Below are 283,895 nucleotides of genomic sequence, written 5' to 3' on the forward strand. Positions count from 1 at the left end.
TGACTTGCCAGTAGCCACTGGCCAGGTCAAGAGTGGAAAATCACTCCGCTCAAGTGAGGCTGGTAAGGGTCTCTTCAATCCTGGGCAGAGGAAAAGCATCTTTATGAGTTACAGCATTCAATTTTCTGTAATCTACACAAAATCTCCAGCTACCATCCTTTTTCCTCACCAAGACTATGGGTGCAGCCCATGGACTACAGCTCTCTCTGATGAACCCTTTCTCTAACATACCTGCGAGTAGGGTCTTCATCTCTTTGTACATCAGAGGGGGAAGAGGTCGATACCTCTCTCTAACAGGAGCTGTGTCACCAGTGTGGATGCGGTGTTGTACCAGGTCTGTCCGCCCAAAATCCTCATCATGTTTTGCGAACACTTTTTCCCACTTAAGCAGCATGGTTGTTGTTGTTGCTGTTCAGACAGATCAGGTCTGTTAGTCAAGTTACTCACCTCCTTTGACAGCTCTTGTTTTCCATGGGCAGCTGCAGCATCTACCATGGCCACTTCAACAACACATCCATCCTCAAGAGACAAGCTCAAGTCATGAGGTCCATGCACGGCAGCTACATCTATGTGGTACATCTTTCCTTACCACTGTTTAGTGTTCTGGCCATTCCCACATTGCTAGTGTCTGGCAGTGCCTCCACCAGGGCACAGTAATCTGCTCCTCCCGGGCCTATCTGAGCACGACCCCATACCAGCACTTCACTTTTTGGTGGGACTTGTATGTTGCGCCGCCCAGCTGGCCACACATACCCGAGTAACCTGTCTTCTGCCATGGTGGCCTCAACATGACGGCAGGTGGCAAAGGCATCCCTCCAAACTCTCTGGTTTTTCAACTGTTGTGGGGAGAAAGCAGACTTTCCGGGCCATTTAAAGAGAGCATCCCAGAAGGAAGTCACAACATTCATACCTGTAATGAGCAGGTGTGTGCAGTGGTCATCCTTAACTACCACAACCCCCTGCCTTAATACCTTCTACTTCAAGATCTAACAAAACGTAGCTAGTGTAAGGTATCTCAAGGCCATTGGCTGCCCGAAACCAGAACACTATAGGGGTCCTATATTAATGGGACTCTGTCCCATTAATGTGACCTGTGACCCCATATCTAGCAGTCCTTGCAGCTCAACTCCCTCAATGGCTACTCTTATTGTTGGACATTGCCCGATAAATACCTCAGTGGCCCTTGACTCATCTGGTGGATTAGCAACCCCTGACCCTCGGACCTCAGCAGCAGGGACGGCTAGTTTAAAGTTGGCTGGGAGGCAGCTGGCCTCCTACAGAACCTGGCAATATGCCCTGCTTGTCTACATTGGCGACAAATAGGCCTACCTTGTTCATCTCAATCATTAGCATAGGAGGATGGTCACCATCGCTTCCCCCTAGACTGTGTTGAGGGCTGTGATTCAGCTGAAGAAGTGGTTTAATTTCCTTCATCACTTCCTGTGTCAGTCCTTTCATCTGAGATTTCACATCCTTCATAATATCTCGCTTCAGAGTCTCCTTCCACTTGGTCTCCTGCAATGGTTTAATGGGAACACGTGAGTTGTTCACAGAAGCGCATGTTACCTCTGGTTGTGAGTTCCCATGCTCTGCATCCAACAGTAGAGCCTCCCGGTGTATTGCAGCAATGTCTTCATCAGGGTTGTGACGTGCATAGAATTTCAGTGCGAATTGGGCTCTGCCTGCACTCCGAGCCTCAATAAACATCAAGAAGGTTGTGAAAATTGTGGCGACGTAGGAGACATTCTCTGTCCAGCGATGGATCGACCACAGCCATGGCATCCCTTCAGGATGCATGGCCGGGTTAAGCCTGAGAGGAGGCACATGTTTATTATTAACACTAACCATGGTAGTAATGATTCCTTTTGTCATCAGTGAGTAACAGGCACGCAATCTTTCCAACCATACAGGAATCAACTCCCACCTCCGTCCTAAAAGAGAATGGTTAGACGGTAACGTTGTTTTCCATTGCTCAGCAGTACAATGTGGTAAGGGTAATCACACAATTTTTACAGTAGATGATGGTGAGCTGGTTGAGGTTAGACAGGACTTAGTTGACATTGTATGAAATGCACGAGCAGGACGTAGTGTCTGTACCGTATGGCTACATGAAGTGTTTGATATTGGAGCAAATTTTCCATTTTGGTGCAGAAAACCACAGTCATGCCAGGAAATACCAGCCCATGGAGACAGTAGTGAATGGATTAGACAGTGTCAACACATATGCCCACAAAGAGATCGAGTGCCGCCTACAAGAGCCACTGGTAAATGAATGGATTCAACATTTCTGTCTCCTTACAAGCCACAAAGACGAGGTACAATCAGATTCAAGTGCCCAGCAGATTTGTGTGCAGATTATGAGTGTCAGATATATACATTAAGACTTAGTGAACCAAATTTTGGCCACTGGTTATCAGTAGCCCCAGAAAATGTCCAGACTCAGTGCAATACACATAATGCATGTTTAGTAATTCTGAGCACTAGGTATGACAGCAGTTCTGAATACCCATTCTGGTGCAGCAGGCCTGACAACTGTAGTACGGAACCAGCCTACCCAACTAGATTTGAGTGGCAGCCTGTGTGTAAAGTAAGCCTAGTGATAAGGAACCTCCCAACTCCAATACCGCCTTATGAGGCTCATAATATTGTGTTGTCTATCATGATGGAGTTTGCCGAAATTTTTCAAATTGTCGGATATGTCAGCATATGCCCACTTCATTTAAATCTCCTATGCTTTCTCCAGTCCCATTTGCAGATGTAGATTTGAGTGTTATGAGATTGTCTATTTTCTCGAGGCAGTTTGCAAGTGATGATGAAGATTGCTATACCCCTGCGCCACACGCCAAACCCGATGCACCAACCATTTTTCAATATCAGGGTGACAAAGGGGTTATCATATGTTTCGCGAGCATTTAATCGTGATAATCGACCTAAAGACGCTAACTGGGTAACTTTGTTTAAGTTAACATATTACAAGAAGTATGCTCAACAAGGGTTAAGGTATAAAATGCAAATGACCTTAGCTGAAACCAATTGCACAACAGACAGTAAATGGTTGAATTCTGAGTGTTCCCTCACACCGAATACAGCATCAATTCGATTTGAAGTAGGTGTACAGAGTATACCCTGGGTAAAGGAATTTAAAATAACACAATCATCCTGGACCAGGCATAATTGCACTAAACCTTTAATTCCAGCCAGACCAAGAGATAAAGATTGTACTAGACCAAGACCTCCAATTCCTGTACACCCATTAACTCATGTTAACTGCTGTCTCCAATTTAATGCAGAAGCTGGATATTTCTTAGGTATGAGTAACTGCGCTAACAATATAGTTCACCTTTTCAGTGTAACTACAAATTTAGCGTTACCGGTACAAGCCTATTTAGTTTGCGGGAATCTGGCTTACAGTAGCATTCCGATAAGAGGTACAACTCATAGAAAGCCCATTGCTGGTAGATGTTATTTCGCATAGCTTGTCCCTTTGATTAGGAGAGTTGACCCCGAGGAGCTTGCTCCATACCATGTATGTCACAAACGCACTATTCCCCTTGGATCTAAAATCCTGAGTGTTATAGTACCAGCATATGGTGTGTACAGAAGCCAAGAGGAAATAGCTGTACTCTCGACTGTTCTTGAAAGGCACATGAATAAAACCTCGACAGCTATCTCCGCCATGCAGGGAGAGCTAAATGACATTAGAGATATGGTGCTTCAAAATAGGATGCCTCTAGATCTGATTCTGGCCTCAAAAGGCGGAGTCTGTAAAGTCCTCGCGTCAGAATGCTGCACGTTCATTAGGGATGCTTCTTCCTCAGTTGACGATGTAATAACAGACACCGAACAGGGTATCCAGGAACTACAAGAAGACCACCACTGGAACCCCTTTGGGGGGCTGCAGGCAGTGACTGGGTTCTAGGTATCTTCTCTCATTTAAGGCCTAGTATGGATGCCAGGAGGTATAATTTTCATTGTGATTGTAATCGTCCTAATTACAACTTTTGTCAAAGTTTGTGTTACAAAGGCCACAACAACGCTGGTAGCTGTGCAATATCCAGATCAACCTGATTTGTTCCCTGTTCCAGACTGGATTCCAACATGTCCAGGGAGCCTTGATCGTGATGATGAAACTGAGGATGGTCTTTAAAGCTTACTGACATATTTTTGTTTCCCACATGAGCCACCGGGATAGTATCAGCTCAGGTGAAGTAGAGCTAATGATGTGATGTATTGAATCTCTGTGAATTTACATTACTGATATTTTGCTCTTTGCTCTGTTAGCTTAAAACAGTTAATTTGAATGTTTAGTTGTCAAAATGTCAAAAGGGAGGATTTGTAGGGGAAATCTTATTTGCTTAATCTGTTATTCTGTTTTGGTGTGTTATAAATTGTAAGAATGATGAACTTTCTGTAAGGACAAAGTATGTTTGAATGAACTGTATAAGTAAATAGCACTGAACTCAAATGACTGGTCCTAAAAAACTGATGCCCCTGCGTCTAGACAGAGGACGGAATGAACTGCGCAGGAGTGAAATCAGGACAGACGTCAAAGTACGTGACCATCTGCAAGTTCTGTTTGCATATAAGGACAGTCATTATAGTTAACCTGTGTTCAGTCTCTTGTAGGGGTGTGCCGGAAAACAAATGCATTATTCAGCAAAGCACAAATAGTGGATTTTATATGAATATTTGTTTATACAAATGTTTTAAAAATTATTTGTTTTTAAAAAAAAGTAGAAGTCTGTCCGCAGGTCTCAACAAGAGGAGACACATCCACCTGCTACATAACACATATTTCCTAATTTGGACATCAGTCTTGGAGTTGGGTGTGTTCCCCAGAGATAAAGCTGAGCTACTGACACACTCTCCATAACCTGTTGTTCCCCTTCTCCTTTACACAAAGTTAGGTTATAAAAAATAGGCAATAAATGAAAAGTGCAAAGTAAGAATCACCTTTGAAGTTCTTCCCTACGCAAACGTTACATACTGTGCTGTCTCTGTGCTATGGTATATGGTATGGTATGGTATGGTATATAAATAAAGGTAGAAGTCTGTCTGCAATGAGGTGATGAGTGAAGTTTTAGCTCAGTAGTCAGTGCAGTCATGTATGATCTGGGAGACTCCAGTCTGAGACCCGGTGTGGGTACCTCCTTTATAAGGTAGTTTATTCATGAACAGTTATTGTAACACTTTAATTTTCTAAAATTAGAGGCGTAATAAAAACAAAAACAGGATTTTTAAGCCTCTTTCCACTTTTATTCATATACAAATACAAATACAAATAATTTTACTGTCTCAACAAATACAGATACAAATACAAATACTGGGCCCTCTGCACATCCCTAGTCTCCTGATGCCACCTTGGTTAAAGGAGACTGCACCCTATTCAGCCGAGTAGCGAGACTCTGTCTCTGTTTGCTGATTGCTGTTGGTTGTTCATATTAATTTGACTTGATACTCTGTAATAAATTCCTTAAATCTGAGATCAAGCTCAGTGTTATTAATGAGTCTGTAATTCCTTGTTCCTCCACATAGAGCAAGGTATTTTTGCCTCAACACATACAGATTCAATACATCAGTTTATGTCATTAGAAATGCAGCTATCTAAGAATTCCTCAAAGACTTAAATGATGTTCAACACTGATCAGTGATTTACAGCTGTTAGCAAGACTGAATTTTCATACATGGTTCATTCACATTAATCAGAGTTGGTAAAAAGCTTTGTGAGACTACTGCTGGTTCTACAGTATTATACAAGACCACTTCATCAGATGGAAATTCCATTTCTGTTTCTTTATCTTTCTTTCATCCAGCTCAAATGGCATGTCCAGGATAGCTAGTTTTTTCTCTGATGTCCGCAGACCCTCACACAAAGAGTTGCGGATCTTCTTCCACGAGTCCATCTCTGAGCTCCAAAGTGCAGCTCTGGCCCTGATGAGCTGTGAGACTTTGGTCTCGCTGCCTTTGGCCAGACTGACGCTGTCTTTACAGATGTTGTAGATGTCCATGCCAATGAAGAAAACATTGAGCGTGATGGCACCAGCCCTGGCTGAATCAGACAGGTCAAGGGACCCGTTGACTGCTACCTCACCAATATCTGGGATATCTGGCCCCACTCCAGGCATGTTACCTAACACGTTGTGTCCCTGGGCCACCACCTTGCCAGCAACTGCAATCTGCTTTTTACTTTTCAACATCTTCATAGCAGAGACAGCATGAGCAAATGAACTGAATTTTTTTCCAACACCACGAACTTTCCAAAGCACCTTGCCTACCCCCACAGCCACATCTGTCTTACTTACTTCTATGTCGGTGACTGTTTGACTGGATGCCTCGTCCAGACAATCCTGAAGACGCTGTATATCCTCCATGAAGCTCTGGAAGTCTTCATTGGCTTTCTTTTGATATTTGAAGTTGACTCCAGTCTCTGTGGCTGTGGTGACAATACTGTTGACTCCGCTGGTAATTCCCAGCCCCAGCCCAGTCATTTTCAGAGCGAGAGACACTCCAGCAGTCACAGGAATTAATGCCACCCCAATGATGGAAAAAATACCTGCAATCACCCGCACTGAGCTTCCTGCCAATCTGGAGATCATTGCCCCCTTATTCATCCTGTCTAATTGAACAGCACTTTTCTCCAGGTCATTTAAAAACTGCAGCATCCGGTGCTGTCGTTCATCAAACTCAGTGCTGAAGCAACAACGTGATTCCTCCTCAAACAAGAAAACCATCCGAAAGTGTTGGTCCATCCTGATGAAAAGAAAAGATAAAAAAGGAGACATTATTAAGTATAACATGATATTTAAAAATACAGTATAAAAACCAGTTGGGTTTTCGTACATGTTTACCACATTTATTTAACATACACTATAGGAGGCTAAAGCAGTAATAAATCACCTCAGCAAAGATGAGTCAAAAAGCATTTCCCAAATGAGCCACATCAAGTTCTAATTTTTGTTAATAAGTAACTGTGTTTTGGTAATTATCATTTTATATTACCCAATGTAAAACTGGACATTTAATGTAAAGAACTGAAGCAAGAGAGAGTCTCCCCTCCCTTTATCTGCTGGTTATTTAGCACAATTTCCCTTTCATTTACACACTTCAACATGTGGAAAGAAGAAGCAGGGGATTGAACCACAAACCCTCCTGCAGTCAATGGATGTTCTGCTCTTCTAGTTGAGCTACAGCCACCCACATATACTGTCATGTGTTCTTTATAATCAAGGTCATATTGCCCCCTAGTGTCCTTTTAGTTTACCTGCATTCTTTTAACAGTAAACGAATAACACTTAATCATTGCATTCATTTTCAATGTTTCAAGTTTACATGATTCATACAGACTGTGCTAGTTATAATATAATAAGAGATCAATTAATCACTGGGAATGTAATCCTATTTTCCACTGAATTTAGTGTTTAAAGAACTTTTATTATATCAGTATACTGTATTTTAATCTTTGGTACAGAGAGAAGTTGTTGTCTGTAAAGTCTATTGAACACTACAGTGCACTGACATAATACTGATTATATGTTGTTGATGAAATGGACCAGCTTAACTTCTACAGGAAATTTTTGTAAACAAGTCTTCAATACAACAAGTCTTTAAATAGCTGAAATACCAAATAAAGCTCAAACTGTCTCTACTATTGAAAGTGTCAACTACATTTCAGAAATACACAACTTTGCACAACTGCAAGAAGGTAATATTTTAGCACCACCAAACCTCTTATTATCACTCCATGCTTACCTGATTTCATTAAGCTGATTAATGTGACGAAGCATCCTTTGTATGTCATCTTCAGACAAATCCACATCAAGATCTACCACAGTTTCCATATTCATCCTCAGGCAAAACTCACTGAAAGAGCTGTGAATTATATAATTATACCATTAATTTATAGATATGATTTCAAATAATGTCTTTTGCACAATCAGCGTATTATTTCAACAAAAAATAGAAGGTGCTGTTCATGATTGAAAAATTTTACCTTTCCTCTAACTTGTCACAGATCTTCTGGGTGGTCTGGATGTATTTGTCCAACTGATATTCCAGCACTTTCACATTCTGAAGTTTGGGAAGGAAGAAGGCCTTCGCATCTCTTTTAAACTTGAGGAGGAGTGGACAGACCAGCCGAGCAGTAATGATGACAACCTGAACAGTGTCAGGGCTGATCTCTTGGGGCAGATGCAACATTCGCTTCTTCTCCTCAAACACATACGGCGAGGTGACCGCCAACCTCTCCACTGCATCCAGGAAGCAGTTGAGCTTCTCCAGACCTTCCAGAGTGACCTTCAACACAGCAGCAAGCTCCTTCTGCAGCTCTTTACACCTACTGTCTGCAGTCACGAGGGTCACCTTGCTCTTCATATATTTCACAATAGCCTTGCCTTTGTTCTCTGACTGTTTAACATGGCCGATGCTCGGGTCAATTTCATCAGCTCTGTCTTTAATGTCCCTGATCCTTTGTAACTCTTTCTTCCTTGCATCTTTCCATTCAGGGAGGCTCTCACTGAATTTTTTTAGCGTGTCAATATCAGTGAGGGTTTCTTTTTTATACTGGCACAAGGCCTTCTGCAGTTTTCCTCTGTAAGACAAAACAACAACATATGTGTAAACCGATGATAGTTGTCCAGGAAGTGAAATGTGCAAACAAATGAAAAGAAAATCTTGCAACACCTACTTATCTCCACACTAGTTATGCAAGTCAGTGCAGGAGAGAGACCTGGCAGAACCTCCTTTTTCAGTAATAAACGATAAACTTTATTAAACTGATCAAAACACCAGATTTTAAATCCAGTGGAACACTGATACATAAGGGGTTTGAAAGGTGATCAGATCCAAATTAGCACACCTCCCAACACTCCCACTTTTCGCAAGAGTCTCCCTATTATTAACCCTTTCTCCCAATTGGTAATTTCTCCCATTAATCTCTCATTTAACAGTCTAGACCTGCTCTATGTCAAAAGGGCTCTGAGATAACTTTTGTTATGATTTGTCACTATATAAAATGTTTTTAAATTGAATTAAATTGGATTTCATGATGATACAAAACAAATGGGGGCTCCTCAGTTTCTGTGTGAGATGGTAATCTGGCAACCCAACCCAGAAGCAGAGGTGAGCATACGCACCTCAGTTTGCTGCTGAAAATGAGAGGAGGGGCTGGTTTGTCTCATACGGAAGAGGATTCGGGCCACATATGAAAATTATATTTGAGTTCTGAGTTTAAATTCAGAATTTTAGCTGAAACGCATTCACTTTATTGTAGTGGATACGTTTTGTTGATATTTTTTTGTTGTTGTTTTTGTTGCATTTATACCCCCACCAACACACACACACCCCAAGTATAATATAATATACAGTTTTGGTGTTTACAATATAAAATATGTCAAACATATTAATTACATGTTGATTTGGATATAAAGTGCATATTGAAATTACTACACAGAGGCAGCAGTAGTTCAATGATTCGAAACTTACCTTTCCGCAGACATTTGTCACCTCAGATAGTCTTCTTCCCTTATGTACTAATATGTGTCTATTGAGAAACAGTTGTTGGGCAGCTTTTGAAGACAAAGCCGTTCCAACAAGCAACACCCACCCATATACTTCCTTCCTCTGTGAAAATTTGACTGTGACATTTAGATTTATTATTGAAACCAACAGTCTTACAATATTTCATACTTGTAAATATGTAAACACATGAATTAATTGATAAATTGTAAATTCTAAATAATGTTTGGAATAAAATCTACATGACTGTGGCCATAAGGGAAAGGAAAACATCATTTATTTGACTGACTGTTATGTTTTCACTGTTTCCATCCATGAAACTTTGACTCAGTTTGTGATTCTTTGCTGCTGTTCTGTCTTGTTGCTTTCTTACTTACACGTTCTTTTTCTGTGGCTACCAGTTTATGCTTAGTCTGTTTATCTTCTCCTTTTGTCTCAGTGTCTTCCTCTGTACAACCAAAATGAACAAGTAAACTTTCTGTTCCTGGTTCAATGTTTAATAAAATGATTACACAGCATCTAAGTAAAAGTGTTTCATGGGTCAAAAAGTAGCTTAGACTGAAAACATGATCACTGTCATTAATCTTTGGAGCCGTTTTTAACCAAACTAACATACCCAAACTCTTATTGAGAGTGAAAGAACATGTCAACCAGTGCAGTAGTTTGACTCACTGACTTGTTTTTATAGTTTTGGACAACAGCAGAGGTATACAGCAAAGAGGAATATAGATAATAGATAATAATAGAAATAATAGATAAATATAGAAAGTCACCCGCGTTATCATTTAATAAAACAATCATTACTGTTTTCAAAATGCAGAGATTTTACTTATTATCCCACTATTATTGGTAGGATATGACCCTTATATAATGTGTTTATTGTGAGTAGATTAGACTATTGTTATCCCGTATTACTGTGTTATTACTGAGATGATTATGAATTTTTTCTTATTTACTGCATTTACATTCATATCATGTCAGCTCAGCAGATCTCTTTTGATCCTGCTTAAAAACGAGTTGCAGACTTGACATGGTAGCTGTCTGAAATTGGGACGCTGCTACACCACATGTATGACGTTTTGTTGCTTTTTGCTTGATTAGTTTAAATTATCACTGCAAATAAAGATTTTAACAGACTTTTCCCCTCTTTTCTTCTATTTGAGGAGGTTTAGGCCACCTTGACTACCATGTGAAATTGTATCTCAGACTTACAGGAAATCAGTGTCAGACCTCTGCAGCTGTTACACGGCTGTGAAGGAAGTTGTATACGTGCCGAGTGACAGGATATAACTTTGTGTAGGTTGTCAAAAAAGGTACCAAGCACAGTATGTTTATGTATAAAAGAAATTTGACTCCAGATTCCAGTGGCTGTCAATGTACAACAATGTTCAGGAGATACACATGGATATACAGTCAAAACAAGGACAACAAGCTGAACAGAGATATGTAAACATAAATGTATGACTATTACAAGCCAGTAGGTAAAAAAAAATAGATATATACATATAGAAACAACAAATGGACAATAACATACATGTCTATATACAGGTTAACAGTTTCTGTAGATTGTCAATAAGTAGTGTAAAGGTGTTTAGGACTGCTGAAATAAACATTGAATGAAAAATAATTTACTTTTTATACGTATAGTAAGTAGTTATGTCCAGTATATGCAGGTGTACACGTCTGTGAACAATATATACAGCCTGCTTAAATATATATTTGACAGTGATGGATGACTGATTTAACTGTTCATCAGTGTGACGGCGAGAGGGAAGAAACTGTCTGGTGGTTTTGGTGTAACGTGGTCTGTAACGCCTACCAGAGAGGAGAAGGTGGAACAGGTTATGTTCAGGGTGTGAGGGGCCTGCAGTGATTAATGATTATGAGTGACGTGTCTGTTAACACAAATGAGAAAAGTCTTCCCACCTCCTGCGTAGGTCCTGCAACTGGCCACATAAAATGAGCAGCAGTATTGAGACACAGATCTGTGGTGTAGACTCACTATGCACCTTTCTGTGTCAATTTGTCAAGTACCCATGTGAATACTGCTCACTAAAACAAGTTGCAATTTGTTCAACAGATAGCAAAGTCTGCATGCCAGAGTAAAAATGTTCTCTGAAATTGCATGGCTCTATGCATATTCTGAAAACTTAAAGTTGTTCTCTTCAGCGAACTGTCTTTCCGGTCAGTCTGCAAAGATTTGTTTCCATTGATGATACAAATCTTATAACTTCAAATTAAAAATTTAATTCACTAATAAAAAATGTAAATACAGGATTGGTACCTTGGTACAAGCAGTGACATCACAACCAGTTGGCAGCCAATCATGGTCCAGTATGCAACTTACACAGGTGTGATGTGGAAACTTGAAGCCTCCAGAGCACAAACACTGAGAATGAACTTTACAGTGAAGTAGGAGACATCTTGTGTCCAGTGGTTGAAGTCAAGTCAAAGTAGAGTATTTTAGTAATAAAACTTACCAAACTAAACTAAACTAAACAAGACTAAAAGTTTAAGACAAAGAGAAAAAAGAAAGTCAGTCTCTGTCTTACATTTACATACATTTATTGAATACAGATCTTTTCTCAAGTCAGAATAACAAGACAGTAAAAGTAGTGAAACCAGTAATATAGTTTCATTATAAAATCAAAGCATTACAAAAATAAGACACTGCAAAGACAAAAGCAGGTATCTCCATGGACACCACATCTTTGGAAAACTGCCTCCGTTTAATGAAACAATAGATTAGATCCAACTTTGTCATTGTTCAGAGTACGGGTACAAAGCCAGTGAAATGCAGTTAGCATCCAACCAGAAGTGCAAAAATACAGTATTATTTACAGATGAGTGCAGGAAAGTAAGTGCTACAGCATAAGTGATGCTATATCTTCAGAGAAAGTTAAGTAAATATCCAAAAAACGATGAGACGTTGAGCCTCACGATGTGCACGCACCACAATATCCCAACTTTGTGCGAAGAAAAACAACAAACATCAAAACACATTTATTTTGGCTACTTGGTGTCTAATAAATGAAGCAGAAAAGGCACCTAGCATTACTCTTATACAATATCTAATCTAAGTATTGTGTTCTCTTTATGTGGTAAAATATACACTGGAGCATTGGACATGGTAGAAAATGACAACTCTTGTGTTAAAAGCAGTTTTCTTATTTTTCACATATCATTATTCTATCACTGAATGGCAGATATAATGCATTATGTGTTTAAACAAGCTTCAAAGTGGGCAAAAGGTATAGAAATCTAGTCAAGGAAAACACATACAGACTCAATTAATCGGTTTGTCATTAGAAATGCAGCTAATTAAGAATTTCTCATGAACAGACTTAAATGATGTCCAACACTGATCAATGATTTACAGCTGTTAGCAAGATTGAATTTCCATACATGGTTCATTCACTTTAATGAGAGTTGTCAAAAAAGCATTTTGTGAGACTACTGCTGGTTCTACTGTATTACACAAGACTGTTTTTCTTTCACTTGGAAAAAATACCTCCAACCGCGCCAACCGAGCTTCCTGCCACACTGGAGATCTTTGCCCCTTTATTCATCCCGTCTAGCTGAACAGCACTCTCCTCCAGGTCATTTAGAAACTGCAGCATCCTGGGCTGTTGTTCATCAAACTCACTGATGAAGTGAGGACATGATTCCTCCTCGAACAAGAACACCATCCGGAAGTGTTGGTCCATCCTGATGAAGAGAAAAGAAAAAGACTATATAAGAGGATGATACATTTCAAAAGTGGGCATGTTACTTCAAAAGTCAGAAGGACTTGTGGAACACACATGAGGATACAAAAGCAATAAAATAGCTTTAAAGGACAGGTTCACAAGTCTGTCTTAAACAACACTCAGGTGCCCAAATGAACATTGAAATAGGGGTTTCTTGGCCATAATCATTAATCCTGTTCATACTGGCCATTAACAGATGTCTTCATAATGCACTTGTAATGTAAATGAAAATACACAAACCTCCTTCTGTGTACAAATGTATTTAAAAGTTTATCTGAAGCTAATATGAAGCTTTAGCCATCCAAATGAGTCAAATAGATATTTTCAAAGTAGATATTTTCCAGAGTTACAGTCTTTTTAGTGCCAAAGTTCCTCTTTTTGTTACAGCATCAGCCTCTCCCTCTGAAGCTGTAACCACAGCTGTGAAAGAAGTTTTTACCTGTAGATTGCAAGCAAAAAAAGCTCCAAGAGGCTGATTTTAATTTTGCGTAGGTTGTCACAACAGGCCAAGTATGTTTATGCATACAAGGAATTTGACTCCAGTTTCTAGTCGCTATCAATGTACTTACACTCAACAACGTTCAGGAGATACACATGGACATACAGCCAAATGTATACATTGCATCTATGCATGCATAGATTTAAATTAAAATTTTTAAAATTTCTTAAACACTTTACAGAAAGTATTGACTATAATTTCCCTTATTTATGCCATTTGTCACTTTAAAATATAAGAGAATCATGAACAAACTACAACACATTTAATATGAGAAGATACTTGAAGAAATCTGTTTATTGATTGTTAAAGTCTGTGTTCAGAGTTTACATTTATTTGGATTCATCAGGAATACATACAAGAGCTACATACATGTTGAGATGGGTGTTACAGATCATGAAACAGCAAGACTATATTATAAAATGAAAACATTACAACAATAAAACATTTCAAAAAGGTAAAACAGTGTTATTACAGCGTCCAAGCAGACTCTGTAATAATGGATCCAATTTATGAAACGTTGTCACACATTAAACTTAAAACAAAAGGCAAAAAACAAACCAGATGCTGATATAATTTGACTTCAGTGTCTGATGATTAAAGAACAGTAAATGCCTAGTAATACAATCTACTGCACATATTCTGATTATCTTCAGATTATCAGTAAATGTTACAGAATGTAAAGAACTACAGCAAATGGATTCAAATGGCAACTCTGAGGTTAACACCCAACATGATCATTTTATATTGACATGCAATTATTCTCTGTAAAAGTATTTATTACTAAATGTGATATATATATATATACTAAAATAATCTGCAAAATGTACGATATATAGACTAAAGAAAAAAAACATGTTGGTTATGTAATCATTGAAAACTGTAATTGGTTAACAGTCATAAGAATCACAACTTAATCTCTAAAGATAAATTTAAATGAGGATGTTCATTGATTTTCTGCTGTATGCAGGATTAAATCCTCATACATGCACAAAATAGTTTTTCATTTGTTTTTCACCCACTTGATCAGATGGGAATTTCATTGTGTTTCTATCTACCTCTGTGGATAAAACTGTGTCTCCAGGATAGCTCGTTTTTTCTCTGATGTCAGCAGACCCTGACGCAAAGAATCATGGATTTTCTTCCACGAGTCCATCTCTGAGCTCCAAAGAGCAGCTCTGGCTCTGATGAGCTGTGAGACTTCAGTCTTGCTGCCTTTGGCCAGACTGATGCCGTCTTTACATATGGTGTAGATGTCCTTGCCAATGAAAAGAGCACTGGACCCAATGAGACACGCCCTGAGTGACTTGGTGAGAGCAAGGGACCCTTTGACTACTGCCTGACCAATATCTGGGATATCTGATGCCACTCTGGACACGTTATCTACCACATTACCTTTCTGGGCCACCACCGTGCCATTTACTGCAATGAGCCCTTCACTTTTCAACAACTTCAAAGCAGAAGCATCATCAGCAAGTGACTTAATACCGTATGCAACACCACCAACTGTCAAAAGCACCTTTCCTACTCCCTTGGCCATATATATCTTACTTGCTTTCATGTTGGTGACTGTTTGTCTGGACACCTCCTCCAGACAATCCTGGATACTCTTCACATCCTTCATGAAGCTCTTGAAGGCTTCATTGGCTTTCTTTTGATATGTGCAGTTGACTCCAATCTCTGTGGCTGTGGTGACAGCGCTGTTAACTCCGCTGGTAATTCCCAGCCCCACCCCAGTCATTGTCAGAGTGAGAGACACTCCAGCTGTTACAGGAATTAATGCCAAACCAATGATGGAAAGAACACCACTGACCACCCCCACCGAGCTTCCTGCCACACTGGAGATCTTTGCCTCCTTATTCATCCTGTCTAGCTTAACAGCACTCTCCTCCAGGACATTTAGAAACTGCAGCATTCTGGTCTGTCGTTCATCAAACTCACTGATGAAACGACGACATGATTCCTCCTCGAACAAGAACACCATCCGGAAGTGTTGGTTCATCCTGATGAAGAGAAAAGATAAAATAAGAAATGAAGAAAGTATGTATGAACAGGAAGTCACTTTGGACAAAAGCATTTGGCAGATGAGTCACATCAAGCTGTAATTTTTGTTATATAAGTAACTGTGTTTCGGTAATTATCATTTTATATGTTACCCAATTTAATACTGGACATTTAAGGTAAAGAATTGAAGCAAGAGAGAGTATATCTGCTATTTAAACAGACATGGTAAGTTGGTCGCAGTTATTTAGCACAATTTCCTTCTCATTTATACACTTAAACATGTGGAAAGAAGAAACAGGGGATTGAACCACAGACCCTCCTGCAGTCAATGGATGTCCTGCTCTACCAGCTGAGCTACAGTCACCAACATAAACTGTCATGTGTTCTTTATAATCAGGGTCATATTGCCCCCTAGTGTCCTTTCAGTGCACCTGCATTCTTTTAATAATAAAAAAATAACACGTAATCATTGCATATATTTTCAATGTTTCAAGTTTACATGATTCATACAGACTGTGCTAGTTATAATACAACGAGAGATCAAGTAATCATTGGAAATGTAATCCCATTTGTCACTGAATTTAGTGTTTAAAGAACTTTTATTATATCAGACATAATGTATTTTAATCTTTGATACAGAGAGAAGTTGTTGTCTATAAAGTCTATTGAACACTACAGTACACTGACATAATACTGATTAGATGTTGTCGACGAAATAGAAGCAAAAGTAAATTAACTACTTGAACCTTTCAGTATTGCGTTCTAAAGACAACTTCCAGCCAAACCTCTACAGAATATTTGTGCTTTTGGATGCCCAATAATTTTGTAAACATTTGTTCTATACAACATGTTTTTAAATAGCTGAAATACCAATTATAGCTCAAACTGTCTCTGCTATTGAAAGTGTCAACTACATTTCAGAAATACACAACTTTGTACAACTGCAATGAGGTAATATTTTAGCACCACCAAACCTCTTATTATCACTTCATGCTTACCTGATTTCATTAAGCTGATTGATGTGACAAAGCATCCTTTGTATGTCATCTTCAGACAAATCCACATCAAGATCTACCACAGTTTCCATATTCATCCTCTGGAAAAACTCACTGAAAGAGCTGTGAATTATATAATTATACCATTAATTTATAGATATGATTTCAAATAATGTCTTTTGTGCAATTAGTGTATAATAAATAAATGTATTTATTTATATAAATGTATTTATTTATTTATTAAACTATGTTGTTTTATTTATTAAATGTTCCTAAGTTCTCCATTAATAATTTTTAGGCTTGGGTTGTGGCATTTTATGAACATGTTTATGAAAGATTTTACCTTTTGTCTAACTTGTCACAGATCTTCTGGGTGGTCTGGATGTATCTGTCCAACTGATATGCGAGCACTTCCACATTCTGAAGTTTGGGAAGGAAGAAGATGCTTGCATCTCTTTTAAACTGGAGGAGGAGTGGGCAGACCAGCCGAGCAGCAATGATACCAACCTGAACAGTGCCAGGGCTGATCTCTTGGGGCAGATGTAACACCCAGTTCTTCTCATTAAACACATGCAGTGAGGTGACCGCCAACCTCTCCACTGCATCCAGGAAGCAGTCGAGCTTCTCCAGACCTCCCAGAGTGTCCTTCAGCACAGCAGCCAGCTCCTGCTCCAGCTTTTCACGCCTGCTGTCTGCAGTCATCTGGGTCGCCTTGCTCCTCCCGTATTCCCGTAAAGCCTTGACTTTGTTCTCTGACTGTTTAACATGGCCGATTTCCAGGTCGATTTTGTCAGCTCTGATTTTAATGTCCATAATCATGTTTAACTCTGTTTCCCTCCCAAGCATCCATTTAGAGATCTTCTCACAGAAGCCTCTCACTGTGTCAATGCAGATAAGGGTATCTGTAGTGTACTGGCACAAGGCCTTCTGTAGTTCCTCTCTGTAAAACAAAACAACATCCAGTATGTGAGATTTCAAAACAAATACAAACAATCAATAGGACTGTTAATGTGGAGTAAACCAAACGGCTCCACATTTTAAACACATGCAGTGAGGTGACCGCCAACCTCTCCACTGCATCCAGGAAGCAGTCGAGCTTGTCCCCAATCCTTTGTAACTCTTTCTTCCTTGCATCTTTCCATTCAGGGAGGCTCTCACTGAATTCTTTTAGCGTGTTAATATAACTGAAGGTGTCTTTGGTGTACTGGCACAAGGCCCTCCGCAGGTTCTCTCTGTAAGACAAAACAACGTATATGTAAACTAATGGTAGTTGTCTGAGAAGTGAAATGTGAAAACAAACTAAAGGTAAATCTCATCGGATACTTGCAAGACCTACTTTATGTCCACATTCGATTTGCGAGACAGTGTAGGAGAAAGACCTGACAGAACCTCCTTTTTCAATGATAAAAGATAAACTTTATTAAACTGATCAAGAACACCAGCTTTTAAATTCAGTGGAACACTGATGTGGCTTTTCATGGCTTTTGAAAGGTGATCAGATCCAAATTAGCATACCTGCCAGTAGTTTTGCGGGAGTCTCCCTATTTTTAACACTTTCTCCTGCTGTGCCCCCGATTGGTAATTTCTCCCGTTAATCAACCAATTTCATATTGACATAAATCAAATGGGTGCTCCTTAGTTTCTGTGTGGGATGGTACCTGGCAACCCAACCCAGAGGCAGAGGTGAGTATGTGCAAATGACCCTGCCTGATATGTATCACTCGTCACTGCACTCACTCAAGTTGTCTGCTCCGCTTAGTTTCCTGCTGAAAATAAGAGGAGGGGCTGATTTTGTTTCAGCCAGCAGCTAAGTTTAAAAGCATTTGGTGTTATCAGCTTGACCAGCGAGCTGTTCTCGTGTAAAACATATCAATGGTGGATGGGAGAAAAACCTCCTGTGTTTTTGAAACCTAGATGTTGACAGGTATAAATTAGGTTGAGCTGATATAGGCTTTTGTCAGGGGATTCCATGTTTTGTGCAAGTCATTTGATATTTATATGCAATAAAAGTGAACAAATTGTCAAATGTTTCTATTTGACAGAATTGTTTTTGTTTTTTTTACTGTATACAGTGCACAAGTGATTTTTTAATTCAGACAGATCAATTAAAAACAACACACATATGAATGCCATATATGTATGTATCCACAAATTATATAAAGTAAATGGTTTAAATATAACCCCAAGGCCTGTGAAGACAAACACATTCACCTTATTGTAGTATATGTGTTTTGTTGATATCTTTTTGTTGTGTTTATAACCCAACCAACACACACACACCCAAAATACAATATAATTTACAGTTTTGGTGTTTACAATATGAAATATGTCAAATATATTAATTACATGTTGATTTGGCTATAAAGTGCATATTGAAATTATTATACAGAGGCAGCAGTAGCTCTGATTTAAAACTTACCTTTCTGCAAACATTTGTCGCCTCAGAGTGTCTTTTTCCCTTACGTACTAATATGTGTCTATTGAGATACAGTTATTGAGCAGCTTTTTAAGACTAAGCCGTTCCAACAAGCAACACCCCACCTATATACTTCCTTCCTTTTTGGACAATAGCAGAGGTCTACAGCACAGAGGAATACAGGCAGTTGTTGACAATAAGAAAAATATAGAAAATCACCAACCTTATCCTTTAATATAACAATCATTACTCTTTTCAAAATGCAGAGATTTTACCTTATTATCCCACTATTATTGGTAGGACATGACCCTTATATAATGTGTTTATTGTGAGTAGATTAGCCTATTGTTACCCCCATATTATTGTTATTACTGAGATGATGTGTATTTTTTCTTATTTACTTCATTTGTAGTGTCATGTCAGCTCAGCAGATCTCTTTTGATCCTGCTTAAAAACAAGTTGCAAGCTTGACATGGTAGCTGTCTGAAATTGGGACACTGCTACACCACATGTATGATGTTTTGTTGCTTTTTGCTTGATTAGTTTAAATTATCACTGCAAATAAAAATTAACAGACTTTTCCCCTCTTTTCTTCTATTTGAGGAGGTTTAGGCCACCTTGACTACCATGTGAAATTGAATCTCAGACTTACAGGAAATCAGCATCAGACCTCGGCTGTGAAGGAAGTTGTATACGTGCCGAGTGACTGGACAAAATTTTGTGTGGGTTGTCAAAAGAGGCCAAGTACAGTATGTTTATGTATAAAAGAAATTTGACTCCAGATTCCAGTGGCTGTCAATGTACAACAATGTTCAGGAGATACACATGGATATACAGCCAAAACAAGGACAACAAGCTGAACAGAGATATGTAAACATAAATGTATGACTATTATTTACAAGCCAGTAGGTGAAAAAAATAGATATATACATATAGAAACATACACAAGTGTGATATGGAAACATGAAGCCTCCAGAGCACAAACACTGAGAATGGACTTTACAGTGAAGTAGGAGACATATTGCATCCAGCAGTTGAAGTCAAGTCAAAGAAGAGTATTTTAAAATTTCTTCTTTAAAATTAGTGTCCAAACTCAATTTTCTAGAATACAAATAAAACTTACCAAACTAAACTACACAAGACTAAAGGTTTGAGACAAAGAGAAGAAAGAAAGTCAATCTGTGTCTTACATTTACATACTTTTATTGAATACAGATCTTTTCTCAAGTCAGAATAACAAGACAGTAAAAGTAGTGAAACCAGTAATATAGTTTCATTATAAAATCAAAGCATTACAAAAATAAGACACTGCAAAGACCAAAGCAGGTATCTCCATGGACACCACAACTTTGGAAAACTGCCTCTGTTTAATGAAACAATAGATTAGATCCAACTTTGTCATTGTGCAGAGTACGGGTACAAAGCCAATGAAATGCAGTTAGCATCCAACCAGAAGTGCAAAAATACAGTATTATTTACAGATGAGTGCAGGAAAGTAAGTACTACAGCATAAGTGATGCTATATCTTCAGAGATAGTTAAGTAAATATCACAAAAAAACGATGAGACGCTGAGCCTCACGATGTGCACGCACCACAATATCTACTTGGTGTCTAATAAATGAAGCAGAAAAGGCATCTAGCATTATTCTAATACAATCTAATCTAAGTATTGTGCTCTCTTTATGTGGTAAAATATACACTGGAGCATTGGACATGGTAGAAAATGGCAACTCTTGTGTTAAAAGTAGTTTTCTTATTTTTCACATATCATTATTCTTTATAAAAAGTATTACTGAATGGCAGATATAATGAATTATGTGTTTAAACACGCTTTAAAGTTGGCAAAATGTATATAAATCTAGTCAAGGAAAACACATACAGACTCAATTAATCGGTTTGTCATTAGAAATGCAGCTAATTAAGAATTTGTCATGAACAGACTTAAATGATGTTCAACACTGATCAATGATTTACAGCTGTTAGCAAGATTGAATTTCCATACATGGTTCATTCACTTTAATCAGAGTTGTCAAAAAAGCACTTTGTGAGACTACTGCTGGTTCTACTGTATTACACAAGACAACCGCCCCGACCGAGCTTCCTGATACGCTGGAGATCTTTGCCCCTTTATTCATCCCGTCTAGCTGAACAGCACTCTCCTCCAGGACGTTTAGAAACTGCAGCATCCTGGGCTGTTGTTCATCAAACTCACTGATGAAGTAACGACATGATTCCTCCTCGAACAAGAACACCATCCAGAAGTGTTGGTCCATCCTGATGAAGAGAAAAGAAAAAGACTATATAAGAGGATGATACATTTCAAAAGTGGGCATGTTACTTCAAAAGTCAGAATGACTTGTGGAACACACATGAGGATACAAAAGCAATAAAATTAGCTTTAAAGGACAGATTCACAAGTCTGTCTTAAACAACACTCAGGTGCCCAAATGAACATTGAAATAGGGGTTTCTTGCCATAATCATTAATCCTGTTCATACTGGCCATTAGCAGATGTCTTCATAATGCACTTATAATGTAAATGAAAATACACAAACCTCCTTCTGTGCACAAATGTATTTAAAAGTTTATTTGAAGCTAATATGAAGCTTTAGCCATCCAAATGAGTCAAATAGATATTTTCAAAGTAGATATTTTCCAGAGTTACAGTCTTTTTAGTGCCAAAGTTCCTCTTTTTGTTACAGCATCAGCCTCTCCCTCTGAAGCTGTAACCACAGCTGTGAAAGAAGTTTTTACCTGTAGATTGCAAGCAAAAAAAGCTCCAAGAGGCCGATTTTAATTTTGCGTAGGTTGTCACTACAGGCCAAGTATGTTTATGCATACAAGGAATTTGACTCCAGTTTCTACTGACTATCAATGTACTTACACTCAACAATGTTCAGGAGATACACATGGACATACAGCCAAATGTATACATTGCATCTATGCATGCATAGATTTAAATTAAAATTTTTAAAATTTCTTAAACACTTTACAGAAAGTATTGACTATAATTTCTCTTATTTATGCCATTTGTCGCTTTAAAATATAAGAGAACCATGAACAAACTACAACACATTTAATATGAGAAGATACTTGAAGAAATCTGTTTATTGATTGTTAAAGTCTGTGTTCAGAATTTACATTTATTTGGATTCATCAGGAATACATACAAGAGCTACATACATGTTGAGATGGGTGTTACAGATCATGAAACAGCAAGACTATATTATAAAATGAAAGCATTACAACAATAAAACATTTCAAAAAGGTAAAACAGTGTTATTACAGTGTGTCCTGCAGACTCTGTAATAATGGATTCAATTGACACTGTCACACATTAAATTTAAAACAAAAGGCAAAAAACAAACAAGATGCTGATATAATTTGACTTCAGTGTCAGATGATTGAAGCGCAGTACACACCTAGTAATACAATCTACTGCACATATTCTGATTATCTTCAGATTATCAGTAAATGTTTGTTTATAGAAAGTAAAGAACTACAGTAAATGGCTTCAAATGGTAACTCTGAGGTTAACACCCAACATAGCCATTTTATATTGATATGCAATTATTCTCAGTTAAAGTATTTATTACTAAATGTGATATATATATATATACTAAAATAATCTGCAAAATGTACGATATATAGACTAAAGAAAAAAAACATGTTGGTTATGTAATCATTGAAAACTGTAATTGGTTAACAGTCATAAGAATCACAACTTAATCTCTAAAGATAAACTTAAATGTGGATGTTCAGTGATTTTCTGCTGTATGCAGGATTAAATTCTCATACATGCACAAAACTGTTTTTTCATTTGTTTTTCACCCACTTGATCAGATGGGAATTTCATTGTGTTTCTATCTACCTCTGTGGATAAAATGGCGTCTCCAGGATAGCTCATTTTTCCTCTGATGTCAGCAGACCCTGATGCAAAGAGTCACGGATTTTCTTCCACGAGTCCATCTCTGATCTCCAAAGTGCAGCTCTGGCTCTGATGAACTGTGAGACTTCGGTTTCGCGGCCTTTAGCCAGACTGACGCTGTCTTTACAGATGGTGAAGATGTCCATACCAATGAAAAGAGAACTGAGCATGATGGAACTAGGGACCTCAAGGGACCCGTTGACTATTTCTCGACCTCCATCTGAGATATCTGACGCCACTGTGGACACGTTACCTAACCCTATGTTTTCCTGGGCCACCACGTTGCCAGCATTTGCAATCTGCTTTTTAGTTTTCAACATTTTCACAGCAGAATGAATCTTTTTTCCAACACCACGCACATCCCGAAGCACCTCGCCTACTTCCACAACCACACCTTCCTTACTTTCGGTGACTGTTTGACTGGACACCTCCCCCAGACACCCCTGGATACTCTTCACATCCTTCATGAAGCTCTTGAGGGCTTCATTGGCTTTCTTTTGATTTGTGCAGTTGACTCCAATCTCTGTGACTTTGGTGATAATCTTGTTAACTCCTCTGGTAACTCCCAGGCCCAGCCCAGTCATTGACAGAGCGAGAGACGCTCCACCTGTTACAGGACTTAATGCCGCCCCAGCGATGGTAAAAATACCTGCAATCAACCCCACCGAGCTTCCTGCCACACTGGAGATCTTTGACCCCTTATTCATCCTGTCTAGTTGAACAGCACTCTCTTCCAGGACATTCAGAGACTTTAGCATCCTGGTCTGTCGTTTATCAAACTTTTTGATGAAGCGACGACATGATTCCTCCTTGAACAAGAACACCATCCGGAAGTGTTGGTCCATCCTGATGAAGAGAAAAGATAAAAGAAGAAAAGAAGAGAGAAAAAAAAGAGTAGACATTGTTAACTATAACATGATATTTAAAAATACAGTATGAAAAACACTTGGGATTTTGTACATGTTTTCCACATTTATTTAACACACACTATAGGAGGCTAAAGCAGCAATAAATAACCTCAGCAAAGATGAGCACAAAATAGTTACAAGTCATAAAATCTGTATAGCAAATATAACAAAACACAGAATCTGGGCTCAATATACTGACTAATTTAGAAATCCCTTTTTTAATCAAAGAAGGTCTTCCTGTCTCTTTTCCACCTCAACCAAAACTGTCTCCAGAAACTTACATGTTCGATATACAATATACTAATAGTTGGATATAATAGCCATAATTTAGTTACTAATCATAGAGTTGGTGGGTCAATCCCTGGCTCCTCCTTTCCATGTGTCGAAGTGTCCTCAAGTAACACACTGAGCCATTAAAATTACTCTTAATTTGTATGAACAGGAAGTCACTTTGGACAAAAGCATTTGCCAAATGAGCCACATCAAGATGTAATTTTTGTTAGATAAGTAACTGTGTTTTGGTAATTACCATTTTATATGTTACCCAATTTAATACTGGACATTTAAGGTAAAGAACTGAAGCAAAAGAGAGAAAGATTTGTGCTTTTGGATGCCCAATTATTTTGTAAACATCTGTTCTATACAACATGTTTTTAAATATCTGAAATACCAATTATAGCTCAAACTGTCTCTACTATTGAAAGTGTCGACTACATTTCAGAAATACACAACTTTGCACAACTGCAATGAGGTAATATTTTAGCACCACCAAACCTCTTATTATCACTTCATGCTTACCTGATTTCATTAAGCTGATTAATGTGACAAAGCATCTTTTGTATGTCATCTTCAGACAAATCAAGATCTACCACAGTTTCCATATTCATCCTCAGGCAAAACTCACTGAAAGAGCTGTGAATTATATAATTATACCATCAATTTATAGATATGATTTCAAATAATGTCTTTTGCACAATCAGCATATTATTTCAACAAAAAATAGAAGGCGCTGTTCATGATTGAAAAATTTTACCTTTCCTCTAACTTGTCACAGATCTCCTGGGTGGTCTGGATGTATTTGTCCAACTGATTTGCCAGCACTTCCACATTCTGAAGTTTGGGAAGGAAGAAGGCCTTCGCATCTCTTTTAAAGTCAAGGATGAGTGGGCAGACCAGCCGAGCAGCAGTGATGACATCCTGAACAGTGTCAGAGCTGATGTCTTGGGGCAGATGTAACACCTGGTTCTCCTCCTCAAACACATGCAGCGAGGTGACCGCCAGCCCCTCCACTGCATCCAGGAAGCAGTTGAGCTTCTCCAGGCCTCTCAGAGTGACCCTCGACACAGCAGCAAGCTCCTTCTCCAGCTGTTTACGCCTGCTGTCTGCAGTCACGAGGGTCACCTTGCTCTTCATATATTTCACAATAGCCTTGCCTTTGTTCTCTGACTGTTTAACATGGCCGATGCTCAGGTCAATTTCATCAGCTCTGTCTTTAATGTCCCTGATCCTTTGTAACTCTTTCTTCCTTGCATCTTTCCATTCAGGGAGGCTCTCATTGAATTCTGTTAGCGTGTCAATATCAATGAGGGTTTCTTTTTTGTACTGGCACAAGGCCTTCTGCAGTTTTCCTCTGTAAGACAAAACAACAAGGTCTGCGTAAATAGATAGTTGTCCAGGAAGTGAAATGTGCAAACAAATGAAAAGAAAATCTCATCAGGGACTTGCAACATCTACTTTATCTCCACACTAGTTATGCAAGTCAGTGCAGGAGAGAGACCTGACAGGAGACCTTTTTCAATAATAAAAGATAAACACCAGATTTTAAATCCAGTGGAACACTGATACATAAGTGGTTTGAAAGGTGATCAGATCCAAATTAGCACACCTCCCAACACTCCCGCTTTTCGCAGGAGTCTCCCTATTATTAACCCTTTCTCCTGCTTTGCTCCCAATTGGTAATTTCTCCAGTTAATGTCCCATTTAACAGTCTAGACCTGCTCTATGTCAAAAGTGCCCTGAGATAACTTTTGTTATGATTTGTCACTATATACATTTTTTTTAAAAATTGAATTAAATTGGATTTCACGATGATACAAAACAAATGGGGGCTCCTCAGTTTCTGTGTGAGATGGTGACCTGGCAAACCAACCCAGAAGCAGAGGTGAGCATGCGCACCTCAGTTTGCTGCTGAAAATGAGAGGAGGGGCTGGTTTGTCTCATACGGAAGAGGATTCGGGCCACATATGAAAATTATATTTGAGTTCTGAGTTTAAATTCAGAATTTTAGCTGAAACACATTCACTTTATTGTAGTGGATACGTTTTGTTGATAGCTTTTTGTTGTTTTTGTTGCATTTATAACCCCCACCAACACACGCACACCCCAAGTATAATATAATATACAGTTTTGGTGTTTACAATATAAAATATGTCAAATATATTAATTACAGGTTGATTTGGATATAAAGTGCATATTGAAATTACTACACAGAGACAGCAGTAGTTCAATGATTCGAAACGTACCTTTCGGCAGACATTTGTCGTCTCTCAGTGTCTTCTTCCCTTATGTACTAATATGGGACTATTCCAATACAGATATTGAGCAGTCCCAACAAGCCCCACCCAACCAAAAACACTTCCTTTTTCTGCTGAAAAGTTATTCGGACTATGACATGAAGATTTAGATTTATTATTGAAACCAACAGTCTTACAGTGATGCCTGCCACCCTATTTCCTTCTGTTTCCATCCAAAAATACTAAAATCTATTAAATATTTCATACTTGTAAATATGTAGACACATGAATTAATTGATAAATTGTAAATTCTAAATAATGTTTGTAATAAAATCTACATGACTGTGGCCATAAGGGAAAGGAAAACATGATTTATTTGACTGACTGTTATGTTTTCACTGTTTCCATCCATGAAACTTTGACTCAGTTTGTGATTCTTTGCTGCTGGTCTGTCTTGTTGTTTTCTTACTTACACTTTCTTTTTCTGTGGCTACCAGTTTATGCTTAGTCTGTTTATCTTCTCCTTTTGTCTCAGTGTCTTCCTCTGTACAATCATAATGAACAAGTAAACTTTCTGTTTCTGGTTTAATGTTTAATAAAATGATCATGTAACCTCTGATTTAAAGTGTTTCATTGGTTAAAAAGTAGCTTAGACAGAAAACATGATCACTGTTATTAGTCTTTGGAGCCGTTTTTAACCAAACTAACATACCCAAACTCTTATTGGTGAAAGAACATGTCAACCAGTGCAGCAGTTTGACTCATTTACATGTTTTTATGTTTTTGGACAACAGAGGAGGTCTACAGCACAGAGGAATACAGACATTTGTAAAAAATAAATGAATAAAAAAATGAAAAATTTTAAAAAAGGAAAATCACCAGTCTTATCCTTTAATTTTTACCTCATTACTGTTTTCAAAATGCAGACATTTTACTTATTATCCCACTATTATTGATAGGATATGACCCTTATATAATTTATTGTGAGTAGATTAGACTATTGTTATCCCGTATTACTGTGTTATTACTGAGATGATTATGTATTTTTTCTTATTTACTGCATTTACATTTATATCATGTCAGCTCAGCAGATCTCTTTTGATCCTGCTTAAAAACGAGTTGCAGGCTTGACATGGTAGCTGTCTGAAATTGGGACGCTGCTACACCACATGTGTGACGTTTTGTTGCTTTTTGCTTGATTAGTTTAAATTATCACTGCAAATAAAGATTAACAGACCTTTCCCCTCTTTTCTTCTATTTGAGGAGGTTAAGGCCATTGTAACTACCATGTGAAATTGAATCTCAGACTTACAGGAAATCAGTATCAGACCTCTGCAGCTGTAACCACGGCTGTGAAGGAAGTTATATACGTGCTGAGTGACTGGATATAATTTTGTATAGGTTGTCACAAGAGGCGAAGAACACTATGTTTATATATAAAAGGAATTTGATTCCAGTTTCTAGTGGCTCTCAATGTACAACAATGTTCAGGAGATACACATGGATATACAGTCAAAACAAGGACAATTAAAGCTGCAAGCAGCGTTGGTCAAGACCTCACACTCTGGCCCGTCAGGATCAGATCATTTTGCTTTATTTATACCAAGTGTGGTGTGCTTTTATTTTGAAAGATTGATTGACAGAAGAGAATCATGAACAAACTACAACACATTTAATATGAGAAGATACTTGAAGAAATCTGTTTATTGATTGTTAAAGTCTGTGTTCAGAATTTACATTTATTTGGATTCATCAGGAATACATACAAGAGCTACATACATGTTGAGATGGGTGTTACAGATCATGAAACAGCAAGACTATATTATAAAATGAAAACATTACAACAATAAAACATTTCAAAGAGGTAAAACAGTGTTATTACAGCGTCCAAGCAGACTCTGTAATAATGGATCCAATTTATGAAACGTTGTCACACATTAAACTTAAAACAAAAGGCAAAAAACAAACCAGATGCTGATATAATTTGACTTCAGTGTCTGATGATTAAAGCACAGTAAACACCTAGTAATACAATCTACTGCACATATTCTGATTATCTTCAGATTATCAGTAAATGTTACAGAAAGTAAAGAACTACAGTAAATGGCTTCAAATGGCAACTCTGAGGTTGACACCCAACATAATCATTTTATATTGACATTTAATTATTCTCAGTTAAAGTATTTGTCATATACTTGTGATATATATATGTACTAAAATAATCTGCAAAAGGTACAATATATAGACTGAAACAAGAAACAAAAAGACATGCTGGTTATGTAATCATTGAAAACAGTAATTGGTTAACAGTCATAAGAAGCTTATTCACTAAAGATTAACTTAAATGAGGATGTTCATTGATTTTCTGCTGTATGCAGGGTTAAATCCTCATACATGCACAAAACTGTTTTTCATTTGTTTTTCACCCACTTGATCAGATGGGAATTTCATTGTGTTTCTATCTACTTCTGTGGATAAAACGGTCTCTCCAGGATAGCTTGTTTTTTCTCTGACGTCCGCAGACCCTGACGCAAAGAATCACGGATCTTCTTCCATGAGTCCATCTCTGAGCTCCAAAGTGCAGCTCTGGCTCTGATGAGCTGTGAGACTTCAGTCTCACTGCCTTTGGCCAGACTGATGCTGTCTTTACAGATGGTGAAGATGTCCATGCCAATGAAAAGAGCATTGAGCCCGATGAGACCAGCCCTGGCTGACTTGGTGAGAGCAAGGGACCCTTTGACTGCTGCCTGACCAGCATCTGGGACATCCGACACTTTGCCAGCACCTGCTATCTGCTTATTACTTTTCAACATCTTCATAACAGAGGCATCATCAGCAACTGACTTAATACCTTTTCCAACACCACCAACTGTCAAAAGCACCTTGCCTACTCCCGTAGCCATATCTTTCTTACTTGCTTTCATGTTGGTGACTGTTTGTCTGGACACCTCCTCCAGACAATCCTGGAGACTCTGCACATCCTCCATGAAGCTCTGGAAGGCTTCATTGGCTTTCTTTTGATATCTGCGGTTGACTCCAATCTTTGTGACTGTGGTGACAGCACTGTTGACTCCGCTGGTAATTCCCAGCCCCACCCCAGTCATTGTCAGAGCGAGAGATGCTCCAGCTGTTACAGGAATTAAAGCCAAACCAATGATGGTAAGAACACCTCCAACCGCCCCAACCGAGCTTCCTGCCACACTGGAGATCTTTGACCCCTTATTCATCCTGTCTAGCTGAACACAAGTCTCCTCCATGTCATTTAGAAACTGCAGCATTCTGGGCTTTCGTTCATCAAAGTCACTGATGAAGCGACGACATGATTCCTCCTTGAACAAGAACACCATCCGGAAGTCTTGGTCCATCCTGATGAAGAGAAAAGAAAAAGGAAGAAAAGAAGAGAGAAAAAAAGAGAAGACATTGTTAACCATAACATGATATTTAAAAATACAGTATGAAAAACACTTGGGATTTGGTACATGTTTTCCACATTTATTTAACACACACTATAGGAGGCTAAAGCAGCAATAAATCACCTCAGCAAAGATGAGCACAAAATAGTTACAAGTCATAAAATCAGCAGAGAACAAAACTCAGAATCTGGGCTCAATGAACACCTGAACCAAAACTGTCTCCAGAAACTTACATGTCTGATATATTCTACCAGTTGGATATACTCGCCATAATTTAGTTACTAATCATAGAGTTGGTGGGTCAATCCCTGGCTCCTCCTTTCCATGTGTCGAAGTGTCCTCAAGCAACACACTGAACCTTGAAAATTACTCTCAATTGTATGAATAGGAAGTCACTTTGGACAAAAGCATTTGTCAAATGAGCCACATCAAGCTGTATTTTTTGTTAGAGAAGTAACTGTGTTTTGGTAATTATCATTTTATATGTTACCCAATTTAATACTGGACGTTTAAGGTAAAGAATTGAAGCAAAAGAGAGTATATCTGCTATTTGAACAGACAAGGTAAGTTTTGCTGCAGTTATTTAGCACAATTTCCTTCTCATTTACACACTTCAACATGTGGAAAGAAGAAGCAGGGGATTGAACCACAAACTCTCCTGCAGTCAATGGATGTTCTGCTCTACTAGTTGAACTACAGCCACCCACATAAACTGTCATGTGTTCTTCATAATCAGGGTCATATTGCCCCTAGTGTCCTTTCAGTGCACCTGCATTCTTTTATCAATAAACAAATAACATGTAATCATTGCATATATTTTCAATGTTTCGAGTTTACACGATTCATACAGACTGTACTAGTTATAACATAATGAGAGATCAATTAATCACTGGAAATGTAATCCCATTTGTCACTGAATTTAGTGTTTAAAAGGCTTTTATTATATCAGACATACTGTATTTTAATCTTTGGTACAGAGAGAAGTTGTTGTCTGTAAAGTCTATTGAACTCTACAGTACACTGACATAATACTGATTAGATGTTGTTGATGAAATGGAATCAAAAGTAAATTAACTACTTGAACCTTTCAGTATTGCGTTCTAAAGACAACTTCCAGCCAAACCTCTACAGAATATTTGTGCTTTTGGATGCCCAATAATTTTGTAAACATCTGTTCTATACAACATGTTTTTAAATAGCTGAAATACCAATTATAGCTCAAACTGTCTCTACTATTGAAAGTGTCGACTACATTTCAGAAGTACACAACTTTGCACAACTGCAATGAGGTAATATTTTAGCACCACCAAACCTCTTATTATCACTTTATGCTTACCTGATTTCATTAAGCTGATTGATGTGACAAAGCATCCTTTGTATGTCATCTTCAGACAAATCCACATCAAGATCTACCACAGTTTCCATATTCATCCTCTGGCAAAACTCACTGAAAGAGCTGTGAATTATATAATTGTACCATTAATTTATGAATATGACTTCAAATAATGTCTTTTGCACAATCAGCGTATTATTTCAACAAAAAATAGAAGGTGCTGTTCATGACTGAAAGATTTTACCTTTCCTCTAACTTGTCACAGATCTTCTGGGTGGTCTGGATGTATTTGTCCAACTGATATTCCAGCACTTCCACATTCTGAAGTTTGGGAAGGAAGAAGGCCTTCGCATCTCTTTTAAAGTCAAGGATGAGTGGGCAGACCAGCCGAGCAGCAATGATACCAACCTGAACATTGTCAGGGCTGATGTCTTGGGGCAGATGTAACACCTGGTTTTCCTCATTAAACACATGCAGTGAGGTGACCGCCAGCCTCTCCACTGCATCCAGGAAGCAGTCGAGCTTCTCCAGGCCTCCCAGAGTGACCTTCAACACAGTAGCAAACTCCTTCTCCAGCTCTTCATGCTTCTCATCTCTCTTTTTGATATCTGTCACCGTCTTCATCTCTTCCTTCCTTGCATCTATCCATTCAGGAAGCCTCTCTCTGAATTCTTTTAGCGTGTAAATATAACTGAGGGTATCTTTGGTGTACTGGCACAAGGCCCTCTGCAGGTTCCCTCTGTAAGACAAAACAACAACATGTGTGCAAACCAATGATAGTTGTTCAGGAAGTGACATTTTTTTCCCTCATCAGTCTAAACTCACTATTCCATAATGACAAAGCAAAAACAGGATTTTAGAAATTTTTGCAAATTTATTCAAACTGAAAAATGGAAATATCACATTGACATAAGTATTCGGACACTTGAAATGAAATGAAATGATTCGCTAGCACAAAGACGATACAACAACAAAACAACTAACAAAATCCACCTACCAGCATCTTCAATGCTCACTAATTAACACGTTATATGTCATTTGTTTAATATCTTCAAAAGCTTGAAATTTTGCTCAGTTGGCTTCCATTTTTCTTGATCATCTTTGAAATGTTTCTACACCACCTGTGGTATATTCAATTGATTGGACATGATTTGGAAAGGCATACACCTGTCTATATAAGGTCTCAGAGCTGAAAATACATATCAAAGCAATAACCAAGCCATGAGGTTGAAGGAGCTAGCTGCAGACAAGATTGATTTGAGGCACAGATCTGGGGAAGGCTACAAAAAATTTCTGTGGCATTGAAGGTTCCCAAGAGCACAGCGGCCTTCATAATTCTTAAATGGAAGAAGTTTGGAACAACCAGGACCCTTCCTAGAGCTGTCCGCCCAGCCAAACTGAGCAATCAGTGAAGAAGGGCCTTGGTAAGAGAGGTGACCAAGAACCCAATGGTCACTCTGGCCAATCTCCAGAGATCCTGATTTGAGATGGGAGAAACTCTCAGAAGGACAACCATCACTGCAATACTCCACCAATCCGGACTTTATGGCAGAGTCTCTGGATGGAAACCTCTCCCCAGTGAAAGACACAGGAAAACCTACTTGGAGTTTGCAAAACAGCACCCAAAGGACTCTCAGACTGTGAGAAACAAGATTCTCTGGTCTGCTGAAACCAAGATTTAATTGTTTGGCCTCAATTCTAAGCATCATGTCTGGAGGAAACCAGGCACCACTCATCACCTGCCCACTACCATCCCAACGGTGAATCATGGTGGTGGCAGCGTCACGCTGTGGGGGTGTTTTTCAGCGGCAGGGACTGGGGAACTGGTATGTGTTGAGGGAAAGCTGAACGGAGCAAAGTACAGAGATATACTTAATGAAAACCTGGTCAAGAGCGCACAGGACCTCAGACTGGGCCAAAGGTTCACCTTCCAACAAGACATTGGGCCTCACTAATGCATGCATAGAAAGGTTCTTACTTTGTGCACAAAATAAGTGCACATGCAAAATTACTGTTGGATTCATGACATGTGCACACCAGCCAATTTTGTTCATTTTGTACCACCATGCGTATGTTAGTGAATCAGATTCATTCCAAACTGACAGGCATGTGCCCACTATTGGTAATTAGCATACTACCACACTGGAGTGGTGCAACAGTGGAGAGAAATGTCACTTATTGCAAAGAGGCCCGTGATGATGTAGAAAAACTGCGAGTGAAATGCAAAAAAACATTTTTAGAGGTAGAAGCCAGAAAAGGCAGATTTGGCTGGTAAACATGTCATTGGCACAATGACGTGTGCCAATTCAGAGAAGCCACATTTGTGTTCAGGCAAGCAATGTTTTTGAAAGGGGGGCGCTGAGGTGTTCTTGGGGGGCGTGTCTGTCTTTATTGCCAGTTTAGTCCTACATTCGGTTTTCCTGTGTTTTTTGACAGGCTTTCGAGTCTTTTTTTCCTCCGTTTTGCGCACGCAACTACATACAAATTTGAGTATTGGGCTCTGAGTGCTCTTGAAAACACGGGTGACCTACGCTCAACAGTGTAACTGAACACCTCCTGTGTAGACACACGGGGAAACTATTGAGAGTCTCTACCGCGTTTTGCTGTCTGTGTCTGTGTTTGTCATTCTTTCTAAACTTCACTCAGGATTTTAATGTCATGAATATTGTTTATTTTACTGACATTTTGTATTTCTTTCAAGTGAGATGTTATTTATTATGTTATTATTTTTTAAATAATAATTCAAAACCCCCCAATTATTTAGTAATGTAAAAGAACCGATACAGAGTATTGATAAATACTCTTTATTGGTTCATTTCTTTCTTGTGGCGTTTCGTTCATTCCATCAATGCAGTCAACAAAGCAACATAACTCATCACTATAACTACCATCTCTACTGTTATCAAATCATTTTAACACCCGTAGACACAAAACTGTTGGTTATGATACCTTTAGATACTGAAAATAATCTGAATCAAGCTGATGAGTGAAGATGAAATTAATCAGCAGCTTCAACCAGGAAATCAGCCAGAAGAAGAACAAACATGAAACTCCCAGCAGGTTTTTCAGGTCTGTTGATTCACAAACAGTCTTAACTCTCTGCATTCATCTGTAATCTGAAGTGTTCTTTAAGGAAATCTGATCATAGAACAGCAGCTTTGGAATGAGAAACCTGGAACAAAAGTCAAATATTAACAAACAGTATAAATCTTTATCAGTTGTAGGAACAAGGAAATAAAAAGTGGCAAGATGACATTAATGCAGTCTGTTGTATGTCTGTGATATGTGCAAAACGAGAAATAAATTGTTTGTGGGTAAGATAAAAGATAAAATTCTAACCATAGCTGTCCCTACAGCTGGCTAGTGGCTACAGTCTGAGTATGGGAGGATGAGAAAATCACTGTTTAAATCCATTCGCTATAAGCCTGTTTTACCAATGTTTTCTGATTATTATTTTTTATGGCACAGTGTATTTTTTAAATAAATATTGTAATGATAATAGTCCAAAATAGTGTGAAAATGCATAGATTTACTCAAATAACATCAAATTTTCTTGGGGGAGGACCCCCAAATCCTCTGTGGACCTTTGACCTTGTTATTTTACTTGAGCTCTCTGCCAGACCGCTGCAAGTCCGTCATAAACTAAACAGCATAATAAAACAACAATAATCATATCATATCAGCAAAATTGCGCAGAACAAGAAAAAATCTTCTATTGAACACCTCAGCTATGGAATCATATCCTACTTTTTCACAATAGACTCAGGCTTTTTCCTTGGTAGGCTGCTCTTGTTTTCCATTGGAACAATTAATAAGAATGCTTCTTGGTTTGCACCAAATTACCGCTTTCTGATTGGCTGCCGTTCGTGATCAATAATGAGACCTAATTAAAGTTTAAGGTGCCAACTCATTATATTTAGGTTCACATGTTAGTTGTTTATTTTCAGAATCTCTCAATAAATTACACTCATCAGAATTCTGACAGAACTGACAGAAATACATTTAGCATATTTTTTTCTTAAACATGAATTTCTCGTATACTACCGAATTACATAACCCTTACAAAACGGAAAGAAAGGAAAGAAAGAGATTGTTGATAGACCCTCACTCATTATAGAAACAATCTAAAATGCTAATTTATCATTAGACACACAAACTACACGGACACTCTTTTTTTGAAAATTAACCCAAATATAAACTAACAGAAGTCTTTTCTATTTTTCTTTTAATTGCACCAAATTGCACCATCAATTTTGCAAAGTGTTTGCAAATTACAGAGAAATTTTCCAGAAAAAAATGTGTAAAATTTAAGGACCTGTAACATAAACCATTAACAAATAATTTTCTTTTGTTTTTGAGTTTAGGTCTGTAAGAGCTGTCTAATCAACGCATCCACTTTCACCTTTTTGACACTTTGTTCTTACAGTATTAAAAGCCTTTCCCTCATTTTCTGTGCAGCAGCAGCTTAAAGATTCAAACTTTACCTTGGCGCAGCCATTTTTCTTCTCTTTGTGCTGTTTCCTTATTAGTGTTTCATCATCCTATAAATAAAATAATCAAGATTGGAAATGTGATCATTTACTGTGCTGAAGATCACAACGCATGAGTTGACTGAATCTGATGAAATAATCAAATCACCACCTGGTTAGCAATCATGCAAGGCAAAACTTTGTCTTAGCTTTCGTTTTCTGTTCTTCACAGTAATAAGTTGACACACGCCCATTTCTGCAGTAACTCATTCCAGGCTCAGCAGCCAGGTGAGTATATGTGGGAGGCTGAAACTGTGTGTGGTAGCAATAAAAGTGTTTGAAGTCCAGGTGTAATGGGTTGTGTCTATCTGTGGATTTATGGTGGCTGTGTCCCCTTATGTCTATGATGGTGGAAGGACAGCATGGCCACACAGGACTTGCTCTCACTCTGCTTCTCTCTTTATTCTGGAGTTGGTACAAAAATCAGCAACACACAGTTGCCATCAATAGTGTGTTATGCAACTGCAAGCATTCAGCAAAAGACCAATATAAAATACATTTTCACATTACAATGCTATTATTGTCTTTTTCTTTTCATTCTAGCTATAAAACAAACATGTGATCGTATAGTGGTAATATTATGTATGATTTTCTATAGAGCACCTAAACAATAAGACCTATTTTCTTTTACATTCACAATAAAGATTCTAAAATGTTCTAAATAAACATTTTGTCCATAGACAATAAATGAAAGACCATTTTGTGCCCTATATAGTGCAACATGTTATTGCTGTTGTTCAAAAACATTGTTTCAAAATTTTAGGAATGCAGAAAAATAAATGTACTTTTATAGTGTTATACTGTACTACCATATACCTCTAAAATTCTACAATGGGCTATAAATGGGACATGAAACGCTATTGGCCAATGAAAGACAACAAAAGCCTTAATTTCACACAAATCACAAAACTGGAATCATGAGGTTTTCATGCAATGACAATATGTGAAACCCACATTTCACAAAGCCTACCTGTAAAAATGGTTGTTGTCATCAACAGTGTGTTATACAGCTGCAAGCATTCAGATCTATGTAACAAAGAGTAGAAAAATTACGATCTAAAATAATTACTAGAAAATATTACGGCTGGGAGCAAGCCAGTAAGTGCATGGCTAGCTAACTAGCATTAGCTCAACATGCAACCGCTTGTGGATAAAGTTACTATGCCTGCAAACAAAAGTCTGTAACTTTCCAATTACATGATAGTAGTATTTACAGTCAAAATGCATGCCACTGATTGTTGCAAAAAACATTTAAAGGAATGAAACCTAAAAATATCCATTGCAACATTGCTAACGTGTACCCACTTCCAGCTTGGAAATATTTTTCTTTGCTGAGGTACATACAGTGCGCAAAGAGGAACCCTATCTATGCAGTTATTAACCCACCAAGTGGCTCTAAAACTATACATATGTAAGACAAGCATATCAATTTTGTAGAAATTAATAATAGCGGTTATATCTAACTCTGTTAGACAGGCAGCAGCACACCTTCACCTGACCAACGCTGTTTACCTGATGCTGCCTTCAAGTGCTGTTGGAAAAACACAAATAACTTGATGAGATAACCCAGAACAATAATAAATATTAATCAAATCTCTCCATAAGTATCCTTTGTAGGTTTAAACCTTATCTTGAGATTGAGACCGAATTCAATTTTCTATGTTCTTTGTGGTGTGTTGTAAGCCTAAACTGACCCTGATGAAGGCCATGAGTTGAAACACGCTGGTCTCATGATAAAGTCTTTATAGTACAAGTGTTGCTGGAGTCTTGAAAACCTTCATACTTATTTTCTTCTTCATGCACCGTGGAAGTAGGTAAAGTTGTGCCAGAAATCCCTACTCTGCTTTTACTCATATATTTTCTGCATTGCTGTGCCCTTTGATGTGTAAAATGTAATAATAACAATAATAATAATAATAATAATAATAATATAAAGCAATATTTATATCAAAAAAACTATCATATTTAAGAGTAATATAAAGTAAAAATAACTTTTTTACTGCATGGTTCAGTAACAGCTCACATATCATAAGTCTTGTATAACAGCACCATCTAGTGGTGGAAAGGCATCTTTACATCGAAAAGTGTCTTTTTTTTCTTTTTAGCAAAATAGAAAAAATATGAGTTCATGATAATTATTAAAATATATTCTGAAATATGTTTAGATGATGTAATAGATTACACAGTGCTGTAAAACCTGCTGGAGATACACTGGTAGAAAATGAAATTAGATGACCTACAGTAGCCTTTATAAAAGCACTGTGAACAGTGGTGTATACACAAGCTGTAGGAGGCAGGGCGGAATCAGTGTTGTTTCCATGGAAACGGGACACCCAGAACATCTGTATTTGTTCCCAGCTGATCTCAGTTCACTCCTCACACAACTACACATGGATAACACCTCTGACTTTGTGCTCACATTTAACAGATCTCAGATCTGATTCCAGACGACAAAGTAACTGTGAACTGAAAAACAGCAAATTTAATGTTTGAATGCAAAACACTGTGCAGAAAATATCTTCTAAATATATCCTGTATTTTCACCAGTGCTGTGGGCCTACACATGAATAAACTGACATTATAAGATTTAGTTGATTTAGTTGATTAGTTAGTTGAGACATAAACAGAGTGAAAGACATTTTTAATGCTTAGAGTCTTACTGTAAGTAAAGTAGAGACATAAAGATAAGAGGTCATTTAGTTTTTCGAGCTCTCTGCATTTATTTATTTTATTTGTGTTAGAAAGAGAGGAACAAATTGACGAATAGTTAAAGAAAGAGAAGCAGAATAACAACAATAAGAACAATAATAATAATAGATATATGACTAGCAATAGCAAATAGCAGCAATAGTCGGAGAAGGACATCCCCGCAGCGACTGCTCACAGTCCAGATCCCGGGGCCTCCTGAGGATGAGAAAGCACAAAAAACTCCAGGGAAGAGGCCAAGTTAGTAACATGCATTAATGGTACATGAATGCATCTACACAGAAACACTTATAGCACCAGTTCCTCCTGACTCACAATATGCATTCATACTTCTCAGTGAAGTAGGAGACATCTTGTGTCCAGCAGCTAAACATTTGATATGAAAAAATATTAAAATATTAAAATGTGTTAAATATTTCATACTTGTAAATATATAAACACATGAATTAATTGATATAATGTAAATTCTGAATAATGTTTGTAATAACCTCCACATCACTGTGGCCAGAAGAGAAAGGAAAACATTATTAATATGACTACTGACAATGTTTTGTTTTCACTGTGTTTCCATCCATGACACTTTGACTCAGTTGGTGATTCTTCGCTGCTGGTCTGTCTTGTTGTTTTCTTATTAACCCTTTGTTTTTCTGTGGCTACCATTTCATGCTTAGTCTCTTTATCTTCTCCTTTTGTCTCAGTGTCTTCCTCTGTCCAACCATAATGACCAAGGAAACTTTCTGATCATGGTTTAATGTTTCATAAAATAATCACACAACTTCTGAGTAAAAGTGTTTCATGATCACTGTTATTAGTCTTTGGAGCCATTTTTAACCAAACTAACGTGACCAAACTCTTTGTGGTGAAAGAACATATGACCCAGTGCAGTGGTGGGACTCATTGATTTGTTTTTATATTTTGGGCAACAGTGGAGGCCTACAGCACAGAGGAATACAGGCATTTGTTGACAATAAGAAAAATATAGAAAATCACCAGCCCTTTCCTTTAATATTACACTCATGACTGTTTTCAAACCGCAAAGATTTGACCTTATTATCCTATATATGACCTGATATAATGTGTTTATTGTGAGTAGATTAGACTTGCTAGGCAGTATATTAATATTATATCAGTACTGTGATATGAGACTAGATATTGTCTTCGATTTTGGATATCGTAATATCGTGATATTAGTGTTGCTTTTCCTGGTTTTAAAGGCTGCATTACAGTAAAGTGATGTTATTTTCTGAACTCACCAGACTGTTCTAGCAGTTCTATTCTTTGCCTTTACCCACTTGGTCATTACATCCACATTAATGATGATTATTTATCAAAAACCTCATTGTGTAAATATTTTGTGAAAGTGTCAATAGTCATCCCTACAATATTGTTGCAATATCAATCAGTGGTGAGTCTATGTCCATTGTTTGTTTTTTTTCCAGGGCAGCTTCAGCTTGCTCCTGACACAGATAAGACCCTCCGTGAGGTTAAAACCGTGGGAAGATGTTCTAGGGTTAAAAGGGCTGAAAGAAGCTTATTTCAGTTAATCATGACCAGTGGTGAGTTTGTGTCCATTGCGAAAAGGGAGTGCTGTTATGCCTCTGGTTTCAAAGACCTTGGTGCTGATTTATAGACTGTGTACACATTGCAAAGTACTTTGATTTTCTGCTTATGAAGTCTCAAATTACCACCACCGAAATATGCATTTTATGTATTCTATTTTCACGTTATTTTATCTCACATTTATTAATATTATCAAGTGGGTTTTATTTTCCATATTATGTATATTTGCATTTTTTATGTTCATTTTATGTATTTTTTATGTGAGCATGTAATTTCTTCTGTTGTTAAGTTCTTTGAGCTGCATTTTTTGTGTGAAAGGTGCTATACAAATAAAGTTGTTAGGTATATATAATAATAATAATAATAATAATTATTATTATTATTATTATTATTATTATTATTATTATTATTATTATTATTATTATTATTATTATTATTATTATGTGGTGTGAACTCATTATGCACCTTTCTGTGTGAATTTGTCAAGTCCCCATGTGAATATTGGTCACTAAAACAGTTGCTATTTGTTCAACAGATAGCTTTCCGATCAGTTTGCAAAGATTTGTTGCCATTGATGATACAAATCTTATAACTTCAAATTAAAAATTGAATTCACTAATACAAAATGTAAATACAGAATTGGTACCTTGGTACAAGCATGATTTGTGACATCAAAACCATTTAGCAGCCAATCATGGTCCAGTATGGAACTTACACAAGTGGGATGTGGAAACTTGAAGCCTCCAGAGCACAAACACTGAGAATGGACTTTACAGTGAAGTAGGAGACATCTTGCATCCAGCAGTTGAAGTCAAGTCAAAGAAGAGCATTTTAAAATTTCTTCTTTAAAATTAGTGTCCAAACTCAATTTTCTAGAATACAAATAAAACTTACCAAACTGAACTAAACAAGACTAAAGGTTTAAGACAAAGAGAAGAAAGAAAGTCAGTCTGTGTCTTACATTTACATACATTTATTGAATACAGATCTTTTCTCAAGTCAGAATAACAAGACAGTAAAAGTAATGAAACCAGTAATATAGTTTCATTGTAAAATCAAAGCATTACAAAAATAAGACACTGCAAAGACAAAAGCAGGTATCTCCATGGACACCACATCTTTGGAAAACTGCTTCTGTTTTATGAAACAATAGATTAGATCCAACTTTGTCATTGTGCAGAGTACGGGTACAAAGCCAATGAAATGCAGTTAGCATCCAACCAGAAGTGCAAAAATACAGTATTATTTACAGATGAGTGCACTAAAGTAAGTGCTACAGCATAAGTGATGCTATATCTTCAGAGATAGTTAAGTAAATATCCCAAAAATACGGTGAGATGCTGAGCCTCACAATGTGCACGCACCACAATATCTACTTGGTGTCTAATAAATGAAGCAGAAAAGGCATCTAGCATTATTCTAATACAATCTAATCTAAGTATTGTGCTCTCTTTGTGTGGTAAAATATACACTGGAGCATTGGACATGGTAGAAAATGGCAACTCTTGTGTTAAAAGTAATTTTCTTATTTTTCTCATTCTATTATTCTAAATCAAATATCAAATATCAAATATCATATCACTGAATGGCAGATATAATGCATTATGTGTTTAAACAAGCTTCAAAGTTGGCAAAAGGTATAGAAATCTAGTCAAGGAAAACACATACAGACTCAATTAATCGGTTTGTCATTAGAAATGCAGCTAATTAAGAATTTCTCATGAACAGACTTAAATGATGTTCAACACTGATCAATGATTTACAGCTGTTAGCAAGATTGAATCTTCATACATGTTTCATTCACATTAATCAGAGTTGTCAAAAAAGCACTTTGTGAGACTACTGCTGGTTCTACTGTATTACACAAGACTGTTTTTCTTTCACTTTTTCATCCACCGGATGGAAATTCCATTTCTGTTTCTTTATCTTTCTTGATCTCCATCTCTGGCTCAAATGGCGTCTCCAGAGTAGCTTGTTTTTTTTCCGATGTCAGCAGACCCTGACACAGCGAATCGTGGATTTTCTTCCATGAGTCCATCTCTGAGCTCCAAAGTGCAGCTCTGGCTCTGATGAACTGTGAGACTTCGGTCTCGTTGCCTTTGGCCAGACTGATGCTGTCTTTACAGATGTTGTAGATGTCCATGCCAACGAAAAGAGCATTGAGCGCAATGAAACCAGCCCTGGCTGACTTGGAGAGAGCAAGGGGCCCTTTGACTGCTGCCTGACCAATATCTGGGATATCTGATGCCACTCTGGGCACGTTACGTAATGCTTTACCTTCCTGGGCCACCACCTTACCAGCACCTACAATCAGCTCTTCACTTTTCAACATCTTAACAGCAGAGGCAGCATCAACAAATGAATCTATGCTTTTTCCAACAAGACCAACTTTACAAAGCACCTTGCTTACTCCCACAGCCACATCTATCTGACTTGCTTCCCTGTTGGTGACCTCGTCCAGACAATCCTGGAGACTCTGCACATCCTCCATGAAGCTCTTGAAGGCTTCACTGGCTTTCTTTTGATATGTGCGGTTGACTCCAATCTCTGTGGCTGTGGTGACAGCGCTGTTAACTCCACTGGTAATTCCCAGCCCCACCCCAGTCATTGTCAGAGCGAGAGACACTCCGGCTGTTACAGGAATTAATGCCAAACCAATGATGGAAAGAACACCACCAACCGCGCCAACCGAGCTTCCTGCCACGCTGGAGATCTTTGCCCCCTTATTCATCCTGTCTAGCTGAACAGCACTCTCCTCCAGGTCATTTAGAAACTGCAGCATCCTGGGCTGTCGTTCATCAAACTCACTGATGAAGTGATGACATGATTCCTCCTCGAACAAGAACACCATCCGGAAGTGCTGGTCCATCCTGATGAAGAGAAAAGAAAAAATTAAGAAATAGAATATATAAGAAGAATACACGTCTCAAAAGAATGAAAATTAGCTTTAAAAGGACAGGTTCACAATTTTTCAAGTCCCTTGAAATAACAGTCAGGTGCCCAAATGAACATTGAAATAGGTTTCTCTGGCCATAATCATTTCTCCTGACCATACTGGCCATTAGAAGATCCCTTCATAATGCACTTACAATGTAAGTGAAAATCCACAAGCATTCTTCTATGCAAAAAAAAAAGTTTATCTGATGCTAATATGAAGCTTCAGTCGTCCAAATGAGTCAAATCAAGCAGATATCTTTCAACATTACAGTCTTTCTAGTGCCAAAGTCCCTCTTTTTGTTACTATACTTACAACGCAGCTCAACAGGGAAAATCTGTCCGAGGAAACACAAAGAGGGAATTTGATGCTGAAAAGACTGTAAATGTGTCAGATATCCACTTGATAAGACTGACTCAGGCTGCTGAAGCCTCATATGAGCATCAGATCAACTTTTAAATGTGTTTTTGCACAAAATGACTGTGCGGACACACTGTGGATTTCGACCTAATCACCAAAGTCATTAGACTACACTGTCTGGGGACCGTGAATGTTTCACAGCAAAGTTTATGGCAATCCATCCAATAGTTGTTGACATATTTCAATCTGAACCAAAGTGGTACATTGACAGTCCGACAGACTGACATTAATATCCACTGTGCTGTTGCCACTAGCAGCTTGGACTGTGACCTTTCTGCAGAGTAGGATGCCATCAAGCAAGCAAACACATACTTTTGCACTGTACACCTATTTTTGCAGTATGTTACCAGACTTTTGAGGATCATTCATTGCTGATTAAATTTACATTACTGTAACTACAGACACTGTGCACAACCATGCTGACATAATATTTGGGGACAAAACAAACTACAACTACATCAGCTTGAGGCTGAAGCCAATGTGGAAGCACATGCAGTGCAACGCCAGTGATGGCCGTTAAATGCTGGCTCCAATTGACTCCCATTCAAAAAGCATCAACTTCTCTGTAGAAATATGAAGTCAATCATTGCTCTCACTAAAGTCACAATAATTGCTTGATTCAGACCTTCTTATAAATGTGCTGGTGGTCATTTTGTAAATTATTGCTCCATTAATAAGATTTGAAGACATATAGGAGCCTAGCTTTGGTGTCTGCTGTGTGGGCGTTGATTGACAGCTGATGACATTTGGCTCACCTGCTGCTCTCCCGGCTCCAGGACTCACACTGAGTCAAACTATTGTCGCAATATTTCAGTAAGTTTAATGTTACTTGATTATGATACCTGCCCTGTTAGCTACTTTAACTAAATTGTGCTAGCGTTAACCCAAGTGTGCACCATTCGGTGTTGCGACAGGGCTTCAAACTGGCTCCAATGGAAACCAATAGGTGACATCACACCTTGCAGCGCCCATCTTTCTATACTGTGGGTCAAACACAGGAGCATTGCTTACCTGATTTCCTCAAGCTGATTAATGTGACAAAGCATCCTTCGTATGTCATCTTCAGACATATTCACATCGAGGTCTACCACAGTATTCGTAGCCATCTTCAGGGAAAACTCACTGAAACAGCTGTGAACGACACAGTTCCACTTACTTTCTACAATATATATTGTTTCTTTTCCAAATCTGTATATTATTTTAAAGAACAGAATGTGCTGTTGTAAATTAACTGTCAGTTTACCTTTTCTCTAACTTGTCACAGATCTTCTGGGTGGTCTGGATGTATTTGTCCAACTGATATGTGAGCACTTCCACATTCTGAAGTTTGGGAAGGAAGAAGGCATTTGCATCTCTTTTAAACTGGAGGAGGAGTGGGCAGACCCGCCGTGCAGCAATGATGACAACCTGAACAGTGTCAGGGCTGATCTCTTGGGGCAGATGTAACTCCCGGTTCTCCTCATTAAACACATGCAGCGAGGTGACCGCCAGCCTCTCCACTGCATCCAGGAAGCAGTTGAGCTTCTCCAGGCCTCCCAGAGTGTCCTTCAGCACAGCAGCCAGCTCCCTCTCCAGCTCTTTACATCTGCTGTCTGCAGTCATCTGGGTCGCCTTGCTCTTCATGTATTCCAGCAAAGCCTTGCCTCTCTTCTCTGACTGGGTAACATGGCCAATGCTCAGGTCGATTTTGTCAGCTCTGTCTTTAATGTCCATAATCATGTTTAACTCTGTCTCCCTCCCAAGCATCCATTTAGGGATCTTCTCACAGAAGCCTCTCACTGTGTCAATGCAGATAAGGGTATCTGTGGTGTACTGGCACAAGGCCTCCTGTAGTTCCTCTCTGTAAAACAAAACAACATCCAGTGTGTGAGATTTCAAAACTAATTCAAACAATCAACAGGACTGTTAATGTGGAGTAAACCAACCCCCTCCACATTTGCTCTGTGCCAGTACAGGAGAAAAGTCTGAAAATCTACCATTCTGCATTTGATGGAAAAAAATATTCAGAACTGTTGAAAAGTACGCATGGGTCACCTTGCTCTTCATGTATTTCAGAAAAGCCTTGACTTTGTTCTCTGGCTGTTTAACATGGCTGATGCTCAGGTCAATTTTGTCAGCTCTGTCTTTAATGTCCCTAATCCTTTGTAACTCTTTCTTCCTTGCATCTTTCCATTCAGGGAGGCTCTCATTGAATTCTTTTAGCACATTAATATCAGTGAGGGTTTCTTTTTTGTACTGGCACAAGGCCTTCTGCAGTTTTCCTCTGTAAGACAAAACAACAACGTTTGTGTAAACCGAAGATAGATGTCCAGGAAGTGAAATGTGCAAACAAATGAAAAGAAAATATCATCGGGGACTTGCAACACCTACTTTATGTCCACACTAGTTTTGCAAGTCAGTGCAGGAGAGAGACCTGACAGAACCTCCTTTTTCAATAATAAAAGATAAACTTTATTAAACTGATCAAAACACCAGATTTTAAATCCAGTGGAACACTGATACATAAGGGGTTTGACAGATGATCAGATCCAAATTAACACACTTCCCAACACTCCCACTTTTTGCAGGAGTCTCCCTATTTTTAACCCTTTCTCCCAATTAGTAATTTTTCCCATTAATGTCCCGTTTAACGGTCCAGACCTGCTCCTTGTGAAAAGTGCCCTAAGATGACATTTGTCATAATTTGGTGCTATATAAAAAATTTGAATTGAATTAAATTGGATCTCATGGTGATACAAAACAAATGGGGGCTCCTCAGTTTCTGTGTGAGATGGTGACCTGGCAACCCAACCCAGAAGCAGAGGTGAGCATACGCACCTCAGTTTGCTGCTGAAAATGAGCAACACACACACACCCCAAATATAATATAATATATAATATATGTTTGGTGTTTACAATACTAAATATGTCAAATATATTAATTACATGTTGATTTGGATATAAAGTGCACATTGAAATTACTACACAGAGGCAGCAGTAGTTCAATGAATCAAAACTTACCTTTCCGCAGACATTTGTCGTCTCTCAGTGTCTTCTTCCCTTATGTACTAATATGTGTCTATTGAGATACAGTTGTTGAGCAGCTTTTTAAGACAAAGTCATTCACACAAACAACACCCACCCATATACTTCCTTCCTCTGTGCAAGTTATTCAGACTGTGACATTAAGGTTTAGATTGATTATTGAAACCAACAGTCTTAAAGTGATGCCTTCCACCCTATTTCCTTCTGTTTCCATCCAAAAATACTAAATTATATTAAATATTTCATACTTTACTAATATCAAATATGTAAACACATGAGTTCATTGATAAATTGTAAATTTAAAATAATGTTTGTAAAATCCACATGACTGTGAACTTTCTGTTCATGGTTTAATGTTTAAAAAAATGATTACACAGCATCTGAGTGAAAGTGTTTCATAGGTAAAAAAAAAAAAAAAAAAAGTAGCTTTAACTGTTCTTCAGTGTGATGGCGAGAGGGAAGAAACTGTGCCTGGTGGTGTTGGTGCAACGTGGTCTGTAGCAGCTACCAGAGAGGAGAAAGTGGAACAGGTTATGTCCAGGGTGTGAGGGGTCTGCAGTGATTAATGATTATGAGTGACGTGTCTAGTAAGAAAAATTAGAAAAGTCTTCCCACCTCCTGCATAGGTCCTGCAACTGGTCACATAAAATGAGCATCAGTATTGAGACACAGATCTGTGGTGTAAACTCATTATGTGCCTTTCTGTGTCAATTCGTCAAGTCCCCATGTGAATACTGCTCACTAAAACAAGTTGCTATTTGTTCAACAGATAGCAAAGTTTGCATGCCAGTGTAAAAATGTTCTCTGAAATTGCATGGCTCTATGCATATTCTGAAAACTCCACTTGTTTTGTAACCTAACGTTGTTCTCTTCAGCAAACTGTCTTTCCGCTCTTCAAATATTCGTTTCCATTGATTATACAAATCTTATATATTCAAATTAAAAATTGGATTCACTGATACAAAATAAATAAATACAAACTTTGTACCTACGAGCATGATTTGTGACATCACAACCAGTTTGCAGTCTATCGTGGTTCTGTATGCAACTTACACAAGTGGGATGTGGAAACTTGAAGCCACCAGTGCACAAACACTGAGAATGGACTTTTCTATGAAGGTAAAAATGTTGCAAAATGTTAGAGCTTGTAGACTTCTGATGTGAGAACTTGTAAAACCTGTAAAAAAAAAAAAAGAGCTTGTTGAAAAAATGTCCCCTTAGAAAATATTTACACGCCCGTGTTATAAATGTGAAGTCACAGAAAGAATATTCACAAATGTGCAGATTGACATGAATACAATGACAGCTGCAAACTTGTAATCCAACATGCATACAATGTATATATGCATGCATAGATTTTAATTAAAATTCAAACTTTTCTATAACAGAAATAGTTTTCATTATTGATGAAATGAGATGAAATGATTTGTGTTGCTTTAAAAATACATTTCATCAAGCATCAACTTCCCTCTTTGTGTTTCCTGTTGAGCTGTGGTGGAAGTGTAGTAACAAAAAGAGGAACTTTGGCACTAAAAAGACTGTAACGTTGAAAGATATCTACTTGATTTGACTCATTTGGACGCTGAAGCTTCATATTAGTATCAGATAAACTTTTGAATACATTTTTGCACAGAAGGAGGACTGTGGATTTTGTCCCCCATCACTTACATTGTAAGTGCATTATGAAGGGATCTTCTGATGGTCAGTATGACCAGGAGGAATGATTACAGCAAGAAAAACATGCTTCAATGTTCATTTGGGTTCCTGACTGTTGTTTTAGGACAGACTTGAAAAATTGTGAACCCGTCCTTTAAATACCCTAAAAAATAATCAGAATACTTAAAGCCAAGACAAAATCACAATAAATGACCATGTGACCCTTCAGCCAATCACATATTAGTGATACTATGAGATAGATTTCACTTAGTTTAGTTTTGGAATATTGGGGCCATATGAATAACTTTAAACTTGTAGTTAAATGTGTATATATAGAGAGTTTATAATCCACGTAGTCCCTCATTTCAAATCTCATATGGTACCACACTAAAGTGACAAGTCTTGAGTATAATTTCCCTTATTTGGACCATTTGTCTTTCTGCAGCATGAGGAGGCTACAGATGCATCTCATTATGTAGTCCTGACCCACCTTAAAAATTAGAAGTCACCCAGAGATGGGAGTTTAAATGTGAAAGCCATAGAAACCATTGTGAACTAGTCCACTGCACTGTCCATGTGACCAGAAGGTCACCAGTCTGGCAGGATACGTCAGGGCAGGGAAAGTGAAAGAGTGGCACTGTCCCCTCCGTCATTACCAACACTGAGGTGCCCTTGAGGAAGGGAAACCAGTCCAGTGGAGCTGCTCATTGGCAACCTGATTGTACTGTACTGGGCAGACTTGAAGTGTGAATGTGTAGAACTGTGTGAGTGTGAACAAGGAATTTCTGAAAGAGAGAGTCTGGCTCTCACTAATATTTCACTGGTTAAGTAAAGGTTAATAATGCCTTGCTAAGAACTCAGACGGGTCCGTTCCCTTACTACTGAAATTAATCAATACTTTCATCAAGCCACCAAACTTTACTAACTGCTGAATAAAAAAAATACATCATGGCTCTCCCTGATATCCCTGATTAATAATGACTTTATTTCAATTACTAAACCAAACAAGACAACAAACAAGAGAAGCAGTCTGTTAATTACAAACCTTAAATCTAAACAAACAAATTATGTAGCTTTTTTAAAAAAAATCATCCATCACCATCATCATCATCATCCAAGAAAGTCCATTTATGTCTTAGACACATTTATTGAATACAGCTCTTTCCTCAAGTCAGGATAATAACCACTAGTAGAAAAGAGTGAAGTCCTGTTAAGACAGTAAATATAGGGAAAGAAAAAAAAATAGGTGAGACAGGTAAAACAGGCACTTCCATGGAAACATCTTTGGAAAACTGCTTCCACTTTATGAAACAACATCCCACATTGTAGGAAGCAAAACAACAAACATCAAAACATATTTATTTTGGCAACTTGGCCTAATAAATGAAGCAGAAAAGGTACCTAGCATTATTCCAATACAATCTAATCTAAGTATTGTCCTCTCTTTATGTGGTAAAATATACACTGGAGCATTGGACATAGTAGGAAAATGACAACTCTTGTGTTAGAAGTAGTTTTCTTATTTTTCACATAGCTTCAAAGTTGGCAAAAGGTATATAAATCTAGTCAAGGAAAACACATACAGATTCAATACATCAGTTGATGTCATTAGAAATGCAGCTAATTAAGAATTCCTCATGAACAGACTTAAATAATGTTCAACAATGATCAATGATTTACAGCTATTAGCAAGACTGAATTCTCGTACATGGTTCATTCACATTAATCAGAGTTGAAAAAAACGCACTTTGTGAGACTACTGCTGGTTCTACTGTATTACACAAAACTGTTTTTCTTTCCTCCACTTCTTCAGATGGAAATTCCATTTCTTTTTTTTATCTTTCTTGATCTCCATCTCTGGCTCAAATGGCATCTCCAGGATAGCTTGTTTTTTCTCTGATGTCAGCAGACCCTGACACAGCGAATCGTGGATTTTCTTCCATGAGTCCATCTCTGAGCTCCAAAGTGCAGCTCTGGCTCTGATGAACTGTGAGACTTCGGTCTCATTGCCTTTGGCCAGACTGATGCTGTCTTTACAGATGAAGAAGATGTCTATGCCAACGAAAAGAGCATTGAGTGCAATGAAACCAGCCCTGGCTGGCTTGGTGAGAGCAAGGGGCCCTTTGACTGCTGCCTGACCAATATCTGGGATATCTGACGCCACTCTGGGCACGTTACGTAATGCTTTACCTTCCTGGGCCACCACCTTACCAGCACCTGCAATCAGCTCTTCACCTCTCAACATCTTTACAGCAGAGGCAGCATCAGCAAGTAAATCTATGTTCTTTCCAACAACACCAACTTTACAAAGCACCTTGCCTGCTCCCACAGCCACATCTTTCTTACTTGCTTCTGTTTTGGCAACTGTTTGACTGGACGCCTCCTCCAGACAATCCTGGAGACTCTGCACATCCTCCATGAAGCTCTGGAAGGCTTCACTGGCTTTCTTTTGATATGTGCGGTTGACTCCAATCTCTGTGGCTGTGGTGACAGCGCTGTTAACTCCGCTGGTAATTCCCAGCCCCACCCCAGTCATTGTCAGAGCAAGAGACACTCCGGCTGTTACAGGAATTAATGCCAAACCAATGATGGAAAGAACACCTCCAACCGCGCCAACCGAGCTTCCTGCCACACTGGAGATCTTTGCCCCCTTATTCATCCTGTCTAGCTGAACAGCACTCTCCTCCAGGTCATTTAGAAACTGCAGCATCCTGGGCTGTCGTTCACCAAACTCACTGATGAAGTGACCACATGATTCCTCCTTGAACAAGAACACCATGCGGAAGCTCTCATCCATCCTGATGAAGAGAAAAGAAAAATTAAGAAAAAGAATATATGAGAAGATGACACATCTCAAAAGTCAGTATAACATTTTTGGAACACACAAGAGGAAACAAGAAGCAATAAAATGAACAGTCAGGTGTCCAAATGAACATTAAAATAGGTTTTCTTTGCCATAATCATACTGGCTGTTAGAAGATCCCTTCATAATGCACTTACAAAGTAAGTGAAAATCCACAGTTCTTCTGTGTGAAAATGTATTTAACACTTCATCTGAAGCGAACCTTCAGCTGTCCAAATGAGTCAAACCAAGTAGATAATTTTCATCATTATAGTTTTTCAGTGCCAAAGTCCCTCTTTTGGATAGCGGTGCACACGAGTGCAGTAGCTCTTTGCTCTCTGTGTATTTCTTGCTTTTGCTTCTTGAGTTTTGTTGAGCAAATGATGTCTATAGTCACCAGGACTTAGTTAACTTTGGTCTACAAAACAATACAGCCGTCACAAGTGACTTTCAACAGACTCACAATATACCAGGGGACATACCGAGACCACTGTGAAGGCGGCGCAGGGAGAGAAAGCAGAAGCGAGGATGCCAGGCAGGACTACTGGCTAGGTTGAAGAAACGACCACACAAACCTCCCAGGCATCGTCCTCTCCAATGCCAGATCCATTGCTCACAAAATGGATGAATTGAATCTGCAGATTGCGGCAAACAGTTTCATCCAAAATTGCTGTGTGATGATAATAACGGAAACCTGGCTTCACATATCGATCCCCGGCGCTGCAGTACAGTTAGCAGGCCACACGATCCACCGCCAAGACAGAAACACAATCTCCGGAAAGAGCAGAGGAGGAGGACTTTGCATTTATGTGCACAATGACTGGTGTACACATAGACAGTCACTGTTACCCTGATCTGGGGGTTCTGTCAGTCATATCCAGACCTTTCTATTTGACAAGAGAGCTAACTGTAGTAATAATTGTTACAGCTGTCTACATCCCACCAGATGCTAGCCCTCGCCCACCTACACAGTACCATAAACATACAGCAGCGTGCCCATCCTGATGGAGTTTTATATCATAGGTGGGAACTTTAATCAAGCATGCTTAAAGAAAGTACACCCCAAATTCACCCACTATGTGAACCCCCACCAAGGGGGAATAATACACTCGACCATGTGTATTCCAACATAAAGCATGCCAACAGAACTGTGCCTCCTCCACATCTAGGCCCACCAACACCATCATTAAATTTGTGGATGACACCACTGTAGTCAGACCCCCTCTCACTAATCATCAATGGAGACTGTGTGGAAAGGGTTCAGAACTTCAAATTCCTGGGAATTCACATTTCTGACAAACTCTCCTGGTCTGCCAACACCACAGCTGTTGTCAAAAAGGCATAGCAGCATCTCCACTTCCTGAAAGTGCTCAGGAAAAATGGATTGAATGAAAAGCTGCTGATGACCTTTTATCACTCCTAGATAGAGAGCATTTTGTTTTACTGCATTACAGTGTGGTGTGCCAGCTGCTCAGCAGCAGCAGAAAAAGAACTCTTCAAAGGGTCATAAATACAGCACAAAAAATCACTGGCTGCTCTCCTCTCTCCGTGGAGGACATCGCCAACACCCACTACCTTTCCAGAGCCACAAACATTAAACAAGACTGTTCACACCCTGGTCACCACCTGTTTGACCCATTGCCCTCTGGCATTACAGGTCATTCAAATCTACACAAACAAACTACACTCATGAACAGCTTCTTTCCCAAGGCCATCTGTAATCTAAACTCCATCAAAAAGTAATCAACTCAGCATGCGATATGAAAACTGTACTTATGCTACAACTCAATATTTAAGATCCCTGGTTTTGACCTGATGGTGGCGCTGCTGTAGATGAAAAGGTAAGGGTTGTTACGATTAATCTCAAGGGGAACATGAATGTCTGCACCAAATTTTTTGGTAATCCATCCAATAGCTGTCAAGACACTCAAAATCACAAATGTCAAACTCATAGCGGTGCTAGAAGAAAGGTCCCCTTATAAAAATCACCAATATAGTCAATATAATACAATGTCTGGGAACCATGTGTCATTATAGTCTCAATCGCTTAACTCAGACCCTCTTACAAGTGTGCTGGTGGTCATTTTGGAAATTATTACTCCGTTCATAAGATCTGAAGATGTATATTAGCATTTGGTGTCTTCCCTGTGGGCACTGATTGAAAGCTATGAGGACTCACACTGAGTCAGACTATTGTTACAATATTTCAGTAAAATTTGTGCTAACGTTAACCCAAGTGTGCACAGCTCAGTGCTGCAACAGACCGTCAAACCAACTCCAGTGTAAACCAATGGGTGACATCACACCTCGCTATGCCCATCTTTATATAAAGTCTATGGGTCAAACACAGGAGCATTGCTTACCTGATTTCCTCGAGCTGATTAATGTGACAAAGCATCCTTCGTATGTCATCTTCAGACATATTCACCTCGAGGTCTACCACAGTATTGGTGGCCATCTCCAGGGAAAACTCACTGAAACAGCTGTGAAAGAAACAGTTCCATTTACTCTCTACAGTAGATATTGTTTCTTTTCCAAATCTGTATATTATTTTAAAGAACAGAATGTGCTGTTGAAAATGAACTGTCAGTTTACCTTTTCTCTAACTTGTCACAGATCTTCTGGGTGGTCTGGATGTATTTGTCCAACTGATATATGAGCACTTCCACATTCTGAAGTTTGGGAAGGAAGAAGGCATTTGCATCTCTTTTAAACTGGAGGAGGAGTGGGCAGACCAGCCGTGCAGCAATGATGACAACCTGAACAGTGCCAGGACTGATCTCTTGGGGCAGATGCAACACCCGGTTCTCCTCATTAAACACATGCAGTGAGGTAACCGCCAGCCTCTCCACTGCATCCAGGAAGCAGTTGAGCTTTTCCAGGCCTCCCAGAGTGTCCTTCAGCACAGCAGCCAGCTCCTGCTCCAGCTTTTCACGCCTGCTGTCTGCAGTAATCTGGGTCATCTTGCTCTTCATGTATTCCAGAAAAGCCTTGCCTCTCTTCTTTGACTGTTTAACTTGGCTGATGCTCAGGTCAATTTTGTCAGCTCTGTCTTTAATGTCCATAATCATGTTTAACTCTGTTTCCCTCCCAAGCATCCATTTAGAGATCCTCTCACAGAAGCCTCTCACTGTGTCAATGCAGATAAGGGTATCTGTGGCGTACTTGAACAAGGTCTCCTGTAGTTCCTCTCTGTAAGATAAAACAACATCCAGTGTGTGAGATTTCAAAATAAATTCAAACAATCAACATCATTGTTGGAGTAAACCAAAACCCTCCACATTTGCTCTGTGCCAGTACAGGAGAAAGATCTGGCAGAATCTACAGTTCTGCATTTGCTGACAAAATATATTCAGAATTGTTGAAAATTACCTGAAAATTTTTTTAAACCAAAGCCATAACTATCACCTCATGACAGACATCTAAGTGCCTGGGTACACGGCTCAGCGGTACAGTCCAAAGACTCCAACAGAGTAAAAAACAATAAAACAAAATGCTCCTATGTCAAAATTGCTATAACTCTCAAGGGGTGTACCACAGGGATCTGCACTGGATCCTCTAATGTTTATGATTTACACTGATAACATTGGTTGTCAACTGCTGAGTCTCAGTGTCATGCTGATGTCATCATTATATGTTGTTCTAAAATGTACTGTACACATTTATGACACTCAGCTGCAGTTAGCATTTGTAAAGGTCAATTTATGGTCAGTCAGAACTGGTTCTTGTGACAAATATGTTTATAGCTGTTTCCAAACAGCTTCATTCAAAAGGTGGAGTAAAAAAGCAGACTGTCACTTGACTGTTCACATGAAAAGTGACAAAATTTGTTGTTGTGAAAAAGGAGAAAAACAGAGAGAAATTCAAACCTTGACTCCTTTCTCACTTCCACAGCTGACATACAATGGCGTCAAGTGTATGAGAATGTTGGCTTGTTCGTTTCGTAAAGTTACAAAAATTGCCGTGCACAAACCTCAATAAAATAATTCAGATTAAACAAAAGAATCATAATTAATAGACATTTTCAACCAGTGATGAAGGGTCACAAGTAGAGATTTCTTTGTTTTAAGGGTCACAAGCCAAAAGGTTGGCACCACTGATTTGCATAATAATAGACCTTTTTCACTGAGGACATTTTGACATGTCTGAGTAGAAAAAGCATATGTTTAAATAGTAAAATTAATGATGGCTAAATTTAATATAAATGCAGTGTCAAGATCCTGGTATTGTCACAGTCATGCCTTACTGGGGCATCAATGCTATCCTACTGTGACAAATCAAGATGTCAGCTGTGAAAAGGGCCTGTTCAGGGTGTAGAACTGTTTTTGTTTGCTGTTGCATTTACACAAACAGACCAGCAGATGTCGCCAGAGCACACATGGTTTCACACTACTCACTGAAGCAAATGAGGTCAATGTTTCAGAAAACTTCATTTTTGCCATCATTTTACACATTCTTTGGGAATAATTATTTGCAGTATAACATATTTAACTGTGTGGTGAATTTATATTGATGATTAATACAACAATGTTTAAAATAATGTTTTAAAGACATTTATTTCTATATTTACTACTTATATGGGTCAGGCATGTCAGTGCGCACTGAGGGTTTAAAAAAATGGTTTGATATTGGATTTTTAACATTTAACATTTTGATAGAATATTTAACAAGCTATTATTATTTGATAATACTTTCTTTTACAGGTACTTTAATTTTATACTAATTTTTTGGAAATTTCCTGAGTAATTTGTAAGTATTTAACAGTACATTTTTAGGCCACTTTGCAGAAAACTGTCCTCAAATTGGCTACAAATTCTTAGAAAAAACTGAAGAAAGTTGGTTGAGATGATAACTAACTCATTATATTTAGATTCATATGTAGGATAGTTGTTTTTAGAAATTCTCAATACATTTTAGTATATTCTTTCTTAAACATGCATTTCCCATATAGTACTACCAAATTATATGACCTTTACTCAGTAGCTACTTTTAGGAAATTGTTAAAAAAATTCTCCTGGAAATTTGTAGGAAAGAAAGAGACGTGTAAAATAAAGTGCTACTGAAATTGATGATAAACTATCACTCATTATAGAGTTTTTAATAAACAAGCAAATTAACATATGAACCCAACTAACTATAAGCCAAATTGCACCACCAATTTTGCAAAAATACCTTAAAATTAATTGTTACATACCTGCAAATTACATAGAATTTTTGTAGGAACATTTGGGAAAAATGTAAGGACCTGTAACATAAAGCATTACCAAATATTTTTTCTTGAGTTTTGGAGTTTAGGTCTGATAGATCTGTCTAATCAACATACATCCTTTCGTCTTTTTTACACTTTTGTTACTTAAGGCCTTTCCCTCATTTTTCTTGCAGCAGCAGCAGCTTAAAGATTCAAACTTTACCTTGGCGCAGCCATTTTTCTTCTCTCGGTGTGCTGTTTCCTTATTAGAGCCTTATCATCGTATTACCTGCATGGATAAAAAACAAAATTCAAGATTGTAAATGTGATCGTATACTGTGCTGAAGATCACAACCCATGTGTCAACTGAATCTGATGAAATAACTAAATGACCTGGTTAGCAATCATGCAAGGCAAAACTTTGACAGGTGACACTCAGGTGTGTTAGATTTCGTTTTCCTTTCTCCTCATAAAGTTAAACCACACCCATTTCTGTATGTAACTCAGTCAGCGTTTATTTGGGAGGCAGAAACTGTGTGTGGTAGCAATAAAAGTGTTTAAAGTCCATGCAGCAGCACACCTTCACCTGACCAACTCTTTTTACCTGATGCTTCCTTCAAGTGCCTTTGGGAGAAACATAGATAACTTGATGATATAACTCAAAACAAATTGAAATCTCTTCATAAGTATCCTGTGTAGGTATTCTTTGTGATATGTTGTAGGCCTAAACTGACCTTGATGAAGGCCATGAGCCAAAACGCAACTGTTCTTTATAGCATTGGTTCTCAAAGTGGGATTCGGGGCCCATCCATAAGTAACACAACGACAGAATGTATGACTAGTTTGGTCATGTATTTCATACACTTTCTGTAATAAAACATCTGAAAGCAAAAATCTAATCAGATGGGGGTCTGTGGTCTAATTTGTGTCAGTTTAGGGATCCTTGACATTAAAAAGTGTGAGAACCACTGCATTGTAGTACAAGTGTTGCTGGAGTCTTGACCCCTTCATACTTCTTTCCTTCTTCATGCATCTTTGTTAGTCGGTGAAGTTGTGCCAGAAATCCCTTCTCTGCTTTTACTCAAACATTTTCTGCATTGCTGTGCCAAACTTTAACCTTAAAAGAGGTAAAAAATAAGTGAAAAATGTTTTTAGGTGCCCTTTGATGTGTAAATAATAATAACAATTATTAATATTATTAATATTATAAATCTAAAAATGATTAATACAATAGAATATGTTACTAATATATTTGATAGTAATATAAAGTAATGATGTCCAAAACTTTTTTTTACTGCATGGTTCAGTAACAGTTCACATATTATAAGTCTTGTATAACACCACCATCTAGTGGTGAAAAGGCATCTTTACATCAAAACGTATCACTTTTTTTCCATTTTGAAAAATAGCAAAAAATATGAATTTATGATAATTACTAAAAAAGATTTTGAAATATGTTTAGATGATGCAATAGATTAAACACTGCTGTAAAACATGCTGGAGATAAGCTGGTAGAAACTTACATTAGATGACCTACAGTGGCCTTTATAAAAACATTGCAAATGTGCTGTGAACAGCGGTGTGTACGCAAGCTGTAGGAGGCAGGGCGGAATCAGTGTTGTTTCCATGGAAACGGGACACCCAAAAGATCTGTATTTGTTCCCAGCTGATCTCAGTTCACTCCTCACACAGCTATACGTGGATAACACCTCTGACACATTAAACAGATCTCAGATCTGACTCCAGAGACAACAGAAGACAAATTAAACTGAAAAACAGCAAATTTAATGTTTGAATGCAAAACACTGTCCAGAAAATATCTTCTAAATATATTCTGTATTTTCTCCAGTGCTGTAGGCCTACACATGAATAAACTGGCATTGTAAGATTTAGTTTAGTGGATTTATAAAAGTTCATCATTCAGACGCATTAAAATATTAAAATGTGTTAAATATTTCATACTTGTAAATATATAAACACATGAATTAATTGATATAATGTAAATTCTGAATAATGTTTGTAATAACCTCCACATCACTGTGGCCAGAAGGGAAAGGAAAACATTATTAATATGACTACTGACAATGTTTTGTTTTCACTGTGTTTCCAGCCATCACACTTTGACTGAGTTGGTGATTCTTCGCTGCTGGTCTGTCTTGTTGTTTTCTTATTAACCCTTTGTTTTTCTGTGGCTACCAGTTCATGCTTAGTCTGTTTAACTTATCCTTTTGTCTCAGTGTCTTCCTCTGTACAACCATAATGACCAAGGAAACTTTCTGATCATGGTTTAATGTTTCATAAAATGATCACACAACCTCTGAGTAAAAGTGTTTCATGGGTTAAAGTAGCTTAGACTGAAAACATGATATCTGTAATGAGTCTTTGGAGCCGTTTTTAACCAAACTAACATGCCCAAACTCTTTGTGGTGAAAGAACATGTCACCCAGTGCAGCAGTGGGACTCATTGATGTGATTTTATATTTTTGGACAACAGCGGAGGCCTACAGCACAGAGAGATACAGGCATTTGTTAATAATAAGAAAAATATAGAAAATCACCAGCCCTTTCCTTTAATATTACACTCATTACTGTTTTCAAGTTGCAAAGATTTTACCTCATTATCCCACGATTATTGATAGGATATGACCCTGATATAATGTGTTTATTGTGAGTAGATTAGCCTAGGACTGGGCAATATATCAATATTATATCAATACTGTGATATGAGACTAGATATTGTCTTAGATTTTGGATATCATAATATCGTGATATTATATCATGATACAGTAAAGTGATGTTATTTTCTGAACTCACCAGACTGTTCTAGCTGTTCTATTATTAGCCTTTACTCACTTAGTCATAATATCCACATTAATGATGATTATTTATCAAAAACCTCATTGTGTAAATATTTTGTGAAAGCACCAATAGTTTAGTATAGTAATATCTCTACAATATTGTCGCAATATCGATCGGTAATGAGTTGGTTTTTTTCCAGGGCAGCTTCGGGTTGCACCTGACAAAGATAAGACCCGCTGTGAAGTTAAAACTGTGGGAAGACGTCCTGGGGTAAGCTGAAAGAGACTTGTTTCAATTATTTAAGACCAGTGGTGAGTTTGTGTGCATTGGGAAAAGGGAGGTTATGTTATGCTTGTGGCTTCAGAGACCTAGACGCTGGTTTATAGATTGTGTACACATGGCAAAATACTTTCTGAGTTTTTGCTTATTAAGTTTCAAATTTCCACCACTGAAGTATGCATTCTATGTATTCTATTTTCACTTTATTTCATCTTTTTTATTATTATCAAGTGGGTTTTATTTTCCATCTTATGTATATTCCCATGTTTTTATGTTCATTTAGTCTTTTTTGATGTCAAGCACTTTGTGCACATAAATTCTTTTGTTGTAAAGTATTTTGAGCTGCATTGTTATTATCATTATTATTATTATTATTATTATCATTATTATTGTTGTTGTTGTTGTTGTTGTTGTTGTTGTTATTTTGGTGTAACGTGGTCTGTAGCGCCTACCAGAGAGGAGAAGGTGGAACAGGTTATGTCCAGGGTGTGAGGGGTCTGCAGTGATTAATGATTATGAGTGATGTGCCTAGTAAGAAAAATGAGAAAAGTCTTCCTACCTCCTGCGTAGGTCCTGCAACTGGCCACATAAAATGAGCAGCAGTTTTGAGACACAGATCTGTGGTGTAAACTCATTATGTGCCTTTCTGTGTCAATTTGTCAAGTCCCCATGTGAATACCGGTCACTAAAACAAGTTGCTATTTGTTCAACAGATAGCAAAGTCTGCATGCCAGAGTAAAAAACGTTCTCTGAAATTGCATGGCTCTATACATATTCTGAAAACTCCACTTGTTTTGTAATTTAAAGTTGTTCTCTTCAGCAAACTGTCTTTGCAGTCAGTCTGCAAAGATTTGTTTCCATTGTTGATACAAATCTTATAACTTCAAATTAAAAATTGAATTCACTAATAAAAAATGTAAATACAGAATTTGTACCTTGGTACGCACATGATTTGTGACATCAAAACCAGTTGGCAGCCAATCACGGTCCAGTATGCAACTTACACAAGTGTGATGTGGAAACTTGAAGCCTCCAGAGCACAAACACTGAGAATGGACTTTACAGTGAAGTAGGAGACATCTTGCTTCCAGTGGTTGAAGTCAAGTCAAAGAAGAGTATTTCAAAATTTCTTCTTTAAAATTAGTGTCCACTCAATTTTCTAGAATACAAATAAAACTTACCAAACTAAACTAAACAAGACTAAAGGTTTAAGACAAAGAGAAGAAAGAAAGTCAATCTGTGTCTTACATTTACATGCATTTATTGAATACAGATCTTTTCTCAAGTCAGAATAACAAGACAGTAAAGGTAGCGAAACCAGTGATATAGTTTCATTATAAAATCAAAGCATTACAAAAATAAGATACTGCAAAGACAAAAGCAGGTATCTCCATGGACACCACATCTTTGGAGAACTACTTCCGTTTTATGAAACAATAGATTAGATCCAACTTTGTCATTGTTCAGAGTACGGGTACAAAGCCAATCAAATGCAGTTAGCATCCAACCAGAAGTGCAAAAATACAGTATTATTTACAGATGAGTGCAGGAAAGTAAGTACTACAGCATAAGTTAAAACAAAAAATGGTGAGACGCTGAGCCTTACAATGTGCATGCACCACAATATCCCACATTGTATAAAGAAAAACAACAAACATCAAAACATTTATTTTTGATCAGTGATTTCCTGCTATTAGAAAGACTGAATTTTCATACATGGTTCATTCACATTAATAAGAGTCAAAGAAGCCCATTGTGAGACTACTGCTGGTTCTACTGTACACAAAACTGTTTTTCTTTCACTTTTTCATCCACTTCATCAGATGGAAATTCCATTTCTGTTTTTCATATTTCTTGATCTCCATCTTCAGCTTAAATGGCTTGTCCAGGATAGCTCGTCTTCTCTCTGTTTTCATCAGACCCTTACGCAGCGAACCGCGGATCTTCTGCCACGAGTCCATCTCTGAACTACAAAGTGCAGCTCTGGCTCTGATGAACTGTAAGAATTCGGTCTTGCTGCCTTTGGCCAGACTGATGCTGCCTTTAATGATGGTGTAGATGTCTTTGACAATGAAAAGAGCATTGAGTGCAATGGAACCAGCCCTGACTGCATCAGACAGAGCAAGGGGCCCGTTGACTGCTGCCTCACCAACATCTGGGATATCTGACACTACATTGGGCACGTCACCTAACATTTTACCTTCCTGGGCCACCACCTCACTAGCCTTTGCAATCAGGTCTTCGCTCTCCAACATCTTCATAGCAGAGGCAGCATCAGCAAATGACTGAGTACCTTTTCCAGCACCACAAACTGTCAAAAACACCTCAGCTTCTCCCATAGCCATATATTTCTTTCTTACTTTCATGTTGGTGACTCTTTGACTGGACATCTCCTCAAGACAATCCTGGAGACTCTGCACATCCTTCATTAAGCTCTGTAAGGCTTCTCTGGCTTTCTTTTTATATGTGTGGTTGACTCCAATCTTTGTGAATCTGGTGACAGCACTGTTGACTCCTCTGGTAACTCCCAGCCCCACCCCAGTCATTGCCAGAGGGAAGGACACTCCAGCTGTTACAGGAATTAATGCCAAACCAGCAAGGGAAAAAATGCCTCCAATCAGCCCCACTGAGCTTCCTGTCACACTGGAGATCTTTGCCCCCTTATCCATCCTGTCTAGCTGATCAGCACTCTCCTCCAGGTTGTGTAGAAACTTCAGCATCCTGGGCTGTCGTTCATCAAACTCTTTGATGAAGTGACAACGTGATTCCTCCTCAAACAAGAACACCATCCGGAAGTGCTGGTCCATCCTGATCAAGAGAAAAGATAAAATTAAGAAAAGAAGAAAGAAAAAAAACAAGAGACATTGTTATGTATAACATGATATTTAAAAATACAGTATGAAAACCACTCGGGATTTGGTACATGTTTTCCACATTTATTTAACATAAACCATAGGAAGTTATAGGAAGTCATAAAATCTGCAGAGAACAAAATTCAGAATCTGGGCTTAATGAACTGACTAACTTAGAAATCCTTTTTATTGTCAAAGAAGGCCTTCCTGTCTCTTTTCCACCTCAACCGAAACTGTCTCCAGAAACTTACATGTCCAGTTTTATACCACCAGTTGGATATACCTGCCATATTTAAGTTACTAATCATAGGGTAGGTGGGTCAATCCCTGGCTCCTCCTCACTATGTGTCGCAACACACTGAACCTCGAGGCTGCGGGGTAAGGGCGACGTGTGTTTGCCATAGCCATCTCAAAACTTTGGAACACTTTACCTTTTGCAATTAATTGTTCCCCTTCTGTAGACACTTTTAAGGCTAACCTTAAGACACACGTTTTCTTGGGCCTTTGAGTGTCTTTAAAGCTTTATGTTTTACTATTACTTATTTATTTGTGTATGTGTATGGGATAGTATTGTTATGTCATATTGCTGTAACCTTGTTATGTTGTTTTAATTTACTTTTGTCATTTTATTGTACAGCACTTTGGTCAACTCTGGTCGTTTTTAAATGCGCTTTATAAATAAACTTGATTTGATTTGATTTTAATCTTTGACACAGTGAGAAGTAGTTGTCTGTAAAGTCTATTGAAAACTACACTACAGTACACTGACATAATACTGATTAGATGTACTTGAACCTTTCAGTATTGCATTCTAAAGACAACTTTTTTTGACTATTTTTAGATCAATCAAACCTCTACAGGATATTTGTGCTTTTGGATGCCCAATAATTTTGTAAACATCTCATCTATACAACATGTCTTTAAATAGCTGAAACACCAAACAAAGCTCAAACTGTCTCTACTATTGAAAGTGTCAACTACATTTCAGAAATACACAACTTTGTACAACTGCAATGAGGTAATATTTTATCACTTCATGCTTACCTGATTTTATTAAGCTGCTTGATGTGACAAAGCTTCTCTTGTATGTCATCTTCAGACAAATCCACATTAAGATCTACCACGGTTTCCATATTTGTCTTCAGGGGAAACTCACTGAAAGAGCTGTGAATTATATGACTATACCATTAATTTATAGAAACTATGTTGTTTCATTTATTAAATGTTCCTAAGTTCTCAATTAATCATTTTTAGGCTTGGATTGTAGCATTTCATGAACAAGGTTTATGAAAAATTTTACCTTTCCTCTAACTTGTCACAGATCTCCTGGGTGGTCTGGATGTATCTGTTCAACTGATATTCCAGCATTTTCACATTCTGAAGTTTGGGAAGGAAGAAGGCCTTTGCATCTCTTTTAAAGTTGAGGAGGAGTGGGCAGACCAGCCGAGCAGCATTGATGACATCCTGAACACTGCCAAGTCTGATCTCTTGGGGCAGATGTAACACCCAGTTCTCCTCATTAAACACATGCAGCGAGGTGACCGCCAGCCTCTCCACTGCATCCAGGAAGCAGTCAAGCTTCTTGAGACCTCCCAGAGTGTCTTCCAACACAGCAGCAAGCTCCTGCTCCAGTTTTTCACGCTTTTTACTGTCACCTCTGTCTTTGATATCTATCACCTTCTTCAACTCTGTCTTCCTTTCATTTATCCATTCGGGAAGCTTCTCACTGAATTCAATTAGCGTGTTAATATAACTGAAGGTATCTTTGGTGTACCGGCACAAGGCCTTCTGCAGGTTCCCTCTGTAAGACAAAACAACATGTGTGTAAACTAATGATAGTTTGGAGAAAGACCTGGCAGAACCTCCTTTTTCAATAATAAAAGATATGCTTTATTATATCATGGTCTGGGTCAATTCTCTTTTCTGATTGGCTGGCAGGTGTGCATTAAAACCGTTTAATGCAAACATAGCTCGGCTCAAGTTTAATCACCATTCTAAATTCATCCGCTACCCAACCTGTAACTATAGCAATATTAAAGAGCAAAGCTGTCAAGGCTTACTCATTAGAAAGTTTTGAAGAATAGGATGGAGCAGAAGAAAACGAAATGGAGAAGAAAAGAAAGAAACCAAGCGAAAAGCAGAAGCGACTACATTAGCCTACCCATGATCCTCAACGACCGTTGCTATGGTGAAGATAGTCATTACATATCATTACCAGAAATACATTAGTTAAATAGAGCTCATAATAAATAGTGACATTCTCAATAATGACAATATTTACATCACATAACAATCAATTTACATGTGTTATGTATGTGTGCATGTGTGTATTTTCTCTAATTCATGGCAATGATGTATTTATGTGCATAATATTTATAGGTGTGTGTCTGTGTGCATACATGCATAGTCTGTATCAGTATGCATGTATCTTTATCTGTATGTATCTGTTCCTCTATCTGTGTGTACATGTCCATGTGCATGTGTGCATGCACAAGTGCATGATCATTGATCAATGATCACAGATTTGGTTTTGTTTCAGCCAATGTTTCACCTTTTCATTAAACATTTTCAGATCACTTTGTATTTTTATTTCTGTTGGTAAGGCATTCCAAAGATGTATCCCTTTTACTGAAAAAGATGACTGACTGAAAGTGGTTTTGCACTATGCCACCCTCCAGTTGCCATTTGCTGATCCCCTTTTGGCAATTCTATTGGTGTCTAAATTTGTTACATATGGACAAAGTACAGCTGGGGTGAGGTTGTTCAAAAATTGTTCTAAAATAGTTCAAATTTGTCTTTACAGTCTTGCATAGCTTTTTAACATGTTTATCAAGTTTGAGTTGGGAATCCAAAATGACACCTAAAAATTTAAAATCACTGACTTCTTTTATTTCCTCTTGATCTATTGTGATTGTAAATTTATCTTTTTCTTTCCTTCTCACGGAGAAACACATTGACACAGTCTTTTTAAGATTCAGCATTAGATGATTGTTTTTGAGCCACTGGGATACACCCTCCATTTCATTTGTTAATATCTCTGTTGCAACAGAAGTTTTAGCTGATACATAAATTATTGTATCATCAGCGTACATTTGACAACCAGCTCTTTTACAGCATGTTGGTAAGTCATTTATGTATATTGTCGGATCAGATCATCAAGGGACTGATAGCTTTGCATTGATTTTAACACGTTGCTCTCTACATTCAAGATATGATGCAAACCAGCCAATTGCTTGCTCAGAAAAATTAAATGTTAAAGTTTGTTCAGAAGTATGTCATGGTTCACAGTGTCAAAAGCCTTTTTGAGGTCTAAAAACACAGCTCCCACTACATTACCCTTGTCTAGTGAGCTCTTGATGTTTTCAGTGTGGAACCAGCTCTGCAATAATTTTTTCCAAGACTTGAGAAAACAGGTTTAATCGAAATTGGTTGATAATTTCCCACATAGTCTGGTGCTCCAGCCTCAAAAATTGGTGTCATGATCGCTCTTTTTCAGCTTTGTGGGAATTTACCAGTTCTGACGGAGAGGTTTATCAGATGCGTTATAGGTTTGATCAGGGTGGAGCTGTGTGTTTTGATAAGAACAGTATCCAACCCAAACAGATCCTTTGACTTAGAGTTACTTAGTTTACTGATGATTTTACCCACTTTCTCTTGGTCAACCTCCTTAATGTAGAAAGATTGTGATGAATCTGTCAAAATAACCTGTGGTAATTTTGCTGGTTCAAAATTTTCAGCAAACTCCTCCACTGACTGAATGAAGTAATGATTAAATTCATTTGCAATTTCTGTACTGTCAGTGATAATCACTCCGTTTACTTCCAGCTCCATTATTGATTTTTGTTGTCTGGGCTTAAGTTTAGTAAGACTGTTTAAGTGTTTCCTGAGAGAAGTGTTTTTTCCTTCAGATTCCACAATCAGTTGTGCAAGTTATCTGATATTTATATGCAATAAAAGCAAAAAAAAAACAAAATTGTCAAATGTTTGTGATTGACAGAATTGTTTTTTTACAGTATACAATACACAAGTGATTTTTTAATTCAATCAGATCAATGAAAAACAACACACATATGAATGCCCTATATGTATGCATCCATAAATTACAAACTAAACTAAACTAAACAAGACTAAAAGTTTAAGACAAAGAGAAGAAAGAAAGTCAATCTCTGTCTTACATTTACATACGTTTATTGAATACAGATCTTTTCTCAAGTCAGAATAACAAGATGGTAAAAATAGTGAAAACAGTGATATAATTTCATTAAAAAATCAAAGCATTACAAAAATAAGACACTGCAAAGACAAAAGCAGGTATCTCCATGGACACCACATCTTTGGAAAACTGCCTCCGTTTCATGAAACAATAGATTTGATCCAACTTTGTCATTGTGCAGAGTACGGATACAAAGCCGATGAAATGCAGTTAGCATCCAACCAGAAGTGCAAAAATACGGTATTATTTACAGATGAGTGCAGGAAAGTAAGTGCTACAGCATAAGTAATGCTATATCTTCAGAGATAGTTAAGTAAATATCACAAAAAATGGTGAGACGCTGAGCCTCATGATGTGCACGCACCACAATATCCCACATTGTATGAAGAAAAACAACAAACATCAAAACACATTTATTTTGGCTACTTGGTGTCTAATAAATGGAGCAGAAAAGGCACCTAGCATTATTCTAATACAATATAATCTAAGTAGTGTGCTCTGTAATTAAAACATACACTGACGCATTGGACATGGTAGAAAATGGCACCTCTTGTGTTAATAGATTTCTTATTTTTCACATACTATTCTATGTCAAATGTATCACTGAATGGCAGATGTAATGCATTATGTGTTTAAACAAGCTTCAAAGTTGGCAAAAGGTATATAAATCAAGTCAAAAATCATGCAGACTCAATACATCAGTTTATGGTCATTAGAAATGCAGCTAATTAAGAATTCCTCAAAGACTTAAATGATGTTCAACACTGATCAATGAATTCCAGCTATTAGCAAGACTGAATTTTCATACATGGTTCATTCACATTAATCAGAGTTGTCAAAAAAGCACTTTGTGAGACTACTGCTGGTTCTACTGTATTACACAAGACTGTTTTTCTTTCAGTTTTTCATCCACTTTGTCAGATGGAAATTCCATTTCTGTTTCTTTATCTTTCTTGATCTCCATCTCTGGCTCAAATGGTGTCTCCAGGATAACTTGTTTTTTCTCTGATGTCAGCAGACCCTGACACAGCGAATCGTGGGTTTTCTTCCACGAGTCCATCTCTGAGCTCCAAAGTGCAGCTCTGGCTCTGATGGACTGTGAGGCTTCGGTCTCGTTGCCTTTGGCCAGACTGATGCTGTCTTTACAGATGAAGAAGATGTCCCAGCCAAGGAAAAGAGCATTGAGCGCAATGAAACCAGCCCTGGCTGACTTGGTGAGAGCAAGGGGCCCTTTGACTGCTGCCTGACCAATATCTGGGATATCTGATGCCACTCTGGGTACATTACATAATGCTTTACCTTCCTGGGCCACCACCTTACCAGCACCTACAATCAGCTCTTCACTTTTCAACATCTTAACAGCAGAGGCAGCATCAACAAATGAATCTATGCTTTTTCCAACAAGACCAACTTTACAAAGCACCTTGCTTACTCCCACAGCCACATTCTCATTCTTACTTGCTTCCCTGTTGGTGACCTCGTCCAGACAATCCTGGAGACTCTGCACATCCTCCATGAAGCTCTTGAAGGCTTCATTGGCTTTCTTTTGATATGTGCGGTTGACTCCAATCTCTGTGGCTGTGGTGACAGCGCTGTTAAATCCACTGGTAATTCCCAGCCCCACCCCAGTCATTGTCAGAGCGAGAGACACTCCAGCTGTTACAGGAATTAATGCCAAACCAATGATGGAAAGAACATCTCCAACCGCGCCAACCGAGCTTCCTGCCACGCTGGAGATCTTTGCCCCCTTATTCATCCTGTCTAGCTTAAGAGCACTCTCCTCCAGGTCATTTAGAAACTGCAGCATCCTGGGCTGTCGTTCATCAAACTCACTGATGAAGTGACGACATGATTCCTCCTTGAACAAGAACACCATCCGGAAGTGCTGGTCCATCCTGATGAAGAAAAAAGAAAAAGAATATATAAGAAGATTACACATCTCAGAAGTCAGAGTGATAATTAGCTTTAAAGGACGGGTTCACAATTTTTCAAGTCTGTCTTAAAATAACAGTCAGGTGCCCAAATGAACGTTGAAATAGGTTTCTCTTGCCATAATCATTTCTCCTGACCATACTGGCCATTAGAAGATCTCTTCATAATGCACTTACAATGTAAGTGAAAATCCACAAGCCTTCTTCTGTGCAAAAAAAAGTTTATCTAAAGCTAATATGGAGCTTCAGTCATCCAAATGAGTCAAATCAAGCAGATATCTTTCAACATTACTTTCTAGTGCCAAAGTCCCTCTTTTTGTTACTATACTTCCCCTGCAGCTAAACAGGGAAACACAAAGAGGGAATTTGATGCTGAAAAGACTGTAAATGTGTCAGATATCAACTTGATAAGTCTAACTCAGACTGCTGAAGCCTCATGTGAGCTTCAGATCAAGGTTTAAATGTGTTTTTGCACAAAATGACTGTGCAGACACACTGTGGATTTGGACCTAATCACCGAAGTCATTAGACCACACTGTCTGGGGACCGTGAATGTTTCACAGCAAAGTTTATGGCAATCCATCCAATAGTTGTTGACATATTTCAATCTGAACCAAAGTGGTACATTGACAGTCTGACAGACTGACATTAATATCCACTGCGCTGTTGCCACAAGCATATCTAATAAAATCAAGACAGAGATTGATTTATAGCATTGCTTGGACTGTGACCTTTCTGCAGAGTAGGATGCCATCAAGCAAGCAAACACATACTTTTGCACTGTACACCTATTTTTGCAGTATTTATCAAACAGTCTTTTGAGGATCATTCATGCTGATTTAATTTACATTATTGTAACTACAGACACTGTGCACAACCGTGCTAACATAATATTTGGGGACAAAACAAACTACAACTACATCAGCTTGAGGCTGAAGCCAATGTGGAAGCACATGCGGTGCAACACCAGTGATGGCCGTTAAATGCTGGCTCCAATTGACTCCCATTCAAAAAGTGTCAACTTCTCTGTAGAAATACAAAGTCAAACATTGTTTTCATCAAAGTCACAATAATTGCTTGATTCAGACCTTTTTATAAATGTGCTGGCAGTCATTTTGTAAATTATTGCTCCGTTAACAAGATTTGAAGACATATAGGAGCCTAGCTTTGGTGTCTGCTGTGTGGGCATTGATTGACAGCTATGACTGACATTTGGCTCACCTGCTGCTCTCCCGGCTCCAGGACTCACACTCAGTCGGACTATTGTCGCAATATTTCAGTACGTTTAATGTTACTTGATTATGATACCTGCCCTGTGAGCTACTTTAACTAAATTGTGCTAGCGTTAACCCAAGTGTGCACCGCTCTGTGTTGCGACAGGGCTTCAAACTGGCTCCAGTGTAAACCAATGGGTGACATCACACCTTGCTATGCCCATCTTTATATAAAGTCTATGGGTCAAACACAGGAGCATTGCTTACCTGATTTCCTCAAGCTGATTAATGTGACAAAGCATCCTTTGTATGTCATCTTCAGACATATTCACATCGAGGTCTACCACAGTATTCATAGCCATCTTCAGGGAAAACTCACTGAAACAGCTGTGAACGACACAGTTCCACTTACTTTCTACAATAGATATTGTTTCTTTTCCAAATCTGTATATTATTTTAAAGAACAGAATGTGCTGTTGAAAATGAACTGTCAGTTTACCTTTTCTCTAACTTGTCACAGATCTTCTGGGTGGTCTCGATGTATTTGTCCAACTGATATGCGAGCACTTCCACATTCTGAAGTTTGGGAAGGAAGAAGGCATTTGCATCTCTTTTAAACTGGAGGAGGAGTGGGCAGACCAGCCGTGCAGCAATGATGACAACCTGAACAGTGTCAGGGCTGATCTCTTGGGGCAGATGCGACACCCGGTTCTCCTCATTAAACACATGCAGCGAGGTGACCGCCAGCCTCTCCACTGCATCCAGGAAGCAGTTGAGCTTCTCCAGGCCTCCCAGAGTGTCCTTCAGCACAGCAGCCAGCTCCCTCTCCAGCTCTTTACGTCTGCTGTCTGCAGTCATCTGGGTCGCATTGTTCTTCATGTATTCCAGCAAAGCCTTGCCTTTGTTCTTTGACTGTTTAACATGGCCAATGCTCAGGTCGATTTTGTCAGCTCTGTCTTTAATGTCCATAATCATGTTTAACTCTGTCTCCCTCCCAAGCATCCATTTAGGGATCTTCTCACAGAAGCCTCTCACTGTGTCAATGCAGATAAGGGTATCTGTGGTGTACTGGCACAAGGCCTCCTGCAGTTCCTCTCTGTAAGACAAAACAACATCCAGTGTGTGAGATTTCAAAACTAATTCAAACAATCAACAGGACTGTTAATGTGGAGTAAACCAACCCCCTCCACATTTGCTCTGTGCCAGTACAGGAGAAAAGTCTGAAAATCTACCATTCTGCATTTAATGAAAAAAAATATTCAGAACTGTTGAAAAGTACGCATGGATCACCTTGCTCTTCATGTATTTCAGAAAAGCCTTGACTTTTTTCTCTGGCTGTTTAACATGGCTGATGCTCAGGTCAATTTTGTCAGCTCTGTCTTTAATGTCCCTAATCCTTTGTAACTCTTTCTTCCTTGCATCTTTCCATTCAGGGAGGCTCTCATTGAATTCTTTTAGCACATTAATATCAGTGAGGGTTTCTTTTTTGTACTGGCACAAGGCCTTCTGCAGTTTTCCTCTGTTAGACAAAACAACAACGTTTGTGTAAACCGAAGATAGATGTCCAGGAAGTGAAATGTGCAAACAAATGAAAAGAAAATATCATCGGGGACTTGCAACACCTACTTTATGTCCACACTAGTTTTGCAAGTCAGTGCAGGAGAGAGACCTGACAGAACCTCCTTTTTCAATAATAAAAGATAAACTTTATTAAACTGATCGAAACACCAGATTTTAAATCCAGTGGAACACTGATACATAAGGGGTTTGACAGATGATCAGATCCAAATTAACACACTTCCCAACACTCCCACTTTTTGCAGGAGTCTCCCTATTTTTAACCCTTTCTCCCAATTAGTAATTTTTCCCATTAATGTCCCGTTTAACGGTCTAGACCTGCTCTTTGTGAAAAGTGCCCTAAGATGACATTTGTCATAATTTGGTGCTATATAAAAAATTTGAATTGAATTAAATTGGATCTCATGGTGATACAAAACAAATGGGGGCTCCTCAGTTTCTGTGTGAGATGGTGACCTGGCAACCCAACCCAGAAGCAGAGGTGAGCATACGCACTTCAATTTGCTGCTGAAAATGAGCAACACACACACACCCCAAATATAATATAATATATAATATATGTTTGGTGTTTACAATACTAAATATGTCAAATATATTAATTACATGTTGATTTGGATATAAAGTGCACATTGAAATTACTACACAGAGGCAGCAGTAGTTCAATGAATCAAAACTTACCTTTCCGCAGACATTTGTCACCTCAGAGTGTCTTCTTCCCTTATGTACTAATATGTGTCTATTGAGAGCAGCTTTTTAAGACAAAGCCGTTCCAACAAACAACACCCACCCATATACTTCCTTCCTCTGTGAGATGATTATGTATTTTTTCTAATTTACTACATTTGTAGTGTCATGTCAGCTCAGCAGATCTCCTTTGATCCTGCTTAAAAACGAGTTGCAAGCTTGACATGGTAGCTGTCTGAAATTGGGACACATGTATGACGTTTTGTTGCTTTTTGCTTGATTAGTTTAAATTATCACTGCAAATAAAGATTAACAGACTTTTCCCCTCTTTTCTTCTATTTGAGGAGGTTTAGGCCACCTTGACTACCATGTGAAATTGTATTTCAGACTTACAGGAAATCAGCATCAGACCTCTGCAGCTGTAACCACAACTGTGAAGGAAGTTGTATACGTGCCGAGTGACAGGATATAACTTTGTGTAGGTTGTCACAAAAGGTACCAAGTACAGTATGTTTATGTATACATTGAATTTGACTCCAGTTTCTAGTGGCTCTCAATGTACAACAATGTTCAGGAGATACACATGGATATACAGTCAAAACAAGGACAACAAGCTGAACAGAGATATGTAAACATAAATGTATGACTATTATTTACAAGTCAGTAGGTGGAAAAAATAGATATATACATATAGAAACAACACATGGACAACAACATACATGTCTATATACAGGTTAACAGTTTCTGTAGATTGTCAATAAGTAGTGTAAAGGTGTGTAAGACTGCTGAAATAAACATTGAATGAAAAATAATTTACTTTTTATACGTATAGTAAGTAGTTATGTCCAGTATATGCAGGTGTACACGTCTGTGAACAGTGTATACAGCCTGCTTAAATATATATTTGACAGTGATGGATGACTGATTTAACTGTTCATCAGTGTGACGGCGAGAAGGAAGAAATTGTGTCTGGTGGTTTTGTTGATACGTGTTCTGTAGCGCCTACCAGAGGGGAGAAGGTGGACCAGGTTATGTCCAGGGTGTGAGGGGTCTGCAGTGATTAATTATTATGAGTGACGTGTCTGTTAACACAAATGAGAAAAGTCTTCCCACCTCCGGCGTAGGTCCTGCAACTGGCCACATAAAATGAGCATCAGTATTGAGACACAGATCTGTGGTGTAAACTCATTATGTGCCTTTCTGTGTCAATTTGTCAAGTCCCCATGTGAATACTGGTCACTAAAACAAGTTGCAATTTGTTCAATAGATAGCAATGTCTGCATACTAGAGTAAAAAGGTTCTCTGAAATTGCATGGCTCTATGCATATTCTGAAAACCCCACTTGTTTTGTAACTTAAAGTTGTTCTCTTCAGCGAACTGTCCTTCCTGTCTGATTGATGATACAAATCTTATAACTTCAAATTAAAAATTGAATTCACTTGTACATAAAAAATGTAAATACAGGATTGGTACCTTGGTACAAGCAGTGACATCAAAACCAGTTGGCAGCCAATCATGGTCCAGTATGCAACTTACACAAGTGTGATGTGGAAACTTGAAGCCTCCAGAGCACAAACACTAATAATGGACTTTTCAGTGAAGTAGGAGACATCTTGTGTCCAGTGGTTGAAGTCAAGTCAGAGTAGAGTATTTTAGTAATAAAACTTACCAAACTAAATTAAACTAAACAAGACTAAAAGTTTAAGACAAAGAGAAGAAAGAAAGTCAATCTGTGTCTTACATTTACATACGTTTATTGAATACAGATCTTTTCTCAAGTCAGAATAACAAGATGGTAAAAATAGTGAAAACAGTGATATAATTTCATTATAAAATCAAAGCATTACAAAAATAAGATACTGCAAAGACAAAAGCAGGTATCTCCATGGACACCACATCTTTGGAAAACTGCCTCCGTTTAATGAAACAATAGATTAGATCCAACTTTGTCATTGTTCAGAGTACGGGTACAAAGCCAATGAAATGCAGTTAGCATCCAACCAGAAGTGCAAAAATACGGTATTATTTACAGATGAGTGCAGGAAAGTAAGTACTACAGCATAAGTGATGCTATATCTCCAGAGAAAGTTGAGTAAATATCACAAAAAACAATGAGACGCTGAGTCTCATGATGTGCACGCACCACAATATCCCACATTGTATGAAGAAAAACAACAAACATCAAAACACATTTATATTGGCTACTTGGTGTCTAATAAATGAAGCAGAAAAGGCACCTAGCATTATTCTACTACAATCTAATCTAAGTAGTGTGCTCTGTAATTAAAACATACACTGAAGCATTGGACATGGTAGAAAATGGCAACTCTTGTGTTAAAAGTAGTTTTCTTATTTTTCACATACTATTCTATATCAAATGTGTTTATGCATTATGTGTTTAAACAAGCTTCAGTATTTGTCCAACTGATATGCGAGCACTTCCACATTCTGAAGTTTGGGAAGGAAGAAGGCATTTGCATCTCTTTTAAACTGGAGGAGGAGTGGGCAGACCAGCCGTGCAGCAATGATGACAACCTGAACAGTGTCAGGGCTGATCTCTTGGGGCAGATGCGACACCCGGTTCTCCTCATTAAACACATGCAGCGAGGTGACCGCCAGCCTCTCCACTGCATCCAGGAAGCAGTTGAGCTTCCCCAGGCCTCCCAGAGTGTCTCCAGGCCTCCCAGCAGCCAGCTCCTGCTCCAGCTTTTCACGCCTGCTGTCTGCAGTCACGTGGGTCACCTTGCTCTTTATGTATTCCAGAAAAGCCTTGCCTCTCTTCTTTGACTGTTTAACTTGGCTGATGCTCAGGTCGATTTTGTCAGCTCTGTCTTTAATGTCCATAATCATGTTTAACTCTGTTTCCCTCCCAAGCATCCATTTAGAGATCTTCTCACAGAAGCCTCTCACTGTGTCAATGCAGATAAGGGTATCTGTGGTATACTTGAACAAGGCCTCCTGTAGTTCCTCTCTGTAAGATAAAACAACATCCAGTGTGTGAGATTTCAAAATAAATTCAAACATTCAACAGGATTGTTAATGTGGAGTAAACCAAAACCCTCCACATTTGCTCTGTGCCAGTACAGGAGAAAGATCTGGCAGAATCTACAGTTCTGCATTTGCTGACAAAATATATTCAGAACTGTTGAAAATTACCTGAAAATTTTTTTAAACCAAAGCCTTAACTATCACCTCACGACAGACATCTAAGTGCCTGGGTACACGGCTCAGTGGTACAGTCCAAAGACTCCAACAGAGTAAAAAACAATAAAACAAAATGTTCCTATGTCAAAATTGCTATAACTCTCAAGGGGTGTACCACAGGGATCTGCACTGGATCCTCTAATGTTTATGATTTACACTGATAACATTGGTTGTCAACTGCTGAGTCTCAGTGTCATGCTGATGTCATCATTATATGTTGTTCTAATATGTACTGTACACATTTATGACACTCAGCTGCAGTTAGCATTTGTAAAGGTCAATTTATGGTCAGTCAGAACTGGTTCTTGTGACAAATATGTTTATAGCTGTTTCCAAACAGCTTAATTCAAAAGGTGGAGTAAAAAAGCAGACTGTCACTTGACTGTTCACATGAAAAGTGACAAAAGTAGTTGTTGTGAAAAAGGAGAAAAACAGAGAGAAATTCAAACCTTGACTCCTTTCTCACTTCCACAGCTGACATACAATGGCGTCAAGTGTATGAGAATGTCGGCTTATTTGTTTCGTAAAGTTACAGAAATTGCCGTGCACAAACCTCAATAAAATAATTCAGATTAAACAAAAGAATCATAATTAATAGACATTTTCAACCAGTGATGAAGGGTCACAAGTAGAGATTTCTTTGTTTTAAGGGTCACAAGCCAAAAGGTTGGCACCACTGATTTGCATAATAATAGGCTTTTTTCACTGAGGACATTTTGACATGTCTGAGTAGAAAAGGCATATGTTTAAATAGTAAAATTAATGATGGCTAAATTGAATATAAATGCAGTGTCAAGATCCTGGTATTGTCACAGTCACGCCTTACTGGGGCATCAATGCTATCCTACTGTGACAAATCAAGATGTCAGCTGTGAAAAGGTCCTGTTCAGGGTGTAAAACTGTTTTTGTTTGCTGTTGCATTTACACAAACAGACAAGCAGATGTCGCCAGAGCACACATGGTTTCACACTACTCACTGAAGCAAATGAGGTCAATGTTTCAGAAAACTTCATTTTTGCCATCATTTTACACATTCTTTGGGAATAATTATTTGCAGTATAACATATTTTAAACTGTGTGGTGAATTTATATTGATGATTAATACAACAATGTTTAACATAATGTTTAAAAGACATTTATTTCTATATTTACTACTTATATGGATCAGGCATGTGAGTGCGCACTGAGGGTTTAAACAAAATAGTTTGATATTGGATTTTTAACATTTAACATTTTGATAGAATATTTAACAAGCTATTATTATTTGATAATACTTTCTTTTACCGGTACTTTAATTTTATACTAATTTTTTGGAAATTTCCTGAGTAATTTGCAGGTATTTAACAGTACATTTTTAGGCCACTTTGCAGAAAACTGTCCTCAAATTGGCTACAAATTCTTAGAAAAAACTGAAGAAAGTTGGTTGAGATGATAACTAACTCATTATATTTAGGTTCATATGTAGGATAGTTGTTTTTAGAAATTCTCAATACACTTAAAAATTATGACAGAACTGACAGAAATACATTTTAGTATATTCTTTCTTAAACATGCATTTCCCATATAGTACTACCAAATTATATGACCTTTACTCAGTAGCTACTTTTAGGAAATTGTTGAAAAAATTCTCCTGGAAATTTGTAGGAAAGAAAGAGACGTGTAAAATAAAGTGCTACTGAAATTGATGATAAACTATCACTCATTACAGAGTTTTTAATAAACAAGCAAATGAACATATGAACCCAACTAACTATAAGCCAAATTGCACCACTAATTTTGCAAAAACGCCTTAAAATTAATTGTTACATACCTGCAAATTACATAGAATTTTTCTAGGAACATTTGGGAAAAATGTAAGGACCTGTAACATAAAGCATTACCAAATATTTTTTCTTGAGTTTTGGAGTTTAGGTCTGATAGATCTGTCTAATCAACATACATCCTTTCGTCTTTTTTACACTTTTGTTACTTAAGGCCTTTCCCTCATTTTCCTTGCAGCAGCAGCAGCTTAAAGATTCAAACTTTACCTTGGCGCAGCCATTTTTCTTCTCTCGGTGTGCTGTTTCCTTATTAGAGCCTTATCATCGTATTACCTGCATGGATAAAAAACAAAATTCAAGATTGGAAATGTGATCGTATACTGTGCTGAAGATCACAACCCATGTGTCAGCTGAATCTGATGAAATAACTAAATGACCTGGTTAGCAATCATGCAAGGCAAAACTTTGACAGGTGACACTCAGGTGTGTTAGATTTCGTTTTCCTTTCTCCTCATAAAGTTAAACCACACCCGTTTCTGTATGTAACTCAGTCAGCGTTTATTTGGGAGGCAGAAACTGTGTGTGGTAGCAATAAAAGTGTTTAAAGTCCAGGCAGCAGCACACCTTCACCTGACCAACTCTTTTTACCTGATGCTTCCTTCAAGTGCCTTTGGGAGAAACATAGATAACTTGATGATATAACTCAAAACAAATTGAAATCTCTTCATAAGTATCCTGTGTAGGTATTCTTTGTGATATGTTGTAGGCCTAAACTGACCCTGATGAAGGCCACGAGCCAAAACGCAACTGTTCTTTATAGCATTGGTTCTCAAAGTGGGATTCGGGGCTGGGTATGACTAGTTTGGTCATGTATTTCATACACTTTCTGTAATAAAACATCTAAAAGCAAAAATCTAATCAGATGGGGGTCTGTGGTCTAATTTGTGTCAGTTTAGGGATCCTTGACATTAAAAAGTGTGAGAACCACTGCATTGTAGTACAAGTGTTGCTGGAGTCTTGACCCCTTCATACTTCTTTCCGTCTTCATGCATCTTTGTTAGTCGGTGAAGTTGTGCCAGAAATCCCTACTCTGCTTTTACTCAAACATTTTCTGCATTGCTGTGCCAAACTTTAACCTTAAAAGAGGTAAAAAATAAGTGAAAAATGTTTTTAGGTGCCCTTTGATGTGTAAATAATAATAACAATTATTAATATTATTAATATTATAAATCTAAAAATGATTAATACAATAGAATATGTTACTAATATATTTGATAGTAATATAAAGTAATGATGTCCAAAACTTTTTTTTACTGCATGGTTCAGTAACAGTTCACATATTATAAGTCTTGTATAACACCACCATCTAGTGGTGAAAAGGCATCTTTACATCAAAACGTATCACTTTTTTTCCATTTTGAAAAATAGCAAAAAATATGAATTTATGATAATTACTAAAAAAGATTTTGAAATATGTTTAGATGATGCAATAGATTAAACACTGCTGTAAAACATGCTGGAGATAAGCTGGTAGAAACTTACATTAGATGACCTACAGTAGCCTTTATAAAAACATTGCAAATGTGCTGTGAACAGTGGTGTGTACGCAAGCTGTAGGAGGCAGGGCGGAATCAGTGGTTTCCATGGAAACGGGACACCCAGAAGATCTGTATTTGTTCCCAGCTGATCTCAGTTCACTCCTCACACAACTACACGTGGATAACACCTCTGACACATTAAACAGATCTCAGATCTGACTCCAGAGACAACAGAAGACAAATTAAACTGAAAAACAGCAAATTTAATGTTTGAATGCAAAACACTGTCCAGAAAATATCTTCTAAATATATTCTGTATTTTCTCCAGTGCTGTAGGCCTACACATGAATAAACTGGCATTATAACATTTAGTTTAATGGATTTATAAAAGTTCATCATTCAGACGCATTAAAATGTGTTAAATATTTCATACTTGTAAATATATAAACACGTGAATTAATTGATATTATGTAAATTCTGAATAATGTTTGTAATAACCTCCACATCACTTTGGCCAGAAGGGAAAGGAAAACATTATTAATATGACTACTGACAATGTTTTGTTTTCACTGTGTTTCCAGCCATCACACTTTGACTCAGTTGGTGATTCTTCGCTGCTGGTCTGTCTTGTTGTTTTCTTATTAACCCTTTGTTTTTCTGTGGCTACCAGTTCATGCTTAGTCTCTTTATCTTCTCCTTTTGTCTCAGTGTCTTCCTCTGTCCAACTATAATGACTAAGGAAACTTTCTGATCATGGTTTAATGTTTCATAAAATGATCACACAACTTCTGAGTAAAAGTGTTTCATGGGTTAAAGTAGCTTAGACTGAAAACATGATATCTGTAATGAGTCTTTGGAGCCGTTTTTAACCAAACTAACATGCCCAAACTCTTTGTGGTGAAAGAACATGTCACCCAGTGCAGCAGTGGGACTCATTGATGTGATTTTATATTTATGGACAACAGCGGAGGCCTACAACACAGAGGGATACAGGCATTTGTTAATAATAAGAAAAATATAGAAAGTCTATATCAGCCTTTTCCTTTAATATTACACTCATTACTGTTTTCAAGTTGCAAAGATTTTACCTCATTATTCCACGATTATTGATAGGATATGACCCTGATAATGGTAATGTGTTTATTGTGAGTAGATTAGCCTAGGACTGGGCAATATATCAATATTATATCAATACTGTGATATGATACTAGATATTGTCGATTTTGGATATCATAATATCGTGATATTATATCATGATACAGTAAAGTGATGTTATTTTCTGAACTCACCAGACTGTTCTAGCTGTTCTATTATTAGCCTTTACTCACTTAGTCATTATATCCACATTAATGATGATTATTTATCAAAAACCTCATTGTGTAAATATTTTGTGAAAGCACCAATAGTATAGTATAGTAATATCTCTACAGTATTGTCCCAAAATCAATGAGTGGTGAGTCTATGTCCATTGTTTCTTTTCCAGGGCAGCTTCAGCTCGCTCCTGACACAGATAAGACCCACTGTGAGGTTAAAACCGTGGGAAGATGTTCTGGGGTTACAAGGGCTGAAAGAGGCTTATTTCAGTTAATCATGACCAGTGGTGAGTTTGTGCCTGTTGGGAAAAGGGAGGTTATGTTATGCTTATGGCTTCAGAGACCTAGGTGCTGGTTTATAGATTTTGTACACATGGCAAAATGCTTTCTGAGTTTTCACTTATTAAGTTTCAAATTTCCACCACTGAATTATGCATTCTATGTATTCTATTTTCACTTTATTTTATCTTTTTTATTATTATCAAGTGGGTTTTATTTTCCATCTTATGTATATTCCCATGTTTTTATGTTCATTTTGTCTTTTTTGATGTTAAGCACTTTGTTCACATAAATTCTTTTGTTGTAAAGTACTTTGAGCTGCATTGTTATTATTATTATTGTTGTTGTTGTTGTTGTTGTTGTTGTTGTCGTTGTTGTTGTTGTTATTTTGGTGTAACGTTTGTAGCGCCTACCAGAGAGGAGAAGGTGGAGCAGGTTATGTCCAGGATGTGAGGGGTCTGCAGTGATTAATGATTATGAGTGACGTATCTGTTAACACAAATGAGAAAAGTCTTCCCACCTCCTGCGTAGGTCCTGCAACTGGCCACATAAAATGAGCATCAGTATTGAGATACAGATCTGTGGTGTAGACTCATTATGTGCCTTTCTGTGTCAATTTTTCAAGTCCCCGTGTGAATACTGGTCACTAAAACAAGTTGCTATTTGTTCAACAGATAGCAAAGTCTGCATGCCAGAATAAAAATGTTCTCTGAAATTGCATGACTCTATGCATATTCTGAAAACTTAAAGTTGTTCTCTTCAGCAAACTGTCTTTCCGGTCAGTCTGCAAAGATTTGTTTCCATTGATGATACAAATCTTATAACTTCAAATTAAAAATTGAATTCACAAATACAAAATGTATATACAGAATTTGTACCTTGGTACGCGCATGATTTGTGACATCACAACCAGTTTGCAGCCAATCATGGTCCAGTATGCAACTTACACAAGTGGGATGTGGAAACTTGAAGCCTCCAGAGCACAAACACTGAGAATGGACTTTACAGTGAAGTATGAGACATCTTGTGTCCAGTAGTTGAAGTCAAGTCAAAGTAGAGTATTTTGGTAATAAAACTTACCAAACTAAACTAAACTAAACTAAACTAAACTAAACAAGACTAAAGGTTTAAGACAAAGAGAAGAAAGAAAGTCAATCTGTGTCTTACATTTACATATGTTTATTGAATACAGATCTTTTCTCAAGTCAGAATAACAAGATGGTAAAAATAGTGAAAACAGTGATATAGTTTCATTATAAATCAAAGCATTACAAAAATAAGACACTGCAAAGACAAAAGCAGGTATCTCCATGGACACCACATCTTTGGAAAACTGCTTCCACTTTATGAAACAATAGATTAGATCCAACTAGATTAGAGCCAATGAAATGCAGTTAGCATCCAACCAGAAGTGCAAAAATACAGTATTATTTACAGATGAGTGCAGGATAGTAAGTGCTACAGCATAAGTGATGCTACATCTTCAGAGATAGTTAAGTAAATATCATAAAAACTGGTGAGACGTTGAGCCTCATGATGTGCACCAACACAATATCCCACATTGTGGAAAGAAAAACAACAAACATCAAAACACATTTATTTTGGCTACTTGGTGTCTAATAAATGAAGCAGAAAAGGCACCTAGCATTATTCTAATACAATCTAATCTAAGTATTGTGCTCTGTTATTAAAACATACACTGAAGCATTGGACATGGTAGAAAATGGCAACTCTTGTGTTAAAAGTAGTTTTCTTATTTTTCACATACTATTATTCTTAATTAAAAGTATCACTGAATGGCAGATATGACGCATTATGTGTTTAAACAAGCTTCCTTAGACTTAAATGATGTTCAACATTGATCAATGATCTCCAGCTATTAGCAAGACTGAATTTTCATACATGGTTCATTCACATTAATTAGAGTTGTCAAAAAAGCTCTTTGTGAGACTACTGCTGATTCTACTGTATTACACAAGACTGTTTTTCTTTCACTTTTTCAAGACTTCATCAGATGGAAATTCCATTTCTGTTTCTTTATCTTTCTTGATCTCCATCTCTGGCTAGAATGGTGTCTCCAGGATAACTTGTTTTTTCTCTGATGTCAGCAGACCCTGACACAGCGAATCGCAAATTTTCTTCCATGACTCCATCTCTGAGCTCCAAAGTGCAGCTCTGGCTCTGATGAACTGTGAGACTTCGGTCTCACTGCCTTTGGCCAGACTGATGCTGTCTGTACAGATGAAGAAGATGTCCATGCCAACGAAAAGAGCATTGAGCGCAATGAAACCAGCTCTGGCTGACTTGGTGAGAGCAAGAGACCCTTTGACTGCTGCCTGACCAATATCTGGGATATCTGATGCCACTCTGGGTACATTACGTAATGCTTTACCTTCCTGGGCCACCACCTTACCAGCACTTGCAATCAGTTCTTCACTTTTCAACATATCAACAGCAGGGGCAAAATCAACAAGTAACTCTATGCTTTTTCTAAAAACACCATCTTTAGCAAGACCCTTGCTTACTCCCACAGCCACATCTATCTGACTTGCTTCCCTGTTGGTGACCTCGTCCAGACAATCCTGGAGACTCTGAACATCCTCCATGAAGCTCTGGAAGGCTTCACTGGCTTTCTTTTGATATGTGCAGTTGACTCCAATCTCTGTGGCTGTGGTGACAGCGCTGTTAACTCCACTGGTAATTCCCAGCCCCACCCCAGTCATTGTCAGAGCGAGAGACACTCCAGCTGTTACAGGAATTAATGCCAAACCAATGATGGAAAGAACACCTCCAACCGCGCCAACCGAGCTTCCTGCCACGCTGGAGATCTTTGCCCCTTTATTCATCCTGTCTAGCTGAACAGCAATCTCCTCCAGGTCATTTAGAAACTGCAGCATCCTGGGCTGTCGTTCATCAAACTCACTGATGAAGTGACCACATGATTCCTCCTCGAACAAGAACACCATCCGGAAGTGTTGGTCCATCCTGATTAAGAGAAAAGAAAAAGAATATATAAGAAGATTACACATCTCAAAAGTCAGAGTGATAAATAGCTTTAAAGGACAGGTTCACAATTTTTCAAGTCTGTCTTAAAATAACAGTCAGGTGCCCAAATGAACATTGAAATAGGTTTCTCTTGCCATAATCATTTCTCCTGACCATACTGGCCATTAGAATATCCCTTCATAATGCACTTACAATGTAAGTGAAAATCCACAAGCCTTCTTCTGTGCAAAAAAAAGTTTATCTGAAGCTAATATGGAGCTTCAGTCGTCCAAATGAGTTAAATCAAGCAGATATCTTTCAACATTACTTTCTAGTGCCAAAGTCCCTCTTATTGTTACTATAATTCCACTGCAGCTAAACAGGGAAACACAAAGAGGGAATTTGATGCTGAAAAGACTGTAAATGTGTCAGATATCAACTTGATAAGACTAACTCAGCATGCTGAAGCCTCATATGAGCTTCAGATCAACGTTTAAATGTGTTTTTGCACAAAATGACTGTGCGGACACACTGTGGATTTAGACCTAATCACCAAAGTCATTAGACCACACTGTCTGGGGACCATGAATGTTTCACAGCAAAGTAAGTTGTTGCAATAGTTGTTGACATATTTCAATCTGAACCAAAGTGGTACATTGACAGTCTGACAGACTGACATTAATATCCACTGCGCTGTTGCCACTAGCATATCTAATAAAATCAAGACAGAGATTGATTTACAGCATTGCTTGGACTGTGACCTTTTTGCAGAGTAGGATGCCATCAAGCAAGCAAACACATACTTTTGCACTGTACACCTATTTTTGCAGTATGTTACCAGACTTTTGAGGATCATTCATGCTGATTAAATTTACATTACTGTAACTATAGACACTGTGCACAACCGTGCTGACATAATATTTGGGGACAAAACAAACTACAACTACATCAGCTTGAGGCTGAAGCCAATGTGGAAGCACATGCGGTGCAACGCCAGTGATGGCCGTTAAATGCTGGCTCCAATTGACTCCCATTCAAAAAGCATCAACTTCTCTGTAGAAATATGAAGTCAATCATTGCTCTCATCAAAGTCACAATAATTGCTTGATTCAGACCTTCTTATAAATGTGCTGGTGGTCATTTTGTAAATTATTGCTCCATTAATAAGATTTGAAGACATATAGGAGCCTAGCTTTGGTGTCTGCTGTGTGGGCGTTGATTGACAGCTGATGACATTTGGCTCACCTGCTGCTCTCCCGGCTCCAGGACTCACACTGAGTCAAACTATTGTCGCAATATTTCAGTAAGTTTAATGTTACTTGATTATGATACCTGCCCTGTTAGCTACTTTAACTAAATTGTGCTAGCGTTAACCCAAGTGTGCACCATTCGGTGTTGCGACAGGGCTTCAAACTGGCTCCAATGGAAACCAATAGGTGACATCACACCTTGCTGCGCCCATCTTTCTATACTGTGGGTCAAACACACTCCTCATTAAACACATGCAGCGAGGTGACCGCCAGCCTCTCCACTGCATCCAGGAAGCAGTTGAGCTTCTCCAGGCCTCCCAGAGTGTCCTTCAGCACAGCAGCCAGCTCCTGCTCCAGCTCTTTACGTCTGCTGTCTGCAGTCGTCTGGGTCGCCTTGCTCTTCATGTATTCCAGCAAAGCCTTGCCTTTGTTCTCTGACTGGGTAACATGGCCAATGCTCAGGTCGATTTTGTCAGCTCTGTCTTTAATGTCCATAATCATGTTTAACTCTGTCTCCCTCCCAAGCATCCATTCAGGGATCTTCTCACAGAAGCCTCTCACTGTGTCAATGCAGATAAGGGTATCTGTGGTGTACTGGCACAAGGCCTCCTGTAGTTCCTCTCTGTAAGACAAAACAACATCCAGTGTGTGAGATTTCAAAACTAATTCAAACAATCAACAGGACTGTTAATGTGGAGTAAACCAACCCCCTCCACATTTGCTCTGTGCCAGTACAGGAGAAAAGTCTGAAAATCTACCATTCTGCATTTGATGGAAAAAAATATTCAGAACTGTTGAAAAGTACGCATGGGTCACCTTGCTCTTCATGTATTTCAGAAAAGCCTTGACTTTGTTTTCTGACTGTTTAACATGGCTGATGCTCAGGTCAATTTTGTCAGCTCTGTCTTTAATGTCCCTAATCCTTTGTAACTCTTTCTTCCTTGCATCTTTCCATTCAGGGAGGCTCTCACTGAATTCTTTTAGCACATTAATATCAGTGAGGGTTTCTTTTTTGTACTGGCACAAGGCCTTCTGCAGTTTTCCTCTGTAAGACAAAACAACAACGTTTGTGTTAACCGAAGATAGATGTCCAGGAAGTGAAATGTGCAAACAAATGAAAAGAAAATATCATCGGGGACTTGCAACACCTACTTTATGTCCACACTAGTTTTGCAAGTCAGTGCAGGAGAGAGACCTGACAGAACCTCCTTTTTCAATAATAAAAGATAAACTTTATTAAACTGATCGAAACACCAGATTTTAAATCCAGTGGAACACTGATACATAAGGGGTTTGACAGATGATCAGATCCAAATTAACACACTTCCCAACACTCCCACTTTTTGCAGGAGTCTCCCTATTTTTAACCCTTTCTCCCAATTAGTAATTTTTCCCATTAATGTCCCGTTTAACGGTCTAGACCTGCTCTTTGTGAAAAGTGCCCTAAGATGACATTTGTCATAATTTGGTGCTATATAAAAAATTTGAATTGAATTAAATTGGATCTCATGGTGATACAAAACAAATGGGGGCTCCTCAGTTTCTGTGTGAGATGGTGACCTGGCAACCCAACCCAGAAGCAGAGGTGAGCATACGCACTTCAGTTTGCTGCTGAAAATGAGCAACACACACACACCCCAAATATAATATAATATATAATATATGTTTGGTGTTTACAATACTAAATATGTCAAATATATTAATTACATGTTGATTTGGATATAAAGTGCACATTGAAATTACTACACAGAGGCAGCAGTAGTTCAATGAATCAAAACTTACCTTTCCGCAGACATTTGTCGTCTCTCAGTGTCTTCTTCCCTTATGTACTAATATGTGTCTATTGAGATACAGTTGTTGAGCAGCTTTTTAAGACAAAGTCATTCACACAAACAACACCCACCCATATACTTCCTTCCTCTGTGAGATGATTATGTATTTTTTCTAATTTACTACATTTGTAGTGTCATGTCAGCTCAGCAGATCTCCTTTGATCCTGCTTAAAAACGAGTTGCAAGCTTGACATGGTAGCTGTCTGAAATTGGGACACATGTATGACGTTTTGTTGCTTTTTGCTTGATTAGTTTAAATTATCACTGCAAATAAAGATTAACAGACTTTTCCCCTCTTTTCTTCTATTTGAGGAGGTTTAGGCCACCTTGACTACCATGTGAAATTGTATTTCAGACTTACAGGAAATCAGCATCAGACCTCTGCAGCTGTAACCACAACTGTGAAGGAAGTTGTATACGTGCCGAGTGACTGGGTATAATTTTGTGTAGGTTGTCACAAAAGGCCAAGTACAGTATGTTTATGTATACATTGAATTTGACTCCAGTTTCTAGTGGCTCTCAATGTACAACAATGTTCAGGAGATACACATGGATATAAAGCCAAAACAAGGACAACAAGCTGAACAGAGATATGTAAACATAAATGTATGACTATTATTTACAAGCCAGTAGGTGAAAAAAATAGATATATACATATAGAAACAACAAATGGACAACAACATACATGTCTATATACAGGTTAACAGTTTCTGTAGATTGTCAATAAGTAGTGTAAAGGTGTGTAAGACTGCTGAAATAAACATTGAATGAAAAATAATTTACTTTTTTATACGTATAGTAAGTAGTTATGTCCAGTATATGCAGGTGTACATGTCTGTGAACAGTGTATACAGCCTGCTTAAATATATATTTGACAGTGATGAATAACTGATTTAACTGTTCATCAGTGTGACGGCGAGAAGGAAGAAACTGTGTCTGGTGGTTTTGGTGTAACATGGTCTGTAGCGCCTACCAGAGAGGAGAAGGTGGAACAGGTTATGTCCAGGGTGTGAGGGGTCTGCAGTGATTAATGATTATGAGTGACGTGTCTGTTAACACAAATGAGAAAAGTCTTCCCACCTCCTGTGTAGGTCCCGCAACTGGTCACATAAAATGAGCAGCAGTATTGAGACACAGATCTGTGGTGTAGACTCACTATGCACCTTTCCATGTCAATTTGTCAAGCCCCCGTGTGAATACTGGTCACTAAAACAAGTTGCAATTTGTTCAACAGATAGCAAAGTCTGCATGCCAGAGTAAAAAACGTTCTCTGAAATTGCATGGCTCTATGCATATTCTGAAAACTCCACTTGTTTTGTAACCTAAACTTGTTCTCTTCAGCAAACTGTCTTTCCAGTCAGTCTGCAAAGATTTGTTTCCATTGATGATACAAATTATAACTTCAAGTTAAAAGTTGAATTCACTAATAAAATGTAAATACAGGATTGGTACCATGGTACAAGCAGTGACATCAAAACCAGTTGGCAGCCAATCATGGTCCAGTATGCAACTTACACAAGTGTGATGTGGAAACTTGAAGCCTCCAGAGCACAAACACTAATAATGGACTTTACACTGAAGTAGGAGACATCTTGTGTCCAGTGGTTGAAGTCAAGTCAAAGTAGAGTATTTTAGTAATAAAACTTACCAAACTAAACTAAACTAAACTGAACAAGACTAAAGGTTTAAGACAAAGAGAAGAAAGAAAGTCAATCTGTGTCTTACATTTACATACGTTTATTGAATACAGATCTTTTCTCAAGTCAGAATAACAAGATAGTAAAAATAGTGAAAACAGTGATATAGTTTCATTATAAAATCAAAGCATTACAAAAATAAGACACTGCAAAGACAAAAGCAGGTATCTCCAAGGACACCACATCTTTGAAAACTGCTTCCACTTTATGAAACAATAGATTAGATCCAACTTTGTCATTGTTCAGAGTATGGGTACAAAGCCAATGAAATGCAGTTAGCATCCAACCAGAAGTGCAAAAATACAGTATTATTTACAGATGAGTGCAGGAAAGTAAGTGCTACAGCATAAGTGATGCTATATCTTCAGAGATAGTTAAGTAAATATCATAAAAAAAACAACAAACATCAAAACACATTTATTTTGGCTACTTGGTGTCTAATAAATGGAGCAGAAAAGGCACCTAGCATTATTCTAATACAATATAATTTAAGTATTGTGCTCTGTAATTAAAACATACACTGAAGCATTGGACATGGTAGAAAATGGCAACTCTTGTGTTAAAAGTAGTTTTCTTATTTTTCACATACTATTCTATATCAAATGTATCACTGAATGGCACATGTAATGCATTATGTGTTTAAACAAGCTTCAAAGTTGGCAAAAAGTATATAAATCCAGTCAAAAATCATACACTCAATACATCAGTTTATGTCATTAGAAATGCAGCTAATTAAGAATTGCTCAAAGACTTAAATGATGTTCAACACTGATCAATGATTTCCAGCTGTTCTACTGTATTACACAAGACTGTTTTTCTTTCACTTTTTCATCCACTTCGTCAGATGGAAATTCCATTTCTGTTTCTTTATCTTTCTTGATCTCCATCTCTGGCTCAAATGGTGTCTCCAGGATAACTTGTTTTTTCTCTGATGTCAGCAGACCCTGACACAGCGAATCGCGAGTTTTCTTCCATGAGTCCATCTCTGAGCTCCAAAGTGCAGCTCTGGCTCTGATGAACTGTGAGACTTCGGTCTTGTTGCCTTTGGCCAGACTGATGCTGTCTTTACAGATGAAGAAGATGTCCATGCCAACGAAAAGAGCATTGAGTGCAATGAGACCAGCCCTGGCTGACTTGGTGAGAGCAAGGGGCCCTTTGACTGCTGCCTGACCAATATCTGGGATATCTGATGCCACTCTGGGTACATTACGTAATGCTTTACCTTCCTGGGCCACCACCTTACCAGCACCTACAATCAGCTCCTCACTTTTCAACATCTTAACAGCAGAGGCAGCATCAGCAAGTGAATCTATGCTTTTTCCAACAAGACCAACTTTACAAAGCACCTTGCTTACTCCCACAGCCACATCTATCTGACTTGCTTCCCTGTTGGTGACCTCGTCCAGACAATCCTGGAGACTCTGCACATCCTCCATGAAGCTCTGGAAGGCTTCACTGGCTTTCTTTTGATATGTGCAGTTGACTCCAATCTCTGTGGCTGTGGTGACAGCGCTGTTAACTCCACTGGTAATTCCCAGCCCCACCCCAGTCATTGTCAGAGCGAGAGACACTCCAGCTGTTACAGGAATTAATGCCAAACCAATGATGGAAAGAACACCTCCAACCGCGCCAACCGAGCTTCCTGCCACACTGGAGATCTTTGCCCCTTTATTCATCCTGTCTAGCTGAACAGCAATCTCCTCCAGGTCATTTAGAAACTGCAGCATCCTGGGCTGTCGTTCATCAAACTCACTGATGAATTGACGACATGATTCCTCCTCGAACAAGAACACCATCCGAAAGTGCTGGTCCATCCTGATTAAGAGAAAAGAAAAAAGAATATATAAGAAGATTACACATCTCAAAAGTCTGAATGAAAATTAGCTTTAAAAGGACAGGTTCACAATTTTTTACGTCCCTTAAAATAACAGTCAGGTGCCCAAATGAACATTGAAATAGGTTTCTCTGGCCATAATCATTTCTCCTGACCATACTGGCCATTAGAAGATCCCTTCATAATGCACTTACAATGTAAGTGAAAGTCCACAAGCCTTCTTCTATGCAAAAACAAAAGTTTATCTCAGTGGGAATTTGATGCTAAAAAGACTGTAAATGTGTCAGATATCAACTTGATAAGACTAACTCAGACTGCTGAAGCCTCATATGAGCATCAGATCAACGTTTAAATGTGTTTTTGCACAAAATGACTGTGCGGACACACTGTGGATTTCGACCTAATCACCAAAGTCATTAGACTACACTGTCTGGGGACCATGAATGTTTCACAGCAAAGTTTATGGCAATCCATCCAATAGTTGTTGACATATTTCAATCTGAAACCAAAGTGGTACATTGACAGTCCGACAGACTGACATTAATATCCACTGCGCTGTTGCCACAAGCATATCTAATAAAATCAAGACAGAGATTGATTTATAGCATTGCTTGGACTGTGACCTTTCTGCAGAGTAGGATGCCATCAAGCAAGCAAACACATACTTTTGCACTGTGCACCTATTTTTGCAGTATTTATCAAACAGTCTTTTGAGGATCATTCATGCTGATTAAATTTACATTATTGTAACTACAGACACTGTGCACAACCGTGCTAACATAATATTTGGGGACAAAACAAACTACAACTACATCGGCTTGAGGCTGAAGCCAATGTGGAAGCACATGCAGTGCAACGCCAGTGATGGCCATTAAATGCTGGCTCCAATTGACTCCCATTCCAGAAGTGTCAACTTCTCTGTAGAAATACAGAGTCAATCATTGTTTTCATCAAAGTCACAATAATTGCTTGATTCAGACCTTTTTATAAATGTGCTGGCAGTCATTTTGGAAATTATTGCTCCGTTAACAAGATTTGAAGACATATAGGAGCCTAGCTTTGGTGTCTGCTGTGTGGGCGTTCATCGACAGCTATGACTGACATTTGGCTCACCTGCTGCTCTGCCCGACTCCAGGATTCACACTCAGTCTGACTATTGTCGCAATATTTCGGTAAGTTTGATGTTACTTGATTATGATACCTGCCCTGTTAGCTACTTTAACTAAATTGTGCTAACGTTACCAAAGTGTGCACCGCTCGGTGTTGCGACAGGGCTTCACACTGGCTCCAATGCAAACAAATAGGTGACATCACACCTCGCTATGCCCATCTTTCTATACTGTGGGTCAAACACAGGAGCATTGCTTACCTGATTTCCTCAAGCTGATTAATGTGACAAAGCATCCTTTGTATGTCATCTTCAGACATATTCACATCAAGGTCTACCACAGTACTCGTAGCCATCTTCAGGGAAAACTCACTGAAACAGCTGTGAAAGAAACAGTTCCACTTACTTTCTACAATAGATATTGTTTCTTTTCCAAATCTGTATATTATTTTAAAGAACAGAATGTGCTGTTGAAAATGAACTGTCAGTTTACCTTTTCTCTAACTTGTCACAGATCTTCTGGGTGGTCTGGATGTATTTGTCCAACTGATATGCGAGCACTTCCACATTCTGGAGTTTGGGAAGGAAGAAGGCCTTTGCATCTCTTTTAAACTGGAGGAGGAGTGGGCAGACCCGCCGTGCAGCAATGATGACAACCTGAACAGTGTCAGGGCTGATCTCTTGGGGCAGATGCGACACCCGGTTCTCCTCATTAAACACATGCAGCGAGGTGACCGCCAGCCTCTCCACTGCATCCAGGAAGCAGTTGAGCTTCTCCAGGCCTCCCAGAGTGTCCTTCAGCACAGCAGCCAGCTCCTGCTCCAGCTTTTCACGCCTGCTGTCTGCAGTCATCTGGGTCGCCTTGCTCTTTATGTATTCCAGAAAAGCCTTGCCTCTCTTCTTTGACTGTTTAACTTGGCTGATGCTCAGGTCGATTTTGTCAGCTCTGTCTTTAATGTCCATAATCATGTTTAACTCTGTTTCCCTCCCAAGCATCCATTTAGAGATCTTCTCACAGAAGCCTCTCACTGTGTCAATGCAGATAAGGGTATCTGTGGTGTACTTGAACAAGGCCTCCTGTAGTTCCTCTCTGTAAGATAAAACAACATCCAGTGTGTGAGATTTCAAAATAAATTCAAACAATCAACATCACTGTTGGAGTAAACCAAAACCCTCCACATTTGCTCTGTGCCAGTACAGGAGAAAGATCTGGCAGAATCTACAGTTCTGCATTTGCTGACAAAATATATTCAGAACTGTTGAAAATTACCTGAAATTTTTTTTAAACCAAAGCCTTAACTATCACCTCACAACAGACATCTGAGTGCCTGGGTACACGGCTCAGTGGTACAGTCCAAAGACTCCAACAGAGTAAAAAACAATTAAACAAAATGTTCCTATGTTAAAATTGCTATAACTCTCAAGGGGTGTACCACAGGGATCTGCACTGGATCCTCTAATGTTTATGATTTACACTGATAACATTGGTTGTCAACTGCTGAGTCTCAGTGTCATGCTGATGTCATCATTATATGTTGTTCTAAAATGTACTGTACACATTTATGACACTCAGCTGCAGTTAGCATTTGTAAAGGTCAATTTATGGTCAGTCAGAACTGGTTCTTGTGACAAATATGTTTATAGCTGTTTCCAAACAGCTTCATTCAAAAGGTGGAGTAAAAAAGCAGACTGTCACTTGACTGTTCACATGAAAAGTGACAAAATTTGTTGTTGTGAAAAAGGAGAAAAACAGAGAGAAATTCAAACCTTGACTCCTTTCTCACTTCCACAGCTGACATACAATGGCATCAAGTGTATGAGAATGTCGGCTTATTTGTTTCGTAAAGTTACAGAAATTGCCGTGCACAAACCTCAATAAAATAATTCAGATTAAACAAAAGAATCATAATTAATAGACATTTTCAACCAGTGATGAAGGGTCACAAGTAGAGATTTCTTTGTTTTAAGGGTCACAAGCCAAAAGGTTGGCACCACTGATTTGCATAATAATAGGCTTTTTTCACTGAGGACATTTTGACATGTCTGAGTAGAAAAAGCATATGTTTAAATAGTAAAATTAATGATGGCTAAATTGAATATAAATGCAGTGTCAAGATCCTGGTATTGTCACAGTCACGCCTTACTGGGGCATCAATGCTATCCTACTGTGACAAATCAAGATGTCAGCTGTGAAAAGGTCCTGTTCAGGGTGTATAACTGTTTTTGTTTGCTGTTGCATTTACACAAACAGACCAGCAGATGTCGCCAGAGCACACATGGTTTCACACTAAGTCACTGAAGCAAATGAGGTCAATGCTTCAGAAAACTTAATTTTTGCCATCATTTTACAACATTCTTTGGGAATAATTATTTGCAGTATAACATATTTTAAACTGTGTGGTGAATTTATATTGATGATTAATACAACAATGTTTAACATAATGTTTAAAAGACATTTATTTCTATATTTACTACTTATATGGGTCAGGCATGTCAGTGCGCACTGAGGGTTTAAAAAAACGATTTGATATTGGATTTTTAACATTTAACATTTTGATAGAATATTTAACAAGCTATTATTATTTGGTAATACTTTCTTTTACCGGTACTTTAATTTTATACTAATTTTTTGGAAATTTCCTGAGTAATTTGCAGGTATTTAACAGTACATTTTTAGGCCACTTTGCAGAAAACTGTCCTCAAATTGGCTACAAATTCTTAGAAAAAACTGAAGAAAGTTGGTTGAGATGGTAACTAACTCATTATATTTAGGTTCATATGTAGGATAGTTGTTTTTAGAAATTCTCAATACACTTAAAAAATTATGACAGAACTGACAGAAATACATTTTAGTATATTCTTTCTTAAACATGCATTTCCCATATAGTACTACCAAATTATATGACCTTTACTCAGTAGCTACTTTTAGGAAATTGTTGAAAAAATTCTCCTGGAAATTTGTAGGAAAGAAAGAGACGTGTAAAATAAAGTGCTACTGAAATTGATGATAAACTATCACTCATTATAGAGTTTTTAATAAACAAGCAAATTAACATATGAACCCAACTAACTATAAGCCAAATTGCACCACCAATTTTGCAAAAACGCCTTAAAATTAATTGTTACACACCTGCAAATTACATAGAATTTTTCTAGGAACATTTGGGAAAAATGTAAGGACCTGTAACATAAAGCATTACCAAATATTTTTTCTTGAGTTTTGGAGTTTAGGTCTGAAAGATCTGTCTGATCAACATACATCCTTTCATCTTTTTTACACTTTTGTTACTTAAGACCTTTCCCTCATTTTCCTTGCAGCAGCAGCAGCTTAAAGATTCAAACTTTACCTTGGCGCAGCCATTTTTCTTCTCTCGGTGTGCTGTTTCCTTATTAGAGCCTTATCATCGTATTACCTGCATGGATAAAAAACAAAATTCAAGATTGGAAATGTGATCGTATACTGTGCTGAAGATCACAACCCATGTGTCAACTGAATCTGATGAAATAACTAAATGACCTGGTTAGCAATCATGCAAGGCAAAACTTTGACAGGTGACACTCAGGTGTGTTAGATTTCGTTTTCCTTTCTCCTCATAAAGTTAAACCACACCCGTTTCTGTATGTAACTCAGTCAGCGTTTATTTGGGAGGCAGAAACTGTGTGTGGTAGCAATAAAAGTGTTTAAAGTCCAGGCAGCAGCACACCTTCACCTGACCAACTCTTTTTACCTGATGCTTCCTTCAAGTGCCTTTGGGAGAAACATAGATAACTTGATGATATAACTCAAAACAAATTGAAATTTCTTCATAAGTATCCTGTGTAGGTATTCTTTGTGATATGTTGTAGGCCTAAACTGACCCTGATGAAGGCCACGAGCCAAAACGCAACTGTTCTTTATAGCATTGGTTCTCAAAGTGGGATTCGGGGACCATCCATAAGTAACACAACGACAGAATTTATGACTAGTTTGGTCATGTATTTCATACACTTTCTGTAATAAAACATCTAAAAGCAAAAATCTAATCAGATGGGGGTCTGTGGTCTAATTTGTGTCAGTTTAGGGATCCTTGACATTAAAAAGTGTGAGAACCACTGCATTGTAGTACAAGTGTTGCTAGACTCTTGACCCCTTCATACTTCTTTCCGTCTTCATGCATCTTTGTTAGTCGGTGAAGTTGTGCCAGAAATCCCTACTCTGCTTTTACTCAAACATTTTCTGCATTGCTGTGCCAAACTTTAACCTTAAAAGAGGTAAAAAAAATAAGTGAAAAATGTTTTTAGGTGCCCTTTGATGTGTAAATAATAATAACAATTATTAATATTATTAATATTATAAATCTAAAAATGATTAATACAATAGAATATGTTACTAATATATTTGATAGTAATATAAAGTAATGATGTCCAAAACTTTTTTTTACTGCATGGTTCAGTAACAGTTCACATATTATAAGTCTTGTATAACACCACCATCTAGTGGTGGAAAGCATCTTTACATCAAAACGTATCATTTTTTTTCCATTTTGAAAAATAGCAAAAAATATGAATTTATGATAATTACTAAAAACATTTTGAAATATGTTTAGATGATGCAATAGATTAAACACTGCTGTAAAACATGCTGGAGATAAGCTGGTAGAAACTTACATTAGATGACCTACAGTAGCCTTTATAAAAACATTGCAAATGTGCTGTGAACAGCGGTGTGTACGCAAGCTGTAGGAGGCAGGGCGGAATCAGTGTTGTTTCCATGGAAATGGGACACCCAGAAGATCTGTATTTGTTCCCAGCTGATCTCAGTTCACTCCTCACACAACTACACGTGGATAACACCTCTGACACATTAAACAGATCTCAGATCTGACTCCAGAGACAACAGAAGACAAATTAAACTGAAAAACAGCAAATTTAATGTTTGAATGCAAAACACTGTCCAGAAAATATCTTCTAAATATATTCTGTATTTTCTCCAGTGCTGTAGGCCTACACATGAATAAACTGGCATTATAAGATTTAGTTTAGTGGATTTATAAAAGTTCATCATTCAGACGCATTAAAATGTGTTAAATATTTCATACTTGTAAATATATAAACACGTGAATTAATTGATATAATGTAAATTCTGAATAATGTTTGTAATAACCTCCACATCACTTTGGCCAGAAGGGAAAGGAAAACATTATTTATTTGACCGACTGTTATATTTTCACTGTTTCCATCCATGAAACTTTGACTCAGTTTGTGATTCTTTGCTGCTGTTCTGTCTTGTTGTTTTCTTACTTACACTTTCTTTTTCTGTGGCTACCAGTTTATGCTTAGTCTGTTTATCTTCTCCTTTGTCTCAGTGTCTTCCTCTGTACAACCAAAATGAACAAGTAAACTTTCTATTCCTGGTTCAATGTTTAATAAAATGATTACACAGCATCTAAGTAAAAGTGTTTCATGGGTCAAAAAGTAGCTTAGACAGAAAACATGATCACTGTTATTAGTCTTTTGAGCCGTTTTTAACCAAACTAACATACCCAAACTCTTATTGGTGAAAGAACATGTCAACCAGTGCAGCAGTTTGACTCACTGACTTGTTTTTATAGTTTTGGACAACAGCAGAGGTCTACAGCACAGAGGAATATAGATAATAGATAATAATAGAAATAATAGATAAATATAGAAAGTCACCCGCGTTATCCTTTAATATAACAATCATTACTGTTTTCAAAATGCAGACATTTTACTTATTATCCCACTATTATTGATAGGATATGACCCTTATATAATGTGTTTATTGTGAGTAGATTAGCCTATTGTTACCCCGTATTACTGTGTTATTACTGAGATGATTATGTATTTTTTCTAATTTTCTACATTTACATTTACATCATGTCAGCTCAGCAGATCTCTTTTGATCCTGCTTAAGAACGAGTTGCAAGCTTGTCATGGTAGCTGTCTGACATTGGGATGCTGCTACACCACATGTATGACGTTTTGTTGCTTTTTGCTTGATTAGTTTAAATTATCACTGCAAATAAAGATTAACAGACTTTTCCCCACTTTTCTTCTATTTGAGGAGGTTTAGGCCACCTTGACTACCATGTGAAATTGTATTTCAGACTTACAGGAAATCAGCATCAGACCTCTGCAGCTGTTACACAGCTGTGAAGGAAGTTGTATACGTGCTGAGTGACTGGACATAATTTTGTGTAGGTTGTCACAAGAGGCCAAGTACAGTATGTTTATGTATAAAAGAAATTTGACTCCAGTTTCTAGTGGCTCTCAATGTACAACAATGTTCAGGAGATACACATGGATATACAGCCAAAACAAGGACAACAAGCTGAACAGAGATATGTAAACATAAATGTATGACTATTATTTACAAGCCAGTAGGTGAAAAAAATAGATATATACATATAGAAACAACAAATGGACAACAACATACAGGTCTATATACAGGTTAACAGTTTCTGTAGATTGTCAACAAGTAGTGTAAAGGTGTGTAAGACTGCTGAAATAAACACTGAATGAAAAATAATTTACTTTTTATACGTATAGTAAGTAGTTATGTCCAGTATATGCAGGTGTACATGTCTGTGAACAGTGTATACAGCCTGCTTAAATATATATTTGACAGTGATGGATGACTGATTTAACTGTTCATCAGTGTGACGGCGAGAGGGAAGAAACTGTGTCTGGTGGTTTTGGTGTAACGTGGTCTGTAGCGCCTACCAGAGAGGAGAAGGTGGAACAGGTTATGTCCAGGGTGTGAGGGGTCTGCAGTGATTAATGATTATGAGTGACGTGTCTGTTAACACAAATGAGAAAAGTCTTCCCACCTCCTGTGTAGGTCCCGCAACTGGCCACATAAAATGAGCATCAGTATTGAGACACAGATCTGTGGTGTAGACTCACTATGCACCAATTCACCAATTTGTCAAGTCCCCGTGTGAATACTGGTCACTAAAATAAGTTGCAATTTGTTCAACAGATAGCAAAGTCTGCATGCCAGAGTAAAAAACGTTCTCTGAAATTGCATGGCTCTATGCATATTCTGAAAACTCCACTTGTTTTGTAACCTAAAGTTGTTCTCTTCAGCAAACTGTCTTTCCAGTCAGTCTGCAAAGATTTGTTTCCATTGATGATACAAATTATAACTTCAAGTTAAAAATTGAATTCACTAATAAAAATGTAAATACAGGATTGGTACCTTGGCACAAGCAGTGACATCACAACCAGTTGGCAGCCAATCATGGTCCAGTATGCAACTTACACAGGTGTGATGTGGAAACTTGAAGCCTCCAGAGCACAAACACTGAGAATGGACTTTACAGTGAAGTAGGAGACATCTTGTGTCCAGTGGTTGAAGTCAAGTCAAAGTAGAGTACTTTAGTAATAAAACTTACCAAACTAAACTAAACTAAACAAGACTAAAAGTTTAAGACAAAGAGAAGAAAGAAAGTCAATCTGTGTCTTACATTTACATAGGTTTATTGAATATAGATACACGATAGTAAAAATAGTGAAAACAGTGATATAGTTTCATTATAAAATCAAAACATTACAAAAATAAGACACTGCAAAGACAAAAGCAGGTATCTCCATGGACACCACATCTTTGAAAACTGCCTCCATTTCATGAAACAATAGATTAGATCCAACTTTGTCATTGTTCAGAGTACGGGTACAAAGCCAATGAAATGCAGTTAGCATCCAACCAGAAGTGCAAAAATACAGTATTATTTACAGATGAGTGCAGGAAAGTAAGTGCTACAGCATAAGTGATGCTATATCTTCAGAGATAGTTAAGTAAATATCACAAAAAAAACAACATCAAAACACATTTATTTTGGCTACTTGGTGTCTAATAAATGAAGCAGAAAAGGCACCTAGCATTATTCTAATACAATCTAATTTAAGTATTGTGCTCTGTTATTAAAACATACACTGAAGCATTGGACATGGTAGAAAATGGCAACTCTTGCGTTAAAAGTAGTTTTCTTATTTTTCACATACTATTCTGTGTCAAATGTATCACTGAATGGCAGATGTAATGCATTATGTGTTTAAACAAGCTTCAAAGTTGGCAAAAGGTATATAAATCCAGTCAAAAATCATACACTCAATACATCAGTTCATGTCATTAGAAATGCAGCTAATTAAGAATTGCTCAAAGACTTAAATGATGTTCAACACTGATCAATGATTTCCAGCTGTTCTACTGTATTACACAAGACTGTTTTTCTTTCACTTTTTCATCTACTTCGTCAGATGGAAATTCCATTTCTGTTTCTTTATCTTTCTTGATCTCCATCTCTGGCTCAAATGGTGTCTCCAGGATAACTTGTTTTTTCTCTGATGTCAGCAGACCCTGACACAGCGAATCGCGGGTTTTCTTCCATGAGTCCATCTCTGAGCTCCAAAGTGCAGCTCTGGCTCTGATGAACTGTGAGACTTCGGTCTCGTTGCCTTTGGCCAGACTGATGCTGTCTTTACAGATGAAGAAGATGTCCATGCCGAGGAAAAGAGCATTGAGTGCAATGAGACCAGCCCTGGCTGACTTGGTGAGAGCAAGGGGCCCTTTGACTGCTGCTTGACCAATATCTGGGATGTCTGACGCCACTCTGGGCACGTTACGTAATGCTTTACCTTCCTGGGCCACCACCTTACCAGCACCTACAATCAGCTCCTCACTTTTCAACATCTTAACAGCAGAGGCAGCATCAGCAAGTGAATCTATGCTTTTTCCAACAAGACCAACTTTACAAAGCACCTTGCTTACTCCCACAGCCACATCTATCTGACTTGCTTCCCTGTTGGTGACCTCGTCCAGACAATCCTGGAGACTCTGCACATCTTCCATGAAGCTCTGGAAGGCTTCACTGGCTTTCTTTTGATATGTGCGGTTGACTCCAATCTCTGTGGCTGTGGTGACAGCGCTGTTAACTCCGCTGGTAATTCCCAGCCCCACCCCAGTCATTGTCAGAGCGAGAGACACTCCAGCTGTTACAGGAATTAATGCCAAACCAATGATGGAAAGAACACCACCAACCGCGCCAACCGAGCTTCCTGCCACGCTGGAGATCTTTGCCCCTTTATTCATCCTGTCTAGCTTAACAGCACTCTCCTCCAGGTCATTTAGAAACTGCAGCATCCTGGGCTGTCGTTCATCAAACTCACTGATGAAGTGACGACATGATTCCTCCTCAAACAAGAACACCATCCGGAAGTGCTGGTCCATCCTGATTAAGAGAAAAGAAAAAATTAAGACAAAGAATATGTAAGAAGATTACACGTCTCAAAAGTCTGAATGAAAATTAGCTTTCAAAGGACAGGTTCACAATTTTTTACGTCCCTTAAAATAACAGTCAGGTGCCCAAATGAACATTGAAATAGGTTTCTCTGGCCATAATCATTTCTCCTGACCATACTGGCCATTAGAAGATCCCTTCATAATGCACTTACAATGTAAGTGAAAATCCACAAGCCTTCTTCTATGCAAAAACAAAAGTTTATCTCAGTGGGAATTTGATGCTAAAAAGACTGTAAATGTAGATATCCACTTGATAAGACTAACTCAGACTGCTGAAGTCTCATATAAGCTTCAGATCAACTTTTAAATGCATTTTTGAACAAAGTGACTGTGTGGACACACTGTGGATTTAGACCTAATCACCAAAGTCATTAGACGACACTGTCTGGGGACCATGAATGTTTCACAGCAAAGTTTATGGCAATCCATCCAATAGTTGTTGACATATTTCAATCTGAAACCAAAGTGGTACATTGACAGTCTGACAGACTGACATTAATATCCACTGCGCTGTTGCCACAAGCATATCTAATAAAATCAAGACAGAGATTGATTTACAGCATTGCTTGGACTGTGACCTTTCTGCAGAGTAGGATGCCATCAAGCAAGCAAACACATACTTTTGCACTGTACACCTATTTTTGCAGTATTTATCAAACAGTCTTTTGAGGATCATTCATGCTGATTAAATTTACATTACTGTAACTATAGACACTGTGCACAACCGTGCTAACATAATATTTGGGGACAAAACAAACTACAACTTCATCGGCTTGAGGCTGAAGCCAATGTGGAAGCACATGCAGTGCAACGCCAGTGATGGCCGTTAAATGCTGGCTCCAATTGACTCCCATTCCAGAAGTGTCAACTTCTCTGTAGAAATACAGAGTCAATCATTGTTTTTATCAAAGTCACAATAATTGCTTGATTCAGACCTTTTTATGAATGTGCTGGCAGTCATTTTGGAAATTATTGCTCCGTTAACAAGATTTGAAGAGATATAGGAGCCTAGCTTTGGTGTCTGCTGTGTGGGCGTTGATCGACAGCTATGACTGACATTTGGCTCACCTGCTGCTCTCCCGGCTCCAGGATTCACACTCAGTCTGACTATTGTCGCAATATTTCGGTAAGTTTGATGTTACTTGATTATGATACCTGTCCTGTTAGCTACTTTAACTAAATTGTGATAACGTTACCAAAGTGTGCTCCGCTCGGTGTTGCAACAGGGCTTCACACTGGCTCCAATGGCAACCAATAGGTGACATCACACCTTGCTATGCCCATCTTTCTATACTGTGGGTCAAACACAGGAGCATTGCTTACCTGATTTCCTCAAGCTGATTAATGTGACAAAGCATCCTTCGTATGTCATCTTCAGACATATTCACATCGAGGTCTACCACAGTATTCATAGCCATCTTCAGGGAAAACTCACTGAAACAGCTGTGAACGACACAGTTCCACTTACTTTCTACAATAGATATTGTTTCTTTTCCAAATCTGTATATTATTTTAAAGAACAGAATGTGCTGTTGAAAATGAAGTGTCAGTTTACCTTTTCTCTAATGTGTCACAGATCTTCTGGGTGGTCTGGATGTATCTGTCCAACTGATATGCGAACACTTCCACATTCTGAAGTTTGGGAAGGAAGAAGATGCTTGCATCTCTTTTAAACTGGAGGAGGAGTGGGCAGACCCGCCGTGCAGCAATGATGCCAACCTGAACAGTGTCAGGGCTGATCTCTTGGGGCAGATGCGACACCCGGTTCTCCTCATTAAACACATGCAGCGAGGTGACCGCCAGCCTCTCCACTGCATCCAGGAAGCAGTCGAGCTTCTCCAGGCCTCCCAGAGTGTCCTTCAGCACAGCAGCCAGCTCCTGCTCCAGCTCTTCACGCCTGCTGTCTGCAGTCACGCGGGTCACCTTGCTCTTCATATATTCCAGAAAAGCATTGCCTCTGTTCTCTGACTGGGTAACATGGCTGATGCTCAGGTCAATTTTGTCAGCTCTGATTTTAATGTCCATAATCATGTTTAACTCTGTTTCCCTCCCAAGCATCCATTTAGAGATCTTCTCACAGAATCCTCTCACTGTGTCAATGCAGATAAGGGTATCTGTAGTGTACTGGCACAAGGCCTCCTGTAGTTCCTCTCTGTAAAACAAAACAACATCCAGTATGTGAGATTTCAAAATAAATTCAAACAATCAACAGTACTGTTAATGTGGAGTAAACCAAACAGCTCCACATTTGCTCTGTGCCAGTACAGGAGAAAGATCTGGCAGAATCTACCGTTCTGCATTTGCTGACAAAAAATATTCAGCACTGAAAATTGCCTGACAGTTTTTTTTAATCCAAAGTCTTAACTGTTGGTTCTCACTACCTGAGCACACAGCCCTGAAGTAGTCCTAACACTCCAACGGAGTAAAAAACAATAAAACAATAAAATGTTTCTATAAAATTGCTATAATTCCCCAGGGGTGTACCACAGGGATCTGCACTGGATCCTCTAATGTTTATGATTAACACTAATAACATTAGTTGTCAACTTTGAGTCTCAGTTTTATGCTGATGTCATCATTATATATTGTTCTAAAATGTACTGTACATGTTTATGACACTCAGCTGCAGTTAGTAAAGGTCTATTTATGGTCGATCAAAACTGGTTCTTACGACAAATGTGTTTATAGTTGTTCCAAATAGCTTCATTCAAAAGGCGGAGCAACAAGCAGACCGTCACGGAGAGGGAAGGGGGATGGGGGCAACACAATATTAAAATACAGGGATAACAGCGCACATTTTCAGACAGTCTCTCTTGTAAGACATTCATAGTGTTGCACTCGACTGTTCGCATGAAGAGTGACAGAAATAGTTGTGTCATGAATGAAAAAGGAGAGCTAGAGAGATTAATAGTAAGTAAAGTAAGTAAAATTTAGTTATATAGAGCTTTTTATAGACGTTAGTCACAAAATGATTTACATTAGCATGATGCAACAAAGAAAGAAATAACAGATGAGGTGACCTCCCAAGTCACTTGATTAAAAAGTGCGAAATAGACAAACACAGTACAATAAAAAACACAGTCTGCAGTATAAAATACACAATAAAAACATAAAAACGCCAACTTGTTTCTTACAGGTTACCCAATTTTGGATCGTCTGCAGACGATCAAGGGCAGAGATACTAAGAGAAGAGAATAGTATGTCACAGTAGTCAATGCAAGAAGAGATAAAGGCATATATAAGCATTTCTAGTTCAACAGATCTCAATTTACTGATATTTCTTAAGTGGAAAAAACAAGATCTGGTCAGCTGCTTTATATGGGTGTCGAACAACGAGGATTGATCAAATATTTCCCCTAAATTGCGTAGGTTGGAGTGGGCAGCGGAGGAAAGAGGCTCAATACTTTTCATAATCACAGGGGCAACCTTTTCTGGGGCAAAAACCAGAACCTCTGTCTTGTCAGCACTGAGCTGTAGAAAATATTCTGCCCTCCAGTCTTTTCCACCTTCCAACAAGCATGTCTGAGGGAGTATAAAGCAACCTTTAGTGTCAGCTGAGTTTTTAATGTTCTTAAATGACAGAAATAATCAATTCTGTTCTGAGCCAGAATTTTTGCTAGCTGATAATAATGCCCATAGCAGGAAAAGCTCACACTTAACACAAATACACATATAGACACATATACTTTATTTATACACACATTGATTAAAATATAACCACAAGGCCCACCTATATATATAGGCTTATATGTTCTACCCCTCCGAGGTCACAAGATTAACCTGAAGGCTTGTGAAATGATTAACAGGGATGGAAAAGCAGCAAATATTTCCACTACACAAAATTACATTCATTTGTTATGTTCCTTTAATATTTTCTTTTTACTTGCTTGTGAAATAATGTATTATTTTACCTCTTCAGGCCCCAATATAACCAGTGGCGATGGGTCACAAGTAGAGATTGACTTTGTTTTAAGGGTCACAAGCCAAAAAGGTTGAGAACAACTTTTCTACATAATAATAGGCCTTTTCATGGAGGATATTTTGACATGTAAATGACATGTAAATAATAAAATGAATGATGACTAAATTCAATGTAACTGCAGTGTCAAGATCCTGGTCACAGTTTACTGGGGCTTCAGTAACATCTGTAACACGTGTGCTTTTCCTACCATGACAAATACAAATGTCTGCTGTGAAAAAGGCCTACAAAGGGTGTATCACTGTTTTTTGTTTGCTGTTGCATTCACACAAATACACCAGCAGATGCAGTCCTGGACCACATTGTAGGACCGCCTACTCAACCAACCGTCCTCTATTTTCCGTCAGACTAGGCAGGGAATTGCATTGCTGCCTCCGGGTCCAAAGCTGTTCAACTTGTTTGATAACAGGATGAACAAATAATTAATTTGTTTTTCATGTGAATTAAAAAAAAGTAATCCACCTCCCGTTTTTTTCCTGTTTCTGTTCCCTTAACCCTTAACCGGTTCTCTCTCTCTCTCTCTCTCTCTCTCTCTCTCTCTCTCTCTCTCTCTCTCTCTCTCTCTCTCTCTCTCTCTCTCTCTCTCTCTCTCTCTCTCCTCTCTCTCTCTCTCTCTCTCTCTCTCTCTCTCTCTCTCTCTCTCTCTCTCTCTCTCTCTCTCTCTCTCTCTCTCTCTCTCTCTCTCTCTCTCTCTCTCTCTCTCTCTCTCTCTCTCTCTCTCTCTCTCTCTCTCTCTCTCTCTCTCTCTCTTTTGCAATTAACATATGAACCAAACTATAAACCAAATTTGAACCAAACTGCATCACCAATTTTGTAAAATGTTCTAAAAATAACTGTTACATACCTGCAAATTACATAGAAATTTTCCAGGAAAACATACTTCCGCCATTTTGACACTTTGTTGTTACAGTATTAAAAGCCTTTCCTTCATTTTCTGTGCAGTAGCAGCAACTTAGAGATTCGAACTTTACCTTGGCGCAGCCATTTTTCTTGTCTCGGTGTGCTGTGTCCTTGTTAGAGCCTCACCATCGTATTACCTGCATGGATAAAAAATAAATAAATAAGGATTGTGATCGTTAACTGTGCTGGAGATCACAACGCATGAGTTGAGTCCACTGAATCTGTTGAAATGATTAAATCACTTGGTTAGTAATCATGCAAGGCAAAATTTCCATGGGTGTGACTCAACTGTTACTTTCGTTTTCCTTACTTCACATCAACAAGTTAAAACATGCCCGTTTCTGCACGTAACTCATTCCAGACTTATCAGTCAGCTGAGTTTATTTAGGAAGCTGAAACTGTGTGTGATATCGATTAAAGTTTAAAGTCCAGGCAGCAGCACACTTTCACCTGACAAATGCTTACCTGATGCTGCCTTCAAGTGCTGTCGGGAAAACACAAATTACTTAATGATATAACCCAAAGCAATAATAAATATAATTGAAATCTCCCCATAAGTATCCTGTGTAGGTGTTCTTTGTGGTGTGTTGTACGCCTAAACAGACACTGCTGAAGGCAATGATCCAAAACGCGCTTGTTCTTTATAGCAGTGGTTCTCAAAGTGGGGTCTGGGGACCTCCAGGGATCCTTGAGAGGGTTTCAGGGGTTCCCCAGCAAAAAGGGGAATAATTTCTTTTCACTGTAATTCCATCCATAAGTAACACAACGACTGTTTTGGTCATGGGTTTCATACGCTTTCTTTAATAAAACATCTAAAAGTAAAAATCTAAATCAGATGGGGGTCTGTGGTCTAATTTGTGTCAGTTTAGGGGTCCTTGATGTGAAAAAGTTTGGAGTCTTGACCCCTTCATATTTCTTTCCTTTTTCATGCATCTTTCTTAGTAGGTAAAGTTGTGCCAGAAATCCCTACTCTGCTTTTACTCAAACATTTTCTGCATTGCTGTGCCAAACCTTAACCTTAAAAGAGGTCAAAATAATGTGTAAATTAAAAATTAAAAATCTAAAAGCTTATAGTACAATAGTATATGTTCAGAACTGTTCAGCAACAGATCACATATCATAAATCTTGTACAACAGTACCATCTAGTGGTAGAAAGGCATCTTTACATCAAAACTTATCTCCTTTTTCCTTTTTGCAAAAAAGAAAAAATATGAATTTATGATAATTACTAAAAGAGATTCTGAAATATGTTCAGATGATATAATAGATTACTCACTGATGTGAACCCTGCTGGAGATAAGCTGGTAGAAACTTACATTAGATGACCTACAGTAGCCTTTATAAAAGCACTGCAAATGTGCTGTGAACAGCGGTGTGTACACACAGGCTGTAGGCCTAAAATCAGTGGTTTCCATGGAAACGAGACATCCAGAACATCTGTATTTGTTCCCAGCTGATCTCAGTTCACTCCTCACACAACTACACGTGGATGACACCTCTGACACATTAAACACATCTCAGTTCTGACTCCAGAGACAACAGAAGACAAAATAATTGTGAACTGAAAAACAGAAAATTTAAGGTTTTGAACGCAAAACACTGTCCAGAAAATATCTTCTAGTTATTTTCTGGGTTTTCTCCAGTGCTGTAGGCCTACACATGAATAAACTCACATTATGGGATTTAGTTTAATGGATTTATAAAGCTTCATCATGCAGACACATTGAGACATAAACGGAGTGAAAGACATTTTTAATGCTGACAGTCTTACTGTAAGTAAAGTAGAGACATAAAGATAGTGGTCATTTAGTTTTTCATGCTCTCTGCATTTATTTATCTCATTTATTTTAGGAATAAATTAAAAAGCATTGAACATTTTATGAATCTGAATATAAGGAAAACAATACATCTGTATTCAAGAGGATTTACTTTTTAAACTGTAATATAATTTATTGGGAATGGGTAACGTTTTAAATCTTTATTTCTCAAACACATCTGTAGTAAAAACATGGAACTACTGTATTAACATTTTGTAAAATTAGCTGATTTGAGCAGTCTTGTCTTGCAAGAAGCAAGATTGTTGAAATAAAAAGGAGAATTCTTTTGGCTATGAGTTTGTAAATGTTAACGGCCTCGTTATGGTCAATTGGGACGTCCTTCTCAATGGACAACAGCAGAAGATCGGAGAGCTTTTCTTCTCCACATCTGTTTCTAAGCTTTTTATTCACATCCTTATATACATGATTCTAACAGTAATATATATAGACAGTAGCTCATTGGGCAATATTGCATGATATTTATCTAAAAACTGGAACATTTAGTTGGAGGACGCCCAGATGAAAAAAAGCTGGTTTGATAAGTCTCAGACAGAAGGTGTGGAAAGCTTTGGGAAAAACAGGCTGTAATAGTTCATTGGGCCATATTGCATGATATCGCCCCCTGAGCTAATATAATGCATTTATTGAAAAGCTGGGGATTGTGCATCTAGTGGGAAGAGGCCAAGATTAAAACAAGTGTCTCAGATTAAATAAATTATAGAAAAAATGCTGTAAAACCTTATTAGTCCATATTTCATGGTTTTAATCTATAAAAATAGGGAATATGCGCGCAGTAGGTGGACTCAGAGATGAACAATAAAGCTAGTTTGAAATATAAATGTACTTTACAGACAGTCCCTAACTTCAGCCTGTTATTTTCCTTGTATCAGTTTTATTCTTTAATGCACAACAAATCTGGTGAGGATTGATGATCTTACGCAACAATTATTGAGGGTTAACATGGTCGAATGTCTTAATATCCAACATCAAAACCGCTATATGATGTTTCCTGTGCAACCAGTGGTGTGTAGAGTACTGAAATGTTTTTACACGAGTAAAAGTACAATTACTCCCATAAAAAATACTCAAATCAAAGTAAAAAAATTACCATTTCACAAACCTACTCAACTAAAAGTATAAAAGTACTTGGTCAATAAACTACTCCAAGTACAAGTTATCTCGTGTTTAATATTGTTTAGTGTGTCATTTTATGCAAGTACAAGCCACATCTCAAGTCTTTGATGAAGAGTGTGAGTCAAGTCTCTTTTTGGAATAATAAGTGTTAATCCACTGTGCAACATGGTTATTTCTAGGCACTTTGCTTTACATGTTTATTATCTGTAATTTAGCTATTACTTTTGTTTTTATTTATTTTACTTCATTTTTTTTAATCTATATGAAGGTATCGCTTTAAAATATCATACATGCTAGCTGTCTAGCCTGCTATTGTTGCCTGTATGTGTTGTTATCTGTATATGGACATGTAGCAAACTAAACCACTTGCTTTGATATGAAGGGCGCTACTTATGATTTGCCTCCTCCAATAGCACAGGAACTCAATAGAATATGATTATTCCTAAAGCATAATCTTTACAGTGTAAAGACTCATTGTGGTCATAACATGGGAGCGGCGCATTGTTGAGGCGCGTGCGTCACGCGGAAACCCCAACAAGACTGTTTCATCCGCCCATATTTGCTCTTTGCCTGTGTGTGTTTCCTGAATAGATAACAACTGGAAGCCCGCTGAGTGAAAGCCAAGCTGAGTTTCACCGGTCACATTCTTTTTAATGAATTCACCATCATTCATCGCTATAAAACAAATAACAACTAATGCGAATTAGAGAAAAGAAATAGATTAACGAGAGGATTCTGTTAATATATCAGAATCATACAGTGATCGTCTGATTTAGATGTTTATACAGTGTGAAGCCTGCATCTGTTCTGCATAGACTTTTTTTTTTTAATACGCCCTTCAAAGAAAGTGAAAGTTGTGAAAAGGGTTGCAGGGTGCACAGTGGCACAATGTGTAGTTACTGGATTTGAATAACTGTTACATTCGTAAAACAACCAAACTTTAAATTGAAAAGTTATTTGCCTGATTTTCTCATTTTTTGCATTTTTCTAGCTCATTATTATCTGGCACAAAGCAAAGGAGACAAGTTAAAGCTCTGTTACGTAACCGAGCGCACACAGCTTGGATGACAACTCATTTCAGTTAATGTAATAAAATGCATAATAGATTCATAGTAGATACAACTACAGACTAGTTGTAACGAAGGTATAAATGGCAAATGGAGTGAAGTTAAAAGTAGATTACTGGCCTAAAATATACTAAAGTAGAAAGTAAAAGTGCCGTTTTAAAAGAGAATGGGAAAAGTTACTAAAAAGGTCCTTAAAAAGGTCCTAAAAAACTCTTTTTTAAATCATTTGCGTTACTTGTAACGAGTTACTACCCAGCCCAGTGTGCAACGTATTAAAACCAGTACAGGCCTACTGGTGCGGTAAAAGACGGCGCTTTTTGTGGCAAAGATTGAAATAAAACACTATTTATGGCGTTTAAAGGATCATATTGACATTTGAAATAATAGTAGCCTAATTTTTTTTTTGGTGAAACAAACAAACAAACAAACAAGGAAAGAAAAGAAAGCAGGGGATTAAGGAAAGAGGACGCAGATTGAGTTGATCATTCTCTAGTTTTCCTGTTAGAAACAGAAATAAAACAAAAAAGATAACATGAAAAAGTTATAAAATGCAAAGCGAAAGATGACAAATCAGAAGTGTGACTCACTCTCTCCCTCACACACACACACACACACACACACACACACACACACACACACACACAAAGCAGCATGTGATTGTTTGTGTCCTGCTGCCACATCCGCTGCTCAGTGTCCGTACACCACCTGTAACTGTAAACAAACCAACACACTGACACTGACTGACACTGACATCACACACTCAGCTGATAACCACGTGACAGTGTGGACAGATGTAAATATCTGGGAGTTTACAAACCTTCGTTGTTTTTAGTTCAATTGTTTCAGACTCTGATTCGTTTCCCCCGTTGCAAAGCTTCATCAGAGCAGGTCTGGACACACCGGTGAGGTCCAAACAAGACAACCGTACTGAGACACCGATGACGTGGTCTGGGTCCGGTCGGTCCGGTCACGTCAACGATGTTCCACTAACAGTTTCTATTCTGCAACTTTGGGTTTTATAAACTCTTCATCGTCGTCTTCGTGTTTATTGGCGGATCGCAGCGTAAAAGCTGCACAGCGCCTCCTGCTGCATCGGAGTATGTAGAGTATGCAGAGTGACAGGTGTTTTACAATTGTTAACATGCATTTCTCAATACTGAGCAGTGGTGGAAAGTAACTAAGTATATTTACTCAAGTACTGTACTTAAGTACAATTTTGAGGTACTTGTACTTTACTTGAGTATTTATATTTGATGCTACTTTATACTTCCACTCCACTCCACTTCAGAGGGAAGTATTCTACTTTCTACTCCACTACATTTATTAAACAGCTTTAGTTACTTTTCAGATGAAGATTTGACACAATGGATAATATAACAAGCTTTTAAAATACAACACATTGTTAAAGATGAAACCAGTGGTTTCCAACCTTTTTGGCTTTTGACGTCTTACAAAAAGCAGTGTGTAGTCGGGGTCACATTTCACATGTCTATGAGTTGTTAACAGCTCCACCAAATAGTGATTTTTCCCTCTAAACTTCTTACATGCTTTCATTTCAATAAATGTTCAAATGATCCAATATTTCAGCAAAAGTCAAAGATTAGAGAAAAAGTCTAGAAACTGAAAACAGATTTGTGTATCTGAACTTTGTTTTTTCTTCTTTCCTCTCCCATTAATCATCTCACGACCCCTCAGATTTATCTGCTGACCCTTTGGAGAGGCCCCGCCCCTAGGTTGGGAACCACTGGACTAAACCAGCTAACTGTATATAAAGTAGTGGAAACTAGCTCCACCTCCAGCAGCTACAACAGTAACATGCTGCTCTAACACTGATGCTTCACTATTAATAATCTAATGATGTCATATATAATAATATATCAGTCAGAGGGACCAAACCACTACTTTTACTGCAATACTTTAACTACATCAAGCTAATAATACTTGCTGTATTGATACTTTTACTTAAGTAAAGGATCAGAATACTATTATTCCACCACTGATACTGAGTTCACTTTTATAAAACTCTTCCACACAGTCAGCACAACAGAAGTCAATGTGAACTAAACTTTGAAGAAGTTTAGTCTCCACATTTTAATTTATTATTTTGCATGAAAACCATCAAATGTAAGAGCACAAAATGAGATAACTAACAACGGTTAAACTCTATGTGTAATGTGAGTACTGCAAAACAACATGGTGCTCAGCTGACTTTCCATCAATAAATAAAGGTTGAGAGAATACTAATGTCCTCTACGGCATTGCAGCACAAACTGCAGCGTTACTGCAGCGACCTGAGGCCAGGTGAGCATCTTTCACTGAGGTGAGATGGAGGTGGACGCCCCGTGAATTTCACACTGAGACTTTTGGACAAGCACCCAGGGACACTGTACCTGGACTGAACCCAGAGGCCGTCATACATATGGAGCAGCGGCAGCAGCATGTATGGTGCTGGGAGCTGAGCGAAGGGCAGTGTGTGTATGTGTGTGAGAGAGAGTGTGTGTGTGTGTGTGTTAGAGAGAGAGAGGGGGTTGGCAGTGCAGGGACAGCCATGTCAAAACGCTCACTCAGCTGCATTCGGCTCAGCGCAGGCACCCGGGGATCAGGGTGGAAACGCTGCTGACATGGCAGTGTCCTCACACGCAACATAGCAGCAAAACATCGACAGAACACACAGTAACACAGCAGAACACACAGTAACACCGCGTGAGTACTACTGCACATCTGAAAAAAAAACTGGTATAAAGCCTCCTGTGTCTCCAGAGGGAGCTGCTGTGTGAAATCTGATAAATTGCCTTAAGTGATGTCACTCGAGTCAGCGTCGGCTGGGGCTGAAGACTACAAGTTTTTAAAATGAAAATGAATCTGGGGTTGTGGAGTTAGAAAGAAGTGAGGTTAGCAGACCTTTGTAGCTGCTCCCCATCTCTGCTGGAGGCTCCAGGCTACATTAGCCGCTACTAGCATAACACACCCAAATCTGTACAGTCGAGTGAATCGAGTCATTATGCATTGTGGGTAATGTAGATTTAATGTAAGTGCCAGATTTTGACAAGAAAGAATAATGTGTGAAATAAAAAGGATGATATCTCTGGTTCTGCTGCATCAATTTTCATGAAATGTACCAAATTTGACTATAATTGCCCAAAAATTTATTGTTTTGGGTCTCTTTTTGTTGTTTTTGTTGTGTATCAGTTTTATCATAAGCTTTTTTTTACCCTGAAAGTTACAAAAGTGTGTGAGAAATATATTTTAAGTATGCAAATAATCCAACGAAAAAATAATGAAGAGCACAAAATCACGTTCGTTGCCAGCTTCAATTCCAAAAAACATATATATTACGTATCGTTAAAAACCTTCTAACTGCTCGCTGTGCAATGTAAAGTTTGCCTTCCTGGTTTTGCCTTTTTAGAGGGAAGAAATGTTTTTAACCCTGGAGACCAGAGGACCCTTGGGTGCTTCCTCACCCAGAGACTCACACTAATCAGGTTCAATTACTGAAGATAGAAACTAACGTTCAAAGTGCGACCACCTTAAAGACAGCTTCTGTTTTTTTCCCCTCCTTCTCCCCTCTTTTACCCCAGAGCACAATTTACTGGAAGCGTTCCCTGAGCCAATGCTCGAGGGGTCCTCTAACAAGGCCCCAATTAGGGCAGGATTTCCAGCTTGCTGAGTTAATGTCAGATTGGCATAAAGAGTCCACGTGGGACCAGTGTGGGTGCGGGCCTGGGACCTGATTTGCGCATCCTCCTCGCCTGTCAGGGATAATTGTTTAATGAAAGCGAAGGGTGTCCCAAATCCTGGCAGAGAGGAATAATCAGAGAGGTCTTTAGTCAGAGCTCAAGGTCTCTCTTCAGGGAAAAGCGTTAGTATCTGCAAGAGAGATTTTGCTGCACAGAGGGCTTATTTTCCTGTGGAATGAACGCTGGTTTCATAATGTAGTTGTTGAGGAGGAGACTTCATAAAAAATGACAACCCCAGACCTGAAAACCTCAACAACACACTAGAGATCTTTGGATCCGTTCCTGGCTGTCACTGTTCAGAAAACGTATGTGCCGTAGTCCACTTAGTCCTGCATAGTTTAGGACGAGACTAAATGCAATTTTGAGGTATTCCTACTTGAGTATTTCCATTTTGCGCTGATTTATACTTCCCCTTCACTACATTAAAGGGGACATATCATGCTTTTTGTGATTGTCTGTCGTTTTTATACTGTTATGATGTCGGATGTCTACATTAAACATGGTTAAAGTTCCAAAACTTGAGATGAATGTATGTAAAAATGTATGTTGAAAGTCAAAAGTCACGGCTTCAACCTGCACTGAAAGCTTCATTTGTAATATCACCTTTATTTCATCATCGAACTGACGTCAGATAGCCTTTGTTGCTAAAGTTGTTCAACGGGTTGTTCACATTGTCCACTTGCATTTTTCTGATTGGATTTGGGCTCAAACATGTACAGATTTATTTGAGAAGTTTCCATTTCGAGTAAAGAACAAGAAAAAGAAGTGAAATCCTACTACTGTTGTTTGTTTACGTAGCCTCCGGACCTGAGGGGCAGCTTCTGGACGATGACCAATCAGATCACAGTGGGCTCATTTGGAGGCGGGCCTTAAAGAGACAGGAGCTAAAACAGCCTGTTTCAGACAGAGGCTGAACTGAGGGGCTGCATAAAGAGCCAGTATAAGATAAATAAGGAGTTTTTAACTTTAAATCAAGCAAAGATATTCTGTTAGAGCCCCAGAATATAAATATAGACCTGGAAATGTGCAGAATATTTCCCCTTTAAATCATTCAAAACCTGTGAACATCCAAGAAATGATGAGGCATTTTTATACATCAAACTGCCTAAAAGTAGTTAAATTAACTCCACCTCAAGTTGCTACAACATTAGAATTGTAGCAACTTAACTTAACATACACTTTACTGATAATATATCTCTATTTTTACTTACATTTCTTCATTTTGTTGTGGCCTTCCTATTCCTCATTATTTTTATTTAATGTAATTCTGTTGATCTTTGTACGAACTTTTAGCTTCCTCTTCTGCACAAGTATTTGTTTACTTTAAATGTATATATGACTGAGTATATGTACGTAAAAGTATGGTTGTATATACTGCATGTGAATGTCTTTGTGTGCATATCAAATCTTTAAATCGTCCTTTATTTACTTGTTTGATTTTTTTACTATAAAAGTCCATATCCTCCGCATAAAATATTTCAGTCTTACATGCTTCAACATGCAGCTACTTGGTGGCTCAGGGATAATAAATGCTGAAGTAAGAGCAACAGAAACCAGGCTGTCCAAACGTGTCTCTGACCAGAGCTCATCCGAGTATCTGACATGCGGCCTCGAGGCCCGAGAGAAACATGATGATGACTTTTTTTCACGAGGAGCCGTCCAACCTGTACAGGCACTCTGACGTCGCTGGTTACATGAACATTTTTCATCCCCATCATCAGAGCTGTGTTTACCGTAGGTCTCAAATTTAAAAAACAAACAAACAAAGATGAACCTTCTCATGACCCGCTGATACAGGTCTGATGATTTTTAGTCTCTGCTCAGAAGCTGTTTAACATTATTGAAAGAAGCTGTAAATATTCCTTATTTCTTGTTGTGTAAAGCATCTTGAAAAGACGTCTATAAATACAAGGAATTTTTATTAGTAGTATTAGTGTTATTTCCCAGAATAAGACATTCATCACTGATATGATGGTGATGTAAATAGCATCCAGTTATGTGTTGAAGTCTCCATCAAGGCACTGAGCTTTTTACCTGCTCACAAAAGTCAATGAAAGAGTAAAATGTTAACTCAATGACTTACATTGATATGGAAAAATCTTTAGCTGTCTGAGAAATTTTCATTTAAAGCTATTGGACAGAGAAAACACAAAAGAGAGTTGAGAGAGTGAAAATCCTCTGAACACATTAAGGTTTCCTGCCAATCAGATGTTTTCCAAAGAAAATTACTTCAGTTTTACATTCTCAGCACGAAATACTGTGTTAATTCAACAGCTGGTTACATTTATTTGTATCAATATTTTTTGGCTTACTTCAATATTTCATTATAAGAGATTTTTAAAGTGCTCATCTAGATATAATTAAGACAAAATACTGAGCTTTGAATAATAATTTGTGTTTGATATAGTTTCTGCAGTAAGACTTTAAGTTCTTAAAATGGCATCTTTACTTTCATTGAAAAATACAGATTCTATTAAAATATTGTTCATTTCAAAAGTTTTACTGCTCGATACAAGACGTCTCCTACTTCACTATAAAGTCCATTCTCAGTGTTTGTGCACTGGAGGCTGCAGGTCGCCACATCACACTTTCGTAAGTTGAATACCGGACAATGATTGGCTCCAAATTAGTTGTGATGTCACAAATCATGCTCTTAGGTACACATGTAAAACTTAGATTTTCAGCGAGCACAAAGAAACTTTCCTGCAAAAATGTGTTTTTCTTCTTGTTCCTTCAGCTCTCTTCTCTGTGCAGAGTTTGTTTTCACACTAATCTGCTGAAGGAGGAAAGTTTCTCTGTGCTCACCTTTAAATCTGAGTTTAAGACGTGTACCTATGAGCAGGATCTGTGACATCATAGCTAGTTTGAAGCCAATCGTGGTCCAGTATGCAACTTACACCGGTGTGATGTGGAAACTTGAAGCCTGCAGTACACAAACACTGAGAATGGACTTTACAGTGAAGTGGGAGACAAACCACTGCAACTTTTGAAATGAGAAATATTTATATATTCATAGATTTTTCAAAGGAGATGTAATTTTAAGAATTCTAAATAATGTAATTGAACTTGTTTGTGGAAAAAAAAACACACAAATTACTATTCGAAGAGTATTTTATACATCTAAAACGTGTCTTGAGGGGATCTTTAAGCTACAACAAGTGTAAATACATACACTTTCTTGTTATTTACTCAGCCTAATGCTCTGAGTAGCTACTGCAAAATGGATGAACCATGTGAACATGGACAGACTGAAAAAACACCCAAGATGTTATCGTTAGGAGGAAATTAAACATGCATGACTAAAGAAAATTGTATTAAACGGTATTTCCTTAAAGTGGGTTTTGGAGCAAGAAGGGCATAAAGGTTAACTGTCTTTGGATTTTGACACGTGGAGAATATTTGACATATTTAGTTGTGATAAAGATATTTGAACAGCAGGAGGCGACAAACTCCACAGAGGGTGAGCAGAGCTTGGAGGGAGCTGTCCTTTCAGCACCACACACAGGAAGCTTACACACTAATTACACAGGACTCCGTCTTATTTTAAATATGTAGCTATATACCGAATGCAACGTTGAGTTCAGAAACCCAAACGCTCCACATGAACTAAGAGTCCGTTCAGCCTCGTCCTCGTTGCTAATTGTCATTCATGAGGAAGTAACATCATCTAATCAGCGCTTGCAGCAGAGAATGACACCATATCTGCCTTTTAAAGCTGCGAGCTGTAGCCTAAAATTGCAGTTATTCATGACAAGATGTGAGATAAGTGCAGCCCGCAAGTCTGGGCAAAAACAAAACAAAAAAAAATGCATTTACTGAGATTACTTCAGGGAAGAGTAGCGGGGGACATGCGTGAGAGACCGCTGCAACAATTGGATCGGACAATAATAAGCAAATAAAAACATAAATCTCAGCCTGTGTGCACAAATGCAATTCAGTAATCATCCATCCATCCATCTAAACACACACACACACACATAAACACACACACACACACACATATAGAGAGAGAGAGAGAGTCCACCATCGCAACACCCCCTCCTTCCGCCCCCCTCCACTCACAGAAACGGAATTAAAAAATCTTTAATATCTTTCCAGCAACGAGCCACCATAGCTGCAGAGCGGAGAGCGCGCGCGCGCACACACACACACACACAACAGACACACACGCGCATAGACACACATACACACACTGTAGGCCTTTTAAACCGTCGCCAGAAAGAAGAAGAAGAAGAAGAAGAAGAAGAAGAAGAGAAACTACCCTGCAGAATTGAGAGCAGCTTCCCTTCACTGACATTACTCATCATCCAAAAAAGAAAAAAAAAAAGAGAGGGGGGAGCGAGGCTAAACTGAATGTACTGAATGTATAGCGCCGCTGACACTGACATCGTGACAACACCAGCTCTGTCTGTGGATCTGTGCAAGTCGCTCTCCTGATTGTGTAATTTTTTTTTTTTTATTTCCTGCAAGCAGCCAAACCTGCAGCGGAGAGCGCAGGAGAGAGAGAGAGAGAGAGAGAGAGAGAGAGAGAGAGAGAGAGAGAGAGAGAGAGAGAGAGAAGAAGAAGAAGAAGAAGAAGAAGAAGAAGAAGAAGAGGAGGAGGAGGGGGAAAAAAGGGGGATTGCAACATTCATCAAAATTTATTTTTCTTCCTATTACATGGCGCAAGGGCTATACAAACGGGACCGTCCTGGGTGTGATACTGCCACGGTGAATTTGGATATCCAAGCAGCAGCAGCAGCAGCAGCAGCATCAGAAGCGGCGGCGGCGGCGGCAGCATCATCCTCCTCCATCCAGGGAAGAAGCATCCTCGGCTGCAGCGGCGCCCACACCGACTCCTCGTCCTCCTCCTGCCGGCTCTATGTCGAGTGATGGTCGGCTTGCCTTGCTGGATGCTCCCCGCTCTCTCCGGATCGTCGACGACCGAACCTCCTCTGACCGCAGACCCCCATTTTCGGCGGAAACCTTCCCAGAGCTATAGGGCTACATATGGAAACTGGGGATCAGAATTTTAGGAAAAAGGAAAATCTAAGCGGTTAATTTCAATTTTATTTTTTATTATTTAGGTTTTTATCGGCTTTCTTTCTATCGGATTTTCTTTTTATGTGTGTGTGCGTGTGTGTTTTTTTAAAAAGAAAAAACAGCCTGCTAATTAATTCATTTATTCGTTGAGCCTTGATTTCCTCATTCCATCGTGTGCAGGGTTGATTTGTGAGAGGAATAATTTGTCTTTAAAACCTCACAATAGCTCCTTATATAAAAAACACACCGAGACTTGCTTTAATTTCCCCGCGACAGGACTTGAATTGGTCCATTTGTTTACTCTTTTCTGCCTCCACTAATATGATAGATTTCCCTGCTGTCCCTCTTTTCCCTCCCCAGTTTATACATCTCCTTGATTTCTTCCCTCTCTGAATAACAAAACATTAGAATAATAATAACAATAGTCTTTAGGATATAGCTATAATTCTGAATTCCTACTACTAGTAAACGCAATGTTATAGCCTCTGACTAAAGTAACTCATTGTAACAGACATATTGAACTGTTGTACTGTAAGCCTGCCATTACTCTTAACCATCTCTTTGCTCCATTTGGGCTCATGTTAATTCAGCTCTTTGCTCAGCTGTAACCTTTACAAGTCAAGAAACAGGTTGCCTAGTTTTTCTCCTTTCTTGCAGGCCTGTAGAGAATAAACCCTGCTTCACTTTGGTTTATCTAACTTCCATTGTTTTGGGGAGGGGGGCTCGGCTCTGCCACTATAGGCTTTAGGACATAATTAATCCTTTATAGCTCAGTGTTGTTAATTCACCTTTTCCTGCTGCAAGTGGCTGTAGTGTAGTGAGGGGCTACATCTGCAGCTGAAGGCCTGCTGAGGTGATCTGCATACCTGAATTTTTCATTTTTCTGGGGGTAGAAAAGTGAGAACAAACAAGAGAGGAGAGTCTTCTCTTCCTCTCTTCCCCCCCATCCAAAAAAAACAAAACATCCTCTTTTTTCTCTTGTTTTGGTCCTCACCCAAACGCAACCATAAGGTTCCTACCGCATCCTCCTCCTCCTTCTTCCCTCTCCTTCCGCTCGAGTATATCCCGTTTTTTCGGTTTGGTTTGGTCCCGCAAATTTTCAAATATTTACTTCCTGTACATCAAGAGGAAAGGGGGTCCCCCTTTCATGGAATGCGGAAACATGGGTCTGTTCGACCGCGGAGTCCAGATGCTGCTGACCACGGTGGGAGCCTTCGCGGCCTTCAGCCTCATGACCATCGCGGTCGGCACGGACTACTGGCTGTACTCCCGCGGCGTCTGCAAGACCAAGTCCATGAGCGAGAACGAGACCAGCAAGAAGAACGAGGAGGTGATGACCCACTCGGGCCTGTGGAGGACTTGCTGCTTGGAAGGTAAGAGTTCAGACCTGAATAACTTTCCCACTCACACATGCAACATGGCAGGTTCACCAGTTCTTCAAGTCTGGTCTTAAAACAACAGTCAGGTGTCTATATGAACTGTGAAAGAGGTTGTGATCATTCCTCCTGTTCATACCGGCTGTTAAAAGATCCTTCAAATGTGTTTTCAGTGTCAGTGATGGAGGCTGAAATCCACAGTGTGTCCACACAGTTATTAAAAGTTGATGTGAAGCTTATATGAGGCTTCAGCAGTCTGAGTTAGTCATATCAAGTGGATATCTGACACATTTACAGTCTTTTTTAGCATCAAATTCCCTCTTTGTGTTTCCCTGTTAAGCTGAGGTGGAAGTATAGTAACAAAAAGAGGGACTTTGGCACTAAAAAGACTGTAACATTGAAAGATATCTACTTGATTTGACTCAGTCGGACGCTGAAGCTTCATATTAGCTTCAGATAAACTTTTAAATACATGTTTGCACAGAAGGAGGACTGTGGATTTTGAAAGGATCTTCTAATGGTCAGTATGAACAGGAGGAATGATTATGGCGAGAAAGATTTCATTGTTCATTTGGGTACCTGACTGTTGTTTTAAGACAGACTTGTGAACCCGTCCTTTAATACCAGTGTCCTCCTGGCAGGTCCCATCACTACTAAAACACACATATTTACTGCTGGATTTTACGCTACTTGTGTACTTTTTCCCCTTCATGCCACTAACAGCGAGGATGCTCCTTATTCCTCTGTTTCCCACATGAAATGCACTGCAAGGTTTGACTGTTTAAAAGCCAGGATGGATACCTATACTGATGGAAAGTGAGCATATATGACCGCATTTTATACTCCTAAACTAGCAGAAATATAAGATTTATGTTTGGGAACCCCCCCCTTCAAGGGGTTGCAAGATAAATCTGCAAGACAAATTTATGTTTGTATGTTTGTATGCTTCATATCTCCAAAAAACGACCCAAGTGACCCAATCTGAGAAGGTTGCTGCACTTACACATTGCTTAATTTTATGGTGACACAAGACAAAAAAAAAAAAAAGGTTGGATACATATAAAACATCACGACTAAAACTCTCCAGTTAAATCCAAAAACTCTTCTTTTAGCAGCAGGGTGAAGCATGTTTCTAGTTGCAGGTTTTTTGTTTTTTTTTTACAGACCGGCAGCCTGAAGCTGTTGCATAAAAGCCTCCCACACCACTCTGGAACAGTTTCTCTCTCGTCAGACATTGGAGATTTAAATAATGAAATAATAACACATTCACAAGCTGCAGTTAGGGAGGAACCTTCATCATATATCAGCCTGATATATTGGCAAACCAATATACTGGTCTAACCCTAATTAAGGGACTCTGCAGGTGGATCTGTCCCTTTAAAGAGAGTCTGGGCCAGCAGTTTGGACAGGGTGTTTATTTTCATGCTGAAGATTTTTATCACGGTTTAACCTGCACAGTAGAGGAGAGAGATGCAGCCTTTTTCTGCTGACCCGCCTGACAACCTTGATAACGGCGTCGGCGTAAACGCTGCCTGTCACGTAACCTTTGACCCGGCTGCGCTCGCTACTTTCTGTCAAACCCATCCTCCCATCCTGAGCGCAGGTTTGAGACAACCTCCGGCGTCTGCCTCACCCACCTCCCGCGTCTGCCCCGTCAAACGGAGGCCGGCGTTGTTTCCTGTCATGCCCCAGCGGAGGCGTCGGGCGCTGACTTGGGAGTGCGGCACTGTAACCTTGTGAGGGCACAGAGCGTTACAAATCTGCTCATCTTCTTAGCTGTGAGATCCTGAAAGGCCGCGGCGGCGTCTGACTTCATGCTCCTCCGGCTCCTGTGACAAGCAGCCAGACTCCGTTCGAAGCTTCATATCGAGGAAATGTTTGAAGTAACAAATCCAATTTAAGTATTATCTCGTAATTGACGGATGGATCGTGTGTATCAAACTCCTGATGATGATGATGGGACAACACTGATTCGTTTATATTTGACCCAGACTGGTAACTGGAGGACACATACGACAGCTATCAGATGTGTTTCAAGTCAAAGTTTCTCTTGTCACAGCCATAAAACCTGCAGGGCTCTGTCTATTTAATGTCATCAGCATCAGATATGTTTCACATTACAATCTTGAGATTTGGAGTAAACTCTGTCACTTTAGTGCTGTGATCGTTAGAGACGAAACAGTTGTTTGAAAGGCAACTATTTTGATAATCGATTCATCATTTTTCAAGCAAAAAAGTCAAAATCCAGCTTCTCAAATGTGACAATTTTCCGTTTATTTATCACACATGACAGTAAATTGAACATTTTAAGGTTTTTGTGCTGTTAGTCCTTCAAAACTAAGGCTGCAACTAATGATTATTTTCATTATTAATTATAATCGATTAGTTGTTGGGTCCATAAATGTCAGAAAGTCAGAAAGCCCAAAGTGACGTCCTCAAATGTCTTGTTTTGTCCACAACCCAAAGATATTCAGTTATCTATCAGTTATCAGCTATCAGTTGTTTTCTAAAAAGATGACTCATAACGATTGATCAAATATCAAAGCAGTTGGCTAAATAATTGTCAACCGACTAATCAATTAATTGACTAATTGTTGCAGCTGTAGTCAACCAAGCAAATCGAAGATGTAGCTGAAAAACTGCCATTTTTTCACGACTTTTGAGCTTTTTATTGACTAAACAATTAATTGAGAAAATAATCAGCAGATGAATCAATAATGAAAACAAGTGTCATAAGTGCATCTCAGGTTCCGCCTGCAGAAACCTTCAAGAGACACTGAAGTTTTAACATATCAGATCAGCTTTGGAGCTCATGTACATCCAGTGTGCCTTTAGTTAGGTATCAAACCTCAATAGTTTGTGATCAATTCTGATCAATATCAATATCTGTCTGATACCAAGAGCTGGCTCTGAACGCTTGATCAGATTCTTTGATCAGTTCTTTGATGAATTTAATCAAAGTATTTGAGACTTTTGGCTTCACCTGTGAAATGAGAGAAAAAGTAAGTTGTTGAAAATAGTTTCAATTTACACTCAAACTGAAATTCAAATACCCAGTTGGCATTTTGTTCTGATGACGGCGTTTACACCTCAGCTGTTCCTGAGAAGCTGCTCAGGTGTCAACAACATAAAAAAAAATAAACAAACTGTGATTTTTGTGAGCTGAATCCAGATGTGTGTGCGTGTAAGTTTGCGAAGTCGACGTGAGGTGTTTCTGGGGGGAAAAAAGAGCTTCGTTATTCTTACCTGGATAGATAAAAAAAAAAGAGATAAAAACCAAATGCTGATACACTGCTGTTGTGTGTAAATGGCTCCTACAATTATTACATTAATGCACATAGGATTAATCACAGCTGGAGTGTAATTGTGACAGTGACTGGCCTTTATCCCTGCCAGGCCATTATTTAATTGGCAAACAAAACGGCACAGAGTCAAGATGAGATCAAAACATTGCACTCTTGGCTCAGTGTGTCGCTGCTCCGAGTGGCACTGTGTCGCTTTTGTATCGGCACAATAAGCCTCTTCCTTTGAATCCAGGATCAAAATGGCAGGAAATAAACCCAGATTTGTCATCTGTGATTCATGAATGATCCACCCGGCCCAGAAGAGGCAAGGGAGTGGAAAAAAAGGGGGCCACCGCATTTACTTACCGGGGTCAGATTCATTTAAATTCTAATTCAAATGACTTCCTGCTCAGGAAATTGGGTCTTAAAAAGCGAGTACATTTAATTATAGGTAGTTTGAACATTTTAAACTAAAATCAGGGAGGGAGGGAAGGGGGAGGGAGGGCGGGGGGGAGTATTGAAAAATAGAAAAGTACAGAGCCGGATGCAGCTGGAGGGAGGCAGAGATCAGCAGGCTGCTCGCTGCAAAAAAAAACCCAGCCGTGTTTCAACACAGACTCTTCACACAGTCAGGAGGAGTGATATCAAGTTTAACATTTCAGATGTTAATTAGGCTACGGTTTGCAGGCTCGGCTCGATCATTTTCAAAGTGCCAAGATGACTAGTATTCATCTTGGTAAATGAAGTCTTATTGGTAATCAAGGCAGCGAGCGAGAGGCTGCGAACGGTAGAAGTAATAATCTCCGCGTCCGTATCGCAGCAGAGAACACAGACTGTGGTTTGGCAGCGCAGGCCCACACATCCAGCTCACAGAGTGGACACAGGTGGGCGAGGGTTTGTGTTTGTATAACCAGCTCCCGGAAAAGGAGAACCTGTGAAAAAGCAAAATGGGAATACCCACACTGGGTGCTTCAACACCTCGACCTCACAGCTTCACTCGCTGCTCGTCAGAGAAACACAATAGTCTCACTTGTAGAGAAGGAAAGGATTTGTGTATGTGCAGTTTACTGATCACATCTTTTATTATGCTGAAAACCTTTTCTGCTTTTGTAAAGTACAATATCAATAATTCAAACAATAATTGTTTGTTCTTAAAAATGTGAGAAAATGTCGATCGCTGTTTCCCAAAGCCAAAGATGTAACCTAAAATGTTTTGTTTTGTCCTGAACAACACACAAATTACTCAGTTTACTATTATGGAGGACTAAAGAAACCAGGAAGTATTCACATTCAAGAAGCTGGAATCAAAGAATTTTGGCATTTATTAAGAGGCTTTATAAACAAACAATAGTTATAGAAAAAACAGTCACAAACGAAGTGTTCAGACCAGGCTGAAGCCCTGGATTTTGACTTGCAGGCAGCATTTCTAAAAATGTTCATCTCAACTTTGGAACTTTGAGCATGTTTAACATCCGACATCATGACAGTATATAAATAACCTTTAAGACATCCTTCATAATGTCCTCCTTCTGTGCAAAAATGCAGTCAGAAGTTTATTTGAAGCTAATATGAAGCTTCAGCCTTCCAATTCAGTCAAATCAAGTAGATATCTTTCAACATCACAGTCTTTTTAGCACCCAGTTCTCACTTTTTGTTACCATCTTTCCACCTCAGCACAACAGGGCAACACTGTCCAAGGAAACAAAGACGACTGTGGACTCAAAGTGCATTTGAAAGGGATCTCTTAATAGCCAGTATAAACAGGAGGAATGATCACAGCGAGAAAAACATGTTTCATTGTTCATTTGGGCTCCTGACTGTCGGTTTAAGACAGACTTCCCTCCGCCAGATTTGAGGAGTCAGACGGCAGCTCTGACCACTTCCAACCCTTCTTCATCTAACTATGATCTAAATCTGCATCCAGCGTATTCGTCCTCTGCTTTTGATGTTGTTAAATCTTGTGAAAGTATGTAATGAAATCTTGAAACGGTATTAAAAGTTCAGATGTGGCTGCAGACAGCGTGGCTGCAGAGGTTTATAGGACTGGTGAGGCATGAGCACATAACATGTGTGTTGCTGATGAATTGGGCCCCTTGAGGCTGGCGCTCCTCCATCCTATCTGGGACGTCTGTAAGAGCCGCCACCGCCGCCGCCCCTGAGCTCTCAGCCAGGTGCACAGTGCTGCATTCGCTGCTAATCTGAGGCATTCATCTTCATTACAGCGCCGCCCTCAGGCTCCACGGTGGCTATAGGATGAGCGAGACAGAGTCAGGGAGGCGTGGGAGAGAAACGGTGGACTATGTGATGAAGGAGGGCCACCATGGTGTCTGATGTTTTGTCCTTTATTACCTGTTATATGAAGCTACGTGTCTGTTAAGGTTCATAATTCATCTCTTGGTGCTTGTCCTTCCCCCTCGCTGTGTTCATACACAAGGACCTAAACTATGTGCAGTGCAAATTCCTGCATATTAATAGTGCACATTAGAGCTGCAACGATTAATCGATTACTATTATACTATTGTAACTATTTTGATTAATTGATCAATCTTTTGTCATTTCTTTGTAATAAAAACACCAAATATTTGTTGGTTCCAGGACAAGACATTTGATGGCATCACCTTTTTTGCAAAAAGTTAATAAACATGTTATGATAAAACTAGAGCTGCAATGATTAGTTGATTAATCTTAAATTAATTAGTCGATTAACAGAAAAATAATCTCCAACCATTGTGATGACTGGTTAATTGTCATTTTTTAAAGAAAAAAACCCAAAACAAAAAGTTTCAGCTTCTTAAATTTGAATATTTTCTGGTTTATTTGGTCTTGATAGTAAACTGAATATTTTTGGACTACTGGTTGGGAGAAAAAGAATTGTCTAATTCAATAACTGCACCTCATATGTCCTCTGCAAGCAATATATAATAAATAAGAAATATATAAAAGAAATATGAAATAAATAAGGTTAGACAAAGTGAGAGATCAGGCTATGTATGCCCCTCCAAGCACCACCAATCAGATGCTCATAAGGCAGTCTATATGTAGCCTGAGAGGTAAAACTCAGGGCAAAGAGAGTCACACTGCTGCTCATAAAACCTTTTGCCGTGAGCGCACCGTTAAAGGCAGCATATATGAACATTTCTTCATATTTGTCAACTTAGAGCGTCTCTCATTTGATGATCTGCTAGTAAGAGTTCACTCTTTTGAGAGATTTGAGTAAAACTTCAACAGTTACCCGGGATTTTTACCTCCCCAGTGGACGTTATGACCCCAAGGAGAAAAAAAAATCAATAATAGATGAAAAATGTTTGCTTACAGCGTAACAGCAAAACATTTACTCATTGGTGTATTTCTGCTTTAGACTGTAGTTTTAAATGTGTGTTTTTAGTCATTTCAAGTCTTTCCTTTTACTGTTTTCTTCACCCAACAGAGATTATTTTGGAAAATTTGCTTTCCTTGCTTTACTAAAATGGCAACCACTTCAGTATGGCCTCCCACAGTTCCTGTCAATCACCGCAGATCACAGTTCACGCATTCTGCCTCATGATTTTATGTATAAGCACGTGGGAGTATCAATGTAGTGTACATTCATGCATTTGAAAACACATGTGGGAGTATGTTGTGTGTGTGTGTGTGTGTGTGTGTGTGTGTGTGTGTGTACATAAACATGTTTGAATGTTTGTGACTGTGTGTTTAGCAGAGAGGCGGGATGATGTGAGACAGGCCGCAGAAAAAAAAAAAAAAAAAAGCAGATAGCAGAGCGGAGCGGCGCAGAAGAGCGGGATTAGTCTCATAGTCCAATCAGATAAGGATTACCCAGCTGGAGTATGCCCACCCAGGCTAATATCCCGGCCCTAAATTGGCATTACACCGTATTATGACATCATTGCTTGCATCGTTGTTTGATTGCCATGGCATCAGCTAATGGTGATCCTTTAAATAAACAAATAAACAAAACGACACTGTACATCCAGCTGCATGGGGCCGGATTAGACAGAAGCTGAGAGCAGCGTGGATAAAAGACGTATTCATTGGCCACGCAGCCACTTGTTGAAGTGAACCTTGAGCTGTTTTTGCTGTTTAATTCAGGATAGCATCGCTACACCGGGACGCCTCTCCTCTCAGCTGATAGCAGCCTGTGTAAAGTGACTGGGCTCTATTGCTACTGCACTGTCACTCTGCCCTGCAGCCGGCGATGGATGGGGTTCATTTTGCCCTCGCCCGCCTTTCATTGGAGCTCCGTTGAGACTGCAGACAGTCACTGCCGAACGCGACTGTTTTATTGGTCTCCACCTTGCCCTCTCTATTGCCCACTAAGGCCAAATTACAGGCTAGACATTACTGGATTAGTTTGAGGCTGGAGACGGTCAGGACAGTGCAGGACTTTGGCCTTTGGGTTGTGTTACTGTTGCAATTTGTTATAATTCTTCACTTAGCATCAACTGGTAGCAAGATATCAGTGTAGAGTTCATTGATTATGTTTTGGTGTTTTCCAGTACTTTCAGGGGCTTCTAATCTCAATTCCTTTCATGCTCGATTCGCTGTTTTGACCAATTTTGCAGGACTGAAACATATTTTTAAGCAAACAGGTTCTGACTGTCAGTGCGAGATGCTTCTACTAAGCAGATCACATCCAGTTTAATAATCAGTTTGAGTACAGACTGAGCAAAAAGGTTGTGTTTCTTTACAAAACATCAGTCTGATATCTGCAGACTGCAGCTAGCTAGTGTTGGTTACCTGGCAGGTAGGAACAAACTGAACAAAGCAGAAACTGTTTGACTCCCGGCGTTTCGACTCTCGTAACCAGAGATGAAACCTCGTCAACAAACACGAACCGAGAGTTCAGATCAGCGTGCAGATTCATTATCAGTCTGTCGTTCTTGTAGTCTGTCGTAGCAGCTATCATCTACATTACTTTTTGACTAAAAACGACCTTTTTTTACTTATTGTAATAACTAGATTTTCACAATTGAGACATCTTACACATTGTGCAAAAACAAAAATTCAAATTAATCAAATTCATTCAAGAAATCACCCGGCCCTACTGTTTCAGTCCTCAGACCTTCATCAGGAAATGTTTCTGAACATTAAATTTCCTGATGAAGGAGTGAAACATTGTTAATAAAGTGAGTGCAAGTGATTGACAGCGTGCAGGTTTTTTAGGTCCTTTCAGTGGTGTAGGTTTAGAGTTGCCGCTGTGGGAAAGGCGTCCAGCCATAGCAACAGAAAAAAAAAAAGAAAATTTGCTTGAGTAAAAACACATTAGAATATTACAACAGTGTAAATCACTGCATTTGAACATTTTGTTCATGTCTGAATCTGATCCAAACCTTCATGCCACAGCGGGTCAGTACAGTACTAGACTGTACAAAATATTAGAGGAAAACCATCTGGATCATAAAAAAGGTGTTGTGGATGTCCGGGACCAGGATAGGTGAGGTGTAACACAACAGAAAAATATTTGCAACAATGCAAATATGACTCAGCCACCTGGACGACTGTATGTCCGTTCTCATGTCTTGTCATCGTTTTGAAGTCAAGTCAGGTCAGTTTTATTTTCTGTATATAGACCAATATGACAAATTTGCCTCAGGGGGCTTCACAATCTGTACAACACACAGCACCTTCTATCCTTAGACCCTCAAATCGGATGACAAAAAGCTCCTTTAACAGGAGAAAAATGGAAGAAACCTCAGGAAGAGCAACAGAGGAGGGATCCCTCTTCCAGGACGGACAGACATCTAATCGATTTTGTTTACAAAATAGACCAAAATAGCAAAATGACAAAAAACCAGGATGACAAAATTATAGATAGATTGTAAACATATATGAAACAAAGGCATGTATAAAAATGAGCTTTAAAAAAATATATTCTAAAAAATACATGGCGTTGATATTACATCACCAGCTCCTCACAAAGCCAGAAAAAGCTGGATTGCTGAACAAGAAAACACCCAAATGCATTAATCATCAGCGTTAGCACCGGACATATTGATCCTTTCAAAATAGAAGTTTGAGAGGTAGAAGAGACACTGTTATCATCTTCCTCTTTGTATTTTAACAGCGGTGTTTCGGTAGCTTTGTGAAGCAGCTTTCGGCCGTCCTGACTGAGTCTCTGAGATGAGATGGACAGTAGACGGGGTGTGATGGCGCGGTAATTGGTTTAGCGTATGATTAATGGCTCCGATGGCTTTGATCGATGGGAGACGCGCTGTAAACTTCGGTGGCACTCTCCCATAAATGCTGTCACTCGCTCTGCGTGGAGACTCCCCCCCACCCCTCCAGTTCAGAGACTGAGGATGTCAGCTATAAATTAGAAAAAAATAGAAATAACAGAACAAACATTAAAAATGGGGACACACATCAAAGAGAAGCAGCATCTCACTCACTACATAATAATTATCCCATCTGACCCCCGACACCTTGTCATCATCACAGCCTGCTCTGCTGCTTGTATGTGTGTGTGTGTGTGCATGTTTGTGTGTTTGTGCCTCCAGCCTTGATTTACACATGTTATTTTTAGCAGCAGTTGGTACTGTTGGGTGGGGTCTATCTTTATCCTACATGACCAGAGAACAAATCAATATAAAACATACCCTGGGCTAGTCTCTGTGTAAGCATACTGTGAGTGAGTGCTGGCTGGAGTGGCCGTGGCGCCCAAAACACACACAGTCCAGCATGAAGGAGCAAGAAACAGCATTTCCAATCTGTCTGTAAGTCAACATCTCCACATCCATTTAAAACAGGATGTTAACATAATTCTGTTTAAATACATGGAGAAATTAAATACATAACCTATGTTTTTAAACCACTTTTAATCATCCCTCTTGGCAGTCAAAAATAATGCCAACATGTTTTTTTAATGTATTGTTAGTAGTTTTATATTATTAGAATGAAGAAAAAAGTTCATCAAGCTGTTTGATTGACATTAGCTGGCAGATTAATGGTGTTACAAAGTACTGAACGGAGACAAAGTCAACAAACTGCTGTAGCTACAAGTCGTAGACAGATAGTGTGTCGCTAACACGGATTTCGAAGAGCAAACCAGCATCTAGTTTACATGCCGTCTGATGTGCTGCAGCTGAGCCTAGCTTGCTAACTGACGTTAGCGGTGCGCTTTTCCCCAATGAATGTTGGTTTGGTGGCTCGTTGAACAAGCTCAGCTGCAGGCCAAGACATGCGTTCGTGTTTGTAAGTTATATAAGAAAGAGACTTTAGCAGGAAAGCTAATGTGGGTTGTTGTTCAGAGTCTGTGGCTCTTGTGTTGTGTAGCAGGATGCAATCAGGCTCAGTGTGACCGTCTGCTCTGCCGCTTTATTCAGAATTTGATTTGCTGTTTCAAAATTAGGGCTCCAGCTACGTAGACGGATGGCAGAACGGTATTTAATTGAAGTAATGTAAAACTAGGCGCACCATCATGAAATCAAAGAATTTTAAGTATAAATTTCTCCCATTTGGTTTTGGATTTTTTCTCTATATAAAAATACAATCGTAGTTGGATTTCACTTCTTTTTCTCATTCTTTACTTGAAATATAAACTTCTCAATACATCCGTACATGTCCAAGCCCAAATTTGACCCAAAATGAATATTAATAACAACCCATAGATCAACACCAGCAACAAAGTTAGCAACAAAAGCTATGGAACGGATGGCTGTTTGTGGGCATGTGTGAATGACGTTAGTTCAATGGGAAAGTAGAGGTAACTTTGCAAACAAAGCATTAATAGCAGACTAAAGCCCTGAGTTTTGACTTGCAGGCAGCATTTTTACATACATCAACGTCAATTTTTGGAATTTTTACCATATTTAACATAGACATCCGATATAATAACAGTATATAAATGACAGACAATCACTAAAAGCATGTTGTACCCCCTTTGACAGTCTTTTTTCAATTTTCTGTCAATACAAGTTGACAGAGCTTTTCAAGCCCCTCTAGTGCACAGAGGTCAGAGGTCAAGAGCAAAAGCAGTGACAAACCGTTTTCCAACACAAGCATCATTTTTAATGTGCTCTCAGCTACTGTTTATCAAGCAAATGTTGTCCCCTTGAAAATGTAAAGTTTCCATGTTAAAGTGGCTTGAATAACCACTCGATTTTCAGTGAGATTGCACTTTGATTACATAGAATTGATCCTCTTACAATGAAAGTGTAATTACCAGCAGGGCAATCTCTGATTCCATCGCAGCAGAGCTCCTCTCCGTTCCACTTCACTGGCCGTATCCTTAAGCTGTGGAAACATCCCAAATAGACCCTGTAGTAAATGATAATTAACTGCAGATACAATCCATTCATTTTAAGGAGGTGCGATTCACTCCTTTTTTTTTCTGCAATGGCACTGAGAAAGTACGGCAATCTGCCTTTTGATTAATTGGTGGTGTCCGTGGTGCAGTTCATTTGCAATCTATTACACCGTATTTGCTTTGTGTCAGAACGCAGCCCAAACACACTGCATCATCTCCGAGCGGGAGGAAGGGACGGGGCAGAGTTGGAGTCTGTTTGGTGGCGTTACCTCTGCTGAATGTGTGACTGCTGCCGATAATGATAATGGTAATAACGACGATAATAACGGTAATGATTGTGTAATGGATATATCAGGGTGGTAAGAATCACTACTTGTTTTTGTCTTGTTTAAAGGGCCAGTTCACCCAAATTCCCCAAAACACATAATTGCTCACTCACTTCAAGTGCAGTTTAATTTGGGGCTATTTCTCACATTGAAGGGTTTTCTTCTAAACCAGAAGTCCCAATGAAACTGTCTCAGGACATTGTTTCTATAAAGACGCAGCTTGACAAGCTTGGGGATTGGCGTTGTGCTGACGATGGTCCTTTGATTGAAGCCTTCACTTTTTGGCTGTCACTTTTTTTCACATGAAATAAATTCAATGTGTGCAGTCAATCACTTCAGGAAATGGGACTGTTGTTTTTGGCTGCACCATCTTTTGAAAAGCCTGGATTGAAGAGCACTAACCTTGTTATTGTTCTTAATCTTGTGGAGCTGAAACAATGAGTCAATTAATCAGTTGACAGAAAATTGGCCCAAAATCCACTGGTTACAGCTTTTCAAATACAGTTATTTTCTGGTTTTCTTAATCTTCCCCAATAGTAAACTGAATATCTTTGGGTTTTGGGGCTGTTGGTCGGACAAAACAAGACATTTGAAGGTGTGGGAAGTTCTGGGAAATTTGATTGACATTTATCAATATTTGACATTCTACAGATGAGAATGTAAACCAGGAATATAATTGGTAGATTATTAAATATGGGAAATAATCATTAGCTGCAGCCCTGTGTGAAAACATTAAAGTCATGTTTGTTGTTTTCATGCGTACCCCAGAAAGAATAGCTGCTGTGATGCAGTAGCTAATAAACAAAACAAAAAAACAAACAGAATTAGTTTCAGAGAGGAGACAGAGATGTTCCCACCTCTGAAAAACACTCTTAGCACCCAGTGGGAGAGCTGCTGACAGCTCTGCGACCATCGCGAAAGCCAAACTCCACTCTAGACTCTCCGGTCTGGATCGAGGCGGGAGGAGGGCTGAAGGTTCCTGTAGCCGGACTGTGGGTCACCGCAGGAGAACAGAGGAGGACGGCTGGAGGTAACGCCAGCAGGGCAGTCTGAGCATGACAGATGGAGGAGTGAGCACAGGGCAAACATAGAGGGCAAGAGGGAAGGAAACAGATCTACAGTAATGTTACACAGTCAGTCTGAGAGGATGAAGGTGATCCGGTCCAGATGGCTCAGGATACTATAGGTGTGTATCTGTATTTGAAGTACATATACAAGGCTCTATGGTGTGTTTAGAGATCAGATGTTGTTGGTGTTTGACATCCAATATGATTGATTTGTTTTCTGTGCAGCAATGCAAAGAAACTAGACAGCGTTGTAACTGCAGACAGTTGATCTAAACAAATTGATTTTTTTTTTTTTTTTTGCACTGCAGGACAGACAAGTTTGCTCCTTCTCACCTTTTTTTAAAGGAGACATATCAAGCACATTTCCAGGTCTATATTTATCTTTTGGGGCTCTACTGTAATATGTTTGCATGATTTATAGTTCAAAAACCTCCTTATTTATCTTATACTGGCTCTTTATGCAGCTCCTCAGTTCAGCCTCTGTCTGAAACAGGCTGTTTTCACTCGTTCAGGCCCGCCTCACTTCTTTTTCCTGTTCGTTACTCAAAATAAAGCTTCTCAAATGCATTCATACAAGTTCAAGCCTGAATTTAATCCATAATATCAGAGTGGACAATGTGAACAACCCGTGGAACGACATAGCAACAAAGGATATGAAGGAGGAAGTAGAGGTAGCATTGCAAACAAATGTTCAGAGCAGACTGAAGCCCTGGTTTTTGACTTTCAGGCAGCATTTTTACATAACGTTCACCTCAAGTTTTGGCTCTTTGACCATGTTTAACATAGATATCCAACATTAAAACGGTATAAAAACAGAAAATCACAAAAAGCATTGTATGTGCCCTTAAAAGAATTATTAAAAATGTGAAAAATCATTTCACCAGCATACACTCAACATGGAAAAGACGCAGAACTGAAGATACAAGGCTCGTCATTTTCTTTTTTCCATCATAAAACACCTTTTATTTAAAAAAAAAAATGAAAGCAGCAAACCTGTTTGACACTTATCACCGCAGTTACAAAATACTGCAACTAATACTGCATAAAATGATGAGAAAATTGGGTAAAAACTGCAAAAAAGCTGCTGTTTGTACACCCCTCCATCTCCAAATCATTGAAAAACAATAACTGCTTAAAAGTATTTACGCCACAAATGATATTTCATATTTTTTTCTGAATTATATTTTTGTATTATAGACATTTTTACCCACTTTATTATATTGGTGAAATAAAATAAATAATAAGTCACTCTTGTTATCAGTTGTTTTTTTGGACTTCAGAGGTGTGGCTCGTCCTTTGAGGCATCAAACTGTCCTTTGTGCCTGTCTGTCTGTCTCTGGAGACGTCAGAGCTGTCTGTCAGAGTGATGTGCTCAGATGGTCGTGTTTACCGCGCTCCAGAGTGCAGTCGACGGGGCTGGCAGACCCCACTGTCACAGCAAATGGTGCTGTTGGGAAAACAAACAGTTGTAATGAGACTATACGTCAAATGAGACCGCTTCAATCCAAAATACGAGATATAAAGAAAGAGAAAAGGTTGTGTCAGGAGTTCATTGTCGAGGTCAGTCTATAAGAGCAGCGGAAGTCCAACCGAATTTTGTTTCCGTTTGCCTTCGTTTAAAGTCTGAATGACTGAGCTGCACAATCAAAAAACTGTATTGTTGTTTCAGCAAATGTTAAATGCCACCTAACTTTAATTGATTTAGATGCTGTTTGTTCACTCACTCAAATGTCTACCTAGAGCAGCTTGATAGAGCGAGTTGGGTGCTCAACCTGAAGGATGATGATTTAATAGGCTTCCTACAGGAAATTATGTAAACCTGGTGTCTGGGAAAGGCTGACACTCGATTATTCATGTCTGTGGAGGTACATACTGTGACTCTTAGACAAAGCGTCAGCCGAACTGCTGACGATGCTGCTGATTTTTGCCGGGATAAAAAGACAACGTCGCGCTAATCTGCAGATCAGAGCGAATCAGGGAATTTGTCAAAATGAAGTCACCACTGTTATCATCGCTACATCCTGATGTAGGCGAGGATAAGGTGTTGCTAAGTCCACTGAGGAGGATGATGTAATTTCCAGTCGAGCATGCTGTTTCTCTCCTCCCCCTCTCTCCTGGCCTCTGTGTGTGTGTGTGTGTGTTTGTGTGTATGTGTGTGTGTGTGTGTGTGCATGCTTGTATGCGAGTGCTCACCTTCATGTCTCTGTATTTCTGAGAGCAGTAAGGAACAGGATGAATTTTTAATGAGGAGCAGCGTGGCTTCCCTTTGCTCTCTCAGATCGCTTTCCAGGACAGGGAGTCTCTCATGATCATAGCAGCATGCACACAGGCAGCTCTGGGTGAGAAAAAGGCACACACACACACTCACACACACACACACACACACACACACACACACACACACGTACAAACACACTTCACCTGGAAATGAGTGCAGATGTCATGCAGACGTGAACTGCACATGCATGTTTTTTTCCCTCTCAGCAGTGTGGATGTGAGTGAGTCTGACACATAGACTGTATATAAAGATGGATGTAGTGAGGTGTGTTACAGTAATATTATTACTTCTTTCAGTAACAAGTAGTGTAAACGATAACAATGTGAAATTCAGTAATTTATTACTAATCCCAGTAATGCTCTGTCACTTTTACACTTGGGGTGTCGGCGTGCTCGATGTCTTAGTGGGACTGCTGACAGACAGCCCTTCCTCCTGAGAAAAACAACAGTATGGGTCGAAAATTCAGCCGCCTAAAACGACTTGTAGTTACGTTAGAGTGATGGACGCCATCCAGCGGCCGTAGTAATATGAGCTGGAGAAGTGACGCAGTTCAGGTGACAAGTTGCCTTATTAGAACGTGGCGGGTTGGGTGGCTGGCTAGAGAGATAAATGGCAAAAAGTGGACTTAGCTGCAGGAGACCGCTGTTTACTTCCTGTTTCCAACCGTGAGCTGGGACAGCTTTTAAAAGCTACGATTGTTGTGGTGTTTACTGTTGCCATGACAATGAAGGTTGCCTAACTTTAAGGAAGTAACTTTAACCCACAACACGTTTCAAGTGGTCATTTTAACCCAAACCCTAACCCTAACCCTAACCCTTAACCCAAACCATGATCTTTCACTAACCCTAAACAAGTGGTTTTTGTGCCTAAACCTAACCAGACCTTAACCACAGCGTTGTCACACCAGTGATTTGTGACGGTTTAGCGGCGACATATTAGAAAACGCTCCTAAGGGTCATTCTGGAGTGCATGGACAATCGACCTGTATGGTCCTTATGGTATTATGAAGATGTGTTGGCGCCAGCGGTCTTATTCACATGTTGTGTGTTCTTAGCCGGCTTGCTAACGTTCGTACGTAACCACAGGCACGCCTACGTTCAGGAGTCACCTGACGGTGGTTGAGTTCAGAGTTGGAGGGAATGTGAATCATGCAGTTGAGGTCGGGACTTCTGGAGTGCTGTGTGCAATCATTGAGGCTACGCTAACACTAGCTGTTGGATCACTAGCTAGCTGTAAATCCTTCCAAACTGTATCCTGCCTGCTTGTTAAACCACAAACGCCTCATTTTCTCTTTGAACGTGTTAAAAACAAAAGATGCAGTGTGTGAGTGTGGAGGATTAAACGAAACTTTGAGTAATGAAAGTAAAGTAACGAGTAATATAACACGTTACTTTTGCTACTGAGTAGTGAGTAATGTAATTACTTTTACGATGAGAAATGTGTAATTAGTAATTAATTATAATTCTCAAGTAACTTGCTCAACACTAGTAATCAAGTAGCATTAAACTTAGTGAAATATTGCAAAAATAGTGCAACTCAGTGTGAGTCGCAGAGCCGGAGAGAGCAGCAGGTGAGGCAGCTGTCAATCACAGCTGTCAATCACAGCTGTCAATCAACGCCCACACGGCAGACATCAAAGCTACTATAAGTCTTCAAATCTTATTAACAGAGCAATAATTTCCAAAATGACCACCAGCACACTTACTAGAGGGTCTGAATTCAGAGATTGAGACCATAACGACTGTTGTGTTTCTAGAGAGACGTTAACTTTTTGAATGGGAGTCTATTGGAGCATCTAGCGGCCGTCGGTGGTAGCTGGTAGTTGCTGCTTGGTCTGACACTAGTGTTGCTGTGACATTTTCTTGAGCCTTAGTTGTGTGTGTTTTTGTAATCAGCCTGTATTGTGTCATGCCGTGTCATCACCACGGTGAGGCCCGACGCTGCGCCGCGTCTGTCTGTAGCATGACCGCGTGAACGACTTGTGAAAATGAATCTTTTATTTACCCACAGTGTTCCTCATACCGCTCGCTCCGGGGGCAGCCACTGGCAGACAAAGAGTCAGAGCACAACACTGTAGTATTGAAGGCTGCGTGTCTGGGAACTGAAATAAACTGAATATAACTGCCTACAGGGGGGTTCACACCCATGACTTCCATTCCCCAAACCACATGTCTGCATTGATCACTCAACAAAATCTAATCATCTTTGCCCTTCATGGTTTCATGCCAATTTGAGTCAAATTAAAACGATAAAATGTTGAGAATTAGCAGCACAGTCTCATTACATTTTTGGTGGAATGAGCCCAGGCTGTGAAATGCAGGTCACATGTTGTGGGCATGTGGATGTTATGAATGAATACGATGGTGTATCAGTCCTAATATGTCACTTTTTAGTACGTTATTGTGCTGAATGTAAACACATTTCTCTGCAAAACATTTTAATCAGTTAACAAAAAAGTCAAACTTAAGTGTTTAGTGTTGTTTTAGCACCAACAGTTGGGATCTTTGCTTAAATAAAGTATAGAATCAATTAAAATAAGAATAAGGATCTAATAAAGCATTCATTGATAACTTTTAATACTTAGTGTTCAATATCAGTAAAACACAGTTTGGTCAAAATTAAAAAGTAAGTTATTGATGAACCAACTTTATATCTGAGCTGTTGAGATTAAAGATTTACATTTCACAGTTAAACCACAAAATACCTCAAATTACAAAACTATATGCCAACAACATTTGACTAAATGATCAATTAAAGAGTATAACGAGAGTTATCAGATATTTCCCTCTCACTGTAAACTGAACACAGAAACTCAGGACTCTCCTAGAGAATGTAACGATCCTATAGGTTTATATTATGACCACCAGTTTCAATTATTTCAACTTTGTTTCTGAGAAATCACGTTTTGTCCGTGATTTAGTGGGACATCTAAGAACACTACAATACCCATGAGCCTCGGCCGCCAAAGCTATGGAGAAAGAAGCCATGGATGCGAAAACGCATAATGAATTCAAAACGCTTTGACGCAGAAATTAACGGCGAACTGATTCACGCTGTAGATTGTAAAGTCAGTTTTCTCAACACTGTAATCTTAAGCTTGGTGTTTGGATGTTTCTTGCTGAAATGCACCTTGGGAGTTGTAGTTAACTTCTACCCTGAAATTTTTTTACGTCCACATGTCTTGTACCTTCGACTTGTCAGTTTGTAATGCCGTGGAGTCACAACTTTGCTCTGCTGTGTGAGAATCTGTACCTGTGAGTGTGTTTCACGGCTTTTACAGCTTTCATGGTGCGGCGCAGCTTTGATGAAACGCCGTAGCTGTCAGAAAGTCCTGTTTTATGGATCCTTTCGATAGATTTTTCAGCGAACATCGTCCATAGTAAAAGAATAATTGGTCATTATCTTGTACACAGATTGTCAACTACAGTGTAATTGGTGGTGCTGTTAGTGGTAACTGGCTTTTGAGCTTTGTAAAATCAAGCACAAGTAAAGGCCAACAGAGGATTTGTTTGCGTACACTCGTCATCTGAAATATTTTTAGCTTATTAGAGAAAAACTGAAATTCCTCCGCTCTGTTTTCTTTGTTACACCCGCTTTGATTCGCTGCATGTGTATTAATTTCACCACTGCTGTGTATGTGCCCTTGAAAGGTCACTTGACAAAATGGACATTTTGCTGATCACTGTACATATTTCATTTCTCTCATTAACTATATGGAGTCAGACAAGCTCTCCGTGTGTGTGTGTGTGTGTGTGTGTGTGTGTGTGTGTGCGAGAGAGAGTGAGAGAGCGAACGGCAAATGTAGGTCACACTCTTCTCCGAACGTCATCTGTCAGAAATGTGCTTGTAGTACGCAAAGAGACAGGCTCGTCACTGCAAACGCTAACCACATAGAGGCTTAATTAAAATGATTACCCAATAGAATTAAGTGCCGATCACACAGCCTGTCATCTCCTCTAACCCGACCCCCTTACCCTTCTATCTTCCTCTTTTTCTTTCTTTTTTTTGGAGGCCACAATATTAAATTTCCATAGCAGCTGCATGAGGATTTAACTGAAGCGAAGGATGGGAAGAGGAATCAAAAGAGGCAGTGAAGAATCGGCGGGGAGAAAACTGTGTGCGAGACGGCGTTTGTCTTATAACAGGTTGTGAGAGGAGGGAGGGGGGGGGGGAGGATGAGGGTGGGTTGTAAGCACACACACACACACACATATAAACACACACACACACATATACCCAGCAGCATTTACATAGATGTAATGAAACAGGAGAAATGGATGAATACATGCCTCCCATCCATCTAGCCATCTTGCCTGCCTGCCTGCCTGCCTGCCTGCCGGCCTTCCCTTAAACTCCCCCCCCCCTTTTTTTTTTTTTTCTACCTTCCTCCTCCCAGCATGCCGCGCTGCTCGCCGCTGCAGCAGGGCAAGAGATGACATGTGGACACTCAGTGAATTGCCAATCGCCACCGAGAAAGAGAGAGAGAGAGAGAGAGAGGGAGAGAGAGAGACTGAGGGGAGGTGGTTTGACGCATCCAGACTGCAACCATTGGCTTTTTCTTCCTACATTAAAGATTAGAAAAAAAAGAACTGCAGAGAGGCACTACACTGAATACTGGATGTATCCCTCCCCTCGCTTTCTCCTTTCTCCAAGTCTCTCCCCCTCACCCCTATGCTTCTCTGACCCTCTCTCACGCTACCTCACCCCTCCTCCTCCCTCCCTCCCTCTCTCTCTCTCTCTCCCTCTCTCTCTCTCTCCCTCACATAGTTTCAGCTCAGGAAGAGAAATCAATACCCACAAATTAATCATTCTGCCTTGGGCAGTGCAAGAGAGGAGGTGGTGGTGGTGGTTGTGGTGGTGGTGGTGATGGTGGTGGCGGGGGGGATAATGTCTCGAGACGTTAAGAATTTGGGGATTTTGGGACCACACACACACACACATATATATATATCCTGACTATAAGAAGAAAGTCTGCAATAGGTGTGTTGAAACTAAAGCAACACAGCTGTGAACTTTGGGGGTAAACAGACACCTGCAGGATCATTGACACTCTTAAACTTTTCTTTTTGCTTTTCAGGTTGCAAGTATTACAATGAAAGTTCATGCCGATGCTAAAGAAGAGCCAGCTGCCGTAAAACGAGGCAATGTTCACGTTAGAGATGCAACGAATAGTCGGTTAATCAATTAGTCGATCGTCAAAAAGTTAATCTGCAACTTTTTTTATAATTGAATAATCGTTTCAGCCATTTTTTAAGCAAAAATACTAAACATTCAGTGGATGCAGCTTCTTAAATGTGAGCTTTTCTGTGTCATACATGAATATATTTGGATTTTGGACTGTTGATTGGACAAAACAGGATATGTGAAGATGTCTCTTTGAGCTTTAAGAAATTATATATATATTTTATAGACAAAATGTTTAATCGAGAAAATAATTGGCAGATTCATTGATAATGAAAATAATCGTTTGTTGTGGCCCTTCTTCACTTGAAGTGTCTTTCTTGATTATTGGTCATTTTATATGTTTGCAACTTTGCAGCAACATAAACGAGAGTAAGGCAGCGATCAGACTGAAAGTCGAACTGCGTGAAAAACGCAGCCTGCTCATTTATTTGAAAGAGGTCAAACACAGCGGGGTGCCAAAGCAGAGGACTCCGGCAAAAAACAGAATCTGGCTTAACTTTTGCTGGATTGCAAGTCCGCAACATGACATCATCACGCAAGGCGCTGTAGTCGCCAATCAAATACGTGATTCTTCTTCTACTGTTTACCTCGGGATCAACATAACTAAAGATAAAATATATTTACCACTGTGATAACTTTTGAGAGTTTTTCTCAAAGTATTATAACTCATGGATCTATTAGTCAAACTGGACTTTCTGGATCATATTTCATCGTCTCACTGGTACCCGAAGCAAACACCAGCGCAGCCCCGTCACATTATTTTAACTCCGGCCATTTTCAGTCTGAATGTCCGCTGGGAGTCTACAGTCATGCCAGCAGCTCTGTGAAGTTGGACTTTATTCCTTTATTAGGCACCACAGTGGTTTGACCTAAATGCTAACATCAGCATGCTAAGCTAACACACTGATAACGACAATGTTAACTTGCTGATTTTGCAGGTAATGTTTACCATGTTGGCGCTAGATGAAAAGTCAATTTAAGTTTTATTATTGCCACAGTTAAAATACTAATTTCTGATCATCAGGTGTCCATCAAAATCATATATGAACACTTTTCAATCAGGTTGTGGCTGTGGTGCTCCATGCTATCACTCCTGCATACATCAGTTGAGCATTTGTAAGCTACTAGCACTCAAAAATACTGTGTGAAGAACTTTTAGTCATTTAAAATTGTTGCTGGTATTTTATTTGTCTGTAGATTTAAATTTAACTAAACATGTGAGGTTGAGCTACTGTGTATTTACATTTTCCAGTCTCTCACACCCACTTTTACACCAAACGTAGTCTTTCTAGTTCAGAACAAAATGTTATTTAGTATGATGTAGTGTTAGCACAGAGCACCAGAGCCAATCACATACCAAGGATCATTGGATGGTTCATCCTGCAGCTCAGGCCTGATGTGGAAGATATGTTCAGTGTCCTACAACACAGTTAAAAGACAGCTGAGATGATTTTTGGGAGTAAGGAGGAAGGTCAGCTGTGTTTCCTATAATAAAGAATCTCAGTGGATGCTTAGCAGTCACTGTTGATCTTTGTTTTTCCAAAGCACTTCCATTTTACGACAACAGCGTTTGGTATATTTTAAAATGAGGGTTGAGACTTCATAAAGCAAAAGTGAATAACTCTGCATTTTAGTGTTCAGATATATTACACTGCCTCAGACAATTCAATTTGTAATCCTGGGCACAAAGCAGCTGTCTCGCAGTGCTGGAATTTGTCTCTCCTGCTGATGTGTGATGTCGGGCTGAGCTACAGTATTGCACCTCAGAGAACTTACTGTAATTGGCAGAGATGGGAAAGGTGACTTTGACAGTGTGAGCGTGCGTTTTCTGATTCCTGAACCGTTATCTCTGCTTTTAAAAACGGGGCCTCGGCTTTGGTAGGAAAAAAGCTCAAATATCCTTCGGATGAGTCCACAAAGTCAGAGCGCCGCTGTTCTTTCGCCGTCGATGGAGCAGCTCCTGGCCGCACGTTTTGATGACATCAGACTCTTTGGCTCAGACAGAGAGAGAGAGAGGGTTCACAATCACAAATATTGATCAGCCTGTCCAAACCCATAGGAATCATGTGAATTTGTAAACTGAGTAATGTTTCCACTTGAGAGACATCCGATAGTATCCAAGACAGTACAAGATTTGTAATGTGGGCATGAGATATTGTGTTTACAGTAAACCAGCATTAGTCACTCTCCCAGGCTTATCCCCCCCCCCCCCACCCCAGCTGCCCGAACTCCCGCCGTCATATTCATCACTACCCGAACTTAACTGCATTTACCTCACTTCACCTTTATTGGAAATCGCTGCTCTGAGTTTGTCTTTCCGCAAAGACTTTGTTATCTCTCCCCCAATAGCCTTATCTACTAAACTGCTCAAGTGTTGCTGAGGTCTGCAGTTTTCAGGGAACAAGGAGGACGCTGATGGAATTATTTAAAATGAGTCAAACCTCAGTTTAAATCATTTCTTGACAAAAAAAAAAAAAAGTAGGAAGTGGGTTTTGGTGGAGCTAAATGCACCAGGCATGAACACAGATACATGTCTCTCATAATATATATAGAAAAATTATTATTACTGTATTTTCATTATAGATTAATCTGGTGATCATTTTCTTGATTAAGCGATTAATCGTTTTGTCTATGAGGAATATAGAAAATTGTGAAAAATGCTCGTTATAATGTCAGTAAATTTCTTGTTTTGTCCAATCAACAGTCAAAAATCCAAAGAAAATTCAGTTTACTGCCATGTATGACACAGAAAAGCCTCAAATCTTCATATTTGAGAGGCTGCAACCAGCAAATATTTGTCATTTTCTACAACCAAACCAACAATGAACTGATCTACTTACAGGTATTGTGTGTGTATCCAAAGCCTGATATATCTTATTCCTTTGTGCCGCCAATTGACTCATCAACTAATCGTTGCAGCTCTAACATTTATATCGAGTTGATTCTCTTTAAGGGTCACATTATTTAAATTCTTATGATGTGTCGACCTTGATCAGCTGTTTTGATGATGTAATGAGCGGCCAACATTGTTTATTGCACATTTGTGCGATATTCTGAGGTTATTTGAGTTAAGGTTTGGTCTTGCCCAGGATAGGATTAGTGGGAAAGGCCACTTGGCAGCAGTTTCAAATGCTTCAAAAAAAAAAAAAAAAAAAATAGAAGAAAGACTAAAGAAAAAAATTGAATCTTACAGGATTTAAATGTGCAAAAACAATGTGCTGAAAAATTCCACAACTAGACTTTAAGCTCGCGTTAAAAAAGGGTGTATGTTCCCCATCTGCCAGTTCTCACTCCACTCAAAACGACAAGTACTTTGTTTGCCTGAGGAAAGGCCTCACACACACACACACACACACACACACACACACACACACACACACACACACACAAACACACACACAGTACATACAGGCACAGTGGTGGTGGGAGTGATCTTTTACCAGACGCTTTTGAGAAGGGAAAAAAGAGAAAAGGTGATGAGGGCATTATACAAAATGGAGAGAGAGAAGGAGGAGGGGGGGTGCGGTGGGGGGGTGTTAAGATTAATATCATATGTTGGGAGGAAAGTGATATCAGCGACCAGGCTAAAGCAAAGAGAGCAGAGACACGAGCAAACCCTTACAGGCTCGTCCTTATGAGCTCAAGGTAAGAAAATGAAATTGGACTGAAGAGAAGAGAAGTGTTGTGCTTCAGTGTATCCAATGTGGCCATTAAAGGATACAGCTGGTGATTCTGTGAGACTGTCCCGTCCAAGAAATACGACACAATACATCGTAATGTCAGTCGCATCGTTGAGATGACATATATATATATATATAGATATATATACAGTATGTTGACAAATTTCCACATTCCTACAGTGCAAGGGCTCAGTTGATCGGTCATTCAGAGGACTCTGTTGCAACAGAACATATTTAGTTAAAAGATTGTATAATGTGTTGAATTTATTAAATTTACTAAATGTTAAGGAATCAGCACTCTGCTCATTGGGTCAGGTGTTAGTATCCTTCTTTTTGTGAACTAACTCGTTGTGGCTAACAGATTTGTGTGCTTCCTCCACCCCTGAGCCCACAAAAAAAACAGAGAGCTCACTCTTGATCTTTGAAAATCTTAAAGCATAAGACGACTGATCGCACCGTTACGATCCAGCTCTCAATCTTTCCGGAGGAGTCGGCGGCTTGACGAGCAACATGATCTCTTTTCGAGCCTTTTTTTTCCGGGTGATGATGATGACTTATCGTTCCATGTGTTATTAGCGAGAGATGGAATACAAAACATCCTGTTTTCACTGCGAAAGAAAGACTGACATATGAACATAGAGTGAGTCATAATCACTGTAAATGTAGCCAACTGTACAAAGTATCTCTCACTCCCCCTCTCAGAGAATATGATTACGGCTCTAATATTCAGGATGGATGGATGGATGGGCTGCAGAACATGTCTGTCTCTTCTAAACACGCATCATCCCTGCATCAGGGAGCATCTTTCTGAGCTTTTCTTGCTCCTGTTTTGTTAATTACTCAGTTTAATTCTTTTTGTGTTACCCGACTCTGACGCCGCCCAGAGAGACAATATCAACAGCAACCACAAAGCATCATAACGATGAGTGCTGGAGTGACTTGGCTCTGTGGGTATAACCTGATACACTGTTGGCTTAAGCCTGGCTGAGCTACTACAGTACAGTACTGTATCATTGCTGTGTGTGTGTGTGTGTGTGTGTGTGTGTGTGTGTTTGTTTGCAGGCGTTTGATGAAAATCGTATCCAGAGACACTTTCTGTACTTCCTGCAAGGTCACCTGTAAATCAGCCAACACGTTAACATATCGTCACAGCCACTGACTTCCAGTTGTATGTAGGGAGTATTACTACACTTGGAAATTAATAAAAGTTAATAAGGGCCCCACCCCCATTGATTAATTTATTAATAATTGATTAATTAGGAAGAAAAATAATTAAATCTGAAAGTCATGAAGTCTGAATACAGTGACCTCCATCTCTAAAGGAACAGACAACAACTTGGCGATAAATCAAGATGTTTATTGAACTACCAAGAAATAGGAATGAATAGAGAAACACTAAGCATATGTAGATATATGCAATTTAAATGAATGAATGAATGGATGCATGAATGAATGGGTAAATTAAATTAACAAGTTACCGCTGCCAGAATGAATGAATTCATGATGAATGTTATCAAAAATGAGTCAAAAACGCAACGAGGGGCCAAGACTCTTTAACGACAGCCAATAAAAATTTAATTTTTGAAAGGCTCTTCCATCAACTCTGAGACAGAAGCATGCTGGTTTTCATACTGTTTCCGTGGTGATGAAGGCTTGATGATGGGCGAACTTCCCGGAAAGCGCCAAGAATGCACCAGTCTCGGTGCATTCAGTGGCGTGTTTGCAGAGTTGGATGCATGGAGCTGTAAACTAATCAGAAGAGTCCTTTGGAAAGTCTTTAAAAAGTTTAACTACACTATAAAAATAGGAGATTACAAAAATAATAGATTATTCAAAGGGTAACCGCAAGGCTCGGCTTGTGGTTTAAGCATCTTTACAGTCTTTCTTCAGAGTTGAGAACTCCTTTCTGGAGATTGTGTCTCTCAGGAAAAAATGAAGAAGACGTCCGAAACGCAACACGGGCCGTTGCAGCTGGCATCCCGAGAAAAACAAAACAAAACACAGGAGACACTGAAGGAGTGGTCAGAAAGCCAAAAAGCAGAAGACCAACAGACAAAGAGTTGTAAACTTCTTGTAGTCTAGGAGGTGTGTTGTGAAAGAAAAAGGATCCTTGGCGCTCTGTTGAGGGATCACACTGATTACTAATTAATTCCTTTGTGTGGAGAGAAAAACCAACCTTCTAATAATTGAGTAATAAATAATTAATTTTATTCCAATCGAATATCTGAAAAACACGTCACATCATGAGAACCAGTGAATAAAACACTTAGATGTTGCAACATTGATGAACCACATAAGATACAGAATAAAATCAATAAACCTTAATTTCCTAATCTGTAATTAAACCTATTAAGAAAGCATTATCCTAGCCATTGAAACAAAGCTAAATAATACACCAATACATCAAATAAATCAAATGCAATAACATGTGTGATTCATAATTAACAAATTTTGAAGCAGAGTTTGAATCTCCATAATATCAAACTAATTAATAGTAAAAGTTAACGTTGGTTAGACAAGCCAAGAGTTTACACATTTAGTAGCATTTTCTGACACTTATTGTGCATTTAAAAAGAAGAGGAGGAGGAGAGGGAGCGATTATTAACTAATGACTCTAGATATTGAGGTTTCACCTCCTATTGTTCCGAATCATATCTTCAGACTTGCAAAAAGTAAGAACAAGAAAAACCAGCCTGGTGCATAGCTAAAAGGGAGGACAAGAGCAAAAGAAACGCCAAATAAACAGCCTAAAAGCCATTGCAGGGGCAAGAAAAACCATCCTAGACAAACATGGTTTCTCAGATAAGAGACTATTACAAAGTTTTGGTCTGCCCACCCAGAAGATGCATCCTGGCCAATCACAGGGATTTGCTGAGTTCTGTGGGGGCAGCGTCAGTTCCTTGATGTCCATGGACGGGCGGGTTTTAGTCCTGAATGCTGTTACTTCTATATCAAAAATTCTTATAACAATTGCACAGTTTCTAATTTTGCCTTTTGGATTGTAGCTTTAGCATTTTTAGCTTAAAACAAGCAGAATGGTACTAAACATTACGTCAGTGATATCAAAGACAATGGGACTGTGTTAGTGGTACATTTCCTGGCTTAAAGGCAGTGAAATAAAAGTATAATTAAAGCACATAACACATATTGTGATATTCACACACATACTATCTTACAATATTAATTTTCCTCAGACAAATCTACATTTTAAAGTCCTTTGTTCTCTTTGACTGCAAACAGCAGGAGTCCATGCCATTTGTGAGTGTGAGTATGTTGCTGGGACTGACATGTAGGGCAGCAGGTCTCCGGTCTACTGGTTGTTGGTGGTTATGACTTGCATCAGTTCTTTGGTTGGTTATTTGAGTTCACAGTGGGATTAAAGTTGGTGGCAGCCAGTCTCTGTGGGTGACTGGAGAAGGAACTGGTCTTGTAGCTTGAGGGTTTGTACTGTCTGCATTCGAAGCCATGAGGGGACCTTCCCCTACAGCGGTGACAACAAGTGTGTAGAAAATGATAAGTAATCAATCAAGCTGCATTATATTCATCATATTAGAGGTAGATAACAATGATGCAGTTCTGCTCGTATCATATTTCTGTGAGTGTTAGATGATCACGTAGAAAAAAAATACACGAACAACACTCAAGAACAAAGGAGAGAGATAGATTTTTCCTCATAAATAGCATACAGCTAAGGAGAAAACTTGTGGGCATACGGTGGTTTTCATGCCAGTGTGATGTGCTGGTGTGAGATGGTGAAGGGAAGAGTAGGCGGGTGGCTGGATACACAGCATATTTTGGTAGTGAGTGTGTATGTGTGTGTTTGTGTGTGCTGAGAGCAGCGCTGAAGTGCATTTAACAGGCTGGGCGGGCGATCAGGACCCCCAACACCCTGCAAACACAAGAGTGAGTCAGCCTGCACTACCGGCCTGTTAGTCCTGATCATTTCAACACTGAACGCGCAAGTCGAGGCCCAACATGAGCCTGATATTCACTTAGTGTTTATATACTAACAGTGCAGGGACTTTAACATATGTGCATACACACTGTTCATATTCTGACTCTTCACAGTATCCCTTCATATTTAGTCTCTATGAACCACAAATCTATTTTTCATTCATAAATCAGTCATTAATAAACTGGTGATTAATCCTTAATGAAGCCTTTAGAGAGCAGAGAGAGTGTATTCTTTAGGTTTTTACACTATTTGTTTATGAAGAAAAAACATTCACAGACACATTATATTAAGGTCTTATGTTACTTAAAACAGGAGAACATAACAGGCATAATTATTTACATGAATGTTATTAATCGTGAAGAATGCAACAAGATTTTTGAATGGTGATTTTTAAATTTTTTAATAAATACAGGTCAAATTTTGTGTATTTTTTCCTTTTTTTATATATTACATAAAATAAAATAATGGTGTTTAGTGTGTTTTTATTGCTATTAAATGTAAAAATGGGTCAAATTTGATCTACACAGTATGTAAGGGTTAAAGTTTTATTGAAATATTGATATGAATATGATAAGATGACATTGTACTGTATATTGCAATATGAATAAATTCCACATTTTTTACTGTTATTGCACCAACATGCTAATGTTTAATGTTAAAGGGATGTAACTTAAAGTTAATATTACAATTCTAGACGTTGTTACTTCACTTTTTACTGCAGCTGATAGTATAACAGGTTTCATAACATTTTTGGTTCATTTACAGAGAGATTTTAGTGTATTTTGACAAGTTATAGATTGTTTCTCTGCTGAACTTACTGTGTGAGAAACATAAACAGTGAAGACTTACTATTTGACCGTATTACCCAGCATGATCTCCTCTCTTTGTGTGTTTTGTCCTCTTTGACTCTCTTTTTCTCTGTCTTCATTTACATTTACATTACATTTTCATTGACACCTTATTCAAAGCGACTAACTCGGGGTGAACAGCATCTCGCTCAAGAACACTTTGACAGAGTTCGTGACCTGTAAGTCATTACGTTACAGTGCAAAACAATTCAGTTTAACTCAGTTTAAAAGTTATTGACGAAACAGGAAAGAGACCTTCAGCAAGTTAAAGTATTTTATAACATTAACAGTACATTTTTCTGAACTTTAATTTTTTATATTTTAAAATATTAAACTTAAATCCCACAGCTTGTAGCTTTGTTTGATGTTTGAAAATGTAAAAAATGATGTAAATGCTGTATAAAGGCAATCAAATACTCCAAGTAAGCTGCTGATTTAACAACATGGCTATATTACTTTTAAAAAAAAAATAACGATGCTGTAATAATAAGAGAATAATAATAAAGAAATTTGTTTCACAAAATGAACTAGGGCTGCAACTAATGATTGTTTTCATCATCGATTAACCTGTGAATGTTTTTCTTTATTAATCAATTAATTGTCTGGTCTATAAAATGTCTGTCTGTAAACGGTCTTATCCCGACCAACAGTCCACAACCCAAAAATATTCAGTTTACTATCATATAGGATGAAAGAAACTAGAATGTATTCGCATTTAAGAAGCTGGAGCTAGAGAATTTTAGCATTTTTTTCTTTAAAAATGACTCAAAACGATTAATCAGTTAATCATTTTGTCTATAAAATGTCAGAAACTCCAAAGATATTCCATTTAGTATTATGTTTGACAGAAAAGCTTCTAAGTCTCACATTTAAGAGGCTGTAACCACCGAATATTTGGCATTTTTGCCCCCAAAAAATGACTAATCCAAATCAACTAATCGGTTAATTGACTAATGGTTCCAGCTCTAGGAAGCTGATGGTGGGCATACAACATGGGGAAACAATAACAGCAACAATTACAGATAAATAACTCAGTAAACAGTTAATCTCTTTATCTCTCCTATATCCTGTATTCTTGCAGCTCTCTCCATCATTCCTCCTCTCTCTCTCTGTCTCATACAGTAATCGTTATAATCTGGTGAAACAGCTGCATCGACTGCCTTTGATTTGTGAACCCCCCCCCCCCCCCCCCCCCCCCCCCCCTTAAGATCTGTCCTTAAGTGTTCCCACTCTTATTAATGACAGTTGGGAATCCAGTTGATTTAAATAAGAGTGCGGCACGATCGTGAGATCAATGGGCAGCTGTTTTAAGAGGGAATTTATGATATGCCAAGCCACTGTCCCGCTGTGCTCACTGTGCAGATTTTGCGCTGATACCATGAACTCACATCCAGGCTGTGTGATGTAAATCATAGGAAAAGGCTGGCAGCGGGGTCAAATCATTTAGGATTTCATCACAGCGAATAAGCACCAGCTACAACTTCATCACCAGCGCAGAGAAGTGAACAATCCACCTCGCGGATACCTCGGTGACGCCGCCAGTTTATTAAACTGAAGTGAACTGAGAGTGATGTTTTCCAGGCTGCGGATATATAAACCCGAGGTGAGAAAGTTTAAAGGACGCTTTGTTCTGCTGATCAGATGCAAAGCACAGCTGTGAGGTTCACTGCTAACACCGAGAGCAGGAGATTAACACACACGAGGAGCGTTACATCACCCCTTGTTGCTATGCGACGCTGAATTTGACAACAAGTTGAAAGCTATCTGATTAGCTTCAGCTAACCTGCAATGATAAAAGGGGAAAAAAGCTGAAGTTAGAGATGGACAAGGAAAGATATCGATTGTTGAGAAGATGAAGAGCTTGTTCAGAGAGCTGATGTGGGCATGAACTTGAAATACACTCGCAACAACCTTCTGAGAGTATTTCCTTGCATGCTACATCCTGAGCTGAGGATGCATGTAAACATTTATTTATTTATAACGTCTCCTGTAGTCACTGTCCTCATGTGCTCTCACTGTTCCGCCTCGTAGCAAAAGCAAAGCTTTCCTCTCCAGATCTAATTTGTCGGAGCTGCAGCGGGATTGTTAAAAATAGAGGTTGAGGAATAAAATACACAACACAGACTGCAGGATACGGAGACGTCACATGTGTTTTGGAGTGAATTTCATACGGAGGTCGACTCAGGTGTTGGAAAAAAAAGTGTCAGTTTAGGTCCAAATAAAGGTAAAACATGTGGCTGGTTCACCTTTGACCCTTGAAGTACGTAAAGCTGAAAAAAAGATGATTATTTGATTTAGTTGATGAGAGAAAATTACATTTTTACATTTACATTTTTGTCATTTATCCAAAGCGACTCACAAGTGACGCAAGACAATCAATTCATTAATAAATAAATAAATAAATCAAATTAGAAACCTCTGGAAGTGCATAAGAAATACCATAAACAACAAGAAAGTAGTGCAACAATCAACAAAGTGCTAAAAAAAAGTGAAAGGGACTCATGTGTTGAAGTGTTTATGGAAGAGCTGAGTTTTCAGGTCTTTTATAAGGATTAAGAGAGATTTGAGGGATTAAGAATTAATCTCAAATTAAAAACTATAATTGTTTAAGTCGTTTTAAAAAGCAAAAGTTGGAGCTTCTCAAACTAGAAATGTCTGGTTTTCTTCTATGATACTAAAGTGAAGATGTTTTGATTTAAACTGTATAATTTAACCGAATATTTAAACTTTGGCTTTGGGAAATTGTGAGGTGTACTTTTCACTATTTTCTTACACTTTATAGATGAAACAATTAATTGATTAATTGAGAAAAGTTGGCTGATTAATTGATAGTGAAAATAATCATTAGTTGCAGCCTTCATTGTATGTCCTTCCTCATCCGTCTCCCCTCATTTTCTGTCATCTCTCCACTAAAACACCCGTAAAAATGCTTTAAAAACAAAATAGAAACTGTATAATGTAAAATCAGTCCCACATTTTCTGGAAAGCTCGTCATATATTAAATTTGGGGGAAACTACAAATATTTAAGGATCATGTTTTCTCTTTGTAAATGGTGCTTCTAAGGCTGCTGGACGAAGCTTTTAAGTTAATGCCAGTCCATTAATTCAGGTCTAAGGGATTAGTCGGGGGTTTGCTGGAGTGCGGCGGCGCTGTGCTCCGGGCAGGACTCAACACAGTCCTGCAGAGAGGACGCTTTATGTCCTACAGCAGCGTGGCGAGCACACCTGATGGTTAGTTTAGCTCTATCTTACAGCTTTGCCTCCTGTCCAGTCAAATAAATACTTTACAAACCATTTTTTTCTTTCTCCTCACATTGGTGAACAAGTTGCTTCTGACTCCTAAATCTAGTAAAAAGTGGAGAACTTGTTCTAGCTGTTGAGGAGCAACACTCTGATTTGGTTTGGTAGCAATGCTGGGAAGAAAGCACTTTGATTTTTGTGCATGTACACAAAACTCTGCCAGGTTTGATTGCAAAGTTTGTGATCGATCGGCTGATGTGATGACGTACAGCAGCTTCAATGATGCAACAGACAGCAGCAGGACAACACACACAGAGCCATTAAGATTAGTTGTTTTAATTGATTCCCATTATACAGGTAATTAGTGATGCGTCAGTGTAGACTAGTCCAAACTCTGCCTCAGCATCCTAATTTTCATTCTGAACCAGACACCAGACCCGGCAGATTGGCAACAGCACTGAATGTTATTGGTCAGTGTTGCTGTTAACAAACCGATTAACATATTTCTCAGTCAATCTGGACACACGGCAAAGACTGCGGCGTTGTTGTGGTGGATGAAAGCCAACCAAATAAACACTAAGACAGGTTATTTCACTCCATTGTGTCCCTGATGTTGAGCACGTGTCAAACAGCTGTTATCCAATGAGGTTGTACATGCTTATAAAGACTTGGATCACAGCTCCCCCCGTGGAGCTGATTACATGATTGTGATGGGCGTAGGTGCTGATATTAGCGCGAGGTGTTTACTTGGCCTGTGTTCTGGGAATGCCTCTCCCTGTGGGTGCTGCTGAGAGACTCTTCTGAGAACTGGACAGCTTTCGCCCCGTCTGACCAGAAGGCTGTGACGCACTCGGCAGTGACACTGGTGACTCACTGGCTCCCCGTTCCTGGATCTGTGAAATCTCATCCTACCATTCAGCGCATTTCCTGCTCTCCTCTGTGACCTCGTATGTCTCAGTGGCTGCGTTTACATGGACCCTAATATTCCACTGATAATCAGAATAATAGCCCAATCAGAATAACAACGCCTCGTGTAACCACCTCAGTCTGGAAGGAATGATGTAAACCTTTCAATAGGAGAATATTAGCGTTTCTCTCTGGTTGGAATAAATATATTCTTTCTGCGCATGTTTGCCCCACGGGGGGGTAACATTAGGTGACATGACGGTAGAGAGAGAGAGAGTGTGTGTGTGTGTGACAGAGAGTATGAAGGTAGCAGCTGTGAATGTAGCAGTGCAGTGTGTCTACAGTTTAGGCTGTTTTTCAGTGAATAAATGCTACAACTCCCCAAGACCCGAGCCAAGTTCCTGTGTCTTGATTGCCACCTGCTGATTAAAGTGAACGGGGTTAGCCCTGACGTTAACGACAATGGGTTAGCCTAACCTGACCAGTTCACTTAAGGTGGACTGACTTAAGATGGACCAGCTATTGTTATTGTAATGACAATCTGAGCCGCTCCTAAACAGAGAGCAGAGAAGTGTATGGCTGCTGAGACTTTCTATAGACCAGATATTCGATCATAAACCAAAACTAGTTGAAAAGTCAGAGGATTACCATTCGTTCATCCTCAGGTCACCATGGATATGTGAACCAAATTTCCTGGAAATCCATCCAATAGTTGTTGAGATATGTCAGTAAGATGCTAGGAGGATCACCAGAGTCAGTTAGCTTCATCCTCTGGGGATGCTGGGGATCCATTTAGTAGTTTTCAAGATATTTTAGTCTGGACCAAAGTGGTGGACCGACATTTCCACACTGCTCGCATTGCTAAAAAGCAAAAAGGTTGAAAGAAAACTGGGGCTGAGAAACAGAGAAAAGGAACCAACATTTAAAAACAGGAGACTATAAATAAAGAGTGATTTGAATAGAGGAGTCAAGAAAGCAGTGGGGGGAAACGAATATGACAGAAAGGGTTTGGCCTCCCCACGGGTTCGCTGCTCCTTTGGTAGTGGATCACAGGCCATCTCCTCTTCCCTTCCTGTTTCACCCCCTTCAACACATCATCTCAGGAGTAAACAGAGCCACACAGTGCTGTTACAGGCCGCTGCAGCCGCTCTCAGCAAACAGAGAGAGATGCAGATGTGGCGAGCGCCGCGTTTCACGTCAGAAGCGGCGGCGGACATCCCACCGTTCAGGGGGCAGAGAGTAGCAGCTTTGTCGGGGAAAGCACTCAGAGTCGAGCCGTGGGAGGTCAAATGACTGTCTTAACATCTGTCAGTCATCCTCCAATGAGCCGAAACCTGACGGCACCTCGCTGCCTCCATTAGTCTGCCTCCCACATCACCTACAGCTACAGCTGCTGTTACATACCTGCCAACTTCTCCGCCGCCTGCAAGATGCAGCTTTATTTGCAAGGCTGCTAATATTGTATTCTCCCTGGTTTTCCCTTTCCAACTAGCTTTGCATTGAAGACACAATGAAATACATGTCAAATATATATATATACAGTATATCAAACAAGAATAAGCAGCAAACATGGACGCCTCACATCAGCCAAAGTCTGTTGTTCAACATAATTAAACCCAAATTTAGTGGATATGTGTAATTTTATTAATATAACTCTTCATAATAACTTTATTTATTTAGCACATTTAAAAAGCTCTCAGAAGGCAATAAAACAGTAGAAAGTCAAACAGTGAGACCGAAACAAAACAAAAGCGAGACAAAATTAAGATAAAGTTAATACAAGGAGACAAAAGTCATAAAAACACCGTAGAGAGAAGACAAAAAGTGATTTAAAAGAAGTCACTGATTCTGCGAGCCTTATCTCCTCAGGCAGGTCGTTCCAAAGCCGACGGGCCCTGATGGCAAAAGCGCGGTCACCTTTAGATTTAAGCCTCCACTTTGGAACGGACAGAAAGGGCCCAAACTGAAGATCTAAAGGCTGTGCACTGGCTCATACGGGGTCAACGTTTCTATTATGTAGCTTGGAGCCAGAGCCAGAAGTGCTTTAAAAGTGATCAATAAAATCTTTGAGTCAATTCTAAATCGAACAGGGAGCCAATGGAGTGCGGCCAGGATTGGGGTGATGTGATGTTGTCTGTTAAAAGGCAAGAGAGTGACTTTTGGTTTTGGCCACTGTGTGAGAGCATTGGTTTAATTCTGGAGATGGTTCTTATTTGAAGGAAGCAGGACTGGACATCTTTTTTTTTTTATCTGTGGTTCAAAGCTTAGATCTGAGTCAATAATAACTCCTAAGTTTCTGGCAGACAAGAGACCAAGGCCACTCTCAATGAGACTGATAGAGTTTGGGGGACTGAACAATATGATTTCTGATTTTGAGCTATTGAGTTAGTGTGAGGTGTTTACTTGGCCTGTGTTCTGGGAAAGTCTCTCCCTGTGGGTGCTGCTGATGGACTCTTCTGAGAACTGGACAGCTTTTGCCCGTCTGACCAGAAGGCTGTGACGCACTCGGCAGTGACACCGATGACGGGAGGTCGAACAGCTGGCCCTGAGGTGCGGTCACAATAATCTGGAGCTGAACACACTCAAAACTGCAGAGATGATAATGGACTTCAGGAGGAGCCCCTCATCACTGCCCCCCCACCCTCCACCCCTAATCATACTCAACAGCACTGTGTTTGCTGTGGAATCCTTCAGGTTTCTGAGATCCACAATCTCCCCACGCACGGACGAGTCTGTTCTCTGCACATCCTGGTTTGGATCGGCCACCAAACAGGACAGGAACAGACTACAATGGACGCTCAGGTCTGCAGAAAAGATTATCAGTGCCGACCTGCTCGCCATCCAGGATCTGCAGACCCCTCACACCCTGGATATACTCTGTTCCAGATTCTCCCCTCTGTAGGTGCTACAGAACACGTTACTCCAAAACCACCAGACACAGAACAGTTAACACACTCAGACACTGTGCAATAACCCTGGACACTATAATACCCACTCTACCTATAAATTATATATATTCATAGGTACAGTCTGTATATATTTATTATTTATGTAAATCTGAACAGGCTGTATATACTGTATGTAACCACCTACGTTATGTATATAAAGTTTTCTTACCATTTAATATTTATCTCTGTGCACTCTTCAATTCTTTACACTATTTACACTTCACAGAACGGTTCAACCTGTATAGAGTCCTTATGTATATCTCGATGAGTGACAAATAATATGCACAGTATTTTAAACCCTCATACGACTCAGTTATCATACAACCTTCCTGAGTTGTCGTAATGTGAACCCTTGAAACATTCACTAAATAGCACTAAACTCAAAGTACAGCTGGTGATTTCTCTAAAAGAGAGGTCATCAAAGTCATTTGGATACAACATCTTGAAACAATGAATGTCTATTAAATTTTGAGCCAATCCATCTTAAAGATATTTCACTGGATAAATGACAATTTTGACCTGTCGGTGGTGCTAGAATAATTGTCAAGCGATCGTCATAGTCAGTAGGATTCTTCCTCTGGGAAACATGAACATCCAGTATTTGTTGAGATATTTCAAACTGGACCAACATGATGGACTGACTGATGTTGCTACAAAAGTATTCCTGATTATCTATTCATAAAAATTCCCCTCTTTTCTCTCCTTGGAAAATGTTAAAATATTTTTGATGACTCATCCTGCACTGCGTATACTTGAATTATACCCAATTAAATGTGATTTTTTAGCACCCACTTGACCCCTCCCGTCATGAACTTGTTAGCTCGCAGTATCATGGTGTGTTTGGATGTCACTCAGAGAAAAAAATCTTGATTTAATTGGAAATACGTCGCATTACTGAAGCTAAAGTGTCATTTCTATGTCTTTAAGTTTTCACACAGCTCTTGTGCTCAAACGCTGACATGAAAAAAGCCTGTTTTCACAGCCCCGAGATGCCCCGCTACATCTGTGTTGTGAGTGTATGATGGGAGAGGGGAAGACGGTGCGTATGGGCCTCCCTGCCTTAGCGGGGTCATTACCAAGATGAATATAGTGATTATAAGGATGAATAAGGTGTGATTATGAAGATGAATAAGGCGATTAGGGCTCTTGTCACTGCTGCTAGGGCGGCTGTTCATTAGGGGGGAGAAGATGTCAGCGTGTAACATGCGTGAACCCATTACCTTTTCATCCACGAGGGATTCATACACACATACCCGTACTGTACATGCATGCACATCAGTTTTAGAATGGCGCAACAACGAAACACCAGACCAGAGGAGACCATTTGTGTTCATTTGTGCAGTTAAATGACCCATGCATGCAATATATCTCTTTCCATCAGGTGTTTGCCGGTGTAATCCCGCTATATGTTTATGTGTTTGACCTGAAAGGACACGAGCGTACCTGACTGCATTTGCAGGTTCGCTGTGTTGAGCTCTCGCTAGCTCGCAGGCTGCCGTGCTGCTACTGTAACGTCAGCTGACTAATGCTGCATGCTGTGTCACTGAAGCCGCTGTGTGTCCAGGGGTTAAAGACACCTCACCGGCTCTGTCCATGTGATCTTCCCCCTAGTAGGGGCCCAGATAGCTATATCCATGGCAACCGAAGTGAACGGTGATGTCCACATGGCAACGGCTGCCGTAGGGACTGAGGATGGAGGTGGGAGGGGCAGGAGAAGGATACGGGGAGGTGGTGGTGGTGGTGGGGGGGGGTCTGGATGCTGACACACTCTGTGGCTGCCTGGAAAGTTTTTGAGAATGCCGCCCACTGGCGAATCAGAAGTGGGCTTGAATCTCTCTCTCTCTCTCTAACTCTTTCTCTTTTGAACGGCAGCTCCCACTCAGTTAAGAGTCCTCCTGACCCCCTGCGCGCCCCCCCCCCCCCCCCCCCCCCCCTCATCTCTCCACCCTCCCCTATCCCATCATGCACCTCCTCCGTGTTTGTGTCTCATCAAACCTTTGTCTCTATCTGCAGAGCTGTGGCAGCTGTGATCATGTTTGATTACCGTTGGAGGGTTTTCATGTGTGGGCAGGCCTGACCCGGATGTCTCTCTCCTCAGGCATCCAGGAAGGATTTGTCCAGTTCTGCTCTTTTCTTACCTGCAGATATGTACAATCTGGTGATAGCCAATATGACTTCCTTCCTGTGTCGGTTTGTAATCTAGAGTTTGGCAGAGTCATGATCACCATTTTGTTTGGCGAGTAGGTTGGTAAATCTCCAGGAATTAAAGCAATTCATAGGGACTGTACCAACCCTGCGCTGGACACGTAAAGTCCGACACGCCTGACTGGATAGTTAACAAACCTGCCTGCTGCTGATGGTACGACAATGCTTGACAAGCATACAACAAATGTGCGGTCTCTTTGGTATCTTTGGTTTAACGTTGACTGAACCTCACCCGACAAATAGATAAACTTAGGTTAATGATGCAAAAATGATGTGCATCAAAGGCTCTGATGTACGTACCATGTAGCTTCTGGCTTTGTTGCGTGGTCACTTCTGTCATATGGGTACAGATATAGCCAAACTGTGGGGGTGTGGCAGCAAAATGAAGATTAAGTGAGAGTCACGGTGGGAGAAATGGGTTGTATTTGCTTTACAACGTGTAGAAAGTGCTCAGCAGCAGGCCAGAAAATTGTCTTCTGTTCTTTCTCCGTCTGAGAAAGATGGCAAGAGAGAAAATGAGGGGTTTTCTTTTCCTGTTTTTGTCCAATAACCAGGAGCCAGAGGTTATGCTTGTGGTATCAATAGCATTAGAAAAACCTTCCCAGCTGCATGATAGACCTCTTTTAACCATTCACCACCTAAACCTTGGACCGCTTCCACATTAAGCAGAGCAATGCTTCAGCTGGAGTCGGTCCAAAACCCTGCACCCATATGTGAACATCAGCCCGAGGAGCTTCATGGGGAGCAGCTCTTTTTAAAAACATGAATAAAGAGCAACACAGCGAACGTCATCCACCCAGGAATAGGTATCGCCTCGTGGTTATGTGTTTGGGCCTGAAAACGGACTCGCCACTGACCGGATAAACCCCCGATCCCTCAGGAGCAGACCCAGAGCCTCGCGGTGGTGGGCGACTATAAATCTACATCCACCCACCTCCCCCACCCCCCCTTGTCTTTGCCACAACAACCCCTCCTCTCCACTGCACTCCACTCTTGAGTGCTTCTCTGTCTCTTCAGGCTGTGTGGTAATGAAGTGCTTTATGGCTGCAGAGGACAGGAGGGGACGCAGGGGGCATGGGGTTAGCCCATAGCTCATTCCCACTATAGGGGGGCACAGTGGCCAGCGGTGACTGGGCTGATTGAGTAAGTCTGGATAAACCCCCACCCACCCCTCTCTCTCTCTCTCTCTCTCCCCCTCAAACACATGTTCTTACACATCATCCAACCCCAGCAGAAGGGGTCTGATGGGGTTCGGTGATGGCTCAATCCCAGCAGGGGATCTCACATAACCTGCTTTAATGACGGCAGCTCTACGAATTATTACCACTTGATTTATACTGTTCAGTCAGGCAGAGCTGGTTATAGTTACAGTCTTGATTTTTTTTTTTTTAACATGATGCCAAAGTTCTGAGGGTTTCATATTTAATTTGTTGTGTTAAATTATCTGTGTGATGCCCTTTGAGACTTTAACAGTGATTAAGGGCTACGCAAATAAGCTTGACTCACTGCCCTTAAAGTCAGGAAAAACATTTTTTCACCTTGTTAGTTGATTCTTCACGTCATAATGATTGTCTTTAGAGAATTAAATGCCAAAAAAAATGTACAAAACCTTTTGCCTTCTTGTATTTTTATGAAAAATACGCTAAACCCACTTCCCCTTGAACACCGAGCTTGACCTCTCAAAGATCAGTACACATTCCCCGATCTTGTACAATGATTCATATCATGCTAGCAGTATTGGCTCTGAGGATGTTTGTCTGTTGGTGGGTATCCAGTGAAATATCTGCACGTCTACAAGATGAATTGGTACAGACATTCATGGTCCCAAGACGATGAATCCCAATGACTTTGGTTGTCCCCTGACTTTCCCTCTAGCGCCATAATGTGGTTGACTTTTATATTTTTTTGGTGAACAGTTATTTGATGGATTATAATGACATTTTGTACAGCCATTATGTCTTCTTCAGGATTAATTGTAATAACTTTGGTGATCCCCTGAATTTTAATTTTCATAATTTCCCCAATATTTTGTTTTCTGGCTTTGACTTTACTTTATAATCAGTGCAACTTAGTAAATGTTAGTGCGCTAACACAATAAACTAAGATGGTAAACATTGTACTTGCTGAACATCTGCATGTTAGCGTTGTCATTCTGAGCAGGTTAGCATGCAGATGTTAGAAGTACTGCAGTGCTGAAGTACAGCCTCATAGAGTTGCTTGTGTGGCTTTAGACTTTTAGAGCTCTTAGTGCTGTTTTTTTGTGTTTTAAAAGTCACCCTCTGCATTATCTCACTGCCCCTTCATCCTGTTTTGCTGAATGTGAAATTACAGACACAAAATGAGCTTTAACACAGAGCCCTTTAGTAATCCTCATAGCTGTGCTGAAAGTGCTCTGTGAATACAGGTGTTTCTCTTTGAATGATAGGTGTTTTGACCCACTACACACCTGAGCCTCCGGTAACACCTCTCCATTCAACAGTGGTCCCCCTGCCATAGCGTCTTAATGGCCAATCGGGTCTCTCCATGCCTCGGCCCTGCGCTCACACTCACGTGGGGAGGTCTCTGAAATGAAAATTCCATTATAAAACATTTACCAGCCTGATGAGTTTACATGTCTTACAAGAAAAGGACCGTTTGGAGCGGTTAAGTGTCACATAAATCTTTCAGCACGCTAATTGAAGTGGTTCCCCCAATAGGCCACTCTCCACAGCTGCTATTACAAATCGCACAACTGCGAATGGGACGGCCAGCTGCAAACCAAATCTTACACCCACTTGATAACACTGTTAAGACACACACATGGTGCTCTGTGGGCTGCTGCTGCTGCTAGTTTGCTCAGACAGCTCCACTGGGAACGTGCAATGTAGTCGTATGTAAACACAAGTCATCTCTCAGTGAAATATGCTCCAAGAGGAGGCACGAGTGTGCTCTCCCCTCCCTTCTCCTGGTAATGCAACTTATTTAAAGCTTGTTTAAGCTGGCAAGTTGAAGAGGAACATATTGTTATTTCCAGCAGCAACCTGGGGGAGTAGTTGCAGGAGGCGGCAGGGTTACACTTACTGTATTCACTAGCTCACATCTGAGAGCTGGCATGCTACAGCTAGCTCCACTGAAGCTTCTGAGGATAACAAGCCTCGAGCTTTATGCTATCGTGCTAGTTAACAGGTAACAGATCACCTTACAGCTGACTGAAACAAGTCCAATTCTAATCTCTAGTTTGCCACCGAAAGAGGAACTTTATGTAGCATATCAAAAGCATCTTGTTCAAAACTGTGCAGGTCCGTTAAACTCTGGAGGGCTTTTTCATGGCTCAGCAATTACCGAGACCTAAACTGTGACACTCAAACTTGATGTATTCCACCTCCCACTCCATCTTCCCTCGCTGTCCTTCAAACCTCTCTGTTCCCTGCCCTTTCTATATTTACCTCTACTTCCTCTGTTTCATTGTCTTTCTCCCTGCTTTTCTCTGTCTTTATCCCTGCTTTTCTCTGTCTTTATCTTTCTCTCTTTCTTGTCTTAATTGCTGTGGAACCTGTTGATGAGAATCGATAAGTGTTTTTTGATTATGGGCCAGAGCTGAGACAGAAGGAGAAAGGATAGTCGGTGCATTGGATTCTGTCCACCAAGGATTAGCGGGTGTTTCATGCAGAGGTTCCCACACTCTCTCTCTCCTCCGCTACTGAAAAAAAAAAAAAAATCACATTTCCTTCATTTAAACTCGATGACATTGAGACAATCCAAACAAACATTTCCCCCCATCTAAACCCATCCATCCTGCGCTGAGTCTCTTAACAGACGGCGGCGGTTGCCAGCCCGCAGGTAGCCCCGACACAAACACTGTACGCAGGTGGGCGAGCAGATCGAGAACGCTTTGATGGCTCTTTTTTTTCAAGTGACACTCTCTCTAATGTCTGAGTGGTCATCACCGGGGGGTCCCTCTCGTTCCCCTGCATGTGGGCAGTTCACAAAGTAATAACCGCACCCCGCTGAGCCCATCATGCTTCGCTGCCAAGACCTCCTCAGCAACACCTGGCACCATGGTAACCAACACCTGTTCACCTAATTAGAGGGACACTGGAGGGAGAAGAGATGAAGAAGTTAATGAAACGCTAATCTGGTCCAATCAAACGCCCAGGCATCTGCCTGCTCACGGCAGCAGTAGTTCGCCATAATGGCCGCCTTATGGGCGCCTCCCCTGCCACGCCACCTTGAGTGACCTCATCAATGGCAAAACTCTGCTGAGTAGAGCAGTAGAGAGGAGAGCAGACAGGAGGAAGTGGGAGGTAGAGGAGAGGGATGCCTGCATGCTTCTTCCTGGATGGACAGAGTAGCTGGATGGCGAGGTGTCAGCCAAATGAACGAGCATTATGAGATGAGGTTCCCCGCGCACAGCAGTTGGAGCAGCTCCAGGTCGCACCAGCTGCGCTGCTCTTGTTTACAAGCCGCCACCTGCTGCAGGAGAGGCCTGGTGCTCAGGTCTGCTTCCTGAAGAGCATCTTCTGGTCTGTGAGAGAACCACGGCCCACCGATAGGACCTGTTTTGACAGTATTGGGGCTGAAGGGCAGGAACAAAAAGAGTTTTAGATTTGCAACGAATAGTTGATTAATCAATTTCAGTCAGAACACTCATTTTAGCTCTTTACTGTAACAACATGCATTGTAGTTTGGCGGTGTGGCTCTGCTCATGTGATGCGCTTGAACACATCTGAGCGAGCTTGACACAGACCGTCCCTGAGCTCATTAACCCCCCTGCAGAGCTTGAGATACACAACATTTGATGAGCATGAAAAAGAAACATTCAACATCCCAAATACCTGAATGCTAACACAGGAGCATTCAGGGAGGTGGAGGAGTTCAATTCTGAAGCAGGCAGGAGTGTAGCAGCGAGGGCAGAACGCAGGGTTGTTGTATGCAGACTAAATGTAGACCACCTATTGAGAGAAGCAGGTCGTGGACAAACATGATTGGAGGGTGTATGGAACATGTGACTGTAAAACTGACTTCTGTGCCTGCCTGAACTACTGCAAGGCTGCATTTGTAGATCAAAAGAAAATTAATCTGCAACTATTTTAATGATTGATTAATCGTTTAAGTCATTTTTCCAGCAGAAAATGCCAAATATTTGATGGTTTCAGGTTCTCAAATGTGAGAATTTGATGCTTTTTTTGGTCTTACGTTGTAGTACACTGAATGTTTTTGGTGTTGGAGCATATTGTGATGGGCAGTTTTCACAGCTTTCTATGATTTATCTGAAGATTCATTGAAAAAAAAGGTTAATGTCTTATATGAACTTTGCTTAAATCCGTTTTCTTTGTTCCCCAACAGGAAACTTCAAAGGGATGTGTAAACAGATAGACCACTTTCCTGAGGAAACAGATTACGAAGCGGACCCATCTGAGTACTTCCTACGTGAGTATATGTCCTCTTGTTTTTCACGGGCGTCCGTGCTGTGTGCACCGTTAGATTGATAGTCTTTTGCTGCTCAAGTGTTCGTCTCAGAGTCTGTTTTGAAGAAAAATGACCCTAAAGGAAAAATCAGGCATCCCTCCCCATGTTCTCTTGACACTTAACTCAGAATATTTTTGAAATTTGTCCCACTTTTTTTGCTCCCGTCTCAGACTGGAGCCCGGTGCCAGTAACTGCTCTTGGCCCGTGTGTCACTGCTGTCTCTGCCTGCTTTTAGCAAGAGGCTGGCCAGGCTGAGCCCTGCCAAGCAGCTCGTCTGTTTTTACTGCTTGGCTGTGTGTAACATAACGTGCAGTGTTACAGTCGGCTGTGTACCCTGTAAACACAGCCCATTGATTTCTCTTCTCTTTTCCTTTGTGCAAGCAAGACAGAGATGCTTGTCGAACTCATTTGCCTGCTAATCCTAAAAAAATCACAACAATGACTCGGAGCTCATGATGTACTGTTAGTATCGTTAGCTCAATACTCCGTTCTGATTGGCCAATTAACGTGTTTGAGTTGTTTATTTCTAAGTAGCAGACTCTCTGTTTGACAGTTAATCCCAAAAATGTTGCTGTTGAGATTAGAAACATGAAAGATTTTCCAAATATTTCCTTTAATGTATTCAGAGGTCTGACACTTTTCATTACTGGTTAGATACTGGAAGGCAATCTTGATTTGTTCGTGTTGTTATGGTTACTGGTTATGCTTCAGTGTAGCCTATTGATGACGGAGACAGCCGTTTCTATGGTCACTGTCACAGTGTAGCATCAGATGAAAGCGGCAAATGTTTCTATGGTTACAGCTCTGCTCCGCTGTTGTGTAACTTACAGTAATACAGAAGCTACTGGTTTCGAAGGATGGAAAGTGACTAAGAGCATAATAATATTGTCTTGTAATGTACTTTGGTTTTTGAATACACACTAAATCAATAAACATATTTTTATTTGTTTAGTTTAGTTTTCATTCAATTATGCTGTTGTGGCCCAATCAAGAGGATTTTCCTTTTTGCTTTGGACGTCTATTCAATTCAGTTCAGTTCAACTTTATTTATCCCCAGCAGGATAATTTAAAAGTATAAAATTATAATACAATAAATAATTAAAACACCAACAGAGTACATAGTAATAAGTGCTAAAACTAAAGTGCATATTTTTAAAGTGCACATTGTTTATCATTTTTCATTGTAAGGCAGATATCTGTGAAGACAGTTTTGATAAAGAAACATTTTGGAGAAGCATTAGTTGGTAGATTATATCTTTATTGAAAAGTTTACTTGGACACATGTAACACAGTAATATTACTTCTGCTTCCATTTGGATATGCTGGTCATTTCTCCAAACCTGCTTATAGTCTTTAACTGTACGGTTCATTATAATCAGTGTTGGGCATTAACACATACAATTATGGGTTTATTTTTTTCAAATAGTGAAATTCAGTACTTACATTACAATTACTAATCCCAGTAACGCCCCATTCCTTAAATAATTTGGGCGTTTTGCTTGTTCGATGTCTTACTGGGAGTTTGATGGAGGGTTGATATCAATTTGGTTTGCAGCCAAACATGTTAGCTTGGCGTAAAGACTGGAGGTAGTCGGCCTTTACCAGAAAAAGAGAAATGACACTACCAGACACTCTAGTGTTGTATTATTTACATGTTAGCTGGCCTGCTAACATTAGCCACTGGTAAACCTAATATACATCAAAGGATTCCTGGTTTCGTTCAGACTTGGAGGATGTGTGTGAATCTGGGGCTAACATTAAGCTAGCTGTTGTTGGTCAGTAAATCCCTCCAAAACTGAGGCTGGTTGCTTGGTAAACTTAAGTGTCTTGTTTTCTATTTGTACAGGTGTTAAATACAGAATATGTGACACGTGGGTGTGTTGACTTTGGGCTGCGTAAAAGCCACTGACAACTACTACTACTACTACTTTTGCAGTCTAGCACTTAGCAAAGAAATGTGATAATTCAGTTTAATTTATTAGGATCCCCATTAGCCATTACATTAGGCAACAGCTACTCTATCGCGGGTCATGGACAGTTTAAAATCATAAAGAGAAAACACACGAAACTTAGGTAAATTGGTGAAAACGCAGGTAATGTGATGAAACAATTTGTTTCATTGAGTAATATGTAATAATCAAGTCTGACTATACTAAGTGTTTTCTTTCTTATATTTGATAATATGCCACATTACTCATCAACCTCAGCACTAAAAACCACTGCCAATGTCCCGAGTCCCTGTTGACCCCTGATGTGGTGCATCCCGCCCCCCCTCCCCCCCATCCCCCGCCCCGCTGCAGCCTGCAGTGGTTTGAAACTAGAAGTCAGAAAGTGTCCGTCTCCTCGTCTCCATCAGCGGGGACAGTAATTGAGGCCTCTCAGAGAGCCGAGCAGTGCGTGCCAGTGCTGGAGATTAAGCCCAGCCAATTAGGCTGTGTTTGACTTAGCGCTCTGAGCGCTTGTTCCCGTCCGTATGTGCCAGAGAGAACGGTTATGATAACAGCTCTGGTAATGATTCTAACAATGCCGAAGCCTCGGCGAAGGCAGATCAGTCTTATAACGAGGCGTCTCTCATGCTGGGGATGACAGGGTCGCGGGGCGGAGGCTGCTCGTCGGGCCCTCGGATCACCGACGCTCTTGTGTGCACGCGCTCGTGTGTGTGTGTGTGTTAACCTCTTCCCAGGCTGTGATTGGAGGAGAAGGCCGCAGTGCTCCCAGTGGCTTGCCAATTAGGACACTCACATCCATAAATATTTCAGCCTCCTTCTTATATAGGTCAGGCCTCTCTCGATCGCTCTCTCTCTCTCTCTCTCTCTCACTCTCTCTCTCCGCCTGTCTTTACCCTCGCACCCGTAATTTTTCATGTCAGGAGTTGTACAGCACCTATTGTCATTTCCCTGGCAAGTAAGAGAGCCGTGATGATTCAGAGCGTTTAAACCAGTCTGCCTGTTTAAACGTGTGAGCGGCATGTACGGGTGCACGAGGAGGTCATAGGGGACACGGCACCTCGGTGGGTGTCTCCGTGTTAATCCCTGGTGGTGTATTTTTATATCTGCCCATTTCCATTTCGTGGACACACACCTGATATTTCCATAATGAGGAGTTTCACGGTGCCTCTGGGTGGCCAGAGACGGAGAAAAGCTGCCTCTGCTCTCACATGCAGGGGAGGAAGAGGGGGGGGGGGGGTTTGTAGTTATGCAACACAAATGATGTCACTTCAGGTGAAGGCCCAGCGGAAGTGACATCACCGGGGAGCTTGCCGGTCCAAAATCGAGGGGACACGCGGTGATGTCATCACATAACGTGGAGAGCAGGGAAATATTTGGTGCTGAGCAAAAAACGGAGAAATCTGATTCTGCTAAACATGCACCCCCGCTCCATCACACAAAACACACACCAACACTGATCCGCTGTCCTGACATCCACACACACACACACATCCACACACACACACACAAATACATACAAACACCCCACATATCAGCAGCGTGTGTGTGTGTGTGTGTGTGTGTGTGTGTCTTTTCTGTGAGTCCTCAGCTCTCCCAATAGCAAAGCAGTTTGCACATCCACACGGGATTATATAAGCCAGCTGAGGCGCACTAAAGCGCCAGTGGGTTTTTAGATCATGCCGTGTCGGAGCTCCCATCATCCACTGCTCTATTGGGCGCTAAGCAGCTGAGAGAAGAAAGAGGGAAAGAAAACGCCCAGTTATGCAAGCTACTAATACAAAAACTGAAAGACATCAATTCAGTGTAACAGAGAGAGGAAGATCATGTGAGGGGAGGAGAGATGAGTGTGTCTGATTCCCCTGGATGCATGCTGGTGTTGGAAATTATCTGTTAGTCAGAGGGGGGGCTTTCTTTCTCTCTCTCTCTCTTGAAATGACTTTTAGAAATGTTTGTCTTCTTTTCGGGTAAAAACTATCAAATAATACCTAATATGCTGTAAAATAAGCTCTGTGTGGAGAAGCTGCAGCAGGTCTTAGAGGACAATGGGGCCATTTTCCATTTTCTATCCCCAACAGGTTCATCTTCCATCTCCTCCATTGCTGATTTATTTTTGCGTGGGTTTTCTCTTATTCCTGACCCCATGGTGCTAACATTTTCTACCGCTTTAGGCGATGTATTTGCTTGTTTTCACATCAAAAACCACTTTGTTTTTCTCACCCAACAGCACAGAATCCCCCAGTCATGCAGTGTGTGGTATACTGAGTATACACTATACTGTTTGACAGTAAATATATAAGAAAGTGACATTAGAATGGCTTTATTAATTTAAAATTAAAAAACAAAAGATTTGTGAGTAATATACTATGTTTTAACATGGATTTATTGGTATATTTTGCATTTATGAGCATTCACCAGAGCTTTTTCATCATTGTAAGACTATGTTATCAGAACTAGTATGTACGACATGTTGTCCAACCACATCAGAAATGACACACTATATTGTTAAATATGGGGACAACGGTGGCAATTTTCAAACAGTCTCTCCTCGAAGACATTCACTCAGTTGTTCACGTGAAAAGTGACAGAAATATTTGTGTCCGGAATGAAAAAAGACAAGAGAAGTTCAAACCTTGGCTTTCTCACCTCCGCAAAGCTGGCCGATCATGGTGTGAAGTGGGTGTAAATATCTGACAGTCGGTAACAGAAAAATAGCCGGACACAGCTTCCCCCTAAACCAGCATTAGAGAGTGTGGGGGAAGGAGGTTTCTGTAGCTATTCAACCATCCGACATGTCGTTCTGACAGAGTATACTGGCCCCTTAACACAATATCCATGTTTATTACAAACTCAACAGTTGCTAGCAGCCAGATATCATGGTCTGACCCGGACTAGCAACAAAGTACTTCTTGGTATTTGGGCAGACAGAACCATCTTCCTGTATACCAGTTCTTGCTCCCGCCCCAGACACATCTAACCAATGAGAGAAGTGTTCTCACATGGTCTTTGATGACGTACTTTGGTTCGCTTCGTGTGTGAAAAGAACGCAACAAGTTAAACCACTGATTCAAACCAGAGCAAACAAACTACAGGTTTGAAACCACCCTTTAAATTTATCATTTTGTCCTGTATGAACATACTGAAACACAGTCAGAATAAGTTTGCAGTATAGGATTAGGGCACAGCGATGGGCTCCCACAATCAACATGAAATAATGTGATAAAAGTGAAGTGCAAAAAAAAAAAAGAGTATTCCTAATTATTGGCCCACTTTCTCACCTTTTAAGTTTCTTTATGAACTTTCCTGGGTGTTTTTGCCCCGAGCCAGCGTTAATCCCTGCCTCTGGTGTTTGCATGCGTTCATCTGAGAGTATACACTGACATTGATGACAGAAGGGCACTCCTGTCACAGCCTGTGTCACCCTGGGGCCTCGCAGCAGACTGGACGCTGGCCTGAACAGGCTTTGGCGTCGCCCGATAAAATCAATGGGTCTGGGGCAGGACACGCAGGGGCTTGTAGGGCAGCGGGGGCGGGGAGGCGGGGAGGGTGGGGGGGGGAGTAGAGGGTGGCAGCAGCAACGCCGAACCAGCGCACAGACAGTCTCTCTAGTACCAGTTTGTGTACAAGTTTGTGTGTGAGTGGGGGGCGGGAGGCGGGAGAGACTCACCAGAGGGCTTTAATGTGATCACATGACCTGACAGAAGCATATATAATGTGTTAATACTCTACTCATAAGTTAACATGTTAAATCCAGCTAGTGCCCCTGTGTTTGCTTTAGCAGGTGTCCCAGTATGTCACGGTGACATTGAGCGTCCTGCGGTATCCTAGGCAACAAATAAGGAATCCATTGACTGATACATAAAACACACAGCACACAGACATGGGCCAATAAATTAAAAGCCAATCATTTTTGTCCTGGTTGACCGAGTGAGTGCTAGCACTCTAACTTTATATCTTATTAACGGGGAAATATGGAGGCAGCGCAGCTTGTAAAACACAGAGGTGGAAGAGTGTGTCCTCGTATTAAAGCGAGATTAGAATATACGGGACGAGCCGCTGTGTTTGGCTGTCACTGGGGCATCATCAAAAGACGGCTGCGCCCTCTCAGATCAGTTTTACATGCACACATTTAATCATCAGTTGTGAGCTGTTACAGCATGAAAATTCCCACCGCTGTTAGAGAAAAATGGCAAATTACATACTTGTGTCCTTTTTATCTCCAGACATAAAGCAGCAGAGAGTCAGGTTTGACAGTTTGTGGGCTTTTTTTTTTTTTTTTTTTGTGAAAACCGTATCAAAATGAGTAGTGTTTTTTTTTTAGTGTTGCAATCCAGAAGGAAAGCTGATCCACATGCAATCAAAAGGAAAATGACCTCCAGCTGCTGCGGCGTAAAGAAGAAACAACGGGTGTACACAGTGTACGGCTCGATAGATGAAGTCTCTATGAGATACATCATAGAGTTGTGCTTTGCGTGCATATTTCTAGGTCGCAAAAATATAAAATAATGCCTCATTTGGACATATTTTAGGGGAAAAGTCACAAAAAAGAGAGTTGTTTTTTTTAACCCTCTGTGGCTTATAAAGAGCAGTGGATTCAAGCCAGTTGTCTGAGATGTTTTATGGGTGCAGTTATATCAGGATGATACCAGTCCACTTAAAGGCACCGTGTGGAGTGTCACACCACTAGAGGCACTGTGGAGCAACGTTTTTATGAGTTTAATGGATGAACACGCATGCAACTGAGCACATGACCTGTGCAATTCACACCCTGCTGTTTATTTCACGCTATTCTGCTGATCGATGGTTGTAACACGGTAACTCGCTGATAAACGATACAACAGCAACAACAGTGAAGAAGAACACTGCTAGCATGCAAACACTGATGTAAACAACGCAGGATTTACATATATATATATGTATATTATTCGCAAATGTTTTATGGAGGAAGGAAATGCAATCAGCACATTTGTTTCTATTTTGATGAGAAACACAGAATGTAAACAGAAACTTTATTTGTTTACAAGAAAACTTCCACATGGTACCTTTAAACTCTGGTCACTGACGATAGGAAATATGACTTTTAGCATTTCTGACAGTCACTGTAGTTTATCACGTTGTCAAGAATTAAATTATGAAAGAGGTGAAACGTGCATTAACTGATTTTCTTGGCAACTTACTGACATGTCATCGCCGTTTAAGTTGATATGTTGAACTTGTTAGCAAACAGTTGCTAACACGTAGCGACATTATCAGTGTTTCTGTCCATCCTGTCATCTCTCTACTGCAGCCGTCCAATAATGGCATAAAACATCCCCCAAAAGTAATAAAAATATAGTGTTTTTTTTTTTTAACCTTTCAGCCACATCATCCCCAAAACATTAGAATTAATACAAGCAACAAAATGAAGATGCAAAAGTCATAAACAGTAATTTAGTCTTTAATATTTGAGACCATTTTTAAAAAAATATTATTGCTGTTTTTTTATAAAAACACACTAAAAAAATCATTCAATGGGACAAATAAATTTTACTATATCATTTTATCAAAAACATAACAAATCATGCTCAAGAAATGATCACATACAGCTGTGTTAATTTTGTACGTAACCTCATTCATATTATTTTTTTATTATTAATGAGTCTAGTTTGATTTATGCTTGTTGACATGTTTGTCCATGTTGGCCTGCGTTAACGGGCTTCTGCCGATATGAATCATCTCTTTCATCATTAGATCATCATACTTTTATCAAGTCGTCGTTTTCAGTTGTTTTAAAATAGAAAGATGTATTGTTGACTCGTTGGATTAGTCACGTCTGCTTTAAGATAAACACTGATTTCATGTAAATGACAGTAGCTAAAATCAAGCGGCTATAAAATAACGCAGCCCTTATGTCATTTATTGATTAATAATGCATATCAGTGTAACTTGAAACCTGTGTGGAGGCAGCTCAGTGTTTACTCCCCCCCCCCCCCCCACTTGCTCATGTGTGATGTCGGCCATGCTAAGCTCCGGCAAGGCGGCGTGGAGAGTGGGAGAGAGTCGGGTGCGGCGCTGTCACGCAGACGTTCAGGCGTGATCTGTGGGGACATCAGCAGTGGAGTGGAGGGTAATTACAGTAATTGAAATGTGTTCTGTGGAGGGAACTTAAATTGTCTGAGCGGGCCTGTCATGTGAAGTGATTTCAGTGTGAGGGAGTTCTTGTACAGTGTTCCACTGACCCGTCTGTGTGTGTGATGGTATGTTAATATGACAGAGCAGTATTCAGCGGGAGGACTACTTGGCTCTAATGGTAGCGGTGTGTGTGTGTGTGTGTGTGTGTGTGTGTGTGCAGGCATCATCCGTGTACACCTTTACATTTACAGGCCGGGGATTGTGTGTGTGTATGTGTGTGTGTGTGTGTGTGTGTGTATAGGGTGAAGTGTGTTTTGTTCCCACTGAAAAATACAAAGACTGAAACTGAGAGATTGATTTTTGTTTGAGGGCGTCCACAAATATCACAGAAACATGATATTGTTTTTGGCTGTGTACCAAGTATTACTTAAACCAAACCTTCATCATAATAACCCCTGTGTCACTTCTGATCATTACACATGAATCTATTCAGGATAAAGTTTACTTATCAAACCTACACTGTATTTTCTTTGATTTTTAAGGGAGGTTTTTGAGTGAATAGACTCAGAAATACAAGGTACCTGCAGAGAAACTTCACCAATCTAAAGTCTAAAACCTTTTAAAACAACTATGATTTCAACTTTCTCATAATCAACACTGATGAGATTAACTGTTTAAATCAGTCAGTTCTTGTTTAACCCTTTCTGGGCAGCTGTGACTCAGGAGGTAGAGCAGGTCGTCCACTAATCAGAAGATCGGCGGTTTGATCCCCGGTTCCTCCAGTCTGCATGTCGAAGTGTCCTTGGGCAAGATACCGAAACCCTAATTGCTCCCAAAGGCTGCGCCATGAGTATGTGTGTGTGACATGTAGTGTAAAACGTTTCTAGAACGGCGCTATATAAATGCAGTCCATCTTTACGGTTTACTCTCCACTAGAGAGACCCAGTTTGCGTCAAAACTCTGTTCCCCTTAATCTCAAAATTATGACTCAAAGTCAAACCAGAACGCACAGAAATCATGTACACATGCTGCAAAAATCAGATCAGATGAAGCTTTTTCCTGCAATCTGTTAAGGATGAACAGGAGTAAATCCACTTTGAATCAAGGAAAAAAATGTTCTTTATAACATGAGTATATAAGGTTCATGATCATCACATTTATTTTCTCCAGCAAAAGTAACAACATGTCTGTGTGTAAACCGGAAGTGTTGAAAAGCAAAACTCTAAACAAACAAAATGATGTCACAATGATGTCACTATGATGTCACAAAATGTGTTCACGCCCGGCGGTCTGATACAGAAGAATTACAATCACCAAAAATAAAATAAATGAAAATAGGGTTTCTATATGTTGTTCGTTTGGCACTATCAATATCAAAATGTCCCATCAACATGGTTCTTATAATGATAATAATAATAATAATAATAATAATAATAAACTTAATTTCTATAGAACAAGTCGTGCATGAAATGCAGTAGAAAATGCTTAACGTAAAAGCAGAGAATCATTTACAATAAAATAATAATAAATAAACTAGGATGAAATTAAATTAAAACAGCAGGATAAAAACAACCGTTAGGTAAAAGCACTTCAGGTGAAAGCAACGGTAAAAAGATGTGTCTTAAAGTTTTGTTTGAAAGTGTCGACCCTCAAACCTTCAGACAGACTGTTCCAGAGTTTTGGGGCGTAATTAACGAAGGCTGCGTCTCCGTGCCTTTTAGTTCTGACCTGGTTTGAGTTAGAGGATCTATGGGAGCTGGAAGGCACATATGTCTTAAGATGGGGCCAAGCTATTCAGTCATTTAAAACCAGTAAAAGAACTTTAAAATGGTTTCACTGGAACCCAGAAGTTAAAAACTTTGCTAAAATTGTAATGTAATCACATTTTACATGTGTTGTTTCATGTGTAGAACTACTCACATGCAAAATGATGATGCCTAACTTAACATGTAGTGACTATGCAATAAGCTTATAAATCAAATATTAAGAACTTAAATTAAAATTAAAAACAAAACAAAAAGAGAGTTCAAGGGGCTAAAGGAAGAATCCCATTATTATCACAGTACTGTAATGTAATTTTATAATGTATCTCTGTAAATAAAAGAGTACGGTTTGTTTCTATGTGAAAAGCGTCATGAGATAACTTTGTGATTCGTCGCTATATAAATAAAATGGACTTGACTAGAATATAAACTGATGGTAATACAAACGAGGAAAAACAAAACACCTTGTTAATGAATCCCCAGAGGTGTCTTTAACGTCAAATCTGAACATCTCAGCTCTTATTCTTGTTCCACTTTATAAATGCCAGTGAGTGAGACCTGCATTTACTTTTGCAATCAATTCAAGTCAAATTGCATTCTGCCTGCAAACGTGAGTTGTCGAGACTCATAAGCTTTTAAATTCAGGCTGAAAGCTGCGTAAGTGTTGTTGTGCATTTTGAATTTAGCCACCAAAAGCTAATTTCCATTGTATTTTAACACACTCGGTAGCCGTTCCCACCATTTCTGAGAGATGTTTTGTGGATGTTTGATGCTGAGGAGGGGGGAGGAAGGGGTGAGAGTGGGGGGCAACGAGCCTCTTGGTCAGGACGAGGACGGTGCAAGGGCTCAGTATTGAGGAAGAAGAGGAGGAGGTGTGGAGGGGATTAATAAGCGTTTGTAGTATTAAATCAATGTGCCTGGGAGCTGAGGCACCTGATTAGCATGACCCTGTCCTGCACATCAGCACATTCAGGGCTGGGGGAGGCTGATTAAGAGCCCATGCTAATTTCCTCTCAACCCTGTCAATGAAAGAGAGAGAGAAAGAAAGTAAGAAAGTCAGAGAGAAAGAGAAAGAGAGAGGGGAGTAGGAAGGAGGTGGAAGGTGCAAAGAGATGCATTTGTTAAGAGGTCGATGTGCGTGTTTATTCACATGTACAGTTCGTGTGTGTAGTGTCAGTGGGTGTGCTATTCATGCACATGACTTATGTTTATGTGTTTCATGGGTGTTAGTTGAGTTTGGGAAGGTGAGGCACAAGCTTCATGTGTCTAAATGTGTGTAATATTTTTGTTTCAGAGCAAATATCAAATGAAAACGATAAGAACTGTAATTTGGGAGCGTTACTTGTGTAGAAAAGTCAAATATTAAGAGGTTCACAGGAGCTGTAAGCTGTTGTGTTAATTTATTACATGTATAGAATACATGAAACAATGAACTGATCTACGTACAAGTATTGTGTTTGCATCCAAACCCTGATATATCTTATTACTCTTAAACCTCTGCTGTCGTCCAAAAACTATTAAAAACACATCAGTGAGCCGCACCGCTGCACTGGTTGACATGTTCCTTCACCACATGTTAGTTTGTTTAGAAACGGCTCCGAAGACTAATAACAGCGATCGTGTTTTCAGTCTCCGGAGAGTAGTTCTGTGTAGGGCAGACGACACTGCGCATGTTTGCTGAAGTTCTTTGAAAACTTAACAATGCAGTCTAAAGTCAAGAGATATAAGATATATCAGGCTTTTGATACACACACAATACTTGTAAGTAAATCAGTTAATTGTTGGTTTGGCTCTGCGCATGAGATTTGTTGACAATAAGAAAAATATAGAAAATCACCAGCCAAATGCTTTAAATGAATCACAAAATATAATACACAAAATACTTCTTTAATAGAACAAAATCATCAGTGGAGCAGCCAGTTGGTTTTAGAAGTCACATAATTAGTTACATGTGCATTTTTTTGTAATTTTATCCCCAGAAATGCAGCTGGATTAAGCAGCTTTAGAAGTTTTGGTGAAAAATGATTTAAAATCTATGAAGATTTTCCGCAACTCTGTGTTTAGTAGATTAATTCTCTTGTGTGTTTGTGTGCCAGTCGGTGAGTTTTGGTTTGCGATGTATGAAACCGATCAGCTCAACACAAAGCTGCCTCTAAACATTCTGATTATGTACCAGTTGGACCCACCGTGGCGTTGAGGAGGACTAGCTGCTGTAGAAACCCAGCCACGGGTGATGAGTCTCATTAAGCTGTTTGTCGGTGCCAGCGCTCGGACACCAGCCTGAGCTGCAGTCATGCCAATCAATACAGTACACACAGTATCCGCTCTCACCCTGTGTCTCTGTGAGCAGGTTGGCACGCACGCTGGCAGGGATGGCAGTGCCGGGTGGGGCTAACCAGCCCTCCATCGCTCATTACTACAGCTCCCTGCCGCGGCGCAGCCACCGATTGGCCGGGCAGAGCGAGACGCCGCCTGCGTCTGAACGCTATCAGACCTGGAGAGAAGACAGGCAGCAAGTCTTCCTCAGTGCTTGGAGAGATTAATGTATGACTCATTACTTGTTTCAAGAGTAATCTCATCACTGTCCTGTACTCCTTATTAGCTTACTTTTCCATTCTCCAAAGACTGGGGAACTCAGTCACCCTACCTCATCCCTTAAAAGTGTATATGAAGCATCAGAGAAACCAAATAGTGACAATATTCAGTGATCTTGCTCAATAAAATCAACGTAGATGAGATTTCCTTCCATCTGGAAAGAGAAAACTTGTGTGTGTTAATTCTCATTTCGGCTGCTGATAGAAAAAACAACCAGTGATAGTGTTTAAATAGAAACTAACCAGTATAAATAGAAATCGGTTACAGTTTCAGAAAAGCTGTAATTTTTGCTCTTTTGTCCTTTCAATAATTCTGTTTCATGAATTTAAACCAGTTTGATGCAACTTGCAGCAATTTATACTATAAATTTAGCTCACTGGGATTTTAGGCGAGATGAAAATGTAGATAAACTGTATTCTGTTTGTGATTCAGTTCTAATTTTGATGAGAATTATTCATTTTACACAATAGCTATACTTTCCTTAAACATAATAAAACACACTACAATGTGTCAGCTGCCAACCAAAGAGAGGAGAACTGTCGAAGGGGGAAGCAACGAGGAAATGCACGATGGGTGTTGAGCTCCACAAACAGTCCTTAACTGGGTGTCAACTGTGGGTGTCGTTGGGGGGGAAGAAACAAAAGATGCGCCAATCTCTGTGATTGTGACCATGACCCAAATCAAAACGGCGACCTCAGCGCTAATCACAGGGCTCCCGAGAGCATCCTTTCATGTGGGCCGAGGCGACGGCTTCAGAAACACAAGACGCTGCGGAGGTCGCTGCTGTCATTAGCTATTAGCGCGGAGGTCAAAGCTTTCATTTGGATGGGGTCGTTGTTTTGCAGCAGCCCGGAGATTGACAGCGTTTTACCACGCAGGAAGAGTCGCCACGGCTCCCTCCCAGGACTGTAGCCATCCCAGCAGCCCTCTGTTAGAATAATGTCACCCTGGCTGAGATAATCGCCATCCACCGGTCCTCCTCCGAACGCTGTGAAGTTGTAACAGATGTACAGTTAACGAGTAGCCTATCACAGTTGAGGATGACATGATGACGGTGGTATTTCAGTCATTCTAGTAGATGTATACAAATAATCACACACTTAAACACGAATAGAGTTTTTCTTAAGTAAGCCTTTCATATATAAAACTATAAAATAGGTCCTCCACCATAAATGGGTACACGTGACCTCTATGTATTAATCTATCACATTCATAAAACACATTGAATATTATTTTATGTATTTTAAGCATGCACTTCTGCAGCAATGTCACCCTGGCAGAGATAATAGCCGTACACGGGCCCTACTTGAAACGCTGTGAAGTTGTAACAGATGTACAGTTAATCACACATAATCTCACACTACAAGACTAAAGTTGGAAATAAAGTTTCTGAAGGCTTTTAAAAAATATATGTTTATCCCTCAGTTTGGATTAACGTTTCATTTATTTAAGCATTTAAGCCATCATGAGCCACTGAAGCGAGTAAAATGAACACAAAAAAATGTCATTTTATTGCAGGTTTTATAGAGTTCTTGTGCAGCTCTGATCGGTTAGAAACCTTTAACATGTCAGAGGTGGTTGACATGATTAGTCGATAGTTAATGTTTAATAGAGGCTCAATCTATCAACAGATCAATAAATTTGTCTTCTCTTGTACAGGACTGTTAAACATTGTGTATCATGGATCTGTCCTTTTTTTTTCCTGCACTAACCCATCCACAGCAGAGACTAGTTCCTGTCTATCTGTCAGCCTGTCAGTCTCTGTCTGCCTCCCCCCCCGGGGGTGCTGCTGTGCTTAAATATCCCTCCAGGCAGGATCCAAAACTCTGACAGGGGCTCAGCCGATCCTTAAAAGATGGAAAGTGAAGATGTGAAACCTCCAGAATGTGGCGAGGAAGGATTGATTTGATATAGGTGTCCTCTCAGATAGGAGCTGTAGCAGCCTCACTGCCTTGGGGCATAGTTATTGCCCTGTCGTCCTCCAACAATTCCCATCCTCGGCCCTCACTGCAGGCAACAAGCTGCTCAGAGACACGGCTATCTGAGCTTCGTACGTACGCTATATGAACACTGACACATTCAGTATTATGCAGGAGAACAGAGTGCATCCTGGCATGAAAAATCTGCAGGGACTTCAGCCTTTTCTTCCGAGGTAGAGCATGGTCAGCCAAACCCAGGGGCACGTTGGCGCAGCAAACTGCAGCCCGATCCCAGCGAAGGCAGAGTGCATGCTGGGAGGTCACTGTGAAGGTCACTGCACTTTTCAGTGTGCAGCTAAACATGGATGTTAATACAGAGAATCCATAGGAGTGGAGAAGCACTCTGGGCCAGCCGATCCTCGAAGCCATGCAAATGAGTTGGATCCTCTTGCCCTGGAAAGCTCCAACATCACATCGTTGCTTTCAAGATTTCTCAGAAACTCTCCAAACCTGAGGCATTTGTTCTGTAGAGACCAGCTGAGTTTTTATATCCTTGGATATAATGTGTTTAAAGAAGGGTTTAAATAATATGTGCTTTTTGACATTGAAAGTTCCTAAAACAGCATTTTGACACTCGTACTGTCCACTGACATACCGGCTACTGAAAGTTTTTTAGTATTTACTGTTCAGGGCAGGATGATCTAGCACCACTGTTATACACATTATACTTCATTAGTTTAATCTGTGCAAAAACTTAAGTATAAAACATCAATTTGATGTTTTACACTGGGTTATGTGTCTGACTATTTCTTGGCCCTGAGCAGTGAAGAGTAAGGTTATGGTCAAAGTGTCAATTTTAAATTTAGTATTTGTTCAGATTAAAAAAACTAGATATAACATGTTAATTAGTAAGCTTTAGAGATACTGGTTGGCAGACTTTGTTTCCTTTGGACAGAGCTAGGCTAGCTATTTTTTTCCATGTTTCTAGTCTTCGTGCTAAGCTAAGCTAACCAGCTGCTGGCTGTAGCCTTACATTTAATGGACAGATATGAGAGTGGTATCAAACTTTTGGGGAATGTGACAGCAAAGTCTCTTCCAAATAAACTAATTTTACATAAATCCTTTTAAATGCTTGTCTCTGGGTCTAACCTAAAGTAAACACAGAAAGTAGCCCCCTGATTAGCTATTTTTGCTAACTGGATAGGAATCTTTTTACAGAACAAAAAGCCGGCTAACCTAGCTAGCTGTTTGGTTAGCCAGCTAGCAAACTATCAATTCATCTCCTTCTCTTGTAATAACAAATATTTATTGCTCATCATGCCTACTTAGATATTATGTATATACTGTAGCACAAGTTTATTTTAACACAGAAAGCTTTGATTGCTTTGTTGGGATGGTTATCGCAGTTGCTTAAGCTAGCGTATGGAGAGCTAGCTGACCTAGAGAAGTAAACATGAGATTGTGTCAAATTGTAAAGGTTTTGTACAAAATGGACAAAGTTAAACATATTCCTAATAATATTTTGGGCTAAATGATGAAAGTGACTTAAATAAAACAGCTGCTTAGTGGGATAAAAAATCGAAATCACCTCAGTGTAATCAGATTTTAGTGCTGCAACTAACGATTATTTTCACGATTAATTGTTTGGTCCATGAAGTGTCATAAAACGGTGAAAAATGACTATCACTGTTTTCCGAAGCTCAAGGTGACGTCTTCAAATGTCTTCTTTTGTCCTGATCAACAGTCCACAATCCTCAGATATTCAGTTTACTGTCATAGAGAACTAAAGAAATCAGAAAATATTCACATTTTGGAAGCTGGAATCAGAGAGTTTGGTGGTTTTCTTCTTAAAAATTAACCCCAAACAATTAATCGATTATCCAAATTGCTGGCAAATAATTTAATAGTTGGCAACTCATCGATTAATTGACTAATCATTGCAGATTTAAAGTCATACAGCTGAGACGACACGTTTCTTTATGATTTAGGTGACTGCACATTTTGAAAAGGTGAACAGTTACCCTTCTCTCCCTGTGGGCTACATTTTCCTGCAACCGAGCCTCTCTGAGGTTTCTTCAACTTTCGTGTCACCTTGAGATCCCACACTATTAAAGAGTCCAACTGTCAACAATCAATAAATCCGGCTGGCCCTCTATCCCTCTTTTGTCTCTGCAAATGAAGCAGATGGATGAAAAAGAGCCCCGTTGCCCTCTCTCAGGTAATGTGCTATGAATGGCCGTGTCAATACCTTCAGGGTTAACGGGATAGAGGGATGGAGGCAGAGACGGGGACGGGGACGGGGAGGGGGGAGCGATGTGTTCAGAGCGGGACAGAGGAGTAGGGTCAACTCTCAGGACAACTTAATATTTAATCAACCCACCCCACCAGTAACCCTAAACCCCACAATCCCCTCTGGTCGAGCAAGGAGACAAGTGGGAGAAGGGGGAGAAACGGAGAAAGACGAGGTGGGGGGAGGGCGAGACGACACTTTATCTTTCAAATTGTCTTGTGCTCTGACTGAGTGCGAATTAAGTGAGAGACAGAAATGGAAAAGAGAGAAAGAAAAGATGAGACAGGGGACGTTTGCTTGGTGACAAAATCGGCAAGAGAGATGACCGTGCGCAACAGACGGAGACAGACAGACGAAAGAAAAATGGCAGACGGCGAATGACAGCGTTTAAGTGTTCTTCATCATACAGATTGAAGCTGAGTTGCCGGGCTGTTTCTGGCAAGGTTAAAGAAAGCGATAAGCACATCATGATGTTGAATGATGACATGATGGATACAGGTGTGACGGCGAGCAGAGACATTACAGTGTCGGGTCAAAAACACGTTCATAAAGGCGCTCACGAGTGATGCGCAACGCTCTTAACAGCTTCAGTCATCCCATTATCATAAAACAGATAGCTCAGGTCCTCTGTTTTGATTGGTTCATTGGATTTATGCACAATAAAGGACAATGTGAGGATATAATAGGTCATAAATATATTAATAATACAATATTTCATAACTACATTCCTTTACTTTACTATTTTTTTAAATTAAAATAGTGATACTGACCTCACAAGTGGCCCCTACAGTTGTTCATTATACCCCAAAATAAAGAAATGCTGGACAAAATGAACAACATACAGTATGACTTTATAATGAAAAAGAAAGTCTAGGACGGCACTCAGTCTTTCTCTTTCATTGTTAACTACTTTAAGGATCCAGCACCCAGTTTTCATGGTATTATCGTGAGTTGAGTATGTTGTATCTTATTTTTTTATATATGACACATTAGGTTTTGGCTTGATGTGGCACAAGTAGAAAGGTCAAGAGGGGTCACCAAAATCATTAATATTCATCCTTTGGGGACTGCAAATGACCATATGAAATTTCATGGCAATATGGGTAGTAGTTGTTAAGATATCTTGTCTGGACAGACTCACATCACTCACACATGTAATGCTGTTTCATATCCAGTCCAATTTTATAGTTTGTGAATTCAAATGGATGTGATTTTCACACACGTTTCTTTCATATCTGAGGCAGAATATACAGTTTATGAAATCTCCTGTGCTCTGTTAGTAGGATGAGGATCTCTACTGCATGTATTTCTGTTTTTTTTTATCTCCTGCTGCCTCCGTGTTTTTACTGTCTGAAAGAGCATTCAGATGATGATCATGGGACACTTAAAATCTCACAGATTTTACGTCAGAATCATTTTAGATTTACTGCATTTCAAATTGTATGTGTATCCATCCGTGATTTCGGAGGAGGATGATACTGACTGGCCAATATCTGACTTTTCCTCGAAGGCAAATATTGACAGACAAAAGTCTGAGCTTCCAAAATCACTATAAGTCTTCATTTCATTTTCATATTCCATATTACAACATGGCTGCAGCGAGCTGTATTTACAGAGGGGACGTTGTAGAAATAGTATTTCTGTATCAGATATTCAAGTTCTAGGGTGAAAACATGAAGCTGGTGCTCCTTGCTGCTTCACCAAGATAAATTGATTGTTCAACAACTCGTAACAACTTGAAATTGCACCATTTTGAACTGTCACGTTATGTGACATCATAACTGGAAAAATTAATATTCAGTATGTAACTTTTTTAAATGTGCACTCTGAATCAGTTTTGAACGGATCTGAATGGATCCGTGTAGCACAACAGCACACAAAGCCTCATCGGCCACTGCTCCTGCTGTAGTTACTGGTAAAAACCCAGCGGAGGGTGAACGATAAGCGCCCAGCCGACCGTGGCCACCGCTTGGCGCTCTCCGCCACTGCAGCTGTTAACTGCTGCCTATCAGCCCGCCTGTGGGCTCAGGGTGGCTTTCCCAATGAGCCGGCCCAGCATCATGAAGCCTTAGGGATCTGGGAGGGGGTGGGGGGATTAGTGATTGAGAGAAGGGTGTGTGTGGGGGGGTGGGGGGGGGGCAGGATAGCGATGAATGGCAGCAGGTAGGCAGGCAGATGGGCCGCCAGGAGCCCCGTCGGGTCCCTGTGGAGGAGCAGGCAGCCGAGTTCAGCACAGAGCTCACCCTGCCCGGCGTCAGCACTTTGGGGAGAAGCTGGGGAAAGTGCTGAGGTTGGCAGCCACGTGTGGAGATGAGGTGAAGTGGTGAAAATTTAACCAGCCTGATGAAAGTTTGCGTGTGCATGTTAAACAGGAGAGAGAGTGGGGACAGATGCTGAGAGGTGAAGTGTGAGAGGGCAGGAGGTGAGTGGAAAAAAAAAAATGGACAGGTTCGGAAGACTTCCTCTGTCTGCTTCTCCGATATGACACTAATTTTACCTGACACCTCAGGGCGTAGCGCAGCTCTTTTTTATGACCCTGACTCGACCTCAAAACTAACATCATATCCCTCTTCCAGTTTTGCTTCTTGATAATTAGCTGCAAGGACGCCGTTTGTTTCAAGGACGCGGGCTACATCCCTCTGCACTGCGGTCTCGCTCATATACATGCCAGAGCCCCGTAGCACTTTTGTTGACTGCCATTCACATGATGCTACATAAAGCAGCCAGTTAGCTTCTGTGGTCTGCGGAGAAGTGAGTGCTGAGTGAGGGAGAGGGAAGCGGTGTGATTACATAAGGTTGGGTAACAGGCTCACTGTGGGGATACACACTCACTAGACAGTGTTGATGGAGTCTTTCACAGGCCTGATGGGGTGTTGATTAGGATGTGCTCACACACAAGGAGCAGATGCTGAAATGGATTCTAATGTGCTTTTTCTCTCTTTGTTTCACGCTCCCTCTGCTTTATATTCATCACTTCTTTCATCCCCCCTGCGCTCGCTCGCTGCCATTTCCCCTCTTTCTTTGTTGCCCCTTTGGCTGTTCTCCTCTCCTATCTGTGTGCGAAACCAAAATCACATCCCATTCTCCCTTCGCCTCCTTTTTATTTTTTTTAATTCGCCGCTGTCCTCCGCTGATTTCCAGGTGCCGTGCGAGCCTCCAGCATCTTCCCCATCCTCAGTGTCATCCTGCTCTTCATGGGAGGCCTGTGTATAGCTGCCAGTGAGTTCTACAAGTCACGCCACAACATCATCCTCAGCGCAGGGATCTTCTTTGTGTCTGCAGGTGAGTCAGACACCAGCAAAATAAGACAGGAGGGCAGGGATTGTTGGGTAGAGCATCAGTTAAACATGTGTGTTTATTGATGTTTTGAATCTATTGACCTCCACGATGACCTCTTGCAGCTGTTTCGCAATAAAAGACTTTCACTGGTTCATGACAGCATACAAAATTACCACCAAAATATATTATTTAGCAGTGTTTTTCTAGATTAAATAAAAGTTGTCTCCATGTCAGCTTAATTTAACTCCATTCACTGAAGAAGACTGTGTGATACGGTTAAAAATGCCAGTAAGTGGACCTTGAGTTAAGATTTTTTGTTTTTTTTTGTTTCTCCTCTGTAGCTGGGCTGTAATACTTGTACATCATGTTATATTGTCCATATTTGACCAGTTATTAGTGGGAATAATTAGATATTATTTATGCATGCAAACTGAAGGGATGCTGAACAGTGAAACTAGCTTCTAAGCAAATTGAGCATTCACATAAGTTCATAGAAAATCTTGACAATTATCTAATTATTATTTGTAACTATTGTTTCAAATAAAACTGGAGGTGGTCAGAACGTTTAATTATCTCATTACTTGATTGCTGGTGAATTTAGCAACTTTATAAATTGATAAATTTCAAAATGTATTTTATTTAGATCAACAAAGATCTCAAATGAACTTACCACCAAATAGTAGATTGGCGCCATAATTCATTGTACTTCATTCATTGCTGTAATTCAACAAAATTGAAGTGTTTTATGGTGGATTTTTCCTTTAAAGGAGTTGTTTTACCATTTTGGGAAATAAGCTTATTGGCTTTCAGGTGGAGGGTTTGATGAGAAGACTGATACCACTTTGATATTACATCGAAGGCTACAGCCAGCAGCCAGTTAGCTTAGCTTAGCACAAAGTGAGGAAACAGCTAGCCTGGCTCTGTCCAAAGATAACAAAATCCATCTACCAACCACCACTAATAACATTATCATTTGTTTAATCTGTTCAAAAAACTAAGTTTAGAGGTGTTAGTAGATGAAGGCTAGCTGTTTCCCTCTGTTTCCAGTCTTTGTGCTTAGCTAAGCTAACTGGCTGCTGGCTGTAGCTACATATTTACTGTAGAAACATGAGAGTGTTATCAATCTTCTCATCTAAGTCTCTGCCAGAAAGTGAATATTTTTCCCAAAATGTCAAAACATTCCTGTAGGTCGAAGTTAAGTTGTCATTACTCACTTCTGTTGTAATTATTGTACCACCACATGAATTCAAAAAGCCACGTAAGCACCGGTCTGTCTTCGGTTGTTGGTCGTCTTCTGTGCTGCATCTACAAGTCACTTCTTCTTTTTGTCCTTCTTTTGTCATCCTTTCTTTTCTCTTGATCCTGTTGCTAGGCTAAAAGCCACCCATTGGGATTCATCTCTAAAAATATGGTGTCCCTGACACACTTTCCCTATGATCCATCTTCCCAGATATACCATGTCAAACATTTCTCCGTGTGTGTCTAGGCTAACAAGTAACAGTACCGTATGTATGTGAATATATGATGGGCTCTACCACAGAGCTCAGCCTTGGCGTGGATTATTATATGCTCTGTCCCATATGATCTGCATCAAGACGTGAAGCTTTCCTGTTTCTCACTGCAAGGGCAAAGATTAGAAGTCTAATATCAGTCATGTTGGATGGAGAGTTGGACAGGATTAGTACACTGCGTACAGTGCATGAATCAGCTCTCTTATTTGGTATGATACTGCATATTAAGTTGAGCATACACCAAGAATAACTCGGCCTATGAGCTCATCCTGACTTGTTTTCTTCTTCTCTTCTCTTCTTCTGTTCCCATGAACCCATTACCCATGACCCACCCCTCTCCTGTTGTATGGCGCCCATCCCCCACCTCCCGACCCTTCAGGCCTGAGCAACATCATCGGGATCATCGTGTACATATCAGCCAACGCGGGGGACCCATCAAAAAGCGACTCCAAGAAGAACAGCTACTCGTACGGCTGGTCCTTCTACTTCGGCGCCCTCTCCTTCATCATGGCTGAGATGGTGGGCGTCTTGGCCGTGCACATGTTCATCGACCGCCATCGACAGCTTCGAATAGGGGCACGCGCAGCCGACTACCTCCAAGGCTCGGCCATAACGCGAATCCCCAGCTACCGCTACCGCTACCGGCGCCGCTCGCGCTCCTCCTCCCGCTCCACAGACCCATCACACTCCCGCGACACCTCGCCAGTGGGCCTCAAGGGCTTCAGCGCGCTGCCATCCACGGAGATCTCCATGTACACGCTGCCCCGGGACACCCTCAAGTCCTCCGGCACGCCCACCGCCACCTACAACTCTGAGAGGGACCACAACTTCCTGCAAGTCCACAACTGCATCCAGAAGGACCTGAAAGACTCGAGCCACACCAACACAGCAAACCGCCGCACCACGCCGGTATGAGGGAGTCGACACAGGCCAGGCCAGCCCGGCGGAGAAAGGAGACCAGGAGACACGGGAACCCCTGTGGGTCCAGTACGCCCCAGGAGAAGATGGATTTCCATGTTTATAGACATTTGTTCTTTTTGTTCAGCTGCATGACTTTTCCATTACCATTGTTGAGAGAGTTTCAACAAGTCTGCTGTGTTCCTGGATTGAATGGCAGAAGAGTGAGAGTGGGTCAGGTTGTCCCGAGAGAGTGAGATCTGTCATTTTTTTGCGCAGGGTTTGTTTATGAGGTTCGGGGCACTGAAAGGGAGGGCGGGGTGGGCATTTATGAGATAAAGAATTGATTTCATGATTTCATAGCCCTTTGGTTTGACAGTTTTGCCCCACAGTTCGGTTGGAGCAACAGGTCAAGCTCCCCCTCAGCCAGCCCACCGCTCAGATACACACTCTTTTATTTATTGACTCATTTGTTCATTTTTTGCATTAAAACTGTGAATTGTTACAGCTTGGGATTCAGTACGAATTAGCCCAATCTGTAATCTCTAACAAAGGTACTATATATATGTATTACTTTTATAAATAAATTATTACGTTAATAATCAAGAGATACAGACTTTACCGAAGCAAAAAAGAAAAAAACAAGTTAACTAAACCAAGTGCTGTTGGTAACATGAGAAAAGACTCTTTTAGTATCTGTTCATTTGAAGGTTGAGAACAAGAGACGGTGCTGTAGGTAGCAGCAGTACACAGCTACTGATGCCACCAGAGGCAGACGCAGACAGTCAACAGTAGAATAATATCTATTCTTTTAATAGAACCTTCTCGTCTTTTTCTCAGTCCCTGTTCGCTTTCTTTTTTTGGGGAGGGTCGTAACGGGAGATTTGAACCCCTTAACAGAAAGAGCCAACAAAGGGGTCAAAGTTCACAAAGCAAAGACTCCAAACACGACTTCTACAAAATAAAAAAAGGAAGGAGCAGAGGGGAAGGAAAAGAAGAGGACGCCAAACACAAAAATAAAAACAAGTTAAATATGAAATAGTACAAGAGAAGCTAAGTGACTCACAGTTTCAGAAATTAAATGCATGCTATAAAATTACAGCAAATCTGCTCTTGAGAAACTTAAGTTTTAAAGGTTAATAATTATAAGGGGAAAAAAAGCGAAGACGCTAAAGTTTAAAGTATTAATGTTTTCATGTGTATTTTTCTTATGTTTTCTTTTTTTATTTATTTAGTTCATTTTATCTTATTGCTTTTGTGAGACAAACCAAACAATCTACATTGAACAAAACTGCTTTTTTAAAATGGTTTGGTTGATTTCTTTATAAATATATAAATATATGTATGTATGTATTTTATTTTTAAAACTCACACAGCCTTAGCCATTTCTTTTGTTTCTTTTGATTTTTAATGTGTTGTTCAAATTGAAAATGAAATCTTTAAAGGTGCCAAAACCGAATGATCCTATACTTGGATGCATCAAGTCCTGATGAATAAAATACGAACCCTAGGGGGAACAAATCACCATGTTTCACTGCGTGTCTCTAACACACACTTTACCCTCTCACACCTTTTTTTGTTTCAGTACTAACACTCGTCTAACTGTCTGTTACATCATCATATCACTTGCAATGCTGTTCCCTTTTTTAAAAGCAAACTATTTGCCTTCATGGTGACCTGTGGAATAGAGCAGTGGTTCCTGACTTTTTTTGTCTTCTGGCCCCTTAAAATGAAGCAATGTCTACTTGTGACCCTTCATCACAGGTTATGGCCTAAGCGTGTTTGTGAGTTGTGAGCAGGTAAGTCAAAATAGTGAAATTTTCCTTCTCAGATTGTTGTTAACTTGAAGTATTTCCCTAGACATGGAAGATATGAGCAAATCCAGTACCTCAGACAGCCAGAAAATAAAATATTTGACAAAATAATCTTAAATCCACTTACTAGCCTTTTCCAGAGCTTTAATTCATTTATGTTTTGTCCTTCAACTGTTTGGTCTTTCAGCTGTTTCACGTTACTCACATGCTGACAAATCAACCGACTGTGTGTCTATGGTGGCAACTGAGCAGACTCAATTTGCTGATGTAGACCATGAAATGCAATCAATAGCTCCAGGAAAAGACAGTAAATTGAGATAATTATTTTGTCAAATTCCCAAGGTCAAGATTGAACTTTGACCCTCAAAACATAATTGTGTGCGACAGAAATAAGTGTTTTTCATTTATATCCCTTCAATAATCATTTGAGCTCTGAGATTTATCAGGTTGGGAGCCACTGAAAAAAGGAGCATATATGGGATGGTGTGTGTTAATACTTGTACTGCTCATGTGGGGATGGAAATCGGCTCATACAGTCACATTGTGGGGACTCACCTCCCATCTGGGGACAGATCATTTGGTCCCCACAAGGCATTTAAATTAGGCTTAATTTTATTCTAATTGTCAAGGTTAGAGTTAATACAAAGTTAAGGTTGAGGTAAGCCTCCAGGGATTGAATGTAAGTGAATGCAGTATCCTCACAAGTAAGGTAGACGTTAATTTGTGTGTGTGGGTGTGCGCATGTACATCTGGCTTGGCACCAATTTTATGGCGATTTTCTATGTTTTTCTTACTGTCAACAAATCTCATGTGCAGAGCCTCATATATATCTTATTCCTCTGTGCCGTAGACCTCCATTGTTGTCCAAAAACTATTTAAAACACATCAATGAGCCACACCTCTGCTCTGGATGACATGTTCCTTCATTACAAAGATTACAGATGCATTATTTTGTTTAGAAACAGCTCCAAAGACTAATAACAGTGATCAAGTTTTCAGTCTCCGGAGAGTAGTTCAGTGTAAAGCAGATGCCACTGAGCATGTGCAGGAACGCGGTTCTGTGTACAGTGTTTCACTAGCTTGTTGTGCTACATATCACAAGTGACTACATTCTTAATTTCTCAAAGAACTGTAGTACAAAGTCAAAGGTTGTGATACGTAGCACAACAAGCTAACGAAGGAATTAGGCTTTGGATACACACACAATACTTATAAGTAGATCAATTCATTCTTGGTTTGGGTTTGCACATGAGACTTGTTGACAATAAGAAAAATATAGAAAACTGCCAGCCATATCCTTTAAACCTGCAATAGCTTATTTTTTTTAGCAACAGAAACAAGTGGTGAACATAACACCGACATATTATTACCTTTAACAATGATAGCAAAGTGCTGCCTGTTCAGATTGACCACGCTGCCTTTAAAATGGGGATAACGACGCGCACTTACAGTCTCTCCTTAAAAGCATTCATGGTGTTGCCCTCACGAAAAGTGACAAAAGTAGCTGTTCAAATCCTGCGCACACCTTTGTTTGAAGGTTAGGGTTAGGGAATGCATTATGTCAGTGATGGTCCTCACAAGGATAGCAGCACAAATACTGTATGTGTATGTGTGTGTGTGTGCTCTTGTTTATCTATCTGTGTGGGGGCCCGTGTGATTTTATTCATTACGGGGACACAGAATGAATACTTGCTTCCAGAGACTTCATGCTTGAAAATGGCCAAATGTTGAGATACTGGATATTGACACAAAATACTGGATATTGGGATATTCACTCCAAAATATTGGCATCAACCTTCATAAACCCATAAAAATAACAGCTGAGCTGTCAGACATAAAACCCTCTGCGCTCTACTAAAACCACTGCCTCTGCCTGCTGTTGTAAAAAGGTGATAACACACTGTAATCGACCACCGGGAGCCGCAATCTAAAAATATCAGTACTGGCCCTCAAACGCCTGTATCAGACAAACTCCAATGTCTATATGAGTGGATTAATACAGGCAGAAAACACCCAACTTTACCTCAACTTTCTGCCAATATTACAGATATGTAACCAAGAGAATATGAGAAAAACTGGCTGTAACAGAAAGAAATTGAAACTGACAAATTATGTTCTTTCCTCAGACGAAACTACATGCGAAGTTGGACTCCTGCTGCACAGATACAGCTTTTTTATACACACCAGTGAGCACATTTTCTCTCTCTCTCTCTCTCTCTCTTCGAGGTAAAAAGCCACGAAGAAGACAACGTGTAAGACATAAACAGTCATGGCATTCCTGAGAAGAGAAACACAGGTTTGCTGTAACATCTATTCTACCGGAGGTATCCCTGTAAAGAGAGCATCCAACACCTTTCTACACCACCGCCCTAAAAGCATTGCTTTCAGGGGCCTAACATGCTGCCAGCGTGTTTGTGTGTGTGAGGAAGTGCTTCACATATACTGCTGAGGCAGATATACAAAGCAAATCTATTTGTGAGACAAAAAGGATTTATTATTCAGTGATTTATGTATGTGTGGTTGAAGGAGAGAAAGAAGTCTTCTCAGAAAAAGACTGAATTATAAAAAAATAAGGGGATTCAGTATGATAGGCGGTACAATATGTGCTTCCCTAAACGTTCTCCAAGCTCTGGACAAGTTTAGAGGCCAGCGGATTCATCAAATAAGGAAGGGGGGGAAAGTTTCTATTAGAAAAAAAAGTGCTGAGATCCTGATTTGCCATTATCTGAGTTCACTGACACAAGCTTCTCTCCATAAATTTGAGGGAAAAATATGTCAACGTAGCAGTCTAAATGAATAGGGCTTTTTTATGTATAGCCGTCTTTATTCAAAATTCATAAGCAGAAGTCATTTTACAAGCCCGGATTATATTAAAGAGAAAGTGAATGTGTGTATGTGGGGAGGAGGCTGAGATACCGGCTTTCTCATAAAGCAGCACCTGGCCTCAGTGCAGCTGTCTGAATGTCACATTTTTAATATGTTTTAGGAATGAATAAGTTCGGTCTCTCTGCCTCCTCTTAGGCGTACCATTCCAGTTTGTATCTCTGTCTTCTCTGACTTCTCTCTCATAACTTTTTCAACGCGATGTCTTGTTACATGTTTCACTGCGAGCCGGGCCTGCCAGACAGCTGGCAGACGGAGGGCCGTAAACGTCTGTGAAACAATACATCAAATGTGATATCACAGAGTGGGAGGGCGAGGACGAGTTCAGCCCTCATTTCTAATTTGGGGAGAGGCTGAGTTGTCAACCTTTTAAATAAATCAAATTGTAATATTTAAAATTAGGCATTCCCAGGTCCTGCATAGACTCAGATTGGGAGTCAAACTCCTTTTCTAACCATGGCCAGTTGGTCCACCATTTTGGTGCAGACTGAAATATCTCCAAATATTGGTTGGACTACTTTGAAACTGATATTCATGGTCGCCAGAGGAGGAATTCCTCTAGCGCCACCATGAGGTTGACGTGTGGTTTTGAGTGAAATGTATTCACAACCATAGGATGAAATTTGGTACACACCTTCATGTCAAACTCTGAATGAATTGTTATAACTTTGGTGACTTTCCATTTAGCACAATTATCAGGTCAAAAAGCTAATTTCTGTCAACCTTTGTGTTTAGTGCTAATTAGCAAATGTTAGCATGCTAACATACTAAACTAAGATAGTGAACACGGTTAACATTATACCTGCTAAATATCAGCATGTTAGCATTATCATTGTGAGCATGTTAGTGAGTTAGCATTTATCTCAAAGCACAGTTGTGTCTTCACAGAGCCGCTTCCGTGTCTAGTGATCTAGTGAACACACCTAGAGGTGATCAATCTCAGTCCTTAAAGAGATAATATAGGTTAGTTAAAGCTAATCAGCGTGTTTTGGCATTGCATTGACAGTAGCAGTAGTGGCGTCTGTGAAAGGATGTTTACTGCTGTGCTTACTGCACTGAAGAAAGAAAACAAGAAACCACAGAAAAACACAGAAGATACGATGTGCGACCTTTGATCCACTGACAGACGAAGGATGGAAATATTCCTGTCTGAATAAAGACGTGACAAAGTTCAGCCAGAACTTCTACGTCTATGATTGTTTTGAGCAGTAGTGAACCATAACGAACATGCTATAGCGACACCAGCTGCAACACTCAGTTGTAATTTTCAGGTGACGCTCTCCAGAACGCGTGAAATAGATCTTGTGTAGTTCAAACCGTGTGCGTTCGCCTACTTCCATGGAGCATGTTTTGGGCCTTTTTCTTTGTTTCTTTGTTGATTTAGTCTCGAAGTGAATTTCTTCTCCTGAGTAATTAATATAGTCAAATCGAAACCTACAGTATATAACCTATATAAGTCTGAATAAACATAATTTTATAGCCCCACTGTGGTAAAAAAACAACACTAAAGAAACTGAACAATCACTAAAATGTGTTTTTTGCGAGTGACATTAACGTGTTATGTTCCACCCGTCTCCTGACAAGTTGATTCGCTCTGCAGGTGTGGGATGAAGAAATTGACTCTCCTCCTCTTCCTCCTCCTCCTCCTCCTCCTCCTCCTCTTCCTCTGGCTCCTCGCAGAGAGGAGTTGGAATCCAGAGGAAGAGAGACATGCCCTTGAAGAGTCAAAGCGGTTGTGTTTGGCAGACTAACAGAGTTGGACGCGGCTGCACAGTGATGTCAGGGAGGGTCAGGGCGAGAGCTCCGGCGCTAATACTAATGATAGCGTGATAGCTCCACCCACAGCTGCACTGTGCAGCCAGAGCAAGGCCCCATAATGCTCAGAGGCCAGATTTACATGCTCTGATTGCTGGAGGGCACAAAGTGTCATTTACTGGAAATAGGACAAGAGGAAAGAGAGAGGTGTGTGTGTTTTTGCATGTATGGATGACATTATAGTGCCCTTCCTTTCAATTCGGGGCCTTGAAGATACTTGAGAATTTACGGATTTGAGAAAAATAGTCTCGAAAATAAACAGTCAACCTTTTACAGGATATTTCATGTATATTACAACTTGTATTTTCACAGTTGTAGCCACTCACCCAAATTAATTTATGAGATCTGGAAACACAGCAACATCACTAAAAAAGTGAAGCAAAAAACACAAGCAGTAAACAGACAGTTAAAAAATGATGATCCAAAATGTCTGTTGTTCATCTCCATCTCAGTTTACAGACCAACTTCAGCTTTGACCTGCTATACTTTTCTTGCACACCGAGGAATCATAACTGAAAATTCAGATGTACTCACTTTGTTTTTTTATTGTTTTTAATAGAGCATAAAGACAGCAAGATAATTAAAGTATCACAGAAGACCAGAGGTAAGAAATTAATTCTTATAAAGATGGGTTTACTGTATGTTAAGAGTTATTTTCCCAATTTTCATAGAGAAAAAAAATTAACATCCTTATTAAACACAAATAAAACTCAGAGAGTACAACTTCCTCTTCTTCTCAGATATACATGTTAATCAACAAACACCAACATCATGTTATATAGCTGCTGGAGAGAAAAATACAATAGATCAGATTGAAAGAGGAAGAAAAAGATAATAATAAAGGGGGGTGGAGGGAGTTAAATTAAAGCCACTCAAGTCCCCAGCTCAGTCTCCATCTCTGGCCATCACACAACTCACTCACTTTGGGTTTTACCTCTAAATACTGTGGTTTTGATAATCTGGTCACTGTGTTGGTTTGTTTACAGACTATCGTCCGGCTGCTTCACTGTAGTGACGTTGCAGTTTTTTCCCAGATCTCAGCAAGTGACTTGCCTTGAGAAATGATGGCCGAAGCTACAAAAGCAAGACTAAAGTTGTAATAAATTGGAATTATCCTTTAAAGTACTTGTTTTTGATTGTGATACAGCTCCCAAAAATCATCTACACACTGTACCTCAGCTCTCTGGGCCGTCTCTTCATCCGAGGTTCAACTCTTCACACACTGAGGAGATTTTGGCTTTAAGGCAACCGTCTGAAAAATGAATTTCACCAGGATTTTTTTTTTTTTTAGCACACAAGATCACAAACAAAACAAAAATGAATGCCTCTCTGATGTTATGACCGTTGTCTTCACTTAATCCAAAACTTGCAAATTTGAGTCTCTGAACTTTCGACATTAAAAGTCATCAAAACTTCCTTAAAAGAGACACCCACCGATATAGCATTGCACTCCTATAACACTGTCAGACTCATGATTGACAGTGTTTTTTTTTTAAAAAAGGATAAAAACTGATGCAAATATCCACACATTCTTCTTCCTTGGAATTTGGCACTAAAACCTTTGAAAGATGTTGACTTGATTTGACTAATTTGGATGGCCGAAGCCTCATATTATCTTAAAATCATTCTTGCACAGAAGGAGGGTTGTGGGGATTTGTCTCCCATCATTTACACTGAAAGTGCATTATGAAGGGATCTTCTAATGGTCAGTATGAACAGGAGGAATGATTGCAATGATTGCTGACTATTGTTTTAGGACAGACTTGGGAAAATTGTGAACCTATCCTTCTTAATTTTGAAGTCCACTCGACTCCAGGAGCTCTGAAATGTGCAGTTTAGTCTGCAAGAAGATCCTCAAGTCTCTCCTCTCCATCATCTGACCCCCCTGTTCTTCTCCCTTGACTCGCTCTTTTCCCTCCCTTCCTCTCTCTCTCTCTCTCTTCCTCTTGTTCCTGCTGTGGTGATCAAAGTGTCTCTGCAGTGCCATGTGATCTGAGAAGTGGGCGAACAGCCTGGCTGGTGGTAGTTGTCGGGGTGGGGTCACTAGAGGGGATTGTTTGGAGTGAGGAGATGAGGCCCGAGGAACACACTGTCCCCTCCTGGCTGTGAATATTAACAGCAAACACACACACTCTCTCTCTCTCTCTCTCTCTCTCTCTGCCCGAGCTTGGCTTTGTGTCTCTGGCAGGCTGCGAGGTTACATAACCTCCCATCAAACCGACCGATGACCTTTCTCTGACTTTACCGGACAACGTTCTGGAATAGGGAAAGCGAGCACCCACGGGAGCTGTGTGGGCGCGTCACCCGAAGCCTCCGAAAGATATACCGCCAACTTTAAGTCACCGAGAGAGGAGAAGAAGAAGAAGAAGAGGCCGGACGGTCGCAGCAGCATCCGACTGTCATTCTCGGAGGATTACTGCTCCGGCAAACCAAATGCAACCTGAAGTGTGTGTGTGTGTGGACTTCTGTGCAGAGGAATGTTTATATTTTTCCTGTGTGTGCAAACACTGAAACTGCATGTGCAAGCCTCTCTGTGTGTATGTGTGTGTGTGTGTGTGTGTGTGTGAGAGAGAGAGAGAAATGCGGCCTGTTGTTTGTGCTGACCAGAGAACAGTTGCTGACTGCGCTCACCCCGGGTTATTTTTGGGTCATGCAGAGTTGAGCGGCAACAGAAAGCTATAAGTACAGTCAACCAGCTGAAAAAGGAAGAAAAAAAAAAAAAAAAAAAATCATTGGAGCAAACATAGTCTGAAATGACACATCACCCTCACTGCTGATACAAGCAGCATGAAGGTTCATCATTTCCTGAATAAAAAACAAATATACAGAGTCTCAAAATCATCTGAAGCTTTCAAATCCAGCTCTGAATAGAGGCCAAAAAAAAAAAAAAAAGATAAAAGAGGAGGAACCAAAGTAGGCTACAGCACACACAAAGTGCTCTGGGATGCGTGAAGCAAACGGAGCTCTGCCGCGCTCTGCCCTCTGGTGGTGGTGGTGTGACGGGAGGGGAGACGGAGGGAGAGAGAGAGAGAGAGAGAGAGAGAGAGAGAGAGAGAGAGAGAGAGTCGGGGGCTGCCTCCCTCAGCTCAGGGAACGCTGTGTCCATGAACGGGCCTGGAATACTGATGCCACAGTGCAGGGGTGCAGGAGCTGCAGTCTGGCAGGCCCCAGAGAAGCGCTCAGGCCCTCGGATTCCACCATCCTTTTACGCGGGGACGCAGCCTCGTAGCTTTAGTCACTGCTGCAAATTCTTCACATTAAAAAATAACCACACACACACACAAAAAAAAGAAGCATACTTTCATCTTTTTTTTTTTTTTTTGCCTGGCAGACAGAAACACGTCTTTTGTTAGTGATTTCCACCTGTTTACATCATCGGTAGGCTTCCATTCAAGTTCTCAGCATCAAAAGTGTGAAATAAAAATACTGTTTTCAAACCCTTTTTTTATTTAGGAGGTTAGCAAAATGTTCAACAATACACGCCATGAAACATCCTCTCCGGCTCCTCCGCCCTCCAGACAACTGTGGTGCATTTCATCTCACCTTGTACAAACCAAAGACTTCCTACTGGAGCTCCTAATAGTGATTATTCTCATTACTGGTTCATTATTGAATCTGCTGATTGTATTTCTGATTAAACGATGAATCATTTAGTCAATAAATGATTCAAAAATGCTGAAATGACTTCTTATAATTGCTTGTTTTGTCAGTTTACAATCATATAAAGCAAAGAAAAGCAGCATATTTGAGAAGCTGGGAGCAGGAAAGGGGTCTAACAGCAGACCAGCAGATAGTCAGTGTTGGACCAGTAGTAGCCACCATGTCTGCGGCCTCCGTCGTGTGTAATAACGGTCCTGCGTGTGCGGTCGTCCCCCTCCGACAGTCTGTCCTCCTGTCAAGACGCCACGACGACACGCCACAGCACCACCCAACCACTTCCCTCGCTCTGCAGGACGGCCCGGCGTTGACTCCGTGCCAGGACACACACCGACACACAGATGCGCGCACACCTACTCGCGAGTACAAGCAACTGCACACACACACGCACACACACACACGCTCTCTCTCTCATACATAAATCAAAATGCTTGGCCCTCCTCTCTGCTGTCCCAGCATGCACTCTGGTTACCTGGCTGCTGTCCCACTAGCAACAGCTGCTACCTCAGGACTGGACCACTGCATGATAGCACACACACACACACACACACACACACACACACACACACACACACACACACACACACACACACACACACACACACACACACACACGCGCAAATGCAGTCACATAAAATAGCAACACTGACAATACAGGCCTCATTCATCAGTGGTGGAAAGTACAGTTACTCAAGTACTGAATAAGTACAATTTTGAGGTACTTTACTTGAGTATTTCCATGTGATGCTACTTTATACTTCCACTCCACTACATTTATTTGACAGCTTTAGTTACTTTCCAGATGAAGATTTGACACAATGGATAATATTCAGTATTTTCACACTGCTGTATTGGTTCTTTTACTTAAATAAAGGATGAATATACTTTCAGCACTAGCACGTGTCCCTGACTCTGAGGAGAGCTCATCGGAGATGATGGAGGACTCGACTAATAGGGTGGAATGGTGCGGACAGGCCTTTGTGAAAAGTGCACAGAGATGCTGTTTGAGCAGATGCACGGGGTCATAAAGAGAGCACCTGCTGGGACACCTGACCTCACCTGAGTGGGACTGAGGGAGCAATTAATGGCATAATTCTAGACTTTTAACCGCCACATTTAGCAGGGAGGGGAGGGGGGGGAGGCGTTACGTAAAGCTCAGGCTCTGCGGGTGCTTTGAACCGCAGCCCTGCCTGTGCTGCGGCAGGGCAGGGGTCAGAGCCTCTGGAGGTTATTATGTAACAGCGGGAGCCATCTCCATGACTGTCCTCTGGCCACAGTGACACAAGGCTTCACCCCTTCTTCCACTGACGACCTCCCGCTGCTTCTACATGTACGGCAGGTCTTTGGTTTATCATATAAGTGCCCTTTAGAGGGTATTTCTTCCTCGCTGTAGAACTGCTTTGGTGGAGAAAATGTGGAATTCTTCAAATGCTGCTCAATAGAGAACAATTGTACTTGAGCTGCAGGTTAATGGGGAAGCAGGACCTTGGAAATCCTTTTAGAAAATCCACATTTCTGCAAAGAGTGCTGAATATTATGCAGAGGCGTTTTGCGGGACATCTAAAACGGCCTGTGGAGCCCTCTCAGGGTCTTCCTCATTACCTGCTGAAGAGGTGGTTTTACTTTTGGCAGTGATGAGTCAGAACGGATGACGGCGAGGCTTAATTACCGTACTGTGACTACTCAAGTTCTGATGTCAGCGGGATACAAGCCTTACAGCTCAAGGACACATATAGCCAGTTAAACATGCAATGTTAGCTAACGGAGGGTCTCGCTGTCCGTCAGTTCTGCACAGGTGGCTCCGCGCTCACAGCTGACGCCGACCTTTTCAGCCGCAACATGAGGCTGATCACATTTAACAAGCTCAGTGGACGATACGTTAACTTTATCTGCATCACAGAGAGCTAATAGTCCTCTGCAAACTGTTCGTACGTCCTCAAGTGACTGAACTTTTATCACAGAATCTGTTCTTCAGATGCCTTTTGTAAACTACCAATTACCTGTGCTGAATTATCAAGCTGTCATCTGCAACTTCCCCCAACATGCTGACTCAAGTCGAGCTACAAGGTTAAACACCAGCTGACCACAGATTTCCTCCGGTCTGAGCCAACAGACTCCTGTGATTTTATCGACTGCAACGAGGCCTCGACCTCTAAAAATCAGTTTCACTTTTTAAAAAGAACACAAACTCTTCATTCTTTGGTTTGTTTGTTTTTTTATTAAATAACTCTGCACAACAGTAATGATGGTGACAAACGATCCAGCAGAGACATTGTGTGTTGACAGGGACTTTAAGCAGTTTCCTCCTTGGAAATGCGGTCCTTCTTGAGTGGTCCCTATAGAAAGAGAAGAGAAACAAGACAATCAGTTGGATGCCAATATTTAAGTCTGCCATTGGCTTGTTGTCCATATGTTGGCTGAGGGGCCGGTGTTCCCAGAGAGTGAACAGGGAGCCAGCACAAACAGGCACTGCTCCCCTGCCTCACTGGAGTTCACTATGGCACTGGAATGGAACCCAGAGTTCATACTGAAGACTGAACCAGGTTACGAACAGTGCAGGACATTTACAAAACATGTAGATATCTAACAGTATCCAATATGTGTCGGCAGTGTTTTGAATTTGATATAAGTTCATCTAGTGTGCTACATCTCATTTTGTGTTCTTAGAACAAGACTAATGCAGGATTTTGCAGCAACTTTGAATAAATGTAGTTGTCTTCGTGTGCAAACTAAACTTCCCCACAAGTCATTAACACATAACCACAAGGAGGAAGTTTACTGCACAGAAAAGTCTTAAAGATTCTGTAAAGTCGTACCATGAATGCCTTCTTTTCCTCCACAGTCTGGAAACGGCCGTGACCGAACTTGGAGGTGGTGTCGATGAACTTGAGGTCGATCTTCTCCAAGGCACGACGGCTGCTCTGCACCAGCAGAGACTGGAAAAGCAAAAAAGATATAAATTAGAGTCTAGAACATGATAGATGCAGATACAAAGTTGATATTCAATCTTACAGAAAGGCTTTCTTTAATATAAATAAAGACTCTGGTGGCTTGTAAGACATTAATCTAGGTTTACGCTACACTCACAGTACTTTTAACTATATGACCGTTACATAATTCATCTTGAATGAAATGTCTACAATTGGTCCAGATGTTAACTGATACTACAGAAGGCGATGCACTTCTTCCTCACCTTGCGCAGAGTCAGCACCCTCTTCTTGGTTCCAACCACACAGCCCTTCACCATGACGAAGTCATTGGTCACCTCTCCATAGTGGACAAATCCACCCTAAAAAAATAAACACAAAATTAGTCACTTCTGTTTCCAGGCAAGATGTGGCCAAAAACTTTGCACATGTTGCATGAACATAACTCACCAGGGGGTTGATGCTCTTGTTGGACAGATCGTACTCGGTGGCGGCGTTGTTCTTCACCAGTTTTCCATCCTTGGTGTGGTAGCCCTGGCCGATCTTGTAGATCTACAATATAAACAGTCAAGTTTAACCAACAGCCTGCTCGTCTGCAACACTGAAACTCAACACTGACACATGGACTTAAGGTGAGGCTCCTCTACGTACCTTCTTGTTGATCTCTGTGCGGTGATGGTAACCCTTCTGACCAGCACGGGCCACAGAGAAAGCCACACGGGCAGGATGCCAGGCACCGATACAGGCCACCTTACGCAGACCACGATGGGTCTTGCGGGGAAGCTTCTTTGTGTGCCAACGGCTGGTGACACCTAGAAAAGACAAGATGCATTTGATCAGAGTCGAGATAAAAATGTTAAGACATGTTGCCTTGAGAATATCCTATAACTGCGTTTTAAAACAATTGCAGCCGATCTTACCCTTGTATCCGTGACCCTTGGTGATACCGATGACGTCGATCATCTCATCCTGGGTGAAGACTGTGTTGACGGGAACGGCCTGCTCCAGCTTCTCACGGGCCCAGTCGACCTTGTCGGAGATGCTGCCTCCGTTCAGCTGCACCTCCATGAGGTGAGACTTCTTCTGCCTCAGGGGCAGCAGACGCATCTGCACAGAGATCAAAACACAGGTCAGAACAGAGATATATTCACAACAGACTGAAGATTATAGCAGTGAAGTCTCAGAAGGAAGGCAGCATGGAAGGTATCCTCATGTGTCTCGGGCGCCATGCCTGACGCAAAGATCCGTGGTCTCATCACTGACAGACAAGCAGGAAACAAGAAAAGAAGAAGACATGCTAACCTGTGTGTGGGCAATGATGCGGACGACCTGGCAGTACTTCTTCATGGCGGCAAAGTCCTTCTCCAGCTGCTTCTTGCCCTCGTCATCCTGCCATTTCTTGCAGTATTTAGTGAAGGCCTTCTTCTTGGACTTGTACCTGAGAGCATGCGGCGCAGCAAGGGGAGACAGAGGCACATGTAGGTTGGCACAGGTCCTTCGTAACCCCGGAGGGTCAGCGGAAGAACTCAGTGCTTAGCTGCTCGCCCTCCCTCCATGTGGACCGAGGGGGGCTGCGCCAGCTAGTAAAGATTTCGGCTCATGGCACAGTTTCTAAGCAGCACTTTCCACTGGCCAGAGGAGCCCGGAGCTCATCAGGGCACACGGCGCCTGAGCGGAGCTGCCACAGAGGCCACCGTACTGTTAGACTCACTCAGTGAAAACTCAGAATGTGTTCCATCTTCACTGGGCAACTAACGTCTGCTTCATACAGTTTATTACATTCAGGTGTGAATTTATCAAATTTTCTTTAGCATCTCACCAGTTCTTGTAGAAGCGACGCTTGCACTCATCACTGACGTGCTCGGCGAAGATGGTCTTGAAGGAACGCAGGCCGCGGGGGGTGTTGACGTAACCCACAACGCCGACCACAATCATGGGGGGTGTCTCCACAATGGTCACAGCCTCCACCACTTCCTTCTTGTTCACCTCTACATAAGAAGAAGCAACAAATAAATTAAGACCTTTTGAACTTTCAGGGTGTAAAATACATTTTCTAGACTATGGTGTAGACTGCGCTCAGTGCTCGACATTCAGCAAGGGGTTTAAACCCATTCTGTCCGCCCGTCGAGAGTCTCATCACAGGCAGAACAAACCACAAATTACTAAATAAATACCCCGATAAAAATCAATAATCTCTGGCTTATAATATATTTTCTTAACAACAGAAAGATTTACTCACTTGAGCCAGGTCTGTCGACCTCACGGACAATGTGTGTCATGCCGGCCTTGTAGCCCAGGAAGGCGGTCAGGTGCACGGGTTTGCTGGGGTCATCCTTGGGGAAGCTCTTGGCCTTACCGCGATGGCGACGACTCCTCTTGCGGGGCAGGAAGCCCAGCGATCCGTGGCGCGGAGCCGAAAACTTGCGGTGGGACTGTGAAGGGGAAGAAACTGTTAGCTGATCCAGCCGACATTCAAATATGGCCTAAAATTGCAGTTAGCCAAGTGGGTCCTGGATATAGAGTGGACGTGCATGTGCTTGGTTTCACAGATTTCATTTAACTAAATTAGGTTGATGGTTAAATTCAGGGCAACTTAGCTAACCACGCCGCTAGCTTAGTTAGCAAGCATGCTCGTTAACTTTTATGGTGCAAAATACACGCTCTAAACTAAGGTGTAGACTGCGCTCAGTGCTCGACATTCAGCAAGGGGGTTAAACCCATTCTGTCCGCCCGTCGAGAGTCTCATCACAGGCAGAATAAACCATAAGTTAGCTAATAAAGTCCTACAAGCAGCCATTTTGGGCCGTTAACTTAGAGGCCGGTATGGTTGTGCGTGCATCACAAACGCATTGAGCTACGATTCAGACTTAAATACTACAAAAATATACGCGACCGATCTTCTAAAATGTCTATAAAAGAAGTATGACTCCTTAAAACAGGTGAAATCTGTCAGATGCTTTAGATGACAGATGGATTGCTGTCTTGAGTATCAGCAGCGTGGGGAGCACACTCACCATTTTGTCTCCAATCCGATTCAAAGAGGCCTTACTGAGGAGCGAACCGTTGTTATATGTAAAAGAAAATATCGCGAGACTCAGCGTGACTATCCTCAACTAAGCCCCACCCCCGGGACTTCACTATGGAAACGTGTGAAACTCAGCAGCCACTACACGCCGCTGTTTGACTTGAATATTTTCATGTATTACGGCAGAAATCACTTGCAATCATCAAATATAAGACAAAATTTAAAGTGTCGCTCGTATTTACATATGACTTGGCGAATTGCACATGTAAATGTCTTGACAAACCATATTTTTGCTCTCTGTACAGTACATTACAGTGTTAGTACTGTATTATATCTGTATTTTTCACAGTTTACAACTATATTGAAATGGGAACAAAATGCATTGAAGTTTTTCTCCACTGTGTGCCAGTTTCTGTGAACATTATTCGAAATTAACATGTGCAACACAGTGTTTATTTGGTTGTTTTTGGTTTTATTATTTTATTTAAGTACTTTTTGGACATTTTTATGTATTTACAGAATGTATGCATGTACAAAATTGAAAGTGTCGCTCGCATTTACATATTACTTGGCAAAAAGTACATGTAAATATATCACTTTGTCTTGACAAACCATTTGTCATGTATTTTTTGAGTATTTCTGCTCTTTTTACAGTTCAATGCAGTATTTACTGCATATTTTTCAGTTATTAACTATATTTAAATGGTACCAAAATGCATTTAATTTGTTCTCCACTATGTGTCAATTTCTGTGTATATTATTCCAAATGTACATGTACAATCTGGTGCTTATTTTTACTATTTCATTAAAGTATTTTTTGGCCATTTTTATGCTTTAGTAGTGAGACACAGTATATGTATCTCTCACTATCAGCATTTACAGGACATAAATGCTGATAGTGAGAGATATATATAAACACCACTTCTTTGTTATCTTAAATAATGTTGTACATTTACAGACTCCTAAATAAATATAAATCACACAACATAAAAATGGAGCTGTCTTATAGTTTATTACCATTTAATTCATAAAAAACAACGGAAACATTCTACCTTTTTTGGTTAAGGCAGCAATATTGTTTTATGATCCAGTGTTGTAACAAGTTCTGATAATGTCTCCACTGCAGGCAAGAAATTCAAAAGTAATTTAACGCCACAATGCCACGCAGGGAAGTTTGGAAAGCCTTTTGTTTTTTCTTTTTCGCACCACCATACCTTGGCAAATTTTCAGAACATTTGTGTGTGATATTTGTGAAGCTGGTTGTGGAGGTTTTCACAGATGTTGAACATTGTTGCTCTTTGTAATATAATCATAGCATAAACTGCTAAATCCATGCATCGACATAAAATTCCAAGAAGGCTTGCATTAATTTCGTTTGACGAAATAAGTGCATGCTCACTCATTATAACCAGGCCTTCTGTGTCAAATACTATGGCTTTCCTCCAATTGTGAGAACAGAAAAGAGGCGTACATTCAACAAACATAACAACCTGTAGTTAACTTTTATGATTTCATTTCACATCTCTTGTGTTGTAAATGTAAAGTGCTACCAATGGTCGAACTTATCCCACATACAAAACAGATTTGTCAGTCATCTACTTAGTAGATGAAAGTCAAAACTTCAATACTTTACTGCTACAGGAATGCAGAGTAATGCAGTAATGCTAATGCAGGGTGACCCAGCTTATTTAGATTCTGTCTTGAATTAAGCTGTACGCTCCATGCAGTTTGTCAGGCAATACAAAGTATGAGAATGAGAACATTTTCCTAAAACTTGTGCTATATTACCGATGCAGTGTTTTTAGATTTTCCCATTAAGCATTACTCCTTACATCTCAGTCCTGCATAGATCAAGTTATGTCATTTTAACGTATTCAGAGGTTCAGATGACAACAGCCTTGTCAGCGTCTTCATCATAAACAATTGTCTGTAGTGGGTATTGAACATGTGAAACTTCCAGGTAAGAGAGAATCATTGAATTATCACAGGACTTATCATTACTGTATTTTTGAGAATGTGCACAGAGGTGTGATCCGTGTCCTTGGAGTTTGGTACAAGTCCCTTCCTTTGCTCATCCAAAAAACATTCTCCTTAAAGATTTCCACGTCCGTTAGTCAAACTCCACATTGTGTTCGAGGATCAAGTTGTGTCTCAAGTCTTAACCACAGTAACATTTCAAGAGAGTGAACTTGCAGGGCGCAGCATCCCAGAAATGTGCGGAATCCTCTTCTTCACTTTAAAATAAAAAACAACAAAAAAAAAAACAAATCCTCTTCCTCAAGACTCGGTTTGAGAAGACCTTGTCCCAACTGTCCTAGTATTAAAGTCTGCATCTGTGTGTTGCCATGAACTCTTTTCTCCAACTGAGCAACACCCAGTGCCACGCCGACAACCCTTCAGGATGCCAGTCGCTCTCGATCAAGGTTCATCTTCTGGAAGAAGGTCTTTCCAAACTCATAGGTGCTGATCATAACAGCACAGGCTGGGGCCACTTTGATCACCCTGGGCATGAAACCTGCGAAAAAATACAAAAAGTTTTCACTTCAGTTTCAGCTTTTAGCAAAGCAAAAATTATGTTTTTTATATTGATTTAAGACTGCATGAGTGTGCACCTGCAAAAAGGCCCCTGTAGCCCAGTTCAGTCCGAATTTCTTTCATTATGTGCCATGTGGATGTGGTTCTCCTTAAGGGAACTAGGAGAGACAGTAATCAGAAGATTTAACATTGCACATAAGTAAATACATACAGGAAACACAACTGCCTGCATCACAGAGAATAAGCACAAAACAGACCTCCCAGAGTATCCATCTCTCCCAGTTGAATCTGCCTGCGAGTCTTCACCACGTCAAAAGGCAGCGTCAGGATTGCAGCGATCTGGATAACGTGACGGACATGAACAGTCAAATTCTGGACGATACATAGCTGCTGCTGCTGCAATGATTACACCTCAAAAGCTTAAATATTATCCGCACGTGAAGGATAACTTCACGACTCGTATCAGGAGGGCAGTTGCTTAATTATTGCTCAAGAGACATTACGTTGTGGATGTGGGTCAAAAACTGGCCTACTTCTCTAAACATATCCCTGACAATGCGCTCATTGTTAAGAGCCGGACCTGAAGTAGTAGGAAGTGTGATGTATTTTTAAAGAATAGATCACCTTGGTCAGTATTTTAATGCATTCTAACTGAATTAATCAGAATTTTAGACTGACGGTTATCATGTCTTATCATTTACTAATAATTGTTAATGAAATATGAACACTACAGTCAGTAGTAATTAAAAACAGATTTAATATGGAGGACAGGTGTGTGTTTTCATTAACATTGAGTACTCACAGCTCCAGAGATGGCGCCTGCTGTAAAGCTGATGGAGAAGTTGGCTTGAGGCCTTCGGGCTTGTTCACAGAGCTGAGCCTTCACCAGTTCATAGTTAAACCAGTACAGGGCTGCAAATACACACAAACAGTTGTTTTGCTCCACATTGTAGTCATTTGTACTGTGTCATTTTTCTGTCAAAATTTGACAGCATGTAATCCACAAAAAAGGTTTCTATGTTTATTTAACTCCCCAAATGTATCTTTTAGGTATCAAACACTCGCCCTCAGGGAGCTGGAGAGGTAGCTGTAAATGGTTTGTAGTTTCATGGTACAAAAAGTCAAAACATTCACATAAATTTCTCAGATCCATCCATCAGTCTAAGTGGGTTTCACTTTTGCAATTTCACTTTCACATTTTTGCAAAACTATGGCTCTAAATGCTTCTTCCTGCAGAGCTTCAAGCGGCGGTACCAGAACAGAGAAGCAGTGTATTTAGCTTTGTTCCAGACCTGCCGACCCTCCATGAATTTTTTGAGTACCATTTCCGCGACATAGATGTCAGATGCAAATCACTGCTGTTCGCACAATGAATTATTGTACATAATTTGCAAACATGCGTACATCATTTGCATACATGCAGCAGTCAAGCAGACAAAAATTTGAGGGATGCACTAATATGAAAATTCTCGATACCGATAACAGATTGTTTACAAAAATATGTGCAGATGCCTCTACTGCTAGTCGGTCATTTCTGCCTGTTTGTCTATTTGTCTTTCACCTGCCTGAACACAGCTTACTAAGGAACACAATTTCACTCAGGCTACACATAACCTGCTACTACTGCTGCATTTATATAGTTTCTATTGTTTACAACATCCACAATCATCAAACATTAAGCCAATTTGATTTTTGAAAATATGATTTTCAGCTGATTTGAACAGATGATGACAATGTAGCTGTAAAACCCTAAACAGACTATTTTGTGACTATGGTGAAATAAATATTTTTAGAGCTGATTAATACAACAGTTCTCATTATAGGAAGGCGATGACTGAACAGCATGATGACCTAATGACAATACAGGCTGAATATGAACGTGACTGTTCATGAAACTGTAGAAGTCATCACATCCCTCTATTTCTGCAGCACATTAACTCACTTTTTTCCCCCATCATGCCACTGCTCCTCTTATTACCGTTACGGGTTTGGCTGCAGTGATAATGATGAGTACACACTTTAAAAGTCACGTTTTACAATCTGCGTCACACTGACAATATATCCTAACGTTACTTTGCCACCTTAAATGACTGGTGAACAAACAAGCTAGCTTGCAAATTACCTAACATTAGGCTAAGTCTGCGTTAACTTAACTCAATTCACAATTTCAACTTTCCACATCCACGTTTGCAAAGGAGTTAAAAGAAGCATCCTCACTTGAGGAAATAGCCAGCCGGAGTGAGGAGGGGGAACGAGAGGGATAAAATCATGTTGCTGTCGATTTGCAGCCTCTTGAAATGACATTACGCATTCGTCAATCATGATTCATCCCCGCTTGATATTTGGGTGAAGGCTAGAGGAATGAATCCGGTGCTATGGTTGGTCGAATTCTTCTTCTTTTATTGCTTTTCAGCAGGCTACAGGCGTACAGGTTGACAGGTCTGCATGTTCTAATGAAGTGACAACAGTTTTGAGACATACTAAAGATTTTGAAATCACAACAGAGGATTTTGTTGCAGGAGCGGTTTGATGAGTTTCTATTGAGGATTAGATTAATTTTTCAACCTATAAAACTTCATCATACAGTCACATTTCAAAGTCTATGGGGGGATGTATCGTCATCTGTGCTGCTCTCACCAGAGAAGGGAACGTCTCTGAGAACGGTGGGTCCCCAGCCCCTCCATAGTGACAGCAGGCCGTCCTGGGCCACAGCAGAGCGGATACACACCGCCAGCTCGCTGTAGGACAGCCGACGCGACTGCATCTTCGTCCTCACCAGCTCCAGAGGGCTGATCACTGTCACAGCCCCCACTGCAACACACACATACATATAGTGGAAGTCAAAAACGAACATCGTACAATTAGGATGTATGTTTTTGTGTTTTCATGCACTTACATCTGGCAAGACCCCCGGCAACAAGGGGTATATGGATGCCCTGGAAACCCAGACCACATCTTAGGAAGTCCCGCAGCTGGTCGTAGCAGGTGAAGTAGATGACAGTGGCAGGTACCGCCATAACCCTAAACACACACACAAATAAACAGAGTTTCAAATGAATAAGAGCACTTACATCAGTTTTTTTATACAAGTGTTTTTAACATTTTCTTGCTGAGAGTTTGATATTCACAGTGTCGGTGGGAGCCCACTCCACAAAGACCTGAGCCCTTCATGACGAGTGATTTTCACAAAAGCATCCTGTGGCACAAAAAATCAAAACAAACAAACTTGACATATTTCAAACCATCTTGTGGGTAAAAAGATTGTTCCGACCGCGGCGATCGTACTCACCAGAGTCCCGCTGAAATGTGTCGGTGTTTTGTACCAGCTGGTGCAGCTGGTTCCATTCTGACACACGTAGATGTGATCCATCAGCCCATTACAATACAGGAAACACTTCCCTGTGATAGACACAACAACTCATGGTCAGAAGAACTAAAAATACCAACAAAGCACACAGTAACTGTAAGACTCCAGCAATAAGAGAATCTAAACACAAGCTTCTGGGGAAACATGTAAATCAGGGTTTCAGATGTGTTCACCAAATTAAAGTTAAGACCTTTTTAATGCCACATAGAATTAATGTAATACTGTTAACCCAGAAGGCCTACAATTATCTGATAAGGAAATTATATTATATATTGATATTTATTCATTTTTGTCAGTAGTCTCCAGCTCCTACTAATATAATTATTCAATTAACATGACTTGGACTTGAATAATTGGCAGAAAATGGATTAACTGGATGGATTAACCAATTACAAAATCATTTATAATTTAAGTTGATTAAAGTTTTTCAAAACATTGACGCTAATTATTAAACGAAGAGCTTCCTCACTACTGTGGCCAACAGTAACAATGGAGAATTGAGCTTCCTGTCATGTCATCTCACCTGTAGTTAACAGATGCATAACGCCTCGCCACAGCCGCAACCACATAAAAAAAAAGCTTGAACTAATGATGATGTCTATGGAAGGCAAGAAGATTTAAGACTTTTTAATACCTTCCTGTTTTGAGAGAGCTGAATTCAATGCTTTTTAAGACTTTTCAAGACCCTGATAAATAGTTATAACTGTTATGAACTAATCTGTATAGCCTTTACGGAGAAGAGAAATGTGATTAATAATACATTCGACGGCAATGACCGCAGAGCTACTTGGGAGATAAGATCAGGGCTGTCCTTGTCACTGCTTACTCTGCCTGTTTGTTTAAAGCCGACTATCGACAAAACCTTTGAGGAAACTCTAAAAAAAGGTTCATTTCACAACCAGCTCCCGCTATGCATTTTACCATGTGGAAATATAAAAACATAACATTCACTAGTGACTGGATCACGACTGAGCAGGAGTAAAAGAAAATCTGCCAGAATAAAAGGTTGAGTCGTATAACTTAAGACTTCATACACCAACAAACAAAAATATGACTAAGGGGCCAAGCAGTGAAACAAAAACATGCACATTTAAACTGATAAAAATCACGTGGGTCTATTTGCAAAGGGAGGGGGGGGCTTGCTGTAGTTTGACCACGTGGCCGAACACAGAAAGCTGTGATGCAACGGTGTGTTTTCAAACCACAAGCCATGATTAGCATGCAGCAGCAGCAGCAGCAGCAACAGCAGCAGCAGGTCAGATACTCACACTTGGAAGGGCGGATGACACCACCCCATGGAGCAGATTCAGGAGCTAAAGCTATGAGGGAGAAAAAAAAAAAAGCAAAGGCAGAATAGAGAATAGAGAAAAGACAAGAGACATAGCGTGTAAAAAAACATAGATATGAAGAGAGCACAAGAGACACAAAGGACAGGTGCAGTCGGGTTAGAAAAGCATCGAGATAAAAATGGCATCCACGAGCAGCTGTTAAAAGCAAAGACTCCAACAATAGAGATAAAATGTAATACAACACCATAGAAGAAGAAGACTTCTAGATCCTTGTCTTACCTTGGTGGAACGGCGTCTGCTGAGCCTGCAGCCTGATCTTCACAACATCCAGCGGTGTGACTGTAAACAAATAAAGTAATTGATTGAAAAACTGATTGCAGCGCATGAGAAAATGTGGCAAACGTGTCTTTGTTTCCATAATCTCACCAAAAATAGATGTGAGGAGGGCTCCAGTGCCAGAGGCCAGCATCTGCTGCACTGGAGAGATTGCAGCCACAGCGCCGCTAACGGCCTGCTCCCCCATCATGCCCACCTGTCAGACCGAGAAAAAAAAAAACATACCACGTCACACTGAGAACACTATGTACTCTCACTAAACTTCACAGGAGGTGTTTTCTGAGCCTGTCCAACAATGTAGTTTGATCTTGTTTGCTGCGGCCAGGTGTCCCTGTCCTCTTGTTATGTAACACAATTAAAAGGAGGAGTGCTGGTGTCTCGCTGGATAAGAAACCTTACACCGAGTTTGTGGCTGGTTGAGTGTCTGGTTAAGTAATAATGCTGATTGTGTGATTTCAGCTCCTGAGATGCTCTACATTAGTGTCATGGCAACACAAATTAGGTAAGAAAGTGTTACCCAACTGTTTTAACTGACCTATTATCATTACTGTGTAATAAAGTCAGACCAGGCGTCCTGCAATGATGTGAGCTGGTTTAGTCTAGGTGGAGCTGCCATAATGGGGTCGTTGAAACATCACGATAGCTTATCTATAACGTGCACGTCTCCAATCTCACCGCACAGCCACCGAGAGCCTCTTCTCCTGGCCCACTCCTAACTGAGAGAGCGGCTAAATAAACATCTAAAATCAGCCATAAACTCATATTATTTGATCAAGAAATGTGCTTCTGACATATGTGATGTTTACTGTTGTTTGAAAAATCATCCACAGCAGCGAACAAATGCATTACTAGCAGCCAAGACATGAAAGAGCAGGGTGGTTTGCATGCAACTCTGAATTGTCTGAATGTGCTTTAGGAAAATGAGCACTGTGGAGGACTTTTTTATTTGTTTTTTTGATGAATAACAGCCATCTCTAACTTTCCTGTTTGTCTACCTGTGTGCCTGACATTTGTTTCCTCTGGCTCGTCCTATTTCTAGAGTTAATTACACTTTAGTCTGACAGTTATAGCCACTTGGCCCTCGAGGTTTGCCCCGCCAATAAGCTGCTTTGCCAAACAGGTGTTGTTCTCCTGTTCTACTGCATGCAAAAAAATGAGATGTGGGGGACAGTTTCACAATTTTTTCTGTCTTAAAACAACAGTCAGGTGTCCATGTGAGCAGTGAAAGGGGTTTTCCTCGCTGTAATCATTCCTCCTGTTCATACTGGCTGTTAAAAGATCCCCTTCAAATGTGCTTTCAATATAAGTGATGGAGGCCAAAATCCCCAGTGTGTCCACAAAGTTATTAAAAGTTGATGTGAAGCTTATATGAGTCTTCAGCAGTCTGAGTTAGTCATATCAAGTGGATATCTGACACATTTAGTCTTTTTAGCATGAAATTCCCTCTTTTTGTTTCCATAGACAGTGTTTCCCTGTTGAGCTGCACTGAAGCTTCATAATAGCTTCAGATAAACTGTTAAATACATCACTTACATTATAAGTGCATTATGAAGGTATCTTTTAATGGTCAGTATGAACAGGATGAATGGTTACAGCAAGAAAAATATGTGTCAGTGTTCATTTGGGCTGCTGACTGTTGTTTTAAGACACACTTGAAAAATTGTGAACCTGTCCTTTAATGTCATTTCTGTCACCTTCACATAAGTTACACAACATTGCAAGCAGTTTCATCATGTCCTCATCTCATCCTCAACATGCTAAACCTCAATTACACACTACACTCATGTTGACAATATATAAGTTAATGAGAAGGCGGAAACGACACATTAACTACCTTCACGTTAGATTAGATTAATGTTTTACTGTTGGATTGTCCAAATCAGAAACTTAAATGATAAAACCTAACCTTGCTGGACAGACAGTTTAGTAAATGTACGAAATTAAATGTTGTCACAATCTGTCCATTTCCTACTTTCCTACTGTTATATTTTAAGCCACGCTAGAGGAGTCAAAATCAATAATTAAGAAAATGCATTGAAACCTCGTCCAAACATGTAGAAAACGTTATTCTGTAAATGTGCTGAAACTTTACTTATCATAACTATGGATGTATTGATCATAACCGTTATGTGAACTATTGTGAATTGAAATTATACTAGAGTCTTGTAACAGAAAAGGACAATGACAATAATATAATAGTAATAAAAGTACAGTAAATAGATATATTTAAACCAAATAAAGGCAATTCTACATGTTTTCAAAAATGTGATAATAGTAAACGATTGTACAGATACTCTTCTTGTTTTGAAGAGGCTTTAGAGGTCAAAAAATGTGTGAAATCACGAAGGAACAGAGAAAATATTGGTAATTTCCTGAAAAAAAGACATTTGTGAGTAAAAAACGTACCCATCACAATCATCACATTAACAATAAAACCAATTGTAGGGTGTTTACATCCAAAATATATTATAACATCTTTAATAGAAAGTTTAAAATTATGCATTTGATAGAAACGGACCTGTCACCTGAGTCGTTAGCTAAGTTAGCTTTTTAGGTAACGTTATCGGCTCATTCAAGCTAGCTTAGCTAGCTAGCGAACCAAGCTAACGTTACTCACCTCTACTTTAGCTGCGAGCGTCGTTGTAAAATATATCCGCCTTCATCCATCACAGTCACACTAACGTTCCGTTGCCACATTTATTAGCTAACGTTAAATTCCTCTACAATGCCACAACCTCCTCCGTTTCTCCATTGTGGATAACCAGTAAACATGTTTTTGGACTGAGCTTGCAGTTTGTAAGTCGCAGACGTGCAGACAAGTCGCACACGCAGAATACAGACTTCACAGATCTATATATGACTTGGCTCGTCTTACTGACGAGTGAGACCGGTCCCTATGTTGTGTAGATCTGCGGTGGAGCGGCAGGCCCCGCCCCCTGCCTCCGCGGCGGCTGTAGCTCTGGCGCCGCCTGCTGGACGCGGCGGTGCATTGCGCTGCAGCTGTCGCATGTAAACAAGTTTGTCCATCAGTTCAGCTCCAACCTACAGCGCATACGGCTAAACTGGAGCAAGTTTAACACGTCACGTATAATTTAAAATGTTATAATTTAATGGAAGTGACAAAGAGAGGCGCTGCAAAGTATTCAGAGAGAGTGTGAGCTGCTTCTCTTCTCTGCCCATCTCTCTCTCCTCTCTCTCTCTCTCTCTCTCTCTCTCTCTCTCTCTCTTGGGGGCGTGGTGTTCAAGCCAATGCAGATCAACGTTTGTGTTACACTCCAGTGAGAAACTTGTGAAACACCTGACTGTTCACAACAGCCCTTCAAGTCTACTAACAAGGTAAGCGCGCAATCTCTTTTTTAAGCCTTAAATAATTTCATATACTTGCTTGGTAAAGTTATTTAACTGACCTGCAAAGGACAGGACATTTAGACAACTATTAATTGCTTAGATTAAAACAGTTTTGTAAATAATAATCCTCCTGTGCAAAAATTTTCACAGTTAATTCCGACTAGCCGAGATTTTTTGAGACACAGTGCGTGTTTCTCTTTGTATGCAAGCTAAACGAAAGTGAAAGTGAGTTTATTTATTTTATTTTGTTTGACTTGCTTCTTTATTGAGAAATACAAACAAGTACAAATAGGAATACAAGTGTAAGCACGCGATAAAGGATGATTGCATTGGACTTCAGGAAATAAGGAAGTAAGACCGTTAACTGAATTTTTGTTTATGCCGTTTGTGACTCACTTCCAGAGAATATATGACATTAACAGAGTAGTCAGACTAGTTTTTTTTTACAGACTATCCCTTTATCTGAGCACGCTGATTATTACTTTCATTTGATATTTTCTAATCAAGAGTTTCTGCAGCATTTAATGCAAAAAAAAAAAAAAAAATTACTCTGATGTAAAGTGGAGTGTGGAGGGGATTTCCACATGCATCCCTTTCACTTTTCCTGTATTGTCCTTGTCCTCTGTGTGCAGATGCAGAAGTGGGTTGTGATCTGTTGGGCACTCTTGGCCCTAGCTGGTGCAGATGAGTGTCCAGATGCAGGGAGATGTGAGGAAGGTCAAACCTGCTGCAAACACCCGGCCAACGGCTACGAATGCTGCCCGTTTGATCAGGTACACACAACCAGCATGCACGCCCTGAAATACAGTTTATCTGAGCAGAAACACGTCCAGCAAGCAACGAATTGGAAGAAACTAATTGCAACCACTGTTGTAATTGACTAGTTTAGACTAGTTTTGTAGTCATTTTACTTAAGCGAGCTCTGATTGAAGCTTTTTGGAGTGGAGATGATGCACATTTGCAGATACTGGCCCTTCAAAATCCTGATAATCTCAAAAAAAGCTTCATAGCAACCACAGAAACATCACTTAAAAACATATAATTTGCATGTTCTCCTTTCAACAATGTACTGTTTCCTACACTGTGTAAAATATTAATAAGAAAACATGCTTACATGTTTTCATTACAGAAAACATGTAAGCATGTTTTCTGTAATGAAAAATGATAGATGTTTTGTGCATCATTTTCCATACAGCTCTCCTTAGTTTAGAGGAAAATTCCAGTTTATTTCAACCTGATGTATTTTCCTATAAATTTATGGTAAATAGATAGATTTTCCCATAAAGGAATATTCCTCAAAGACATATTTAGTATCTCTGAAAACTTCTCAATCTCACTTAAAAAGTTGCAACAGTTTTCTTATATATATTTCATATATAATGATAAACCTGCTCGTGTATTTGACACAGGTAAAGAAAGTCAATTAGCAACTTTTGCATGAGTTGATTTGCGCACAATAACCTTTATCACCAGACAAACCCAAGCAAAGTCACAGTGCTTCAGCTTCAGTAGAATACTTTGTCCCTGTGTCCATCATATAGTAAAATACACATATGAGATAATCATCCTATTGTACACTATAGTTAAAAGAATGAAAGACCGTACAGAGGTACTATTCATCCCTTGAGATGTTTTACTATTTTATTAGTCAGATAAAAGCTTGCGCCTCATTTAGGATGTGTGATAACAGTGTTCAAACTTTGGTAGTCAAAGTGTTTCTACTACTGTCATCTCCATAGGCTGAGTGCTGTGAGGATCACATACATTGCTGCCCTGAGAGCACAGTCTGCGACATGTCCACATCCAGCTGTGTGAACGCCACCGTGTCCGTCCCCTGGGCGGAAAGAGCTTCTGCTGATCAACCTGGACTCTCTAAAGTAAGAAAAGAAAGAGGCATCATGATGTCATGAACAGTGATACAGATGATACAGTGAGATTGTCCCTCCTCCTCCCTCTCTGCAGTCCTTCAGGATGATCAGGGCGTACATGGGAGAGGGAGATGACAACATCTGTCCCGATCAGTCACGGTGTCCTCCTGAGTTTTCCTGTTTGAGGGCCTTGACGAGGTTTGGCTGTTGTCCTCTTGCTCAGGTAATCAAACCTCGTCAAAAACACAGTTATAACATGACAATATTTAGTTTTTAAGGTTATTTTTGTGGCATTTTGCCTTTATTGGACAGTTGATAGTGAAGCAGCAGACAGGAAACAAAGACTAGAACTGAACTAGGGAGGTTGCAGGTATGTGACATGTGCAGCAACCATTCAGCTACCAGGTTACTCCACAATATATCATTTTTAATAAATAAATCAAGTTTTTCCTTTTGAATAATTGTTACAAGGCTGGAGAAACAGAAAAAAAAATCAGGTTAAAGAACAAAAATAGCAAAAACAATGAAATCAAATCAGTGGCGGAGTTCATCATGTACACGTTATGCAGAACTAATAGTTGTTCTCCAAAAAGCTTGGTGACTTCCTGCCACAAAAGTGAATCTTTTCCTCTTTGGTTTACAAGCTGAACCTGTTCGCTTCTCTGAAGTGTAGTTTATTTAGAGCGCACATCACCCAAAGAGTCTCCGCGCACTTAACATCAGACTTTTGAAACTTTACATGTTAAAATACACAAGCAGAGTCCCAAACATACAGGCAATAATGTTAATAAAATGAAGTTCACATCAGCAACAGGACTGAGTTGCGGAGACCACTTGCCCAACAATATTTGCTTTCCCAGCCGGTGAAACAAGAAGAGATGACGACACACAGAGGAGATATGTATGTAAATTTTGACCAAGCTTACATCCCGAATATGCAGTGAAAGTTTATTCAAAAGAAAGGAAGCATGATGGGCAAAAGCTCTAACCCCCAAATATTTAAATTGAGGAACAGATAAGTAACCAGCATCAAGAGAACGTACTGTAAAGGGTGATGGAATATATAGACTAATAAGACTGGAGATGTAAGAGGGAGCCGATATGTTTAAGGCCGTGTAGGTCAGGAGGAGGATTTTGTATTGGTGGCCAACGCAAAGACATCAGAACTTCTTAGACTCCAGCAGCTGCATTTTGTCCCAAATGTAGATCTGTTGTTGCTGTCAGGGGCAGACCAAAGAAAAGTGCATCGCAAAGGTTCAAGTAAAATTGAACCCTTGTTATTACATAAAAACATGAACGTATTAATCGTAGAGTAAACCTACTTCCAAGAGGGAATCCAATCTAAAAGTCACTCATTTAAATGTTATTTATTAAGTGAATTGTGATTTCTGGACCTCTGATAGGGAATCCCCTGCTCTGATGGGAAACACTGCTGTCCTGAGGGCCTCCAGTGCAGCGCAGACAGCCGATCCTGCATCAAAAAAGGTTCAACTCCTATTTATTCCGATAAATTGTTTACTTTTATCACTCTTATTATAGACATCTTGTTTTAAATGTGATCTTTTGTGATGTTGTTGCAGAAGTTTTGACTGCGGTTCTGTGCAGCGACGGAGTGTCAGAGTGTCCGGATGGGACCACCTGCTGCGAAACCCCCGAAGGAAAATGGGGATGCTGTCCCATGCCAGAGGTAAAACACTGGTGACCTTTTCATTGTAGACATACACATACGTTCTCTATAGCATGAGTGAGATTAGAAGTAAGGAAATGATGGATTTGCATGGCCCGTTATCATGACTTTACACGGTGGCTCAATGGTTAGCACTGTTGCTACTTCCCAGCCTTCCTGTGCTTGTGTGGGTGTCCGCCGGGTGCTCCGGTTTCCTCCCACCATCAAAGGGCATGTTTGTAAGGGTTAATGACCACTGACACTGGCAAAAAAGAGCTACAGTTGGTCCCAGTTGTGGCTGCTGCTCCCAGTGTATAGGATGGGTCAAATGCAGAGGACAGATTTCATTTCAATGTACGCTAGTCCTCAGAGATGACAATAAAGAAATGATGGGTTCTTGTCCTGTGTGTTTCTGAGACTCCTTGTTGTCTTAATTGTCTAAACAGGCCGTGTGCTGCGAGGATAAGCTTCACTGCTGCCCTGAAGGGAATACATGCGATATCGAACAGTCCAAATGTATCTCCTCATCTACCAAGAAAGAGACGCCGATGTGGGCCAAACTGCCTGCTAGGATAAGAGCAGACTGGGAGAACCAGAAAGGTCAGACCAGGTTTTGTTCTTCGTTAAAAAAAAAAAAAAACTTAATTCCTCTTTATTCTGGTGAATCATTGTCTAAAAGTGTTTGTGTGTGTTTTTTTCAGAGAGTGAACAAGTCGTTGCAGAAGCAGCTCATAATGAGAGCTCAGAAAAAGTCCCCGAAGTCACCAAAGCGAATACGCTTCCTCCTTGTGAGGGGGAAGTTTCAGTGTCATCTGTCACTGAAGCTACAGGTGAGATTTTTATCTATTTAAGGAGAGCGAGTAGCACACCTAAAAATAAAGTAGAAAAGCATTACAGTTCTGTGGTTTCCTGTAGTGTCTCACAGATGTATCTTAACAGGCACGTAATGAGAGCAGATGCATATTTTCAAAGCAGCCTCTAATAGTTTAAGGTCCAACTGTATCTGTAGACTTTTATTTGATTTAATAACACCAATAAAGGCCGTGTTTCATTAAGGTGTGTCAGTGCATGCGCAACATTTTGGCACAGCTAGATGTGAATGTTACGAGTTATTTCCTGCTATGACAAGACAAAAATGCCTGCTGTGAGACGGATCTATCGAGGCGAAAGCAGCATTTGTTCTGCATGCTGTAGGCACTTGTTACAGTAGGAAAAGCACAGATGTAAATAATAAAATTAAAGATAACTGAATTACATTTGGCTGCTTCTGTTATTGACACTGTCATGGCTCACTGGGACAGTTAAAGGGGACGTATCGTGCACATTTTTAAGTCTATATTTTTTTTATTCTGGGGCTCCACTTGGAATATCTGCATGATTTACGGTTTTAAAAACTCCTTATTTATCTTATATTGATCCTTACTGCAGCCCCTCAGCTCAGCTTCTGTCTGAACAGGCTGTTTAGCTCCTTTCTCTTTTTTCGTAAGCACCGTATCTCATAATGCGTGATTGCTCTCTATGTTGCTCTCACTGTTTTTATTGTTGTATCCGATCTCCGTGTAGTTTTTATGGTTTTATCGTTGTTTTATTGATATTATGTGTTGTTAAACTTTTTATTTGTTTATCTAATTTTTTTTTCTCTTAATTGTTTGCATTGTAAAGCACCTTGTAACTCTGGTTTTGAAAGGCGCTTTATAAATTAAGTTTACTTACTTACTTACTTATTTAAGTCCCCCCTCCCGATGAGTTCACTCTGTTGTGATTGGTCCGGAGGCTACGTAAACAACCAATAGTAGTAGGGTTTCACTTCTTTTTCTCGTTGTTTACTCAAAATGTCAACTTCTCAAATATATCCGCACCCGTTAGAGCCCGAATTAGATCCGAAATATTCAAGTGGACAAAGCAATTAACCCATTGAACAACCTTAGCAACAAAGGTTACGGAACGAACAGCCATTTGTTGGCATGCACGGAAAAATCTGACGTCAGTTTTATGGGGAAGTGGAGGTAACATTGCAGACAAAGTGTCCAGAGCAGGCTGAATCCCTGACCTTTGATTTTCAGGGAGCATTTTTTACACGTATGTACAGGTTTTGGAACTTTGACCGTGTTTAACAAAAACATCCGACATCATAACAGCATAAAAATAACAGAAAACCACATGAAACATGAAATTTCCAAGCCCTTTTAAAGTTTACCTTGCCTTGAATAGAACATAAATTTTATTAGTAATGCCGGTGCTTTTTCTACTAAAAGGCCTGTGACTCTTTGATTAATCTGATGCAAGAAGTTTAAGACTGTTTTTCAAAAGCATCACTAGAGTGTGGCTGTTGTTCCTTTCCTTATCCTTTTAATTGTTTTTTTTATGGATTATTTTTTCCTCCTGTGTCTATGTGATACAATGCTGGTCAGACCAGTTTTTACCTCTGTTATGTAAAGTAAAATCCAGCCTTGTGCGATAAAGCTTTAACTAGTAACATCAATAACAGCTGCATTCCATGTATTTGTGCCAGAGCTCTGGTGTTATGCTGGCTTGGTGTTTTTGGTTAAACTTGTGCTTTTCCTGCTGTGGATATTTAAAATGTTAAAACGCTCTCAGAAAACCTCCATAGACTCCTAGTTGGCAGGTGAAAAAAGCTGAAGTGCACAGGTAATTAAAATTGGGAGGTAAACTGAAAAAATGTAGAAAAAAGGAAGCTCATTGATATTTTTACGATTATTCTCACTGTGATGTGTGCATATTTTAAAGGAGATCCATAAATGTACTTTTCTACATAGAATAGTGAGGTTACAAAAAACAATTATCAAGGTTCATGGTTACTTTTATCGTCTCTCATAGACGACAGTTGGGATTGAGCACCATCAGTATCAAACATTGCGATAATAACACATTATATGATAAAAGCAATGAAATAGAATAAAAGCATATGTGCAGAATAACAAGGCAAAACATCTCAAAGCAAACACAATTTAGTAAATATGCAAGCAGACAGACACGTCTCACTTTAAATTCTTACAATTAGACACACAGTCGGTGTTTCCCCAGCGAAGTTTTTGTTCCTCAAAATTTGCAGTTCTGCCTTTTTTTTTTCTCAGCATGAGGACAGACATTCAAGACAGTAGGAGACAAGTGCATATTTTTTTTTGGCTGACTTTAGTATTTGTATTTTTGTTCCCAGGCAATAATGTCCCATGCGATGATACAGAATCCTGCCCGGATGGCACAACATGCTGTAAAACCGAAGAGGGGAAGTGGTCTTGCTGTCCTCTACCAGAGGTACAATTATTTAGCCACTTCTTTTTCTTGTTTTAGAAAGTTCTAACTTTGATGTGAAAGGATGCGACTCATGTGCAGAGTTTAAGCTGCAATGAACTGATCTACTGACAAGTATTGTGTGTGTATCCAAAGCCTGATCTTCTTCTATGTCGTAGACCTCTGTTGTTGTCTAAAAACTATTAAACAACATGTCAATGAGTCACACCGCTGCACTGGGTGACATGTTCCTTCATTATAAAGAGTTTGGTCACGTTAGTTTGTTTAGTGACAGCCCCAAAGGCTAATAACAGCGATCATCTTTTCAGTCACGGGAGAGTAGTCCTGTGTAAGGCAGACGCCACTGAGCATGAGCGGGAACGTATTTCTGTTTATAGAGCTTCGTTAGCTTGTTGTGCTACATATCACAACCTCTTGACTTTGTCCTACATTGTTAATTTCTCAAACTTAAACACAAAGTTGAGGCAAAGAACTACTCTCCGGAGAATGAAAGCATGTTATTAGTCTTTGGAGACATTTCTGAGCAAACTAACCAAACTCTTCAGAGCAAAAGAACATGTCACTATTTTTAATACTTTTTAGACAACAACTGAGATCTACGGCACAGAGGAAAAGGATATACACACACAATACTTGTAAATAGGATCAATTCATTGTTGGTTTGGCTCTGCACATGAGATTTGTTCTCCAGTCGTATCCTTTAAAGGCATTACCAATTAATTGTTTTCTGTCTTTCCTATTGTTTCACTCCCAGGCCACTTGTTGTGAAGATTTTATACACTGCTGCCCAAAAGGTAAAAAATGTAACCTGGCTGAGATGACCTGCGATAGCGACTCGTGCTCTGTGCCCTGGTTCGAGAAAATACCCACAATCCCCATACAGGTCGCACAGGTGGGGAACGTTACATGTGACTCCACCTTCAGTTGTCCTGATGACACCACCTGCTGCAAGAAGTCAACAGGGGACTGGGGCTGCTGTCCTCTACCTGAGGTAAACGCACACGCTTCATTTTAAAAGCCAGCATACCAACATCATAAGATCATCTCTGAGTCTCTTTTGGTGCCAGTTGCCCTTCTGATGCTGGTTTCAGACTGAACTTCCCCGCAATCACTTGCAACGTTTGTAACTGAAAGTATTTTCTATCGTTTTGTACAAAAGGCGGTCTGTTGCGAAGACCACGTGCACTGCTGCCCCTCTGGCACCACCTGTGACCTCACTGCCCAAACCTGCGTGGGCTCCTCAGGCTCAACACCCATGATGCAGAAGATACCTGCGTTCGCCGAAGTGGCGCCCAGCACTACAACTCAAAGTCAGGAGACAAGCATGACGCAAACTACGGAGGAGATGGAAGAGGAGACGGAACCACAGGAGACGGATGAGGAAGAAGAAAAGGGCAGAGTCCAGTGTGACGACAACACCAGCTGTCCTCAGGGCACCACCTGCTGCTTCATGACCTCGTCCAAGAAGTGGGGCTGCTGCCCGCTGCCAGAGGTGAGTACTGCTTCTTCACTGAACTTTATAAACTATAAAACTGCGATAACGAAGCACAATAATGATTCAACTTCCTTTTTTGTTCTCCTCTTTGTCCGAACAACAGTTAAAAAACCCAAATGAATTCATCTTATATTGAAATAAGTAGGGAAAAGCTGCAAATGCAAACATTGCAGAAGCTGAAACCTTTAAATGTTTGGTATTTTTATTTGATGATGTGCGTAAAAATAAGCTTCTGGAGGCTTTTCTGTCTTATTTCCTCAATTCAGATAAAGAAAAACAGACAAGAGATGCTAAAAGAGGATGAAGCCGTTGTTACAGACGATGCATGATGTAAAGACAGTTATAAACTAAAAAAAGCAAAGTAAAAAGAGCTAATCTTTCTGTTGAACAATACAGATAACTCAATAGTTAGTTAGCCAGCTCAGAAAACTCCCTTTCGATACTAAGATACAGGAAGAAACATCCCACCCACACCACAAACCTACTGACACTTTCAGTGGTTGAGGGGATGTGAAATAATGGTCAATGGTTTCTCAAGCTCTGGACATGTGTTATTCTTATTTTGCAAGTTGATATATTCTCATCTTTACTAACTTTTTGACTTTATCAGCTACAAGCCACAATAATCACTCAGGAGAATGTAATTCCTTCTGGCTCCTACTCTTAAATTACAAAAGATTAATTATTGTAATAAATCTCTTTATTTTACAGGTCTGCAATTTCTGATTTATTTCCAAATAACTATGTAGTTTAGTGATTATTTTAGTGAAAACAGAGACAGTTTGGTACGATTCTAACTAATTAATCCCAGGTAGTTGCTGCTATTGTAGTCAGAGACCAACAGATCAGCTGAACATGCAAAAGTTGGATTTCAATGGAAGTTTTCTTTAAAGAAAAGATCATTTGTACAAAATTAAATAATTCTTTCTATGAAACTTTCCAGGAGATTAGTGGGAACATTCTCAGAAAAAGACTGACCTATGGTGACCCTTTGATTTGTTATTCAGCTATTACTGGAAACTTTATTCTTTACATTTTTGTTCAGTTCACCTGTTGTTCTCTGACTAACTCGAGGTTATTCTAAAGTAACTACCACATGGAAGAGTACTAAACACTTTCTCTGTTTCACTAAAATAATCACCAAATTATTGTATGTACAGAAGTTCTTTTCAATACACTTCTTAAAAGTGAATTAAATCAGAAATTACAGAACTGTAAAATAGTTCCCCAAATTAATATTTACTTGGTTTTACTTGTTGTGCTTTCTAGGAACCTTCCTTGGAAATTACCAGCAACATTGATAGAAAACATTTCACTTGTAAAATAAAGTGTTACGGTGCTTTTATTCGTAGGATTTCACTGTACTGCCCTTTTTTTCTTTAATCTAAGTTTATTCATAACACCTCAGATGAAAGAAGAAACGAAACCAGCGTCGCTGATGTGGAAGTTTCTCTTCCTCTCTCACTTCTCTTCAGGCCGTGTGCTGTGCTGATGGAGACCACTGCTGTCCGACGCACTACAAGTGCAACGAACGCAACACCTCGTGCGTCAAAGAAGGAGTGGTGATCCCGTGGTACACCAAGCTCCCAGCGACCACCAGCACTCAGGTTGATCCCAGCTCCGTGCGCTGCGACGACCAGAATCAATGTCCTGAATACACCAGCTGCTGCCGGCTCTCCACGGGAAAGTGGGGCTGCTGCCCTATAGAGAATGTGAGCGCTGTGTGTGTGTGTGTGTGTGTGTGTGTGTGTGGAGAGATTACAGAAAGTGCAGCTACTTTGACATGAAAATATAAGATGTATTATCAGCATATATATTAACTTTGTCAAGGTTTGCTTATGTAAAATAAGAGCGTTAACATCATCTTCACTGACTCTTTGCACACTTTGTCTGCAGGCTGTCTGCTGCCCGGATAAGAAGCACTGCTGCCCTCTGGGTTACTCTTGTAACATGGTCGCTCAGTCCTGCCATAAGGTCATCATGCTGCAGCTGGACACCATCCCACTAACACCAGTGTTCCTGTCCAGTGATGCCCAGCTCAGTCCTCTAAGGCAAAGTGACGTCAAGTGTGATGACGAGACCAGCTGCGCAGACGGGGAGACCTGCTGCAGGACGTCCGCTACTACATGGGGCTGCTGCCCTTTACCTAACGTATGATATACAGTCATAACTCCAGCAGGCAGAGCTGATGAGCTTTAATGAAGGGTTCCTGTAAAAAGTAATTAATACAAAGTAATCCAAAACTCTTACATTAGCCCAAAGGATAGAGACTAGATTTTAAGTTAAGTTGAATTTTCTTGTTTCTTGTCCTGGTTTTAAAAGCAGCTCTGCAGGTGTATGATATAAAGATTTATGTCAGTCTAATCCACAGTGGTGTAAACTAACTATATTCAAATAGTCAAATACTTGTGCCATTGTGAATATTTGCATTTTATACTACTTTATACTTAAGTTATTCCACCACATTTCAGAGGAAAATATTGTAGTTTTTATTTCACTACATTAATTTGACACCCAGGATTAATATGCTGCTTACATGTTTTTATATGAGTATTAATAATCCAATAATTCCTCATAATATAATAATAATAATTCACTTTAAGATTTTTTGAACCACTACTTTATCTTCTACATAGCTGTCTGCATGTATACATATAGATGTCAGTTGGCTGAAGTGGTGTAAACTAACCAAGTACATTTACTATATTGTTTTGTAAATTTTTAGGCATTTTTTCAACATTTCTACTATTTTACACCACTTTTACTTTTTGCCAAAGATATTTATTGAGCAGTTTGGTTCTATGAGTCAATTATTGCTCAGTGTAACGATTATAAAGCCAAAGGACTATTATTGACTTTAAATCAGTATATAATAACAAAAAAATAACTAAATGAGAAAAATAAATGCAACAGTGATAACAGCAAGATAAACATAGAGGGAAATAAAGAGTCTGGATAATCCCACCCCGTCGCCCAAACCCATCAAAGCTCCCTGTGTGTCTTCACTCATTCAAATTCTTTCACATTTGTGTGATACTGTAAAATGTTACAGGTGGAAAAATATAGTTTGTCTTCTCATTTTAAGCTGCAAGGTACTTTCAAATTAAGAGTTTGTTTCTTAAAGCAAATCAATACTCTTCTTTTATGTTAATTAAGTTAATCTTAATGATGTTGGGATGCTTTTGTTTGTTTAATTCCAATGTGTCAGGATTATTTTTCCTGTACTGAGGGAATAAAACACTTCCAGCTGTTTGACAGAGTCAATCAGACACCTGTGACCATGGATTGAAACAGAAAAGCAGTGTAGTAACAGTCCCAAAGATCTACCGCGGCTTCAAGGAAACATTTTTGACAATTTTACAAATCGTTGACCCAGATGAGCCGAGGATGATGAGTACAAGATCTTAGATTAGAGGCGCTGATTTTAGAGATTATATCAAAAATGCCAAACCAAACGGGTTAAATTTTAAATAAAGCTTAGAATTGCTTCAGCAAACTGGCATCTATCATAATTAACAGATAAAGATTCTATAAACAAAATACCAAAAGCAGCAGAATATTTTTAACCTTCCTCTCTCTGTCCTCTCCGCAGGCGGTGTGCTGTAGCGACATGCAGCACTGCTGTGAAGCTGGCTACACCTGCACTGACACCGGCGACTGCGTCCAGGACGCCCGGCGTAACTGGTACAACTGGCACGTGTTCCTAAGCAACAAAAAGAGAGGTTTAAATCTGTGAAAACATCGCTGTCGCTCTGTCATTTGTTTCTGCATGCAACGCACTAATGGAAAATAAGATAAAGGGATTTTATGGTGATTGGTCAATGCTTTTGTTGTTAGAGGACAGTAGTAAATGGGGATACTGTGAAAGTAAATTGCACTTGGGGTTATGAAGTTCTGTGATCTGGGAGTTGTAGTGTTCTGTCTGTATGCAGCTAGTTCACGTCTGACTTGTTGTAATATTCAAAGGTTGTGAACATGCGGATAGCTCGTTTTTAAAAGTCAGATTAGACACCTCGTTAATCCAAAGTTCACAGTTTTCTACTTGAAACTCTGCTTCATCTGTAAAGATTTCAACTGAAACACTCCACAGCCAACGTGAATTTATTCACTGTCAATCATCTGCTCTGTTTGTTTTTTTTGTTTTATGCTTCAGCCATCCTGTGTTGCAAAGTGCATTTTTCTATCAATAATCACTAATGTTTTAGGCATAATTTAACTCTGTAACGTTTATAATTTTGAACATGACAAACTGCTGTGTGACTCCACCTGGTGATGAAAGAACGGTTTCTTTGGAATAATTGATTCATTTGTCATCTCATGAAATGATGGTTTAAAACTCAAAAAAAGTGTTTTAATTTTGTGCATCTAATTATCACTTGTGTTTATGTGTGATTTAAAATGCCCCGTAAATCATGAGAAACACACGCTTGGTACGGCTTAACCTCTTGATGAGTCACAGACATCTCGACATAATCCACAAAACTAATAAACAAAACCTGAACACATCATTGCAACTTGTCAAATCATTTCTGTATAAATGTTATGTAAATGTATCTGTTTCTATCAAAAAAACAAAGAAAAATAATATATGAACATATATACTGTGTGCCCCATATATGATACTTATATGGACATATGTTGTAGACACATATAAACACCTCTAAGTATATGTATAACACATATATGTTGCCCGTATATGTGTTATACATTAATGCCAGATAAATGAAAGTGGTGATAGACAGTATATATTACCTTTTTTTTATACATGTTCTTACATGCAATCATCATAAATAATTACATATAGGTGCATCACATAAATGTGGCATATATAGAAATTACATGTGGTGCCTTTTCATGTATGTAAATATACAGTAATTGCTACTTATGAATCCTCTTTGAAACTCATATAAGTATTAATGCTGTAGCACTTTGAGTTTCACTATGAATGAAAAGTGCGGTACAAATTAAATGTATTTTTTACGTTGTACATTTAACAAAAATACATTGTTTTTAACATGTATATAAATATATTACATACATTTTTAATACAAATTTGTACCATGTATAAAAATACAATATATATATCATTTTATGTAGGATGGTATATGTATATAATACATATTCATACAGTATATGGTCGTAACTAATGTTACAATTATGGCATGTGGTTCCTAGTTCATGTATTAGCGTGACAAGCATTTATATTTTGTTTCTAAACTTTATTGTACCTTTTATCAAACATTTTCGTCATGGCGGCTCCAAAGAGACTCTTCATTAAAACATCAATTTCTTCATGAATTCATGAATGTTGCATAAACAAAAGCAGATTTACATAATTTAAATAATCTTGTGTCTCTTTGGTGAATCTCACTGTTATTGGACATGAAACAGAAATAAAAAAGTTGTAACTTAAACACCTGATACACCAAGTAGCTGCAAAAAAAACCCTTTTAAATGCGATGAAGATGTATTTTTTTCCTCATCCTCACTTCCGGATGGGATTCCACATTTTAGGCTGACATCACACTGTTTGAGCCTTTTTTGACGTCAAGCTTTTTTTTAATTGTTTGAGTCTACTGGGCTCCTCCCCTTTATGAGCTCTGTCAAGCTGCTTTTAACAAAGAGTGCAAACTTCCGATTATACCTTTCAAAATAAAAACCCTTTTGTCTGTTACCGTCAATAAAGATAGTTAAAATCAGTGCTACTATGTAATGCACAGTAGGTATATGGTTATAAGCATGAACAATAAATACAATATACATAAAATCTGTGTTTTATAGTGTTATATATTATACACAATACATGCTGTATGTAACTAGCAGAGTAGAGTGAAACTTTAACCTTCATCCTACCAACATTATTAGTTTTGTAATTAATGTCATCTGGAAAAAAAACAGATTATTATTATTTTAGGAAAGTTACAGTTTATTTGCATGTACTTTTCTTTAATACAAATTGCAGATTTTATCCCAAGTGCTATCCACAATAGTACTTAAAAGCTTATTTACTATCCTTTAATTCTGTTATCATTTAGTTCTCAATAATTTCAAGTAAACATGATTTGTGTTATATGTATATGGTGACATCAATGAGAGTCATTTTGACTCAGTAAATAAGGACATTAGGAACAAACAAAATTGGAGTGATAAAATAAAGCCTCAGGTAGTAGGATTAGGGTTAATGTTCCTGCTTTCAGCCAGCAGTCAATAGCAGAAATACAAAAGTAGGAATTAAAAAACAACCATTAATACGTCAGTACACAGGTTAACCTGCAACCTCACTGCTTGATGAACTAAATCCTACAGACTGGTCCTTTAATGCAGCTCAGTGTCTCTTAGATTCTACAGACTTTTAAAAAATGACTCAAAACAATAGTCAATTATGAAAATATTTGGCAATTGGCAACTAATCGATTAATCATTGCAGCTCTACGATAGTAAAATAGTTTTGTTTGTATTTAAAATTGACTTAACTATAATAGGATTTTATTTGGAAAACAAATTGCTTCTCTTCCGGTGTCTTCCTTGTCGCGTGCCGTTAGCTTGACGTGTCCCTATGTTGACGTATGAATCATCCTTCCCAAGATGGCGATGCACCTGTTCCGTCGATAATGATCCTTGTTGTTTTTCTGCGCAGCGTCAGAAAACTAAACATCTGAAGCGGAGAAATAATCAAACTGGCGGCGTAGTTAAACCGCAGGACTGAACTCCGTCGTCCAAAATGTCCACAGAGGAGCTGTCAGCCTCGGACAGCGAGGCGGTCTTCGCCGGCGCCGGGGAGCGATGGGCACCGGTGGGCGCTGTGGCCAGCCCCGAGGATGAGAGCGGGAGCAGGAGCGCTGGCCAGCCGGGACAGAGAGGCTCGTCGTCGGCCTGCGAGGAGGAGATGTCCACTAAGCTGAAGAGGCTGGAAGAGGAGCAGGACTTGCTGAACTCGTCTCTGCTCGCCCTCACCTCCCATTTCGCTCAGGTTCAGTTCCGACTGAAGCAGATCGTTCACGCTCAGAGCGAGGAGAAGGAGAGGATGCTGGCCGAGCTGGAGGAGTTCGCCTTCAGGGGATGCCCACATGTGGTGGGCTGCAGGGCGCAGGATGCCACTCAGCTGGAGAACTCGGTGAGTTCCCGGTATGACTGTCATCACCCTAAACGTTATTATCACGATAATCAACAAGTCCTACAGTTGGATGTTTGAGCTTCAATGATGTGTGTGCAGAGTTTGTTTTCACTTCCATCTGCTGGAAGTTTAAAGTTTCTCTGCTCATTGAAAATCTGTTTTTAATGGGTGAACATACGAGCTGGATTTGTGACATCAACACTAGTTTGGAAGTCAATTCTGGTCCAATATTCAACTTCATAAGTGTGATGTGGAAACTTTAAGCCTCCAGAGCACAAACACTGAGAATGAACTTTACAGTGAAGGAGGAAACATCTTGTGTCCAGCAGTTAAACTTTTAGAAATAAAACTTATTTGCATATTCATAGATTCTTCAAAATGGTAATTATACTTTTTATATCAGACACATTGATATACATGCACCTTCTACCACCACATCTCTACTTCTGGTCATGATTTCTTTGGAGAAAATAGCCATCATAATGGTGCACATAGACCCTTAATTTAGTTATTCCCCCATTTTAATGATCCAAAGTGTAGATTCGTGACTGTTATAACACTACTTTTCTGTTTCTATCCATAGCAACAGGTGTTTCTTAGCTCCAGCCTCTTAATTGTGAGGATTTGCTGCCTCTCTTTGTCTTATGTGATAGTAAACTGCATATTTGGGGTTTTGGGGGGACTGTTACTTGGACAAAAACAAGCCATTTGTAACTTTTGCAATCATGATCTGATATTTTATAGACCAAACAATTCATTTATTAATCAAGAAGATTAATTGCCAAATGCATCATTAATGAAAATAAGTAGTTGCAGTCATTATTTTCATAATCAATCAATCTGTTGATTATTATCTCATCTGTAAAATGTCAGAAAATTCTGAAAACTGAGCTGGAACCAGAGAATTTTAGTGTTTTTCTTTAAAAAATGGCTCAAAATGATTAATCGATTACCAAAAAAGTTGCAGATTTTTTGTCAGTTTTCTGTCAATCAGCTGATTGTTGCAGCTCTAAACCTGACAGAGATATTTAACTCTCACCAACACACATATGGTGACTCTTTACTCCCTCAAATACACAGATATTAATATTGACACACGTATGTGGTGTTAAACCAGGTGTCATTAAATGAAATGATTCACCTCACCGGCCGTGGTGCATTTTTCTGATTAAACTGCGCTTGTTGCGTCACACTGGAAGCTGCTCCCACCTCGGTTTTGTTCCTCGGGTTCTCTTATCTCTGGTGGAAAATGTTGCTTTCCGCCACAAGTGTGTGTGACTCACTCACAGCGCTGCAGGCTCAATGGAAATGCCTCCAGGAGATCGCTATCTGTTTAATAAAGGTTTCTGTGTACACAGCGACTACTGTATGTAGCAACCAGCTAACGTTTACTCCCTGCCTTCTTTACATTCAGTCTCACCTGAAGTGTTTGCATGTAATATGACATAACTGCTAATCATTTATCCCACCTAAAGGCCATTTCTCCTTTGTCGCATGCTTAACTTGCAGGGGGATCTGGTGAGTATGATTCCTCGTGTCTGTTTGAGAGTTTGGTTTGTGTATTTTTGTGTAAATGTGACGTTTACAAGTTAGAAATCTGATAAAAGTTGCAACAGAATAAACTGCTGCTCAGGCCTGATGACACCACTGGTCTAAAAGTCCTGAACCTCAGTGCAAAAAACTGTTATATGTGCAAATTCAGTTCATTTTGTACTTTTAAATTGTGTATTTAAATATAGTAAAGTATAGCAGAAAAGGCTGTGAGTCTCTGTCTTTGTATATATTCACAAAAAGGGCTTTACACTCAAATATAGATATTGCAGAAATCCAACTTTTGTCAGAATTTGGTGCAGAAATACTAAAAACCATCGTGTTTGTGTGTCTGTTCTGTCAGAGCGAGAGAGAGAAGAGGGAGCGCCTGGAGGCTCAGAGAGAAAAACAGAAGGATCTCATTTTCCAACTGAAGACCCAGCTGGACGACCTGGAGCGCTTCGCCTATCAGGAGGGCAGCTACGACTCGCTGCCGCAGTCTGTCGTCATGGAGAGACAGAAGGTGGGGATGCGGGAATGCGACCAGTATGGGAGAGTTTTGTATCAGAGAGAGAAAAATAATAATCCTCAGTACGGGGTCAGATAAATATAATCCACTAACTGTCTGTTACACTGAGCGCATAATGTGATGTTTACATGTTTCAGGTCAGGTGTAACAAGTCAAATGTTAGTTCTCAATAATGCTTCAGGCCTGTTTTTTTGTTTTATTACTTTTGTTTTACCTTGAAGTGTTGACGGAAAAGTCTCAGATAGCAGAACTGTTTCTCTAACAGGATGTAAACTACAGGTGGAGCTTCTTACTTGCATATTAAATGATTTAATTAAATGTGTTTTTAATAGTTTTCGGACAAAAACGGAGCTCTACAGCACAGAGGAATAAGATATATCAGGCTTTGGATGCACACACACAAACCTCAAATAACTTTAAGGATACCTGTGACAATAAGATCATCCTTTAACTCTCATTCATTTTTCAGGTCATCATTGACGAGTTGATCAAAAAGCTGGACGTCAACCTGAACGAGGACATCGGGAACTTGTCCCCGGAGGAGCTGAGACACAGAGTGGACGCCGCCATCGCTCAGATAGTGAACCCGGCCAGGGTCAAAGAGCAGCTGGTGGATCAACTCAAAACCCAGATCAGGGACCTGGAGATGTTCATCAACTTCATCCAGGGTACACAGACTAATTTCCTGTTTAATTGCAGCGCCCGCTCGTTTGTTTGCACTCCATCGACTGTTAACTGTTTTTTATTAGTTTAATGAGTAACTTTGCTGTTTCTTCCATAAAGATGAGGTGGGGAATCCTCTCTTGTCAGACGGTGGACAGAGTCAGCAGCCACAAGCAGCAGGAACCAGCTCCAGAGCTCCGGGAGTGAAGAAGAAAGGTCAGTTTACTTCATATCAAACTCTAACTGAAGGTACCTGTTGATGTTTGTTGTAATTAAACCACTAGATGCCTTTTAGTATCCACCGATATGTTGAATAATATCAATAAATCTATACATGTATGAGCCATGTGTCCTGACCTGTCAAAACCTGTGTGCCCCAGGTTTTTAAAGATATATTAACTGTCAGGCTCTAGAGTTTGATGTCTAGTGTATTCTGATCCTTCTCTCACTGCAGTGGATCCAGAGCAGGCCCAGAAGATGCGAGAGACGGGCCTGCAGCTGATCCAGAAGGCCCTCGCCGTGCTGCAGATCTTCGCTGCCAGCCAGTTTGGCTGCGCGCCCGGCCACGTCCCTCAGAGCATGTGGCCTCAGGACTCGACGGTGCAGGACTACGGCCCCTTACTGCAGCGTCTGGAGGCGGCCGTCGACAAGGTGCGAGTGCTGGGGTCGCGCAGACAGCCCTCCCTGGAACACGTCGTCAACTACACCAGCAACACGGCGCTTGGGCCCCGAGACGAGCTGACGACGTCTGTGAGGAAGGAGCTGGCTTTCGCTCTGAAAGACTTGCTGGCTCACGGCCTCTTCACGCCCTCCCAGACCATGAGCCTGGTGCTGGCGCCCATCTCCTGCCTGCTGCCTTACAGACCAGCCCCACAGACCATGCACCCGTGGGAACTCTTTGTCAAATACTACCACTCCAAAAACGGGAAGGCCTTTGTGGAGTCGCCGGCACGCCAGCTTTCACAATCCTTCAGCCTGCCTGTAGGCGGCGGCCCGGTGACCATCACCCCCAAACAGTCTCTGCTGTGGGCCATCCACACTGTGCTGAAGGAGCACGGACGCTACAAGCGAGGACCGGACACGGAGTTCAAAGCGCTGGTGTGCATGGCTCTGAACGAGCAGCGGCTGGTGTCGTGGCTCAACCTGCTGTGTAAGACGGGGACTCTGATACACCCGCACTACCACGCCTGGAGCTACATGGCACAGACTGGCTTTGAGGGAGCTTTGCGCATCCTGGGACGCATCAGCCACCTCAAATTTAACCTCCCAGTAGACCTGGCTGTCCGGCAGCTGAAGAACATTAAGGATGCTTTCTGAGGAAGGGACCAAAAAAGGCAACAAATCCATGAAAAGAAGAGAAATGTTACTCTCAGAATTAAAGCATTTTATCAGCTAAACTACACTACTCTTACCTGCCATTCAGGGCTGAAAGCATGACGTTGTGCTTCAAGTATGTAACACTTTAAAGGCTGTTTAAAGAGGGCATATTGTGCACATTTCCTGCTCTGTATTTTTTTATTCTGGGGCTCTACTAGAATATCTTTGCATGATTTACAGTTCAAAAATCTCCTTATTTATCTCATACTGACCCTTTATGCAGCCACTCAGTTCAGCCTCTGTCTGAAACAGCCTGTTTTAGCTCCTGTCTCCTTAAAAACCCCCTTCACTTCTTTTTTCTCATTCTTTACTCAAAATATAAACTTCTCAAACACATCCGCACATGTCAAAGCTGGAATCCGATCCAAAATATGCGATCGGACAACGCAAACAATCCGTGGAACAACAAAGACAGACAAAAACGGACGGGGCGGGCGTTTGTGGGCGTGTTCAAGCGATGTGATGTCAGTTGGATCTGGAGGTTTACTTTGCAAACCTTTATAGCAGGCTGAAGCCCCCGTGTTTGACTTACAGGCTGCATTTTTACATACGTTCACCTCAAGTTTTGACCATGTTTAACATAAACATCCAACAACATATAAATAACAGAACATCCCTAAAAGCATGATATGTCCCCTTTAAGCAACCACTCATGTAAAGTACAAGTGTGTGACGTCTACAAGTACATGCATGGATGTTGTGTGAGCTTCAGCCATAAGCAAACCTGCATATTTAGCATATCCCGGTATGTTTGAGATGCCAAAAAAAACGCTACTCGTACTGTAAACATGCCTTAGAAGGGAGATTGAGAAGATCTTAAGTAAAGCTTTCCTGACCTTCGTGACCTGTGTTTATCACATGTTCCTCTATATACACGATAGCGCCCTGACCTATGCAGCAAACGTTGTGGGAGAGGTTGGACAGTAATCAGTACTGTAATGCGGTTGATAGTTAGACAATCCAAGAGGAGAAATACTTACTGTGGCGTCAACACAGTAACACCAGAGCTTGTGATGTATTGGTCTCTGTAATCGGTGCGTGTGCTGCTCCGCTGTTACAGAGAAATAGTAGCAAACCTAGTTGATTGTAAAGCACTCAGGTCAACTTGAAATGACAAATGTCACAGTTTCCGTCAACAGGGGGAGGAAATATGAAGTGAAAGTGTTGTGTAACGATGAGTTACAGATATCAGCTTCTCTCCCAGCGTCATATTTCAAAACCTCTCGAGGCTGTTTTTTTTTTTCTTGCACGTGGTGTTTCAGGTGTGTGAATAACATTTTAGACCCTGTATGAACTGCTGCTTTTTCTCCTGTTTCCAGGTGTAGTTAAAAATCAAACGACATTGTACGTGAAGAATTTCTTTTATGATGTAATTAACGGCTTAAAACATGATTTTTATCTCCCTGAGACGGCTGAGTCGCACGTATCCTTGATTACTGAATGTACAAAACCGTAGATGCTATTAAACTGAGGTTAGCTTACATGTGCTCTGTGTTTCCTTACTGTTTATTCTGTTTTTTGGGGGGTGAAACTTCAGTATTTCCTGGGCTCACATGTATGTTTCAAACCTCTGAGTGTCACTCTGTGTTTGTATTTCCTGAGATTAAAAAAAAACATATTTTATATCAGCGCACATTTTATCTCGTTTATTTTACGCTACCGTGTTCCGTTTTAGGCTATGTGTAGTAAATACGATGCTGTATGTTGCTTCAATGTGTTTTTATTCTGCTGTTATGTTGTGATTTATGTATACAGACGTTTATTTATTGGACAGCATGTTTCAGATCAACACTGCAGTAAATAAAACATGTCAGAACACTGTTAAAGTAGCTGCTGTAAAACAGAAGATGTACAGTCTGGGAATAATAACACACTGGATCACTTAAACTGAGCTATTTATGTTGTTTTTATCACTTGAAACACAAATAATATATTAAGAGATATGAATTGTGTTTGTTTTCCTTTTTTAAAATCATGTTTCATGCATAGCAACAGCTGTAAACACATTAAACATGATATAAATAAAACTGCTGTGTCGCTTATGAGTCTTTATTCTTTCAATTTTTATAGAAATCAAGAAATAAAACTTTACACTTTATAGGTTTTGTTCTAATTTTCCAGCTTTATTGGACATATTCCACATAGAACACCCTGAATGAGACATTCATTGCATCTATTCAATTAAAAAACACCATTATTTCAATTAAATGAAAAACATAGTTATCTTACTTGGATCTCTTTAAATAACTACTGTAGCAGGTTAATTATATGCATACATTTCTTAATATTAATGAGCTTAAACTCAATGCACTAATTCATTAATCAATAAAAGATGGCAAAGATTCAGAAAACTTGAACTTGTTTCTATGAAATTTACAAAAGGAAATTAGTCGGTTAAAAGATAATTTTGTATTATTTTCTATTTCTTGTTCTCATAATATACTAAAAAGAAGAAGTGACTCCTGCACACCGCACTGTCTTCACTTGCTCAATAAAGATACTTTCATATATACAACATTTCGGTCAACAACCTTCTTCAGGTACATATACCTGGTTTTATGTTTTGTCCATTCTTTATTTATGTGTTTATTTTTATGATTATTTGTGTGATCTATCTTGTTATATTGTCCCTGACTCATAACAGAGCTGCTGTGTGTGTCTGACATTCTCCTGTTCTGACTTACAGATTTTTCATTTCAAGCATTTCCAAATCTCAAAGTTTATATTCTTTAATATCAAAACTTAGACATTTTAACATCAGTATTTTCAACTGAGACTCATATTAGCTTGGCTACATGATAAATAAATAAAGATTCAGTATTTCTACACCAGAATAATATCCACTGAAACAGACTATGGAGCTTTATGTTAGGAAATAAAATGTTTGGGGCTGCAATTTCCTCCTAGTTTCCTTGAAAGAGTTCTGGAAAGAACTGTGTCATCTGGTAATTATAGAGACAGAAGCTCTGAAACAGTAATCTTGGTTGTGTTAAGTTTTATTTCCTAGAAGAAACTTTCAGAAAATATAATAAACAGCTAACTGATTGAATAAAATATATTTTAAAAAAATAATCACTCTGATAACATAATGTGTTTGTTTGTGGCTGCTGGGCTCCTTTAATTGAGCCTGTAAACTAAAGAAAGAGGCTGTGTTGAGGAGTGACGTCGCCCCCTCGTGGTTCAGAGTGGAAACAGCAGGTGTGCAGATTGTTTTACTTCACAGTAGTTTGATGTTGCAGAAATGAAGCAGACTTTCAAAATGTTTTATCTGTTTGTGCTGCAGTCATAAGAAAGATTGTTGAAGGAGGAGTTTCAGTGTAACAGACACTTCTGCACCAATTAACAACGTTGTCGTTTCGTTGTTCGGTTCGTTATTTATTTATTATATTTTACTCCACAAACACCAAATCTAGATGTTGAGATTTTCTCATGAGATCATAAATATTTCTTTAAAATACATTTTCTTTGTTTTGAAGGCAATGCGATGGGAAAAAAGATTTACTTTTATTTATTTTTTTAAATAGTTTCTAGTTCCACATACTGTACATAAAAGAGAAATGAACCGGAAGGTAACATTGTATATATAGCCTATATTTTTAAATACTAGACTAGCCTTCCGGTGGAGAAATATTGAGTCTTTATTTATGTATTTATTTATTGTTTAGTCAGATTTAAAATATATATATATACTGACTATAAAAATACTGAAATCAGCCAAAAGTGTGTTAGTTTTGACAGTATAGAATATAAACTTTAGGGTTGCTAATAACCACAAAGTCTCAGAGAAAAATACCTAGAACATGACGTCACTGCCCTCATTTAGTGTTAGAAATGCTTTTTTTCAACAACTTTATTAATAAGTCAAGACACACGTATACGGCAGCTCCATATACTGTATATATACTATTATATACAATTCAGTCTTCTTTGTACGAGACATAGCCTATGTATAAATATTGATTTATTAATAAAGTCATAATTTAAAAAAAAAAAGTTTTCCGCGTCTAATTATGAGCAGTTTTATTTGGGGTTACACTGATCAACTTAATGTCTCCGTCTATAAATAATATTTTACAACGATAGTAATAAATGATGATGATTATGGTGGTTTTCTAAACTGACAAATTGGCTAAATGATCCAGACTAAAATGCTTCGTGTTTATTAAAAAAAAAAAAAAAAAAGAACATTTGAATGTCAGGATGTTGTTATTGTGGATCGAGTTCAGCCGCGGTTGCCATGGAAACAGCAGTGCATCCTGTCAACACCTGCAGCTCAGAGCTCAGTGAAGACGTCCATCACCTGCAGGAGTCTGTTAAACTTCACCGACACAGAAAGAGTGAGAACTGACTGGTTTTGATGGTCTGCAGGTCAGAACATCAACAAGAAAACTTAACTCACACTGACAGACAGAAAACTGACATCATTAGATTATTAATAGTGAAGCATCAGTGTTAGAGCAGCATGTTACTGTTGTAGCTGCTGGAGGTGGAGCTAGTTTACACTATTTTATATACAGTTAGCTAGTTTAGTCCAGTGGTTCCCAACCTAGGGGTCCGGCCCCTCCAAAGGGTCAGCAGATAAATCTGAGGGGTCGTGAGATGATTAATGGGAGAGGAAAGAAGAAAAAACAAAGTTCTGATTCACAAATCTGTTTTCAGTTTTTGGACTTTTTCTCCAATCATTGATTTGTGGTGAAATATTGGATCATTTGAACATTTATTGAAATGAAAGCATGTGAGAAGTTTAGAGGGAAAAATCAGTATTTGGTGGAGCTGTTAACAACTCATGGACATGTGAAATGTGACCCCGACTACACACTGCTTTTTGTAAGACGTCAAAAGCCAAAAAGGTTGGAAACCACTGGTTTCATCTTTAACAATGTGTTGTATTTTAAAAGCTTGTTATATTATCCATTGTGTCAAATCTTCATCTGAAAAGTAACTAAAGCTGTCAAATAAATGTAGTGGAGTAGAAAGTGGAAGTATAAAGTAGCATAAATTGGAAATTTTAAAGTACAAGTACCTCAAAATTGTATTTAAGTAACTGTTACAATACTTGTCAGGGACATTATACAACACTTGAATGTGTTAGCACTTAAAAGTTGATATGTGATTTGTAAACCTTTGTCATGAAAATATCTCGAGGCGTGAAATGTTATTATTGCTTTACTCTGCTGCTGTCAAAGCTGCAGCAGCAAATACACAACAGTTACACACAGGTACAAAACTCACTGAAGAGCAAGGCATCAGCACTGACGGGGTTGGTGGGTTTGATTCCCAAATGAGGTTCATGGTTCAGTTTTATTGTCATTAAACAAAACAGGATTGCAGAATGAAATGCAGCTGTAGACAAATCCTCACCTACACACGCAGGAAATGTATGAACTAATATTAAAACATTTAAATTAGTATAGAATAAAACAATAAAATTGGCAATAAATAGAAGAAAGTATATAAAAGTTGCACTAAGAAATTTTTAAAAAAGGAAAAATTATATTTACAAGGAATATACAGTCCAGACAGAAAGTATCCAATGTTCTTCAGGCTCTGTTCAGCACATTCAATTTGAAATAAAATATGGATATTACATGATAGTACTGCTACTATACATACTAATATAGAAAGAACTGTGTGGGGGATGTAGCCCTTTAAACACATAGTGCCCAAGGTTTAGGGGTTTAAATGTAATCCGACAGATAAAGTCAAACAAAATCATCATATTTAATATTTTGTGAAACATTCTTTACAGTCAATGACTTCCTGAAGTCTTGGACCCACAGACATCAGCGGACACTTCATATCTTCCCTCTGTACAGTATATACACAATTTTAACAATATGTGCAAAATCAATGTAACTCAAACAGAAAAACTTACTTGAGGTAATAGAGGGAGTGAGTGTAAAGCAAAGGTAATGGTATGGTAATGTGCATAAAGTACATTTCTACTAAAAGCTGCAAGTTCTGCTCTGTGTAAAGAAGCTGTGATCAATCCCACCGAGGAATAATGTGGGATATTATTTCATACAACAGACTGTATGGAGCAATCTATTCATCGTTATGGATTCATTAACAGTTTCCACAGGCTATCTTTTATCAAATTATACACAGTTTTATTCAAATGACAAGCTACTTATGAATAATAATATAGCAAGTTAAAACAAGTGACCTGAAGATATACAATAGGTTCACAGTTTTTTAAGTGTGCCTTAAAACAGCAGTCAGGTGTTTATATGAACACTGAAAGGGGTTTTCCTCGCTGTAATCATTCTTCTTGTTCATACTGGCTGTTAAAAGATCCCCTTAAAATGTGCTTTCAATGTAAGTGATGGAGGCCAAAATCCACAGTGTGTCCACACAGTTATTAAAAGTTGATGTGAAACTTATATGAGGCTTCAGCAGTCTGAGTTAGTCACATCAAGTGGATATCTGCTGCATTTATAGTCTTTTTAGCATCAAATTCCCTCTTTGTGTTTCCCTGCTGAGCTGCGGTGGAAGTATAGTAATAAAAAGAGGGACTTTTGCACTAAAAAGACTGTAACATTGAAAGATATCTACTTGATTTGACTCATTTGGACGCTAAACTTTTAAATAGCCTACATTTTTGCACAGAAGGAGGACTGTGGAAGGATGGAATAATTGACAGATTAATCCGTTTTTTTTCTTAAATTGTGTCTTAAATATCCACATCCCTCTCAAGTCACTGGTGTTCTTTCATTTTAACAAAATGATCATGTAATGTCATCCCGACCGGACTAATTAAACAAGGACGTCACAAGTAAGCTAAAGCTACAGACCAGAACATCAATCAGGAAGTTCAATGAAAACTACAATCTCCATGGCGACGTTAGTAACACTACCCAATCAAATGGAGCGACAAAATATGACGGTGTCCGCGACATAACAAACTTCTCCAGGTGCGCGACATGAAAGAAAAGTGTCGAGCGACACTTTTTTCTGTCGAACAGGCCGACTTTATGTCATTTATATCGAGCGACATGTATCAAAAGTGTCGAGCGACCTCCCATAAATCAGCCCTTTAGGTTACTTGAATACTTCTTCCACCACTGCTTATGAGTCTTCAATCATTTTAATTATTTCAAAGTTTATTTAAACGTATATTCGTGCTAAACTTACTTTTTCAGAACATTTTTTGCAGCCAAATGGTATGTGATGCGGTTGAAAATGTAAAGAAATAGAAAAATATAACGGTTTTTACCCATAAGCGGAAGTGACGTATGTTTTTCGGCGTGTCAAAGTTCACAGAAACCTTCTCGGCTTCCTTTCCTGTTAGCGGTGGCCGTAGAACAGCATCAGTGAGTGAAATTTCCCTACAAATAATCTTCAAACATCGACCCAAATCTGGGCAGTTTATAGTTTTTATCACAACAGACTTACGACAAACACTCCTTTAGATAAGATGCGTCTGTTATTTTCGTGTTTTTGTATTTAACAAATGTAGAAAATTAGCAGTTAATGTGGCGCTTCGTCTCCCTAGCTTTCATTCCAACATGGCTTCCATACCGTCTTTTAACTGGTTTATTTTGCGTGTTCAGACTACGTAGACTGCTACAGAGTGCTATTAATTCACATTTTAGCTAAACAATATCTGGCAACCATTCCCTTGACGTGTCTGAGAATAAAATCAACGTTTTAAGCTCTGTTTGAAGCTAATGCTAACTTCGAGCAGCAACAACGAGCCACACTCCAACAAAAACCCCTAGTTTTCAGTTTGTGACTTTGTGGGGTTCATGTCGTTAATGCTGCTTGATGTATTGATTATGTATTGGTGACACAGGAGTTGATCGTGTTTTCTTTTTGACAGATATGGGCAAGTTCATGAAGCCTGGGAAGGTGGTGATGGTCCTAGCTGGACGCTACGCCGGACGCAAGGCTGTCATCGTCAAGGTAAAAACATGGATCTGTGTGGAGTTCATTCATTATCAGGGCTCCTTTGTTAAAGGAAAGGTTCACACTTTCTCACATTGGCCTTAAAACAGCAGTCAGATTCACAGATGAACAATGAAAGAGGTTTTCCTCGCTGTAATCATTCTTCCTGTTCATACTGGCTATTAAAAATGTGCTTGCAGTGTAAGTGATGGGGGACAAAATCCACAGTGTGTCCAGTCAGATTGTGCAAAAAATGCATTTAAAAGTTGATTTGAAGGTTATATGAGGCTTTAGCAGTCTGAGTTAGTCATAAAGTGGATATCTGCCACATTTACAGTCTTTTTAGCATCAAATTCCTTCTTTGTGTTTCCCTGTTGAGCTACAAATAGAGGGACTTCTTTGGCACTAAAAAGACTAATGTTGAAAGATATCTACATGAAGCCTCACATTGGGTTTAGATAAACTTTTAAATACAGTTTTGCACAGAAGGACTGTGGATCTTGTCCCCCCTCACTTACATTGAAAGGGGATCTTAAATAGCCAGTATAAAGCGGAGGAATGATTACAGCAAGATAAAACCTGTTTATAATCATTTGGTCACCTGACTGTCTTAAGATAGACTTGAAAACTGTGAACCTGTCCTTTAATCTGTTGCAGATTTACTGCTTTTTCACACAAATCTGGGATGAAGTTTTGGGGAAAAGTGCTTGAATTTTTCACCATTATACATGTTATAAATTAAATGACTAATTGATTAATCGAGAAAATAATCGACAGGTTATTTGATCATGAAAATATTTGATAGATAGAAGCCTATGTGGAAAAACACAGCATCCTCATTTATTTTAGTGCGTTGATGCATTTGACTTCTGGGGGGAAACACAACTTTGTTTTGCAAAAAAGCTGAACTTGGCTTAACTTTTTAATTCAGCTTCGTCTGATAAGGTGTTACATACCTCCTTGTAGGTGACTTTGCACCACCAATGCTGTTTTTCTTGTGATCTGTGATAAAAAGATAACATGTCATCGTTATAACTTTTCTGAGTAGTTTATATCCTGCAGCTTGTCAGTAGTCAGATTCTCAACTGCTCCTGATTTTGGATGTTATTCTAACTACTGTAATAACTGTAGTTGTAATATAAGAAGCTGGACAGGTGAGAGCACAGAGAGAATCTGTTTGAATTTTATTAGCAGTCAATTGTTCAGTGGTGGAACCAGACTGACGCCCCTTTAACACTGAACAAAACACCCACTAACATCTGGCTCTTGTCCTCAGTGTGAAACAATCAGCATTCATTCCCGTTTAAATGACTCTGCAGTAGTCACGAGTATTTATCGGCTCCAGCTCTGATCAGCAGTGATGGAAACATGACACCTGGGTGGACACTTTATGTATGGTTTCTGTGTAATAACAAAGTAATACATACTTATTACAGAGAGACACACATAAACATGGGGTCTCATTCATATGTTTGTATTATTAGTCTGTTAGGCTAGCAGTCCATCAGCTGTGTGACTTTATATTCGCGCCATGACGTCTTTCAGAGAGCACAAACACAGCACGGTGCTGTTAAACCTGAAACATTGTGGCTACACCTTATTTTTATGCAGTCTATGCACACGGCCCAGCAATGCTAATCATGCTAGCTATGCTAACTAGCTGCTAGCTGTGACATCGAACATAACAAACCAGAAAAACAGAAAGGCAAACTTGTCTACTGGCCATGTGAAAGGAATCAATCACCCATTTTTAGCAGATTTACCTGCATTTAAAAACACTAGAATTAGCCACATTCATATTTTGAATATGAAGATGTGTTGTGTAATTCTCATCTTGCAGCTCTGCTTTCACAACGACACTTAACCTGCTTATAGTCAGTCTGATTATAAACCTGCTCAGCTGTTTACATGGCCACAATATTGGCTTTCTCAAGGAGAAATCTAGCTGGGAAAATCAAGTTTCTGTAACCCCCTTGTTGGTTTTTGTATTCATATTAAAGAAGCAGACTGTCAGGTGTGTGTGTGAACAGTTTGTCTGATATCAGAATCCCTCTATAATGTCTCTTTGCAGAACATTGACGATGGCACCACCGACCGTCCCTACAGCCACGCTCTGGTCGCAGGCATCGACCGCTACCCCCGTAAGGTGACCACAACCATGGGCAAGAAGAAGATCGCCAAGAGGTCCAAGATCAAGGCCTTCGTCAAGGTGTTCAACTACAACCACCTCATGCCCACCAGGTCAGTGTGGGGCTCGAAACTGATGTCATAGCTGTGAACTTTTTAACTACATTCATTCTGCTTTCAGTGTATCTGTTGCTTCTGTGGGTCAAACAGGTCTCAAGGAAAAGCTACAATGAGCATGATTTGCTCTCACAGTTTTTATTAAGACATTTTACATATTATAGGAGAGTTAAACAATAGAGACGAGGTTATTCTGTCCACAGCGAGGCAGCGTTGTTGAAATGTAGTTGCAGGAAGCTGTTTCAGTTTGATTGTCGTATTTAATTTATTTAGAACTTGTTGGAGGGTTATTTAAATTAGATTAAAAGAGAAATTACATGTGATCTTAAAGTTGGACGGAGCTTTTTTTTGATGTAAAATATAAATCTGAATACTCTGACTCTGGATGTCGTTCTAGAGCAACGCTGACAAATTAAATTTTAATTAACACAGCTCGTGTACATTTTTACATGACTGACAGTTAGAGGTTTGTTTACATTCAGTGTTACTCACTAAATATATTGTGTTAATCCTTGAGGTCCCGTAAACATGTTGAAAGCATTTCTTACCTCCATAAAATATTTGCAAAGTGGATTTTTATGTATTTTTAACTTCTGAAAGTGGATTTTCTACATCTGTGTACTTGATGGCAGTTTATTGGTTCTCTGCCTCTGGTGCATTGTTGTATTTCTTGGTGTGTTGCAGGAATATTGTGACAAGAAAATCTGGGAACCACCACTGGAAAAACATTATGTAGCATAACTAGTGCTCAAAAACTCAACAGGAGGCCTTTTAGATATGTTGTACGTTAAGGTGCTTGTACATGTTAGTTTTGATCTGATGTCTCCAGTTTGTAATGTGAGACATCCTCCAAGAATCTGAGCAGAGATATAAAATAATGTCCTTCATCTTGAAGCATCTTCCAGCTGCTTTTGTACAAAACACTTTAAGTTTCACTGGTGAAAAACAAAAAACTGCTGAGTTGCATCAACGAGCTTCCAGTTAAAAGGCTGAAAGTGAAAACTGGTTCAACAGATCCTTGCAGGAGATTTTTAAACTTTGTTGCGTCCCTTTTTTCCTTCAGATACTCTGTTGATATTCCTCTGGACAAAACCGTTGTCAACAAGGACGTCTTCAGGGATCCTGCTCTCAAGCGCAAAGCCAGGCGGGAGGCCAAGGTCAAGTTTGAGGAGAGGTGAGTCTTCAGTCCATGACAGCTGAAACTGTTTACATTTTTAATTTAAATGTCACGCAGGCGTTGTGTTTGTATTATAATACAACGATTCAACATCCAAAAGTCACTCAGACATCTAACAGTTCCTGTTAATCAGCACTAATCATCCACCAAAATATTGTCTTAAAGATGCTTTTAATGATCAACATCTTACATCCTTCTGGGAAAGAAAAAGCCTGAAAAACTTGTCTGTTTGTTTAGTTGAATCATCCTGTTAGAAACTGTTAGTATAGTTGAGTTTTTCAGGTTTTATGCAGTTTAACATTGTCGCATCTCTTGATATAATAATCAGCTGTTTGTGTTTCAGAGCAAATGTCTTAAATCTGCTTTGTTGTGTTTTGCAGGTACAAGACGGGCAAGAACAAGTGGTTCTTCCAGAAGCTCAGATTCTAAGTTCACTGGTTTCACAAATAAATGTTTAAAAAATTGCATTTTGACTTTTGACTCTTTATTGATATTTTCCAACTTCTCAATTAGAGCGAAATAAGTTTTGTTAATAGATTTATTGTACTGAGATCCATCAATGATGAATATCGTTACAGCTTCCACAGTCCAGACATGATGTTCTGGAGATTCAGTGTTATTATTAGTCTGGTTCCTACATTTTGATGATTTGTGAAAATCCATTTAGAAAAGATTATTAAACACTTTGAAAAGCTTACAACAACTTAAAATAGGTTGCAGGACAAATGGACATGAAACTGATTTGTAATGTGACAAATAGATTTCCACCCATAAGTAACAATTATGCACTTCCTTTTTTTTTTCATGCACACACATAAATGGTCATATTTAGTAGAACTGCTTCAAGCTTTGTAATCTTTATGTCCACAAAAGGAAAACTGGCTGCGAATATTAACAGTTCAGTCCTCAGCAAAACCAAATAATATATACAGTAAGGACACCAGTTATATGAATATCTATTACTGACAGTTATTTTGGTCGACATCTGTCTCAGTCTCCTGTCGGCTTTGTTGTACCTGTTTCTGGACAAATGAAACTTTATTAGTACGTCGAGTCACTTTCAAGCAGCCACAATAAGTGAAAACATCTGTGTGAATGCAGAAACTATCAGAGCAACATTTAAAAATACAGTTCTATATATAAAAAAGAGGACTGGTTTCTTCAAACTGACTCACATCATGTATGAAGTAGATTTTACTGCCTCATAAAACAATAAGCACATATTTTTATGAGCAGAGGTACAATGACTATTCAAAGTTTCTGGTACTTTGTACGTTTTTAAATCATTTCAGAGAGAACAACAGTTAAAGTTATAATCGGCTCCACCTGGAACAACTAGTGAAATGTTACAGAACACATGAATACATCATTAATAATCTACTGTTCAATATATAATAACACTCACCTGAGCTTTGACATATCAACTATATTTACTACCAATAATTCTGTACTTTACATTTTGATCTTATGAATAATATTAGTATGTATATACATAACTGTATATTCCTTGTAAATATAGTTTTCTTCAGTAGTTTACTTAATATACTTTTCTATTTGCCAAATTGATTGTTTTATTCTATTCTAATTTAAAATATTTTAATATTTGTAAATACAACTGAATTTCACTGCAGTCCAGTGTTGTATAAAGACAAGAGTATTTTACTGTGTGATACTTTTACTTCTTCCACCACTGAATTAGAAACCAGCTGTTAAGAAACTACTGCAGCTGCCAGATGTGGTAAAAATAAGTATCATAAATAACCGTAGAAGTGGACTACTTTAATGGATATTTATTTCAGGTGTATAAATATCTTTCAGTTTAAGAAAATGAATAAAGAAAGTTATTACTGTATGAAGTTGTCATGTAATTGGTTTTCTTAGTTGATGGTGAATTATTGTGGATGTTTTTTTTCTCATGTTACTGTAAGTTTTGGTTTTTAATTAACTGTAATTAACAGATCATCTATCTGAGCATTAACATGAGCGGAACAAATACATAATGAATGAACAATGAATGAAATAAATCGGATATTAAAGTCACACTTCAATACAAAACGACCTCCCTCCTTTTAGTCACGGCGCTTTGTTGTTTGTGCATTCTGATACGTATGAGAGCCAGTATGTCCTACAGCACCTGAAGGCAGCATCACAGGTGCGCTAGATGTTTAGCAGCAGCAGCAGCAGCAGCAGCAGCGCCCCCTGATGGAGGAAACGACCAATAATCTGCTTCCTGTTGACGAGAAAAAGAAACTGAAAGAATAAATGAGAAAACACAGCAAAGATCGTCGGTAGAAGGTGAGTTCAGCTGCTTTTTTAAAACAGAAAACAAATATTTCCACGTTTATTTTAAAACGACAACATAACGACAGTGTCGGTGTAACATTAATGTTTACAGCTTTCATACATTTGAGGGAATATTACATATACAGCATGTAAAAAGTTGAATCATTGTTCTGACGTCGGTTTGTTTATCTGAACGCAGAATCTTCACAAAAACAATCTTTTCTCTTTTTAGTTCACTGAGTTTATTTAATTGAAAGTTGTTTATGAGTGAAGTTTTAATATGTTGTCATTTATTTCAGGTCACTTTCACTATGTCTTCTGACGAGGTGAGACGTCATGTTCTTCTTCTTTGTCTTGTTAAATAAATAAAATATTTACATAAGATTTGATTTAATGTGTCTGTGATATTCCTGTTTTTGGCATCACTGAAACATTCTCACTAGATTTGTATTGTTATTGAATAACTGAAATACTTATAAGATGACTCATGTATTCTTATGTAAATGTCTGTTTAACTCACAGCTTCTCTGTATTATATAAGGTGGGAGAACAGAGTTGTTCTCTTCAGTTTCCCTCTTTGACAGACGCTTGTGTTCCTTTGTGTTTCAGGATTTCTCTCTGGTGACGGACCCGTCTAAGGAAACTTTAGAGGGAATCAAGGCTTTACTCTTCAACCAGAAGGTTAATCTTAACACATTCTTCACTGCAGTGTAGCTGCTACTGTGTTCAATTAAGATGAAACTTTACTAAAAGACAAAATCATTAGTGCAACCTTTTAATACACAGCAGACAGAGGATCTCCAGTTCAAACTAACATGAATAATAAAAAAGGAAACAACAAATCCAACACTGTCCATCACTTTAGTAACAACATATTTTGGTTCTTAACAAGCTTGAAATAACATTTTCTGCTTTAATTCATCTTCAGCCTGAACAAATACGACGTCTTATCTTTGAATATTTCACTCAGTATAAACATCATGAAGAGCTGGATCAAAATGAAGACTAGAAGAAGAATAAAACATTCTGACGCATGAAAATTAAAACTGAAAATATAATTTCAAGCTAACTAACTAACTTTTAAACTTTTCTTAATTTATGTTAAATTCAACCAGAGATGCTACAGTCTGCACAGATTACAGGATATACCTGAATTTATGGGAATGTGTATAAAAGGATGATTGTTTCTCCTTTTTTGCACTTAACCATTTTATTGTCATGATCAATATTTGTAATAATATAACAAGCTCAAAGATGAACTTTATGAAAACTTGAATACTAAAATGAAGAAAAGACACCAAATGTACATCATTTTGTATCATTTCTTGTAAACTAAGAGCAAAGGAAGATAGTAAACAGAAAAAAAAAAGTATGAAACTGAGACAAAGTTTCTCTATTTTTCTGTTATTTTCCACAGAAAATATATGAACAACACCTCGAGGAGCACAAGGAGCTGGCAGCCAGCCGAGATGACCGGCGCGATATGACGGAGAAGTTCAAGCAGCGTACAGTGAAACTGAGGGACCAAATCAAAAAGGACAAGCTGTCCTACAGCGAACGCATTGAGAATGAAAAAGTATGACTTCTTTTAATTTTAAGTCCTCAGCTGTATGTTTGAGTTTCACTGTGACACACTGAGGATGAACTCTTCAGTGATGTTGAAACTTTAAGTATTTATATTTTCATATATTCAGTGTTTTTAAATGGAGAATGAGTAGATGTCATTTTAAGAGGTAATTGAACTTTTTATGTGGAAATTCCACCTCAAATACAAATTATTTTTGGAAGCAGTGTTTTAAAATCTGCCTGAAGGATCTTTAAGTTGATCTGAATCAGTATTTGACCAGATGTACTGATATATTATAGAACAAAGCTGCACCTGAAACTCAAACTGCTGCAGCAGTGGATGAGTCGAACCTTTTGGCTTCATTCCAGGTGTTTATGGGAAAACACTTGCTGTGACATCACAGTTTGGGGCGTGGCCAGAAATGCTTCAGATGTTAAAGTATGAAGCAACAGAGAGAAATACAGAAGCGGTATCGATGTAGTGCACGACGTCTATGAACGATATTTATAAAGTAGTTTTAAGAACAATTAAAATGTCTTATGAGGCAAAATAAAAACAGACATAAAAAGAAAAGTGAAATAAAACCAAACCAAAACCCCAAAATATTCAGTTCACTAAAATAAAAGACAAAACATTTGTCACATTTTAGATCCTAAAACCACAAATGTTTGGATTTTTATCATGAAAAAACAACTTCTACAATAATACTGATGATCAGAACAGTTGCTGATTAATAGTCATTTAATTGATTAATGTAATGATTGCAGCTCTTAAACATTATACAGCATAAAACACAATACTATAAAAAGACCATCGCATCATCAAGTTCTTATTTTGAATATCAGCGTCTCTTTACTGCTACAAACACTACCAGCCAGGAGTTTTACAACGCCTCAATTTTTCCAGTTTTTATTGAAATTTACAGTTTAATCTGAAATTAAAGCATAGAACCAATAAACAATTGGAGATTTTAAAAATAAATAATTTAATCATTTCATTTAACAAATTTATCTGTTTTTTTAATATCTAATATAACAGCCAAACACAGCTGAGGCGTTCTTGCCACAATCTTGCAGAAGTTAAACGTGTTGCTTTGCTTCTGTCCAGTTTTTTCCCCAAACCAGCTCGATGAACGTTGTGCAGCCGTTCTTATGATTTGAAGCCTTCTGTCTTGTTCTTTTCTTCTAAGGTCGTATGTAGGTATGTTTTAGATCGTTATCTCAATGCAGGATCAAACCCCTGATCAGGATGCTGCGGTCACTCTGTGCAAGTCACCGACTCTGAATCCAGCAAACGACCATCACACTTCCTCCTCCGTGCTTTAACACAGACAGAGTTTGGGGTTTGGAAGTAATCAGCTAAAGTTTGGACACCTGCAGGAACTGTTTGCATCAATTTTCAAGGCTTTCAAGGCTTCTTTTGCTTCCATTGCTGCAGAAAAGCTATGATTTGTTACTTATTACTACCCTGAAAATGCCTTTTTTGGGTAGTTGCAGTTTACCTCTTATCTTTGTACCATTTAAGGTCGTTCACTGGACTTGAACTGCTGAAATATCTAAAAAACTGGAACATGTGTTGTGTTCTAAAAGTTTCGACCAGGGGTGTTCATTGATTTGTAGGTTGCATTTTTCCAGAATCTGAAACCTTTTCTGTCTTTCAGGCGAGGGTGAAGCTGCTCAATCAGGAGGAGAACGAGCTGCTGGAGGAGATCGAGAGAGTCAAGGCGGCTCTGAAGGACGAAAAGGCTGAAAACCTCCACCTGAAACAGCAGGCTGACGTACGTTTATCTCACCACACAAAGCGTCGTTTACATTCCTCTACGATGCGCCCAGTATAAACCTGCACCTTCTGATTTCAGGTGTTCATGGCCGTGCCGGAGAAGAAGGTCGTCTTTAAAGGAAAGACAGAGAAAGCGTCTGACTCACAACCGTTTGAGATGGACGCACACATAGTTTATCCCATGGACGGAGGAACGGCGCTGATTACGTTTGAGGAGGAAGTCGGTGAGTTTGTGTTTAAACAACATGTGGTTGCCAGAGTTGAGGAGTTTCAGTGCAGAATAAGGAATTAAAAGATTAGAAATATATAACAAAGCAAAACCACAGAAAGCTTTAAAAAATAATCAGCAGAATAAAAAAATAAGGAGCCGATGTGATTCAGCCAAGACGGGAGAGATGTTTGTGTTTTTATATCTTACATGTGGAGACGTTCAGTCACCAGACCTGCAACATTTCAGAATAAAGGAAACAACATGTATTAGAACATTTCTCTATGACACAAGTTACTGCCTCTTTCAACAGCAGAACTCACATCGTAAAACATTGGTTTGATTCTTTGATCCTAATGATAAAATAAACATCTTTTTTGCCATTGTAGACGTTTAATTACTAGATAAACAGATCAGAGATTATACATGTTGCTCTGCCTGTAAAGTCAGATTCAGCCACTAGGAGGCGCTGGAGCAAAAATGAGCTAAAGACCCCTCTCACTTTACCTGTAAATACTATAGACTGTATAGTAAGTACTTGAAATATACTTCACTGAACACAGTAAATGCAGTAAACCATCAGGTTCCAACCTTTTGGCTTGTGAACCGTCAAAAAAACTAATGTTTGCTTGCAGCCTCTAGTCACAGGTTGCATAACTTTCTTTCCTTCTTTTATTTGAGTAATTTTTTTAAGGTAAAATTATCCAGTAATTCACAGGAAAAAGGCAAACAATTAGAGGAAAATCAGAAGAATTTAACATAAATCAATGCAGCAGAAATATGTTTTATATGCTTCCCTGTCCTCTTTATCCTCTAGTGACCCATCAGATTAGTCTCGTGACCCATTAAGGGTTCCTGACCCCCAGGTTGGAGAACCACTGCAGTAGACTACTCATAGCAGCTTCATAATATTTTTCCTGTTGCTGTAGAAACCAACAGTTTCCTGTGTGCAGTAACAGTTTGTGTTACTTTCATGAACCATAGATTCATTATGAATGATGCAGCATGTTTGTACAATACAAACTAAAATAACACAGACTGAAGAACTAGAGTTTATTGTATTATTATTGTGTAACATTTCAGCTGATATTGCATATTTGCGGTGCAGGTTCTCTGCAGGTGATAACAGACTTGATCATGTGACCCTCACCAGTCTTTGATTTTCCCTTCATACACCAAATTTAGCAGCTGCAGCCAATCAGTGTTAGTTAGAGAGAAACAGGAAGTGAAGAGAGAAGTGACGAGGGCTCAGTTTGACATTTAATTACCTGTATGTGTGAATAAAGAAAAAAGGAAACTCAACTTTATGACCTTTCATTTAACTGGAAAAAGAAACTTCTGCACCCTCTGATCAACACACTGTGACCGTGACGGTGGCTTTTACACCAGAATCACCTACAAAACTCCTGAGCTGGACAGAGTTGTCACCATGGCAACACCAAAATGTGATCCTCGCACCCTAAGAAAAACCCAGAGCATATTCCCAAATAGTTTTTTAACTCATCAAACTGCCGCAAACCGTTTTTATGTACGTTTTATGATGCCTGTAACTCTGTTCCTTCTGTTTTCAGTGGCCAAGAAGGTCCTGAACATGAAGAAGCATCAAGTGGCTCTGGAAGGAGGCTGCAGCATCAGTGTGGAGGCCAGACCGATTCAGCTGATGCTGCCAACGCTGGTGGAGGTACAACAACGACACTGAAAGAGTCAAATCTGAATGTTTTTTTTTTTTTGAGTCGCGGTGTTAACTTCCTGTCGCTGTCTCTCAGATCGACTCTGAAGTTTGTCCTCAGCGCATTTTAATCTCCAACCTCCCCAAGATGGACACCGAGCCTCTGCTGAACAAGCTGGAGATCCACTTCTCCAAGTCGAAAAACGGAGGCGGAGAGGTGGACGAATGTGAAATGCTGGCTGACTCTGGGACTGTGGTCCTCACGTTCGTGGACAAACACAGTGAGCAAGTTTAATGTTCTTCAAGGCAGATTCATTTGGGAAGCAGTTATTCTGAATATGGTAGACTACAGCTCATCCTAAAGATAAAACATGCATCCACACATACAGATTCTTCTTTATATAATATTTGTGTGTCGTAGCGATGAGGCACACGCACTAAAATTATTCAAATCACAAATGATTGTCACTTAAAATTTGCAGATAAACTTGAGTCCTCTTGGTTGCTCATGTATGGGTTGCAATTATGGTGTTTCTTTTGATTAGTTAAAGGACAGATTCACAATTTTGTGATGGAAATTTTGTGATGAAGTGATGGAGGAGAGAATCCACAGTCCTTGTTTTGGGTAAAAATGTATTTCACGGTTTATCTGAAGATAATATGAAGCTTCAGCTGTCTACGTTAGTCAAATAAAGTGGATATCTTCCTAATTTACAGTATTTTTAGCATAAAATTCCGCTTCATGTTTCCTCAGACTGTTCAGCTGGAAGGATCATCGTAAAAATTGTGCATCTGTCCTTTAAATGTGTCACAATGAATGTGAGGGGAAATGATCTCCTGTTGCTAGTTGTAAATGTGGTGAAACAGGCACCAGGCTCTGTTTGGATCTGAATCCTGTCTGATGAAACTCCTTTCTACCATCAGTCGCCAAAGGTTTGACGGATACGGAGCACCACGATGTGAAGCTGCAACAGAAGAAGCACAGAGTGAGAGTGACGCCTTTCCTGAACGGAAAGATTAAAAACTTTAAGGTGAGCATCGATCAGAGCGAGAGGAAATGTTGGATTGTAATATTGTCTGATATTGTAATACCGCTCTTTTTTTGTCTGTGGCGTTTTCTCCCCTTTTTCCAGACCAAGATGTCGGTGTGTCCTCGCACGGTGCTGCTGACGGGAATCCCTGCCGTCATGGAGCAGGAGACCCTGCAGGATCTGCTGGAAATCCACTTCCAGAAAAGCGGCAACAGCGGCGGAGAGATCGAAGCCATCCTCTACAACCCGGTGGGTGAGCAGGTCTCGGCTCTGTTCCAGGGCGTCTCCCCGAGCAGAGAGGAGGACGGGCAGTAGATTCATCACCAAGGCTGATTTAGATCATCTGCCAAAGTGAAGACAGGATCCACTCTGCTGAAAATCTGATCTAGACATATATTCTTTTCACACCTTTGAAGGAACTCAGTAATCTAACACAAAGTCATAAAGCTCTTTCTTCTTTTAGGTTATTTTTTGGCACTGATAAAACTGCTGCTCATTATTAGACGAACAAAGCATCACCTGAGTGTTTCTGTCTAATATTTAAAACCATAAATGAATGGCAACAACAATGATGCAATAACTCCATCATCAAATCAACAAATGATGTGTGCGTTTACTTTGTGAATCCGGTTTCCTCTTGTGTCACATTAAAAGTAACTGACCTGCAACATGATTTGACTGTTTTAGCTCTGTGCCATCAAATGTATTGACTCCACGTGAATAAAGGTTTTTATTTGTTGAAATCTTGATTTGTGCAATATATATAAACGGTTTTAATTTAGAGGAAAACTGGAAAAGTCTTTCACAAAAATGCATTTAATATTTAAACAATGTTAATCGATGTTTTAGGGCTGCGACTACCAGTTATTTTCTCGATGAATCATTCGGTCAATAAAAAGTCAGAAAGGTGACATCTTAAGATTGTTTTGTTTTGTCTGAACTACAGTCCAAAAGCCAGATATTTGATTTGCAATCACATAAGACAAATAAAAACAGCTAAACTTCCCAGTTTAGAGGATTTCTGAACAGGTCTACTGGGCACATGGAGTCAGTCGGGGGACCTGAGGATTACAAGCTGAAAAGTCAGAGCACTTCGGTCATTTTAATATTGAGTATCTGCCATCCAAACCCAATATTTATGTTTTACTTCATATTACAGCTGCACAGCATACTGATGCTACAGTAGTATTTCATTAAAATGCAGTTTACATCAGTAAATACATTTTCTTCAAGCAGAGCCTTTCTGTGATGGTTTCCTACAGTATTGTAGATAGTCTGCTGCAGTATTTAATATAATATCTGTGCAGAGGAGGGTCAGTGTGAATCAGCTGTGGCAGAAAGCTTTTAAAATGATCTGATTTACCAGGAAAATGTTGCAGCCGTGATTTATCTGATTTATCCGTCTCCCAGTGTGGGGATCTTGCTCTTGTGTGGGATCAGTGGAGGGCCCATTGTCTCATAATCCACCCACGACTGGAACTGAATGTTTGGCATTTTTGCAAGATTAATTTGATGCCGATCGACTGATAGATATACAGCGCATTAGCACTGATGTGAATTAAAAGGCTTTAAAAGCTAAACAACTGAAGTACAAGTTAAATAATAAAGAAAGACACTCGTTGAACTCAAATCAGGTTTATTGTAAAAACATAAAGCTGAGTAAAAGTAACAGCACATTTAAAAAAAAAAAAAAGAAAAGAAAAGAAAAACTAAACATGACTTATAGAATCCAGCGATATCCCCTAGTGCACTAACTGGAAGAACAAAACAGCTGAAGATCCACAGAACAACAAGCTAACAGACTGAGGTCAGGCACTTAGACAGAAGAGAGGGACAGGTGAACAGTACGTGTGTGTAAAAATAAAAATACATTCATAGAGAGGAAAACCAGCGAGGGAAGGACAGGAAGCCGAAAATACAACAAACACTGGTGACAGTCAAGTACTTCGGTGACACAGTTAAGTACTTTGGAAGACGGTCTGCCTACTTTAACGTCTAGACGAGAAAGAAAAAAAATAATTTAAAAACCTAAAACCTAAAATAACAACACAACCTATGTGTTACCATATATTGTTATCATAATGATTACACACAAACCAGTGCAACCAGCACATCTAACAAGTCCTTCTCTTCTAATAGCGTGTAGGCCTTCTGTCATCCTACCATTTGTGCGTGCTAAAGTTCACGTAGACCTCACCGTTTTAATCTCAGTCTTTATAGTTTTTGTGCAGTCGTATTCGTACAAACATAAAAACCGTTCATGTTCCCTCTCTTAAAAAAAAACTGAGTCACACTCAGATACATACCTGACATTAACCAAGGTCAGTGCAAACTCCGGTGTCAAAGTGACGTGGCCCCGTGAAAACTACGGCAATTCTCTCTTAGTATCATTATGTACACAACAGTAACAAAACATGTCCTATGATGCGTTCACAGGTTTCCTATTCATGATCCGATTTCAACTACTCACATGTAACAGTTAAAAGTTTCAGAGAAAACACCACAGGTTGTTGCAAGTAGTACAGGTTATTGTTAGTATAAGTAGTTCCTGTAGAGAAATACTATTCAATTTCTTGATTAGAAATAGTACTTACAGTAAGCCAAGAAACTAACTATCCAATGTTAAGTCCTTTAAGGATTTTGCTGGCATTTTTCTATATTTTTCTTATTGTCAACAAATCTCATGTGCAGAGCCAAACCAACAATGAATTGATCTACTTCAAAGCATTGTGTGTGTATCCAAAGCCTGATATATCTTATTCCTCTGAGCTGTAGTCCTTTTATTGTCCAAAAACTATTAAAAACATGTCAATGAGCCACACCGCTGTACTGGTTGACATGTTACTTCATTCAAAGAGTTTGAGTATGTTAGTTTGTTTAGAAACGGCTCCAAAGACTAATAACAGCGATCCAGTTTTCAGTCTCCAGAGAGTAGTTCTGTGTAAAGCAGATGCCACTGAGCATGTGCAGGAACCTGGTTCCGCAGGGTCAAGCAGAGGTGTGCTTGGGGTTGTGGGCGTGTTTATTTGTGCTCTAGAACTTTACCGCTGTCTTTTTTTAAAACGAGTCAGGAAGCAGACAGCAAAGTCTATCACGTTATCGAACGAAGAGAAATGTCCTCCCCTTCTCCTGGTAACGCCTTTGTACTCCGTCATAGCAGAGTTTACAACTATGATCAGTCTGATCTCCGGCTGAAATTGGCCACCGCAGCCTTCAGCTGCAGTGACGTCGGGTTGCGTTTCTCCAAAAGTTGAATCTGGCTCAACTTTCCCGGCCACAGTCCGGTGCGGCAGCCGCACTACCCTTATTCAAATGAATGGGAGGACTGGCTTTACACAGAACTACTCTCCGGAGACTGAAAACGGGATCGCTGTTATTAGTCTTTGGAGCCGTTTCTAAACAAACTATACGCTTTATAATGAAGGAACATGTCACCCAGTGCAGCCGTATCTCTCACTGATGTGTTTTTAATCGTTTTTTGGACAACAACAGAGGTCTACGGCACAGAGGAATAAGATATATGAGACTTTGGAAACACACACAATACTCGCAAGGATGAGTTCACCGTTGGTTTGGCTCTGCACAAGATTTACTGACAGTAAGAAAAATACAGAAAATCACCAGACATATTCTTTAACACCAAATACGTAGCTGCTTTAGTATTGCAAATATTTCAGCTCCTATGCCTGAAATGTGTCAGTTTGTGCCTTTTTTTTTTTGTTAATGCCTGAATGCAATGTTGATGAAAATGAGATATTTGTGCTATTAACTATGAGCACTGTCCACAGGAAACACAAGGATTTAATCCGAGTGAATATTTGGACAAAAACTTGAATGGAGTGTAGCCTTTAAGCCGGATGACCCAATTAGACGCCTGTTGTAAAGATTTGAAAGCACTCTTGCTAGCAGAATAATAGATATCACTACCAGGCACTTCTCATCTTTATGTTTTTATCGTCTGGTCGCTTGCTTGTTTTCTTGTTCCTCAGTGAGACTGTTTTACTTGGCTTGTAGCAAGTAGCTCGAGGTTAAAGGTCATGTCAAGTCAGAACGTTGCATATCGTCGTGAATATTGCTCTCCAAAGCTACATTCAAACCACCAACCGTATTCTTATGAGAGCCCACGGAGTGAGGAACATCTGTAACAGTTGCTTGAGAAGACCGACAGAGAGAGAGGCGTCCGTCTCCTCGGGTTGGTAAGTAAGCAGGAGTGCATTAGTGGGTTGAGAGTGTGAGGTGGGGTGGGGGTGGGGGGGAGTCTGCTGGTCGTCCAAACTGGAATTAATTAACTAACTCTTGATACAATTGGCCTGTGCAAAATGGCCGCTTAAGCGACCAGTGGTGCCCATTCACTTTGTTTGCGTCCATACTGGTTGAAGGCAAGGGGAACAACAGCGACAAGGAAAGAGAGAAAAGAAAAATGTATCAAAAAGCAGTAAATGGTTATATTTGTTGGCTTTGTGAATATAAATGGTAACAATTCAAGCCCATCCTAAAAGCTTGAATTAAGAAGTGGAGCTGCAACAAATAAAATTCTGGTATTGCGAATGGTTACTTAAACAGAAAATTAATTTAACCTTCAAGTATATGGCTGACAATTATTTCTTATTGTCAACAAGAACCAAAAAAAGACAATGAATTTATCTACTTACAAGTATTGTGTGTGTATCCAAAGCCTGATATATCTTATTCCTCTGTGCTGTAGACCTTTTATTATCCAAAAAACTATTAAAAACACGTCGATGAGTCATACCGCTGCACTGGGTGATGTGTTCCTTGACCTCGAAGATTACGGTTAAGTTAGTTTGTTTAGAAACGTCTCCAAAGACTAATAACAGCGATCACTCTTTCAGTCTCTGGAGAGTAGTTCTGTGTAAGCCAGACACCACTGAGCATGTGCAGAAATGCTGCTATTTACAGAGCTTGGTTATCTTGTTGTGCTACGTATCACAACCTCTTGACTCTATGCTGAAGTTCTTTGAGGAGTTTGTAGAACATGTTACCCAGTGCAGCGATGTGGCAATGGGGCAACAACAGAGGTCTACGGCACAGAGGAATAAGATATATCAGGCTTTGGATACACACACAATACCTGTTAGTAGATCAGTTCATTGTTGGTTTGGCTCTGCACATGAGATTTGTTGACAATCAGAATCACCAGCCGTATACTTTAAGAAAGAGTTGCAAGTCTCAAAACTTTGCAAAGAGAAAACTGGGCTCATTAACATCAGATAGTCTCTTGCATGCTTTTGGTTTCCTTTGGTATAAAGATGTTTACTCTTTAACTAAAAAACCTGAGACATTTATCTGGACGTTGGACATTAAAATCTTTCAAAACAGTTCCCTTTTTCTACCACTTGGAACCGCCAACATGCAAGTTTGCCAAACGCAGCTTGAGGAACCATTTACATGTTGTGAAGTATTCAAAAACGACAAGTGAACATCTGCACTTACCTGAATATCAGTAAGCTCTTTGTGGAACCTCTTTGCCAGGTCTGGACCGTTCTGCATAGTAGGGATCTGGTACGTCTGAGAGAAAAGGGAGAAACAAACACATTACATTTGAGTCCTTTAGCAAAAAACTGAGTTGCACAAAGATCACATAACACATGAATAGGACAAAACCTAAACCAAACAACTGAATTCACCAAACAAAATGACTAAAGAACATGAGTTAAGATTCACAAAACGTCCCCTCCTACCTTTCCTTTGTAGAGGAGGCTGCCGACAGGACAGACGACGCAGGCGGTCCCTGCTCCAAACACCTCCAGGACCCTTCCGGCGTCCAGAGCCTCCAGCAGCTCCTTCATGTTCATCGTACGCTCCGTCACCTTGAACTCACCCTGGTAGAAATACAGAAAGCAATAAACATCAGAACGGGATCGAAGTTTAATGATTTACACTGAATGAGACGAAAGAACCTTTTAATAACACATAGAAGGAAATTTATTACCCGTTCATGGTCAAACCAGTAAAGGAACGATGGAAAACCAGAGAGGACAACATGGCCTTGAAAGATTCATTATTATATCACATTTTTTTCTTTTTTATTAGAATAATTTCTTATGTTTATATATAGTTTATAGGTGTATAACGTCCCCGGACAGCCAGTAATCTACTGCCTCTGGCAAAACAGAAAAAATGTAAGATTTGTCCATTTTTAATACTTTCTCTTTTGAGGAAACTAAATTTAATGCTTTTAAAGACTTTTCAAGACCTGCAGATAGCCTGTATTATCTATCTATCTGGATAAGTTTTCATATAACATGTAGAGCTTAACCCAACTCTAATAAATTAAATCATATTTGTGACATTTATGGTACTCAAAGTGCCAAATCATTTGAAGAACTCAACACTTTAGATCATCTCATCTGCTCACAATACCTGGTTTTATGTTGACATATGACGTGTTTCTCACACGTAATCTGCTAAACTAAATATCCGAGGAGCATAGTGAGAGAAATCTGGATACAAGAATTGATAAAGCAAGAAAAAGCCTCCTCTACTTAAATGAATTGCTCTTTTTTCTTCATTTTTTTAATACTATTTGCATCTAAACATGTGTTTGTTCTCGTCTCTGGTCGTCTTACCCAGATTCTAGCGAGGTCCAGCAGAGACTGTCTGGTGACTCCTGGAAGAATGATGCCATCCAGAGGAGGGGTCACCAACTCTCTCTCTGCACACACACACACACACACACACACACACACACACACACACACACACCATGTAAAAAGCCTTATCCTTGTTAAATGGACAGGTTTCAAGTGTTCTACAAAAACACAGTACTCAGTTGGTTTAAATGATTTGTTCACAGTTTTTCAAGTCTGTCTTAAAACAAAACTGATTTTGCTCGCTGTGATTATTCCTCATGTTCACACCAGACATCAGAAGATCCCTTCCTAATGCATTTTCAATGACAGTGAATGGGGTTCAAAATCCACAGTCCTCATTTCACGCAAAAAGATCATCTGAAGCTCCAAATTAGTCAAATCAAATGGATATCTTCCAGTGTTTCCATCTTTTTAGTAGAAAAGTTTCCCTCTTTTTGTCACTATATTTCCTCTGCAGCTGAACAGGGAAACACAAAGAGGGAATTTTATGCTAAAAAGACAAAGTAAATTTGGAAGATGTCCTCTTAATTTGACTTTGAATCCTCATATAAGCTTCAGATACACTTTTGTGGATTTTGTCCACCATCACTTACATTGAAAATACATTAATGGCCAGTTTAAACAATAGGAATGATTACAGAAAGCAAAACCAGTTTCAGTTAACACATGGGCACCTGACTATTGTTTTAAGACAGACTGTTTTAAGAACCTACCCTTTAATATGTAGACAGAAAACCAGTAAATTCTCAGAAAAACTGTCAAGAAAACGTTATACAGAAAAGAGTCTGACCTCCTTCCTTATTGGTCCAGTAGATGAAGAGGTTCATGGTGCCGACCTCAGTGATCTCCTCCTGTTCTCCGTACAGCCACAGGACCTGCTGACACCCCCTCTTCACCGCCTCGTTCTGCACCGCTATCGTAGGGCCGTAGTTACTATAGAGAGAGGGAACGAAGACGGTTAAAATAAACTAGAGATAAACAGAGACGTGTAGAGAGCGGCTGGGCAGAGAGGAGAAAAAGGACGAATGGGTGAAAAATAGATGTCAGGTTGCTTTGATTTTTAGCCATGTTTCAATATACAGTGTTTTCTCTAACAGATTTTCGGTTTTACACAGTGATTTCCAAAAAGATCCTGGAAGAACTGTACTTCCAAATGTACTTCCTTGGGCAAATAAAAAGGGGCATTTCTGTTCAGAGCCGTAATTTTTCAAATGAAATGAAATGTTGAACTCTTGCCAAGAAATCCGATTACATCTTGAGAAACATGCAGCACAACTGTGAATTCTGGACACAGTACATCCATGTGACTGCAAGGATTTCAACACACAAAGAACAATGCATTTCACAGTCGAGACTCAACAGTTGAATCATACTTAGCTTGAGAAATGTGTCGGTTTTTTCCTCGCATCACAAAGTTTAAGCTGCGCTAATTGATTTTAAGCCACTAAGTTTGTAAAGAGACAGCTCTGACGTATAGGCTCTCTGTTACGTTAATATAGCAAAAAAAAAAAAGTCACAGAGCAACAAGAGCATCTCAGTGGAGTGATAGAAGTCCAATATTCACTCTCCTTTTATCTCCGGTTTGGTCTCCACCTGCTCCTATAACTGATTTTTTTGGCAAACAGTTGCTTATTTCCACATCCAGCAGTTACGGAGCAACATTATCATTCATTTAGAGTCGTGTTTCTGTCCACCTGGTGAATGTAAGTCCAATATTCACTCTCTTTTGGCTCCGTTTTTGTTCTCCACCAGCTCCTGAGGGAAATATCCGGCTCTTTAGCTGCTAAACAAACAAATCTACAACACAATAAAGTCTGCCAACAGTAAATACTTTCTAAATCTACTGTATCTTGATCACAATTCCTAAAAAAACTTAACAAATTCACCTTAAATTAGTTATGCACAGTAATTAATTATGTTATTAAATGTTAGCTAATATACAGTTATCAGATTTTTTTTAAAGGACCAGTGTGTAGGATTTAGTGCCATCTAGCGGTGAGGTTGCAGATTGCAACAAACTGAATAACCCTCCCTTCCCCTCCCAAGTGTGTAGGAGAACCTACTGCGAAACTTGCAAAAATTGCAAAACTCCTGGAGCCAGTGTTTGGTTTGTTCTACGGTAGAAACATGGCGGCCTCCATGGAAGAGGACCCGCTCCCTCTGTAGATATAAAAGGCTCAGTCTAAGCTAATGAAAACACAAGGATTCTTATATTCAGGTGATTATACACTAATTAAAACATGCGTATGAATATTATATTCCATTTCCAAGTCTGTTCTGTTAGATGCCACTAAATTCTACACACTGCACCTTTAAGTGTCAAATCTTTGCCAAAATATTTGGCTCAAAAATCCTGCATCTATCAGCCTAAATCTACTTTCTTCACAAGCTAATCACCAGCTTTGTCTGTTACTGGTGCCGGGCAGGTGGTGTACTGAGGGTTTATCAGAGCTTGTTTGCTGAAAACAGGGTTGATGACAGAACTGAGACTGAATGTACTGTAATACCAAAAAAAACAACTAAAAAGCTCTTTATATGTACATAAGTGACTGCCCTGAAATATCTCCCGACTACCCTGGGGTCCCATGTCTACTGGTGCTATATCAGGCCTGATAGCTGAAGTGTATCCTCGACGTTTGATGGGACGAGAGCAGATTTTGTTGGCTTAGCGAGTCGAGTGGGTTGTTCCAGCGGTGTTATGTAATCACAGTGTAGCTGAGCAGGTGCTTCTTACTGTGGGATACCAGAGTCATGTGAGAGCAGGCCTGTGATTAGAGGCTCAGTGGAATGAGTGGAGATTATAGGAACACTGACAGTATCTGTTGTGAAAATCAGTGGACGGATTCAGTACTTTCAGACAGTAAAGGATTCTTTTCCAGCAGGAGGAAAACAGTCTCCCGCTGGCTGTGAAGTTCATAAAGTTTTCTGGTGATTTTCCACATACCGTCATTCCTTTGGGTGTTTTTAATCTGTAGCACTTTGTCTCTTTGTCCCGTCATAGCAGGAAAAGCACACATATAATAACATTAATGCTCCATTTTATGAATCCACCTGCAAGCCGAACTGGTCGTATCAGTGATCCTCAGCATTTCAACCTCTGTGGTTATAAATAGGCGGCTGTGACGAGACAAAATGTCTCTCTTGAACCGGGTCTCTTGTTCTGCTGTCTCTGTTTTGGCACTGATTGGACCATGATGTTAGCCTGCTCTGTGGCAACCCTCCACAGCAACGTGGAAAATCCAAATAGTTGTACTTTGTCCAGATCCACCACTGAATGAAAACACAGCTGCGGTGTAAAGCTCTTTACCCAGATAAGGCTTTCATTTTTTTACTGGTGCATTCCTTGTGATATTTTAATTGTGCAAACCAATAAAAAAAACAACTATAAACATGAATTTATATTTATCTCTTCTTCTTCTTTCAAAGAGAAACCGCATGTGTATCGGTTTCTGTATTGTGCAGCTCTACTGGAGCAGAAAGAGCAAAGCCCAACTCACCCTCCCATCTTATAAGCCCCGACGCCTCCTTTCCAAGCCCTGACGAACGAAGGGTCCGCCAGCAGAGAAACAGGGTTGAAGGACCCCGTGGCAAAGTAGGGTCCCACTGGGCCGATGATGACAAAGATCATAGCTCTTCCTGGCCGAGACACGCCGAGGGACGGCTGGAGGACGAGGAGGAGGGAGAAGACGGTTAATTAGGAGCAAGGATTCATGTACTGCCTTTCATTTAATGATGCTAAAGCTCACCTCAATTCCTATGAAGGTGGGTCTGATGTAGAGGCTGGCGTCCTGGGAATAGGGAACCCACTCCTGGTCCACCTCCACCAGCTTCCTGATGCACTCCAGCAGTTCACCTTTGTCAAACAGCTATGAGGAAGACGAGGAGAGTAACTGTCAGGTTGTGGTTTTGTCTTCACAACTCTGTTTCCTTCCTGCTTCACTCTCTTTATGTTTTACTTTGGGAAGAAATACAGTTTGTGGTGCTGTGGTGTGAAATATGATATGCTTTTTTTTTAATCTACATGAAATTAACCAAATAATCATAATGGGGTGCTGTGCCTTGAAGAACTGGTATAGTGCCTAAGGCAACATTTCCCCTCTACAAATCATATCAAGTAAAACAGTAAGTACGCAAACTTACAGCAAGCTGTTGCCTCTGGGTAATGTGCAATCATCCACAAAACATCTTTATTCATTAACAATTGTGAAACATTAAATATTTTACAACATGAAAGGAGAAAAATAAAGATACAAAGTCCTGATTACGACATAAGTACAGTACACCAGCCTGCATGAAAGGCCCGAATCTAGCATGAACCCCCTCTGGGGACCAGGTGTGGTTACGAACTTACAGGAAGGCAGCTTCTGTCCGCGCTCCGATGCATCCTCTCCATGTTCAGCATGGGTCTGAACAGACGGATGTGGTTGTCGACTCCACGAAACGCCTTCATGCCTTCAAACAGCTGGAGGGAAAGACAGACGAGACGGGATGAACTGTGAGGTTTCTATCAGACATCAGTCGTCTCTAACTGTTACCATGGAGGTTCCTCCTTGACAACAGCAAACAGGACTGTGTGCATGTCTGCTCTCCTCCTCTCACCTCTATGGAGTAGTGCAGGGCAGAGCTGGCAGGGTGCAGCGACAGGTTCTGGAAAGGCATGATCCGAGGTGCCTCCCAGCCGTCCTTCTCCGACCAGTTGATGGTCAACATGTGGTCGGAGAAGTGTTTGCCGAACACCAAGGTGGAAGGGTCGGGCCTCGGCTTGCATGCCGCGTTGCGTTCAACGCTGAGATCTGCTGCCTGAGACGGAGACGGGACGGGACGAGCGAGCCGGGCGGAGACAAGGAAGTAGACGAGACAAAAGCAGAGCAGGCGACGGACAGAGTGATTGTTTTTGAATCGTCGTCATTGACAGAGCATGCTTTTAAAAAAAAGGACAGTTGAGTGTTATGCATAGAGTCAGTCGAAATGCTGACTTATCTGCTCAATTAGATTGATCAAGTTCAATTAAACTGAATTAAATAATTACAACAGGCAGACAATGAGGGGAAAGACAGAGGGGGAAAAGGAAACTTATAAATTCTGAGAAACTTAAATGTTGAGAAACATGTGCTTCTTTTGAAAAATGTCACTTCCTTTTTCCAATAAACCATCTGTGAATACCTGGCAACAAGTGACAAAATCATAGTCATCATAGGAATGTACAGTCAAGACCAGACCGGTGCAAAATAGTTTAAGTCAAGCTGGGCAGAGATGACACAGGCCTTACCTGCTGAGCTGGAGAAAGAATGTTTTCTTTATTACCTTAAAGGAGCTGGCGAAGCGCTGTGAACCAAAGCAAAAGGGAAGGGCCTGAACAAATCGTCCATGGAGTGCCTGCAAACGAAACATGACAACGTTCTTTGTGAGACTGTACATTGACTGCGGCGGTTGTACATATATATACAGTGTTATCATAAGGGTAAAGGATTTACCAGGCAATGTATTTACTCTATCTATTATTCCAGGTGGCAGTAGGCGGGGGCAACATGTCTGACATTGTGTCTCTGTGGGTGTGTGTGACTCGACACCAATCATTATGCGTGCAGTTTCACAGTATGTAGCTGCAGGAGACAGCCGCAGCTATGTGCCGTCCTGTAAATAGAATCAGGCAGCCATGCAGGCAACTCTGCAAAGTGAGGTATGCAAGGTGAGAAACTAGTTTGCTTTGATTGCATGTAGATAGGGCTGCGACTAACCATTTATTTCATTAATTTCCCCATTAATCATACAGTCATTTGGTCTGTAAAGTGTCAGAAAATGGTGAAAAATGCTGATCAGTGTTTCCTAAAGCCCACAACTGAACCTTAAAATGTCTTGTTTTGTCCCGAACAACAGTCCAAAACTCAAAGATATTCAGTTTACTGTCATTAGAGGACTAAAAAAAAACAGAAAATATTCACATTTAAGAAGCAGGAACCAGATAATTTTACTATTTTTTCCTCAAAAATGTCTCTAAATTATGAATCACTTGAATGAGAAAGTTTGTTCAAGTTTCTGGCTGGTGCTGTAGGTGACAAAAAGCTACAAATATGCATAAAAACAGCATTTTCCTCAACTGAAAAACAAGGGAAATAAAACGTCCGTTCTTATAGGTAGAACACATATTACACAGATACCAACTATAGTGGTTGCTATGGGAAAAATAAGATATAATACAACATGCTCACCTCAGAATAATAACACAGAGTGCTGAATCCTTAAAATAGTGAAAATTAATTAAAAAAAAAGGCTTTTAATTGCTACAATTAAAAATAAGTAAATTGTAAGTTTTAATTGTTGCAATTAAAAATAAGTAAACTAGGTGTGCTGTCTTAGCATTTTTTTTAATGGGAAAAGTAAACCACAAGATGCACAACATGCCAACTAGGCCGAGAATCTGATATGTCTGATATGTCGCCACTTGTTTTACTGGCTTTCTAGTTAAAGATATTCTGTTTGACTGTTTAATGCCACTATTGTTTGTTCCTGTCATGAGATAATAGTGGCAACAACTGATATCATAATAGTGGTTCCTCATCTCTGCAACTAGCTTTCAATTTTACTATCCTGGATGACAAAACAAAGCGTATCTAGGAAGCTGAAACCAGCTACTGTTTTGGAATTTTTGCAAGTAAGTACAGACTTAAGCCTGGTGGATTATTGATTAACTATTATGGATAAATCATATATTAAACACACTGTACTTTTGGTAATCCATTAATTCATCTTTTAATCTGCAAAAAATGAGTCAGTAAACATTGACAATACGGTGCTTGAGTTGTGCTTGTGCAAATATCTTATGTGCATGTCAAATGTTCATCAGCATAAATAGTTGTGCATGTCAGACAGGCAGCAAACCTGTTGCACTTGGTGATTCCTGCAAAAAAAAAAAAAAAAAAAAAAAAAAAGTTGCACAGCGACTCAGCTGCAGGAGTCCATTTGTGCACTATTGAGAACGGATGATGCAAGTTTTGTTGTCACTGCGATCATGTGCATATATACATCTATGTCCTGATGTGATATGCATTTGCAAAACTGATGTATGACATTCATCCTTTCTTTTAAAAAAAATATGCATCAACAATCTGCAATTAGTAAACTTGAAACTTTTAAAGTAGCAGTTAGCATCTTGCCCCCCCCACATCAGACTGTGAATCAGCAACAAAGCAGCAAATCCATTACAAACACGTAATATGGCGTAACATGGTAATTACACACGTATAAACGGTATACATGGTACATACTGTACCTATTAAGCCACCCGAAAAAAATGCAAGCTACTAGTCTCTTGTACGGAGAAAATCAACCAAACTCCGTTTAAAAATCGAACAATTCAATAAACTCTTCGTTATTGCAGAGTTTACACAAACTGCACAAAAGCGGACTCACAACTGCAGTATTTACGTTTAATTTTCTTCAATTCGGCAAACTAATGTTGAAAAACATACAACACAGAAAAAACATGTTTACGTCTCTACTCTCCACCAGACACCGCGGGAGGAGCTGCGCGCTGTAACGTTAGGTAACTATTCAAATATGAAATTATATTAAATATACTCAAAAAATATCGAGTTTTGCATCAGCCGAATTTTAGATAAAAGCTCTAAGATTCACAGAAAGCCTTCAGTTGGGTTTTTCCTGGTGTAAATTTTTTGCTGATACGCAAGACAAATATGACTTTACATTTTTCAGATCGGGGTTTGGTTTAAGCTCCTTCACACGTCTCCCTGCATCGTTTGTCTTCCTCGGTGCCGGCGGGACAAACCGGCCGGTTTTAAACGCTTCTTATCTTTCTCTGTCATTAACCGCTGACGTATCGCTAATTTAAGTCAATCATTTACCCAGAAAGTCAATGAAACAGATAATAAACAGCACACACATACACATCTCTGAATGGGACTCACCGATCGGAGGGCTGCCATCTCCGCTACGTAACGCTGATAAGCGAGGTTATTTGTTCGTGTGGAAACAAACACTCAAAGTCAACTTGAGTTCCGCTTTGAAATTCGAGACTCTGCTCAGCTGAGATGAAGCCAGAAACCCCCCCAAATATGAAATGTCATTCAGGTAATAAAGTCCTTAAACAGAAACACTAATTTGTGTTTTAAACAGTTTGTGTTAGAAATATTTTTAATTACTTCTCGGTTAATAATTTAACATCACCCGGACTATTCTTATGAACAACTTCAGAGAAAAAAAGGGCCTCAACATCAGCATATTAATAAAAATAGTAATCTAGTTGTAGTAACCGGCTTTATTAACCAGCAAGGTCTCATTCAAGAAGTCATTGAAGGCGTGACACAAGCGTGACATTTGATTGGTGGACGCCAGTTGGCACAAAAGGGGAGGTTATTAGAGGTCAAATGACTTGACGCTGATTGGTGGAGCAGTGGGGAGTGGTGCAGGTCCTGTTACATTTGGTCAGGATGCCAACATGTATAGGCTCCTATATGAAAGCATCATATTTATGCAGCCAGCACACATGAACATGAGTATAATCCACTGGTGGAAGAAAAATACCAGTACAGCAAAGTAAAAATACTCCATTACAAGTAAAAGTCCTGCATGAAAAATCCTACTACAGTAAAAGTATATGAGTATTAGCTGCAAAATATACCTGAAGTATTAAAGTACTCATTTCGTCCCGACTGATATATTATTATAAATGACATCATTAGATTATTAATACTGAAGCATCAGTGTTAGAGCAGCATGTTACTGTTTCAACTACTTTATATACAGTTAGCTAGTTTAGTCCAGTGGTTCCCAACCTAAGGGTCGGGCCCTTCCAAAAGGTCAGCAGATAAATCTGAGGGGTCGTGAGATGATTAATGGGAGAGGAAAGAAGAAAAAACAAAGTTCTGATACACAAATCTGTTTTCAGTTTTTGGACTTTTTCTCTAATCTTTGATTTTTGCTGAAATATTGGATCATTTGAACATTTATTGAAATGAAAGCATGTGAGAAGTTTAGAGGGAAAAATCACTATTTGGTGGAGCTGTTAACAACTCATAGACATGTGAAATGTGACCCCGACTACACACTGCTTTTTGTAAGACGTCAAAAGCCAAAAAGGTTGGAAACCACTGGTTTCATCTTTAACAATGTGTTGTATTTTAAAAGCTTGTTATATTATCCATTGTGTCAAATCTTCATCTGAAAAGTAGCTAAAGCTGTCAGACAAATGCAGTGGAGTAGAAAGTGGAAGTATAAAGTAGCATAAAATGGAAATAAAGTAAAGTACAAGTACTTCATAATTGTATTTAAGTACAGTACTTGAGTAAATGTACTTAGTTACTTTCCTCCACTGGTATAATCTGCTTTTTAAAACAATTATCTGTTAAACCAACTATCCCACAACCATGAGGAGTCTTTGGAGGGCCGGAGGAGTCAGGATGGGATCTGACTCTTGAAGCCGTAGTTGAGTTCGGCTCCTCCGCTGAGCAGCAGGTCTATCCCGGTGCAGAAAGTGGCATCGGCAGCGAGATACAGGGCAGCCAGTCCACACTCCGCCTCAGTCCCCATACGACCCATCAGCTGTTAGAGAAAGAAAAACGTGTCACTTCTCATTCTTGTTCAATTCCCAACGGCGCAAGTTTGTGTTTGCACTGGGTACGTGCCTCGTGTTTGAGTGTCTGTTCCCACAGTTACTGCTGGACTGTTATCACACTAACAGGCTCCGAGCTATTTCCCATGTAGAGGAAACATGAACAAAATTGGTTGCAGATGCTCTGTTTTTTTCCTCACTCTTTGCTTCCAGGAACTAACAAGTTCCTCAAAGTTTCTCCACTGATCTTAACTCAGTCGGCCAACAACTGAGAAAAACTACAAACTTCCTGATGACACATATGATGAACATTTGGTTTTGCATCCTCCCTCCATTATCAATGTCAAAATAACCAGAAAGACTAAATATTAGAGTAAACTATAAAAGCTGCAACAGTATTTTACACAAACCAGCGACAAAATTTATACTGTAACACTAAAATCTAATATCAACACTATGGATCATAATAAGATTCTGGATGATAAAATATTCACATGTATTAAGATTAGTGGTCCTTTGCATTCATTTATCTAAAATCTTTTCTTATATTTTTATACTTAAACTATGAAGATTTTGCTGATTTTGCATTTTTGCCTTTATTTACACTTTGTCATTTTCTATTTTTGAGTTTTTGATAGTTTCTTGCTATATGGATGTAGCTGTAATGTATGATAACATTATGAGATTTATGATGAATTGGCATTTTTGCTCATATTTATGTTTTGTCATTTTCTATTTATGACTTTTAGATAGTTTATTGCTGTAATGCTTAAATGTATAATATGTATGATAACATAGTAAGATTTATGATAACTGGTATTTTTCCCCTTAATTTACTTTTTCTATTTTTGACCTTTACATATAGATTGGAGGTAATATGGATGTTGCTGATACCAGTGGAATATATACAATGAAATGACATTTTTGTCCTTGTGCAAAATATCATTTTCTCCTTTTGACTTTCAGATAGTTTGCTGCTGTATGGATGTTGCTGTAATGTTTAAATATATGATAACATACTAAGATTTATGATAAACTGGCACAAATTGTTGACTTTTGTATAGATTTAGATAACATGGACATCGCTGTAGTGTTTTAAGTATGATACCATTGTCAGATTTATGATTAAATGGTATTTTTCTAATCATTTTTTTAATCTATAGTATGATGTTTTCTTCACTTATGGAGCTGTTGTGATGTTTGCACATAAACCTGATGAAGGTAGAAGAGACGTCGTAAACTATTAAATATTCCAGCAGGAAGCTACAAACTATGTGGGACATTTTTATTCATACTGAACAAAACATATGAGATTAAATTAGATTAGAAATGTTTGTCAGAAACTGTTATAATGCTACTGTATCACACTGTCCAGACTTCTTCCAGTATGAATAATGAAGTGCAAGCTGAGACTCTGTTAGATCACAGTCTCGTCTCTCGTCTTTATAGTATCACATCGTTAGCTTTAAATCTTTCATCCTACTGGGGAGAAAAGAGAAAGCAATCAATTTGCACGACAAAAAGAGCATCCGGTTGCAAAAACACTCTCAGGGAACGAGGGTGTAACAACATTTACAACCCAATAGACAGACCACAGTGCAGTTTGGATCATTAACACAACAATGTTGCCGAGACCGGCAGCTTCACCATAATCATCCCCGTAATGGTTTACAGAGAAACCTGCAGGCCTTCACTGAGTTTTTACTGGTTTTCCAGTTTAGCAGCTGAGCAGAAACCAAACGTTTCTCTGCAGGTGACAGAAGACAACTTCTCTTTAAAGATTATTGTGCTGCATTTTCTTTACAACTTACCTGTTTAATGCTGCTAAAAACCAAAGCCTGTAATACAGAACAACTTAACACCCGCAAGACCAACCAGCTTTGTCTTTTGTGCCGTTGCAAAACCTGTCGAGACCTCAGTTAGTTCACTTCCTCCTCAAACATCTTCCTCATCTTTCTATCTATACCATGTGTAGGAAGCTCATGTCCCTCAGTGAGAACTTGCCTGAGCGTTTTCTCCCGTTTTAATGGCCGCTGCAGCGTCTGGTGTCTGTCCTGCTAATTCTTCCCACAGAGGCGTCATCACATTACCTGGAGAGATGCTGCAACAAATGGCAGACAGTATAATTAGGCAGGAAAGGGTAATATTAGGTTTCTAGGCAGTTAAAATACTTGAAGATACTATATACTTTATACCAGGTGCTCTAAGACCAGTAGACTAGTGTTGAAATGATTAATTAATTAATGGTAAATGGTTTTATGTCTTTTATCAAGTAGAATAGCAAAGATTCTGTACTTAAATGTGACTCGATGCAAGATATTACACACTTTTCTAACATTTGAAGACTTAATGTTTAATTAGTTTATCAAAAAAATTATACTTAAGACTCTTAAATAGACACGAGGTTATGAACTTGTTCCAGGAAAGATATTTGCTGTTAATTTGAATTTCCAAACATCCTGCACTTTACATTTAAATATGTGGTTAAGTGGTGAGAGGGAATTTTAAATATTCCCTTGTTGGGGTTAATAGTGAAAGAAGTCATGGAAGAATGAACCTGTAACAGAGAGGAACCAGATTTGAACACAGAAACCAGTTTTTCTCACCAGTTGACTCTCACATTGTAACGACTCTCGTCCACAGCCATCGCCTTTGTCATGGCGATGATCGCCCCCTTGTGGGAAAAAGATCACATCACATGACTCCTTTCTCCAACTGAGAGTAAAGCAGTGGTGGAAGAAATATTCACATCCTTTACTTAAATTAATGCACCAATACAGCAAAGTAAAAATACTCCATTACAAGTAAAAGTCCTGCATGAAAAATCTGCTTCAGTATCAGTACATAAGTATTATGAGCTTGATGTAGTTAAAGTATTGCAGTAAAAGTAGTGGTTTGGTCCCTCTGACTGATATATTATTATATATGACATCATTAGATTATTAATAGTGAAGCATCAGTGTTAGAGCAGCATGTTACTGTTGTAGCTGCTGGAGGTGGAGCTAGTTTCAACTACTTTATATACAGTTAGCTAGTTTAGTCCAGTGGTTCTCAACCTAGGGGTCGGGGCCCTCCAAAGGGTCAGCAGATAAATCTGAGGGGTCGTGAGATGATTAATGGGAGAGGAAAGAAGAAAAAACAAAGTTCTGATACACAAATCTGTTTTCAGGTTTTGGACTTTTTCTCTAATCTTTGATTTTTGCTGAAATATTGGATCATTTGAACATTTATTGAAATGAGAGCATGTGAGAAGTTTAGAGGGAAAAATCACTATTTGGTGGAGCTGTTAACAACTCATAGACATGTGAAATGTGACCCCGACTACACACTGCTTTTTGTAAGACGTCAAAAGACAAAAAGGTTGGAAACCACTGGTTTCATCTTTAACAATGTGTTGTATTTTAAAAGCTTGTTATATTATCCATTGTGTCAAATCTTCATCTGAAAAGTAACTAAAGCTGTCAAATAAATGTAGTGGAGTAGAAAGTAGAATACTTCCTTCTGAAATGTAGTGGAGTGGAAGTATAAAGTAGCATCAAATATAAATACTCAAGTAAAGCACAAGTACCTCAAAATTGTATTTAAGTACAATACTTGAGTAAATGTACTTACTTTAGTAAAGAGATGATGAAGTGTGGACACATGTTGTGGACGATGAACTCACCTTGGTAGCGACATACGGTGCAGCATCTTTCTGACCGATGGATCCCACCAGACTGGAAACATTGATGATGTTTCCATGACGCTGACGCAAGTACGGCAACGCATACTGCAGAGAGAGTGAGACCTCCAGTCAATTCAAAGATCCTACATGTTTTAGCGCTGCACTAATTTGTTGATTAACTGATTGACAATTGATCATCAACTATTTTGATAATAAATTAATTGTGTATCTGATTTCAGCTTCTTAAATGTGAATATTTTCTGGGGGTTTTTTGTCCTTTTGTCAATCAATCAAGTTAGATAACCGTTAGATTAATTGATAATGAAATTAATCGTTGGCTGCAGCCCTAATATACTGTACTTATAAGTATCTATGAGTGTGTATGTGTGTGTGTGTGTGTGTGTGTGTGTGTGTGTGTGTGTTCGGAGGAGGCAGTTATCATTCAATTATTTGCCTTTTTAAGAAGTCGGAAACTTTACTTTAGAAGCCAAGAAGTAGCTGATGAGGTTCAGATTCAGCAGATCTCTGAACTCCTCCGCTGTGGTGTCGTCAGTAGATTTATGAGGAGGGTCTGAGGAGGAAGATTTAAATTTAAAAAAAAAAAAAAAAGAGAGACAAATGAAATAAAAGCAGCATCCTCATGATCTGTTCAGAGGACAAAACAGAAGTGTGAGACTCACGCCACCCCGCGTTGTTGACCAGGCAGTCGATGTGTCCGTAACGCTCCACTGTGACTGCGATCAATCTCTGAGGAGACACAATCACACCTTCAATCCAGATGAATTTCAACAAGCAGACCAGAGAAACCAGTTATGAACAAAAGAGCCGCAACAGAAAGCAAACAGAGGACAAAGCAAACACACAGAACTGGTTGTTGAGTTTAGTGCAATGACTAGTTTTGCAACATCAAGATAAGCGTGAGAGAAAAATCTCAGATATATACACACAACTGAGTATAACAGACAAGGAAACAAAATACGAATTTGGATATTATCTTAAACACATATTAGCTTCATATTAAATATATGTTGGATATTCTGCCTTATCTCAGCGTGAGACTGTTGCTCTAAATACTGTAACTCCGTGTTGGCCTTGAGGTCACATCAGGTGATGAACTGGACACAATGTCATCCTCTGGTCTTGTGATCATGAGGACACTCTGTTCATTTCATAAGGGAGCTATAAAAATCTATAAAATCTATCAAATCTATGCACAGTATAACCAGAACAAGAAAGCAGCACTTTACCTTGATGTCTTCCTCTTTGGAGACGTCACACGTGACAAATTTGCATAAACCTGGACCTGATTTGTTTAGCTCTGCCTCGAGAGCCTCACCTGCTGCACCTGTAACACATCATTGACTGTGGTGAAATTCACATTTTATATTAATTATTTCAGTACACACACACACACACATATATATATATATATATATATATATATATATATGTGTGTGTGTGTGTGTGTGTGTGTGTGTGTGTGTGTATTTGCTTAGGTTTTACTCGATGCATATATTGTACTATTAAAAACATATCACTCAAATTCATATTCACAATAGGTGATGGACAAAATGTGGTGATATGACCTATATATAGCCTTTTGCATTCAATATAGAAAAAAATAGAATAAAAAGCAAGATTACTAACCTCCTCTTGCACAAAACACCACTTTAGCACCGTTCTCCACTGAAAGAGAGAAGTGTGAAATGTTTAGTGCGCCACTTCCTGCTCTAATCACAAGCAAATCAACAGGAAAACATGACACCAAACTACCGTACCAAACACTCTGACAATCCCCCTGCCAATGCCTTTGGACCCTCCAGTGACAATCGTAACTTTGTTGTGGTAGCGGAGGGACATTTTGGCTTTGATGGTCGTAAAAAAAAAGACGCGAAAACGCCGCGCGGCTGTCAGACAGCGCCGCTTGTTTCACCGCAGCTCTGCTCTTTGTTTTCTTTAATTTTTCACAGCTGGTCCGCGTCTCCTCCACTTCATCCACAAACTTCACTCATCACCGCTTATCACAAAAGTTTATATGTGAGGTTCAAAGTTCCACAAAATCATGGGGGGTTTGCTCTGCTGCGTTCAGGTGCAACCGGAAGTATCGGAGATCACAATGTTCCCGCAGAAACGGTACAAATCTTGATGCTACGATGTTTCCTTTAATAAACACCAAGAAGCTGTAAATATAATCTGGTAAAATATTGTAAAACCGTTATGGCTTGTACACCTGCTGTATCTCAACAATAAACACAGCAGGAATACTATTGATATCAATCATATCAATAATTGTATTTTCAGGAAGAAGTTTTAAAAGGGAGGCTAGAGACGTGCTTAACATACAGAAAATTTTAAAAAACACAACTATGACTGAAATCTAGTTAGGAGGCTACCAAGTCTAAAGAGTCTACAGCCATGCTAGCAGCTCTGTTAACATGCTAACATCACATGTTACAATGCTAACATGTTCATGCTAACTAGTTGTAATATTAGCCATGTTAGTGTGTTAGCATGCTAACATTTTTAGGGCTGCCACTAACGATTATCTTCATTATTGATTAATCTCTGTTACACAAATGTCTTGTTTTATCCTGACTAACAGTCCACAACCCAAAGATATTCAGTTTAATATCATAGAAGACAAAAAAAAACAATTAACTGATTCTCAAATAGTTGGCAATTAATTTTCTGTTGATCGACTAATCGATTTATCAACTAATCATTGTAGCTCTAAACGTTTCTAAATTAGCACCAAACATTTGGTAAAGCTGTGACTGATGTCATAGGTTTCACAGGTATTTGGGCATAAACCAAAGTATTGGACAAAATGAAATTTTAACTAGATGACGGCGCTCTAAGAGGCAAAGGATGACCAACGTTCTTACGTTTTTTACATCTGATTCTGAAAGGACATTACCAGGTGTACAAAATTTCATGGCAATCCAAAAACTCCAAAATGCCAACCTCTGTGAATGTCTGCACATCATTTTATGGCAAATCATCCAACACTTGTTGAGTTATTTCAGTCTGAATCAAAGTGGTTGAAGCCATGTCTACAGCCATGCTGCTAGTGTGGCTATAAATGAATTAAAATCCTAAATTCTGCATAAAACATTGAAGTAAATTGTGTTGATACAGTCTAATTTCTTATTTTCCCCCAAAAGCAACTGAATGTAGCAGACGGCTGCATTTACAATTCTGAAAAGTGAGAAATTGGAGTTTATGTGGAGCATTTGAAGGCAACATTTGCAAAGTGCGTCTGTCAATAAAGCGTGTTATGGGAGTTGTAGTTTTACTGCAGCGCCACACAAATGCTTGAGTTTAGATTTCATGATGTGTCTAAAATAACTACAGTCTACCAGATTTATACTTATAGTAAAATAAAATGAAGACACCAATAAAAAATATACTCACCACATGTTTGTGGTCAAATTCTTTTTATCCCAGAGTATAAATCATGATAATTACTAACACAACTCTTTTTTAAAAATCCTTTTCTTTTTTTTTGACATAAACTTTTTGGCCTCTGCTATGTGAGTATGCAAGTTCATGTCCACACGCGTGTGCAAATATGTACAGTATGTTTAAGAGAAAGAGAGGGGTTAAGAGGTTGACATATTTTCGGGCAGGAAGGGTTACGGGGGGTTAGAAAGAAGGAGGTGAAGAAACAGCGGTGGCTCTTGGGCTAGGAGAGGGTCGAAGATTGAATTTCTGCCTGACAGCATTCCCCGAGGGTGTACCGAGCGTGAGAGAGAGCACAAGGGAGAAAGTGAAGACAGTGAGTGACCTACAAACAAGCATAACTATCTTCACTTCACCCCGGTTACAGATTAACACTACAGGAGCCACTGAAGGAGCCACGCTGCTCCCTCTGCCTCCTCCCATCCCCTCCCTCCTCCCTCCTCCCAAACCAACATCACACATCATGATGAGGCAATCGATAGACTAAACTGATTCACAAGGAGGGAATGGTTCAGCCCCAAAAGACACCCTTAGGTGGAGGTAGAGGAGGAGAAAGTCATGGTGATTCTCTGGATGTGTGATTAGTTTGAATCAGCTGCTCTGGCAGACAGACGTGTGAGAGGAGGAAGCCGGTATCAGTTTGTTTCCCACTGGTTGCACTGGTCATTGTGATAAACTGGTCGTGAGCATGAAGTTTCTTGCATGTAGAGAGATTTTTTTGCATGGAGTGTGTGCACAGTGTGATTTTCAGTAAAATGTTGCAGAAATCTACAAATAATTGCTAAACCAGAGGGAATTTTATTACTAATTCTGATTTGTTTTTAATTGTATGGTCAGCAATTTTCAATGTAGCACGTTTCTACTCACTCTTAATGTAATTTTTCTTGTTTCTAATGTGCAGAAAATTGCTCAGTTGAATTCACAGAAAACACTGAGGTAAGATTTTGATGTTTATATTTTATTGACTGGTTAATAAATGTTCTAGGATAATAATGATGTGTTATTAGTGATGCTGTGTAACTGCTAGTTGGATGTTTTGGCAAAAACAAAACAACTAAAGGACAATTTATTTTATGTGAAAAAGATTTATATGCACAAAAGTAGTAGATATACCTTATACTGTTTAATTTATTTTCATTTTTTCTGTTCTGTTGTTTCTGCATCGCCAGGTTAACCTTATTTTCTTTCCTCCAGAGCAAAGAGACAAGAAAAGTAAGACAGGAAAGAGAAAATCAAAGGTTGAGAGATGGATAAAAAAGACAAGGGAGGAGGTAAAGGAGGCACAGAGGGAGGAGGGCAGACAGAAGAAAAACAGAAAGCTGAGGAGGCCGGTGATGAAGACAAGTGGACCAAAGATCAGCACAACAAGCTGGAGAGGGAGAGCAGCGAGACGGAGCCGAGCGGGGAGGCCAGGAGGGAGAACCGTCGCTGTCAGTGGAGGAGCGGCTGGGCTCTGACTGAGCGCCTGGCCATCAACGTGTCAGGGATGCGTTATGAGACCCAGCTGCGCACCCTCGCTCAGTTCCCGGACTCCCTGCTGGGTGACCCCCGTAAACGACTTCGCTACTTTGACCCGCTGCATAATGAACTCTTCCTGGACAGGAGCCGGGTCTGCTTTGATGCCATCTTGTACTTCTACCAGTCAGGCGGGAGGCTACGGAGGCCCGCCAACGTCCCTCTGGACATGTTTTTGGAGGAGCTGTGCTTCTATGAGCTCGGAGAGGAGATCATCGACCGCTTCAAGGAGGACGAAGGCTTCGCCAAGGAGGAGGAGAGGCCTTTACCCAGCAACGATTTACAGCGTCGCCTCTGGATGCTGTTTGAGTATCCGGAGTCCTCAAGCGGCGCTCGGATCATCGCCATCATTAGCGTTGCGGTCATCGTGATTTCCATTCTCATCTTCTGCCTGGAGACTCTGCCTGAGTTCAGGAATGAGAAGGAACGGAGGGAGGTGAGGAGGGGCTGTGTGATGGGTTACATGATGCTACTTGTTGGATTGTTGGATTCACAAGGCTGCAGATGGAAATTCACATGAACGAGGGAGAAAACCATATGGGTGAAGGAACGGGGGGAAAGTAGCTGACGGGGTGCAAAGAGAACAGATGTTAACGCTGCCAGGAAATGATGAGGTGAACATTGAAGGACAACAGGTGCTGACAGGTGTCACTTTGCCAAACATAAACCAACTCTCACGGTACAAGGTGAAAACAGTTTTATCTCCTTTATCAACTGCTGGAGAAAAAAACTGAAGGCTGAGTAGGAGAAAAAAAATGCAGAATTTGCAGTTCAAGTTACAAAAACAATCTCAAGATCGCGGAAAAGGAAAGCAAGGTCAGCAGATAGAGAATAGAGACGGCGAGGGCAAGCTTTTCTCGATATTATTTTGGACTTGTCATTAAATCTGATCCACTTAGATTGAGAGGGAGGAATGAAGGAGATGAGGAGAGCAGTTAAACCACCGGTGGAAAAACATGAGTAAGGAAAGAAGAGAGGAGAAACTGAGACAGAGCAGGTTTGATGGAGGTTTACCGTTAGAGGAGGGATACGTTTTGGAGATGCAATCCCTCGTCAACCACTCAGGGACGACTGCCAGAGCCAACAAGTGCATTAAGATGGAGTGGATACCTCAAAAGTACTGAGAAAAGAGAGACCAGAAGGAGGTAGTAGTAGAGAGGCAAGTGTGAAAGCAAGGAAAGGAGATGAACATGTCTCACGTTACCCCTTGGAGATCTAAAGGGCTATATATAGGGGGAAGGACAACTCTAAGAGCACATCAACACATAAACAAACGTCTATATTAATAAACGCTGTGACTCATAGACACTGAAAACGGCATGGAAAAGAGGCTCGCAGATCAACTTTTCTGATGACCGACGCAAAATGAAATTAGCCTCGCTCACGCTCCGATAGCATGGAGACGATTCCGGGGGTCCGAGCAGGAGAGGTGACACGGAGCAGCGTGTGTTGGATTTACGCTCCCCATCACCACCTCCACCTCTCCGTTACTCCTATACATAGATAGAAACACTCGTGATCAGAGCACCGGTCGCTTTGGACACTACACAAACAAACCTAAACCGACAGTCAACCCCCATGCAATCACTCAATTAACAGATGGCGGTGAAAATAGTTTGTTTGGTTCTGATGCTTTTATATGACAAGACCTAATATATACAGCTATAAATTATGTCTTTTAAATGGCTGGACAATCATGGTCTATGAAAATAAAGGGGTAGTTCAACAAAGTCACAAAAATGCTTATTTTCTTACTTACCTGTAGTTAGTTAATATAATGGAGGTGAATGAGATGTTTATGGTGCCCAAAGCATTAAAGTGGCCATATTGTGCACATTTCCAGGTCTATATTTTTATTCTAGGGCTCTACTGGAATATCTTTGCATGATTTACAGTTTAAAAAACTCCTTATATATCTTTTAAAGCCCTTTTACGCAGCCCCTCAGTTCAACCTCTGTCTGAAACAGGTCGTTTTAGCTTCTATAGCTTCTTTTAGCCCCCCTCCCGATGAGCCCACTCTGCTCTGGTTGGTTAGCTTCAGGAAGCTTCTGGTGACTCAGAAGGCTATGTAAACAAACAAAAGTAGGAGGATTTCACTACTTTTTCATGCCAACTTCTCAATTACATCCAGATGTGTTTGTGCCGGAATCCGATCCGAAACATGAAAGTAAACGCAAACAACACATGAAAAATCATTAGCAACAAAGACTACGGAATAGACGGCCATTTATAGGCATGCGTGACGAGCCGGTTTGAAGCCCAGAGTTGCTGTTTATGGTCGGCGTCATCTTTTCCATTCAGAGCCAGGACCTTTCCAATAAGGAGAGCGGGGTGTTTCCTTTTATGGTGTGGAAACATGCCCCGCTACCTCGGACCGAGGCTAACGCTAGCTTACTGGGAACACCCAAGCGCTGCACACTTGGATTAACATTAGCTACTTTAGCTAAATTGTGCTAACAGGGCAGCCATTGTAATCAAGTAACATTAAACTTAATAAAATATTGTGAATAGTCCCGGAGAGAAGCAGTTGTCAATCACAGCTGTCAATCAACACCCACACAGCAGACATCAAAGCTACTATAAGTCTTAAAATCTTATTAATGGAGCAATAATTTCCAAAATGACCACCAACACACTTATTAGAGGGCCTGAATTTAGCGATTGAGACCGTAATGACATGTTGAAAAAGGTAATTGACTTAGTATTTCTAGAGAGAAGTTGACACTTTTTGAATAGGAGTCGATTGGAGCCAGCATCTAGCAACCATTGATGACATTGCACTTTCAAGTAGTTCTGCATTTACTTCAGCCTTAAGCCGTGATAGTTGCCACTTAGGGAGTAACATGCAACAAAGGCCCCCAGCCAGACTCCGCAGAACCGCGGATGATGCAGTTCATGGTCAGCAACTTATCCCCTTTGGCAAACAGACCAGACCAGAACTGTTTTCTAACAGTGTCAGAAATGAGAAATGAGAGACGTAAATCTCTTTTAAGATGCAAGCATAATCTCGTGTGTGTGGTAGTGTTGCAAGCACTTCAGTTTGGATATAAAAAAACACGCAAGGACATGAAGCTGATGGATGGATACAAGCATAAAAAACATATAAATACACAGTGTTGGGAACAATGTGTGCTCGGAGGACATCAAAAGCTCAGGGTAACTCTATCTAACTTGTTACTTGTCACTAATGGCCAGTCATTTCAAACCTGCGCCTACTTCCCAGAAAAAAACACAAGCAGTCGGGGTTAAATGAAGTGTCAGATGCCGCAGCCGTGCCAGCGTCTGGTGTGTAACACAACCCAGAGTCACATGAACTTAATATTTTTTGTGCGTTTAAATATAGAGAAACTGATTTATATAAAAGTCTGCGAGGAAAAATAAAGCGGGGCAGTGAAAACGGAGAGGAGAGAAAACTTAGCAGAGTATCACAGACTCAATCGAATCCTGATGACAGATGTCATATTCCAAATGTGCTGAGGACAAACTTTCATGATAATCGCTTCTTCTCCTGTTTACGCCATCTTTGTTTTCTCTCTGTTTACCCGCTCATAACCCTCGTCTCCATGGAGCTTCCTCACCTTTCCCCTTTCTACTCATGTTTGATAAGCAACAGATGACAGAACATAAGTGGTTACAAAATCCCTTAGAAAAGAACATATACGCTTTGATTTTTTCAAATCGTAGAGTGCAACTGTAACCGCTTTTCTTTCATCCTTTGTTTTACAGAAATTCACCATCATACCTCACCCCACAATAGCGAACGAAACCATCATGGTCCCACCTGGCTTCACTCCCTTCCAGGACCCCTTCTTCATCGTGGAGACGATCTGCATCTGCTGGTTCTCCTTTGAACTCATTGTGCGCCTCATCTGCGCTCCGAACAAGATTCACTTCTTCAAAGACATCATGAATACTATCGATTTCCTCGCCATCATTCCCTATTTTGTCACGCTGGGCACCGAGCTGGTCAAAGACAAAGGCGCGCAGCCCTCCATGTCCCTGGCCCTCATCAGGGTCATCAGGCTGGTGAGGGTCTTCAGGATCTTCAAGCTCTCTCGTCACTCTAAGGGCCTCCAGATCCTGGGCCAGACGCTGAAGGCCAGCCTGCGAGAGCTCGCCCTGCTCATCTTCTTCCTCTTCATCGGAGTCATAATCTTCTCTAGTGCTGTCTACTTTGCAGAAGTGGACAGTCCCGACACGGCTTTCACAAGCATCCCGGAGGCTTTCTGGTGGGCCGTGGTGTCCATGACGACGGTCGGTTACGGGGACATGTATCCGGAGACGGTCGGCGGGAAGCTGGTGGGCTCCATGTGCGCCATCGCCGGCGTGCTCACCATCTCTTTGCCGGTGCCCGTCATTGTGTCCAACTTCAGCTATTTCTACCACCGTGGGATGGAGTGTGAGGACACTACGCAGTATCACCACGTCGCCACATCACTCTGGGAAAAGGACAAAGAGGACGATGAAGGGGAGGAAGATGAGGATGGGACGGACGAGGGGCCTGAATACATGGGAGATTATACACCCCTGTACGGGCAGGACAGGGGTATCTGCCCTCCTCTTAACGGGACTCTTCTGGCGGGACTTTGTGCAGGACATGCAGCTGGTGATCAGAGGGGGATAAACTTCTACCTCAAAGAACCTTTAGTCACTCAGGTTTGACAGAGAGCAGGACAGACAAGAGTTTTCATGTTAACACTCAAACACTGAGACTCAAGATGGAAAGATGCTGTTGAAATGGGAAAGGGAGGAGACGCATACAGTATGAAACACAAAGACTTGCAAGGCCCAGTTAATGCCGCTCATGTGATTATCGCTCAAAGATTTGAGACTTTTGTTCTACTCACCGATATAAGCATAAATAAATAAAAGATAATCTCTAAAAAATCCCTGCATGTCGTCACACAAAACATACTCCTGTTTATCCGGATTCCTTACAGAATCTTCCATCCAGCTGATGAATGAAAAATATTTATTTGCTGCACAATAAAATAGATTTTAACCACTTTCCTGAGTTGCGACTCTGTTTCTAAAACCAGACAAATATGGTTCCAGATGTGGTGCAGCCCACTGTAACTCATTGCTTGTATAAAATTCATCTAAACAAATAAACCTGATAATAAATACTTCATATTAAGCAACATGTTGCATCATCTTTGTTTGGCTGAATAAAAGAAGCCCAACTTAGAGGGTAATTTTAAAATATTTATATGCAAATTAAATAGTTTTCATTCCAGCTGGATGGAAAAGTGTTTGAAGAATCTAGAAACGACTTTAAAATTGAGAAAAGTGTTTCCAAATAAGCCGTGAGGTTCTTCACCGTTTGGCTCGGATCTGTCTTTTAGAAAAACAAACTCTTATCTCTCACTTGAATGTAATCATCAGTGAAAAAGTCTGAAATAAAATGTAATAGAAGTAAAAGTGATGATCACATGAGAGGACAGACACCAAAACTCAATTTGTACAACAAAAAGAGCTGATGATACTAGAATACAGAGACAGTGCTGCATACTGGATATCCATTCACTGCATATTTATCTAATTATGTTAAGTGAACTGCGATGTTGTTAACTGTTGCCGTGCACGTCGTTGTTGATGCACCACACTTGTCAGAGCTATGACAGAAATGCGGTTCTGTAATCTCGTGCTGACGCGGACAACAAAGAGATCGCTCATCGGCTGGCGCTGGTGCAGACAAGAGTTCATGTAGTTGGTCCGGAGCCAGTTTGTATGTTACACAGTGTAATGGATACGGAGCAGAGAGGAGCACAGAGAAAGCTGATCTCAGCTCAGAGACGGTATAGCTGCAGGCCTCCAGTTGACATTTCTGTTACAGTAATAAAGCCAAAACTGTACTCTGATGGTCCTGAGCTCAACTAGTCGCTACTGGAAACTACGTGGCTGTAGCCTTAGCAAGCATCACAGCTCATCACTTCATCTCAATTAACTCTCTATGTTAAACTGCACAGTGTAGATGTGTTATTAAAGCGATACTGAACCCTGAACCAAGCACTCACCTTCTGACGGTCTGAAAAGTGGCTGCAAAAATGTTTGTAGTTTCCTTCTTAAAGGATTAAGCTGTGATTTTGTATATTTTTCTTGTTGTCAACAAATCTCATGTGCAAAGCCAAACCAGAAATTAACTGATCTATTTACAAGTATTGTGTGTGTATTCAAAGCTTAATATATCTTAATCCATTGAACTATTAATGACACGAACTATTAAAAACATGTCAATGAGCCGCAGCGCTGCACTGGGTATCGTGTTCCTTCGTCATGAAGAGTTTATTTAGAAACGTCTCCAAAGACTAATAACAGCGATCATACTTTCAGCCTCTTGACTTTGTATTAAAGTTATTTACAATGTAGTGCAAAGTCAAGAGGTTGTGATATGAAGCACAACAAGCTAGCGAAACGCTGTAAACGGAACCATTTTTTCACACATGCTCAGTGGCGTCTACATTACACAGAACTACTCTCTGGAGGTAATTATTGTCTTAAAATGTCTACTAGATCATTTTAGACTGAGGTGGAAATCAGTAAGCAGCTGTTTTATGACACTATAACTGTATTAGTGTGATGTAGTCCCTTAAAGATACCCTTCAAACATGTTTTAAGACATGTAAATAATTTGTGAATAATAATTTGTATCTAATATAGTCTTTTTTCAAAAAGAAAGTTTACTTGACTTGTTAAAATACTTAAAAAGGCATCTTCTCCTTCTCTATTTCAAAAGTTTAACTGCTGGACACAAGATGGACAGTGTTTGTGCACCGGAGGTTTAAACATCACGTTGCGTAAATTGCAAACAGGACCAGGATTGGCTTCTGAACTCGTTGTGATGTCACAAAATCCTAATCCTAATGCTAATAAACTCTGATTTAAGGCGAGCGCAGAGAAACAAACTCTGCACGTACATCGCTCTGCACAGAGAAGCTCAAACATTCAAATGAAGTAAAAGAGTCATATATTCCTATAACTTTGTAAACTATCTCTTGATTGAATATCCAGAAAATGTTGAAATTTTTACTGCTGTCATGAGGGCGTCTGGGGTTTAAAGAGCCATATATTGTTAGAGAGAATACGGATGGACGGCAGAGAAGTGGGTTTATATCGTAGTGTATATTGTTAATAACTGTCATCACTAGAATCTATTGTAACTAACATGAATTCAATGAGCCACTCTTCTCTATTGGGAAAGAAAATACAAACTGTTTACAGTCAGTTTTTGAGCCTAAAGTAGGTGAATGATTGATGCTGAAAAGGTAGATTTTGTACGTTACCTTAAAAAAAAAAAAAAAGACAGATGAATGTGAGGTTTTATTTTTTGACAGAGCGGACGACCTACACGTATCCGGAGGACGGAAGGAGCTATGTATATATACACGTCTTACTTTATTCAATAAAGATCCTATTTTATCACTCATGTCTGAGATTTCTGAATTCCTTCCACATGACTCCCGGTGCGGTGACTCGGGGAGAATGTGATGATGTGTGCTCGAATCTAAACAACTTTTTGAAAGCACCACGCGGTGTGTGTGTGTGTGTGTGTGTTACAGTATTTTCAAAGGGGTTTATTCATATTATATTGCCATGTGCTTTTGACTTTCTTCAAGTTTTATGGTCACAAACAATCTGAAAAATGTTCCGACTCAGTGAGACCGGTTAGTGCTGTTTGTGTGGTTATCTGTTGCTCTGCTGCGTGTGATGAGTGATCCCGCCTCTAGATGTCAGACTGTGTTTTAAAAAACGGCACCGCTGGACATCTGTCTCATTCCTGCTGCCAGTGGATTTGATTTACAATAATATGACATAAACGACCTTGGCGTATCCAAATGCAACATCTTTCTTCTTGAAGGGATCATGTTCATTTAAGCCATATGCTCCAGATGACTCACATTTTGTTTTCATTCTGTTATTCAAAAGATTTACTGTCTAGGACCACTATTGACTGTGGATTTCTGAATGAGCTTTACAC

At 39.6% G+C, this 283,895-nt stretch overlaps 18 protein-coding genes, 3 long non-coding RNA genes and 2 other non-coding genes across 32 annotated transcripts; 7 read left to right on the plus strand and 16 right to left on the minus strand.

Moving 5' to 3' along the window:
* Positions 1-5,126: 5,126 nt before the first annotated feature.
* LOC137168327 (uncharacterized) lies at positions 5,127-9,568 on the minus strand. The gene is made up of 4 exons (XM_067570868.1): positions 9,481-9,568; positions 7,991-8,587; positions 7,750-7,869; positions 5,127-6,750 (listed from the first exon to the last, which is right to left on the minus strand). Exons 1-4 carry the CDS (start codon positions 9,492-9,494, stop codon positions 5,742-5,744), a joined length of 1,740 nt encoding a protein of 579 aa, XP_067426969.1. The 5' UTR covers positions 9,495-9,568; the 3' UTR covers positions 5,127-5,741.
* Positions 9,569-14,029: 4,461 nt separating this feature from the next.
* LOC137168134 (uncharacterized) lies at positions 14,030-56,434 on the minus strand. 3 transcript variants are annotated; one of them, XM_067570625.1, is made up of 5 exons: positions 56,353-56,434; positions 17,825-17,989; positions 17,101-17,697; positions 16,761-16,880; positions 14,030-15,761 (listed from the first exon to the last, which is right to left on the minus strand). In XM_067570625.1, exons 1-5 carry the CDS (start codon positions 56,364-56,366, stop codon positions 14,813-14,815), a joined length of 1,845 nt encoding a protein of 614 aa, XP_067426726.1. In that variant the 5' UTR covers positions 56,367-56,434; the 3' UTR covers positions 14,030-14,812. The 3 variants fall into 3 exon arrangements, with proteins under 3 accessions (XP_067426726.1, XP_067426727.1, XP_067426725.1); XM_067570626.1 differs by lacking the exon at positions 56,353-56,434 and adding an exon at positions 19,177-19,646 and having other exon boundaries at positions 16,761-16,871; XM_067570624.1 differs by lacking the exon at positions 56,353-56,434 and adding an exon at positions 19,177-19,644.
* LOC137168204 (uncharacterized) lies at positions 22,265-47,416 on the minus strand. The gene is given in 7 exon segments (XM_067570710.1): positions 22,265-23,948; positions 24,809-24,922; positions 25,044-25,640; positions 28,990-29,889; positions 31,273-31,392; positions 44,663-45,259; positions 46,420-47,416. Coding segments are annotated over 7 exon segments (3,249 nt in total). The 5' UTR covers positions 46,434-47,416; the 3' UTR covers positions 22,265-23,041.
* Positions 33,886-37,509, minus strand: LOC137168140 (uncharacterized). Its single transcript, XR_010924241.1, has 4 exons — positions 37,311-37,509; positions 36,769-36,824; positions 35,754-35,810; positions 33,886-34,441 (listed from the first exon to the last, which is right to left on the minus strand). It is a non-coding gene; the product is annotated as an uncharacterized lncRNA (long non-coding RNA).
* LOC137168139 (uncharacterized) lies at positions 49,738-54,141 on the minus strand (the record flags this gene model as incomplete). Its single annotated transcript, XM_067570633.1, has 3 exons — positions 49,738-50,897; positions 53,305-53,424; positions 53,537-54,141. Coding segments are annotated over 3 exons (1,755 nt in total), but the record flags the coding sequence as incomplete, so codon positions are not given.
* A 4,059-nt stretch (positions 56,435-60,493) lies between the features above and the next one.
* Positions 60,494-85,918, minus strand: LOC137168138 (apolipoprotein L6-like). Its single transcript, XM_067570632.1, has 4 exons — positions 85,791-85,918; positions 63,360-63,860; positions 63,104-63,223; positions 60,494-62,015 (listed from the first exon to the last, which is right to left on the minus strand). The coding sequence occupies exons 1-4, from the start codon at positions 85,802-85,804 to the stop codon at positions 61,007-61,009; spliced, it is 1,644 nt and encodes a 547-aa protein (XP_067426733.1). The 5' UTR covers positions 85,805-85,918; the 3' UTR covers positions 60,494-61,006.
* Positions 66,250-71,723, minus strand: LOC137168135 (uncharacterized). The gene is made up of 4 exons (XM_067570627.1): positions 71,674-71,723; positions 69,917-70,513; positions 69,685-69,804; positions 66,250-68,167 (listed from the first exon to the last, which is right to left on the minus strand). The coding sequence occupies exons 1-4, from the start codon at positions 71,685-71,687 to the stop codon at positions 67,141-67,143; spliced, it is 1,758 nt and encodes a 585-aa protein (XP_067426728.1). The 5' UTR covers positions 71,688-71,723; the 3' UTR covers positions 66,250-67,140.
* On the minus strand, positions 74,376-78,419 carry LOC137168429 (uncharacterized). 2 transcript variants are annotated; one of them, XR_010924281.1, is made up of 3 exons: positions 78,186-78,419; positions 76,911-76,976; positions 74,376-74,650 (listed from the first exon to the last, which is right to left on the minus strand). It is a non-coding gene; the product is annotated as an uncharacterized lncRNA (long non-coding RNA). The 2 variants fall into 2 exon arrangements; XR_010924280.1 differs by lacking the exon at positions 78,186-78,419 and adding an exon at positions 77,081-77,218.
* A 1,643-nt stretch (positions 85,919-87,561) lies between the features above and the next one.
* LOC137168137 (uncharacterized) lies at positions 87,562-95,210 on the minus strand. Of its 2 annotated transcripts, none has more exons than XM_067570631.1 (5): positions 95,127-95,210; positions 93,827-93,892; positions 90,973-91,569; positions 90,741-90,860; positions 87,562-89,352 (listed from the first exon to the last, which is right to left on the minus strand). In XM_067570631.1, the coding sequence occupies exons 2-5, from the start codon at positions 93,838-93,840 to the stop codon at positions 88,329-88,331; spliced, it is 1,755 nt and encodes a 584-aa protein (XP_067426732.1). In that variant the 5' UTR covers positions 93,841-93,892; positions 95,127-95,210; the 3' UTR covers positions 87,562-88,328. The 2 variants fall into 2 exon arrangements, with proteins under 2 accessions (XP_067426732.1, XP_067426731.1); XM_067570630.1 differs by lacking the exon at positions 95,127-95,210 and adding an exon at positions 93,997-94,077.
* A 2,734-nt stretch (positions 95,211-97,944) lies between these two features.
* Positions 97,945-109,736, minus strand: LOC137168136 (uncharacterized). The gene is made up of 5 exons (XM_067570629.1): positions 109,499-109,736; positions 104,734-104,799; positions 101,339-101,935; positions 101,107-101,226; positions 97,945-99,712 (listed from the first exon to the last, which is right to left on the minus strand). The coding sequence occupies exons 2-5, from the start codon at positions 104,745-104,747 to the stop codon at positions 98,689-98,691; spliced, it is 1,755 nt and encodes a 584-aa protein (XP_067426730.1). The 5' UTR covers positions 104,748-104,799; positions 109,499-109,736; the 3' UTR covers positions 97,945-98,688.
* A 7,661-nt stretch (positions 109,737-117,397) lies between these two features.
* On the plus strand, positions 117,398-186,262 carry cacng2a (calcium channel, voltage-dependent, gamma subunit 2a). The gene is made up of 4 exons (XM_067570676.1): positions 117,398-118,813; positions 162,305-162,388; positions 182,193-182,333; positions 184,221-186,262. The coding sequence occupies exons 1-4, from the start codon at positions 118,588-118,590 to the stop codon at positions 184,754-184,756; spliced, it is 987 nt and encodes a 328-aa protein (XP_067426777.1). The 5' UTR covers positions 117,398-118,587; the 3' UTR covers positions 184,757-186,262.
* Positions 186,263-190,933: 4,671 nt separating this feature from the next.
* LOC137168524 (uncharacterized) lies at positions 190,934-193,103 on the plus strand. Its single transcript, XR_010924288.1, has 3 exons — positions 190,934-191,397; positions 191,810-191,854; positions 192,237-193,103. It is a non-coding gene; the product is annotated as an uncharacterized lncRNA (long non-coding RNA).
* Positions 193,104-197,179: 4,076 nt separating this feature from the next.
* rpl3 (ribosomal protein L3) lies at positions 197,180-200,295 on the minus strand. Its single transcript, XM_067571155.1, has 9 exons — positions 200,074-200,295; positions 199,654-199,822; positions 199,137-199,272; positions 198,755-198,941; positions 198,486-198,646; positions 198,285-198,386; positions 198,101-198,196; positions 197,724-197,843; positions 197,180-197,243 (listed from the first exon to the last, which is right to left on the minus strand). The coding sequence occupies exons 1-9, from the start codon at positions 200,111-200,113 to the stop codon at positions 197,199-197,201; spliced, it is 1,056 nt and encodes a 351-aa protein (XP_067427256.1). The 5' UTR covers positions 200,114-200,295; the 3' UTR covers positions 197,180-197,198.
* On the minus strand, positions 197,334-197,466 carry LOC137168710 (small nucleolar RNA SNORA54). The gene has a single exon (XR_010924327.1). It is a non-coding gene; the product is annotated as a small nucleolar RNA SNORA54 (small nucleolar RNA).
* Positions 199,007-199,101, minus strand: LOC137168714 (small nucleolar RNA U83B). Its single transcript, XR_010924330.1, has one exon. It is a non-coding gene; the product is annotated as a small nucleolar RNA U83B (small nucleolar RNA).
* A 1,557-nt stretch (positions 200,296-201,852) lies between the features above and the next one.
* slc25a39 (solute carrier family 25 member 39) lies at positions 201,853-211,540 on the minus strand. 2 transcript variants are annotated; one of them, XM_067571153.1, is made up of 12 exons: positions 211,004-211,540; positions 208,477-208,582; positions 208,330-208,389; positions 208,030-208,080; positions 206,684-206,793; positions 206,523-206,590; positions 206,291-206,415; positions 206,032-206,205; positions 204,197-204,306; positions 203,652-203,733; positions 203,472-203,552; positions 201,853-203,374 (listed from the first exon to the last, which is right to left on the minus strand). In XM_067571153.1, exons 2-12 carry the CDS (start codon positions 208,574-208,576, stop codon positions 203,256-203,258), a joined length of 1,080 nt encoding a protein of 359 aa, XP_067427254.1. In that variant the 5' UTR covers positions 208,577-208,582; positions 211,004-211,540; the 3' UTR covers positions 201,853-203,255. The 2 variants fall into 2 exon arrangements, with proteins under 2 accessions (XP_067427254.1, XP_067427255.1); XM_067571154.1 differs by lacking the exon at positions 208,030-208,080 and having other exon boundaries at positions 211,004-211,539.
* A 47-nt stretch (positions 211,541-211,587) lies between these two features.
* grna (granulin a) lies at positions 211,588-224,544 on the plus strand. Its single transcript, XM_067571151.1, has 14 exons — positions 211,588-211,722; positions 212,367-212,507; positions 213,474-213,611; positions 213,697-213,825; positions 215,006-215,087; positions 215,183-215,289; positions 215,715-215,868; positions 215,970-216,098; positions 218,447-218,544; positions 219,296-219,532; positions 219,701-220,033; positions 221,512-221,748; positions 221,933-222,187; positions 223,629-224,544. The coding sequence occupies exons 2-14, from the start codon at positions 212,367-212,369 to the stop codon at positions 223,770-223,772; spliced, it is 2,184 nt and encodes a 727-aa protein (XP_067427252.1). The 5' UTR covers positions 211,588-211,722; the 3' UTR covers positions 223,773-224,544.
* Positions 224,545-226,599: 2,055 nt separating this feature from the next.
* On the plus strand, positions 226,600-233,291 carry rundc1 (RUN domain containing 1). Of its 2 annotated transcripts, none has more exons than XM_067616518.1 (5): positions 226,600-227,150; positions 229,045-229,203; positions 229,679-229,877; positions 229,993-230,088; positions 230,327-233,291. In XM_067616518.1, exons 1-5 carry the CDS (start codon positions 226,758-226,760, stop codon positions 231,187-231,189), a joined length of 1,710 nt encoding a protein of 569 aa, XP_067472619.1. In that variant the 5' UTR covers positions 226,600-226,757; the 3' UTR covers positions 231,190-233,291. The 2 variants fall into 2 exon arrangements, with proteins under 2 accessions (XP_067472619.1, XP_067472620.1); XM_067616519.1 differs by lacking the exon at positions 226,600-227,150 and adding an exon at positions 228,501-228,668.
* Positions 233,292-238,467: 5,176 nt separating this feature from the next.
* rpl27 (ribosomal protein L27) lies at positions 238,468-243,022 on the plus strand. Its single transcript, XM_067571156.1, has 5 exons — positions 238,468-238,562; positions 239,072-239,154; positions 241,208-241,377; positions 242,444-242,554; positions 242,938-243,022. Exons 2-5 carry the CDS (start codon positions 239,074-239,076, stop codon positions 242,984-242,986), a joined length of 411 nt encoding a protein of 136 aa, XP_067427257.1. The 5' UTR covers positions 238,468-238,562; positions 239,072-239,073; the 3' UTR covers positions 242,987-243,022.
* Positions 243,023-244,756: 1,734 nt separating this feature from the next.
* Positions 244,757-252,837, plus strand: ifi35 (interferon-induced protein 35). 2 transcript variants are annotated; one of them, XM_067570174.1, is made up of 10 exons: positions 244,757-244,852; positions 245,140-245,166; positions 245,450-245,521; positions 246,258-246,416; positions 248,068-248,184; positions 248,266-248,410; positions 249,966-250,075; positions 250,161-250,344; positions 250,988-251,094; positions 251,197-252,837. In XM_067570174.1, exons 2-10 carry the CDS (start codon positions 245,152-245,154, stop codon positions 251,407-251,409), a joined length of 1,122 nt encoding a protein of 373 aa, XP_067426275.1. In that variant the 5' UTR covers positions 244,757-244,852; positions 245,140-245,151; the 3' UTR covers positions 251,410-252,837. The 2 variants fall into 2 exon arrangements, with proteins under 2 accessions (XP_067426275.1, XP_067426276.1); XM_067570175.1 differs by lacking the exons at positions 244,757-244,852; positions 245,140-245,166; positions 245,450-245,521; positions 246,258-246,416 and adding an exon at positions 247,808-247,931.
* On the minus strand, positions 252,714-265,894 carry bcat2 (branched chain amino-acid transaminase 2, mitochondrial). The gene is made up of 11 exons (XM_067570173.1): positions 265,634-265,894; positions 263,013-263,084; positions 262,308-262,508; positions 262,060-262,170; positions 261,455-261,574; positions 261,206-261,369; positions 258,499-258,641; positions 257,685-257,770; positions 256,797-256,937; positions 256,549-256,623; positions 252,714-255,463 (listed from the first exon to the last, which is right to left on the minus strand). The coding sequence occupies exons 1-11, from the start codon at positions 265,649-265,651 to the stop codon at positions 255,422-255,424; spliced, it is 1,173 nt and encodes a 390-aa protein (XP_067426274.1). The 5' UTR covers positions 265,652-265,894; the 3' UTR covers positions 252,714-255,421.
* A 71-nt stretch (positions 265,895-265,965) lies between these two features.
* Positions 265,966-277,617, minus strand: hsd17b14 (hydroxysteroid (17-beta) dehydrogenase 14). Of its 2 annotated transcripts, none has more exons than XM_067570177.1 (9): positions 276,932-277,617; positions 272,588-272,626; positions 272,188-272,285; positions 271,621-271,687; positions 271,420-271,511; positions 270,941-271,045; positions 269,883-269,950; positions 269,281-269,377; positions 265,966-267,266 (listed from the first exon to the last, which is right to left on the minus strand). In XM_067570177.1, exons 1-9 carry the CDS (start codon positions 277,008-277,010, stop codon positions 267,120-267,122), a joined length of 792 nt encoding a protein of 263 aa, XP_067426278.1. In that variant the 5' UTR covers positions 277,011-277,617; the 3' UTR covers positions 265,966-267,119. The 2 variants fall into 2 exon arrangements, with proteins under 2 accessions (XP_067426278.1, XP_067426277.1); XM_067570176.1 differs by lacking the exon at positions 276,932-277,617 and adding an exon at positions 272,719-273,403.
* On the plus strand, positions 274,208-282,572 carry kcna7 (potassium voltage-gated channel, shaker-related subfamily, member 7). Of its 2 annotated transcripts, XM_067570172.1 has the most exons (4): positions 274,208-275,034; positions 275,304-275,338; positions 275,597-276,353; positions 279,644-282,572. In XM_067570172.1, exons 3-4 carry the CDS (start codon positions 275,649-275,651, stop codon positions 280,577-280,579), a joined length of 1,641 nt encoding a protein of 546 aa, XP_067426273.1. In that variant the 5' UTR covers positions 274,208-275,034; positions 275,304-275,338; positions 275,597-275,648; the 3' UTR covers positions 280,580-282,572. The 2 variants fall into 2 exon arrangements, with proteins under 2 accessions (XP_067426273.1, XP_067426272.1); XM_067570171.1 differs by having other exon boundaries at positions 274,208-275,338.
* The last annotated feature ends 1,323 nt before the right edge of the window (positions 282,573-283,895 follow it).

Source organism: Thunnus thynnus, chromosome 17 (assembly GCF_963924715.1).
Source record: "Thunnus thynnus chromosome 17, fThuThy2.1, whole genome shotgun sequence".
Lineage (NCBI taxonomy): Eukaryota > Metazoa > Chordata > Actinopteri > Scombriformes > Scombridae > Thunnus > Thunnus thynnus.

Excerpts from the sequence above, each read along its gene's own strand:
- LOC137168327 (XM_067570868.1), bottom strand. Across the intron at positions 7,870-7,990 it reads TGTGACAAGTTAGAGGAAAG|CTCTTTCAGTGAGTTTTGCC; the intron begins GTAAAATTTTTC and ends TATAATTCACAG. Across the intron at positions 6,751-7,749 it reads AATCAGCTTAATGAAATCAG|GATGGACCAACACTTTCGGA; the intron begins GTAAGCATGGAG and ends TCTTTTCATCAG.
- LOC137168134 (XM_067570625.1), bottom strand. Across the intron at positions 17,698-17,824 it reads TTCCTGGATGCAGTGGAGAG|AGAGGAACTACAGAAGGCCT; the intron begins GTTGGCGGTCAC and ends TTTGTTTTACAG. Across the intron at positions 16,881-17,100 it reads TGTGACAAGTTAGACAAAAG|CTCTTTCAGTGAGTTTTTCC; the intron begins GTAAAATCTTTC and ends TATAATTCACAG.
- LOC137168135 (XM_067570627.1), bottom strand. Across the intron at positions 69,805-69,916 it reads TGTGACAAGTTAGAGAAAAG|CTGTTTCAGTGAGTTTTCCC; the intron begins GTAAACTGACAG and ends TGTCGTTCACAG. Across the intron at positions 68,168-69,684 it reads AATCAGCTTGAGGAAATCAG|GATGGACCAGCACTTCCGGA; the intron begins GTAAGCAATGCT and ends TTTCTTCATCAG.
- LOC137168138 (XM_067570632.1), bottom strand. Across the intron at positions 63,224-63,359 it reads TGTGACAAGTTAGAGGAAAG|CTCTTTCAGTGAGTTTCCCC; the intron begins GTAAAATTTTTC and ends TATAATTCACAG. Across the intron at positions 62,016-63,103 it reads AAGCAGCTTAATAAAATCAG|GATGGACCAGCACTTCCGGA; the intron begins GTAAGCATGAAG and ends TCTCTTGATCAG.
- LOC137168137 (XM_067570631.1), bottom strand. Across the intron at positions 90,861-90,972 it reads TGTGACAAGTTAGAGAAAAG|CTGTTTCAGTGAGTTTTCCC; the intron begins GTAAACTGACAG and ends TTTCTTTCACAG. Across the intron at positions 89,353-90,740 it reads AATCAGCTTGAGGAAATCAG|GATGGACCAGCACTTTCGGA; the intron begins GTAAGCAATGCT and ends TCTCTTAATCAG.
- LOC137168136 (XM_067570629.1), bottom strand. Across the intron at positions 101,227-101,338 it reads TGTGACACATTAGAGAAAAG|CTGTTTCAGTGAGTTTTCCC; the intron begins GTAAACTGACAC and ends TGTCGTTCACAG. Across the intron at positions 99,713-101,106 it reads AATCAGCTTGAGGAAATCAG|GATGGACCAGCACTTCCGGA; the intron begins GTAAGCAATGCT and ends TCTCTTAATCAG.
- cacng2a (XM_067570676.1), top strand. The coding sequence starts at position 118,588 with ATGGAATGCGGAAACATGGGTCTGTTCGACCGCGGAGTCCAGATGCTG. Across the intron at positions 162,389-182,192 it reads CCCATCTGAGTACTTCCTAC|GTGCCGTGCGAGCCTCCAGC; the intron begins GTGAGTATATGT and ends GCTGATTTCCAG. Across the intron at positions 182,334-184,220 it reads GATCTTCTTTGTGTCTGCAG|GCCTGAGCAACATCATCGGG; the intron begins GTGAGTCAGACA and ends CCGACCCTTCAG.
- rpl3 (XM_067571155.1), bottom strand. The coding sequence starts at position 200,113 with ATGACACACATTGTCCGTGAGGTCGACAGACCTGGCTCAA. Across the intron at positions 199,823-200,073 it reads GGTCGACAGACCTGGCTCAA|AGGTGAACAAGAAGGAAGTG; the intron begins GTGAGTAAATCT and ends CTTCTTATGTAG. Across the intron at positions 198,197-198,284 it reads ACAAGAGCATCAACCCCCTG|GGTGGATTTGTCCACTATGG; the intron begins GTGAGTTATGTT and ends TTATTTTTTTAG.
- slc25a39 (XM_067571153.1), bottom strand. The coding sequence starts at position 208,576 with ATGATGGGGGAGCAGGCCGTTAGCGGCGCTGTGGCTGCAATCTCTCCA. Across the intron at positions 208,390-208,476 it reads CCTCCTCACATCTATTTTTG|TCACACCGCTGGATGTTGTG; the intron begins GTGAGATTATGG and ends ATTTGTTTACAG. Across the intron at positions 206,206-206,290 it reads TGCCGGGGGTCTTGCCAGAT|TGGGGGCTGTGACAGTGATC; the intron begins GTAAGTGCATGA and ends TGTGTGTTGCAG.
- grna (XM_067571151.1), top strand. The coding sequence starts at position 212,367 with ATGCAGAAGTGGGTTGTGATCTGTTGGGCACTCTTGGCCCTAGCTGGT. Across the intron at positions 220,034-221,511 it reads GCTGCTGCCCGCTGCCAGAG|GCCGTGTGCTGTGCTGATGG; the intron begins GTGAGTACTGCT and ends ACTTCTCTTCAG. Across the intron at positions 221,749-221,932 it reads GCTGCTGCCCTATAGAGAAT|GCTGTCTGCTGCCCGGATAA; the intron begins GTGAGCGCTGTG and ends CTTTGTCTGCAG.
- rundc1 (XM_067616518.1), top strand. The coding sequence starts at position 226,758 with ATGTCCACAGAGGAGCTGTCAGCCTCGGACAGCGAGGCGGTCTTCGCC. Across the intron at positions 229,204-229,678 it reads TCGTCATGGAGAGACAGAAG|GTCATCATTGACGAGTTGAT; the intron begins GTGGGGATGCGG and ends TTCATTTTTCAG. Across the intron at positions 230,089-230,326 it reads TCCGGGAGTGAAGAAGAAAG|TGGATCCAGAGCAGGCCCAG; the intron begins GTCAGTTTACTT and ends CTCTCACTGCAG.
- rpl27 (XM_067571156.1), top strand. The coding sequence starts at position 239,074 with ATGGGCAAGTTCATGAAGCCTGGGAAGGTGGTGATGGTCCTAGCTGGA. Across the intron at positions 239,155-241,207 it reads GCAAGGCTGTCATCGTCAAG|AACATTGACGATGGCACCAC; the intron begins GTAAAAACATGG and ends GTCTCTTTGCAG. Across the intron at positions 242,555-242,937 it reads AAGGTCAAGTTTGAGGAGAG|GTACAAGACGGGCAAGAACA; the intron begins GTGAGTCTTCAG and ends TGTGTTTTGCAG.
- ifi35 (XM_067570174.1), top strand. Across the intron at positions 245,522-246,257 it reads CTTTACTCTTCAACCAGAAG|AAAATATATGAACAACACCT; the intron begins GTTAATCTTAAC and ends TATTTTCCACAG. Across the intron at positions 248,185-248,265 it reads ACCTGAAACAGCAGGCTGAC|GTGTTCATGGCCGTGCCGGA; the intron begins GTACGTTTATCT and ends TTCTGATTTCAG.
- bcat2 (XM_067570173.1), bottom strand. Across the intron at positions 258,642-261,205 it reads GGGGCTTATAAGATGGGAGG|TAACTACGGCCCTACGATAG; the intron begins GTGAGTTGGGCT and ends CTCTCTCTATAG. Across the intron at positions 256,624-256,796 it reads GCCTCCTCTACAAAGGAAAG|ACGTACCAGATCCCTACTAT; the intron begins GTAGGAGGGGAC and ends CTTTTCTCTCAG.
- hsd17b14 (XM_067570176.1), bottom strand. The coding sequence starts at position 272,800 with ATGTCCCTCCGCTACCACAACAAAGTTACGATTGTCACTGGAGGGTCC. Across the intron at positions 272,286-272,587 it reads GGTGTTTTGTGCAAGAGGAG|GTGCAGCAGGTGAGGCTCTC; the intron begins GTTAGTAATCTT and ends GATGTGTTACAG. Across the intron at positions 271,512-271,620 it reads GGTCAACAACGCGGGGTGGC|ACCCTCCTCATAAATCTACT; the intron begins GTGAGTCTCACA and ends CTTCCTCCTCAG.
- kcna7 (XM_067570171.1), top strand. The coding sequence starts at position 275,649 with ATGGATAAAAAAGACAAGGGAGGAGGTAAAGGAGGCACAGAGGGAGGA. Across the intron at positions 276,354-279,643 it reads ATGAGAAGGAACGGAGGGAG|AAATTCACCATCATACCTCA; the intron begins GTGAGGAGGGGC and ends TTTGTTTTACAG.